A 282950-nucleotide genomic window follows, 5' to 3' on the forward strand; every position below is an offset into this window, starting at 1 on the left:
TCGAATTCATGTGAAATCACAGGATAAGAATGAAAAGTAGTGAAAAAAGCTAATGCTTCTTGCTTGAATTTCAGTGATGAGCATTCATGAGCCCGCCCACTTTTCCTCATTTAACACGAAGGACTACAGGGAAACATTTTCATATCAGCACAAGCACAGGTACACGTGCCGCTTTTTCACAAACTCACAACACCACATCATTTAATAATGATATACCCCTAACCTTTTTCATAGACATATCTCCACTGATTGTTCTGACTTGAATGTCCTGTTCTGTTTTGTCAGTCATAAAAAAAGACTCAAATAAATCAACCCGCACAAACAAACCTCAACCGGTAACAGTGCAAAGTGGAGCAAAGCAAAGTCATAAACAAGCCTTGAGCACTGTAAACACAACAGACCTTTAGTTGTAGTCATGCAGAGCGGCAGCTGAAGCATTAGTGGTGTGACCTGAATCATATACATAATTCTGCATTTGGATGTGAAAGCCTAAGAGTCCAACCCTGCACAACAGAGTGGCAGCAGCAGGAGCAAATTGTTTACAAAATGAAGTAGTTTGATGAGCGTGCTACCAGCAGATTTTACCTGTTCAGATACAGGAAAGGAAAAATCTTTGGATTTAAACAGGTCACAGAGGAAGTTTCCACACAGCCTGCTCAGTTCTTAGTACACCCACATACATCGCCTTTGCAGGGTAACATGATTTGTTAAAAGTAAAGTTTGATGTGCAGAATTTAAACACATTTAAATGAAAGCCATACATGTAGAGTATATATTTTATTTATCTGTATGTATGAAAACCCTGAGCTGCCTAACCATTACAGTGGGGAGATCCAGTGACATTTTGCTGCCATGGTTTGTGTCCACTTGCCCCCTCAGAAAGGGATTCTCAATCCAAATGATCCAAATGAGATCCTGATGGGATCAATGTTACGCCTTCACTATCATCAGTAGATGATATTATCAGTGGGCTGGGTGCGAGCCATACAGCATACTGCAGTAGGTCTGTAAATATGAACATGCAAATCGATCCCATTGCGGTCCATAAAGTATGAAAATGTTACTGTTTTGATTAGCAAAATCTATTTACAATTTCATATATACTGGGTATACTGGATCTACTGGTTTCATTAATTGCCACATGACACACAATCGTGTCATTATACCCATTATATTCATCATATCCATGAGCCATCAGTGTAAAAAGGGATAAAATATTTTGAATCCCACAACTTTTCACACATGGCTTTATGTAACCTACAAAATCAAACAAAGAAAGAATAACCCCCCCTCAAAATTCATGAAGTATACACCTGTAAAACTGGAAGAATATATCATAACATTCATAATTCCGGGTGCTCACAGGTTTAACAGGCGACGATATACCACAGTGTTAAATGCAGCGACCCAGTGTTTGACTCTTCCCCCTCTTCACTGCACTATAGTTGTATTTTTAAATGACAGGGGTAAAACAACATACATAGATATAGTTTTAGAGCAAGCTGGAAAAACAAAATAAATACACATTTTAGAAATATGTTTGTATGCCATATCATTAGAGAGGAGACCAGACACATTATCTGCTTCTCTTTCCCTGTAATTCACTGCTCTAACTATGGTTTCTGTTATCCAGGCGACATCTTATTGCTGTGAGAGCTAATACAGCTGGAAAACACTGCAGACACACTTGTAATATTCACATTTTAACTCAACAATCTGAGTTAAGAAAAGGAAAGCACATATACGGACCGATCAGACCATTTTAAACAGTGGAGAAAAAGTCTAGCTTTTCTTTAAACTTTGTATTGAATCAGGCTCCACCCTCAGCCACTGCTTTCACATAAACCAGGAAGGAGTACTGCGGTATCAGACATAGGTGACTCAGACATACATAAATAAATATATAAATACATGAACACCAAAGAAAAAGAAAAAGAAAAGGAAACCAAAATACTAACGCTTGATAATAAGCTAATGAAGCTGTAGTTTGAATGTGTATGTCACACTTAGTGAAGCTGGATCTTTTGCAGCTGAAATATCTTAGTTCCTAATCACAGCATCTGTCCTCTCGAGACAGATGGTATAACCATGGTACTTGCACTTGCAGCAATGTGCAATACATGTCTCCCTGTGCCTATGTGGGTAGTACTCTTTTAGTCCTTTGAGTGATCAGTAAGGCCAGGAAAGTGCTATATAAACAGCAGGCCAATCGAATAAGCCCTGCACAACTATGCTTATTGATCTATAACAGAGATAGTGCACATGTGGGGGATGTGTAAAGTTAAATGAATCACACTATAGTTATTTATTAAAATGCAATTTTGTGGACATCCATCCATCTGAAGACAGAGCTGAAGCCTATCCCATTCGTCACAGAGCGAGTGCGGGGCACACTGTCAGTCCATCACAGTGTTGAGTTGACAATGGGATCATATTGCTTTACAACCAGTGTGCACAGGAGAGTAGACTAAATCAACAAAATGCACTTTTAGCATCATTTGGGCATGTAAGCATTTTTAAAGACATGCAATAAAAATCTTATTTGTATCACAGCTACGTCCTATAGGGGTCGCTATAGCAGATACTCTGCCTCCATCTAACTTCACCCCTCCTTCACTACATCCGTGTACCTCCTCTGTGGTCTTCCTCTTTTTCTCCAGTCTAGCAGCTCCATACTCAACCTCCTTTGTCCAGAATATCCACTATCCCACCTCTACACTTGCTCAATCCATCTCTAACTTTCTAACACTCTAACTTTGTCTCCAAACTGCTGAACCTGAGCTGTCCCTCTGATGTACACATTTCTAATCCTGGTCACGCCCAATAAAAGTCTCATTAAAAAAGAGTCTAAGTATAAAAAACTTTTAATTTTTCAGAGTAAATGCTGCAGAGACTTTGTGACAGAGATCAAAAACAACTACTGGTTTCTTGCCCTTCATGCTGAAGTTGTACCTCCTTGACTCATCACTGTAATTCACATTTTAGTTCCTTGTGGTGCTGCTGATGTTCCAACTTCCTGAAACCTAAACATGTATTTAAGCATTATGATATGTATAGTTTAGCTTTTCAGTTTGTTTGTCAGGTGTGGATGTCGAAGGTAGAAATAAGAAGCACAGACTGTGCGCCTCCATCTTCACAGATGTTATTGGCTCCTCCCAGACAGCTTAGTAAAACATTCCAGCCCACCTCTGGGAATCTGCTGGCTCCTCGGCACACTCTAACTGAACTTCAGTCAGGACTTTACAGGAGTTAAAAGAGACTGAGCTGACACAAAATGAGAGGACTTGTTGTCTTGGTAACTTTGGCGTGCTTTGCCACAGCTCAGCACCAAGCACTGATTGACTACTTGGAGCGGAGGCTGCTTGCTATTGAGGTAAGACTCTCTTTACCTCCCTGCCGAGCCCTGCGCTCCAGAGTCCCTCTGAAAGGAAACTTCTAGGGACAGAGGCAATGGAATGCAGATGTGGCCAAATCCTGGAGAAATTACTGGAAAATACAGCTCCTTTAAGGGTACGGGGACTGTGGCATTTTTGTCTGAGTTGTGAGTTAGAAATGGGCCTCTGAAGTTTCCTTAGTCAAGGTATACGTGCACGTATGTTACCAACAAAAAAAAAAGAGTTTATGCAAAATTGCATCAGTGAAAAAACTTTTTTTGAGGGCAAGTAGTTTTCTGGCATCACAAAGAGATATTCTAAAAAACAAAAAGGGCCAGGGCTAACCTTTTTTTCTATGATGGACACAAATGTATTTGGCTTAATTGGACAAAACTAAAACACAAGAACAGACTGACTGATTGTCAGTCATGTCTGTAATTTAATTTAAATGAGAAGCACGAACCTTTTTAACACACTTTATTAAACTGAACTCCCAAAAATGCTATTTACCCACATCTAACAGTCTCAGCTCATGTCATGTTGAATGATTACCTGTGGGAAGGATCTCTTTTCATTTCCTTCTTCCACAGCGGGGTCATGGGTCAGGCTCGACCACAAAGCACCCAGCTGTATTCTGCATTCAGCTCATAGACACTCGAGCTGGGTGGAAACTTGCCACGTGTGGGCTGAAGCCGGTTGTTTGATAGATGGGTTTTATTCTTATTATTATGGCTTTCTACCACAGTGTTTACTGAGCCTGAAAAGGACATCAAATTATGGTGTTTTCATTGCAGTCAGTGCTCTCTAGAAATCCACTCAAGCTCACTGTATAACACACATCCTATTTATTATTCTGAGTGCTATACAAACAGGGAATACATGTCTGATCATATCTCAGTTATGACTAACCACCTTTGTTAAAACAGGACAGGATCTCTCTGTGGCACGAGCAGACCACCCGCTATGCCTCCGAGCTGCGGGAGCTGAAGCAGCAGATGGTTTCCCAGCTGGAGAACCTGGACAAAGAAAAAGAGGCACTGAGGATGAATATAGACAGCGTGGGGACCAGGGTGGACCGGGTCGAGCGGGAATTAGACTATCTGGAGACACAGAATGGGGCTCAGCCGTGTGTGGATGTGGACGACAAGCTAATAGAGCAGCAGGTGACTGTGGTGAAGGAGAAACAGAAGTCCAAATACTCACAACTCTCAGGTGAGAAATGAAATCTTTACTAAATACCCTGATTTTTTTTATTGGGGATGAACATGACATGCTTGAGCAATGCATGAATAATGTGACCAACAGTTCAAGTCAGCTGACAGTTTATTAGGTATACCTTACTAGGACCAGGTGAGACCTCCTTTTGCCTTCAGAACTGCTTTAATATTGGTGGCAGAAATTCAACAAGGTGCTAAAAACATTCCTCAGACATTCTGGTCCATATTATCGTGACAACATCACACAGTTACTGCAGATTTCTCAGCTGGACATCCATGATGTGCATCTCTGGTTCCACCAAATCTTGCTCTACAGCATTGAGATCTGGTGACTGATGAGGTTATTTGAGTACACTGAAATCATTGTCATCGTCTAGAAACCATTTTGTGGTGGTTTGAGCTTTGTGACATGATGATTGCACTGCTGAAGCAGCCATTAGAAGATGTGCACACTGTGGTCATGTAGGGTCAACAACAAAACTGGGGTAGGCTGTGGTGTTTAAACAATCCTTTGTTGGTACTAAGGAACCCAAAGTGTGACAACAAAGCATCCTATAAACCATTAAACCACCATCAACCTGCAGCCTGAACTGTTGACACAAGGCTAGATGCAGCCATGCTTTCATGTTGTTTACAGCAAATTCAGACCCTGACATCAATCAAGACTCATCAGACCAGGCAACAGTTTTCTATTCGTCTGTTGTTCTATTTTGCTGAGCCCGTGTGAATTGTAGAATCAGGCCTCAGTTGCCAGTTGCTTACCTGTCAGGAGTGGTGCTTGATGTGGTCTTTTTCTGCTGTAATCCATCTTCTTTGAAGTTCCGCATGTTGTACATTTGTTGTCGCCTTCCTATCATTTCAAAGCAGTTTGGCTATTCTCCTCTGACCTCTCTGTAAACTCTACAGATGACTGTGTGGGAAAATCCCAGCAGATCAGCACGTTCTGAAATACTCAGAAAGCACTCAGCCCATCTGGCACCAACAACCTTGCCACGTTCAAAGTCACTGAAATGACCTTTCCTCCCCATCCTGATGCTGTTTTTAAAGAGGCTGCCTTAAACACGTCCACATGTCTAAATGCTATTGCTGCCATGTAATTGGCTGATTAGATATCTGGGTTAACAAGCTGTTAGACACATGTACCTGGTTGCCAGTAATTGCATATTTATTACATTGTCTATGAGAGCCAACTCACATATATATTTAAAAAATTCCCAACTCGCCCTGCAAGGACCCGAGCTTTATCCTTAAAGCTTGGGTCCTTTGCCAGAGGCCTGGGAGCTTGAGGGACCTCTCCAGTATCTTTGCTGTCCCAGGACTGTGCTCTTTTGGACAGAGGTCTCAGATGTTGTTCCTGGGATCTGATGGAGCCACTCGGCCAGTTCACGGTTCACTGCCCCAAGTGCTCCGATTACCACTGGGAATTGGGTTGTTTTAAAAAAATAACAATAATAATGTTAAATAGCCAGTTTGAGATGACAGAGAAAGAGATTCTTTCTTTCCTGTCCAACTGAGTAGATATTCTATTATTAAAAATCATAAACGATTTTTGAAAACTCCAGTAATCATTACTGCAATTTGCATCATTTCAGATGAATGTAATGCTGCATTAAATGAAAGTTCTTTTATTCTTAAAATTACATTTAGTGATCCCAAGTGTCACTTAAGTGTTAAGTGTTTTGAGAGGCAGTGCCTTTTAGTTTTTAAGGAATGTTCTAAAAATAGCTTGGCACTGTCGTTTTTAGCAATCTGTGTAAAGCTGGAGGAAATGGTGCAAACTCTCTTTAATGTCAGACAGACTCACATTTGGTAAGCTTGTGCGTTTTTATGGCACCAGGACTGCATGCAGAATTCATTTACAAGCCAGGAAAATAAAATTAAAGCAATTAATTACAGTTAACTAAAGGAATGTGTCACCAGTGCAAGGGTGTCTGGCTGATGTAAAAACAATGCAGAATTAAAAATACAAGCAGCAATGATTGTGCTCCTGCACTTTCATGCATGTCGAGTTTTACTGGAGTCAAGATGTTTCCTGCACGAATTTGGATGCCACGTTTCCTGGATTGTAACTGGTTTTGCATAAACAAGTTACCTAACACGTCCTGTGTCCATTAGTTGGTGTTTGAGAACACCCACTAATTATATGTCATGCTGCTGTTTACCATGTGTGGAACCCACAATGAAAACCTGATGATAATTTACATTTAATGATGATTATCACCTACAGCTGATTTCCAGATACCACGGTGGCATTATGAGTGTGACCTAATACTGACACGTAGCTCGGATTCTGCACATGAAGTTTGGGACAGATTGGACAGTGCATATTTGAGATCTAACAAATTTTTTTTGTTTTGTTTTGTGTCAAAGGATTGATTTTGACATGCTGTAATAAACAAACTCCTCTATGAAAAGCTCTTCAAGCAAAAAAGCCAAAAACTTCAGTTTTGGCCATGCTTCGGCCCTCAAATGATAAATAATTGAGAACACAGAAACTTGTTTGTGGGATAAATTGATCCCTGAATGGGCTTTCTCATGGAAGTACCCGTCCTTCCACAATATGAGGACAGCCATATTTATAATGCATATGAGCTAAATTTACTTTAATTTTCTAATAAATGAGTAGTTTAATCTATGGGCACAGGAACATTTCTCTCTTTATTGGTTTTTCTTTCATGGACAGTAGACAAACTTATTAATCACACAAAAGGAAAATGATGCTTTATAGCCAATTTAGCTACTGGCTGTTTCATCTAATTAACACTCAACTGAAAGCAGAGCTGACGCTGATGACTGGTGGGAATGTTATTAGTTTTTCATGGGAACCATGAATGTGTATGCCACATCTAATGGAAATAAAACGAGGTGTTCTTTCTGAACCACAGCTATAAATAGTACAGACGTGACTAGAATATTTGAAAACTGCCAGCTGTGTCGAGTAAAGCCTGTCCTGCTCTCTGTTTCAGACTGCAGCGACATGATCTCCAGCATAAAAGCCATGAAGATATTGAAGAGAGTCGGAGGGCAAAAGGGCACCTGGACTAAAGACACCAACAGGGCCTCTGGGAAGGTCTACATTTTTAATGGGACGGAAGACGACATCATCCACGCGTTTGCCTCTGTGCAAGACTTCACCCGCTCGTCGGGCATGTCTCTGTCCAGTACAGTGAAGCTGCCGTCAGCCTGGAGGGGAACAGGCCACGTGGTCTACAACAACTACGTGTATTACATGAGTCAGGCTGACGAGTTAAAGGTGGTTAAACATGACCTGCAGAATAACTCTCTGACTGACAGTGCAGTGTTTCCTGTGCAGGACCACGTCCCTGTGTATGGTCTGACCCCAGAGACGGTGATTGACCTGGCTGTGGATGAGGAAGGCCTGTGGGCCATTTACGCCACACAGCAGAATGAAAGGTACATCTCTCTGGCTAAAATGGACACCACCTCACTGGATATTGAGCAGATGTGGGACACAAATTGTCCCAGAGAGAATGCAGAGGCGGCCTTTGTCATCTGTGGCACTCTGTATGTTGTGTACAACACCAAGCAGGCTGGACGCTCACGAGTACAATGTGTGTTCGACGTCAACGACATGGTGACCAGTGAAGATGCACCGCTGGTTTACTTTCCAAAACGCTACGGATCTCACTCAAGTCTGAAGTACAATCCCCACGAGAAGCTGCTCTACGCCTGGGATGATGGCTACCAGATCCTGTACAAGCTTACCATGAAGAAGAAACTAGAGATCTGAGCTTCTCTAAACAGCCCTAACGCTGTATTCTGAGAGGTTTTAGCTTCTAAACTACAGATGAGGTCTCAAAACTAACGATTTTGTAGAATTTAAGATCATTTCTCACCTTTCAGGGAGTTTCAGAACAGCTTAAATATAAAATCTTGGACTCTAACATTGTAATCCACTTCTCATAAAACCTGGAAGCTGCAATAACACAACATTTACTGTAGGGACTGTGAGGCAGGAGACAAACCTAAGAAATGAACAAGAGTCTGTGATGATTCTTTCATGCTACATAGACGTTATTAGGAAGTGACAAAGCTTCATTACAACAAAAAGGAAACGTGAGTGGTTCCCCAAGTGTTGGCCATCGCACCCTGGTGGGCAGTTAAGGTACTGTTGGTGGGCCACAATATGATATTTACAAAAAAAAAAAAATGTTAAAAGGAAATACAAGAAAAATAAATCTGAGGATATGAAGTGAAGAAAATACTCAACCTTTATTGTCGACAATACATAGATGGTACAAAAATACTGCTTGTGAGATGATCAGGATGAAAAAAGAGGACGAAAACAGCCAAGATTCAGGAGTGTGAGACTGTAATTATGCATCATAATTTTCTTTTCACAAATTCAGAACTAATTTCAAAATGCTCAGATTTATTTTGTGATATCTGGTGTTTTGTGGCTACCTTAACCCCACTTCTAACGAGACTACACCGTGCTTCCATCTTTAGAGTTGTTTCTCCATCTGCTGTTGAGTGGACCGAAACAGATATACTGTACTTACCCATGATTAGCTGCTGTCTAAGTTTCTGCAGTGGCTCCAGGCACTTTTGTGTGTTCACAGATATGAGGCAAATATTCAACACATCCTTTTAATAGCATAAAACCTCTGTCAAACCTGCCACTTCTATACCTGATATTTGTCATATCAACATGAATCTTTATACCCCAAGTGCTTATCAACTGAATCCAGCTTCTTGAATCTTCCTTCTCAGCTCATTTGTACTGACTCCATTGGATTTTAACATGACAGTTTTGTGTAGCATTCACAGTAATCTTGTCCGTGCTACTAAATACACAACATTAAATACACCCTAGGAAATGTTATCTTTTGTAGCTTGTTAATTTAATATTTTTTAGTGTTCAGATTTATATCATAAGCACTGTTAACATAAAATACAACCACTGTGTAAGGTGAGCTGAAAAATGTAACTCCGACATTAGGATACTGTATGTGCAAGAAACCGCTAGCAGGCTAGCACCCTGTGCATTATCTGCACTCTTCCCACATGTTGAGCACATGTGCATTTTTGCTAAATACCACCCAAAAAATGAGCAAACAGCACCACTATTGCGATTACTATTCTTTGATGTTTATTAATTTATATCTGAACATAACTTTCTTACTGCCATTTCTTCTACACTTATATCTCCTTTTTCCCCCCGCTATCATATTTTTTCCTAATAACTGTTCATTATAAAAATAACTGGCAGACTAACCATTTTAAACAAGGCTGTCAGTGTTTTTCTATGTACAGTATATAAAGATTGATATAGAAATATTTAAGCATCCATGTAAGATTTGACTCTGCTACACAGTTGCCGCATTGAGCGATGTGGAGCGTTATCCTGCTGGAAACAGCCATCAGAAGCTGGGTACACTGTGGTCATAATGAGATGGACCACAGACACAGATATCAAATGGTGTGAAAATAATAGTGGTTGTTGAATATTATGTTATTCATGATTATAATAAATCTGAAATTTAATTGAATTATGAGTGCTTTATTGATTTTAGTAACGTGTGTTGTCCTCTGGGGTTAAGAAGACCGCACAGGACAAAGTGGTGCAATAGGGACAAATTGTCACGCCATACTGCTTTCCAACACATCTCTGATTTTGAATGTTTAAAATGTGAAGTCAACCAATTTTGTCGTGTTGACAACAACACAACAAAACAGGCAGCACAATTTGACCATCTTGACCATGTTTAAATGCACTGAGCTGTCGTCATTTGACTGGTTGATTCAGCAGCTGAACAGGTGGATCTAACAGAGTGGCCAGTGAAATATTTAAACTTCCGTTTTGCTTCACATCGAATGTAATTTGTAAGACTGCTTTCCTAACCAGTCCAAAAGTCTTTGGAGCTATAATTTCTCATATAATTTTATCATTAATGATTGCCTGACATTTCCAAGAATGATAAAATTACAGAATCAAGCTTTTTAAAAACCACATTCATCATAAGTACTTCAGTCCATCTGCAGGCTGCAGACATGGTCTTGTATGCTTGATTGGCCAAAGCTTAATGAAGCATGAAAATAATTTCACAACCAGACGGTCTGTGAGACTCTGGTATTTGAGTTTTATAAAGCGCTTGGTAAAACTTCTACATCTGTCTCAAAGTGTAAGATTTCGCTCACCCGTCCAAAATAAAAATTGGTCAAGTTTATAATGTATCAATAAAACCAGTAAAGAAGTTTAAACAAGTTTATTTTTTCCTAACTGTAAATAAACATTTGTAAAAATGGCTTAAAATTGACAGTAAGAAAAGAGGCAACAGTTACATAAAATCTGAATTACAATACATTTGGAACATTTTTATACCCGACTGAGTTTGCTGAGTAATCCTGCCATTAAACCTGAATCCCACCAGTAATTAAATGAAGGTGCACTTTTAAAATCAATTAACGATAACTGGGATTCAAACCAAGCTAGAAAACCACTGCTTTCATCTCAACTCTCTCATTGGAGTTGTGACCAATTCACTTCAGCCCATCGTAATCAGCTGCTGCTCACCCACCGTTATTTGCACTACCCCACAAACTTGTTTGATCACGTTTAATTCTAACTAACCTATTACTTCAAGATGGACATGCTAAAGACAACATACCATTAAAATTTGGAAATATAATGTTATACAAATAGAATGGGTCTACCCAACCTGCACTGACTCAAAGCCCATCATAAATACATCAAATATGACAAGTTGCATATAAATATGCAAAATAATTATATTGAAAATTACAGTTAAATCCTCAAAACTATGATAAACATTGAAACAGTGAAACTCTCACGACAAGTTGCTTCTCGAGGGCTGGTTTTAGTTACTGAAGAATCCAATGTATTCTGTAGTGTCCACTTTTTCCCGTCCATTTGAGTCATGAACCTGAAGCATGGCGAGTCTTTATTGCTTAGATATAGCTGGCATTAAAAGAGCCTGTTATTTTGCACGACTCAGAGTCTGAGGTGGGGAAGTGGCATGGAGACATCACGGAAAAATCGATGCACAAGAGCATTTTTGGCAGACAGCCTTTTGTTTGGATCGTAGTTCAGCATTTCCTGTAAGATCGAAAAAAAAAAAGAAAAGCAGTCAATGAATACAGCCACGTGCTTCAGTCAAAAACTAACACAAGTCGTGGAGTTCATGACACTGTTCAGGGTGCACAGTGGTCAACTCTCTAGTCTGAAAGGGACACTTTCACAGGAGAAAATATTCAGATAGGCAAAGCAGAAAGAAGACCAACTTCTTTGGCCATGAATATATAATGAAAGTGCCAATAAATCAGAAATGTTCTCACCCCGAGCAGTTCTCTTCCATCTTCGTCAAGAAGAGGCACCACTTTTGATAAATCCTGCCGAGCCCACTTGGGGAAGGTTGGTTTGTAGTCAGGCATGGATGTGACTCCGGGCCAGACGGTCTCGTCAGGCGTCCCCAGAGTACGAAAGATTCGGAATAACTGATCTATCTCCGAGTCACCGGGAAACAAAGCCCTCCTGGTGACCTGTGGGCAGGGAGACATGGTTGGTGTCTTTTGTTCATTTTGGAGCTTTTTCTTTTTTGCTGTTAATAATTAAAGTATGTTACCATTTCAGCAAAAATACATCCAAGACTCCAGATGTCAACAGCTGTGGAGTAGTACTTGCAGCCCAGGAGAATTTCTGGGGCTCTGTACCAAAGTGTTACCACCTGAAAAATATCACAGGAGTAAACAGTTGTTGCATGCACTGAGCTAAGAAATTGTAGGTGCCATTAACCTACATAGTAGAGACCACATGAAAGCAGAGCAAGCACATCTGAAGTTCTAGCCGTTTATAATCTTATAACTCTAACATTTACTTAGGTAGGTTGTCAACGCCTTACTTCATGTGTATATGCGCGGACGGGTACTCCGAAGGCTCTTGCCAGGCCAAAGTCAGCCAGCTTGATCTCACCCTGGGCGTTGATGAGGAGGTTCTGGGGCTTCAGGTCTCGATGGAGAACCCTGTGAGAGTGGCAGAAAGCCAGGCCTTGCAGCAGCTGAAAAAGATAGCTCTGCAAACACAGCAAAATATGCTCAGTTGAGTCAAGCCTGACTTCCAGAGTACAATTCTTAGCAGTATTAACTGCTGAAAGTATGAATTCAAATCTGCTGTGGTGGTTACCTTTACTAGAGGCAGCGGGATACCAGTGACTGAGGAGGAGTCCATAAACTTTTTTAAATCCTGGTGAAGAAACTCAAAAACAAGATAGAGCTTGTTCTCGGTGTGGATAACATCGCGTAATCTGCAACATGTTGACAGGTAAGTTGGCTTGAAAAAAAAGCAACATCAAACAAGTAAAACAAGAATACTGCAAGCATGGTTTAGACATAGCTGTAACATAAGCACTTACTTGACAATATTTGGGTGACTGAGTTCTTTGAGAAGCGATATCTCCCGGATAGCTGTGCTCGGTACGCCCTCTGTTTCCCTGAAATGAACAAACGGTAAAAGAAACAGGTTTTTATCTAAGCCAAGCATGTACTTTAGTATCCTGGCAGTCTGACAGCTGATCCAAGTCCTGAAAGCTGAAAGAAACAACACTACACCTTTAAGCAGCGCACCTTATAAATTAGCACAGATTAGACACGCTAATGATTTAGTTTTCTCTGGTTTGAAACAAAGGTCACAAAGCAAGCAACTTTGACTAACGGCACATCTGAATTTTCAGTAAGGTTTTCTGATGCAGCCTGAGGAAAATGATGGCGATTTAGATCTGGGACACTTTACTGTTATTTACGGATTGTGTTTTTATATTATAACAAGTTACACGTTAATACAACACAACAAGCTCATATGAGCTGTAAAGTTATGTAGGTGTCCTATGTAAGAACTGCTCCTTCTGTGGCCATGAAGACTTTGCTCTTATGTCCAGTGTGGTTGTAGGAAGTTAACTGATGAAACAGTCATGCCCTGATGGAGCCACGAGGTGAGTAAACTGATTACATCAACTCTTCGGCACAGTAAAACTTGAAAACTAACGTTAGCCTGGTAGCCCGAGGATAAACAACAATAGTTTGTTTACTTACGTGTCCAGCCTGATTTTCTTCAGAGCGACAGTTTCTCCCGTCACTTTGTTCTTGGCTTTGTAAACAACCCCATACGTGCCCTCTCCAATTTTCTCAACTTTCTGAAACGAGTCCATCTCGTACCAAGCGCAGGTCTTTAAGCGGCAATTAGCCTTTTAGCTCTTTGTGTCGAAGCTAACGAAAGCTGGGTAGCTACTGAGGGAAACCTCACATATAACCATGTAAGTAACTGCTGCTCAAGGCTTCTTCATCCGGTCTGCACGCGCCACAGGTTTAAGACTTAATTCTGACTGAGGATAAACTATCTCAGGTCAGCGCGAAGTAGCTAAAAACAAAAGAAAGAGTCATTTGCAGACCCTGTTCATAACAATATCCGTAAAATGTTTGGTTTTGCGCGGCGGTGGCGGCTCGTTTGAAAAAAAATCAGAAGCAACACAACAGCGTTTCCCGCGTTAGACTGGAGGAGTTCGTTTTTGTGTTCCAGACACACCGATAGTTGTAGGTGGGCGGTAGTCTAAATGCTTTTCTCTTCCACTTGGGTCCTATTTGAAAAATTGTTGTGCATGGTACTGCTCTTATCGATTAAAGAAATAAATTTAAAACATTTTTTATCGGCTAATTTTAAATTCTTAGCTTCTGTTTAACAAAAGGGTGCAAGTCGTGATATAGAGCGGTGTTGTATCGGGATAACAAGGAAACAGTTAACAAACACCCTCACAGGTCACATGGTTGAACGGCGACGTCGCTATACGTAAACTACGTCGGAAAGACACGAACAGATTATAAAGTGTACAGAACGCATACTATTTACTGTCTTTCTATCTATGAATGTAGCCACAATTCACAGTTTTATAGATGTGTACTGCACAAATATGAACAATTATTTAAACACATACACAATCTAATGCAAAATATAAATGCAAAATAAAAAGCATGAGCAACATTGTGTATAGCATAATAAAAACATTAGTTGTCTTCACATCTATGATATATCTTCTGCATCTTATATATACAGCAGTTTTAAAAGTTAGAAAGCTGTTTTCCTAATCCTAAGAACTTTTACTTTCTATAGTTATTCAAACATGGTGAGATCAAAAATAAATAAATAAATAAAAGAGAACAATTTGATCTCTTCAGTGGCAGGAAGTGTTTGTAATGACCCACTAGATTATGGAGCAATGCTTTCCAAGTTCTGTTTTTTAACTGTTTTTCTCTTGCTCTCTGTTTTGATTGAAAAACTAAACTAATTAACAGACATAGTGATGGATCTGATATAGTGTAATAGGACACATCTGTACTCAAATAATACCTTTGAAAAAGGTCTGGTAATGTGTGTCCACCTGCAGATCCTTTGTGTTCTTTCAAAGGGGCAACTGGATTTAACACTTTCTTCACCTCAGGGACCAAAATGACCTGCTGGGTACCAGTTAAAGCTCGCTTGTGGTTTGTGAACAGGAACCCTGAGCTAGCCTCTAACCAGGGGATAAGCTGTACCATTTTTTTAAATCAGACTTGTTGGCTATGATAAAGTATCTGTCAAATACAACACTTTGTTATATAGAGTTATACACTCACCATCATCCTAATTCGGCAAACAGGTTGAACTGCTCATTAATGCAAATAAATATCAGCCAATCACATAACAGCAACCCAGTGCATTTGGGCACATATACATGTTCAAAGCGACCCGCGGAAATTCAAACTAGACATCAGAATGAGAGAAACAGGTGGGTAAGGTGAATTTAAATGTGGCATGGTTGTTGGTACTGATTATTTCACAGTACCAATGTCACAAACCTTTAAATCTGTAAGGATTTAGTGATGGTAAGAGTATTTTTGACTTTTCACATTAGCAAAATTATGAGTAGATCTAATCTGGTGTTATATGATTATGCTGCAGTTGTTTAAAGACACACATTCATTGTTAATGTTATCGCTAACACCCGTGTTTTTCTCTGGTATGCCAGATGTCCGCTTTAAAGAAGGTCAATATTGATCTGAAATTTTAACCGCAATTGTGTTTAAGTCAGTAGGTTCCCCCTGCAGCATGAAGAAACACCCTCATTTGGTGCTAAGAGACACAGAAAGCATTCATTCCAGTACTGCACATGATCGAAGCCCGCAGGCCCAACACGTCTCCACGTTGCATATTTATATGTGAAGTGACGTCTTTGAGCACCACAAAGATGTTAGTTCTCATTTCATTGTGTCGGCTGTACTAAGTTTCTCCTGTAGATGATCACTGATCAGTAAAATTACGACTGATCCACAGAAAGTGACGCATGTAACTTGTCTGAATATTTATCTGTCAGGAGGAGGATTCAGATTTTCCCTGTTCTCCCTGCAGTTTAGAGGAGTTGGTTTCATAATCTGTGTGGACAGAGGTAATTAGGAAGCAAGTTTCCTGTCAGGAGATCTCCCACAGCCTGAATAATCTGATGGTGAATCATAAGCAGCCTTGGCGCAGGTCCTGCGTACAGCAGATTAGCCTGCTGATTGTTCTGCTCCATCATGTATCAGTGGAAGCTTCGTGTTTGTAGAAGTAGTTGTGCTGTACGTGTTTACCTTGGTTTGTGGTTTCTCTTTAGGCAAATCTTCTTTTTGTGTCTAGTAGAAAAATACAAACGATGAAAAAAAAAATGAGGAGAGTTTGTTTTAAGCCATTTGAACACACCGAATGACTACTGATGGCTGCTGTGGTCATGAACTGATTTGACTGTCTAGTCTGGTACTTTTCATATACCAGATGGCTTTATTGATCTGGTTGGGGGTCAGTTCTAAATCACATCCCTCGGTTTCTAATAGTGCGTGAAAAGAGAAGCCTGTGTGACTGTTTGACTTCAGTTTTGTTGACACGCTCTATATTGATTGTGCTGAAATAGTTTTTGAGGATTCCAGGCTTTACTGGCCTTGTTATTAAGTGCAAATGAGAAATATTTATAATGTCAAATAATTTGTGCAGAAAATGATCAGATTTCACAAAACAAGGTTCTGTGTTAATTCCATAAATTCCCCGAAACCCAGGAACAAATTTATTAAGATAATAAAAAGTGGAGGCTAAATAAGCCTATTTGTGGTATGTGGTATGTTAAGTCAGGTGCTCCTTGTGAGGCCGTTTTCTCCTCCTGAACTCTGTTGAGTAGCGCATGAGGGGTCACATGTAGTGCAGCCTGAATAGTCTCACGGGCATGAGAGAACATTACTGGGAAAGCCACCAGTCACTGTCAAAATGACTCCGTATGACTCTGTATAATGTATAAGAATTTATCTACACAAAGTGGAAATAAGAAAACAAAAAAGCCAAACAAACAATTAATAAAACAACTGAAAATAGAAAATTTGAAAGTGGGGGATAATAAAAACACTTTACCTTCTTACTGATTTAACATGTTACTTGTTATACCTGAAGGAATTTCGTGTGTAATAAGTAAAAAATTAGTCTGAAAAGTGTTTTTCCTCCTCTTTAACAGTTTTCTGAAACACAACCTCAGTCGGGAAGCTGTAAAAAATGAAAATAAAAACAAATTTAGAAAATTTGCAGATCTAATAAACTCACGTTTTATTTTCAATTAAAACTGAAAACATTAAATTGTTTAAAGTGAAAAAAAACCCCTTTCTCCTCTTTAGTCCAGAGATTTTCCAAATCTTGATTCCTCTGACTGCAGAACAGTTTGAAATTTTGCGTCAGTAAATTTTAAGTGATCTTTATCCCAGAGACGACGGCAGCATTTGTGGACCATGTCTTCACAGATAATGAGTTCTGGAAGTGTTCCTGAGCTCCTGCAGTCATTTCCATGACAGAATCATGTTGTTAATGCAGTGGTGCTGATTTTTGGCCTCAAGCTTACTTTTTTCCTCTTCCCTTCTGCAACTCCAAGATGCTCTTTTTATACCCAATCATGTAACTGATTTGTTGGCAGTTAAACTAATTAGCTGCAAAATTTTCCTCCAGCTGTTTCTTTTTAGTAACACTTACTTTTCCAGCCTTTTTTCCCCCATGTCCCAACTGTTTTAAGTCTTGCCATCAAATTCTTTATCAGTAGGAAAAGCTGTAAAACTTGTGAAAATATAGTTAAAAGTCCAAAAGTTATGCCTTCCTTCACAATATCCTAAGCCATCAGGTGAGACGGATTGGAGTGTTTGACAGGTCGATTCTGGCCCTCGGGCCTTATGCTTTACATCCAGTGGTTTCCTCCATTTGTCCACAAAAATTCGGGAGCATCAATATAATGTCCCAGCCTGATCAGAGTCATAACATCAATGATGACAAAACTTTGATACAAAATGTTTATGCTCCCTATTAACCAGTATAAATTTCTCCAACCGAAAAGAGGCTGTTGAGATTTGTAATGATTTAGCATTTTTTAACATATAATTTCTCAATTGCAAACACTTATAAAACTCAGTATTTGACCTAGAATACTGGGACTTCAGGGATTCAAAGGATTTAAACTCACCATGTTTAAAGAGGTCATAAAACCTCTTTACACCTACTTTATGCCATCCCACAAAACTCGATCCTTTGTTTTGCGGCAGAAGGTCTGGATTATTTATAAGCGTTGACAAAATATTAAACGGAAGACTACTGCTAAAAAGTGTTCTCAGTTTTCCCCACGTCCACATAGCATTATATATCAGTGGGTTATGCTTTATTACGTGAGGTAAGTCATTAAGGCGTTTCCCTGGAAAGTTAACAGGCGAGGATGGTTTACATAATACTTCCTCAATATTTAGCCATGGCAGATCAGAATGTTCATGTATCCAGGAAGAGAGAATCCTCGCTTGTATTGAGAGAACGTAATTTCCTGTTTGGCACTCCCCACCCGCCCAGATCTTTCGGTAACTGTTGTGTCTCCAATTTAATTTTGGGTTTTCTTCCTGCCCAAATGAAATCCACCATAGCCTTATTAATTACTTTAATATCTTCTGATTTCAAAATTGCAAACAACATGCCTGTGAGATATTAGTTTCTATCTTTTAACTGTGGGAGGAAACCACTGCATCACTTCAACAGCTCAAGTGGCCACAACACACAGATCCAAACAAATCAGCAGCAGCTGAGCAGCCCAGTCTCCATACAAGAGTCTTCCTGGAAATGATCACAGGCAAAGCTGAACTTATAATTTGGTGTACTTAACAGCATTTTCACACAACAGCTCCCAGTGTTGGAGCTAGGTATTACAGTAAGATGTCCTTCAGAATGAACTTTTAATGTTTGACTTATTTTTGCTGAGAAAATTATTATTTCCAGAATAACGCCATTTCTGCCAAAGTATTTGCGATCCTCTGCTGCATGAAACTCTGCACCGTCTGAGATCTGAGCTTGGGTGTGTCATCTATGCTGCATATTCTCTGAGCTGCAGCAGCCCGAGGTGAACACCGGGATACAGAGGAAATAAAAGGATGCTATTGATCTGCAGTCCACACACTCATCTTGTGATGCCCATACCCACATAACTGTAAGGTCATATGTCAAACATAGACATGCATCGAGCTTTGCACACAGCTCTCCACACTCCATCCTGAAACAAGTATTGCAAACATTTGTATTTACAATGTCCAGACAGGATCCATTGATTTTTCCAGTATGCACTTATTAAGGATGTGAATTATTAACATGCACTTTATCCACAAATATGTTCTCTGTACAGTTTCTTGAGTTCTGGAGATTTCAGACACTAACAAGCAGAATCTGAAAAAAGGCTGATGAAATATGGCTAACATGAAGTTCTCCAATGACAACAGTTCAAAGGAAATAAACCAGCTAGCTCAGGTAAGATTAAAAATGTAATAATACAACTTTATCAATAGCAAAAGTTATGAATAAAAGTCACAGTTTTGCCAAATACAACTGAAGCTAATAAAACTCAACTTACTCTTCCTAAAGAGGGGGAGGTGCCAATTTGCAGAGTGATGTCAGAGGGTAGAAGAAACTTTATGGTAATTGAGGTCCAGGCCCTTCTTAAAGAGGGTAAGGAGACTTTTGTTAAGTCTCTGGGAGTTGAGTTGGGGATCAGGACTGCAGGGCGAGGATCAGGGCTCAGAGAGGAGAGAAAACCAAACACATGATGAAAACTTTGGTGCTGCTTGTTTTAGCATTTGCTGCTACAATATCTGCAACCAGTGAGTATACATCCAAAATTACAGACAAGAACGAACACCAAATTGTTGTTTAATGTGTGTTTTATAACTCTTTCTTCTAAAGGTATACCTCTGAACAAGAAAAAAGTAACTTCGTTGATATTTACTCTTAGAAAAGATCATATAAGGAGGTAAAAAGGGTAATGGCTTTTAAAAGCACCTTTTTAATGTTGTTGTTTTTTTTAGCCTGCAGGATTATACTGATTTCATTGCCCACTTTTATGAAAGAGAAAAATAGGAAAACTACAAATAAATTAAAAAAATATTATTCACCTGATGGGATAAAAAATACAGTATTTGGGGAGCTAAATATGAATTCGTGTTAAGACAGGGTGATTTGCTATGTGTGATGCATGAACTTTGTACCAGCAGAGGCAAAGTGATTACTCTGGATTACTGTGACTGAAGTAAATCAACGCATTTCTTCATGCCCACCGATTACAAGCTTGTTTAAGCTTAGCTTTTCTTTGGATAGCTATTTAACGCTTGTTTCATGCCAGCACACTCTCCACTCTGTTAAAAGGAGGTGCCCGAAACACATTTTCACAGTCCAATTTCATACCATTACACTATGTTTTATGCCAATTTTGATTAATGACTTTAGACTTCTAGGATTTCAAAGGTGATTTATAAAGTCTAAAATGGTATTTTTATCTTCTAAGTTCTGAAAATCATTAATCATGTCACAGTGGGTATATTTTAGGCTTTGATATCTAAAAAAGATATCAGAGTGTCTTTTTCATATTCACTAACACATCACTATCTGGGAGAAAAGGGCAGTGAGTCAGTGTCTGGGAGCCCTCATTCCTCTCACTGGGATTACTGATGTTGCTGCTCAGCTGATAGTCACATGAAAGGGATTGAGGGGGATTGCAGGTCCTGTGACTCACACTGCCAAGAACCCTGACACCCCTCCACCTTAACAATACCAAGAAACATGAGCAGACTGCACCTTATCTTGACAAATATACACATACTTAGAATTATGTCTACAATGTAAAAGTTTAACTTGATTACAATGTTGAGCTGAATGTGTATCTGCATTTAATGGGCATAATTAAAGTTGTGGGAGCTGGCAGAATAACACTTGGTGCATGGTGCTATTTTTTTTCTAAAGAGTTTCAATGAATTCTTACAGGGCAGAGAAGTCACTTCACTCGTTATCGATCATGGAACTCCCGCATGTACCCGGTGTGGAGTGATGGAGACCCAAGATTCAGAAACTGCTGGTTGGGTGAGCTCACTGATTTTTCTTTTCATTAAAGAAAAAAAAACTAAGATCATAAGATGCTAACTCACAAGACATGTTATTTTTCAGGTGGTAACGTAACCTTCGCTCTCAAGAATGATGCCCCCACCCTGACTGGAGCAAAAGCAGGCTTCACTATTAATCTGAATTTCCCACCAAACCAGACGGTGCTCCCAGGAGGAGAGGTGGTCTGGGTAAATAACTGCACCGTCGATGGTAGGAAACCTTCTTACCAAGGGGGGTTTAAAGTAGAGGCATTAGCCAGTACCAGAGATGTAATATTAGCAACTTAACTTTTGCAGAACCAATTTTGTAGTTTTTTCAATAGTTAAACTAAAGTCTTATAGTTGTAATGTACCAGATATGTCTTCCTGCTGCATGTTTGATTAATGATTACTGTCTGTGTCAGGTAAACAGTATGAGGAGGGTCAGGCTGTGTATCCAGACCGGGACACTGATTGGACTGGAGTTTTCCCCGATGGCACACCTTTCAACAGGAGCCAGAACGGGAAGCCCCACTATGTGTTTGTGTGGAAAACATGGGGTAAGTTACAACTACACAGCCTCTGCAAAAGACTGAATGAACTGGCCGGGCTACCAACTCTGACAGAGGGGCACAGGGATCAACCAAATACGCACAGTAGACTCATAAGGAGATGTAGCCACAGCTATAAAAGTGCATAAATATACTTCTTAGGTCCTCGGGTGCCAGAGCGCTTCAGTGAATTCATCACACAGTTGAACTGTTGAGTGTAAGCGTGGAGTAACGTCAACGCATTGACTCGTTTTGGAAATTTTGAGTACGGTCATGCTTGAAGTTTCAAAGAAACATAAGGAGTGCATCCCAAAGTCTGACCTCCATCCATCTGCTCAGTGTCCTCCTTGCACTGCAATAACTTATAGCAATATGTTTTGGTTTTTTTTTTTGCTAACTTAACTTACAGTCGAAGTCTATCAGCAGAACTCTGCTGAGGGGACACAGGGACTTTATCAGACCCCCAAGGCCCGTCCATAATGACGAGGCTGCAGTATCCCAGAATCTTTATTATCTTTTTTTTCTGATTAGCAAAACTTGGGAGAAAAATTTAATAAACAAAAAAATGGCATAATGTGATTCCATATGGTTAGAGTAAGAACAGATGCAGCAACTTTTACTATGAAAACAGAAAGTTTTAAGCAATTTTCAAGAAACTGTGTCATGGTTCCTGGGTTGATGAACCAGTGTTTGGGGTTTCGCTGGTTTATGAAGTGATTTATGTTCTAGTACTATACTGTTTCATCCTAGCTTTTTTCAGTCGGCTTGCTCCAACTTTACATTTTTACTTTTAGTTATATCTGCCATTTGCCAGTGAGTTGACGTCTGTCTGCAGAGTCCTACATTTGAGTCCTCTCTCTGCCTGCTACACAACCATTGCATGATTTCACAACTCCATACACGGAACTGTGTATGGAGTTGTGAAACCATATTCAGTCATATACCTCATATAATACCTGCTTGTTTGAGCTACTTAAATGTTTGTTGTGCTTAACTTTATTTTTTAACTGTTGTAAACAAAGATTTTCACAACTTTGGGATGAAGGTGATGGCTAGAAAGTATAAATGATTACTAATAGATGTAAAAAAATTAAATCTTCACTGTATGGGACTATTCTTTATCTCATCTGTATCAGTCAGGTCATGAAAAATAAGTTGCTTAAATGTTTTCATTAAAACAAAATTGATGTTGTGATATTAACACTATTTGAAACAAGAGATATTTGTGCTTCCCATTTTTCCATGTTCATCATGTGCAGATTATGTGGCGAGCATCACCTCGACCCCACCCTGTATGTCAGGCTTCACTGATTATTGTGCTACTGTCCTCTAAATCACCCTAATGTGACTGTGTTTTAGGGCGTTACTGGCAGGTGGCAGATGGACCGTCCTCTTCACTCACCATTGGTACAGACAACATTCCCCTGGGCTCCTACAACATGGAAGTCGTCATCTATCACTGCCGTGGCAGAAACAGGTTTATCCCCCTCGGATATGCCTCTACAGTCTTCACCATCACAGGTGACCACTGAAACAGTCTCTAAGCTCCGATTTGAGGGAAATGATCCTGTATTTCTTTCTTTTCAGAGCTCTCATCATGACAGCTCTTTGTTTTTTGCTCCGTCATTAGACCAGGTTCCATTTACCATATCTCTGGCCCAAATCAATGATGTAAATCAGAACGACCAGAACTTCATCCAGAACCAGGCTATTGGCTTCACCGTCAACATCCACGATCCCAGCCAGTACCTTAACAATGCAGAGATCAGCTTCACTTGGGACTTTGGTGACAACAGTGGAACTCTGATCTCCAGGGAGCACATGGTCACACACACATACATTGAAGCCGGGACCTTTAGGCCTCAGGTGGTTCTGATGGCGAGCATCCCCAATAACTGTGGAAACCCCACTGCTGGTGAGATCTCAAAACTCATCAGTCTACTCTTTACCTTCTACATGTATGCTGTTTCGCTCAGTAGCTTTGTGCTTTCTTTCAGCCGGTCCTGTTGATGCCTCTGCTGCCCCAGCAGTAGTTGTTATGGCCTCCAGCCAGGCAGCTGTCCCTGCTGTCCCAGTTGAAGGAGGAGATACAATAGCTGTGGATGTTGTCGCCACAGACGCCACTCCAGTGGCTGCTTCTGTGCAGCCCGCAGACGCAAACACAGACGATGGAGAAGCGGCTGCTGATGCCGACACAGAGGTCGTGGTAGTTGCCTCGGTGGCCCCTGCAGCAATAGATACAGCCGTTGTTGCCACCAACACTGCTGCTCCTGCTGCAGAGGTAGAGCAGGAGGCAGCTGATGCAGAGGTGCCTGCTGCCACCGTTGCACCAGGAGCCGAAGAGCCAGCAGATGCTGATACGGCTGCTGCAGATGATACTGCAGGGGTTACAGTTGCCACTGAAGATGTAGCTGTGATTGATGCTGCTGCTGCCTCAGTTGCCCCTGTTGCAGAAGGAGAAGTCGAGGTGGCTGACATCATCACTGTTGCTCCCATCACAGACGGAGCTACAGAGGAAGAAGCTGCAGATGGTGTTGAAGCTGTAGAGGCTACTGCTGCTGCAGAGGTTGCGCTAGCTGAAACACAAGCCCCTGCTGATAATGTTGTTGCGCCTGCTGCCACTGAACCCACAGCTGTAGAAGAAGCTGTAGTTAATGCAGAAGTGGAAGCAGTAGAAACTGAGAATGAAGTTGCAGCTACTGCAGCAGGTGAGCACATACTGTAAATTCAAACACCCATAAAGAAAGGAAACAATTCCTCTTCTACCAGAACTGTTAACACAATCCTCTGTTTTTTTTCCACGAGCAGTTGAAGACGAGGCTGCGCCAGCCGAAGGTGAAGTTCAGATTGAAATGGAAGCAGATCCAGCTCAGGTTGCCCTCGTTGTGGCTAAACGACAAGCACCAGAGCTGACAGCTGACTGTATGGTCTACCGCTACGGCTCCCTCGCTACATCTGTCGATGTTGTTCGTAAGTCACAACAGTCTTCTTCTTTAGCCTGCACCCTTTACAGTGGGTCCCTATCCTTAGCGTCCTCCTTTGTCATACTAACACTCTGCTTGTCCTCCATCACTATATCCATGATCCTCCTCTTTGGTCTTCCTCTTTTCCTTCTGCCTGGTAGCCTCATATTCCACACCTTTTTCCCAGTATGTCCACTTTCCCTCCTCTGCACATGTCCAGATATATATACTATAATATACAGGACACTAATGCTTTAACAGAAAGAGTTTTAGTAATATTAAAATCTCTCTTTCATCCTGTTTCAAACCTGCAGAGGGTATCGAAAGTGTCGAGATTGTACAAGTGGCCAACGTTGTGTCACTGGAGACGGCGTTGGATCAAAATGCTGTGGACGTCACTATTTCCTGTCAGGGAAGGTGAGTAAAACATTCATCAAGACTCTGCACAAGCTAAATCAATAGAAGTTTAGTTTAGTCTGGAGTTTTAAAGACTATCTCTATTCACACTGCACTCAATCCAAAAACATTCAGTGAGGTAAGTTTCTAATCATTGTGACTTCTCATTAAAACTTGAGACACATGCGATCCAAACACCTGTCGAACTCGAACCGACCACTTTAATGAATCAATGTACAAATTTACAGACAACAACATTATAGTATCAACACAGTCCAACAAACATAAACTATCATAATATACTGTTATGTGTTATTTTTTTTGTTTATCTACATCGAGTTAATACATCAAGTCATCTTTTTTTTCCTTGAAACAACATCTCTGCATCCTCAATCTCTCCTTCCTGTAGTCTGCCAAGTGAGGTCTGCACTGTTATCTCTGACACTGACTGTATCACGCCGGTGCAAACCATCTGTAATGCAGCCTCACCCTCTCCAGACTGTCAGATGATCCTTCGTCAGTTCTTCAATGACTCTGGAGTATTCTGCCTTAATGTCTCTCTGACTAATGATGTCAGTCTTGCCATGGCAAGTGCAAGAGTCAGTGTGTCAGTAGGTGAGTAAAAGGAAAAACAACAACCAGAAACTAAAATGAGCTAATTTACAGAGGTTTTTTTCTCATTACATGCTTCATTTTCAGCCTCCGGTGGTTCACCAGCTGGAACTGCTGCTACGGTGCTCGGTGTTATGGTTCTCGCCTGTGTCGTCTGCTGTATTGGTTTGATGTACAGGTAAACTTAGGAAACATTCTTACAGTCAACAATTCTTTGCATGTTACGCAGGAATCATAGATCAATGTGCATGCAATGACCACGCATTCCTAATTTAAAAAGCCACGTCAAGCTGACCAGGAAAACTGAATATTCATATTACATTTTAAATATTGCATAAACAGTTATAGGTGGAGTAAAGGGCCAAGGATAGATTCCTTTGGAACATCACAAGTGGCTGCTTATTGCATTATAAATCATATATTACGACATCCAGTATAAATTTTACCTTCATCAGTGGAATCATACAATAAGTTACAGTTTCTCTTTGCAAGAATTAGATAAGAAAACTGATTCGACCCACTTTAGGCCTCTGTCTCCTACATTAAGTGTCTTAGCCAGCCTGGTGTGTTAGCTGAGTTTGACACAAAGACTGAGAGCAGCCCACAGGCATTATAAAACCAGAAAAATGAAACCACAGCAGGTTTAAGCTTAAGTGCCTTAAACCTGCATTCTCTCTGAAGGCCACCAGATGGCGATAGCTGTGGTTACACAAAGACTTCCAGTCCTATAGAAGTCTATGGGAAAACAGTTTCCTGTTCTGACCTCTGCAAACACTTTCTTGCCAAGTTTATGGGCTTCTTTGCTCATGCCATATTTAATAAAATTATTATCTGTAATTGTAAATCTTAGTTACACTATGTTCCAAAAACGAGGAATATCTGTCTGGTTTACAAGTTGTTAGCCAATTAGCAATCAGTTTAACAGTCAGACCCACCACCTGTTTTGTTTTGGAGGGGGTAAACCAAGTTAGCGACAGTGTAAAAAGACAGTTGTCAGCTTGCTCCTGATTGATGTTGATTTTGATTGTCTAAGTGATATTGCTGTAAGTGCAATTTTTCTAAACAGGCGTTTCAAGCAGTACCAGCCACTGAGAGAAGACCGTGCTAATAATGGAGGCATCTCTGCAGTAACATCAGTGCCTTTGCTCTTGTGGAACTTGCTGAGTAGACAGTCACCAGGAGAGAGCCGTCCACTGCTTCAGGGAAGGATTGTGTGAATACTGTCGTTAATAAATTCACTCAACATCAACAATATTTGCTAACATATCGCCTATAAACAGAATACTGTCTGTACTGTCTCTGACACGGTAACTCCCTGCCATTAAACCAGAACCAATGAGGTGAAAAGAAGCCCCATGTACAAGATATGTAGGAACCAGGAGTACCTGTGGAACTGTAAAAGTGTGTTTAAGGTGTTCAAGCATTTGAAGTGGAAACTGATATTTATTTTGATCCATAATATTTGTATTAATTGGACCTGATAGTTTAGAGAAGTCATAACATATTCTCTTATTTGTGGCCTGCATATACTAAACCTATTGGAAAATCAATACTAGCACATTTCCATTCAATGTCTTTACAATATAAATGAGAAAAAATGTATAACTGAACATCATTTGATACCCTGAAACTAATAAAATGGAACTTTATCACCATTGTTTGTTTGCCTGATTTTTTTCAGTCATTCTGAAACTGATGCTTGATGCTTTTAGATTGTTTATACCCACTTTTGACCTTACCATCTGAATAATGACCAGAATTTGGGACTCGGACCAAATACGGTTTTTCTAATCTTCTATTATCTAATTTTATTAAGTCCTTGAGAATTATAACTTCAGTTTCCTGTCCTTGGCTGACAGCAGTGGCACCCGTCTGATCTTCTGGCGCTGATTTGATATTTTGTGTATTCACAGATGCTCTTCTGTATATCTTGGTTGTAATTAGGTTGCTATTGTGGTTCAAAACAGCATAGCCATTCTCCTCTGACCTCTGACATCAACAAGGCATTTTCACCCAGAGACCTGCCGCTCACTGGATATTTTTCTTTTTCAGACCAGATGGCTGTGTTGAAAATCCAAGTAGATCAGCAGTTTCTGAAATACTCAGACACCTGGTACCAACAACCAGGCCAAGTTCAAAGTCACTTAAATCAACTTTCTTCCTCATCCAGGTGCTCAGTTTGAACTTTACAGGTCATTTGCTTGACCATGTCTACATGGCAAAGTGCACTGAGTTGCTACCACATGACTGAATGATATTTGCAGTAAAAAGCAGCTGAACAGGTGTGTTGTGGCAGGTGAGTTTACAAAATTCAAGTGATAACATTAATCTGTAGGTCAGGAAAGCTACAGTGACGATAGCTCAAGAGCTGGAATACGTGCTGCATGTGTAAAGATAAGAAGCTTCTTAAATTTGCAGATCTACAATCCACACAATTAAAAAAACATCCTGTTAAGCTTGAAAGAAAAAGCCCTGATTGAAAATGGTACTCGCATGTAAAGTACCTGGAACAATGCAAAATCAACTCAAAGTACTTTCCCCAACACCAAACAGCAGTTTTCTTAAGTAGAAACTAATACATGGCACTCAAAAATCTATGACAAAATACGCAGGATGCCTTGTTTGGACTACAACATTATGAAATGTGTGGTCAGGAAGTACTGTGGTTGTAATAACGCTGTAGCTGAGTGCACTGAAAAAATGATTACTATCAATATCATTCTCCACTGGAGTAAAATGATTTACTATAACACAGCAGGCTACACTCAGGCACCGAAGGAACAAAGCAAGGGTGATAGTAAGGTTCATGTATGACACGCTGCAGTAAAGGAGAAAAGGCTGACGTCATGGCTGCAATCTTCAATGGAAGAGGCTTTATATAGAAGAAAGACATGGCGTGAAAGGGAAGCCAAGGGGAAGAGTTAATATGCATATGCAGCATGTGCATATGTGCACTGCTCCACATGTCCTTTAACTGTCTCACTTAAATTGCATAAACAAGATTCCAAATGAATATCCTTCCTACAGCTTGCTCACGACTGTGCTGCTCCATTACACTAATGACCAAATGCAGCCATTAATCATGCTCAGCCATTAACATGTCTCCTGGTCACATGTTCTCAGTCCTGTTCAATCACTCCCATTCATTCCTGACATGCTACTCAGCCAAGACACGACCCAATAGCCCTTCTGGGAGGCCATTGTTTTTCACTGATGATATATATCGCAGCCCTCACAGCATTGTAGCTGTTACTACAATCTCACCACTTGTCCCAAAGCAAGATACATTTGGTGCTGTCACCCAGCTCCACTGAAAGATTCAGGAGGTCCAATATCATTTTTTCTTTGTTAGATTAATGGCCTCAAACTTTTATTCCGGACAGTGAAACCAGAGATGAGTCAGTGAGGTGACGCCACCCAGGCAGCCAAACGGCTCTGATTAATTTAACACACTCTTTATTGCTCACCACTCCCTAGCAACAGATCTAGAAATGGATGTAGTTTCCTTCATCCATCCTCAGCACAGCAAAATCTTCTACAAGAAGGACATGATGATAAGCACTGCTGCAGCCCACCACATCCAGCAGTTTAATGGGAAATATTAATGGAAAATATTTTTCACACTGTTTTGCATTCATAACAACATGTTCAGCATCCATTATGTTATCCTAAACAACACAGTATTACCACATCTTATTTTATTCAGAACTGCTTGAACCTTTTCTAATGCTTTTTTGTACCTTTTAACAGTCCAAACATTCATGCCTGCTTTAAAGTTACAGTGTGTGAAATTGAACCACTAGATGTCAGTAGACTGCAGATTGCAGTCAACTGAATTCTATATTTTTGGAAGAGGCTGCAAAACATTGTGAAAGGAGTCAGTGTAGTTCACTTCCATGTGATGACAGTAATAGTGAAGTGAGTTGTTTAGGATGTGCGTAAAGTTTCTGTCATTAAGCGCTACTTTTCCTGCTGTTAACTTGTTAATGTTAGCCATTGTTAGCTAAACTTTCTATGAAGTAGAGCTAACATTGTTGGACTTAGCAAATAAATTCTCACATAATATCAAAATGTAATCATACTGTATTTAGAATTGAGCAATCAGGGACACTCGACCCAAACACTGGCTGGCATAACATTAACAGATTAATGTTTCCAGAAACCAACACCTGTTCCTATGTATTTTTAATGGATCGGTTCATAAGAATGCATCACTCCGATCAACGTATATGTATGAGTACAACAACAACTTTCTGTTTAATAACCTAAAAAACGAACTAAACCTTTAACTACTGACTAACCAGTTGTGAAGGCATTTGATATTATCAGATTCTTCACACAACTACATTTTTCACTTCTTAAACCTACACATGTATCTCGATTTGTATGAAAGTTCTTCACATTTTGATTTTTGCCACCCTGAAACTTCCAAAAGTGTTACCATATTTGATTTGGGACATTTCTAAGTCAGATATTGCTTGTAACACGACCACTCTGAGGGAGAATGAGCTCAACAGAATCATCCAGAAATTCTGACTTTTTCCTGTGCAAAATATAAAAGTTAAAAGTGAAATTAAAATGACAAAATGACAAAAAAAATGCGTATTTGTAAATGTTTCTATAAGTTAGGTTTTTATGCTGTAGTGCTCTGTGCTGCTATCACTGATCACTGCTGTTCAACTTTGATCTGATATCTAATCCCAGACCACACCCAATACATGAACTCCCTTCACCCCGATAATGAAATCTCAGCACAGTATATTTACTCCCTATTTTTCCACATGAGTGTGATATCTGCTTTCATTTGAAACACGATGCACACACTGAGTTCAGCAGGTTGAAATGGGAAAAGATATTCTATCCTAACAGTGTCAAAGAAGAAGCATTGAGGGCATGCCCCCTCGGGAATACTCAGAGAACCAGAAGGATCAATGCTAATGGCAGCATCTGGCTGGTGGTTAGTATTATTGATACAGTCGCCCTCAAAAATCACTGACTATGATGTTTTTTTAAATGTGGGCATAAGTGCATGTGCCTCACATAAACACAGTTAAAGCTAGTGTAAAAATGCAGGTAGTCTCAGGATGGATAAGAAACTTTGACAGAAGCCATTCTGGCTGGTTGGAGCAGAATCTGGAAACAATAGAAAGTGAGATGAGCTCTGTGCAAATAGGGGGAGGGAAAGAAGAAAGCATTACTGATCATACAGCAGGTTGATTAGATTACAGAGCCAAGGATAACAGGCCATTTGTTACACAGAGAGCCAGGCCTCGGCAGTAGCTGCAGATCTGAAGTGCAGAGCAAAACTGAGTGCGTTTGTGTGAGTGTGAATGAAAGATGTAAAAAAAAGAGATTAGACTAATTACACTACAGGGTGCTGCAGATGATCCTTCAGGAAGAGGAAACCCAAATTTAAATCTAATCAGAAAATACTGAGTTTGAATAAAGGCTGTTGACTTATTTGTAATGGCGTGTGGGTATATGTGTTAGAAGGAGGAAATAACATGATAGACTGTGTCACATGTGTGTTGTAACATATGTAATCACTTGAATGGCTATGATTCTATCAGAGGTATTGAGCATCACCGGAGACACAAAGAGTGCCACACCCAGTCGACACAGAGCATGCTCTGTATTACATCAACTTTATGCTGGACTGTCTGCAGACCTCGCTTAAAATTGCTTTACACAAACAGGCACATACAGAGACTGCTGAGAGATCTGAAGGCATTACCTCAAATCTTCTTTTAATGCTTAATATTTACGCCAGACTGAGTCATACTTTTTATAGTTGTTGCAGTGCCATGTGCTTATCATGTAATCCTCAATTATAACTTAGATTTCACAGTTTGAGCTAATATTCTTAAATGGCACAGTGGGATATCATGACTTTTTAGTTTGCAACCTTGCAATTACACTTTATACTTGCAACACATATTTGTTCTATTGTAGCTTATTTTTGTGTCTGCACCTGGAGGAAAAACAGCAAATGTAAAGAGAAGAATTCTGGGAAGCTGCACTTTATTGGCTTGGTGCATTAGAGTATAATAGAAATCATTTGTTCTTGGTAAATCACAGACTCTGTGAGCTTGCTGTAACAAAAGTCACTGTATGTCACCTGTTCCATCTGCAAGACCAGTGTTTCCATGAACTTACAATCCAGAGATACAAAAATCCAGATTTTCTGACATACTCAAACAGGGATTACTGGGTTTAGTGCATTTCAAATGGATAGCATAACTGCAGAGTCATGGCTCTGTCCCAGAAGCCCAGAATATCAATAAAGTATCCCATTACTATAAAAGGAGAGAGAGACAAAGAGGAGAGAGGCAGGGAGACAAATGGAAAGGAAAGAATCAGATCAATGTACCTATGTGATTCAATTAAGAATAGAATTTCACATTTTCTTATACTGAGAACCAGGTAACAAAATCCTCAGCTGGCACTGTTACTGGCAAGATATAAGAAATTAAAACTGACAGAGAAAACACGAGTTCAAGATGTCAGCGAGTGCAAAAATCAGAGAGGGGAGGAGGGCAGGAGTGAGGAGACCTTAGTTTTTAAAGTAGTGTTGTGGAAGCTGCTGTGGCTCTCTGCCAAATGCTCTGGTTAAAAGGATGGTACCGTCGAGACAGAGAGCAAGGCAGAGGATTGGTGACAGCACAGAAAGAGGCAGTCTTTCTGTGCTGGGCTCTGAAGGGTAGGGAGTGGTCAAAGCTGGTGTGCTGATAACTGATTGAGTAAGGAAGGCTTCATGTGGGTGGGGTGAGGAAAATGAGTGAGGGGGGAGGTGTGATGCTCATAGGGCAACTAGCCTGAGTGCATAAAAACCCTCAGATCTCTTCAGTCTGATGTCCTGTTGCTTTACAAGCTTCTTGAAGCCTACATCACTCCATCTATCCTCAGCGGCAGAGAGCAGAACCAGCCCAACCATGAGCCACTCTTCAGTGCATACCTCCTACAGGCGCACCTTTGGAAGCCCACACTCCATGTCCTCTTACACCCCCGTGTCCTCTCGAATGCCTGTTTCTGCGGGACGCTACATGCGTTCGATGTCACCTGTGGTGACATCCCGATCCACCACCTTCCACCAACAGCGTTCCCGCCCTAGCCCCCAGCCCCCTCGCCTCTCCTATGACAAGGTGGACTTCACTCTGGCTGAAGCCATCAACCAGGAGTTCCTCACCACCCGCAGCAATGAGAAGGCCGAGCTGCAGGAGCTCAACGACCGCTTTGCCAGCTTCATTGAGAAGGTGCGATACCTGGAACAGCAGAATGGTGCATTGCAGCAGGAGCTCAACCAGTTCAAGGGCCAGCAGCAGCACGGGCAGCCCAACCGTGCATCTGAGCTCTTCCAGGAGGAGCTGAGGGAGCTGCGGCGCCAGATGGATGCTATTGGTAAAGAGAGGGACCAATACCAGCTGGAGAGGGATAACCTGGCAGAAGACTTGGCCCTACTCAAGCAAAGGTTGGTACCAAGGTGACAGACAGACAGACAGACAGATAGATAGCTAGATAGATAGATAGATAGATAGATAGATAGATAGATAGATAGATAGATAGATAGATAGATAGATAGATAGATAGATAGATAGATAGATAGATAGATAGATAGATAGATAGATAGATAGATAGATAGGATTATCTAGTTTTCTTTCCTCCCATTTTAAGCGAAAAGGAGACAGAGAATCTGCTGTGCTGCTACTTGACTCGTGTAAAGGGTGAGGTTGGGCGTGGCACAAAAGCAGCAGCATGACACAGAGGACACAGGAGGCTGCATCGTATCATATCTGCAATTCATATTTGGTTATATATAAATGTCTTGAAAGACTGAGTAACTAAAAGTAAGGTGAAAATGTCTATTAACAAAAGCAAAGAGATCAAAGGAAAAAAAAATCTGTGACACTGTGATTGATGCCAAATAATGTCAAGTTTTCTTGAATGCCAAATCTGTACAGTGCTTTACAAATGCACATTAGAATTCATGCAGACAGGGAGACAAGAAGAGGGAGGAGAAGGATGGAGAAATCGGACACAGGGAGGGGCTGGTGAGGACCAGCGAGGAAAGAGAGAGGGGAAATGGGACCAGAGGAAGAGAGGCTGGGTGTCAGGCGTGGTGAGGATAGCGTCAGGAAAAATCAATGTGACTCAATGACTCCATTAGGTGTATTTTCAGTGTCCCTCTGTGTGCTGAGGGGACGGTGCCAGAGACCCCATTAGGACAAAAGACCCTGTGTAACACGACATGAATTAAAGATGAGGGAGCAGGACCCACTAATCTACTTTATGTCCAGCCCGGGTAAGACCTCTGTCTGACATAATAGATGGGCCTGCCTTCACCTGCACTTCCAGACACTAACAGCCCAGAAGAACTTAGCAGAAGCAAACTTAGATGTTCTGCATTTAGGTCAAGGACTATAGAACTTTAACATACGTTCGACAAGAAATCCAATGAATAAGCAGAAACCTATAATTCATTTAAATGTTTTCTGATATCACGCAAATTCTACTCTTTAATGTTTTATCACAGTAAACTAGCTTCACTAGTGTAATGATTTAAAAAATATGTTAAAAAATTATAAGTGTGTGTGTGCATAACCCTTCTGAGTGCATGACCTTATTGAACTGCAGAGATGCCACATTAGCCAAGAGGAAGAGCAGCTGATCCCAGTGGGCGCACTCCCAAAAATCCTTTTTACAACACAACAAATTAACAAATTGATCCAGAAAGCTTTTTGCCAGCTGATGCCCTCCTGCAACCTTTGACTCAGACAGTATTCTTGGGGCGGGGGGGGCGGGGGGGGGGGGGGGGGGGGGGGAATTGTCCACCTGTCATCGATCATTACTGAAAATATTGTATTTTGTTCTTAGGTTGGATGAAGAAGCCCAGAAGAGGGCAGATGCTGAGAATAACCTAACTGCCTTCCGCAAGGTAAACAACAGGCTCAGTGGACTGTGACTGATTATAGTGTCCCCTTTCAGGTCACAATGGACAAGCTTTGTTCCACCTCCCATACTTATGTAATACTGCCACAGTAACATTACAGGGCAGATTCCTAAAATGGCATTGATCCACACCAGTGCACACAGGAGCCTGTGTACATTTTTTAGTTAATGCATGTTTTTATATAAAAATTGTATCCTCTCAGGGTGCAGATGTTTGTACAATTGAAACACACATACAGTGAATGTTTTCTATTGCATTTTATTTATGTCTGTCATTGCCATTGTTTTATAGGATGTGGATGATGCCACACTGTCTCGTCTGGAGTTGGAGAGGAAGATTGAGTCTCTGATGGATGAGATTGAATTCCTAAAGAAAATCCACGATGAGGTATGGGGTCCTATCACAGCACCCCACTTCTCTCTATTTGTAAAAATGTGAACCCTCTTTCTTTCAGGGTTCACTTATCAAAGTACAGAATATTTTCTGGAGATCTAAAATTGTAACATTCTTTCCAAATAAGTAATTCCTCTGTGATTGAATGTCATTTAAATCATTTAATCTGATTATGATGATTTAATTTGCATTTAAATCATCATAATCAGATTAAATGACTTAAGTGAATATAACACTAAACAATTCAATTCAATTTTATTTCTATAGCTCCAACTCACAACATTAGATGCCTCAAGGCATTTGAAGGTAGAGACCCTATAATAATACAGAGAAAACCCAACAATCAAACGACCCCCTTTGAGCAAGCGCTTGGCGACAGTAGGGAGGAAAAACTCCCTTTTTACAGGAAAGAAACCTCTGAAAGAAGCAGATTCAATGAGGGGCAGCCATATGCTATGACCGGCAAATACACTCCAGGATTGGATATGCAAGGATTTGTGAGAGACGTTCCTGTTAGTGTTGAGAGTTAAGAGTTAGCCATTATCGGTGAGACCCGGCCTCCGGTGTGGTATTAATGGAGGGTTACACAGATGTTTCTCACTGAGGAAAAGAATTTGAAAAGCATCTTTGCAGAAGGAAAACTGTTTTCACAATTTTTATGTGCTTCTATTCGTCATCAGGAAATCCAGGATGTACAAGTGAGCGTCCAAACCCAGCAGCTGAAGATGGAGGTGGACAGCAGCTCCAGGCCTGATTTAACTGGTGCTCTGAGGGAAATCAGAGCCCAATATGAAACCATTGCCTTAAAGAATATGCAAGAATCTGAGGAATGGTACAAGTCCAAGGTAGGCAGAGAGAAAGACACATGGGCCATACACAAGTATATAAGTATTTTTTTGTGTGTGTACTTCATCTTTTGCTTTTTTCAGTTTGTTGATCTGACTGAGTCTGCAAAGCGCAACAATGATGCACTGAGGCAGGCCAAGCAGGAGGCTAACGAGTCCAGGAGGCAGATTCAGTCTCTTAACTGTGAAATTGATGCACTGAAGAACACGGTAAGCTGGAGTACCAGATGGCATTAATCTATCATAATGTACTATACACAAGTATCAGCAGTCGAGATGTTTTTGGATGGACGTCTAAAGTATGATGTCCAAATGTGGGTTTTTTGTTTTCTCAGAATGAAGCTCTGCTGAGGCAGATGCGTGAAATGGAGGATCAATTTGGCAATGAGGCAGCCAACTACCAAGATAATATAGGCAGGCTGGAGGATGAGATCCGCCACCTGAAGGAAGAAATGGCTCGCCACCTTCGCGAGTACCAGGATCTCCTCAATGTCAAGATGGCTCTGGACATTGAGATTGCCACTTACCGCAAACTGCTGGAGGGGGAGGAGAGCAGGTGAGCGAGAACATGCTGCGTCCATGTCTTCATTAGTAACAACATGGTCAGTATCATCTGTTTCTTCAAAGCTTAGCCCCAGATAATGGTACAACTCAAGTGCAACAAAACAATTAGCTTTTTATTACACGTTGTAACACCATCATGTTATTTTTCTGTTTAGGATTTCTGTTCCCATCCTCAATATTGGCATGAGCAATCACCTTGGAGGTAAGCTACAGTTGTTGGGGGATTTTTTCACAGTCAAATATTAGATTAAATTCTCTCACATCTTTCCATTAAAGCTGTAACCATTTGATTACTCTTCACTTTCTTCAGCATTGTAAGAATTCCCATTTTGTTTCTGACCTGCTCTCTTTGGCTTAGTCACTGGCACAAATTGTAATGAAATAAAAATGTGTTGTGACTTCTTTTATCACAGAAAACATTTTCCAAAAGAAAAGCTCATCTTTTTACTGATTATTCTAACAGGAGAGGCTCATGCCGGGTGCAGATGTAAAAGTAATCTAGGATTCTCATTTAAAACAATGGGTTCTTTTACTTCTAGGATTAAGGGGGCCTAGAATCCCAGAACTTTGCCTCTTATCACTGTCCAGTAATAAACTCTTTTAGTCATTCATCAAGATGATTCAACTTTTCTAATAAATCTCTCAAAAGTAAAACTCATCTTTTCGTGAGTGCACATATATCTAAATGTTGAAATCTAAGCAGCATTTTAATGGAACCTTTTTGCAGACTATGAAAAAGCTCCGGATAGCATGGGCAAGAGGACTGTCGTGATAAAGACAGTGGAGACTAGAGATGGAGAGGTAAGGCAATTTATAGAAAAATGTTGCTTACCAAAGATCACAACACTGATCACTGGCAAGTAACACAACGACAATATTAGTATGCATCGCATAGAAAAGTTATACTAACCTGGATATTATGTTCCTCTTTAGGTGCTGAAGGAATCCAGGAGGGAGAAAGATAGAGATTCTGGTGCAATTGACAAGGATGACAGGGATGAGTAGACAGAAACTCATTACATAATATGAAGGCCAGTGCCATGATAGAAACAAAACTGAAAATGTTGATGAAAAATAGAAAAACAAACTCCGATCTGTAGTTCTCGTTCTCACTAGTTACGAGTTTCACTGTTTAGCAAATTGTCTTTCAGCATAGGTGCAACCATGGATGAATTCCTTTAGACAGTGTCAATCTGGTGCTATTTAAACCACCCAAATTTTTGCTAAACACTTTTGCTTTCTGTAGCAGTAAAACCCCTTTATAAACAAACCGCAGAGGCCTTGGTTTACAGTGCAATCCTAAGATGATCTCACATTTGTAGCAGAGTATTAAACCACACCCTAAACTACATCATTTATGTACAGCATTTTAGTTGTTTGTGTTGTATAAATCTCTCTCTATATATATGAATGCCTTACTAACAAACTGCTTGACACTGCCCTTTGGCCAACAAACCTTAAAAACCGACTGAGAACAAATCAAGATGTCTGCATTTGTTTTAGAAGCTTTGCTGTCCTCTTACTGTGCAAATCACCATTGACCAAATACATGGATTATTAGTAAATACAATAGGAAATTCTGACAGTGAAAATATGAATTTTGCTTTGCAATGCCGTGTGTATCTGGCACTGAGGAAAAAATATGTATGTGAGAATAAAAGTCATCCGTGAAAATAAACGCCATCCATGCAAATCAGTGTTGTTGTTGTGTGTCTCTCCATAACCTGCATTTTGCAATTTTCATGTGTGAAGTGGGTTGCATAATAAAATTAGAGGATAGATGCAAACTATCGATCCTATTACGATACTAGTTCCGATACCAATATTTAGCATCCATGATATCGATATGTGGATCGATCTGGCTACTTTTAGTATGTACGTGAATCGGGTAGTAAGAGAGCTGAGGTGTAGTTGGGAGCAAGACCACAAAGGTATTAGTCAATGACAGCTTAAAATAAATTCTAATAGTTTAGTTTATGCAACTCTTAGCATTTTTGCACACGGTCATATCCATCACACAGGACCCTTTGTTATATTTCCTTTTCCCTGAGTGACACCTCCCAGGCGAACCTTCATCGCAGACTGCAGCTGTTTTCCACACATTTCGCGAACTTTGCTTCCGCCATACTTGACTCCTGCTGCCTCAAATCTCTGTATTAAGCTTCTTCACTTAAACTTAACACAGCCATGTCAGCGGTGTACATTATTTTTTCAGTCCCCAACTTAAAAAGGCGCTACCTGAAAGGCAAAAATCAGGGCATAGCTACTTTACGTCGTGACGACATTCTACATCCGCCTCCAGAGTTTTCGCTCGCGGTCTTGGCGCGAGACTTGTCCGGTTTGTCGCAGTTGTGTGACTGCAGGTGGAAAACAGCCGTATATTGTTAGAAAAGACAGCGCCAAATGCGCTGGTGGTTGTTTAAAAGGAGAGACTGAAACAATATTTGGACGACCTGGAAGGTAAGTACGTTGTTTCTACTTTCTTTATACTGTATGAAACGTAAAACCTAAGGTAGCTGCTCTGACACAAGGTTACCGATCTGAAGGAAGACCGCAGTCTTAGCAGAAATAGTAGCATAGTAGTATTATAAGTATATAGTATACAGCTCTAAATATGCCACCAATAACATAAGTCAGTTTTCTTCAGCAGGTCCTGTAAATAAGTAGTAGTAATGGTAGTAAAGCTAGATTGCACTCAGTTTGTACCGACACACACTTAACAAGGTTGGTCATCAAGTCAAACACAGCTGAGTAGGTATATGGAAAAATGTGTCGCTTTATTTATTAGGTACTCATTGCTGGTACCTGGTTGGAGTTTCGTTTGCCTTCAGAACAGCCTTAATTCATAGTATTCAACAAGCTGCTGGAAAAATTCCTATGAGATTTTGGTCTTTATTGACATGACAGCATCATACATTCAATGGCGTGTCCAGCGGGGTGGCCTCGGGGGGCACAGGCCACCCCCCCAACCAGACTGGCCACTCCAGGTGCCACCCCGAAGCTAAAATAATAAAATTTAATGAAATATCAAATATACCATTATGGTTTCACAGTGAAGCTCAGATATCCGAGGGTAAGTGAATGCAGCACCGGCTTCTGCACTATGCGCATCATGTTAGCAAAGGCACCGCAGAAAACATTTTTTTGGCGAAAGATTAACAAGTTAACATAGCTGGACTAGCCATCGGACGTTTGCATGGTGGGCTGATGACTCATTTATTTATTTATTTTTGTAACGGCATGAACAATGAGAAGTGGTGGATTGGCCAGATGCTGGCCGATGTGTAAAAATAACTCAGTTGTTTGGTGGTGGCTATGGCGGAGCTTTCACAGAGGCAACAGGTGGATGAGGGAAAGGTGAGGCAGGAGGAGGAGAGACCCGAGGCGGCCGCCGGTCCGAGTGTCAGGTGAACTGAACTTCAGGTAAGAAGTTATGACCTGCAGTCTATCTGGGTCAGATATAAACCAAGTTTAGGTGCAGTTTATTTTCGTTGTGCTGACTTTTTACAGTCAGTTACAATACCTCATACTGCGTGAGCTAGCATGACGAGTTTATACAGCTGTTCGGTTGCTATGATGTTACTGATAGTGAACTTTATTTTATTCATAAGGTTAGTTAGTAGAGTTGCCAACAGCTCCTTAAAAAATGGAATGGTCCCTCATTCAGAGAAAATATTACGCGTTTCGTATTGAGCTGAGAAGAGACACAGTTTGTCCCGTACTTCAGCTAGGATGGAAAAAGACACAAAGCTGGAGTTATTCTGTCTTTATAGCTGCCTCTTCTATTGCTACTTCAATCATGAAACTGATCAATGATCAGCTGATCGTCTCTCTTGTTTGTTTATCACCCACTTTGTGCCAGAAACAGGAAACCAGCAGATGTCGCGCTAAACAACAGCAGCACGTTTAAGCTTGATCAGCTGTTGTTAGAATTTATTTAATATTGCTTTCTACTATCAGCTGATGTTTGCCGGAGCCACAGCTGTAAAGCTGCTGGTCATGATGTCGGTTTGGATATGTGGTGAGAGGGAAACACAAGGATGAAACCAGGAGATGTCCTTACTGAATCATCAGAGCTGAACAGGTGATGGAGAAACAGGTTTACCTTTTAGGTGACAGGAATGAGTTGAAGGGAAGTTATGAACTGTTTCTGAGAGACAAATAACACCAGGATCCTTTTCTGTGTAGCTGACAGCTGGTAACTGTGCAGGGACGGGTCTAGCAAAGTGTTGCCAGGGGGTCCATGTAGGGCATTAACAGGGAAAGGTGGGGCACAAAGAAATACTTTTCTTTTTTTATTCTCATTTAAAATATTTAGCTTTTATTAAATAATTATCTGAATCTTGCGAACAAAGTTTTTATCTGACGTAAAATGTATAGAAATCATACATATACCAACAAGACTGTACATCACTGTCACAACAGCATTTGTTTTCATTCAAAGGCTTTATGGCTTTACTACCTGGTGGGTCAATCTGTAGTGAAAATGCCCGATTTTCTGTCCCAGTCCAGCCCTGCAGGTTAATACTGGCAGTGTCACCATGCCAGCTGACTGTATTTCATCATCAGCCAGTGTTGTTCTTGATCAATATTACCAAAGTTGACCATAAGGCAGCATAGAAAGTATTTACTTGCTTTCAGGTTTTATTCAAATATTAGTCTTTTCATTTGTTTCCCCACTTTTTTCCTGTTTCAAAATCAAACACCAGTTTGTGAGAAGATTATCTTCTTTTTTTTTAACAGGCATTGGTTTTGCATTGGCATTGGCTAATTTGCCAATTGTATGTTAAAAATGTTCGTATTTTAATATTCAAAAATGTTTTTGCCCAAAACATATGTGCACTATATGTCAGTAAAAATACTATGCAAATATTGATGTCCTTGAATGCTGAATAAACACTGACTGATTGTATCTCTTGTACTTTATCAACGCAGTATCTAAAAACTTTGCACCGTAGTGGTTAAAATCTCATTCTAATAAGAGTTAAAAGCGCATTCGGTTATTAGGTTTACAGGGTTATTGAATTATGGTTAACGGTTGGTAGAATTGTTTTTAACATTATCTGCCAATTACATCTGCCACCCTTCTCCAAATCTGTGCCCCTACCTGGCCCCCCCAACAAAAATTTTCTAGACACGCCACTGCATACATTTGCTGCAGATTTGGTGGCACTACATCCACGATGAGAATCTCCTGTTTCACCGCAACCTAAAGATGCTGTGTTAGATTCAGGAAAGTGAACTCAGTGTCATGTTTAAGAAACTAGTTAGAGATAATTGAGCTTTATGACATGATGTTATCCTGCTTGTAATCATCCATCAGAAGGTGGGTTCACTGTAGGTATGGTCAGTAGCAATAACTCCGTAGGATGTGTTGTTTAAACAATGCTCAGTTTGTACTAAAGGGTCCAAAGCATACCAAGGAAATATCCTCTACACTATTACACAAGCAGCAGCAGCCTGAACCACGTTTTCACCAAATTATGACTCTACTGTCTGAATGTCGCAGCAGAAATTGAGGCTCGTCAGACCAGGTACCATTTTCAGGTCTTCTTTTGCCCAATTTTGGTGAGCTTGTGGTAATTGTAGCTCCAGTTTCCTTTTCCTAGTTGACAGGAGTGGCACCCAGTGTGGTTCTCTGCTGCTGTAGGCCATCTACTTCAAGGACACGTTTGAGACGCTCTTTTGCTAACCTTGTTTGTAAGGAGTAATTATTTCAGCTTGAGCTTTTGTGATTATTCTGACAATTTTAGGTCACTTACGCTGATCCCCTGGACCTCAAGGCACCCTGATGGTGTGTGGACTTATTCATGATGAACTGTGAACTTTTGGCAACGTGCAGTGCTCTAGGTTATCTGGAGGGAGACACCTATCACAAGGAGGCTGATTGCTTAGGTGAGTCCTATTTGAAGTGTAAATATATATGTAGTTGTTGTTTTGATCCAGAACAGTCCTCTCACAGCTGCCGTGTCTCTATGTTACAGAGAGCGTGAAAGACTTGATTCGCTATTTACGCCATGAAGATGACGCCCGTGATGTCCGGCAGCAGTTGGGTGAAAGCCAGATTGTACAGAATGACCTTCTGCCTATTATCATTCAGCACAGACAGGACAAAGCCTTATTTGATGCCTGCATCAGGTACCAATCCTGAGAAGTCTCATCTATAAAATATATGTGTATATATATAAATATGCTCATCTGTATTTTAGCGAAGGTTGTTTGGGTATATTTTTTATCTTATTTTTGTGTTATGTGATATGTTTTGTGATTCTGGAGTAAAGATTGATTGATAGGTAAGTGACAGTGACAAATAAAAATAGTAATATTGTCCTTTAATACAATTCGTGTAACATGTGTTACTATGGTGACACATTATTGTTAGAAAATTAATAAATTTGATTCTCTGTCAATACCAGTTGGTTTAAAAAACAATCTGTTACTTAAAATCTCTCTTTCTTTTTTTTCTAGACTCATGGTCAACCTCACGCAGCCTGCCATGCTCTGTTTTGGTAAAGTCCCAGATGACCCGGTGTTCAGGCATCACTTTTTGCAAGTGACATCTCATTTGCAGGCTTATAAGGAGGTATTTGAAGCGCAATAAAGCAAGGATTTTATAAAAAGTGGTTTTTATGTAATTACAAACAAAATATTTGCAGACAATGTTTTTATAAAGCACACAATAAAAGTATCACTGTTGCCACTTTATCATTATCTTTAATTTTCAGGCATTTGCCAGTGAGAGTGTGTTTTGTATCTTGAGTGAGACATTGTACAACCTTCTACAACTTGTGAGTATTTCACTTGTTCAGATTTTTGTTTTCATTGAGCAGTTTCCACTCAGAGTAAAAATGCTTCTGATTCTTCATGCCTTTCTGTCTGCATCCTCACCTTTGGTCACTCAGGACTGGGAGCAGAGACAGGAAGAAGATAACCTGCTGATAGAGAGGATTTTGCTGCTGGTTAGAAATGTGCTTCATGTACCTGCAAACCCCAGTGAAGAGAAGGTTTGACTTAAAAAAGAATTATGCTGATTCCATATAAGTGCAAGTTCTTCCCATCCCTAATCTCTCTCTTTTTATCCTTTATTTGCAGAAAGTGGATGATGATGCCAGTGTCCATGATCAAGTGCTGTGGGCCATTCACATGAGCGGCTTTGATGACCTGATCAAGTTCCTGGCCTCAGCACAGAGTGAGCAGCAGTGGAGTATGCATGTGTTGGAAATCATCTCCCTTATGTTCAGAGACCAGGTTAGACAGAAAGATCCATTTTAGGAGTGCACATCTAAATGTTCTAGCTGTTCTCTGTTTCAGTGGGTTTTGTTATTTTTGTTGTTGTTGTTTTCTTTCTTTACAGACTCCAGAAGCTTTGGTGAGTGCCGGCCATGCTCGTTCAGCAGAAGAGAAGAAGAAGGACTCTAATGAGCTGGAGGCACTGAGGCAGAAGGAGCATGCAGAGAAACATTCCCGCACTTTACAGAGAGGGACCAGGTGCAGACACACAGATGTTCTTTAGTGCCAAGTTTACCGTTGCCAATTACAGAAGAGTTTAAATGCACATAGATTTTCAAGTGGTGATGGGCCAGAGGTCCTGGGTAAACAAGGGTTCCAACTTGAACCTCTGATCTTCTCAGTCAAAATCACTTCCTTGCTGCAATTCGGAACTGTTTACAATAATGTGTATTACATTAGAAGTATCTGTGAACTAGGAATACTTCTGGGTGAGGTGCAGCTACAGAAGAGTTGCAGTAAAAAAATAGTTTCATGGCAAAAGTCAGCATAGCATTAAGACACATGGTGGAGTTGCAACAAGTTGGTTTAGAATGAGCGCAGATGGATGGATAAATGTCATTATATGCTTGCAAAAATGTTCCCAAAAACACTATAGCATCCTGAGTACTGAGACACAATGTATATGCTGTTGTTTTCCTCTTAGACACTCTCGCTTCGGAGGGTCTTTTGTTGTTCAAGGACTGAAGGCAATAGGGGACAAAGATGTGATCTATCACAGGAACCTTCAGAATGTGAGCTGTTCAATTTCCGTTATGAAATCTTTCCATTAAGAGATCGTGTTAAGAGAAAATAATTTATTGTGTCTGTTTTATTTATTTATTTTTTTAAGTTCAAAAATTACACTCACGACATTGGCAAAGCAGTGAGACGTGTTCCCAAGAGGCATCGAAAGGCCCAAGAAAGTGGGGAGAAACGACGTTCGGCCTTAAATGTTCGACTTTTCCTGCGAGAGTTTTGTGTGGACTTCTTGGAGAACTGCTACAATCGACTCATGTACCTCGTTAAGGTCGGCCGCTGTTATGTGTCTTATTTTTTTGTATAGATGCACAGTGACATGCTGAACACAAGTTTTTCTCAGCTAAATTATTAAAATGGTTTTTTGTGAACAGGAAGATGCTTCTTACCTCGACATCTAAAACCATCGAAAACATCCAAAAAGGGCATCTAAGGTTTTTTGTTTTCACCAGATTTTTGTCTTTGTCTTCTCAACAGGAAAGCCTCATTCGTGAGCAGACTCAGCAACATGATGAGACCTATTACCTGTGGGCACTCAGCTTTTTCATGGCTTTCAACAGAGGCAGTTGTTTCCGTGCCGACCTAGTTTCTGAGACCATGTCAATCCGGGCGTTTCATTTTATTGAGCGCAACATTACCAACTACTATGAGATGCTGCTCACAGACCGGAAAGAGGCCACTTCTTGGTCCCGCAGGTAAGGCGATCGTTTAGAAGCTGGTTAATGGAATCGAATACTTGAGTCGGCCCAACACTGCTGCGATTTGTTCCTTTTAGGATGCACTTGGCACTAAAGGCATATCAAGAACTGCTGCTAACTGTGAATGAGATGGACAGATCGCAGGATGAAAGCATCCGGCAGAGTTCCAGCGTCATTAAAAGTAAGATTGTAGGTTTAAAAGTTTATATATAACTTTTGTTCAAGGTGAACAGTTTTTCACATGGTCTTCTAGCATATGTATAGTTATGATCAGACATTTGGGCATGAATGTCATGGTAAATTTGGGCTTTTGTACAACATAAATCTTAAATGATTTTAAAAAAGAAGACTTTAGTTCACAAGTTTTAATTTATTTTGGATTTTCTCTGAACCACGCAGGGTCAAAGTATACAAACAGTCTCAAATATGTACCACTAATACACTCTTTTAACAAGTGGTGCTGAAGGTTTTACAGTGACTTTCAACTCGCCAAGGCCTATTAATTTCTCGCTCATGGTCATGATTGAGTACAACTGGCATGAAAAGGATTTGCTTGATAGCACTCATTGGATTGACAATTGTTAAGTACAATGGGGAAGCCCAAGAACTTCACAGACGTGCTAAGGAGAATTGTAGATTTGCACAAATTGGGAAGATTTCTTGGAGCCATTTCTAAACAACTGCAGATTCTAAGATCAGTAATTCAGACTTTGCCAAAGTCTGGAACAAGACCCAAACTGTCACCCTCAGATGAGAGGAAATTGGTCAGGAACAACCCAGGAACAACCCAGGAACCTCAAGGCTCAAGCCTGCCATAAACTGGAAACTGCTGAAAGACCAGCATCACTGTCCACAGTGAAGTGGATTTTACATCACCATCAATTGAGAGACAAGCCAAATGCCTTCTGGATAAAAGTTTTAGGGTCAGATGAGACAGAGATTGAGCTGTCAAGAGGTATGTATGGAGGAGGGAAGGTAAGGTCTTCAAACTTGACTTAATTTGCTGCCAGTGGTACTGGTACATTGCACAAAGTGGATGGAATAATTAACAAGGAGGACTACCTCCAAATTTTTCACCTTCCCCTCAAATCAGCAGCTAGAGGATCGTTACTAATATGAGCCAGATATTAGTGGTATATGTTTGAAATATAAATTCATACTTATTCACCCAAGACATACTGTAGAATTATTCCAACCTGGAACAAGAACAACTCACAGAAATTGTTAAAATCCAAAAATAACCACAACATTCATGCCCATCATGAGCCGATGTAAACTTCTGTCCACAACCGTGTATACCACTAAGACAATCCCCAGTGTTTGAGTTTGTCTCATCTGTTTACTTTTACTTTCTAGGTAACATATTCTACCTGATGGAGTACAGAGAGATTTTCCTGACCTTGCTGAGAAAGTATGATGAAACCAAGCAACCTCAATCCTACCTCAAAGACCTGGTAGAGTCAACTCACCTCTTCTTGCGAATGTTAGAGCGCTTCTGCAAAGGCCGCAGAAACTTGATGGTGCAGGTAAGTTCTTGTGCTTAATTTGCAATGTTTGTTTTTTTTCCGCCTGTCCCATTTGGTTCTTTTGCCATCAGAATTATTGTCTAAAGGCCAAGAAAGATGCACAACGGATTTACTTTACCAAATGAACCGTCCCGGCCTTGCCGTATTGGTCTATTTGATTCACCTTTGTTTTTATTGTTTATTTTATTTTATTTTCACTTGCTTTTGTTTTTTGTTTTTTTTAATGTTAACATTTGCTCTGTTAACTCTTCAGAGGAAGAGGGTGAAGCGGAGAAAGTCTCATGGTAAGAAAAAGGAGGCAGCTCCAGAAACTAGTCCAGAGGCCCTGGAGGAGACCTGGAAGATTGTAGAGGAAGAGCTGAAGGGTGCAGGGTTTAAGGTTGGTGTGAAGCTCAGCCTCGAGATGTTTGTTTGGTTATGTAGAAACATGAAATTGGAAAGTTACAAAATAATTTACCATTATCTAGAAACTTATAGACCTGACTGGTAGTTAAAAAGCACCTTTCTACACCATGTGAGCATTCAGAGTCCTTTCTGCTCTCAGGCACCTGATCTCACTCACATCCATATAGCTGTTTTATCTATGTCTACGTGCTTTATATTCACACACACTCACACTCCAATATTGTTGCATTGTAAGTATATTATAATATTATTATCAGGAGTAGCAGAGAGAAAGCTTTGTTTCAGAGCTGATTTTAGACAAGAGGTCTTAAAAATGTCAAAAACATATCGATGTGACAAACTTGCTCACGCTCAGTGTCTCCTCTTGTCCTCTGTTTGCAGTTGTCTGAATCTTTAACTCAAAGCTTAGTGCCGTTTGATGCCACGTCTGAGACTCCCCTTGAGGATCAGCGTACTGAGGCTATGGTGAGAGTGCAGGATGCTCTGCTGGCTCGAATGGGCCCAGAAGCTCTGGGGCTGCTGCGTGCTGCCAGGTCAGTAAAACTCAGTATTATTTTTTATTTTTTTATTTAAATCTTATAGTGGCCACTGCAAAATGTTTAAAATTTACAGTTTCTGAAGTTAACCACAATAGAGACTCAATTTGAAATCATGTGGATACGAAAAATGCCTTTTCTAGAAGAAGTTTTTAAAGGTTAAAAATTACTTTGTTTATTCAATTATTAAATTAGACTTTTCTTTCAGTTGTCCTAAGTTTCTAAGCAGGCATGTGTAGTTAGGAAAATGTTTGTGTTTTTTTCCTTTCTTGTCATGCTCAGAGAGGTGTGGCCAGAGGGAGATGTGTTTGGTTCAGCTGATGTGGAACCTGAAGAGGAACTGGAACTCCTTAAGCAGATCCTCCATGCCAAACTGCCAAGTAAGTATTGAAATGTATATTTATCATTCTTTTGCAAAAGCCTCCATGCAGGATTCAAACCTTTGCTTTTGACTTCAGGGTCATCTCAGACTGCTGTGGTGGAGGAGGAGGAAGAGGAGGAGGATGGGCCAGAGATGGAAGAGGAAGAGCTGGAGTCTGTCCAGGTTTCTGAAACAGAGTTCAAATTTCTAGACTTCATCAAGAGGTGAGAAGTAACTTGTGGCAAATCTGTGCTGTAATCCATGCTAAATGTTGCCTTAGAGTCTGTTTGCATACAGTTCTGTGACTTTCCTAATGGGAAGTTTGCCCCTTCTCTTGGTCTTTACAGATTTGCCAACCCCGGTATTGTTCATCCGTACCTTCTCCTGCTGAAATCCTATTCAAAAAACACCCCACACACAAACCACTGCATTGCTCGAATGCTGCACCGCCTGGCTGTTGACCTTAAAATGGACGCCCTGCTCTTCCAGTTGTCAGTTTTCCACATTTTCAACAAAATCTTAAATGACCCTGCTGCAGCTGCTTACCAGGTAGGGTAACAACACTGGAGGAAGGCGTTTGGTAATCCTAGTTAAGTTTCTCTGACATCTGTGTGAGATAGCTCACTATGGGAGGTTCCTACCGATGCTAAATTCTGATACCAGAATATCCACATTCAGGGACTACCCTGACGGTGGATAATAAATCAGTTATGTCTGAAGCGCTCTTTGTAGAAGAAAATAAGGTTGCCTGGTGTGCAGCCAGAACATGCACTAAAGGGAGGGGACGCTGTTACATTCAGGTGAGGGAAGCTTCTGTGACTGATAACACCGGAGGGCACCTGGCATGTCAGATATCTAGCAATTAAAAAGAACACTTTCTTCTGCAAGCTGTTGATATAAAGCTTAGATATTACACAATCGCTTACATGTTTTTTTCCTCTTCTCCATCACAGGAACTAGTGACTCTTGGCAAATATTTAGTGAAGCGGTTCGTTTCACTGGCAGCACAGAACAATAAAGCGTATGTGGAGCTGCTGTTCTGGAAAAATGTGGGAGCTGTGCGTGAGATGACAGAAGGCTACACCAAAGAGTGGGTGCTTTTCTTTTTTCAGGTTCTGTTTACATAGACTTAATACATGTGTTCATGTAAAGTCATTTTCACATGTGCACTGCAGCCCTGAACTATTATAGACATTATAATACAGAGAATAATCTCATGTTTCTAGGCAGCGCCCCTTGTGTGCCCAATTACTTTCTCGTCGCTCATGTGTGAAAACGGTTCATGTGTCATATCATATGTGTAACAATGTAAAGCATGCATATGTATTTATGTCCATAATTTGAAGTATTGCATGTCATTGTTGTGAATCTGTTAGAGAGGAAAAGAGACCAGCATGGACTGAAGAGGAGGAAGAGGAATTGCGCAGACTCTACGAGGAGCACCGTGACTCTGACGGTTGGCTTTGTTTGCTGTTTGCACATCTTTTCTTGTCTCTTATAAGGAGTGTTGGGGTCATTACTCAAAAAAATGGAACATGTTAAATATTACTTATTCCTTTTGGGGCTTTTCTTTTGTTTTGTTTTAGGTAATGCATTGAGTTACTTAATGACTGTAGAAATTAAGTTGTTACAGTATTTGTTACATCCTTTTGTGTTACTCTATAACTTGGCCTGAAATACACAGTTAAATAATTGCCAGTTAAAATAAATCTTATTCTGTAGTCCCACACACATAAATCAACATCCTAATAATAACACGCATGAAACCTTTTATTGCTTGAAATCAAAGCAAATTTAGAAATCACCCAAAGTAACTTTAGAGCAGTTGTTACTGCAGTTCTACTGTAGAAATATGTACACATAGAAATAGCTTTTTAATTCATTTTTGACTGTCAAACCAGCTTATTAATAATTGAACCATTGGAGCACCATAACAACATAATTCTAACTGTGACATGATTACTGAGTTAAGTAAGTGATGTGTTACTGAAAAAGTAATGTGACCACATTAATGTGTTACTTCAGAGTATATTACACCCAAAACTTGTTATAAGTTACTAAATATACTTGTACATGAAGCTTCTGACTGCTGACTCTTGTGCATAGTGCCAGACATAGTGGAGACTCTCCTGCCATTACTAAGCAACAGCAACCGCACTCGGCGTCAGGTAGTGACGCAGCTGGTACATATGCGCCTGGTGGGCAATGCTAAAGAACTGAAGAAACCCAAGTATGTACTTGATTTATTTTCAATGAAGGATGTAATGCAAACTAATAATACAAGGCTGCCGTTAAAGAATTTTTGTCATATTCAAAGGAAAGGTACTGGAATTGTTCTGTGGACTGAAGAGCAAGAGCTGGAGTTGCAGATGCTGTTTGAGGAGTACAGAGACTCTGATGGTAACAGATATTCTCTTATTTTTAAACGCATGACAGAAAAATTAAATTTTACCTTTCATCTGTCCTCTGTTCCAATCTCAGTAAATTAAGCATGAATGCTTCACAGTATGTGTGTCCAGTTTTGACTGATAAAACCTCTGCTTTCACAGATGTGCTGGGTAGCATCATGAAGAAGCTCACTGCTAAGCGCTCCCGAGCACGTGTGGTGGACAAGCTGCTCAGCATGGGCCTGGTGTCTGAGAGACGAGAACTGTATAAGAAGAGAAGTCGGAGTGCTCACGGGAAGAGCACTGGAAAAGGAATGGTAGCTACTTTAGTCTTTTATACTTAAAATATAAGAGATTAAAAACTTCAGAACAAATAAGATTTGTTTCGGGGTCAACCTTCAGGATCAATAAAGTTTTATTGAATTGAATTGAAGTGAATTATATTTGAAGAAATGTCAATTTCTTAATAAATTTAAACTCATTTTTTGATGCAGACTGAAGAAGAGTTCTTGGCTGAACTCACACAAGGCACCCAGGATGATCCTGTGGACAGAGATGATGAATATGAGCAAGAGGATGAGTCTGAGGAGAGTGAGGCAGAGGACCTTGAAGAGCAGGAAAGTGAAAGACCACTAAATGGTGGCAGGAGGAGCCAAGGCATGCACTCTACAGGAGGAAGGAGACCTGATGTAGAGAAAATGGTGTATGCTCTGAAACAGGAAGGTGAGACAAAGGCCAGATTGCCCCTGTGTTCTCACTGATCAGAGAGGATGAATGGATAACATGTAATGCGATGATGTGGATTTAATGTTTGTAGTAAGATATTAAAATCTGGATTTTTTTTTTTCCCCCCATAGGCATGTCTGGACCTTTGTTGTGGCTACAGAATTGTCTGAACAAAACTGCAGATGATCGTGAAAATGACGGTGAGTGCATCTGTCAACAAAAAAAAACAAACATTTTCCAGACATTGTTTTTTTTTCTGCTGTTGGTGATTTTAGGAAGATATGGATGCATGCTGCACAGTGCGTTTAAAGCATGTTGTAATTACTTTTATTTGGCGCGATATTGAAATGATTGTGGTCCGTTTCCCAGGTTTGTCTCAGCCTGTTCCACTGGCCCCGTTCACAGAGTCAAATGAAGAAGCCATGGAAAACAAGAGCTTCCAACGACTGTTGCGCAAATTGGGAATGCGAGCACCTGCAAATGAACAGGTGTGTGCTTGTATGCGAGTGATATTTCACTGTCAAATGAGTCATGTGACATTATTCTGTGCTGTAGTCCTACTCCTAATCTGTTTTGTGCGACTGTAGTTTGGGCTGAATTAGAGAAATCTATATTTAGAAATGACACAGAACTACATTAAATACAAAAGAAAAAACTTGAGGTGAGTGTTGTTGAAAAGGGTTTTTGTTGTTGTTGTTGTTTTTTGGTAACTAGGAGTCCTTCTGGAGAATCCCTGCAAAGATCAGTGTATCTCAGCTCCGGAGTGCAGCTGCAGCTCTCAGCCCTGAGGAGGACAAACCTAAAAATGATGATGAGCAAGATGGGACCAGGAGCCCAGCAGAGGAACCCCGTGGGGAGGAAGAGGAGGACGCGTCTCATGAACAGAGAGCTCAGGCCCTGAGAGCTCTGCTGCTTGCACGCAAGAGGAAACGATACACCGCTGAGGATGCAGGTATATGTGGCAGATTTATTTTCTGTCTAGGATGAAACCATTTAATTACAGCTTACAGCACTTTGGCTTGTCACATAGCCAACAATGTAGCAGTAACCTTGAGTAATAATTAATGTAGTAGTTTAATCTGTTACAATAGCATTGTTCTCATATGTTGTGAAGAACTGACCACTGTTTGTTTGCATCTGTAGTTTAGGAAAAAAGTAACAAAGCTTTAAGTTTGAAAAAAAGAATTCAGCTGCCTAATGCAGATGTTGTAGATTAAATCGAGGGTCATTTTGCTCCTGTGAAGCAAAGACAGAAGATGGTTTGAGGATTAGGATTAGCTGCCATCTTTAGTATACTGTAAAAGCTATAGACAGGAGCTGAGAAAAACAAAAGCTCCCTAAAGTGGTTTGGGGGGTGAATTCAGCCCTCTGGAGGTCTGCAGTCTAGACAGTGGAAACTTAACTGAATATAAAACAAATCAAAGAAGTGGAAGCTGGGCCTTATGCCAGGAAGCAGGTTTGGCCAACGACTCTGAGTTTATTAACCGTGAGATGAGGGAAATTTTGGCTTTTATGTTCATCCCTGAGTCACTTAGCAGACTCTGTGAACTAAACCTGGTTGTTGGCAGGTTTATTTCAACAAACGGAGTTTCCCTGACTCCCTCACATGAGCGCTTTTTAATCGTTTAGTTGTTAGAATACCTAAAAAGAATGAGACAGTGATTTATTATCAGCTCAGAATAAAATAGTCTCCATCTTTGTGACTGTGGACATTAATGCAGCTGTCAGACTGTCAGCCAGTTTCCCTGCACTGGACACTTTTACTGTACCATAAGTTTATAACCGATCAATCGTCGGTTATAATGTGTCGTACTATAATCGGTCAAAGAGCTGCATCTCAGACTTAATGTGAATACTTGAGTGAAGATGAGGCTGAAAAGATTTTGATCCTGTATCTGCTAAAAATCTCAGACAAGTTTGCATTTCAGTGACCCCCGAATCTCAAGGTCAAGGGACTTGAGGGCGGATCTATCTGTTGCTCTCTTGGTAACTAATGTCAAAGATCAAACGGTAAACGTTGTCTTAGCTGTTTCTCCAGATTTGTATCCTCAGTTTGAGTCGCCTACACTTTGTCCCTGTCAAGTTATGTTTGAATAATTTGATTTACAAAAACAAAATAAATGTAAAATTAGGATTCCAGCTTCATCTAGTACAAATTCAACTTAACAGGTATTACTGACTAAAATTACACTTTTCTTTCCTCGTTTTTCTTTTGGTTTTTTTGTTGTTGTTTTTTTTTTAAGATAAATCCACCAGATTTTAAATGGAGGCTTTGCTCTTTATTTACCTGTTGCCATGGTGAATCCTGGTCTCAGAGCTTCACTGATGAGGACTTCTTTTCTACTCTCTATATAAAACTCAGTTTAATTTTTAATGTTGAATGTGCTTCCTATACTATTTAGCAGTTTTATCATCTGTCTGTGAAGCACTGCTATGTTGTATTGGGTATATTTTGGCTATGCCTTGTATTTTATTTATGCAAGTTATGCCAAACATGTTTTTGTTGTAGTTGCATCTGAAATTGCTAGAAAAAAGCAGGGTGCACATAATATAAAGTCAGAAAGCACATGTTATGATGAGAGTCCTCTGCTGTGCCAGTTTGGGCAAAGCAGTACAGCTGCGTTAGAATCAGGATGGGAAATGGCTGCAATGCTGGTAAAATTAAGAAGTTGCATGTGTACCGTTAATCGGGGATGGAGCAGTAATTACACTGATGTGACTTGTGTTCATACTGGGCTTTTTGTTGTTGTGGGGGGTTTTTTAAGCTCCTGAGTCAGATGCCGCTCCTGTCGATGACACACATGATGTAAATGAAAGGTGAGGTCTCATCCTATGATTTTTATTAACTAGTAAACATAAGGCGAAAATCCTCAGAGGATTAACTCTTTAAATATCCATGTTTACATCAGTTCCCAGGACAGCACCTCAACTAAAAGAAACAGAAGCAGAGTTTTGGACGATGACGAGGAGAACGGTATTGTGCTCCTGCTTGTTTGAAGGGTTCACTGGTGTTTGATTATGACAGAGCTTGATTCATTCATTTCATTTCATCATTTTGCTCACACGTTGCTGTCTTTGCAGACAAAGACTCCGCTACTGCAGCGGCTATGGATACAAATGGCGATGAAGATTCAGACAAGGAGGACATCTCTGCTCCTGTGAAGAGAAGACGCGTGGTCTTAATTGAAGAAGAGGAAGAGGAGGATTAGAGACGGCCTTTAATGGGCTGTAAAACTTCAGATGGGAGATGCATTAAAAGTCCCGCATGTTGCACGCAGCCCGCTGGAGACCTGAAGTCCAGACAGGATAAACTATTAATGGATTACTAAAAAAAAGTAACCCAAAAGAACATATGGAAAATTAGCCTGTGTAAAAAAAAAAAAAAAAAGAAAAGAAAAAAAGAGAAGAAACAAATCTTCTTCTTTTTGTTCTCCAAGTGGACAATTTATTGGCATTTCCTGCTAAAGAAGTTCTGCTGGTCTTTAATTTTGTTAGTCTACATATGTTCTTAAAAGGTTCCCAAATAGATATCCATCAATGCTGGGAAGGTTGTGCATCATGTTTACTCTAAGATTAAACTTTTTATCTGAATGCTGTTCCATGCATACAAGTCTTATGTATATTTTCAAGTTCTTGTCAGTGTTGACTTGGGACTTGATAATTCTATTCAAGTGTACTGATTAATAAAACCACACTGTTGACAGAATACAAAAATGGCTTCCTGGCAGGATTTTTTTGTTGTTGTTGTACGTTGGCCTGTGTTGCACCACTAGGGGGCGTATACATGTTATTAACTAAGAATTAAGTATAGAATTAGTAACACAGACTCATTTTTTTTTCTCTTTATTGCTTTCAAATGTGGCTTTCAGTTTTTGAAAAAAATGGCTTTACAGTTACAGAGATGTACAAGACAGCCGGAACAAATAAAAATTCTTCTTTGGTTCAGTCATACTTGTGAAAAACGCAAAAAAAAAAGATCCCAAGAATAAATGTGTGATTCGGTTTCCTTCCACGTGTGGATCTTGCATCTAGTCTGCAGTCACCGCCTCTAGTCGTCCACGTTTTCCAGCTGGGTTGGAGGTGGTCTTTGTCCTCACATCTGGACCACGTTTGTAACTTCCTGTCACAGCATCTGCTCTGCCCCCATCCCACAGAGCCAGAAGCAGAGCTGACAATCTACAGACACTGCTGTGAGTTAAGCATGTGTGGGTGGAGTCCTTAAAGCTGAGAGGTTAAAGGTACATCACTTCCTGTGAACAGTAAAATGGTCTACATGAATTTAAGGGTCAGACACTTTAGTTGTTAGCAGTGACTCAGGATTTGTGACCAGAAGCATTCGTCTGATGTGAATGAGGCATCGTGTTGCCCAATTGATTAAATATTTAGAAGTCTAACAAATGGTAACTCAAATGGAAGTTGACTTTTCATTAAAAAAATTAAAGGACATTTGATTTTTAAAGTGTGTATGTTTGTACTCAACTGTTTCCTTTAATAAACAGTTGTTTAGTTGTTGCCCCAAGGTGACTGTGGCACTTTTTCTCAGCAGATATGAAACTGTTGCTTTTTATTTCCTGTATTTCTCGGGACTTTTTGTAGTTTAAAGAAAGCTGTAATTTTTAAAAGTAGTTCAGCAACAAACAGGTCCTCTAAGGATTTAATGCCTTACAAAACTGAACCCACTGACAGCACCCATTCAATTTCAAATCCATGAAAACTATTAAATCATACATCGGGCATAAGGCAATTAGTCATTCTCCTTCTTTAGATTGCCTTGGGGCGCTGTGCGTTTGTGGGTAGATTCTCTGGAAAATGTACCTGCCTATTCCATTGTAAGGACTGGGGGAAAAAACACAACTTCCTGATATTTTTGTCGTACTGCAGTTTATCTCAGAATACATGTGTAATTGAGTTTCATGCCACAGCATGATAAGAAAATGCACAAGGTTTGTCAGACCAATGATTTACAATACATGATTCAAGCGTGACTGAGCACATCCAACAATGATTTCCATACGCAAATGTGGATGGGGGGGGACACAGAGAGAGTGGTAAACAACACGTGTGGGTGTTGGTTTCAACCGACAGGGCCGTGGCTGGGGCTATTGCTCAACAACACTCATGCACAACCAACTCATCTGACTGTGAAAGAAAAAAAGTGCTCCTACAAGCAGCGCTCACAGCTGCAGCTCATTTCTGAATGTACCAGCGCAATCCTCGAGGTCCTGTGTCACCAGTTGTTACTCTCTGTACCCAAGTCACTCCCTGTGTGAGCACTGAAGTAGAAACAAATGAGTTGGCCTGTAAACAAATTGACCTACACATCTAAACACTTGTCTCTGTTTTAACACGCAGAGCTCGACAGGCCTCATATATATATGTATTAGTCATATTTTTTATGTTTTCCCATTTTTAAAGGATGTGATATTTATGAAAAGTCTCCTCTCAGTTATTGCAAATAAGTTAATTAAGTAACAAAGGTAACCAGCAAATTAATAGAAATATTAACAGCAACAGTGGTTGTAGTCTTGGTGGCCGGTGATCGGTCAGCCAGGGCCTCCGCTCCTGGACGCCGCCCGACACAGAATGCACCAGACCCTTAGCAGCAGCTGATTTGAATTTCTGGTTGAACTAAAGAGATATGCACTGATCAGTCACTTTGCTAACACTGGGTTGTCTTCAGGACTGCATTATTTCTATGTGGCATAAATTCAACAAGGTGTTGGAAGCATTCCTCTGACATTTTGGGCCATGCTGACATGACAGCGTCACACAGTTGCTGCAGGTTTTGAACTGCTAATCCATGATGTGAATCTCCAGTTCCACCACATCCCAACGGTGCTCTTGAAATCTGGAGGGCATTTGAGTACAGTGAACTCACTGTCATGTTACAGAAAAGTGTTTGAGATGATTTGAGCTACTGATGGTAAGCAACCATCAGAAGATGGGTACACTGGTACACTGTGGTGATAAAAGGATGGATATCATCAGCAACAATAGACTGTGGTATTTAAACAATGCTCATTTGGTACTAAGGGACCCAAAGTGTGGCAAGAAAATATCCCACTCACCATCACACCATCAACAGTCAGAGCCATTGTAACAAGGCAGATTGAATCTACACTTTTATGTTGTTTTCATCTAATTCTGATCCGACCGTCTGAATGCTGCAGCAGAAATCAGCAGTCTGGTTGAACTGTGACATGCTGGTTGCTTACAGCATGTCACAGTAGCTCAAACACTCATCAGACCAGTGAACCCTTTTCCAATCTTCTATTGTCTCATTTTGATGAGCCTGTGTGGATTGTAGCTTCAGTTTCCTGTTTTTAGCTATTAGGAGTGGCACCCAGTGTGGTCTTCTGCTGCTGTAGCTCATCGGCTTCAAGGTTCAACGTCTTGTGCATTCAGGATTCTCTTCCTCATTGCTTGGTTATAACAAATGGTTGTTTGAGTTATTGTTGCCTTCCTATCAGCTTGGTGCAGTCTAGCTATTCTCCTCTGACTTCTCAAGAAGGCATTTTCACCCAGAGAACTGCTGCTCACTGGGGTTTTTTCTCTTCAGACCATTCTCTGTAAACCCTAGAGATGGTTGTGTGGGACAATCCCAGTAGTTCAGCAGTTTCTGAAACACTCAGACCAACCCGTCTGTCATCAACCACTGTGACAGATTCAAAATGACTTATATCAACTTTCTTCATCATTCTGATGCTCACTTTGGACTTCAACATGTAGACACAGTCATCTCAACTATGTGTACAGTAATAGTGTGAGAAATCTTGGAATTGTTTTTGACCAGGATATTATTATTGGGCCCTAACACAGAAAGGCAGACAAACACTGACACTTACATTCACACCTACAGGCAATGTAGAATCACCGATTAGCCTGATCCCACACTTTTCTTTGGACTGTGGAAAGAAGCTGGCGTACCTGGAGAGAACTCATACAGACACATGGAGAACATGCAAACTCAGACGGGCTCCAGTCTTTGGGTCAGCTTTTGCAATTGAAATTTGCTATCGGTTATACAAAATAGACATGGCTGTCCACATATTTTTATACACAGCCGTTTTTTGGGGGTTTTTTTGCATTTGGTACAGAAGTATATTTTGATATTTTTCATAAAAAACCCCCATTTCATTTCATTTCATTTAGTGGGCTGCATGCTGAACTTAGAGCAGCAGTCCCCAACCCCTGGGCCACGGACGGCTACTGGTCTGTGAGTCATTTGGTACCGGGCCGCGAGAGTTGAGACTTTGGTGTGAAATGTATGGTTTTCAGGGTTGGTATCGTTTTTTTTCGTTAACTCGGTTTTCCTGGGTCTTTTCACGTGTGTTATGAATAAATCTTCTTTTTTTCGGTACCGGTACTAGTTTTATTTTGTTGTCTTTATCCACGACACCTTAAAGGCCGGTCCGTGAAAATATTGTCGGGCCGTGGCGCAAAACAGGTTGGGGACCACTGACTTAGAGGACAGAAACCAAGTATCGATCTTATAGCACTAGTATCAGTCCGATACTATCGACATTTGGATCGTTCCACCCATCTCTACCACAAATGGGCAGAACATGCAAAGTCACAAGGCCCCCAGGCTGTACTGGAACTCAGTACCTAGTGTGCACTGACAGTGCTAACAACCACTGTGCTGGCCAAACTGAGGTTATTTCAGAGTAAACCCCTCCCCCCTAGTCTTGTTTTTTGCCCCCCCCCCCACACACACACACACACACACCCACCCTGTCATCTCATTAAGAAAAAATCCTGGATACGCCCCTGTAATTGTAACTGATTCAAACAAATAGTCCTGCTAAGTTGGTTTAGTTAGTTGGTTTAAATGCCCCATAAATCCATAGTAAATGATTTATTAGGCATTCTTTGTCACTTATAAACCTTTTGCAAAGGTTGTCTAAATATGAACTCCCGTTTAGCGTGTCCTTTAAAACCCACTACTCTGTAATCTATATGCAGTACGTGTACGCTGTTGTCTCTCTTACATTCACATGAACCCCCCCTCAGGTGCAGCCACAGTAAAACGTTGAGCTGGGCCCCACTACCCTCCCACTCTCTTTCCCCCTCCCTCCCGCTTTTCAACGGCCAAACTGCCGAGGCTGGATGCAGATAGAGAGGGGATTAGCTCAGGGTGGGGGATAGAGGGAGAACTTTTTTCCCTCTTTTGTGTTTTTTTAAGTGTCGTTTATTTCAGTGTGAAGAAAAGGAGAGGGGAGGTGTGTGTGTGTTTGTGTGTGTGAAAGAGAGGGAGGACTGGTAAGATTTTCCAGAGAGGTGGACTGAGACGGAAACTGAACATTTTAGTTTGAAAGTTGGGTCGGAGTGACCGAGGCTCTACCCGGAGAATGGAAGCGAGCTGAAGGTCCGCACATCTGCAGTCGGAGCCTTTCTTTTTCTTTCTTTTTCTTTTTCTTTCTTTCTTTCTTTCTTTTTTTAAAGAGATTTGCATAAGGAAAGGCAGGGACGGGGAGCAAGACCATGCAGCCGCTGCTGTCGGGTTAGTGGAGCTTGTGAGTTAGGGGAAGAAAAAAGGAAGAGCCTGAGGAGAGAAAACCGGTTTTCCCTTGAATCCTACCGCCGCTGCTTTTGTGTTTTTGAATGGTTAGCTGCCTTTCCTGCCTGACAGGGCCGAGTGTCACAGAAAAGTTTGAGGCTTCAGCAGCTCACGGGCGCGTCGGTAAGTTTGTAACTTTAACTTTAGGCTAACTTAAAACATATTTGTGTGTGTGTGTGTGTGTGTGTGTGTGTGTGTGTGTGTGTGTGTGTCGTCCACAATGCCAGCCTACTCTGGATGTCATCTGCGGTGTTAAGTGTGTCAGTGGATATCTGAATTCAGTTAACAGCCGTATGGAGACAATAGCCGCATATATTCCACTGATAGAGCTGTTGATGGCTGATTATAGTTGAATCCAGATCCTGACTGATCGATGCCAAGCTCTACAGCTGCTCCTCTTTTAAAGTTTTTTAAACTTGAGGCACGTAATGCAACTTATCCCGGAGCCTTTGGGCGCAAAGACGTAATGATCCGGGATAATGCAGGCTTTTTGTGTGCGCACTGAACCGGACACTTACACCAAAGTCCCACAGTAATGTGCTTTAATCAGTGGAGGCTAACAACTCAATGTTAGTTATGCTGAAGTTGTGTGTGGGGGGAGAAATAAAAGTCAAGATCTTAGTTGAAGTTATCAACCGCTGCTGATTTGTGCTTTTAATCCGGGTTTTATGTGAGAGCCACAGGTGGTTTGTAACAACACCCTACCTTCTTTTGTATCCACCCAGCGTGCATTCAAGGATAACTATATAGTTACATCTTTTTATGTCTGTGGATGGCGTGCAAAGAGCCCTGCCCTGTGGTTCTGCTGTGTGATCCAGGGTAGGAGTGCCTCTTGGTTTTTCTGGGCAGTATGATGACAACCTTCAGGTCCCGTCTTTACTGGGGGACCACAGTCTGCAGTTACAGCCCCTCCGTGCACCCCCCGCCATCTACACGACCTTCTCCCTCAGCCTGCACCAGATGGTTTTAAAAACTCCTTTGAACAGGCTGAGAGGAAGCCCTTCCCTGCTTTGGGGAAGGAGTAGAAGGAAGCGCGAAGCGCAGGGGCTGATGAAAGTCAGTCTGCAGATGTCAGCGTGGATGCATGGGTCTCGGTTTTTGTCTTTTTGATGTTAGTAAAATATGCTTGCTCATCTAAAATCACTGAAACACAAGGTGACATTTCAGAAAAATGTCAAACACTCTTTGGAGTGAGTGTATGCACATTTAAATCTTTAACTTGACATCTCGGTAGGACGTAGATTACAGTCTGTGTTGTTACATTTTTTCTCTCAAAGTGACCACAGGCTGGTTTTTATTCTTCTGACTAAAGCATTGACTTGCTGCCCGTCTTTATTTATCTGCAGTTTCAAACCTATATGAGACATGTTTTTGCTAAAGATGGAATATCTAAGTTAAATGTCCAAATGCAATGTCTTACAGCACATTGCCAAGTAACATTTAAGCAACAAGAAACACAAATACACTTGTACATCCAAAATGCTGTTGGATGATGATTATTTAGAAAAGTTCACCTCTGAAATTTTCAAGACATATGTGTTAGTGTGTCAGGCCACATGCTTGACCCCAGTACTCTGTACCCGTGACTCCCTCAGCTGCTAGGAAACTACAGCAAAGGTGTATTTCTGAAAACTTCAGTACTAAAGTAAGGCAAAAATGCAGAGTGCAATTTAAATAGATGTGGGCTAAATGGACCTTTACACGCACACAAATATTTATGGCCAAAATGCTGATTTAAATCATTTGACAACATGTACATTTTCCCATGCAACTGTGTTACATGACGACAACGTAAAACATCAAATGCAATGGAATCAGGTCAAATAAAATGTACCTGATTGGTATACATTTAGTTTATGTCAGTCATGTTTTCCTAAATGATTAATTATATGAGAAAATAAACCCTCGATTTTATATATTTCAGTTAGATTTTATTCAAAATTATTGCTTTACATTTACGAGGGCAAAGAATGAGCACTTGAAGCTACAAGCCTCATTCACCCATTCACATACACATTCACCAAGCTTTTTATTCTATGGCTAGGCGCCTTATCTAACATTCACACACACACACACACTTACACTCCGATGAATGAGGGGCAACCCAGGGCTCGGTATATATTGTGTCTTTGCTACAGTGCAGAAAAAAAAACTGCATTTCATCACGTTTTCATCAATTTTCTTTCACTCTAACCGTTGTCCTTTGTACTGATACGAAGCTAAACTGAGTGTTACATGTAGCTTTTAAAGAAGTAAAGACCATAATTTTGAAGGGGGTTCTTCTTCCTGTTAAAAAGGAGATTTTCTTTCCCACAGTCTTCAAGTGCTTGCTCATAGGTGCTCATTGGATGGTTGGGGTTTTCCCTGTATTATCGTATCGTAGGGTCTCTATCTTTTAATATAAAGTGCCTTGAGGCAGCCATTATTGTAACTCGGAGCTGTATAGTTTGAATTGAATTGAACTGAATTCTCTAACATCCAAAAACTATTTAAAGTACTCTGTGCTATAGCTGTGACATGAGGGTGGTGCTGGGTTGGGGGGGAAATGAAGGACGTGTGATATTTTCGGCTTGTGACGGCGCTGTAGGGGGTACAATTATTGCAGGCTGGAATTATACAGAGAGGGTTAAAGGCCTGCTCTAAATGACAGAGCTGCATTGGAAGTGCTGCAGACGTACTGTATATAGACACAGCACTAGAGGTCCGAACCACTGCTGTGTTACGCTCTGACGTCCCTTCCTCTGTACTGGGCTTTCTTTACATTTCAGTGAGTGGCCTTTTTTCAAAGTTTCATGATTGGAGGTTATATTTAGACTCCGGCCTGGATGTCATTGTTCATCAGCCGCTTATATTATCTCATACACTGCCACGCTGGCGCTAACATATGGACATCAGACTCCACCACACAGCCTGCTAAACGCTGCTCCCCCACCACAGACGTTAATAGAGCGTTTGTGAACCCGCCCCTCCTTACAGCACATACGGTGCACTCACAGTGGTAACTTACCACAGCACAGTTGATGAATGTACATTACACGTTAGTATATTTTCACTGTGTTAATGACCTTTTTCTCTGAGGTACAGTATACACTCATGCACCACTGACATGTGACTCTCTTCAAAAGGCTGCTCATTGTATATCAGATTTTTTTATGCCTCTTTATGAATAGCTCTCTAAGGATCTCTTTTATTGAGGTGAAAATCAGGCAAGCATGAAATGGAGAGATTAAAGAGCAGGAAAAAAGTTAGATTGCTGCTCATATAAAAAAAAAAAGGGAGCCATAAGTGGATGTAATTGGGACCCAGGACTACAGGGGAAATGATTTTGCAGTGAAAATATAAACTTGACTGAATTAGAAATTCAACTAGTGGCTCTCTTATTGTCTTGCAGAGTACACGAAAATACTGCCAATGTGCATTTCCATACCTCAGGGTGATGACCTAATTCAGGGACCTCCCACTGTGGAAAATGAGGTTGGTTTTTTGACCTGGGTCAGTTTTGGGAGGCAAATAGAAGAAATTGTTTAACTTGAACTCAGCATTTAAGAGACTGTGGTCACAAGGCAGTTTATTATCCCCTCTGAACTGTTTGGTTAAAGGCATCGATTGCACTGAGTTTTGTGACATTTCTTTATAGACAGATGTACGGATCCCTGCGTGTGTAGGTATCTCTTTAGTATAGATCAGGACCACGAGGCAGAGAACACATGAAGAACTTTAAAGTGAGGGGGGGAGTTGCAGGTCAGATTTGTGCAGTGAAAAATTAGGTTTGTGTTGATGTCGTAGTTCACATGCGGCCCTAAAACGGCTCTTGAAAGTTTGGATTGATATGTGGAAAGTTGTTAAAAACAAGTTGTTGTTAATTCATGTACAATGGAGTGAAAAAACACAGAGAGACCTGAGTTACCTACGCCTCAACAGCTTTGAAAAATGCTGCTTTTTAAAGGTTTTGAACCAAATAGCTTGCCCCTAGTTTTATAGCTCAGTTTATAAATATCTGTGTGTATTGTGTGTTTAGTTTTTTGGCACTTAGTAATCAGAATGAATAAATAAAAGGACCACAGCCAAGAGTTTGTGACAGCTACTAATCTGTTTTCATACACGGATGCATATGAAGAAGAAATGCAAAGCCCGCAGGGACTCAAAGTCTGGTCAAAGTGAAAACTGACTGTCATGTGGTGCTTTGTTCGTTATGTAAGTTCTTAGCATACAAACATGGCAGTAGCTGCTATGCAAAAAACCCTTCTGAAAGTAGCCACAATCACGTAAGCTGGGGCATTATGACATAATTGAAAGTGTTATGTGTAGCTTAGCCCATGAGCCAGACAGATTACCAGCTTATTAACGCTGCATCATAAGGTTGCCTATCCTGCAACTTCCTAATGGTCAAATTTCTCAGGTGAAATGGTTTCTAAAGACACTGCTAGTTTTTTGACTTCCAGGTAGTTGTTTTTCCTCAGCTTTGTGTGTTGATAATCCAGCTCTTTGATAGCCTTTTTGGTCCATGTCACAAACACAGGGGGTCAGTTCCTGCTGAAACCTGATGTTCCACTTCCTCATGTGGTCCTCAGTTTCCTGCTACAGCGAGGCAGGAAGCTCAGCAGTGGGTCATTTGAAGTCTTGCTCTGTCTGCTTTAGAGTTAAAGCAGATGTTATTTTGATAAGTTTTGTGCTTAGCACAATATGTATTATCATATTTAAAGACCCCAGCTGTGACATTAGTTCGCTTTATTCACATTTTTATTTTCTTGACTCAGTCTTCCAGCTGGTTGGGGTCTTCACCTTGAGGAGACATAATTTATACCAACAACTGTTGAGACCCCAGTGCATCTCGCATTCTTGGTAGGGTCTTCCAAGTGAAGCTGTCAGACGGCCAGGCCATAGCTCTGCAGGTTTTTCAGTTCTCAGCTGGCCCCAGCCGTCAAGTCGGAGAAACGCTCCCAGAATCTTTGGCTGTGCTCGCGCACGCCCACCCCCTTGATTAAACACACCCGCATTAGCTATGTGGGGAACTTTTAGTCAGCCTTGTCTGTTCCAGCAGTTGAGCACTCAAATCTGTGCTGTTCAGGACAGCACCCCGCTGGGTGTGTTCAAGGGGAGGATACCCAAGGACAACACGTTATTCCAATAGCGCTGCAGCTGATACTGAGTGTGAGCTCAGTGAGCTTTGTAGAAGGGATCTGAATTATTACTTGTTCATTGTGTTTTAACAGTGCAGAGGTAGACAGGACACAAAGAAGGGAGGGAAATGAAGTGCAAAAGAGTTATTAAACTGTACAAGCTGCATTTCACAGTAATTTCAGGGCACTTTATGTTGTAAAGTATAAACCTTCCAATGGTGCAATATCCCAAAGAGAAATGGAACTATTTTCTGTTTTCAGCTGGAAGAAATCTGCAGCAAAAGCAGACTTGGGAGCGGCCGATCCAGCTCAATGGAGACAAAACAGAAGAGACTAGAGAAAATACAATAGAGACTACAACAGAGAGAGAAGACAAAGAGGAAAAAGATAAAATTATGGGAGGGACGACATAATGACATGCAGCAGAGGCGCAGAAATTTATGGAGCCAGAGAGAAGCAAAGCTCAGGGCATTCATGATATGAGATTCTCCAGTAAAAACTAAATTGATTGAGCAATAACTGTAAGTGTGATCAGTACAGAAACTTTCAGGCCTGTTCATAAAAGGAGCTACACTGTCTGCCTCAGTAAGACTTTTTAAAACTGAAGGAACCACAAACCTGCACTCTGAGGTGCTTTAAAGGGTTAAAAGCTATTGTGGACTTTACTGTGTGAACTAATGAAGGGAAGCTACAGAAATCTGATTCGTGTTGCTAATTCCTCATTGTACTCACACTGCAACACTTTGGATTAGCTGATGGTTTGTCACAGCGGAGCTTCTGGCAGTTTTTGGGATGTTTTATCTAAGAAGCAACAGATGCATGGGCCTATTTTTGAGTGGCAGTTTGAGACACATGGTAAGCATTTATAAGAATACTTATATGAAGGGCATTTTCCGGCCTTGTTTTCTAATGAGTTACTTTCATTGATGACGCATGGCCTAATTCAAAGTATGTAAACAAGGTGCCAGCAGCAGCTGCAGCAGCAGCATTATATCCAGTGATACAGCGAATATCAAATGTAAGCACAGAAGTAGCTTTGGGTAGTTTTCCCCCCCAGAAAATCTAGTAAAGTAAACTTATAAAATATGTACTTAACACTTACTAAAGTAACTTAACCTTGTAGCGCTGCACACCACGGTCGCATGATTACACTGAAAATTGTTGTCTACCTCTGACGTCAAGCTTTTTAACCTGTTGCTTAAAGCCCTTGTTTTCCACCGTGTAAGCACAGCAATAATTTCCATTCACCGCTTGCTCTTCCTGTCATGCGGGGGGATAGTAAATAGCTCGTCCTCACTCATTCTTATTCTGCTCAGGCTACGGGCACGAATGCCCTAAAATCCTGATGCGTTTCTCTGTTGTTAGACCCTCCATGAGGAAGGGTAGGTGTTATACTTCACCTTAAATGTAGATTTAAGGTTACGGGTGATTTGTTTGTTTTTTTTTGCATTATAGGAAGACAAGGTAAAATTTTATTTGACCTCTTTATGTCTTTATATAAATAAAATAAGGAAAATTTAAAAAGAGGCTTTTCTTATGAAAGGTTTTTAGAAAGGCCCATTTTTGTCCAACTACACCCAAGCTCCCCCTGGCTGGTGGTCCTGTGTATGTGTTGGTGTCTATTATTAGCTTATCTAGGTGTCATATTTTGAAAATTTCCCAAATAGCTGCTGTAAAACTAACGAATTTCACTTTAATTTCCACTGAGTCGTCAGAATTGAATTCATTAACCTTTTTGCAGTACTTTGCTGCATGGGGGAAAACCAGTGATGCTACCTTCTGACTCAAAGCGCTGCCAGGCCAAAGTGCAGCCTCGGAGAGCTGCCTGTGTGGCTGCAGACTCAAAGTCTAGTTGACTTCTAATGAATCTGTTGCCAGGCAGCTTGTTGAAAATTCTGCATTGTAAGGTTTTTTTTTTTGGCGGGGGGGCTCCAGGGAGTTCAAGCGTTAAGACTGATAGCTCTGTCTTCCAGTTTAGGACCACCCTTCATCACTTACCAGCCGTCTGAAGGCAAATACTTGGCTCCCCTCTTAAAGCAAACGACTTGGGATGTAGCAGCGTCCTTGCTGCTGCGCTCAGTCATCTTTATGCGGTCTCGTTTTTCATTCGCATGGTTTCCTCCGAGTGCCACTAGAGGTTACAGCATGGGCCTCAGAGTCTTTGTTTTGCCCCATAATGGCTCTATTCTCCCACAGCGGCAATGACTCCCAAGGCTGCTACACATAAGACACCATTGTGACGAAAAGGGAGCATGAGGCAGAGGCATGGGAGTAAAACATGGGTGTATATGTGTGTGAAGCTGAGGCAGATTACTGTTAAAATCCTGCTGAAATATGAGCTGATCTCTAGTTTAAGAGTGAATTAAGTCATTATCTTAGCAGTTAAGATATGAGATCCAACAGTAACCAGATATGTGAGAGAAAGGAAGAGGCCTGGGTTGTTATTTCGTGTTAGCGCCGCCGCCGTCCTCCTGCTGTTTAACTAAACCTAATTAGAAGACGACAAAGTGTTCATTCAGAGTCGGGCCTGTGAGTGTAAATGTGGAATATTGTTAATGTGGAATAACAGGAATTACTATAAAAGTAATAATATTTAATAACGGCCCACAAATCTTCGTGGTAAACATTATTCAGGTTGGTGTTGCTGTAGTTGTTTAGAGCCAGTTACCTACCCAGGACTTTAGTCTTCTACTAATTTAAAGGAGTAACGATGCCTGGAATATGAAGAAGCCATCAAACTTGTAAAAACTGTTAAAAAAAAAGAAGACAAAATTGAAGCAGCTGTTTCATATCAACACTGACCAGGTGTCATAATAACACCAGCTAATGCAAAGAGTCTTTGACACAAACCAGCTGGGTTTAACATTGAGTTGAGTGTACACTAAAAGTCAGCTCTATTCATAAATAAAGTGCATCAGCCAACTTTCTTCATTCAAATTCATTTGACACCTAAAGAGAGTCACGCATATACAAAACCTTCCCCTTCTCTCACATGACTGCACCTTTGGTAACACGAGGAGGGAGACCGTAGTACTTCCCCAGCCGGAGGTAAACAAAAGCCTCTAACAGTAAGGGATTTTTTCCCCTTCTAAACCTCTTTCACAACACACTGACGCGAACATCTGCTCGAAATTTAGTGCTTACTCTGAATTTTAGGAGGTAGCATTAACCCTTAATCATACAAAGAATGCAAAAATGTCGAAGAAAGACACTACCACCCTTTCTGCCCACCAGCTGTCATATTTGCACTGATCCACCAATGCTGCCCGGACCTCTGTGCATAGCTGCGTCCCAGAGCTGAGTATGGGCCTTCATTGTAAGCTGGCAAGGGCTGATGTGAAGATTATAGTCATGATTGTAAACAGAGATCTGGCCCGCAGCAGTCATTCTTGTTAGAAAAGTTTTTTTTCTCCTTTTTATTATTTGTCCTGCTGTAGTCAACAGAGAGCACAGCTTGGTTTCATTACTTTTTAAAAACAAACAAACATTTTTTTTGCAATCTTTCTATTTGCACAACAGCTTATTCCTTTTGGTTTACTGTTCCAATGAAGAAACTGACAAATAGGAGTCATTATAGTCTGAGAATGAGGTTTTTTATTATGAGAAAAGTAAGATATGCATATCTTTAAGTCATTAATCAGTTTTAAAATGCAGGGGAAGCCCAGCAGAGTGGCACTGATCATGTATTTTTTCTTCTGTGACCCACAATTGGGACTTTGCAGTTTCAGTGACAGAAAGAAGAGGGGCAGAGAGGGAAAAAGGCAGAAGAACTGTGAGAGACTGCAAAAGAAAAGAGAAATTTCCAGTGGCCAGTTCATTTTTTCCATGTAAAGTCATTCTTAGGCAGGACATCCAAATTAGTCATTCTTCTGTCTGAGGAACAGATAGAAGAAGTGTGTAGAGTTAAAGAGAAAACAGCTGCAAGGTGGGGGAACTTCGATGTGAAACACGGTGAGGTAAAGAATGACAGAAAGAGAGGAGCTGGTTATTAAGGAGAAAAGGCAGCACCGAATGTTCCTGAGTGTCTCAAGTAGAAACGTGAGTTAGTTGTAATCGGATCTCAGCTGCGGTGAGCTCATACAGGAGTCCTGCCAGCAGCCTCAGAAAGAGCAGTCCACCCATAAGTCTTTAGCCCCACTGCAGCCCTCTGTGGCGATCTGCAGGCCTGCCAGCTTAAATAGCATATATAATCTTTTAAGAGTGCTTGTTGGTGCCCTTCCTCTGAAAAGAGATTATAACAGAGTAGAAGAGAAGGTGGTGGGGAAATATTAACAGTCGCCTGCAGTTACAAAAGTGGACTTCGGGCCAATTTAGCCCATAGATAAATCTGTGCCTTTGTTTTCCACGAAACGATTGGTGATTTATTTATTTATTTTAAGGAAAGGGTGAATTACTCAGGGGAGAGAAAATTAAAAACACAATCTGTTAGTGTTAAAAAAATTGGGTGTAGAAGAGTGGTTTTCATGAGACGGTAAAACGTGGTGAAGAAACATAATTCCTTTACCATGAAACCAGAGTTTGTTGACATATAAAAATTCCTTTTCAGGAAGATCTGAGCTTGCATATGAGCGGAGCGAGTGAATGAGATGTTTGACTGCAACATTTAGGGTTTTATTGAGCACTTTTCTCTTCTCTTGCAGTCACACCTGCTCTGATGGACTTCAGATAACGCCCACAGCGGTCCCCGCCTTCCTTATCCTGACTTTCAGCCTGTCCCAGAGCCTCAAAGTTCAACACGATGACGGATCCCACTGGACTGAGCTCTGAGGGGGCAGGGTCAGCCATGGCAGATGCCTGTAGTTTGGAGATAGAGAGGAAGTATGATGTCATCCCTACTGTCATCTGCTCCATGTGTTGCCTGTTTGGAATCATCTACTGCTTCTTTGGTGAGGATCTCTGCTGGCTTACAGAATTTGAAACTTGGGGCAACATGAGACTGCAGGCGCACGTGCAGTCTGCTGTTTTTATCTTCTGGTCATATATTGGCCTAACTTCATTTTTAGTTTCCTTCCAGTTCTTCATTCTCTAATTTCCTCACTACACGTCTCTCCTGTGTGCCCTCCTCCGCCAGGTTACCGGTGTTTCAAAGCTGTCATGTTCCTGTCTGGCCTGATGTTTGGCTCGGTCATCATTTTCTTGCTGTGCCACAAGGAGCACGTGCTGGACACGCAGCTGAGCGTCGAGGCCAGCGCAGGCATCGGCCTCGGTATAGGCCTCCTGTGCGGCCTCGTCACTATGCTCGTGCGAAGCGTCGGCCTCTTCATGACGGGCCTGCTGCTCGGCTTCCTCCTGGCTCTCGCCGCCCTGCTGGTCACTCAGCAGTTCTACACACCTACCACACTGTGGGTGCCGCTGGGCGCTCTTCTGGGATCGGGCATGCTGTTTGCCGTGCTGACACTGCAGTGGCAGAAGATGTTCACCATGCTGTCCACCGCTGTGTTTGGGGCGGCCATCATGACAGTGTGTGCCGATTACTTTGTGGAGATGCTGGTTTTGGGAATGTACGTGTATGAATGCCTGCGCCTCACACCCGGACAGGCGCTCTGCTGGTACAGCTGGGTCATTCTGGGCATCTGGCCTGCTCTCAGCCTCATAGGAGTGCTGGTCCAGTGGAAACTGACGGACAACAGCTTCTCACACACAGAGGGTAAGCGTGGCGCTTTCATTCCTCCGATGAATCAAATCAAGCCAAGGCTTAAACTTAGCATCAAAGTATTCTCTCCGTATGAAAGCAAAGTTTGGCGATCACATCACATCTTCTGACCTTTTTGTGTGAAATCATTTAAATCTGAACTGCTGGAATTTTTCAAGCTTAGGTTTCCCGCATGAAGTGAAAATAGCAAACTTTTACTTTCACAAAATTAACATTTTTTTTCTCATATTACTTTCATAAATATAGACTCACATTTTTCAAGCACGATTCACAATTGATAAAAGTTGCTCTCGAACTTTCCCTTCACCTCATAGTTGTCATCAGTCGGAGACAGAAGAGAGTCCAGCTGATGCGGATCCGAGAGAAAGACGCCAAGAAGCGACAGCAGGCAGGTGGGCAGGAAGGCACTTACCGCCGTAAACCCACCCCAGTGAAACGTTACGCTGGGGATCTACTGGCACCGGTCAGTGTGACAAACATGCCGCGTGCGGTAGCGATTAGACGTTAGACGCTGGACTTTTTTCTAGCTCTTTGTTCGCTTCGCTAATCTCTCTGTTTTTCTTCTTCTTCTTCTCCTCAGAGCTACCTGCAAAGTCTGCGGGACAGACAGATGGGCACCGGCACTTCCCTTAGCAGCGTGGGAACCGCCAACCACACCACGATCGACTTGGACTACGACACTGGCTCCACGGTGCCCCTCACAGCCACAACGCCAGTCGTCAGGGTCTGAGCAGCACAAACATAAGAAGGGACTACTTAATGCACTCTGGTTCTCCAACTGTGTCTTCCTAATGTAGAGTAGAAGTTAATAACTGCTCTTCTATCCATGGGGTGTTTGTCGCCCTTGAACTGATTTTCTCCTCAGTGGGTCGCAGGTGTTCAGCAAAACACAGCGCTGCTGGAGAATGTAAGAGGATGAGGCTAAAACCACTGCAACTTCTGTGTTTCACAGAGAAACACAAGAAAAACCCCAGACACGAACAAAAATAAAGGTCGACCATTTCCACTCTTCACTGAGCACATAACAGCCCAATGAGCCTCGAAGACAGATGTGTTTCTGTTCTGATAGTGAACATCACAAAGCAATGCTTGACATTACATGTACTGTACTTCAGAAGTTAGTCATCGCAATCAAGTGTCGTGTTATTACCTGTTTTACCCTTTTCCCGTCCGGTCGTAGGATTTTTTTTTTTTGGGGGGGGGAGGTCTTGTCATCACAGTAAATTTTATTTTGTGTATTTCTTCAGATGGAGTATGATGAAAAAGTGAAGTATAGGACCTGGCTGTGTGGAGTAAGACAAAGTGAAGTGAAAACTAAATGATGTGAGAGAGGAAAAAACCTTTTGCTGGGACCTTTAGCGGGATCTTCTAGCAGAACTCTAACAAATTCTGTGATCTTTCTGTTTTTGCAATGTAGCTCCCATCAGAATAAAATGGGCGGTGATTTAGAGTCCACTTTTTATAATTTAATTTATATAAAGTTCAAGTACCTTAGTAGCGCTAAGTAAAAAAAGAAGAAAAAACTAAACAAAAACAAAGCATGTTTGTTGTTGATCTGTAGATTTTTAAATAATTATCCAGATGTTGTTGGGATCTTTTTTTGCAGTGACTACACACGTGTTGCCCGAATCTGTAAATACCTGTTGATAGAAGTGTCAAAGATTAATAAATGTGTTTAATAATAAGCAGTTTTTAGTCGTCTCTTGAGTCGGGGGGGAGTTATTGAGACTGTTTGTCTCTCCGGGCTCTTAGCAACACTGCCGGCATTACTCACCAGATTTCTCATAGGCAATAAAGAGGTCATGGGGAGGATTTCCTACTCTGCAATTGGTTGGAGTTGCCATGGCGCTCGCACAGTTTTCTGATTTTTTTTCTTTGCAGACACAATGTGAGACAGACCGCCCTTTCATCACAGTAAATATTTTTTTCTGTCCTTTCAATGTGGCTGTGTGAGCAACTGTTGTGAAGATGCTGTGAGCAATCCGAGACGCAGTTTTATTGTTGATGTTATGTCTTGTTTATTCGTAGAAAATGATACATTTTCACTTTAAACAAGGGAACGAGTGAGTGTCTCGTGCTTTTCTCGCAGACCAGTGTTACTCATTGAACGCAATGAAGTCCATAAACACAACTGACCAAAAAGTGCACGTTCCCGTCATCGTATTACGTCTTACTGAGTGTATAGTGACAGCTAATCCAACACACATGTTAAATGGAAAAAACAAAAAACAAAACAGCTTTGATTTTTCTCAAGGATCATATAATACAAAAGTTTGCACAATCCCGCATTCAGAGACACACAAACACAAACCTGCTCTCGAGGGTACAGGTTCCCACACTAGCTTTTCCATTAATGTGGTCAGTGATTACTTACGATGAATTGCTGCTCTTGAGGTTAGGGTGGCTTGTAAATGCCCTGTGCTTCACACCTTTTGGTACCTGCTGCCCCCTGATGGTGGAGCACTAGCATCGCATCCAGCGTTTCTTCTTGCTCAGTGGATAGCCTCTCTCTGCTTTCAGCTGCTCATTCACTCGCCAGTAGTCGTCTCCCTTGAATATGTATATTTTGCCATTGGTCCAGGTGAAGGCTGCATGAGGAGCGGGTGGCACTCCAGTGAAGAGCATGCTGAGCGGCTTGGGGTAGAAAGTTAGGTCGTTGTATTTCAGCTCATCCCACTGCCAGTGCTCTGATCCCTACACAGGGTGACGGAAATAAAAAAAACAAATGAGGCAATGAGGAATAGAAGGTGTGGATGTAGATGCATGTTTAAGTGCTTCTCTTCATAGCTACCTTAATGAAGACAAGCTTTTTGTTCTTCTTCAGATACAGGGCTGCATCGATATTAGGGGGAATCCTTTTCAGCTCTTTGGGGTAGCCGTAGTCCAGAACAAAACTGGTATACCTCCACACTTTATTGCCTGTGACCAGAAAGAGCACAAACCTTTTACGCTGACTATTCCGACCCAGAGAGCGGTGGGTAACTGAAGTGTAGCTTGACTGGACTAACATTACCTTTTAAGAAATATGTCTTGTTGGTTCGCTGAGAGTACACAGCAGCATTTAGGTTTCCTGGGAGGCCTCTCCACAGTCTGTCAATTCTTATAGGTGGGTTGTGTCCCAGGTCAGAGATAGTCCACACATAATCACCACTAAAAGCAAAGGTTTTCTCCCAGGGACCTGATTGAACAAATAATAACAGCCATTCATGAGAAACGATCTGAATAACAAGATCTATTAACCCTTTTAACTCATGGTGACTTTGTAATCTTGGTATATTGAAGTTTCATTCTTTAAACTAATTTCGATGGCCTAATGTAAAGTTAGCTGGTCTAGCAAACACTGATCGATAACTTACCTAATATAATCGCATCCAGTGTTGCTGTGCAGGGATCAGGGATGTTCTCAGTCCCCTGGCTGCTCACTGTGGGAACCAGACTGTCTGGAGTTGTGGGACTGGCTAACGTGCTTATGATGCGTTTGCCTTAAACAGATAAGTTAAACATTTTAGGACGATTGCATGTTTTCTTATATGCAATCAGAGCCCAGAATCATCACCCTTAAACTGACAAATGTTGTATATGTGCAACATCGACAGCCCAGGTCCAGTAACAGCACCAATCATGTTGCAGGACCCCCTCGACACACTCACCGTATAGTGCCTGGATGCCATTCACGTCATCTGAGTGCAGCCTGAAGTTGACACGGTAACCAGAGTAGACCGGTGCCATCAGAGCGCTTCTGAACTGAGAGTGACCCAGGCCGAGAGCATGGCCAATTTCATGAGCAGCTACAATACGCAGATTAGTGCCATAATATGTTCCCTCAGTCCAGAACTCATCCTCATCAAAGTGGACAATACCCGATTCTGGTGACTCAGCATGGGCCAGTACATGACCTGCACCCAGAGCAAATAAACAGTCACAGTCCCAGCAACCCAGTCACAGACGACCTAGTGACACATGCATTTATAAACAAGACTTACCACGGCCATCAAATGGGACAGAGCAGAATCCATCTTTCTTATGGAAGGAGATCTTTATGTCGGCTCTGCCATAATCGACCTCTCTGAAGGTCAAAGCCGCCACATCGCTCCAGTACTTGAAGGCAGAACGGACGGCGTTCCTGACGTCTGACTTGATCATGTCAGGAGTGTAGTTGTAGATGCGATAGGTTAAGCTCCTTTTCCTCCAGCGGCCTAAAAGAGAAGAACATTTTGTTTCTAAGTCATCATAATGAAACCGAAATCAAGACTTTATGTACTTTATGCGTGGAGAGTTGGGTGGTTGAAAATGCATTTTGTCAGCTCCTCAAGTAGAGTGGATGAATTTGAAACTGCATGGAAAAGCCTGTTTCAGGAGTGTGTTTAAACTAACGTCATAGCTGTTGCCTTTAAAGATCCAGCTTTTTAATGCTAATCTGCAGCTGTAACAAGTTAACAAACGAGTACTAAATCATACTATACCCGGTCATGACAGCTTGTCTTGTGTAATATACATATATTCTTAACTGTAAAGCCTCAGGATACTAGAAACACTGATGTCTTGCTGCTCGTGGTTTTATGAAACTAAAAAAACTAAACAAACCAAAATAATCAGGAAATTGTGACACTGGCTGGGTATTTTGTATAACAGTTGCAAGTAAATGTTAAAACCACCGATGTACACAATTTGCTTCTCACCCATCACTCTGTACTTGTGAAATTTCTTGTTGAAAGGATCCTCCAAACCACAGCGGGGCTGGTTCATCACTTCCAGTGTGGCTTCATCTAACTCTCCAGTAGGTGGCAGATCATTCACTCTCTGGAAGACACTGATGAATACAAGGAAATCAAATATCTGTAAAGTAATGGAAAAAAAACACTCCACCCCACATCCTGTGTAGGGAGTATCGCTCTAACAGATCCTGATCTAACAGCAGATGTTACTGGAAGTGTGTTCTCTGTAGAAATAGCAATAATCTACTTTACCTGAGGCCTTCAATGACCTCCTCTAGGTAACGAGGGTCCAATGTATCGATGGGCTCATTCAGGTAGCCGTACTGCCTCAAATAAGCCTGTGCATGTGTGAGAAAACAACAAAGCTGTCATGTGCGACCACGATAAATCAACTAATTTGGCAGGAAAATAAAGAGACATCTATAAACACATAAGGACTCTCTGATTAGATAAAGTAAAAAGGTCTGCTTTTAGAGAAGTTTTCAAACAAGTCACAAAACGACCTGCCATCTTACCGTTGCTTCACTGAACTCCGTCCATGGTACCACTGCGCAAAATACTCCTTTGAGGCTGAACACCGGCAGCAGCAGCACCAGCAGCAGTCCTTTGTGCTCCATAATCATCCTCAGATTTAGATTTCACAGCCGGTGCTCCGGAGACGTGCTCAGCGGAGTCCCACAGCAGACTCTTTGTTCTCTTGGCGCTCCAGCGGTTTTTAACTCGTCCGGCGCATGAGTCAGCCCCGCAGCTGTGATGATCCACCTCTGAAGAATGAGGATTACAAGAGCAGCCAGTTGACCTACTATCAACATGTCTGCTGTTAAATTGTACAGCTGTCAGGGAAGACCGAAAGCCCCCCCGCCTGCATGCTCTACACATAAGATGTAGTAAATGTTACAGTAGTGTGGGTTTAGTTTGGTCTTTTTATGAGCTGGTGGAGAGAGGGCCTTCTTCCTGAACATAGCAACACTGATATATCACTATCCAGGATTACAGCAGAGTTGTTCATTCCTTAACACATGACTGGAGTTCAGGTATGGGCCTAAACCACAGGATTTGCCCTGCCCTCTGTTTTCACATTCCTGTCACCCCCACACCTGTATTACCTGGAACAGATATCTTTAATACACAAACAGATAAAAGCTTTAGTATTTCCATTTGTGGAACAGTATTCTTAGTGGACCTGCATTTTATTTTATTTTTTTTCCCATTTTTTAAAAATGTTGTTTTGCGATTCTCCTTATTGTCTTTAATTTCACAAATAAGAAAAAATATACTGTCACAGCTGCGGCGGCAGTCGTGTGGGGTTGAAGGGAAAGGGACCCAATCGGGGGCACTGACGATGCAATGAGTGAGCTTTATTTACATGAGGTGATAATACAGACAGAGCAGAGATGGGACAGACGGGAACTAAGAACAAACCTAAACTGGGACAATCTAACAAACAAATCTGAATCCGTAACTGACAGGAAAACATACAGGGTGGAACACGGGATGACACGACACAGGAAGAAACACGGAGGAAACAGACGGACCAGTAACAAGCAGAAGAAAACACAGGGCTTGTATACACACAGGAGCAATCAGGGAATGGGAGACAGGAAGGAAACAAAGCCGGGAGAAATCAGAACTGACAAGACAAGGGGAAGCAAAACCAGACACACTACACACAGGACAGGGACCATCAAAGTAAAACAGCAAATACAACAGGTATGAACAAACACGAGCTTAACACAAGACATCAGACATGGCAACAGGGAGGGAACACAGAGACGTGGGAGCAGCAAAGGCACAGAGACACAGAACAAAAGGAGCTCAAAAATACAAAACAAATATCAAACGTCAGAACAAGAAAATCCTAACAAGAATTAACCTGAAACATAAGATAATAATCAAAACCACTGAGTCCACAGACTCAGCACCATGACATTTACAATAAAATGCTCTGAGTGTTCAAGTAAGGCAGAAAGGTGCGATATAAAAACCAGTCCTCATGATCAAGTCCTCATGTTTAGTTTTGCCTTTGGTTTCGATTTCTTCTGCTGCATGTGTATCTTTTTCAGGTTTTTTTGTACAACTCCACTTCAAACTACAGAACTTGAGATTGTGTATAAAATGTAAATAAAAACATATTGCAATGATTTGGAAATCTCAGAAATCCATATTTTACCTACAATAGAACTTAGAAAACAAATCAAACGGTTAAAATAAGACATTTATGATTTCAAGAAAACATGAGCTCATTTTTAATTTGATAGCAGACACACATCTCAAAAAAGAGGGACTGTCTAGCTGATAACAAGGTTCTTGACCTCCATCAAAAGCCTACATCTCTGATGGTAAAAGGGTCCATTAGTTCCTTTGGAATTGACAGATTACATCTGGAAATCTGGAAAGACACCGTCAATGCTGAAAGCCATGTACAGGATTTAGAGCAACATGTGCTCATTTATTCATATGATGTCTTTTTCAGGAAGCTAATGCTAAACAACATACTGCATTACTATTAAAACAGTATGGCTTCATAATAGTAGAGTCTGGGTGCTGGCCTGCATGCAGTGCAAACCTTTCATCAACTGCAAACATCTGGAGCACCATGAAATGAAAACCATGACCAAGAAGACTCAGAACTGTCGAGCAGCTAAAATTCAAATCAGCTGTGTGAATGGGACAACATTTCTCTCCCAAAAGTCGGGAAGCCGGTGTTGTGCCAAAAAGTGATTGTCTGCCAAAAACTGATTTCCGGTATTTGCCAAAAAGCGATTGCTCATATTTAAAGTGCTATAAGTAGGACGATCTGATTTCCTCGTGTCAGCATTGTTCCCACATCATCATAATTAATGTTGTTCCAGGTTCAACATTGCAAGTGACCAATCACCTTCTTGTGACGTCATTCCTTTGCGACTTCGAAATACCCGCCTTCGATTATTTCGAAATACAAGTGAAGAAGCGAAAAACCGCCGCCTGTCCGCCGAATTTGAAGTCAATTTAGGATACTTTCCTTTAATAAACGGTAAGCATTATACATATGTTCCTCACTTGGCTTGCTGTTTGTTTGCTAGCGATAGGCTACTTGACGACAGCATTAGCTAACCAGTGTTCTCTAGACCAGCGTTCCCCAACTTTTTGGGTGTTTCGTGGCCCGGGGGTTGGGTCAGGCAAAATTGCAGTAGCTTCCCTGATCATTTTACAAACATAAGTGAAGAGAATCTGGACTAAAAGGCCTAGACTTATGGTTGTGTGCTGAATCTATGAATCAAACTATCACCTGGAAACATAATTAACTGGTCCATAGCTGTGAAACTGGACATGAGTTCTTGATTCTATGGAGATTAACAGTAATCCAGAAATTTACAAATTTGTCCTGGTACATCGCGTAAATGTTGTCCCTGGGACATCATGTAGAAGTTGCCCTGGGACATCGTGTAATTGTTGTCCCTGGGACATCGTGTAAATGTTGTCCCTGGGACATCGTGTAGATGTTGTCCCTGGGACATCATGTAGAAGTTGCCCTGGGACATCGTGTAGATGTTGTCCCTGGGACATCGTGTGATAGCTTGTAAATAATGGAATGAAAATTATTGATTGTTATTAACTTGTGAAAAAGAAGTGTAACAAATCCACATGTTATGTTCTTACACCCTTACAGAAACTGTGACTCCTTCACAATGTCAGGTAAATGTCAACTCATGTTGAATAATCAACCAATCAAGCCTTTTATTATCACATGCAATGTTACACGTACAACTGCAATGAAAATTTCACCCCCTTCTGACCATACATATATTGCTTAAACATCACATTGGGAAGACAGGTCGGAAACAGTTAGGAAGGTCAGAAAACAATTTAATTAATAGATGAGGGGAGAGGAGGAGAAAAAAGAACTACAACCAGACAAAGCTCCTAGAAGACTGAAATGGATGATGGTTGCAGCATGCAAAAAGAAAATGATATCTGTTGACTACAGCATATGCTTTCTCACAGATTACCTTGTGGGAGTAGCTGGACCAAACTCTATTGGTATTTCAAGTTTGAAATCCCTGTTTGACCAGACTAACATTTCAGATGAGGTACCTCTTGACATAAAAATCCTTTTATGTTGTCATAAAACTAATGTTAAATTCTGCTTTAAATACACTTTATTGTACAATTTACTTAATGAATCGTATTCCTTAGTTCTGTTTTTATTTATATGTATTTATTTATTTGTTTTATAAGGTAATAGATGGCCTAATCTATTTGCAGTGTGAGGTATGTTGAAAAGCTTGTTTGATCATAATGACATAGCATGTTTACGTTTTTTGTAATGTATTTGAAAACATAGGTGTATTTATGTTATTTTTATAGAATTTCCCTCACATTTATCCAATACCAAGCCAAATCACTGGAAAAATTTTGGATGGGTCCACAAGAGCACAAAGTGCATACTTTTTGAAGGTATGACTTGGACTGTGGTAACTATGTTCTTATCACAAAGGGTTTATAAGTTGCCACTATAAACAAACAGCATTTTCCAAAATTGAAGCCTTGTCAGAAGAACCTGAAAAATACCTTTCTGAAACCTTTTCTGTGTAAAGACTTGCTCAAAAGCAATGCACACAGATTAAAACATTTCTGTCTTGGCCAACTGATAAAGAACACCAAAAATTGAGTGGTGCGTGTTGAGTCTGTGGTCTTGATTTGTTTTGTACACACTATAGAAATTAATTAATGTAAACCAAAAATGACACTTTCTATATGTTTGTGTATCTGCAGAATTAATTACAAGTCTCACCTGACAAGCTTTTGCAGTTTTGCAGTGTCATTCTTGACAGAAAAACATACTTGTCACATTATTTTTATTTCCAGAAAAACATCTTTCAGATGTATGAGAAATTGATTGGAGCCTGTCTGGAAAACGGCAGCCACTGGACCTTGTTTGTAAGTTGCACAGATTTTGCACTCTCTCTAGTGCATGATACTTTTCAGTGTCCCTCATTAGGAAAGCTCAAGGCCCAAGCCTACCATATCCATCTTTTTACAAAACAGTTATGTGACATACCCAAGAGGACCAAAACAAACAAACATTTCTTTGTTAATCTAATTCTTTTTGTTCTTTTTTTTTTTTTTTCTTCTTCATCAATTATTAGTTTGCCCAATCTCTCATTGACGGTAAAACACAAGTGGAGGAGTACAACACTGAAATCACAAAGCTCAGGTCCCGACTTTGCCACTACTTATTTTCCTCAATAGGTAAAGATAAAATTAGCTGCCTTCTTTTTCTCTAACATTGGAAAATGTAACTTGTACTTAAACAAATTATATTTTGCAGATCGAACTAGGAAGTGCAGTCAGTGCTGGTGTGTGATTGCAGCCAAAGACCGGGTACACTATGACATGTCCTTAGCCATATAGATTGTTTATTTAATGGACTTTGTTCATTTGTTTTTTGTTTGTTTATTTCTTCTTCTTTTTTTTTTTTTTAATTCACAGGTGCAGTGCCAGAAATGTGGTGCATACAAGCACATGCGTTGTTCAAAGTCTGTTTGTGGCATCTGTATCTTCTGTGAGAGTAAGTCACAATATAACTAAACAATGTCCAAAAATGTTTAAAGTGAAATTTTTTTTCGTAATTTTGCCTTTGCACACCAGGACTGTGTAATTAAAGTGGACGTTTCAAGATCCAGTTTTTACACAAAACTATTTTAGACATAACTGTGTCGTATTGTGGGGATTTCTCTTCACAATTAAATTGATATAGTGCTGTTTATATCATTCTTCTTTATGTAACAGCACAGTGCAGCACAGCAGAGGGAAAGGAGTTGTGCAGCATAGTGGGTGGCTATACAGGAGGAGCAATAGAAGTAGCCAGTGAAGAATGTCATCAGGGAAAGCATCAGGCAGCGAATGACAAAGGAAAAGTTCCTAAGGGAGAGAACATCTGCAGCAAATCGACAAGTAACAGTGAGATAGGAAGACTGACAGTCAGAGATGAAGGTACACAGACTGAAAGAGATGAAGGTACACAGACTGAAGACAACGAAAAAGAAGCAGAAGTATACGGCACAAGTCTGAGTACAGATAATGCTGCTGCTGCTGATGTTGACAGGATCGATGCAGATACAGAATTCCAAACTGATTCAGAAGGAACTAGTACAGTTTACAGAGTGCATGGTCGCTTATCTGTACCAAGCTCAAAAAAGAAAACCTACACAATAACAGAAGACGAGATCAAGCGCAGAATCAACGCAGAGAACATGTCAGTTCATGTTTTCAGAGGTTTGATTGGGGTAGGTATACATTTCGTGATTTTGATGTCACCTGAAATAAATCCGGGTTACTCGTATCAATGAAGTGACAATGTGGCTGGAAATTGTGCATTTGCTGCAACATATACACAATTACACCATGTAAACAAAAGCATTTAACTTTGTGCGCGTGTGTGTGTCTCTCTCTGCTCTTTTGGTGTTTGCACTTTTTCTTTTTTAGGGCCGTAAAGCCAAACTGCCCGCAATGATTCTTGACAGGCCTAAGAAGGCCAAAACTAAAGTAACAGTGTTTAGTGTTCTGAGTGAAGAGGAGGCTGGGGAGCTAGCCCTCGGGTTTGCCGGAAGATTGGCCTGCGATGTCACAACAGACATGGTCTGTAAAGGCATCGACCATTCAAGTGCTGATATGACAAAGTAAGTTAGTAAAACAATATGAAAGTTGTATCTTTTTTGGTATTATTTGTCATTTCCCCGTATTTGGGTTATTGGTGTAACATTGTTAATCTTACTTTCTAATAACAGACAGACTCTTCTCAAAATCCAACACAATCTTAAACATGAGCTGACTGATTCCTCAACCTTCAGTTTGCTGACACACACCTTTGGCCCCGCTGCACTGGATTCTGTCATTTCATTCCTGTGTGAAAAACTTGATCTTGTCTCTTAAATAATGAAACCTTTTGTGACTTTTGTTTGTTCTGTAAATCAGAATCTTGAAAATTGTTCATTGTTGTTCTAAGTTTGTGTTAACTATTTGGCAAAAATGATTGGTTCCTAATCCAAACAGCATAATGACTGTTCTAACACATATCTTAAAAATGCTACAAAGAAAGAAAATTATCACATATGTTTCAATATGAATGTAATTGTGTCACACTCGGTTTGTAGTAACTTTCCTGTTTTATTTTGAGTTTTGGTATGTTTACACTGTTATTTTTATTTCCCGTGTGTTCGTCTTCCCTTATTAGTTTTACTGTATTTAATTAGTCTGATTTAATAACTTATAATTATTTACTTTCCAGTGTGTATATATGCTCCTCGTTTGGATTATTGTTTGTTTGAGTTCTGCCTGTCTTTTCTATTAAAGATTTGGACTTTTGGACTATTAGTGGACCTCGTAGGTTTTTATTCTGTTCAATTGGTAATTGACTGGGTTTAATTTAGTGGCCTGGAAAACAGGCCGGAGGGGTCTGGTCATTTTAACCCCCTAAGACCCGAAATCTTCCATGGCATGCATTTTTAATTTCTCTTTGATATTTGGGCCGATTGGAACCCGATGAATGTAAAAAGAAAGAATTACCAGGTTTTGTTTTTTTTACCTAATTTTTGTTTCTGAGAAAAATGAGAGCCACATATGAGGACATTAATTTGAAATTTCGATAGAACAGTTGCAGTATAATGTCCTCATAACTGTATATCAGGCACTTGTTGATCAAGATTTAGTATTTTGGTCTAAATAACCCAAAATGTGATGTCCACATGTGTGGACGCCAGGCTGGAGTAAAGTGTTAGAGCTATTTATACCTATGTAAACTTTTATACACTGGTTTTTACCTGTCTTGTTTCAGAAAGGTTTAAAAGGGTAATGTCCACAGTTTATTTGTTTATTTATTTGTTTGAATTCAACATATTTTATTAAAGTAATTGAGCTTGAACACAGAAAAAACTGAATCAAATAATCATGAAATCAAATCACTTGCACTATACTGAAGTCTAATCTACTCTGAGCTAATGCCGGTTTCCAACACTAATGATCGGGTGAAGGAGAGAGATGAGGGTGTGCACGGCCACTGGTGCTCTTATCCCTGTTCTTTGTGATACAATCCAACAGGAAAGCAGTCAAACCCTTGGACATTAGCCAAGTTAACGTTCACAAATATATACACACAGAGGAACTCTGAGCCCCAATGTCAGCATTAGCACAAACATGCCACTTCATACCAAATCTCAGTGTGAGGTCAGGTGTTAGTCTCATTCCATTATTCTGGCTATATTTTCTTACTCATTACTATTAAACTTATACTTAAGACTAACTATTAACAAAATCACACCCCAATAACTCTGTTATTACACTTTGTATTTAATCATAAAAAGGCTGGATGTTGAAACCTTTTACTTCTATTTTGTATGAGCCAGGATTCTCAACAGCTGATACTCTGTCCAAAAAGTGACAGGTATCGTTTTATGGAACAAAAAACTTAAGAGCGCATATTTTATAAATAATACCAACAATTACAAATGCAGACCTTTAATAGTAATAAGTAATCCTTTATTTATAATGCATAGCAATATAAAAATAGTAACATATAAAAATATTACAATGGGCACAGATGAATTTGTATCAAAAACAGCAACCAAGCCAAAGTAATGAATAACACACATAAATAACAACTGCTTGAGAGACCAAACAATTTCTTTTCATCTGTTCCTTGGCAGAAAGTTAAGACAGCTATTCAGCTTTAGGTTTCAATAAACAGAAGTAATGGATGCAGTCCCTTTGAAATGTCACACAAAAGTCTACTTGTGCATATACTTAGCTTTAACTCTTCTCTTTTTTGTTTTGTATTCCAAAAGGTTTTCATTTTCTCCAGAGTATGTCTCTCTTTCAGTGGTTATCGACTGTTCACATTCATTTTCAGACTGTTGGAATGTCGATGCTGGCCGAACGTTTCTTGCTAGAATACAATGGCCTAATTTTGCGTGCATTATCTGTCGTCTTTATTTCGTACTGGCATATACTTTTGCCTACTTGTTTTGTTTTTAAGACATTTGTATGCAGTTCATCTATCATTGCAGTAATACCCTCTGGAATGAATGCCCACTGTTTAACTGTGTCTAAAACAGCATTTAGTTTTCCAACTGCATCTTCTGTGCATTTTTTGTCTGTGCTTTCAACTACAGGAGTGTCATTCAAAGTTGATAGAGGACTTTTCAGAGAGTTTTTCATTTGTTTAAAATGGCTACAAGCCACCTTCAGGCAAGCACATGTGTTATAGTGAGAGAACGTACAACAAGTGCACTGAAGTGTTTCAGCCGATGCAAAAAAACACAGATTTCCAAACAAACTTGGCATTTTTATCACTTTCAAGTCCTCACAGTCTACAAAGTAATGCCTTTCTTTCACTGCAATTCTTGCCAAGGTCTGTTTCCATGTTTGGATAGATGTCATTGTCAGCCTCTGCTAATTTTGCAAGTAACACTAGATGCTTGCAAAGAAGTCCTCGTAAGCCATATGTACAGTTGCAGTAGGACTCAACAGGGCAGACATCATACACCATGTCTTCTCTTGACTCAGATGGGACTTGATATGCATTAACTCCATGGCTGTTCTTGACTGTAATTTTAAGAGCCCAACCACTTTCCATCAGTCTTGAAGCAGAGTCTGAAACTTGAGACAAGGTGTCAGCAAACCTGTTTTTCATGCGGCCCACATCTTGCAGGGTTTTTATGACTGAGAAGTAGTCGTCGGCCTTCCCTAGGAGCACTTCAATCAGATCATCCAAACGCCTATTCTTGTAGCCAGATAAAAACTGGTATTTCAGGCGGTGGAAAAATCTGAAAAACAGTTATTTGAAATGATTAGTAACTGTAATTGAAGGAATTTAAAGTTTTAATCAAGACTGTATTATTTTTTAAAAAATTGGAATACCTATTGCACACGTCTTTTATAAAGGAATGCTCTGTGCCGGTTTAGCTGATTTAGGCAAATCCACCTACTCTGTTTTTTGTTGTGATAACATAAAAAACGCTGCTAGAATTTAAAGGATTTGCCTAAAACCTGTTCTGGCAATGACATGACGAACCTACTCAGTTTAGCCTCTTGGATTAAAGCATAATATCTTTTTTTCAGCAATACAATTGAATGAGGTCAAAATAATAAATCATACCTTTCAATCACATTGTTTGTTTCAGAACGAGCGTGACTGAAGCGACGGCCGTAGTCACACCACATGTGGCCAATGCCTTCCCAGTGCTTCTGAAAATACTGGCACACCAAAGGGTATTGCTTAAATGTCTGGCAGAACTCTGCTGATGTGGCTTTAAAGTCGTCCTCCTAAGAGAATTGGATGCAACAGAATATATTTCAATCCATTTAACAGACCTATTGAAATCTTTAATATTATGTATTGAAGCCCTTTTCCTTTTATTGAATAACATTAAGAATTTTAAGTTATTAATAATATGTCGTGTTTTTGTATTAAGAAGCAATTATTTCTTCCCTTACAATGGCTAAGAAGGAACACTAAACCTATAAGCATATTTGGTTTCAGCATCTGTCTGTGAAAGAATCCCACTCACAAGTTCTCCTGCACAGTGGGTGACACAATGATGTTCTGCACAGCTTAACCCTTGTGTTGTCCACGGGTCATTTTTGTCCTCTAAAGAAATCTTTTGCTATCAAAAATGTATTTGTTATTCATCAAATGGGCTGAAAATAACAGAAGTTATTCATTACTATACTATGAATGATTGGAATAAGTTTCAAGTAATTTGATTTATGTGGTTTTTATTGAATTTTATAACGTTGGTGGTCCTCGTGGACAAAAATGACCCCAAAGTACAAAGTGTTGCAAAGAGCCGTATTTTCACACCATACTGTTTTCAAACATCTTTGATCTTGGATCACTGATGTGTGGGGTCAAGCACTGGTCATAACAACCACAACAGGCAGCACAATGAGGAGGCAGGTGCTCTATATTCAATGAAATTTTATTTATACAGCGCCAAATCACAACAACAGCCGCATCAAAGTGTTTCGTATTGTAAGGTAGACTCTACAATAATACATACACAGAAAGTATCCTCAAAAGCCTCCATTGCACTGGAGATTTGCATACTTTGATGAGCATACTTTTTTTTTACCATGTTGTGCAAAGCAATGACCAGTAGGACAAAGCACATATTGTCCTCTAGTATAATGAGGAGGGAGAATCAATGTTCAGGAAGATCTAGGGTTAGAAGATATAGAAAATATTGTCAATATTTAGAGCACATGCTACCCTTTCTCTGAAAAAGCACATCAGCCACCTGCAGAAGTGGAAGAAGGCTATGAAGTGAAGAAAAGTGATGAAGAATCTGAACTATGTTCAAGTAGGTTCTCAGGCATCCAGGACATGGTAGTCTGAGGAGCTTGGAGAGAAAGTGACTGGGCTTCTTGAAGTTTCTTGAATTTTCAGAATGTGAAACTGAAATAGAAGATGTGTCAGAGGACTACACATCATCCATTTCAATTATGATGAAGACAAAGAATCAAGCAGGAAAGAGGAATCAGCTGAGACAGAGGAATATTTGCAGTAACGTGAGGAAACACTGATCTGGTCTTCTAACCTTCCCAGTGACAGACGATGCCTGACTCTCTCATGTGCCTCAGAGAAAGATGATCTACCACAGTCCAAGCACATGTGCCAGGTCCCATACTCCTTCAGTGGCTTTTCTACTCGAGTACTGAAAGCATTATACACAGTGTATTCTGCTTGTATTCTGCTTTTTAACGTTCACATGCCAATGGATGCATCAGAGACCAAGTTGGGGTTCAGTAACTTGCCCAAGGACACCTTGGTAAGAACTCCAGACTAGAGCACACAGAGATTGAACCAACAACCATCCAATTAGCAGATGACCTGCTCTACAGCCAACTCAATGATGAACAAGGAGGGACAACAAGAGAGGAAGAAAAATGGACCGAATGCAGCTGTAGGCATATGTGGGTGTGTTGATTCTTACTGCCGTGCATCCAGTAGAGTCGCTACGGCCAGTTTATGACATCCTGAGTCTGGTAGAGAAGTTTTCATGCTGACACAAGATTAATCATAGAAGCACAAAAAGGACATAATTTCTTGATAAAGACACAATAGATGATCGTCGTTCATGACACAAACGTGCTCCCATTTGAGGTGTATGATGTGTGTTGGTGTTGACTTGACTTGAAACACAAGTGGGTGTTCCTCCTGCTGTGATGTAAGATCCTGGTACTGATGTGACTGTATGAGCACCAAGTCCCCTTCAGAGGACTCTGTCCCCTCCAACAGAACATCCAAGTAAACCAGGGAACTTTGAGACAAAAACATGGGCAGCATGTGATGCAGGTCCAGCTGTACATGGAACATGCTCGTGTGCAATGGCAAACCGTCTGTCCTGCAGTCAGGACACGAGTTGTCCCTAACATTGCAGGTTTCCAAAAGAAAACAATCACCTGTAACAGCTTGTTTACTGTATATGCCCCTTGGCCTGCAACTGCAGAAAGAATGCTGTCCATGATGGGACCAGTGCAGAGGAATAAACCTGAGCTTCCTCCTGCACTTGGGTCAAATATGGACACGCCTTTGTCCTCATGAAAGTTTGCCTTCACTCAGACTCATGCCCTCCTACCATGCCAAAATATAGAAAACTGTCAGGCAATGAGTTGGAATAAAGTTGAATAAAACCTTGAAACACAGAGATGGATGATATTTTATACTTGTTGCTTCAAAGCAAACGGGGTCATTTTTGAGCCCTGAGGACCACAGGTGTGATTATGTGCTGCCATTTAAAATTTATAAATGGTTCAAAAAAAGAATTCTCACTAAAGTTCAACATACAGCACTCTGTATGTTGAACTTTAGTGAGAATTCTTTTTTTAATTTTTTTTTTTAAATTTTTTTAAAATATTTAATTTAATTAAATATTTAATTTTCTTGTTTTATTTTCGCTAAAAAACAGGGTGTATTTTTTGTAAACAAGGTCTGGTGGCCCTAAAATGTAAAATGTTGGGTAAATTATGTGTTAATGTGTTGGTCTTAAGTAAAACTAAGGTGTAACACTGAATTGATTGACAATTTATACTTTATACTTTAAAAAAACAGTCAAATGAAGTGGGGACATTTTTGACCCCTGAGGACCACCAGTGTGATTATTTGCTGCCATTAAAAATTTTCAAACGCTTGAAAAAAAACTTTCTCACTAAAGTTCAACATACAGCACTCTCTAGTTATTCAGATAGTCAAAATTATCTAAACAATTAAATATTTAATTTTCTCAATTTGTTTTCGCTAAAAAACAGGGTTTATTTTTTGTAAAGAAGGTCTGGTGGCCCTAAAATGTAAAATGTTGAGTAAATTTTGTGTTAATGTGTTGGTCTTAAGTAAAACTAAGGTGTAACACTGAATTGATTGACAATTTATACTTTTTACTTTAAAAAACAGTCAAATGAAGTGGGGACATTTTTGACCCCTGAGGACCACCAGTGTGATTATTTGCTGCCATTAAAAAAATTTAAATGGTTCAAAAAAAAAATTCTCACTAAAGTTCAACATACAGCACTCTCTAGTTATTCAGATAGTCAAAATTATCTAAACAATTAAATATTTAATTTTCTCAATTTGTTTTCGCTAAAAAAACAGGGTTTATTTTTTGTAAAGAAGGTCTGGTGGCCCTAAAATGTAAAATGTTGAGTAAATTTTGTGTTAATGTGTTGGTCTTAAGTAAAACTAAGGTGTAACACTGAATTGATTGACAATTTATACTTTAAAAAACAGTCAAATGAAGTGGAGACACTTTTGACCCCTGATGGCTCACATTGTATGCAAATCGGGAGGACATCACAAGGGTTAAGTACTTGTTTTGATAAGCAAGATAAGAAGCCAGTTTTAGAAATTGTTTCAAAAATGTATTTTGTATCTCTGTAACTTTTTTTAGCAACTGAAAGTTATTATGCTCTTAGTGTAATCAAGAAATCAAAATGTGAAATAGACAAATTACACTTACAGATGTGCAAGCTTTCAGCTTACAAAAGAAAGAAATGATTTCATTTCTCTTTTGGGTGTTAGAAAGCCCATGGACCCCGGACTCTGATTTTGAAAGCCATCGATTAACAGCCTGTGAATGTAAGAGAAAAAAAGTTAATCTGGAGAGAGAGACAGAGGAGCAGCTGTACAAAAAGCATAAAAGAAAGCTGACGTCCAAAAATAACTTTGTCACTCACTGGACAAGAGGACCTGTGCATTACAGAAATCAACCAGGCAAACATATTTTTAAATGTCAAAAAGAGCTTTGGGAAGCAGCCACCAGAAGATGAGTGCACTGTGGTCTTAAATGGATGGACATAGTCACTCAACATTTTATCCCTTTATATTCATTAACCTGAGTAGGTGAATATCACAATGAGGCAAATCATAACAACAGGACCCTGTTGTAAAAATGTGTTTCAGGTGCATCTTAGACAACGTGAAAAGAAAACAATGTGGTTTACCTGCAAGACATGGTACCAGCATAGAAGGATAGCTGACTCTGGAAAAACCTTCTGCAAAGCATTTATTTCCGCAAAGTCTTTGTCAACCATAAATGCTCTACAGAAAAAAAGAAAACACTAAATGAGATTAAACAGTATGAAAATGTTTTTGCTATCTCAAAGCACCACTTCAATGCCAAATTAAACATTTCAACTCACAAGTAGATATATAAAATACTGCATACAGCCTATAGGAATAACTTTAACAACTGGAAAGGAAAGTTTTTTGCAGCCCATGCTGCAGCTATAGCATTAGATTCTGGCATGTTATAACTTTTTTGAAAAGGAATTATTTCAAAATTAATAGCTGTCAATGTATTATTTACCTCGGGGAAGTTGGGATATGCTCACAAACTATTCCAAGAACAGTTTCCAGGGTTTTCTGACTTTCGTTGCTGACAATAGCATAGGCCACAGGGACTCCATGCCCATGATCATCTCTTACAACAAGTGTGAATAAGGGAAATGAATACTGGTTAACGCAGTGCGTGGTGTCAACAAATACTAACTGTTTTGCATAGTTCTCCATGTTTGATTTCATTACAGGTGTCTGCAAAACAATCATTAGTTCTTGGTCAGATGTGTATGGTTGATAGAAGAGAACATGTTCTTGATGTTTTCCATTAAGTAAGGTATGTACACTTTGACTGTCTCCACAGTTAAAGTGCTTCTTCCTCATCATGCAGGTTCTAACACTGTCAATGTCACGTGGTGTGACAAAATGCTCTCTGTTGTGAAGATCTCTGTGTCCATGTTCTTTGGCCCATTTATGACATTCGGTTAGTATGATGGCTGGCTTAGTTCCAAGGGAAAGCAGTTCCTCAATCTTCCTCCTCAAATCACTGGAAATATTGTTGAAATGTGCGTCTTTTGGGTCCGAAGGATCATGCCCATCATGCTTATCATATGTACGCTGCACGATGGCTGTGTGGTCTTTCCAACATTTGAGTACTTTAAATGAAACATAGGCCTTACAGCCCACTGCTCTGTAGCTGTTTCGACTTTTTTCCCCAGCTCTGATGCAGTTGAATTTGTAATAGTCTCTTTTCCTGTCTTTACCTGAGGCAACATTTAAACATTTATAATGTCCATGAAGGGTTAATGAGTTCAATTTTTCTAACACAACACTGAATGGGTCCTCCTGGCATTGTGACACATGCACACAAAGTTGTGTGTCTTTTCCAGTTCTTTTTTTTTCGTCATTCAGAACACTTCTTCTAATTATGTCGTCCATTTCTGGTGGAAAAATAACGAAGGTTTAATTAGTCAATATTCATTAATTCATTTTAACTTGTTTTGGGGTTTTTTGCAATACAATGTAAATATTAAATATAATATTAAAAATATATATATATAAAATAATATAAAACAAACAGGGGCTAAAAGAAGCTAAACTTTCATATGGTATGTCTCTGGCAACTTTAACATGATGTCCCAGGGACAACATCTACACGATGTCCCAGGGACAACATTTACGCGATGTCCCAGGGACAACATTTACGCGATGTCCCAGGGACAACATTTACGCGATGTCCCAGGGACAACATTTACGCGATGTCCCAGGGACAACATTTACGCGATGTCCCAGGGACAACATTTACGCGATGTCCCAGGGACAACATCTACGCGATGTCCCAGGGACAACATCTACGCGATGTCCCTGGGACAAATTTGTAAATTTCTGGATTACTGTTAATCTCCATAGAATCAAGAACTCATGTCCAGTTTCACAGCTATGGACCAGTTAATTATGTTTCCAGGTGATAGTTTGATTCATAGATTCAGCACACAACCATAAGTCTAGGCCTTTTAGTCCAGATTCTCTTCACTTATGTTTGTAAAATGATCAGGGAAGCTACTGCAATTTTGCCTGACCCAACCCCCGGGCCACGAAACACCCAAAAAGTTGGGGAACGCTGGTCTAGAGAACACTGGTTAGCTAATGCTGTTGTCAAGTAGCCTATCGCTAGCAAACAAACAGCAAGCCAAGTGAGGAACATATGTATAATGCTTACCGTTTATTAAAGGAAAGTATCCTAAATTGACTTCAAATTCGGCGGACAGGCGAATTGACTTCAAATTCGGCGGACAGGCGGCGATTTTTCGCTTCTTCACTTGTATTTCGAAATACTCGAAGGCGGGTATTTCGAAGTCGCAAAGGAATGACGTCACAAGAAGGTGATTGGTCACTTGCAATGTTGAACCTGGAACAACATTAATTATGATGATGTGGGAACAATGCTGACACGAGGAAATCAGATCGTCCCTATAAGTAACTTGTTGGGCTATAATATGTTAAACATATGTCAAATGCATCCCTTATGGATGACATAAAGTCATCTTGAGCCACAAACAACATTCGTGTAACAAGATAGAAGCCGCAATCAGTTTTTGGCAGTGACTTTTATATAACCTTTATTTATGCAGTAAAAAAAATCTCATTAACATTAAAAATGGATTTTGTAAGAGTAAGTTGCCCAACAGGACAGCAGAAATGGCAGCAAATATTACAATAGTTCTGTAAAAATATTTTAAGTGAGGATAAAGGACCGGATTGGTTATAATGTAAGTACAAGTTGTAAAGATACTTAAAAAAAAAAGAAAATTTTTTAATTCTTTATGTAACCCCTTTGTATCCCCTGTTCACCGAAGTCTATTTACGAACATACGTAAAGATATTACACATAAAAAATACACAGAAACATCAGTTTTTGGCAGACAATCACTTTTTTGGCACAAAACCGGTATGCCAGATGGCCAGTCCAGCAAGTCATACCTTTTGACGAGCTTAGCTCATTTTGAAGATTTCCTGATTTCGTTCAACCCTGCTTTGGCATCTAATGAAAAAATTGCAGATGATGGAAGGCTGAGATTGTATTTTGATGTGTATTCTTGAAAATGTCTGCGATATGATTGGAATAGAGCGCTGTGTACTGAAGTGGCATAAATGTACAGGAGCATTAAAGGCAGTAAAACAGCTGGTCTCAAGATGCGAGTGCATGGTTGGCATCGTATAGCCTCACAGGTACCACACAGGCAGTCTGTTACACCAGCAGAGGAGTCTGAATCCACATTTTTTTATTAGGTTATAGTAATAACTTTTATAACGTGATGTGTCTTTGCTCATAATTATTCAGTTCTAGCACTGATTTACATAGTAGTACTAAGCTAAGAAGAATGACTTATGTCTCAGCTGTCCAGGTTCATGGTAGGCGCGAGAGCCTGAAAAGTTAACAGGACTTCTTCAGTTCTTTTAGTTCTTAAAAAAAAAACCCTCTTTCTCATCATATCAATGACCGAGAAGACAGATGGTGTGAAACAGGAGTGAAAGAGGTTATCAATGTCCAATGTGAACAACCATCATTGAACAGAGGCGGTGACTTACACCAGCTTTAGCCACCTAAAATGCAGTCTTGAGATCTCTTCCCAGGATCTTCAATGAACACTCACACTATTCCTTAGGTGACCTCACATGGCAGAGTGGGGCAAGGTCTCACAGGGGGTTTCACCCTTAACCCCTGGTGATGGTAATGACCCACGCCTTTTTTCCACAACTTGGCTCATATGAGGACCCTCAGGATTACTTCCAAAACCCCACTAGGGTTTAAATACGTTGTTCTTTCTCCACTATTTGTTTTTAGAAATGAAGAAGCATCTTCAATGAGAGGTGAAACATCTTTTCTTAATATTTGTCTTTTTATAAAACTTTACAAAGAAAACAACTGTATTGCAGACTTCAGTTATGTTAATCTCGCATCATACTGGCAAAATCTTACCATTTACCATCAATGTGACAGTTCTGCGTGTTTGCTGACCTTGCAGTAAACCTCAGGCGTCAGCTTTGTGCTTCCTGCCATTTGCATTTGTCATTGTTGTGAAAGTTAGTTATGTAATTAAAAGGGAAAAAGGAACAAAAGGAGGGAAGAGTAAGACTAGTATGTACAAAGTGTTCTTTTTTGGGATCGGGCTGCTTTTGAAATCATAAGACAACACACACACACACGTAAGTATCTAAAGCAAACAGAGCAGAGCTACGTGACTGACAGGAGGAGTTGTGTGTACCAGCTGGACTGAAAGTTGCTGAAATCCATCTGTAACAACAGCCATCTGTCATCATGGTGTAATTATTCCTTGTACATTAATTTGAGAAAAAAAAAAAAAATAGTGTGAAAGGCCAAAATCAGGAAAAGCTGAATAACCAGACATAGGCCAGTGTAAAGTCCAAGTCTTTATTCATTGTAAGCAGTTAAATACATTTCATGATTCTCACACTTTCAAATATAATCCACCTGTTAATAAGACTTAAGAGCAGTGCATCGGCATATTTTCATAATGTTGTAAAAAAATAAAACCTGCAGTTTCTCCAGTTCTTCAAACAAATGCTAAAATGACTAACCGTTACATTTTACTGGTCCTACATATTATTCTCCCGTCCTCTCTCTGAGTGTAAGGAGTCAGCACTCACTTCTCAACAGTATATTTTTTCTGGCCTCTCCTTACCACACAGGGACCTCTGCTGCGCTGTAGCGTTGTCCTGTACACAGCTGGACTTCAGCTGGAACTTCACACTATAGTTTTGTATTTCATATCTCCTCTGAAAGAGCAGCATGATTAGTCAGAGGCCACAGTCCACCACTGATGCGCTAACCTAAGCCAAACATCAGGTAGATTTTCTTTGAATAGCTCTAAGTTCATCTTCAGTGTTATAAATATGGATTATAAAAAATAAATGCTTCATCATTATAAACCACAGAGCTTCAGAGTCAAACTGAACCACAGTTTTGCTTAAGAATAAAAGACAGTGACTAATAAATGGAGATAACCAGACAATTTAATTTGGCTGTTCACAGCCTTGAGCTTCATCCCATGTGTGTACCGCTGCAAATCTCCCAGGCAACAAAATGAATAAATTTTTAAGGCTGTTTGTCAAAAATATTTCAAAATGTAGTGCTACTCCTGGTTGATCCTACATTTGCTGAGTCCATGACACAAATGTAATTAAAAAAGACAAAAAGAGCCCACTCTGAGATGACTCTGTTTAAGCTCTAAGTCTTTTGATTTCTGTACTTCAACCGCTGAGCCTATTCTTCGTCGTCATCCTCGCTGATCTTCACCTTCACTCTGTGCCAGGCGTTACTCAGCAAGCCCCTCACATTCCAGATCGGACCGAATGTGTCCGGCTGCGTGTTGTAACTGTTGTCCACTGCCTTGCAAATGAGCTCCAGCTCTTGGGCCTCTGGAGGAAGAGGAACCGTTATCTCCCACAGCTTCCATGCCCAAGCTCGTCCTAGTGGGGGAGAAGTTTGATCTCCTTCCTTGTCGCTGCTCTTCAACTTGGCCTCCTTCCACGTCTTCCCTCCGTCCACAGAAACATCGACGCGTATCACCTCTCTGCCCCCGCCGCTCCAAGCGTAGCCCTTCACAGTCAGCATTTCTTCGCTGCGATCGATCACGGAGCCTTCTGCAGGTGTGGTAATGGCAGATTGAACAGGCAGCTCTTGGATGGCTGGAGCAGATTTGTAGTCCACTGTGTCCCAGTCTGTTCCAGGGGCGAAACCTTTGTAATCTTTCTGCTGCCAGTGGCTGCTGCTCTCCTGTGCACTGACTACTATTTTACCCAGCCACTTCACGTTGCGTGTGCCCACTACACCTGGTACAACCACACGAATGGGGAAGCCATGGTCGGCTGGAATATCCTTGCCGTTCATTTCATAGGCCAGCAGCACATCACCCTCCTCGCTAACTGCCTTATTTATAGGGATTGAAGCACCGTACGCACTCCCTGTTATTTCTTTATCCAGTCCTTCAAACTGAACGTGGCGAGCCCACTGGGCTACATCTGGCCCGTAACCTGCAGCCAGCAGGACATCCCTGAGCTTGGCGCCGCTCCATGTCGCATTACCAATGGCACCAAAGCCCCAGTTCAGTCCCTTAACCTGCCGGGTCTTATTCATCTCACTACGGCGGTTTCCTGCACACTGCAGGGTAGCTGTGATGGTGTGTTTGGGGAATCGAGTCTTCAACTCTTCTAAAGACAGTGTGAGCACTCCTCTGGGTAGCCCCTCCACATGTAGGCGATATAAATCGGGGTCCACCTGAGGAACCGGGAGGTGGTTTCTTTTGAAGAAGAAAGCAGTGGGCGTGATGTAGCTGTCAGCGAGGATTTCAGGCGGAGGTTCAGCATTGAAGGGCTTGAGGCTGTTGGTGCGCAGGGCAGGGTGACGCTCAGGGTCAGAAGAGTAGGGGTCTGATGATTTAAAAGTAGATTGCTTCTTCAGGTCTTCCGCTTTCAGCTCACCAATCTTGCATCAACCACAAACACAAAGATTTTATTAGACCAAAACTGCAACTGAACTTCTCTTCAGCTCAAGAAGCTAATAAAAACATCAGCCACACATTTTTTCCTCAGTGACCACTTGAGGGAGTGCCAGCATTCATCTTACAGCCATGAGGTTTTCCTCAGTATATAGTGTGCAGCAGACCTTTTCATATGTGTCTGCATTGAACAGAAGGGCAAGATGAACAGCATACATTTAAAAAGTTAATTTAAGGATAAATTCAAGCGATGTGCTGCGAAAGCTCATCAACCTCTGTTGCAATTTTTCAAAAATATCTAATGAACAGCATCTACTGTTTTATTATTATGTCAGCTTTTCTTTTGAGTGAGAACCTTATTAAAAGAAAGAGCTCTGCAAGCTTAGCAGTGGGTATGTCTGTGTTGATGTCAAATGAAAGGCTCACACATGTGTTGAGGTCTGCAGTTTGGTTTAAGTGCAAATTTCCACACAGCTATACTTTGTAATATCCCGTTTGACACAACTATTTCCACCCATAAGAAAGTTTTTTTTCCTGGTAAATTTCTATGAATAGCAGTGTTGCTAAAGCTTTTACACCCACGCTCCCCTTTAGCTAACTTACTACAGGGGTGATTATGTTAAACTCTAACCAAGCTCAGTGGTTACACCTGATCTTTTAATACTGAATAACAAACCCCAGTGCAGTACATTTTAACTCCTTAGTATGTAACAGCGCTTTAGTTAAATCAACAGAAACAAGCGGGTTTCTCACCTTATACTCAGAGAGGATTTCCAGCACATGCTCCTGATTGTGTACCGCATAAAGCGACCAGAAGGGCTCAATGGCACCACCTGCTGCCATCATGATTTTCTCCCCACCAGGGTGTATGGAAACAAACTCGGTAATGTCATAGACACCGCCTTGGTAGGTGACCCAAACGCCATCTTTCAGGGAGCGATGCCTTGTAACTTCCTCCTGGCTGATGATAGGAAGCGGGGAGCTCTTCTCTATAGCCTGCACAGAAAGAGGCATCAGGCATCAGTTTCTATCAAAATAGCAATAAACTAATGGTCATGCACAGACCTATATACTCCCTACTTATATTAAAAACACCAAAAAGTTCCCTGGGATGTCAAAAGAAGAAAATATATGAGCTTTCAACTTTTCAAATTTGAAGCGCTACTGCTGCTTACTACCTTAACATAAAACCGTGTGGCCTTTTTTATTTGACTAGATAAACAACCAGTAAGCAGCTCCTTGAGAGTTAGCACTGACTGCTTGCATACGAGCTTCATTAGGTACAGCCTAATTCCTGGAAAGACATCAGTTGACATTTAACTGTTAAAGTTAGAAAATGTCAGACTTGGCAGTTTGAGAAAATTATGCTGTCGGTGCTGTTAATCTGGTTGTACTGCTGAGAAAGGGTTTCTGTAACGACCGTGGACTTTGCAGGGCAGTGCTCTGTTTTTGCTTGACAAACTCTGAAGGTACAAAATCTGCTGATAAAGATTTTTGCTGAGACGGTGCAATTTTAAATTTTCATTTGCTGCTGTGGTTAAAAACATATGTCGTTAGCATAATTTAGCAAATTATGGCAAAAAAAAAAAGTGCATTAAACTTTAAAAAGAAAGTAAAAATGGACAGATATTGTCCGTTTGTAACCTTGTGACGGTGTAGACCATATGCTAGTACAGCCCCTGTGCCAGCCAGCAGTCCTGCCAGGACGTGTCTCCAGCTGGCACTGAAGCCATATTGGTGAAACCTCTGGTCATTGCTGCTGCTGCAGAGACGAACTGCACACGATGCAACTACAGGTGCCACCTGATTTCTGAGAACATTTTAAAAATGGAAATATAACTTTGACATATATATACACACACAGCAAAACCTACTAGTAAAATTCTAATGAGAATGAAAGTGAATGTTTGGTATGACCACCTTCATTCTTAAACATAGTCTGACTCTCTTAGGCAGCTTTCTTGTCATTTCATTAACTAGTCTTCAGAAGGCTAGGCTTCTTGAAGGACATTTAAAGCGCTTCTTTGGAAGATGGCTGCTCTTTGTTCGGTTCTCTGTCATAATGATCCCACACTGGGTCAGTAAAGTTGAGGTCTGAGCTCCAGGATGGCCAATCCATGACTGATGCATGCTTTTACTGCACTGGCAATGTGTTTGGGTTAAGCTGAAAAATGTTCTTGTCAATCAGACACTTTCCAGGTTTAAGGCACTTCTGCATTTTCTTTACTTTTTATTCACTGGAAGCTACAGCCATCATTTGTTTACAGATTATGCCTGTGACAGAAAGAAGAAGTGCACAATGCAAGACAAAAAAAAAAAAAACTAAGACATCCTGTAGTTGTCAGTTTTCTGTCAGTTTTAAATGTTCACCAGGAAAAACCTGGAATATATGTTGCTAATTGCTACTGTAGCACCAAAATAAAGTGCAAGCTTTTAGATTTATTGTACACTAAAAACGTAACCTAAAAACTCGTAACACTAAATTAATTTGCAGGTACACAGTCTGTTAACCAGAAAAAGTTGTCTTAGTGGAGCTCAGCTACTGAGCTACATCACAAGTAAAAATGAAGTAAATTATATGAAATAAACATTAGAAATACATTGTTATAATAATGTACCTGTCAATGCTGAGCGGGCCAATTGGATTCAGCCTGTGGCAGCGTCTGAGGAGCAGCATTGCATTGACGTTCTGACAAAGAAAGAGAAATAAAAAAATAAAAATAAAAATAAAAAAGCACATGAGCATCATCTGGTAGCTGATCATTATTTTTCCATCCACACTTTGTTAGCAGGTCTTAGGGGCAGATAAATGTACTTCTGAAAATGTCAGTAATGTGAAACATTTCAACAGAGTTCCCAATTTTTACTTGTATAATTCAATGTTGTTGCACTCCTCGAGAAACTCCAAACTGTGTGTACACTTACAGCCAATGGGTTTTGAGTAAATGACAAACAGAACTTTAAAATGTTTCCATTTCTAATCAACTGACCAACAAGCTGTTACTTCATCCTTCAAAAAAAAAAAAAAAATAGCCAACCAGCTGAGGGGGAGTGAGCAGGGAGGAGGGGAACAAGGAGGCCAAGGGTTCAATTCACTCTTGTATGTTGTCCAGCAAACAATAAAAACTGAGGAATAGAAGATTGACTAACCCGAGAATCGAGAACAATACCATACTAAACTAGAACTACCAACCAAAAACTCATTTACAGACCACTGATAAACCAGAAGATATCACATGACATAGCTGTGCTTTATCAGGTGATTACACATATCTTATCACAACAGCCATAAACATTACTTTGACTTATCTGACAGCTTTTAAAGAAGCAGCACAGTTACAGTCACTGAGGAAATTCAGATTTTCAAAGACTTTCAAGAATGACGTCATTAACTCCTGAATCTAACCACTTTCTTTTTTTTAACAGAAAGCGTTGTGCAACCACCGAGTCATGTGTTCACAAAGCTGAACAGAAGTAATGCCATGACCTCAGTCTGTCTCACTCAGAATGACAACTGAAAATTTCACTTTTTAGCAGAAACATCACCAAATCTAACCTTTCGGAGATGTTACAACTGAGCATATCACCATAAACACAACTGTATTGGTGTAAAATAACAACAGGGCTACAGAAAAACATCTGTGTGTGTGTCTAACCTGTAGAGTTAAGCTTACCTTATATTTTATCATATAAAGTATTGGGACCAAACTTGGTACAACGCTCTGCACGATTCTGCACTGTTGATTTCAACTACAAACCTGATTTGGACAGACTGTATTTAAAAGATGACACAGCTTTTACAGTGGTTCTGGTTTTAAATGTGGATGTATACTAGCAATCATGATTCTTGGCAACATATTACTTTATGAATGGGTGTAAGACGAGCGACATGCAGCAGTATTGTTACAAGTATGCTAACATGTGACAAAAGCACAATGATGCGGTTTTTGTTGGCACCCACAGCGATAAGAAAAAGATAAATAGATATAGAAAATAAATACATAAAACCTTGATTTATGATTTGTATTTATGATTTACTCCATCTTGAAAAACAGATTTTTGTTCATCAAAAGGCTTGAAATAACAAGAAAATGCATAAAATCCTGTTAAATAAGGTATCACAGACTCTTTGTGTCTGAATGGTGATAGATGGTGAAATATCCATATGAATTTATGGGTAGAAGTTCATAGGCCACGATGCAGGGTCTCACACTATACGGCCTGATACGACCTGAGTGCTCAAACTGTGCATTCATAACATGAAGCTTATCATACAAAATCTGTCTCTCGCTCTCCCTCTTACAGACACACACACACCACCACCGTCAACTTTGCTAAATTACTAATGAAAAACATTGACCAGGCAGCTGTGATTGAGCAGCAATGTCCATCCAGCTCTTTTCATGGTTGTTGTAGTTGTGATAATTTTGTGAGGCCACATTGAAAAGCCTCGGATACGGAAGCGTATCAATATAATATCACGTTATTACAATATACAGAATTATCACGTTCGTACAATATAAATATTATATAGGCTACATCGCAGCTCCAGTCACGCTTCCATCAATGTCTTTCTCGTCTTTTCCCAGAGTAACAGCCAAACAGGAGGATCTATTGGCTAGCACTGCTTAGCCTTGCACGCATTCTTATTTTAAACTTAACCCATATGGAAAAGAAATAGTAAAAACTTATGCGATTACTCATGAAAGTGGCCACTTTCATGAGTAAATTATATAAGGCTTACATGATTTACTCATGAAAGTGGCCATTTTCTCATTACTTTCATACATTTTAGTAAGTATCCAAAACATATAAGTTTCATTATATAATTTTTCAAGGGATCTTATATCCATTTTCACTCTTATATGCTTTTCATACAAGTTTCACACAAGACAGATACAAACTTTATAAGATTTATATATATCTTTTCCATATGGGTTAATCTGGAATTCATTGCAAACTGTTTGTGCGGGATATGAATGACAAGATTTTGTTTTTCTACAAGAGTTAGTAAAAAAACATCTCCAGTGTGATCGAATCTTCTTGCCAAACATCCACAGCTTTGCAGTGTATACAGCACTATAATGACCAGAGCTAATTCTTTTGAAAACCTTATATCTTTCCACAGGTCTCAACTTCATCAGACATCGCCTAGACAGAGCTGGATGAGGCCAGCGCAAAAAGCAGCCTAACCGACTAAGATGATGGATCCATGGGGTCAGGAAAGCCAGAAGCAGGGCTGGAGAGGTACCTTTCATGTCCATTCACTGGAGGTGTGGCTCTATTGCATGGTGTTCCTCACATCAAGAAGCTGTTGATCAAAATCAATACAGCTCTTCCTGCATCTGGAGCTTGTGAAGGACTTCTCAGTCATGCAGGACTCCTGTTCACTGATAAACAGTGACAGCTTCACAGCAAGAACCTTGAGAGCAAACTGCTGCTGAAGCTTAACCATCACCTCACTGAGTGAAGAAATGGCACATTTTTGCTAAATATGCAGAAATAGATGCACACCCATACAACTTATGGTAAACTGAGCTGCCTTGTATGTACATATGATGAAGATACCTCGTTCTAATGTTTTCTCTGAGGCTGCTGTGCCATTTGGAGCAAAAATGAATATAAAGTTTACAGCATATCTTGTCACTGGAAATTGTTTGCACTGTTTATATATTTATATTATTTACTGTAGGTATTGGTGAAAAAAGCTTGTTTGAAAAATGTTGTGAAAATCTGAAATCTTGAAATTAGAATTGTTGTGCCTTATTTTGTTGATTTTTACATATATTCCTTTTGAAAATACTAAAATTTGTATATTTATTTATTGTTTGTCTGATAGCATTTATTTATAAAAATCCGACATTTCAAACAGTTACTCGCTACTTGCGTAGTCTTTTCACCAAGTACTTTTTTACTCTTACTCGAGTAACTTTTTTGAAGACTACTTTTCACTTTTACTTGAGTAATAATATTTTAAAGTAATGCTACTCTTGCTTGAGTACAATTTTTGGATACTCGACCCACCTCTGAAATTCAACCACAATCAGTAACCACAACCACAGACAACTTCCCCCAGCACAGCCTGCCAGGGCAGAGCTCAGTCGCAGCTCTGAATGGTGAAAGGACGAATGAATAAATGTATGTTACAGCCTTACCAACTGATCTAATCAGTCACCATCAGCATTTATATCATCCAGTAGATGGAATTTTAAAAAGAAAGGGATAGGATAAACGCCAATCACCCATGTTATGAGTGTTAACATTGCGTAATTTGTCCAGCCTTGGCTTGGATTTTACCATCTTTGGTAAAATCTTTGGAAAGCAACAACAACAACAACAACAACTGATCCCAGCAAGGTCGGGCAGAGCATAAAGGAGTAAATAACAACACACAAATGTTATGTAAATATGTGCCTCGAAGAAAAAAAAAAATATTGGCCAATATATTGGAATACTGAATTTACAAATCAACAAAATCTGCAAAATCCCATATTTGGTCGGGTTCAACATTTTTTGTAAAGTGCTAAATCACCTTGTTTCTGTAGTATCTGCTAGTATCTGCATGGTGTTCCTCAAAACTAACACTATGGACAGGACATACTTACACTTCATATGTTACACTTCATAAAGTAAATTACATGTATTAGCAGACTTATATAAAATGTATGAAACTAAAATGAAAACAATATAAAATCCTGCATTTCAGAAAAAGTAAACTTAAAGGACAATATGTACTTTCAAAACAACCAAGACAGAAATAAAATACAGAGGAATGTCCTTTTTAGTTTGGTCAAACCTGGCAAAACAACCAGCATGGACAACATCATCATAATAATAATACCAAAAAAGGAGTATGAGGGCACAGAAGCTCCAGGTCCCTGCTGGTTCACGCTGAGTACACATTAGCTAAACCGGTTAGAGGCTTCTGATGACAAGCGAGGGAAAAATCTATTAAAAATCTTCACTGACTATTTTATATTAACCACAGCGAACCAAGGCGGCAATAATCCTAACGAATTCAACACAAGCACAGTTTTAATTTAAATTTTATTTTATTTTTTTTAAAAATGGCAGCACTTCAATGTCTACGTAACAAACATGCCGGCGTTGCGCTTCATCACCATCCTCACGGCTAACCTAGCTAACATTTCAGTTAGCAAGCATGCTTCTTGTAGCCCTTCCTCACCCAACTTGTAAATAAGTCTTCATGAACAGAAGAAATCAGTTTTCTCCCGCTTTTTGGTCCAAACCGCAGCGCACTCACCTCTCTTGTGTTTCTGTGTGCAGTGTTCTGTGTTGCTCAAGATGCCCGAAGGACAGCTACCCTGTGGATCTCTGAACTTACCCACCTACCCACCCACCCACCCACCTACCACACACACACACACACACACACACACACACACACACACACACAGTGAACGAGGAACGTTCAAGAAAGCTACTACTTCATCCACGTAATGACAGCACAGGGCACGCTTCATCCGCCGAAATAATTAATAATAAAACTAAATTTTGAATATTCTGTCTTAAAAATAAAACAACTTCACTACTAACTGTCTAACAAATAAAACACCTTTTTATACCTTTAATTAACCATGTACACCTCGTTATTATTTTTTTGCTGCAAAATATAAAACATTTATTAGCGTATTATCATATAGTTATTAATGTGATATCAACATCTATGGCAGAATTTTACATAACAGGCATTATAAACAATTTGCTAAATTGACTGTGCCAGCAGTGACTTTAACACGCTCAGCTCTAGTTAAATGACCAGATAATCCTGAACGCACCTGAATGACAGGTTAAATACTAACTGGTATGCAAAATACAGCTTGTCCTCCACACCAAAAATTGAGATAGAGCAAGAGAACAGAAAACACAGAGACCACACCCTGAACAAATGCACAAATGTAGAAGCCACGAAAAGCCTTCATGCGCTGCTAAAACGAGCAAATATAATGAATGGGAACAGCCTCACTTTCACAGAGACAAGAAAGCTCTGAAGGAGCTGCTAATGTTCCAGACACAAGACTAACTGAATGTATTGTTTCTTCAATCAGCACAGCAGTTTTCCGCTTGCTCATGTAACCGAGGACAAGGGATGAGTAAACGGGGCAAAGAAATAAATTGATCATTTATTTATTACATGAGTTAGACATACAAATAGTTGGGTTGCGGTCACGTGGTTCTGATGACGTGCGGAGGCAGCGCGATTTTTGAGTGGAGGGCGGAAGTAAACATGGAGGACACTGTGGAGAGTCAGGAGAGCAGCTATTGTGCAACTTTAGACCCCGTTTCTCGGGAGAGATATAAACAGATAGTTAAAAAATATATCGGACGTGATCCGTATTCTTTGAAAATGTCCGAATACACCACAGAAGTAAAGGATTTGCCTACTATCGAGGCTGTGGATATCACCAACTACTTGGTCCTCCAGACTTCTTACTACACTAGGCAGCAAATGAAAGCTTTCAAGAGTCTGGAGGCGTACAATTTTTTTGTCAGCGGGTGGGTCCACAACCTTGGAACAAAACGTCTCCGTGATGGATACAGTTTGGTGTTTGCAAGGGTGAGTGTTTGTTCTTATATTGCTTTATCTTAAACACGCTAACAGTTAGCGGTAGCGGCTTTAACGTCAACAAACATGCCACATCCTTAGGACTTCGTTAGAGTGACAGTTGTTTGTTTCAAGGTAAACCATTCTCAGAGGTCTAACGAGACACCTCTGAAGACTTGGGTAATTGCAAAGGAGGATGGAGAAGTGATTGCAGCTCATTGCAATTGTATGGCAGGGTTAGTAGCCTAATTAAGTAGGCTCAAATCCGGGCTCCCAGCCGTCTGTTGCATATCCAAAATAGCCTCTGCACATCGATGCTGTTCTGCCTTAAGCTTCATTCTTTTCTCTCGTTTGAGAACTGATTCCGATCTGGGTTTTCGTTCGTAGCCGAGATTGACCGTCGGAGCCCAGTCCTCCGACTCTTCGTCATCCAAAGCACTTGGGCAGCCTATAGTCCCAATCAAGTCAATATTAGACTACTAACTTAAAAGCACTAAGTAAACGAGAATTTAACGACAACCTAATGCTAATAAGTTCGTTTGCAAACATAACATTACCTCTGACGAAGTGGTCGCTGCAGACACGGGCATTGGCAGACTCTGCTCCTCCCGACTGTAAACGTAAATTTAAAATCCATTTTTTCCTACGTTTTTCGGTTAGAATTTTCCATTTTTCTCCTCTTCGTTGGGCTATTTTTGGTACCCTAAAATACCGTTTATCAGTTTCTCGGGTCGACCTACTGGAGCATCCGTAAACACAACAGGACATAGGCATTTTGCGTACTGTCTGTCTGTGATTTTGCGCTTATCTTTTTCACTTCCGACCGCCAGTCAAATTTCGCGCTTTACGTCGACGTCACGTCTACGTCAAATGAAACCTAGCTATTCCCAGTCATTTCCAGACAGGACTTACAACACATCCTGCTGATATCCCAGAGCACATGAGACTTACCACACAAACTGTGCGAAAATAACAACACTGCAACCCGTCACACCCCGCTTAGCGACACTGCAATCGTGGCACACACCGCAAACAATTCGGGTCTCAGCGCAGCTGGGAATCAGTGCTATGCATGGCCTGCGATCTGGGAGATAAAGGGAAGTGGCACAAACAATTAAAAAACAAAAAGGGGGATTAGTCCGCCCTTACACAACTTACTCTCAATCAATAACCGCCTTTACGGCTGGACGGACTAACCAAAACAAAATTACAAATCAATCAAAAGAACGAAAAAAGGACGAAAAAAGGACAGCAGAGACAGCACAGCTGAAAAACAAACAACATTATCAATTAAAATATTACCCAATAAAATATAAATTTTATGAAACCATTCAAAATCATGAAGCTAAAACAAACACTCAATATACCTACAATATTGATCAGTTTCCCTGCGCGCAGTCGATCTAGGGCTTGATCAATTCTTCTATTAAAATTCGTGGTCACACCAGAGGCGGAGCCAGACATTTGAAACACCCGGGGCTTAGCCCTAAAGGGTAGTATGCATGTGGGATTTTTTTTTTTTTTTTTGGGGGGGGGGGGGTTAGAAATGACTGAAAGATTAATTGGCTTTGTTTTGAGTTTTGTTCAAAAAAGAATGACTTCATATAGGGAAAATATATATCACATGTGCAGGACACCTTAAACTAGTTTTTTAATTAAGCAGCAAGGCAGAACAAAGTCTGGCTGTATCAAGACACGAGGACTAAACCCCAATTCAACCAGACCCAGAACTGATCCTGAATTAAAACAGGACTACAACAGTTCAAAATCAGGGCTACTTGGGACTTAACCAAGACAGAACCAGAATCAGAACTAGATGATAGTAGCACTAAAAATCATCATAGACCTGCACTACACTTATTTTTTTAATTCTACCAAAGTACAATATTTAGATTGAGAAAAGTTTATATAATTATTTAGCCTTGTTGTGCAAACAAGCTGCATAACTTAATAAATACAGAATTTGAAAAATAACAAACCTAAAAAGAAACACTAGGTACGAGATACATGAGTACCTATGATACGGTGATACTTGTGGTAAACGACCATTTGACTAACATGTGTGTCTACCTGCTCTTGTTCATCTCTGTTCTGTTCCCATTCTCCTCTCCCTCTCTCTCCCTCTCTGTTCCTCTCTCTCCCTCTTTGTGCTGACAATCATCAAATCTACAGTTGAAACCAGATATTTACGAACTCTTCAGATCAAAACACTTCTTTTAAATTGTAACATCAAATCAGACTAAATGTTTATTTTTTTAGATTGATAAATATAAAAAACATATTTGTTAACTTTAAGAGTAAAGAGAGAAACTATCTGTATTTCTTAATTGTAAATGGCACCAAATTGTATTCAAACTTGAGCCACACTTATGGAGCTCCACAATTCTTTTCCTGGTGTTTTGGTTGATATCTCTTGATTTTCCCATTTCAAAGAAACAGGCTCTGTGTTTTGCCTTATATGCATCCACAGGTGTGCCACCAATTTACTCACATGGACTCTACTAACCAATCAGAAGCTTCTTCAGCTCAGAATGGAATCGACTGGAGTTTTCTTATTAATTAACAATAAATTTAGTGTACATGTACTCCTAAATTTGATGAAAGTGATAAAAATAGAAGCTCTGTCTCTTTTTATTCTGACATTTAACTAATTCAAAATATATTTCAATATTTATCTAAAACAAAAATTTACTCTAAATTGATGTTGTACAGTAAAAATGTTTTACGTTTTCTCCCTAAAGTGTATGTAAATATCTGGTTACAAATGTGAATATCCTGCTGTGTACTGAAATCCCTCTTGTTTTGCATAGAAATATACTGAACAACATACAAAGCATAATATATAAAATAACATTTACCTGAGTTTTTTCTTTGAAAGAACCCTCTAATGTCCATTCTTATATTTCAGTGCATTACTGAAACCGATTTAGTCGGGGAGGGTAAGAACTGAAAATATGAAATAAACACGCGTAAGCTAAGACTCTCTAAAAAAAAAAAAAAAGAAAAAAAAAATAGCATTTGTTCGGCTTTTCATTTCGCCATTTGTTGATTCACTTGAAGAGCGAGTAATGTAATATTGGTCAAGTGATCAGTTTGATATCAATCTTTCGTGATGCACAGTCATATTTACATTATTTGTACGGTACGAATGATTTGCTTTGGTACCTGGTCAAACTTAAGCTCTCCTAGTATGGCTGGCTCCGTTTCTCCAACAGCGCACTCACAGGCGGCAGCTGCCCTGCCCCCTCGCTTAGTGCCTGAGCTTGGATCATAAATGGTCTGTATTTGTATAGCGCTTTACTAGTCCCTAAGGACCCCAAAGCACTTTACATATCCAGTCATCCACCCATTCACACACACATTCACACACTGGTGATGGCAAGCTACATTGTAGCCACAGCCACCCTGGGGCGCACTGACAGAGGCGAGGCTGCCGGACACTGGCGCCACCGGGCCCCCTGACCACCACCAGTAGGCAGCGGGTGAAGTGTCTTGAATCATACCAATATCAGGGGGGATTCACGCACAGTCGTAAATTCCCACAGTGTGCACTATGTGCTTCGAATATTGTGTGTACTTTTTGTTTTATACAGTTGTCAGCCAGGCATCCAACTATGAAAAAATTACACTCCAAAAGACCCCGGGCTTCTGACAAAAAGACCCGGGCTTAAGCCCAGTAAGCCACCCCCACGCTCCGCCCCTGGGTCACACTAAAAAAGTCCAATGACACATTAAAAATAGACACATGCAATAGCAAATGATCCAAACAAAGATGGCAAAAGTCTCTTACCGACAGTATACCCACTCGCACCTGAGTGAATTAATTGCCTCTGGTTTTTTCCACAGAAGAGCGCTGACTTCACCCCACACACCCACTACCTTTTCTCAGCTCTTCAGCCAATCACCTGGCAGAAGGCAACAAACTGCCAGGTGACACTTGTTACACTCACTAGTCTTTATGCATGGTAAACTTGCAGAAATGGTGGCTGCCGCCTTACTCTACACTTTTGCAGATGTTCTGCTAAAAATTTATATCTGGTCGTTTGATTAATCATCACAGTGGAAAGGAAAAACTCCTTTTTAACAGGAACAAACATTTAATAGAAGCGGGCACAGGGAGGGGGTGAGGGGAGGAAGAGAGCACAAAAGACCTTGTACTTTCTTTTCAAATGCAAGGAATTTGAAGTGAATCCCAAAATTTGGACCAGTAGCATGACATTTATCCATCTGCATTCATATTTGTAGAGGTTGTGATAGCTCTGACAGGTTGGCAACACGGTTACAATACCTTCTCAAATTAGTGCAGATATTATTATGATTGAGCATTATTGCTCCCAGACACATAGATCCTTATCCATTCGCTTCCACTTATCCTTTTCAGGGCGAGATACGCCCTGACACACAGAGACAGACAACCATTGGGCAATTTGGATTAATCAGTTAACCTATTCCCACAAACTGCATGTCTTTGGACGGTGGGAGGAAGCCAGAGTACCTGGAGGGAACCCACACAAACACAGGGAGAACGTGCAATGGAAATGGAATTGAACTCAGAAACGTTTTTATTCTGTGCATCTCAGCAGGAAGAGGTGAATGAAACTGCAAAATGAAGACAAAATGCCTTTTTTATGATGGCATGGCAACCTGTTTTCTCTTTTAATCCCATCTTTTCAGTTTCATTTTGAGGTCACGCCCGCAGTTTCACTTTCCTTTACACATTCAAATGGAAAACCCTGCAGTGACTCACATTTTGGAAGAACTTAGCAGTGTGCCCACATTGGTCCACTCTTGTGTTTGATGTGTCAGAGTGTTGCCCCTTTCCTTTGTTTAAACTTGGCCAATATGTGAGCTTTGCCATGTTTGAGTAATCCAGTCAAAACTGGTCTGAGGACAGGGTTGCTATGTCAACAGCAGATTTAGTGGACTGCCCTATCTTTATTTTGGCAATCTCCTGGTACATTTGTGAATGTGTGTGTGATTGGGTGGATGACTGAATATAGTGTAAAGCGCTTTGGGGTCCATAGGGACTAAGTAAAGCGCTATACAAATACAGGCCATTTACATTTGCACACATAGTCTTCTTGTAAATCAAAATATATATTTTCGTATCCAAGTAGTGATACATTGCCTTTTCTTTTGTTTCTTCATGTTGTTGCTAGGTAGCCCGTGAAACAGGTACTCATGTTGTGTATTTTAACATTTCACAGACAAAACCTGGTTAATGACAGATTCCACATGGAAAGAGAGCCACCAGGTTACATTCAAACTTTACACACACCTTATATAAATATTTAAGAGTTACTTATGTAATACTAACAGTCTGCCAGTGGTGTGTAGGTTGTTGCAATTCGGTGGAATGTACTAATTTACAAGAGTTGTAAAGATCCCTGTAGGGTTCAGTTCAGGTGAAAAAATTGAATGGATTATGTTCTTATTACTGTGGAGTTCATATAGATTTTCAACAGCTTATAGAATTTATTCTCTGAGCAGTGAAAGAGGTGGGAAGAGTGTGTAAGTGTTTTTATGTCTCTGTAGGAAAATTCTGTCACATATGTGCATAATAACACCTAGAATAGTGATCCTGTTGTTTTGTTAACTGGTTGGCTTTCTAGTGCCATCTACTGGTCAAATGTACTCCTCGTGTCTTAATACTTCAGCACTTTGGTAACAAAAAGGGTGACACTTGAGAGGAATCTGGATTTTCTGGTTCTTTAAAATTCATCTCGAACAAATCAGAGCAGGATGGTTAAACCTGTACTGACATGCTGTCAGTTTAATGAAATGTGTTATTTTGTCAGTCCTTTAAATGCACTTGGTATGTATTTTGGGAAGACCATTGACTATTCATGCCTCATTACTCGTTGTCATTCAACAAAGCTCTATGGTGAAAATAAAGTTTAATGTAAAAGTTAATGACTCTACTCCATCCTACAGTAACTGAATGTTAGGCAAGATAACTTCCTCTAGGATTAATAAATTAATAATAGAGAATGAAATTAGTTTTGTGAGCAAACAATATTTTAGCCTAATTAAGGCATATTAAGCTTAGTTAAACAGAAGAACAGGGCAAAGGCCTGCAGGGCGCCTCTTATACAACAAATAAAGCTGTTGCAGACTAACAGACTAATATCACACAGGAAAAGCAAAGGCCATAAATAATTTTCCCCTCAAATTCTCCCAATCCGTGCATTGACCTCACTGTTATAGTTTAGTAAAATCTTTCTTACTGTTGAGATGATGGAATAAAACTGATTAAACTTAAGTTAAAGGCACTCAGCCCAAGAGGAACAACGTAATACACTCAGTTTTGCTCACATGCATTACCTTTTTAATTTGAAAAGCCGAACTAGCGATCACTGGTGCTCTCAGACACTTTAGTGGTGTTCAGCACTTAAAGTGTCTAAGTTAAACAGGGAGTTCATTTTCCGTCAGTATGCTTCATCATGCATGCATGCATGCTAAATAAGCATATAAAGAGTCTCAGTCAAAAGATATAGTGGACTTATACCTCGAGTCATCTTGTGTAAAGTCAATATTCAGTGTTTTCAGATGTTTTTCTATTAACTTCTTATTTACAAACAGATTTCTTTGCAAGTTTGTTTCGTCCAAAACTGTTTTTTTCTTTTTTGGGAACATGCAAAATTTAATATTCAAACAGCCAGACATTCATTGTGTATACAAGTTTATTAATTTGAAAAAGTTTTACTACAGAATTTAAATACAATATTGTGAAAAGCTGGAAAAAGCGAGGCTCTGTGAGAATGTCTACATTACATACAACATAAAATATCCACACACCAAGTAAAAACCTGTTGCTGTCGTGCTCCAGGATTTAGCTGAAGCCTGTGTGAAAATCACATTTCAGGCTGAGGGGTGAGAAGGCCATTGTCAGTCCTATCCCCTCGAAGCACTACAATGCCTCACAAGAGCACCTGTAACCAGTGTTGAGCAGACTGCCTGATATGACATGCTCTGCTGCCATAGGCCGATTCTGCAGCTGCAAGGCTGACGATCACTGTTGTGTCATCTTGGCTGCTTCAGCTTTTATTAGAGAGATGAGATCCAGATTAATAAGAAACACGAAGCGAAGACCTGCAATCTGAAGAAACAGACAGGTTATTTAAGCAAGAATAAAAGATTAAACAGCCGTTTAATATGAATAATAAACAACTTGGTTAAGATTCTGACATTACCTCCACCACTGAGTTATTATTTAATTTCCACTTGTTGCCTGACAGGACCGGTCTGCCATCTATGTAAATAGGCCGCCTGCCCTCATTGGCAATGAAGAAGTCTCCATTGTTCTTCAACTTAATAATTCCTGGCAAAACAAACAGTAAACATCAAGTACATCTGATCGACCTCTGCAAGCTGAAACACTAAAATTTAACCAGACAAACTGATGCTTCCATTTGTCAAAAGAATGATTCAGTTCTTCTTCTTCTGTTTTCAGCTGCTCCCTTTAAGGGTCACAGAAGTATATTATCTGCTTCCATCTCACCCGTTCCCTAACATCCTTCTCTGTCACACGAACCCTCTGCATGTCCTAGTTCATTAAATCCATGAATCTTTTGTGCTCCTCCTCTTTTCCTTCTACCTGGCAGCTCCATATTCAATATCCTTTGACCAATACATCTATAATCCTTCCTCTGCACATGTCCATGTCCAATAAATAGATACATGTGGGTGAGAAACATCAATAATCATGGCTGTAAAAAGCACAGGAGACACAATGAGCAATCAGACAGAGGGAAGGGAGCAGATTTGACTGTGAGAGAAATGCTGTTCCACAGCACAGAGAAGCACAGAGAACAGTCTCCTCTGAGTTTAACTCCAGAGCAAGGGACAGTCAGAAGCATCGGATCAGCAGACAAGAATGACCTGGAAGCTGATCGGGGGTGTAAGAGGTCAGAGATTTAATGAGTGAGTCAAATCACTATGGCTTTTGTAGGCAAACAAGATGATCTGAAATAGATTCTGAACCTTACTGCCAAGCAGCTAAAACAGGTGAGACCTGATGTCTTTTTCAGGTGCCTGTGAGGAACCGAGCAGCAGCATGGTCACGACGAATAACAATCTTAACATCTTCAACTCTGCCACCTCCAAACTGACCTCCTGTTACCATACATCCCAACAGGTCTCAGTACCATGATGTAAATCTTCCCTTGCACTCTTGCTGCCATCCATCTGTCACAAATAACCTGATACTAGTTTCTACCCATTCCACTCTGCCTGCACTCTCTTCTGCACTGTCTGTTAGGGCTGCTCAATTAATCGAATTTTAATCACGATTACGATCTGGGCTTTCAACGATCATTAAAAATGACTGAGCCGATTATTAGCCCCTCCCTAATTTATCTGCGACACCTTAAAGGCCGGTCCGTGAAAATATTGTTGGGCATAAACCGGTCCGTGGCGCAAAAAAGGTTGGAGACCGCTGATTAAGAGGACCCGAGGGAAGCTCTGAAAGCTAAGCAGAAGTTATTTGGAGAGTGACTGCCGTTGGTTGAAAAGAGAGTTTAAAAAAAAAAACTTCAGTGGTGTTGCACACTATTTTATATTATTATTTTAAAGTCATTGTTAACCCTTTAAAGCCGGTCAGAGCAGCACGCTCCGTTTTGCGTAACTATTGTTAAATCCCTGTAGAACCTGAACCGTGTAAGCTAGCGCAATAATTTGTTTTGCATATGAAACCGGAGGAGTTGTACTTACATCTGATGCCATCAGCTTGTCCTCGGTCACGGTTTCGTTCCACATATAGCTTTGCAAAAATTGCATAAAAAGCGCTTGCAGGAACAAAAACATAATATTCCAGAAACACGCTTTGCCGTTCCTATCAGCTGTTCCTAACACTTCCCACAGTGAAATGATGCACATGCTGTTTTCTTTGCAAATTTGCATCATAGGATTGTTTTTTGTTTTTCCTGCAGTATATAAAAATTGCTGTATCTCCAAAATAAAACTATGAAGACACTCAAAATAAATTTCCTGTGGTGGGAAACTATTTTTTGCAACTTTATTGTATTTAAAGTTTTGAGGGATAAGCCTCTTAAATTTCTCCAAGTAGAAATATATGTAAACAAAACAAAAGCGATTTTCAATTGTTTTTGTAGTTTATTGCACTTTTTTGCAATTTATGTAATTACTATGGACTTAATGCATACATATTATTAAAATATGGGCTATAACAGTTGTATTGATGTATAGCAACTTGAAATGCTCCCACAAATGGCACTACAGCATGTAAAAAAAAAAAAAAAAAAGCTCTGGTGGACTTGGTTCTATAGTAGGTCTTAAAGGGTTAAATAAATATCGTCAAATAATCGTGATCTCAATTTCAGTGAAAATAATCGTGATTATCATTTTTGCCATAATCGAGCAGCCCTACTGTCTGTTGCTTTGGATGGTTGACCTCAGGTATTTATACTCATCTACCTTCGCACTCTCTACTCGTTGCATCTTCACCTTTCCAACTCTCTCCCTGTCATTTACACACATTTTCTGTTTTGTTTCTACCGACTTTCATTCTGCTTTTCTCCTCTACCTTTTCAGGCTCTCTTCCAACTGCTCCCACTACAGATCACAGTGTTATCTGTAAACATCATAATCCATGGAAAATCCTGCCTGACCTTATCTATTAATCTGTCCATGACAACTTCCAACAAGAAGGAATGGTGCGATTTCAGAGTCTCTAAATGGTTACTGGATAAGCCATGAAGACAAGCTATACTTGTCATTGCTTTCTTTATGCATGCATTTGGCCAAAATCCAAATGAAGGGACTAACAGTGATGTGTGCGTGACTGGACTTAGGAAAAAAAGAAAGAAAATGATGAAACGACATGGTGTTGTTCAAGAAAATGCTAAGTTACCTTGTTTTCTTGAGATTTTCCAAGCAGGCCCCTCTAGCGACAGATCTACATCGATCTGTTTGTCCTTGGTTGCTCTGCCTAATGTAATCTGTGTGAATACGGGTTAAACAAAAAAAAAATGTATCATACTCCAACAAAAAGAAAAAAAAGATTTTCTTTTACAGTTACTTGACATTTTCTAACAAACATCTTCCTTAAGCATATTTTCTCTTTAGCCCTTGTTTCTATTATTGAAAGATTACTTACCTCTCTTGATCTCATAAGGTAGCGTACCATTCTTCCACGTAATGCTGCAAGTGTCTGGTTGTCAAAGTCAGGCATGCTCATCCCTGAAACCCCGAAAACAAAATAAAAACATATGCACACAAATAAGTTCTGCATTCCTCAGAACATAAACAAATATAAAGGCTTTCATTTGCACTTTATGAATGAAAGCTTAAGTAACCTGTGATACTGTCCACAAGAACCTGCCAACGAGGCAACTCCTGCTCCAGCTGTCTGATTTCTCTTTTCTGGTGACGGTCTGAAATCATCAGCTCTGAAAGAAAAAAAAAGTGTGGTGAGCAACTGAGATTACTCTGAGTCAGTTTCCAGTGAGTCACTGTGAACTTAAACTCAACCCCTGACGCAGCAGTGTGAACTTCCCCATCCATACAGAGGACATTAAAACAAACAGATGTCAACAGCAGAATTCCTTTTAGTTCCTTTTAGACATCAGTTTCTTATCCAATGCCTACTCATAGTAATGACGCAGCTTTTAGGATCCCTGGTCAGAACATAGCAATGTCCTGACATTCAAAGATACACATTGTGGATTCAGAATAAATCTACACAATGGCTTTTGTAATGCCCCAATGCATCCAAGCGCATTAAGTGAACAGCCAGGTTGACTAATGAGCCAATGAGTTCCCCTTAACTTTTTACATTTGCTGCACATCAGCACAATCAATGAATAATTAAAAAGTCTGAATGAAAAAGAGCAAAATACATGAATGATAATTTCTCATGCTCTGGCAGGGCATACTGATGGAACATTCCTGTCCTAGATATCAAGAAGATTATGTAAATGGTTCAGATTATGTAATATTTCAGACTTTGGCTGACTGTTTTTAGTGTTTTAGTGCATGCTTAGTGCAGCTAAAAAAAGACTTTTGAACATTTGAATACTTGACTAAATGTAGTTTGAACCAGAGTCTTTATTGATCTAGTTTTAAGAGCATTTAAGTTACACCATTCAAACTCTGCAGTGTGTTTAGATTAATTAATTACATGATGCTGTTTTTTTCCTCTGCACATTACCTATCTGTCTTATCAGTTTGATCTATATTGCCATCTCTGTTCTTAATTTACAGCTGAATAAATATTTAGTCTAGCTCTTTAACAATGACATTGTTGTTCACAACCTTTGGTTGCCAAATCAGACATCAGTGTTTGCTAAACCTGCTTAGGTTTAACAGGTTTCAGGAGAAAGGACGTTCATGTAAATATTAATATAACCAGAGGTTTACGTCCATGTCATCTACAGACGGATACATTAAGACATTTTAATTCCAGGTAATTAACAAGGAAAAACAAATTATCTGCAATAAAGAACTACTGAAACAAAACGCATCTGATCTGGAATTTGACTTCAGCTCACATTGATAATAAGTGATCTGAGCTTCTTTTGACATTCACAGATTAAATGGGTTGGTAAATTGTAAATGGACCGGTGCTTTTATAGTACATTTCTTTCTGAAGTGAACACTCAATGCACTTTTCATTACAACCCAAATACACCCATTTACAGTGCTGTCTCATGCTTTTCAGTGCTTTCCAACTATCACAGACACACTCACACTTCAATGGGTGCATCAGGGTCAGTCTACTGTTCAGTATCATCTCATGGACAAACTGACATATGGACCACTTTGAACCCAGAAGAACATTAGAAAATCCACTATTTCCTAAATCACAGTAATCCACAGTGACCTCTCCTGTCTCTTCTTCTTTTAATGTGAATAAAGGTGATGTGTGATGTGCAAGATTAACTGAATTTCCGTCGTAAGCAAATTACTTACCATGTTCCAACACTTCATCTCTGCTGTCCCTGTGTGAAAAGCAACAGAACAACTTATAGGTGCCCTGAAGTCATGGAAATGCAATGCTTTTTAAAAATTTGGAAAAATATAGCATGTAATGTCCTTTAGCATGACCGGAAATGTTACAAGCAGTAAAAATTTGCTGAACGCTGAAGTGAATGTCTGACTTACTTTAATTTTACATCATCAACCATCTGCTCGGCGTCGGAGAAGTTGAGAACTTGGTCACCTTTCGGGAGGGGCTGTACTGCAAAACATAGTCACAGGTAAGATGTTTTTAACAGTTTTTTTTTCTTTCATACATATTTTAGAGAACAACCAGGTATGTCAAGTTAATTCTCAGTAGTTTTATTGGGAGGAAATTATAACATTCATCTTTCAAAACACTGTTTGAGTAACTGCTTGCTATCTTATGTCCAAACAACCTCCTCTCCTCTATTAAAATGTTTACATTGAAAATCTCACAAAGCCACAAAGATGATCAATGCATCCAATGTTGACATGAGTTATACTTGTATGGTTTTCCAGCTGCTCAATACTCAAACTGTCAACAGGAATTTGAATGGATCCTCCGGGAAACTAAACTCACCACTCTGGTCGTCCAGTAGGTAGTACTGCTTGAGCAGCTGCCAGTGCACCAGTAGGCTCTTGGGACTGCGAGATGGGTGAAAGACATTAGGGTGCTTACTTAAAAGCTCCTGAAACACGTCCAGTTTAGGCTGACTGGTCTGTTTAGAGAGAAACATAACACAACACTGTGTGTGAATACAACAGTCCAATATGTACAGTAATAATGAGTTTCATTCCAATCCAGGTGAAATCTCACAATTATGAGCCATTAAAAAGTGACCTTAACTGGGAATGCATTTTCCCTGTGGAGCACTTATAATAGAATATACATGATAGCCCACTCAATATAACTTACTGAACCAATCTTGGCCAGCAGTGCCTCCTCAGCCTGACTGAAGAGAGCTTTGCTTTGGATTGCTGCAATTGCTTCTGGGTGAAGCTGCCGCATGGCCTGCCATGCCAGCCTAAATAAGACACACAAAACCAAGAATGTGCTTAAAAGATGACTCAAACACACAAGTGTAATAAAGCATATGGAGATATGCAGGACTGGGAGACTGTAAAAACCCAGTCAGAGTCAACAACAGATGCTAGGCGTCTTACTTTGAGATGACGGGATCGTAGAGCAAAGCGTACCACCGCTCTTTAATTTCACGCAAAGTGAAACGACAGCTGAACTTGACCCCCAGATGAACAGAAGTTAAGTCAGTGGTCTACAGACAAACACAGAATACCACACAAGATACCATGAATCAATACACATTAGATCATACACTGACAGTCAAAGCCATTAAACAAAGCAGATCCTTTGAGCTAATTCAGGACAACCTTTTTGACAATAATCTTCTTTTTGGTAGCTCACCTGCAACACTGCATTTATAAGCAGCAGATCATCTGTGGGTTTCCATCGGCCCAAGTCTTTAGTAATATGTAAAGGCTGCTTGCTTTTCTTAACTCTTTTGGTTAAAGGTGCAGGGTTTAGTACCATTGTCAGAGATGGTGTAAGAGTTGCTCCTGATTTTGTTACCTGAAAAAGCATCATAAGGGGGGGGGGAATAAGAAAAGAGAGAGAATCATAAAAAATGTGCATATTTATCATCTTTAATGTGAATTCACTCAATAATCTGTGGATTTGTTGGTCTTATTTACCTTTTTTTTCTCACTTGAGGAAGGCTCACTCCCCGAACAGCGCACAGGCTCCATTACGGGTGGACCTTTGACTCTACTGGATGACTTCACAAGACTGCTTTCCACTAGCTCATCGTCAAACTTTTTTCGCTTTATTGACCTAAACAAATTGTGATAATAAAGTGGTTCTTTAAAAATTTAACGATTAACCAGGGAAAAAAACAAAACAAAGCACAGTACTGAAACACCATCAGCATAGAAAACGAAGGTTCATTTCTTCCTGCTAATTATGCTGGAATACCACCCTGACTGAAATAATGAAATATACATTAGTAGATATCAAACCTGGATGAACTTCTGCGTTTGGGAACACCACTGCCAAATGCTTGTGTTGCTGTCCTTTTCAGGTCTTTTACTCCAAGTGACTCTTCATCCTCTGACCGACTCTGAGCACCACCTACTCCCATCGAGGTGCCAACCACAGGGTCACCAGCCTGCATCTGTTCAAATGCGTCAGGAAACAAAGCAAGAAAGAGTTAAAACGTTTCTCAGCAACACTTTGTTTCACAGAGTCGCTAAACTTTAAATATGCTGTTGTCTGTAAAGGTTTCTTTACATTTGCGATGAACTGCGGGTTCCTCTGGTAGGTTTTCACAAAATTCAAACGCCATGATATTAAGCATTTTATTAACACTGGAATAACAATAAAAGTATAACTCCAGACGTAAACCGAAAGTTACTCCGGGCACACAGATTACAGGATAAATGTTTTATTAATAGTTTAAATTCACAATTGTGTATAAAACTGACTAATATTATTATTGCTGTTTTTGTTGTTGCTTATAGGAGTCAGGGGAATTAACGACTAACAAGTTAGCTAGCTTTGAGGGGCCTTTGTTGACATGTAAACAAATGCCATCTATTGCTGCCTTCAGAACGTTATATTAAATAACAATTTGATATCTATAACAAACCTCTCTCTCAGAAAGCAACACACTAAGGTCTGTTTAGCTAACAAGCGTAATTTGATTTAAATGACCGTTGGTTTGTGTTGGCTAGCTAACATTAGCTAAGCTAACTGCTAGCTTTGATTTTTAACGAGTTAAAGTAACAAGTTACGCTGTTTTGCCACTCACCTTCCCACACTGTCCCCCTTCGTTGTGTCTTTAAAGGAAAAGATTAAGTTATTATAGTCCAGTATTTCTCTTTGTAAATCCCTCGTTGCTTCGGCTACATGGCTAACTCGCTTACTTGACGCTTGCCTCGTTAGCAATAGCCGTTTGGCTAGACAGTTGTTTTCTTCCTGTCTAGCTCACCCGCTGTTCGCAACACCGCCGCCATCCGGGCTAAAGTAACAGTGGCCTCCGTTATCTTTAACATATTGTATTACAGTGCCTAACTCTGAATATTCATCTGTCAGAACAATGCACGTCGTAAGTATTTGAAACGTAACTTTTTTTTTAAAACTTCTTCTCTATTATAGATGTAACCGGCAAAGTGAATCCCCATATGTGTAAAAGTGAATAAAATCCACATTTGAATGTAATTATGCAGCTTCATGAAAAAACATCTTGTCCACCAGGTAAATGTAGTGACCAGCCCAGCAGTTTTAATATTGTAATTTGATACTTTTGTATCTAATACACCACGCCTCATTGGTCCTTTTCCCAGCAGACACTTTAAAACGTTTCCAGAAGAGTTTTATGGTATTTCTGGCACTTTTGCAAATGTACTCACTACAGGGTATAAGTTGCAGCATTTATGTCATCTGCATGGCCTGGCAGAACAGATACTGTATCACAGTATTCACACAGATTCTTCCATATCCATTTATCTATAGCAAAATATAGATTTGAGGTCAAGAACACACTTGAATGTCATGGTTATTTGGGGCCAATGATTTCTTTGAATTGTTCTTTTTCCTGGGTGGAATCATCATCGTACATGTTGTTTAAAAACAAGAACACTGTGTACAAGTTTGGATTTATTTTGGATTCTCTCTAATACCCACAAGGTCAAAAATATACATGCACGCTCAAATATACATGTACAGCCCCATTCATTTTTGATTATGGTGGAATTATGGAAAAAGAACAGCTCATGCCCATGATGAGTAAACCTGTGACCACAACTGTAATAACTGAAGCACATACCTATAAAACACATGACAGTGGTTGAGGTTGTGCTTGGCAGCAATGTGGTCCAAGCTATTGAGTCACAGCAGCTGCACAGCAGTTTACACTGTCATGTCACACAGGAACTTTGATACCCAGCATTATTTTATGCAAACATTTGTAGAAAACGTGTGGTCCATGTAAAACATGCTTGGTTGACCTGAGCCCTAGTCTGATGGTGCTGTGGATGATGATTGAGGGAGATATTTTCTTTAACGAGACACAAAGGCATCACATAAAGAAACACATGGTGTAAACAGTAGGCAGAGATTCATCGTGAAACCGTTTATTGACATTTACAGTGACAGTTTCCAAATGCGATAAATTAGAATAAATACAAAGTTCAGATCATGAAGCTTATTACTTACAAAATGATGTAATATCTTTCATGTTTAGATGTATAAAAAAATAAAATAAAAAAAATAGATAAGCTTTGCCAGTGAACTAAAGACAGTATTGAAGAATTTTAAAACAGTACAGAGTGGCCTATTTTTGGATTTTAGTGGCATTATATATTCATACACAAGCATAATCTTAGCAGCTGCCTTTTTTTAAGGAACCCATCACTAGAGGTTTTTGCACCATAAAAGCACCTTTAAAAACACAGTTCAATCAACATACTGACAATCATGTTTACGGACACCTCTGTAGATTTTTCTTTCTTCCGTGTGCAAGACTCTCTGCGACTCATGATGTTCTGGACGTACATAGAAACTCTTGAAATATTTGCACAATCAGGACACGCAGGAAACTGCAGATACCACGTATCTACGAGCGTGCACGATCACAGTTCATAATCAGATTTAAGAGACGGTTACCAAATTCAGGGAAACTAATTTCTGTCAAATTCCAAGAAATGCGGCAATGACTAAAAAGATCAAATGAAGGACGAGTAGCGAGGGCACACACGTCAGGCGAGGCGCAAATGTCAGATTTCATTTCCTTACTGTCTATCTTTCAACTCTCTCCCCACTCCTCCTTTCTCAATCAGTTTTCCACACCGGCCCAGATTTTGCCCAAAGTTTGCATGAATTGTACCGCACAGCAGACGGAACAGACGACAGACAGAAGATCCCTTCTTTGGGTCTGGCCTTTGCACAAATGAGCACCTTTTGATAAAACTGGACGTTACCCTTCTCCCAGTTGATAATGCCTCTGTAATAATCCATCAGCCCTTACCCTTCATCCATCTGTCCTTCTCCAAATGTCCGCCTGCAGGCTGCAGGTGAGAAGGGCTTTGGTTAGTTGGGATGAAGGCTGAAGGCCCGCTCTGAAATATAACACCGCGATAACGGCGCCTGCTTGTTCTGTCCTGCTTGTTGCCGCTCACAGGCACGTAACTGATCAGTTCCAGGAGATTAGGTCACCGTTCAATAAACTGCAGGCTGATGACATTTTCAGGAACTAGAAGTGTCCGTGTCATGGGCTTCACAGAAGCTCCCTCTGTGTTTGGCTTCACCTCGAACTCTGAAATGATCTAATGAAATCAGAAACAGAGCAGATTAAGCGCAGGGCGCCTGAAATGAAAAGCAATCAAGTGCTGCGTAGTGACCCTGAAATCTACAATTCCTTACATGACTCAGAGAAATAATAGAGTAAGAAGATTTGCGGGAACAACTTCTAACACATTTATCAAAATCCTACGCTGTGTAAATTACTTGCAACACAAACTGTGTTCAAACACCAAGTAACAGAATGTGTTTTTCTTAATTAAATACATTCCCAAAAGCTGACATACACTGTACAACCTAATTTCCCCCAAAAAGTTGGGATGCAGTGTAACATGTAAGTAAAAAACAAAATAAAGTAAAGACTTGAAAGGCTTTTCTACCCCATAATTAATTAAAATAGTACAAAGACAAAATATCAAATGTGAAAATTTTAAAATATGTGATATAATATGTTCAGTTTAAATTCAGATGCAAGTAACAAGTTTTCAGAAAGGACTGGAAATACTACAATACTATATTTGACATGTTGTCTTTATTACAGTTTCCTAATATTTTGGGGGTAAATGGGGTTGTATATTCTTTAAGAATGCTTTTAGGGTTTTTTTGTTTGTTTATTTTAGTCGGAGTTTAATTGCAAATGAAAAAAGAAAAAACACACAGAAAAAACCAAGAAAAAGACAAAAATTGCTGTAACTCACCCTGGCAAGAGCAAGGTAGAGCTCCAACTCAGCAATACGGCGACCTATGCAGCTGCGTTTTCCCACACCGAAGGGCACAGAGGCATATGGGTGATAAGTCAGGTCTTTGTTCAGCCATCGATAGGGATTGAAATGATTTGGGTTTGCAAACACTCCTGGATCCCGCGATGTTGCAAAGTGGCACAGGGTAATCAAAGTCTGAAAGGGAATTTTATTTTGGTCAGATAGGTTTTTGACTATAATGGAAAAACTGAAGCATTACAACTTGATACTGGCTAGAGTCAGATGGTGAACTCACATTTTTTGGGATGAGGTAGCCTCCAACCTGGATGTCTCTTTCTGGAATGACCCTTGCATTAGCAGGAATAACAGGGTATAACCTAAAAAAAAAATAAGGAAAACAAAACAAAACACAATAGTGTAAGCTAAATTTGATTTCAAATCTCAAAACATCTTCAAATATCTGAAACCTTTTGAGTTATACCTGAGCACTTCTTTGACTATGGCCTTCAGGAAAGGCATTTGAGCTACATCGGCAGCCTCTGGTATCTTTCGACCTTCAAGTACAGTCAACACCTCCGCCCGGAGAGTGGCCTGTACATCTGGATGACGGGACAGCTCGTACAAAGACCAGGACATGGTGCTGGAGATCTGAAACAACAGAGCGACAGATGGTTTTAACCATTTGCTGGCCTAAAATCAGGAACTGATAAAGGAAGACGGCAAAGGAGCCACTCTCACTGTGTCAACTCCTGCAAGGAGCAGCTCCGTGACGTTGCTGTAGACTGTCTTCATGGGCAGCCCCATCTGCGACAGGAAGTAGGTGAGATAACGGCCCTCTATTTTCTCTCCTCGGGCAACCTTATCTGCTTCGGCAGTCAGACGCTGGTCAATGTGACCTTTTGCTGCAGATACATGGAGATAAGCCATGACACATTTATCCCTCGATGGCGATGATGACACAGAGCGTTAAGTCTTTAACTTTCCAGTGTCAGGTTCAATAAAGTGAGGTCAAATTCCCCTTCTTTAAAAAAAAAAAAAAAAAAAAAAAAATCCCTAGAACCACGTATCAATTTCATGACTAACATTTACACGTGTTTCAGCGCAGATGATCTTGAAGTGCGTGAAGGTTAAAGACTTTAATCTCCCTCTTGCCGATCTAGCTCGAACCAGTGCGATTACGTCAAAACATGTCTGATGTCTCAGATCTTCTGTGAGTCTTAATGTACTGTGTGAGAGAGCGTGGGATGTCAACCCAGGGCTAAGTGGAAACCGGCGGCAGCCAATGACAAGAGAGGAGAGCAGAAGGAAAATAATAACATCAAGTGTGGAAACATCATGTTTGTCTTGGTTCCACATTGCAGTGCCAGCTTGTGTAACGTATCTCCAGCTTGAGTACAGCCAGAAGCATCTTTATAATATCCTGTAGTCTCATCTCTGGTATATGACTTATATTTAGTTTTTACTTGTGCATTTTATATAATATTTTACCGAGTGCTTTTTTGGAGACTGCAGCCTGCTTGTAGTTTCTGTTATCACTTTTAATTTTAAAGTACCACTACAATCATCTCTAAACATTTTTCTGTCCAAGCTTAAAATGTTGTGCTGTGAGAAATAGCTTACCAAACTCAAACATGTAATCCCAGCACTGGCAAAAGATATTCCAGGGTTTGGGGAACAACTGGTGCAACCAGCTGGGCATGGCCATGGTAAGAAGCGTCATCACAAACATGGTGTTGATAGATTGGATGAAACGCTCTGTGTCTTCGGGAACAACCTGATCCAGGCAACCAATTCTGGATTCGAACAAGACCGAAGAAATGCCTGCCAAAGCAAATAAAACCAAGCTCATGACGAAGGCAAGAAACGATGACTAGCGGCTTTTTTCTTTTTTTTTTTTTTACTGAAAGCTTCCGAGGTGACCATGCATGACATTTATTTGCCAGGTTTTTAGCCTCTTTATCAGAAATGCCTATTAACTAAAGGTGTTACAGTTAAATAAATAATACTGTCTGCATGCAAAGTGAAAACTTAAATATTGGCAGCTTTCATCAGCTCCAAGTATCCAGCATTTATATTTAACTCCTGCAAAAGTGACTATAAAAGAGCTTCAGTGTAGCTATTTATATCATTGCGTAAGATCAACAATGCATCATTTCTCATCAAAACATGGTTACATGCTTTTTTCCCCTCCAGCTGTACAATAACAATGATGACAGAATGGTAAACTGCACATGAGCATGAGTTATTAAGGCATGCCTGCACGGAATGTGTGTTTAAAATGTTAACAATGTGACATAATATTTGTGCATACAGATGGATTTGATTACAGCATTTACGTGGCATGGTACATCCTGTGAAGATGCTTAAGACGGGATGAAACCTTACCCTCGAGGCCGAAGCGATAGAACTCGCTGGCGATGTCGGTGACGAGGCCCTGAGGATGTCTTCTGAGGCGAAGTTTGGCAATGAGATCACTGACGACACTGTTCAGGGTTTTATCATAAGCTTCCACTGCCTTCGGCCGCAGCATGTGTTTCCCCAGGAGACTCCTCACTGTCTGCCACTCCTCCCCCTCACTAGACACACGCGCGCACACACATTAATGTAAAAACTGATACAGTGGCTCCAGCTGTGCACACAATTCAGTTAACTGCTGTATTGCATTGTATACTGATTGCATACGCTAAAGTTGTGGCTCTTTCTATCTGTAAGTGAAGGAAAGCTGAAAGAAGAGTGGTATAAAGTTTTTGAACTGAATGAGCATGGCCAAATATTACATTTACTTCAGCTTTATCATCTGATGAGAAACAAAATGGAAAAGAGGAGGAAGTAAAGCAGAAAGATTTTCCTGCAAGCTTACGCTGTCAAAAGTCCATAGTGATGACCTCTCAGCTTCCTGTAGTCCTTCCAGGAGGAAAGATCGGAGCGCATTGGGTGCTCGCCTTCCTGCCTCAGGATCTGCTCAATGAGTGATGGATCAGCCACATGAACTGTCAGGATGGGACCAAAGCTTGCCTTCCACATAGGTCCATACCGCTGGACTCCCTCCAGCTAGGAGATGAGACAAAGGTTGTAAAGGCACTGCAATCATCACCTTTGGAGGCACCCTCCTCCCTCCAGTTTAGAGCTCACTGCAGAGATGTATTTGCCTTGCAGGCGTTTTAATGCACTAGTTATTAGTTATTTGTTTTAAGGATGCATTCACTTCACATAGGCACGCTCTGTCACGTTGACAAAGGACAGTTCATTCAGCTTAGAGTGAAGTGCAAAGCTCTCAGTAGATACAGAGATTTTAAACTGAAGTGAGAGACAGCTTGAAGCAGGAGGTATAGACTGGATGTGCTTTTGTGAGACAGCGAAACTTCGCTGTCTCACAAAGCAAAATAATTTAAGAGGATATTTTATAAATGTCACATTGAGAGGGGAGTCAAAGTTCTTGCATTGTTCTATGTAAAAAGAACCACCTGCACAGAATAATACACTCACGTTTTTAGTCTACAATGACGACACGTGCACTTTGGATATTTTTAGTAAAAGTGCAATAATTGTAAATATCTCATACAGGTTTTTTGTTTTTTTCGTGTTTATCTTCTTACCTGTAACTCATGCAGGCGTGACAGACCGCGTTTGGCAAACAAGTCCCAGGCGAAGCTGGTGACCGACGGCCCGGGCATCTCGTTCAGCGTCTTCACTCCCTGCATCTTGGTGCCCTCCGAACCGGCTGCTGCACCCTCAGTCCACCTCTCCATCAATTTGACCAGCGGGAATGAGCTCCGGCCGGATACTCTGAGCGCTTGCTGCAACATCCTTCTCACTAAGATCATGGAGCGGTGACGGAACGCGGGCCTCTCGGATGTCGACGCTCATTTTGTTTTACCGGTTGAGCGTCCTATTTATAACTGTCTTTATGACCTGCTCCTCGAACCAGGCGAGCAAAAGCTGTAAATTTGCTTAGTCTGGGCCAATCATGGGTGCAAAGGCAGCTCAGGTCCCGCCCCACATGGATGGAAATGGGGAAGGCGTGTACCAAGAAAAAGGTGTGTCCAATCAGAAGGCTGAACTCAGACCATCCCAGCGGCGGCACACGTGGAATCCCAAGATACTTGTGTTACTGTTGAGGTTCTAGTCCCGAGAAGCACTTTGGTCTCCGATAGTCCCCCACCACCATCGCCCACCCACGGCCAATGCTATGGTAAATCCAAATTATCTGAAAGGGGATAAGGTCTATTTAACAGTGATAACAGTGCTGAAGGTTAGGTTCGCCTTAAATAAACATGACAGGCAGCCCGTTGATCCAATAACTAAAAACCTTTAGAAACACTAGACAAATTTCTGTAATAAAACTGAGGGAGAAAATAGGTAGAGCTAGTCTGTGTCCTGCCCAAGCTTTGTTTATACAGCTATGGCCAGTTCTTTTGCTGACTTGGTGGGTTTTCTAGCAGAAAATCCTGACCTGATTTCATACTGGAAGCTGTCCAAAGCACCATGTGTGTGGACTGTGAAGTAACAACCCTGGGGCTGTACTCAGAATCTGCTTTGACATTTGCTCCCATCTTAGATCACCCACTTTCACAGAAACGCAGAGGAATGACCGGCATTTTCAGGCAGAAACACACCCAAAGGTTGGATGAGGGTGCAATATCTCAGCTCATGCAGCTTTCTTCGTTTTTCATATTCGCTATGGCACATTCAAACATGTTGAATGTTTACAGGGCAAGCCTGAAAACATGTTTTGCATGCATGTTTTTGGCACTGCAGTGCAGGAAAAATGCACAAAGTGTGTTATTTCACACCAAGGGAGCTACAGGAAGAAAGCATTTCTAAGTGCTATATTATATAGTACTGTGAAAAACCCTTGTGCCACACACCCCTCATTAAACTGCTCTTTAGCAATAGTTCTCCAGGGTTTCTGAAGGTCTTTCAAAGGTTTGGCCCTGGCTGCTTTTTCACTCATTTCCAGTCCTGTCCTTGTACCCTTGTACCTGACCATTTTCAAAGAAACACGAGTTTTGTTTAAGCCACTTAACACTGATGTATGAATCATTCAAGCATAAAAAGGTACTTAACTGTTAACCTGCGTTGTGTCTACAAATAATACAGTGGCTTGCAAAAGTATTCGGCCCCCTTGAACTTTCCCACATTTTGTCACATTACAGCCACAAACATGAATCAATTTTATTGGAATTCCACATGAAAGACCAACACAAAGTGGTGTACACGTGAGAAGTGGAACGAAAATCATGCATGATTCCAAACATGTTATATATATATATATATGTGTGTGTGTGTGTGTGTGTGTGTGTGTGTGTGTGTGTGTGTGTGTGTGTGTGTGTGTGTGTGTGTGTGTGTGTGTGCGTGTGTGTGTACTATATGATCATCAAAAAGAAAGCCCTCTCTAAGCTGCATACTCCCCTCAAACCCAGGACTTAATCTTTTTAAATCATACATTATGCTCATAATATGCCAGCCAAGCATTACAAACCTTAATATATAAATATGTGCTGCCTAAGGGAGGAAGAATTATGGGTTGGTACCAGAAAATTAACTCTGCTGCCTACAAAGGCTTCTTTCAGAAATGATATATTACATTTGTTTTCATGCAGTGAAACACAGAGTGACACAGACATGAATGTTATACATGCAGAAGTATTCATTAGAGTTATTGCAGTGTTAAAAGCCTGTTACCCTCAGATGATCGGACTCTGTCATGAGCAAACAGTGTGGGGTCTTTTGCTGATTAAAACTGTGATTAGGAGAATTTTTTTTCCTTGCCACTGCAACATCACATGTCCAGTGAGCCTGCTGGTGGGTTACTTAACCCCTGCTGACATCATGCAAGATATTCAGACTTTAAGCACTTAGATGATGTTTGGGATAATGTGGAGAACACCCCAACCCTTTAGATGAATTGTCTTTATTTTATGGTCCAATCTCTCTACAAAGGCCAGATATGGTGTGATTTTTTTTTTTAATTGTTTGTTTATCTTTTTTGGCTCAGGGGAGGATTCAGTCTTATGAGGATCACTTTCTGTGCTTCTGGCCCTTCCCCCCACACACTTACATAAACTGTTCAGTATAATCAAAAATACACCCTTGATAGTCAAGCTGAACATGGAGATTAGTTCTTCTGAATCAGTTATTTTTCCAAAGCGTAGTGCTGGTCCAAGGAGACGGAAGTGCGAACATTACAAATAAAAGCAGCACGACTGTGACATAATAAAGTTAGATTTGATTGCACAATGATGATAGTGAATCAAGTGCTTGCATGGTGGATCGATGCAGGCATTTGATAACAGCTCCAATTGTATTGAAGAACTCCTCAGGGTAGGTGGAGGATATTGTCAGGAGACCATTTTTACGCATTGCAGCAATCCTCGTACATCTGACATCCATCTGACTAGACCATGTGAAGTGACTTCTGAATTAGAAGCTGCAAACAAACTAACTTTGACTAACGAAGATAAAAGTGCACCATGGAGCAGGACATGAGGCAATGACACCAGACTTCCTGAATCGAAGATGCATAGCTATCTTGAAGGGTGATAGATAAAGAGTGACCTCTGAAATTTTCATCAACACTAATAACTTATTAGACACGGCCACTCGTGCCTTGATAAGTCTCAGTCTTACACAACGCAGTGCAAACGTGTTATTTTTTTTGCTGGTCTGCTGAAGCTCCCTGTCCAATGGATAGGCAGCCACCTGAGAGACAACAGCAACATATAAACCAAACCAACGCTGGATCTCAGCAATCATTTGGTGCTATGTAAAGCTATGATGATGTCAGACTGATGTCATTTTTATTGCATGGAATTAAATATTCTAACTCTTTGTAAGAAAGATGGACACATTTTTGCACTGGTGTCAATTGGACGCACATCCTCCCTTTCTTGTTCAGCTGGCTGGTAACTTAAGACCACAAAAGGAACGAATTTCAATTAATCTGTGCTCGCCTCAGAAGCAGGGGATTAATACTGATTATGAAAAACCTAATAGAAAGAATGGCTTCTTTGTGCTGGCGTAAGGCGTAAGGTGTAAAGTGTCGTGGCTCAAATGTAGATCATGCTATAGAGCACAGAGGGGGTACCCTCAGAGGTATTTTCCCTTATTGTATTGGCCAAATGCCCAGAAAGGAGGTAGTTATACTCCCAGACTAGTGTGTCAAAGTTCACATCTGCAGTCTGCCTGTCTGGGTGGCATCAGAAGAGTGCCTTTGTACACACTTTCAAACACACACAGTGTGTTTGAAAGTATGTACCAGTATGTGTGCCTAAGCGTGCATGAATGAGAATGTGTCTCACTGTTTTTCTTCACTCTGAAAGCTGTTAGTATAATTTATATATGGTGATGGGTCTCCCCGGGGACACCAAACCACTGCTTTCGATATTTGAATGATCATGGACAGACATGACCTGTTGTCGGCTGTGTTTCATTGTTTTGTTGAATGTATCCCTATTTCAAATATAGTCATCAGGTAACAAAAAAGGCCTCTTCTCCATAGAACATGAACATGGCAGCACAGGTTAGGCTTGCAAAGTTGCATCTGAACAGAACACAAGACTACAAAGTGGAGATGTTTGACGGTAATGCACGCCACCATGTTTGCCGCAACCCAAATACAGCATATCAGCACAAACACTTTACAGTCAAACAAGGTGGGGGAGGGGTGGTGATTTGGGCCACAGGTCCTGGGGACCCTTGCAGTTGAGTTGACCATGAATTCCTCTGTATACCAAAGTATTCTAGAGTCAAATGCGAGGCCGTCTGTCTAACAAACTGTATAAACTCTTGCCATTACAAAAGGAAAATGATTCCAAGTACACGGCATCAAATCTACAACAGAATGGCTGTAAAGAAACAAATTAAGGTGTTATAATGTCCCAAACTCCAGACCTCAACCTGATTGAAATGCTGTGGTGGGACTTTAAGAGATGTGTGCATAAACAAATGCCTGCAAACCTCAATGAACTGTAACAAAGCTGTAAAGACAAGTGGGCCAAAATTCCTCCTCAATGATGTGAGAGACCGAAAAAAGTCATAGAGAAAACAGTTCTTTCTCACATGGCTGTTTATGCTTGTATTAAAGGTTTTTTTCTATTCTTGGATCTTTATATCACAGAGAGGGGACATACTTAATGTGTGATTAGTCCGTTCTTTGCTGGATCATTATTATTAAACTATTATTACTACCTTATCATGTTTTACATGCTGCTCACATTTGTGTGCTTATATCTCACACATGGTTTTCATATCTCAATGTCTTCAGTGTGTGAGATTCAGTATGTATTTATACTGCTTCCGACATGCTTGGGCAACACAGTGTACACTCTGACTCTGCAAAAAAGTCAAAGTGTGCTTGGAGTGACTCAGAGTGTCTGTCAAATGCCCAACAGTTGCTTGAGAGCACAACAGCTATGAAGATGTGGTAATGAAGACTAAAAATATAGCAATAAAATTACTGAATAATGATTTTTATTGGCATACATGTGGTAACGTGGTAACTGATTAAGACTGTGTGGACTTAATAAAAACACACTCTTGAATAATAAATAGGTGTTTAAGGTGTCATGAAGGGCATCTGTCAGAGTAACAGCACATCTGGGCACCAGGTGTGCTTGAGGTATGAGAAAACGTTTTTCACTCTGGCTGGTTATGAGGGATGTCCACCACAGTGACTGCATGCATGCAATGGATAATGACATGTTTCTGGGCTGCATGTAAAGACTGATCACAGGGAAAAACGAATTCTCTATAATAACTATAATATATAATAAGAAATCTGCAGGATCTCTGCAGGTTTGATCTACATGTTCTGTGGTCGGCTTCCAACAGGCAACATGCAGCATTGCAGTGTTTAAAAGAGGTTTTCAGTGTGTGTTGCTAGATTTTCAGAGTAGTGCATCTCCTTTTTGTTCTACTTTGCTCTTTTGACTCTATGTATTGAATTTATTGTGTCATACATTGATCAGTGGTTGTCAATTTGAACACAATTGAGCAACAGTCTTCAGAGCCACAATAACTTTTCGTTCTTCAATAAAATATTAGAAAGCACAATGGATGGATGAAAAAACTCAAATCACTTTTCCCTTGCATTTGTATCATGTGTTTAGGAGTGGCACTAAAACACAAATTTGTCTTACAAAGTAAGGTATGGTTGCTCAGAAATCCCTTTATGAATGAGGTGGACAAATTTAATTTGCACTCTGCCTTAAATTGATAAAAATCATGTGTGCAAAATGAATTTATGCTATTTATGAAAAGTTTCCAAAATCTGTAAGATCCCATCCTGACATACATAAAATAAGTAAGAAAAAACAAATAAGTCAAATGAGTAAGAAACTAAATTATACTCAATGTTTTTTTGTTTATAATGGGTTTTTTTTTGTGTTTTGCACAGTTGCTGCACAGAGACATTGGTTTGCTCTTAAACCTGCTTGTTGGCTGGAGTCCTCCCAGATTCCAAAGACATACATGTTTGATGGTTCGTTTTAAATTGACCTGTGGATCTAAGTATGACTGGCTCCGGCTACCCAATTTAGAATGGGGTGGATGGATGAATAGAAAGATGGAGGGATTTTTCTTGAGTAGGAATTTGCTGAAATATTGCAAATAACAAAACCGCCAAAATCCTATCTAGGTGTCAAATAGATGGACCGATTGAACCAAATTACCAACCTTGCAGTTCTACAAGCATGAAAGAAAAAAAAATTCACCTTAAACTGAACAAATCAAAGAGCAATGTAACTAGCTGTAGATGAATTTATCTCATCCAAATCTGACAGTGATACGAACTAGAGATGGCACGATACCACTTTTTTTATGTCCGATACCGATATCATAAATTTGGATATCTGCCGATACCGATATGAATCCGATATAGTGTTTTTTAATCAATAAAACTGTTTTTTAATATCTTGCTGCATTTTGTATAAGTTCATACTCAAGTTTAAATAAACAATAACACTAAAGCTATTCTGTTATACCTGTATGTAAGAAATACACTGCAGCCAAAATATTTCATAGTTCAGCAATACTGATCAATCTAATAAACTTAAACCTGCTCCATCCTTCCTATTCTGGTATTTTAAAGAGTACTTAGCAGAAATATTAAGCAACCTAACTAATAGGGTTGCAAACTCCCAGCAAAAAAAAAAAAAAAATAGGGAACCACCCTCCACCTCATGATGCTTAATTGACATAATCAACTTTAATTTGGGGCAGCACGGTGGCACGGTGGTTAGCACTGTTGCCGCACAGCAAGAAGGTCCTGCATTCAATTCCACCATCAGGCCGGGTCTTTCCGTGTGGAGTTTGTTCTCCCCGTGTTTGCGTGGGTTCCCTCCGGGTATTCCGGCTTCCTCCCACCGTCCAAAGACATGCAGCTTGTGGGGATAGGTTAATTGGATAATCCAAATTGCCACTAGGTGTGAATGTGAGTGCGAATGGTTGTCTGTCTCTGTGTGTTGGCCCTGCGACAGACTGGCGACCTGTCCAGGGTGTAACCTGCCTCTCACCCTATGACAGCTGGGATAGGCTCCAGTGCCCCCCGCGACCCTGAAAAGGATAAGCGGAATGGAATGAATGAACTTTAATTTGATGCAGTGTGAAAAGAAAATGCACAGAATTAAATTATTTTTCAAGAATAATTAAATAGATTCAACATCTTTCTTCAACAGAATTGCAGAATTCACAGATGGTACCTTCCCAAAGGAAAAAGTAGTATAGCTTACTAGGGTATATTAGACTTAACAGTTACTACACTGAACAAAAATATAAACGCAACACTTTTGTTTTTGCTCCCATTCCCCATGGGATGGACGTAGAGACCTAAAATTCATTCCAGATACACAATATAACCATCCCTCCCAAACAGTGGTCACAAATCAGTCCAAATGTGTGGTAGTGGGCACATCTGCTATATTGAGATAATCCATCCCACCTCACAGGTGTGCCACATCAGGATGCTGATCTGACATCATGAGTAGTGCACAGGTGTACCTCAGACTGCCCACAACAAAAGGCCACCCTGGAATGTGCAGTTTTTTGCGCTATTGGGGGTCTGGGGACCCAGAACCGGTCAGTATCTGGTGTGACCACCATTTGCCTCATGCAGTGCAACACATCGTCGCATGGAGTCTATCAGATTGTCAATTGTGGCCTGTGGAATGTTGGTCCACTCCACTTCAATGGCTGTGCGAGGTTGTTGGATATTCGTGGGAACTGGTACACGCTGTCGTATACGCCGGTCAAGCACATCCCGAACATGCTCAATGGGTGACATGTCCGGTGAGTATGCTGGCCATGCAAGAACTGGGACATTCTCAGCTGCCATCTGCCCTGAACAATGTGAACCATGATTCATCCGTGAAGCGCACACCTCTCCAACGTGCCAGACGCCATCGAATGTGAGCATTTGCCCACACAAGTCTGTTACGGCGACGAGCTGGAGTCAGGTCAAGACCCCGATGAGGACGACGGGCATGCAGTTGAGCGTCCCTGAGACGGTTTCTGACAGTTTTTGCAGAAATTGTTTGGTTGTGCAAACCAATTGTTCCAGCAGCTGTCTGGGTGGCTGGTCTCAGACGATCTTGGAGGTGAACCTGCTGGATGTGGAGGTCCTGGGCTGGTGTGGTTACACGAGGTCTGCGGTTGTGAGGCCGGTTGGATGTGCTGCCATATTCTCTGAAACGCCTGTGGAGACGGCTTATGGTTGAGAAATGAACATTCAATGCATGGGCGACAGATCTGGTTGACATTCCTGCTGTCAGCATGCCAATTGCACGCTCCCTCATTGCTTGTGGCATCTGTGGCATTTCAGTGTATATACAGTAATGGACTTCTATACATTTTACATCAGATTAAAACTTTGGGTGTAAGATTCAGATAATTATTTATTAAAAGCTCGACATTTTAAATGAGAATAAGAAAGAAAAGTATGTCTTTGTGCCCCCTTTTCCCTGTTAATGCCCTATCGGCCCCCCTGGCTAAACTTTGCTAGATCCGCTCCTGCACAGTTACCAGCCGTCAGCTGCATAGAAAAGGATCCTGGTGTAGAAAGTAATATTAAATACATTCTAACAACAGCTGATCAAGCTTAAACGTGCTGCTGTTATTCAGCCACTGGTTTCCTCTTTCTGGTGCAAAGTGGGCCAAAAACAAAGAAGAGAGACGGACTCGCAACAGAAAAGCCGATCAGCTGATCGTTAAGCAGTTTCATGATTGAAGTAGCAGCAGGAGAGAGAGAGAGAAGAGGCAGTCGCTCCATATATCGGTTGTTAAGCTTAACATGGGAATGCTTTACAAACATTCAGAGACGAACTTTTGATATTTAATGGATCGGATTACATTTTTTATTTCTCTCCGATATCCGATCCAGTAATTTACGTCAGTATCGGACGATACCGATACTAATATCGGATCAGTCCATCTCTAATACAAACCAAGAAAAATATTTACCCAGCATAAAAAGTACAGATTCAGACTAACCCATGACCCTTATGTAGCAGCTCCGACATGATTAATGATCTCTCAGCACATATATTGGGGCGATCCAGTGCAAGCTGACTTGAATAATGAGGCGGTCGTGATGTCATGACCGGCAGGTGTAAACAATTACTGAAAGGGCTGCAGCTGCACTCGGCTTCAAAAATAATTACCGGTGTCCATCAACGCCAAAGTTTACTCTTAAAGGTTTGAACAGATCACATTTCCTTCTATTTATCACTGACATATGCTGGCTGGACAAAAATAAAAAGGAAAGAGAATGAAAGCATGGAATAAACTGCGTTGTTTGGTAAAACTGTGAGACATTTGCTTAGACAGTTTGAGTAATTGTAAATGGCCTGTATTTGTATAGCGCCTTACTAGTGGACCCCAAAGCGCTTTACACATCCAGTCACCCACCCATTCACACACACATTCACACACTGGTGATGGCAAGCTACATTGTAGCCACAGCCACCCTGAGGCGCACTGACAGAGGCGAGGCTGCCGGACACTGGTGCCACCGGGCCCTCTGACCACCACCAGTAGGCAACGGGTGAAGTGTCTTGCCCAAGGACACAACGACCGAGACTGTCCAAGCTGGGTCTCAAACCGGCAACCTTCCAATTACAAGGCGAACTCCCAACTCTTGAGCCACGATCGCCCGTTTAAGATGTTTTTTCCTGAGTAGAGTGGATTGATAACCGTACTTTACACATACATTTCCAACATCTGTGGCTTTGGATTTCCAGCTTCATCTATGGCCTTATCAAATCAAACGTGGGACACTTTTCTGCCATTTATTTCAGTCACGAAAAAAATAACAATAAAACATCACCACCACTGTGTCTACAGTGGAGGGTCAGACTGAACCCTGATGCTGACTTTATGTCAGTCTGTGAATAAAAACAACTGAAAGATGAAAACAGTTGGAAAAGTTATTTTGTGATTTTTTTTTGTTTTGAAATGAAGAGTTGCAAGAATGGGCTAAAAGACAGCATGTGAAGCTTAATACAAAGTGAGCAGTTTTTCTTTGTTGAGTTGAAAGCCAGGGAAAGATTTTATCGGACACTTAGGTCAATAGAGAGAAGCTTCTCATTAGCTTAGATCTAAGAATCCCAAATGAGCAAGGATCTGATTCTGAAGTCAAACTTGCAGGATGAGTTTCTCTTTTGTGGCTGCGTAAAGCCCCATCAGAATACTTTTTTTTTTTATGGGAACGTGTCAGGATTTTGCTCTAGAAACATAGCACCTCGGTCTGATTTAGGGTGAGCCTGAGGTGGCAGGGCGGGATGTTAATGAGGCAGCAGAGGTTCATGTCTCAACCTGAGTATTAGGAAGGAAAAGAGACAGGTGAGTGCTAGTGACTTGGCACAAGAAGAAGGAAATTTTATGATACATCATTGTGAGTGTAGAAAGAAGATTAGGACTGTTACGTCCCTCTGCATCCCCTAATCTCCTCAGTGTGTTCAGCTGGTGCTAATTGGACACACCTAGTCAGGTGTTGATAAAAGCATACACGAGGCAGGCTTTCAGGAGCTAAACTCACTGTCTGACCCATACTCCGGAACAGTAGGAGGCGGTAATGCTCCTTTACGTTGGGTGCCAACTGCCGTTAAACACGAAGAAGAGAGAGAGAAGAAGCTTTCAGGAGCTCACTAGTCTTTGCCTTGGTGGCACCAGCCATTTCAGCCAGCCTGCTATGCCATTTTAAGATAAAACCTCTTCTCACTAACACTCTGTTATTCGTCTCCTTTTTTTATGTTGCGGCTTTTGAGCCGGGTCGTAACATAAGTGGGGGCTCATCCGGGATTGTTTGGACATTTTTGTGGCGACTGAATATCAGTTTTTCTCTTTTAAGTGGGTGAGTGAAGGTGTTCACTGTGATTGAGCAACGTCCCTTTAGTAAGTGTGTTTCAGCTGGGTAGCTGTGCTGCCCTTCCATCGGAGCACTTGTTTGTTGTTTTGCTTTGTTTTAATTTGTTGTGTTTGGTGGTTATCCTGGGTGGGTGTATGCTTCAGGGTTTGGTGGGAGACTGTACCCCTGGTCTGCTGCCTACCCTTGAGTTTGCATTTAAAGTCGCCTAGATCCTGGTACACAACTGAAGACTAGGTAGGTAAAGTTAGGGTTTTATTGTTTTTAGCGTTTTAGGCTGGGAGTTGCACATAGTAAATCAGTGGGACCAAACTTGGCAAGAGGTTTGAGACCATTCATTAATTATGGTCTTGTAGCTGAGGCAGGTAGGCTGTTTTTAAGTTGGCATAGTGTGTACACCGTGTGTGCATCTAATATGTCAGTGTTGGTGGATGCCAAATGAGATCCTCATGGGGTGAATGTTTTATGCTGTGACCTTTGGTGTTGTGGAGGATTTGGCTACTTTGGTTAGGTCACTTGTGAGTGTTGTTGGCCAGGTGATGGCAATAACGCTGAGGGGGGGTGAGCCACCCTCGATGTGATCATTGTGTGGCCATAGCTCTCCATTTTGTGGTTGGTCACTAGTACGCTTGCTTTACTGAACCTTGTGGATTAAAGTAACTTGTTGTGGTATAAGGCCACTTGTATGTGACCATTTGTGTAGTGGAGACAACAGATCACTTGGTTGTTGTTATTTGTTGTACCTGAAGTACCTGAAGGCTTCAGAGGAGCTTTTAATTTGTTTAGGGGTCCTAGAGGAACCGTTTGAGGGAGGTGTTACATCCCTCTGCAGCCCCTAAACTGTTCAGCTGGTGCTAATTGGCCACACCTAGTCAGGTGTTGATAAAAGCATACCTGAGGCAGGCTTTCAGGAAGCTTCACTAGCCGTACCTTGGTGGTACCAGCCATGTTAGCCAACCTGCTATGCATTTTAGGATTAAAACCTCTTCTCACCTACAATCTCGTGTCTTCTGGTCTCCTTATTTATGTTGCGTTTTTTGAGCCGGGTCGTAACAAGGACAAAAGGCGGAGACACAGCTGTCACTGGTTCTGTCACACATTCAGACACTGGGGTTCTCTGTGAACTTTCAAAAGAACTCGCTAATCCCGAGTCAGCAGATTACTTTTCTTGGTTTGGAAATATACTCGCTTTCCAGCCACACACGTTTGTCGGAGCACAGAGTGGCCGCGTTTCATTGCTGCCTCACTCAGTTTCAGCTGGGACACAGACTGCGTTTCCAGACGATATTACATTTGTTGGGCATGATGGCATCTATGATCGCCGTAGTGCCACTTGGACTGTTAAAGATGAGAGAGTTTCAACGCTGGACTCTCTCTCACCTGTGCGCATCGGGTCACCTCCGGAGGAGGCTGACGGTAACCGTGTCTTGCATGCTAGCTCTCAGTCCTTGGAGGGAGCCCGGGCTGCTGCATCAGCACTCTCGGATTGGGAGGGTGTTGTTTCGCAAGGTGGTGTCCACAGATGCTTCCCTAAGAGGGTGGGGAGCGCTGTGCGAGGGTGCATCAGTGAGAGGGATCTGGTCCGCAGCCCAGCACCAGCTGCACATCAACCACTTAGAGCTGTTAGCAGTGTTCTTAGCTCTAAAGCATTTCCGTCCAGTCCTGGAGGGCCAACATGTCTTAGTCAGGACGGACAATTCAACAGTGGTGTCTTACATAAACAGGCAGGGAGGAATACGCTCTCTTCCCCTGTTGAAGCTGTCTCGCTCTCTGCTGTTATGGTGCAGTGTTCACCCGCGTTCAAGGCCACCTGAACTTGGGGCTGGACCTTCTCCCCAGTGGGGTCCTCTGGTGAGAGAATGGAGGTTACATCCTTTAATAGTGGCTCAGATTTGGGATCTATTTGGCAAGGCGCAAGTAGATTTCTTTGCCTCCAGGGTAAATACTTGTTACCCCTGTTCTTCTCCATAATTGACCACAATGCACTTGGGCATGGATGCACTAGTGCACCAATGGCCAGACATGCTCCTGTATGCATTTCCCCCAGTGGAAATGATATCTCCAGTTCTAGAGAGAGTGCGTCGGCAGTCTCTCTCTCTCTCTCTGATTCTAGTGGCCCTTTGGTGGCCCACAAGGTCGTGGTATGCAGAGATAATCAGCCTGCTAGCAGCGAGTCCTTGGCAGTTTCCTCTCCACAGGGATCTCCTCTCAGGCAGGAGGAGAAGTGATTCATCCGCGCCCGGATCTGTGGCGCCTTCATGCTTACCTGCTGAGAGGTTAAACTTGATTGCTAAGGGTTTGCCCACCCAGTGTGATAGCAACAACTCAGAGCGCTACGGGCCTCATCTACTAGAGGCTTGTGTGCTTACAAATGGCGAGCTTTCGAGCAATGGTGCCAGGACCGCCACACTCTCCCATTTCAGTGCTCTATTGTGGATGTTTTGACATTCCTGCAGGAGCTGCTGGATAAGGGCCTTTCATTTTCGACAATTAAGGTTTATTTAGCAGCTATATCTGCTTGTCATATTGACTTTGACAGGGTGACACCAGGTGCACATCCCATTGCCATACATTTTCTGAAAGGGATTCGCCGGCTGAGATCCATGCTTAAGTTCAGTGTCCCTGCTTGGGACTTGTCTTTGGTGCTAGAGGCCCTTTGTAGCCCCCCGTTTGAACCCATTGAGTCTGTGGATATGAAATTTCTTTCACATAAGACTGCATTACTTCTTGCTTCGGCAAAGCGAGTGGATGTTCTTCATGCGCATCCATGTGCATCCCTCCTGCACACAATTCTCGTATTGCGTCCAAATGCTACCTATTTTCCCAAGATCATGCCTGCAGCTCTAAGTGGTTGAGATCCATCCTTTTGCATCTGAGGAGCAGAGGAGGATGCATTCTCTTTGTCCAGTTCATGTGCTACGCACCTACATTGAGCGTACTCAGAATGTGCGTTTATGTGACCAGCTGTTTGTCTGCTTCGCTAATCCAACTAGAGGTAGAGCTCTGTCTAAACAGAGGCTGTCCTGCTGGATTATAGAACCTATCTCACTGGCGTACAGCACCAAAGGTCTTGCTTTGCCCCAGGGAGTGAGAGCTCATTCCACCAGGGGGATGGCAAACTCATGGGCTCTTTTTAAAGGGGTGCCTGTAGCTGATATTTGTACAGCAGCTAGTCTGGCATCACCGCAGACTTTTGTGTGGTTTTATCGTTACAGCCCCTTTGGTGGCTCAAGCTATCCTTTCTGCTGGGTCTACCGCACACTAAGGTGGTGGTGGTCTGATTCCGGTTCGGTGGCTGCTCTGCGGGGTGTGTATATATGTCCCATACTTATGTGTTGTACCGAGTGAATTGACTGAAAGGGAACGAATAGTTATGTCTATAACTTCTGTTCCCTGAAGGAGAGGAACAAGGTACAACACAAGGTGGCTCCACTGAGCAGTTTGGCTCGGTGAAGAGCGGCTATCGAGCTGACGGATGACTGTGATGACAGAAGTTAAAGACATAACATAACATAACTGACTACGGTAGCCATAATTCATCGAGCGTTGCGGCTTCGTAGCTTACCAAAGTCGTACTAAGACATTTTTTGACAGATTTTTGAGCAGCGTGTACCACATAAAATCAGTTCGAGGTCACTAAGCACAACCAGAATTCATACTTAAGGCACACCGGCGCACAGTCAGTTTTTGAGAAAAACTAAAGGATTTTAAGTAAGTGGAAAATACTTTTTCATATGATTGTTTAAGGTTTTAGCTAGTAAATTGTAGCTGGTTATTTTAGCTCAAGATCAAGTTTGAAAATGGAGAGAAACACGAAAAAGGTCACTTATGAACCTGTTCCAGATTTCTTCCTAATTTGCCAAAATCCTAAGCAGTTTGTGGTTTATCAGAGAGGGCTTGTGGAGTCATGTGTCTGAATTTTTCTTAGCCGGGACAGTAACTTCTTTAGAGCATATTGGTTGTCTGGCATTCTTCCAGTGTCAACAAAAAATAAAAAAGTTATTATTTCAGGCTAAAAAGTAGTCTGGCACAAAATTCATCAGTCTATATATATTTTGCTTGTGGCTAGGGTTTGTCTCCAGCCCTATCCATGTCTGCGCTAAACAAAGCTAGTCAGCTGCTGGAGGTGTTTTCATAACTAAGATACAGTACACACAAAAGAGCGCCATCAATCTTTCATCTGGTTTAAAGATATTGTTTTATCCCTGTGTAGTGCCAGAACTGTAGCTTTAAGTTGTCGATTATGTTATGACAAAATAAGTCGAGCACCTGCCTCTGTAAAGACGTTCAGGGGGATTTATCTTTGACCCCAGTAACATTCCAATATCTGGATGTCACAAATTCTTTTTGGGTGAAACAAAAGTAAATCCACACTTTATTAGTCCTGCCAAATGCAAATCATTAAGTTTCCCTTTCCTGGATTCCCATGGAGAGTATTTAATAAAACTCTTATTTGATGACCTGATAGCATAAAAATGTTGCATGATGCATTGATTTGGCTGGCTCAGATGGGTTTGTTGCCATATGGCTAAAATAAGTGTCAACAGAAGAGCGGCTCCCCATCGTCACACATTTGATCAAATCAAATCAAATCAAATCACTTTTATTGTCACATCACATGTGCAGGCACACTGGCACAGCACATGCGAGTGAAATTCTTGTGTGCGAGCCCCACAAGCAACAGAGATGTGCAAACACAACAACACAAACGAGCAAAATACAAGAATGGCCAACCTGAAACTAATAAATATATGTACAATATATAATAGTGTATGCATTTCTGGATGTGTATACTAAATATTTTCCTACGTGTGTGTGTGTGTGTGGTGTGTGTGTGTATGCACATTTTTACAAATTAAATAGTTAAAAAAAAATTAAAAAAATAAATAATAATAATAATAATAATAATAATAATAATAAAATATATAAAATATACAGAGTTGAATATGTGCAAAACAAGTGGCATTTATATACAGTGTGGAGTGCATAATGTTAAAGTTCCAGTAGTGAAGCTGAGGTGTCTATGACGTGTTCAGCAGTCTGATGGCCTGGTGGAAGAAGCTGTCTCTCAGTCTGCTGGTACGGGACCGGATGCTGCAGAACCTCCTTCCTGATGGAAGTAGTCTGAACAGTTTATGGCTGGGGTGACTGGAGTCCTTGATGATCCTCCCCGCTTTCCTCAGGCACCGCTTCCTGTAGATGTCTTGGAGGGAGGGAAGCTCACCTCCAATTATCCGTTCAGAGCACCGCACTACTCGCTGGAGAGCTTTGCGGTTGTAGGCGGTGCTGTTGCCATACCAGGTGGTGATGCATCCAGTGAGGTTGCTCTCAATGGCACAGTGATAGAAGGTCCTGAGGATGCGGGGGCTCATGCCGAATCTTTTCAGTCTCCTGAGAAAGAAGAGGCGCTGCTGCGCCTTCTTCACTGTTTTGTTTGTGTTATGTGTGTTGTGATGGACTGATTAACGTTCACACCATAAAAAAAGCTGGTAATACTTCCTGTATTTAGCAAAGAAAAAGAAAAGAAATTCATGAACAACAATCACATTACTTGGTAAACTGGATTAACTATTTTAAAAATGGATCAAGTAAACTGTACAATACTAATAAGCTTGAAAGTCGGTATTTGCCATGATCCCCTTTACTCTTCAGCACATCCTGAATTCTCCCAGCCAGCCAGTCTTATATGATCCCACACTGAAACAATAAAGTTGAGGTCCAGGCATAGTGCTCCATTGTGTGTTATTCTACCCAGGTATGCTTTTACAGCATTGGCAGTGTGTTTGAGGTCACTTTCATGCTAAAATTAAAGCCACTAAAACATTTTACAGAGGATATTGCATGGTGGATCAACATCTGACTGTATTTTTTCTGCATTCGTAATTCTATTCGACGAGTCTGCCTACAGGAGGGAGGTTGAACGTCTGGTGTCCTGGTGCAGCCACAACAACCTGGTGCTGAATGCCCAGAAGACAGTGGAGATTATTGTGGACTTCAGGAAGCACACAGCCCCACTCCCCCCCATCATCCTGACTGACACCCCCATCACCTCTGTGGACTCATTCCGCTTCCTGGGTACCACCATCACCCAGGACCTGAAGTGGGAGCCCACCATCACCTCCGTCATCAAGAAAGCCCAGCAGAGGATGTACTTCCTGAGGCAGCTGAAGAAATTCAACCTGCCAACACGGACGATGATGCAGTTCTACACTGCAATCATCGAGTCCATCCTCACCTCCTCCATCACCGTGTGGTACGCTGGAGCCACTATCAGGGACAAACAGAGACTGCAGCGTGTTGTGCGCTCTGCTGAGAAGGTGATTGGCTGCAGACTCCCATCTCTGCAGGACCTGTACACCTCCAGGACACTGCGGCGTGCAGCTCGGATCTCAGCTGACCCTTCTCACCCTGGACACAGTCTGTTTGACCTGCTCCCCTCAGGCAGGAGGCTCCGGTCCATTCGCACCAGAACCTCTCGCCATAAGAACAGTTTCTTCCCCTCTGCTGTTGGACACATGAACAATAACCATATGACTGTTCCCACCACTAACACATGACCCTACGCTGTGTCACTGCATCATTCTATGTTTGGCACTGATCACCACCTGCACTCATGTATATATCTTTCAACGTAGCACTCTTAATTCTTATTCTCATGTATATATCTCATGTATATCTCATGCACATATCTTTCCACGTAGCACTTTTAATTCTTATCCCTACTTTTATTTTTTTCATGTCTATTTAAGTGCTATTTATGACAGCATGTTTGCACTGAAGCACCGCAGCAATTTCCTAATGTTGTAAACCTGCTCAACATTTGGCAATAAACCCCATTCTGATTCTGATTCTGATTCTGATTCTATTCATTTTGACTATTCCCCCAACACCACTGGCTAAAATACAGCCCCAAACCAATACAGAGCCTCCACCGTGTTTTACAGATGACCGTAGACACTCACTGTTGTACCTCTCTCCTGATGTTCTCCATACATCCTGATAAAGACTTGTTTATGTCAAATTTGGATTCATCAGACCTGTTGCTGCTGATTTTCAGTCCAGTTCTTGAGTAAATGTCATAACTCAGCCTTTTCCTTTGGAAATCGCAAATCACACAATTATGACAAATCTTAGCCACATGGCAACAAACCCATCTGAGCCAGCCACCCGTCCATTGTGTGTATTTCTGATTTGGCTTCAGTGAACATTAGATGGATGAACTGCAGATCCAGATGCATCTCTCAGGTCCTGTGTCAGGTTTCTGCTGCATTTTGTCCTTCTGTCCTTCACTTATCCAGTTTCCTCCAATGTTTTAAGAACATACTGTGCACCATGCTGTCATATGCCAAGTCTTTGGCCAATAACTCTTTGGAAATCAAGCTGTTGGTGCAAAAATACTATTTTATGCCAAACTGTTATCTTTGGCAACTAAAGAAATGGGAACAAATCATGCGTTTACGTGACAGGCTGCAATTAACAAAGTGCCTAAAGATACAATTTAAAGTGCAAAGTTGTCTGTTATCTGTAAACACAATGCTCAATGTGCATTTTTTTTCCATTACTGAAAGACTCATACGACAGTGTTAAATGGCTTTACAAAAAAGAAAATTGACTAAAAAAGGCGGAGATACAAGGACTGAAAATGACTGTAAAAGCAGCCAATGTCCAAGGAAAACGTTTGAAAGACCTCCAGAAACCCTGGAGAACTATTGCTTAAGACCACTATAATAAAATTCCAAGAAAGCCTGGCTCCTTGGAATCAAAATATAAAGAAATGTGGAGAGGCTTGAGAATTTGCACTCCATACATACTGCCAAATGTGGTGAACAAAGGATACAAAAGTGGAAAGATTTCTAATTGTGATGACATGTATTTTGAGAGCTTCTCTTTGCTTTCAGCTCAAGTTTTCCAGTGTCTGGGTTTCAAACATGAAGGCATGTGCTGTCCTGTTTTTGTAATCACCGCAGCCTGCAGCAGCAAATGGGATTCAAATCTGCCCAGCTCCCTTTCCAGACTCCTGACTATCTAGCAACTTGGAATGCTGAGTTAAAATGTTTAAATGAACACAAAGTTAGCATTTTCACTGATTATATAATTGGACTTTATAATGGAACATGCACTGCATTTGTAATGTAATCCACTCCAAAAGTATGGCATGCTGTGCAGTGAGGTACAACAGCCAGTCTAACAGTTCTGTGTTTTAGTTAAAGGGAGTAAAATGCTACAGTCTTATTTTGTGTTGGTATGATACAGCCATACAGTCTATGGATACACGTACATAGAAGAAGTTGATAAGTTAGCACTCCAACACCTCATCCAAGTATTGAAGGCATTCATGCGACAGCACATGAGAAACTGCTAAAGTAATTATTGGCTCCAAAATACCAAGATGGCAATGGTCACTTGAGCCTTGAGGTTTCCAAACAGGAGTTTACAGTGGGTGACAATCATTTATATACAGTCTAAGAGTGAAAACTATGTGCCTTTTCAAATATTTGCTTGTAATCCAAAGTTAAAAAACCTGGGAAGGGTTTTCGCAGCACAGTTATCAGCGAAGTCTGCAGCACAGTTTGATAGGTTTGTGGTTTTAGATAACAATATTTAACCTGTCCATTTTCATTATTATTCTAAAAATAATGTTAGTAAACAAATTATGAATATAGAAATCGAGTCATTAAATGCATTTAAAATTTTGTTAGTAGTTTTTTTTAATTGAAATACTGTACATCTTTACATGACATCCAAAACCAGCACGCTGACATTTGGCGAGAGAAACTAAAGAACAAGAGAGGCAAAAAATTAGAAAGTGTAACCAAACACGTCAGATCCTATCATGTGCTACGTCTCTTTTACAGTCTGAGAAAATAAAAAAAAAACAACATAAATTATGTGAAAAAGCCCCCCCAAAAATTGTTTTTTAAAAATCTGCTAATATTAAAAGGGTCCATTAATAAAAGAAAAAAAAAATCAGCATTCATCTGGTTGGTGAAAAATCCATCAGCAGAGCAGCTGAACCCACGCACAGATGACTGCATAAGGCCTTTATTTCAGGAAATCTCATGTGGATCCTCAATCCTCCGGAAAACTGCAAGAAAATTCTTTCCTCCATTTCTCTGCACTTTCTTTCCTTCCTCTGTGCAGGTACCCAGACGACTTATGATGACATCATCAGCCTGCCAAAAGAGGATTTAGGATTGAATCACATCTAATGGTACAGCAGACCAAAACGTGCACTTTCTGACACTGTTCAGTAACTTTTTTTAGCAACTTATTCTAACATACAAATCAACTTACCACCATTCTGCGCTTTTCTGATCAATAATAGAAAATTTACGTTTCTTATTTAAGGAAACAGTGCAATATTTTCTATTCCCCCCCCTGAAAAACTATTTCCTATTTCATATCCTACTTTTGACTACTTTGCTCGAGTGAGCAGCTGAACACCAAATGCTGATGTCATGACCTGCAAACACAGCGATGCAAAGCATGTCAACGTACCAGTTCTTCATCGACGACCCGCGTGAACAGTGGATGTTCACTGAAGTGCTTCACCATCCAGAGGTGGACTTCCTCCACATCTGTGATGGTATATACCAAACCCTGACACAAACAGACAAACACACAGAGACCATTAACACAGCTCTGAGAAAAATACTAAAACTTTGCTATTTACTGATATGAACCCATTTATCAAAAAACAAACACACTCACTACTGCACTGATGAAAAAATAACAAACACATATACGAGTCTCTTTTTTTTGACACTGTCAGACATTTCAGACCTGCAGTTAGTTATATGGTTTCATCACCTTTGGAGAGCAATTTATCTCTAAAGATAAAAATAACCTAATGCCAACACAGAGGTGAATCACCTGTGTCAAGGTAGTTTACTTTGGAGACCGTGCTGATAAAATTACTAGAACTTGGATTTCTTTGAACACTTTGAAAAGGCACAGATTTCCACACCAGTGCATGTCAGCACGTATGTGTCTTAATCTCCAGAAAAAAGAAAAAAAAGCAGGGTGAGGGACGCCGTTTTATCCTGCCGTTCTGACAATACCCAAGATTTAAAACTTAGTCACAACTTAAAATTAGACTTGTTTTGGTTTGAAACTGCCTCTACAAATGAGCGCACACTTGACAGCCTCCGCTCCCACCGGCAGTTCTGGCTGCGAGCCAACGCTGAAGGCCCTTGTAGAGTTTGCACGCACACCTGCGCACACACAACGTATGTATGCACACGTGCATCAATGCGCACACACACACAACGGAGGAAAAAGGATAAATTTAGACACAAGCCTTCCATTGTTCCCCACAACCTCCATCAGCGTTCACCCCCAGTGTCCCACTGCTGCCTTGACAGCTCTGAGAGGCAGGACTTGGGTGTATAAACCAGTTGTAGGCCACACCGGTTCCCACATTTTATTTCCTGTGAACTCACAGGTTTGTACACAGTTCAATTATGTAGGAAACTAGAAGAAATGGTAGTTTAACTCTCAACTGTGACCCATAGTAGGGAAAAAATATTATTGCATATATGGAAAAACACTTACAGTAATGAGACAAGCTAAACCACACTGTTTTAAGTGGTTATTGTAGTGATACACTATCAATTTCCACTGTCAACAAATTCCATTAAAAGCTCCAAACCATCAGTGAACTCAGCCTATTAAAGCAGAATTCATGGTAGTGCATTTGTATAGGTTTGCGTTGGTGTTTGGATATACAGAGTGAAGGATTATGGGTATACAACCTACAAAACATATACAGAGCCTAAGTGGGCTTGAACAGAAAGGGCAGCAACAGTAGAGTTTACCGCAGAGAGAGATGTTTTCAACATTGTTAACACTCCAGGGCACGCGGAAGGACCAACAGGAAGCAAGAGTAGCCCACAGACGTCTTTATTTACACATTTTTGACACTGCCCCCCGGTGACAGTAACACAGTACAACATGGAGATGGCGGTCTGCAAAGCTGTGCAGCTCACCGTAGGATCAACGCACAACTACGCTGGTCTCTGAACAGCTGTTGTGTTTATCCAAAGACATACGTGAACCATACTGCAGCACTGAAGAAAATGTTACTTTGTTGTTCATAGTTTATCTGAAGCGATAAAATTATTTGTGCATTTCCAATTTTAAATGATAAGCAAGAAAACTGAATAGTTATTTTATAATTTATTATCCAGTACAAGTGAGAAATGTAATGCAAAGCTCAGCACAGAACCCTAAGCTATGTATTTTTTCCACTCAATTAAAAAAGCATAGATTTTATCTTTAGAGTCCGACCGATATCCAAGTTGATAGTTTCTATTTGTTGATTCATTGGTATCTGCATTTATAATGGCCTGTTGCCCACCTAAGGGCACTCTACAAATTCCCTGTTGGCAACACGTTTTCGGAACGCCACATACACGACAACCTGCTGATCCAAGCAGTGTCGAGCAGAGCGTCAGTGAGCAATCCAACTTATTGTAGCAATAAAAAAAGATTATGTTTAAATGCAATTATCATATCATCTTAATAAGAATTTATAAATAACTACATATAACAAATCTGTTATGTCTAAAAGCAAAAAAACAAAACAAGCATTAGCTGTTATATCAGATTCTCTTACATCCCTAAATATCGGTATTTGTCTTAAATATCCGATATCGGTCAGGTTTTAATTACATTGAAAGAAAACTGGAAGAAGGACAATGTTTTACATTTTTGTCTGATAAATGATGCATTAATGTTCACTAAAAACTTGGAATAAGCATAACTCAAATACATACCCCTACTCTGAGCGTGTAGGCGTATTCTGCCAACAGAGTGGGACTAATGATCCTCCATTTGTGCTTGGTCTTCTTAAAGTGAGGGTCAGGGAAGAGGAAGAACATCTTAGTGAGCTGAGAGACAGAAACAACACGGTAACAGTCACACAAGCAAGGACCAAACAAAGTGTAGGCAGTTTTATTCAACTATATTTAGCCATGCAACACAACAAAAGGTGAGCAAATCTGGCCCCCATAATTTGCTGTTGAATTTTACGCTGAGAATTGCAAAGTGGAATTTCCCTCCTTGATTTTTTTTTTCCTTTTCTTCCCACAAAGTTCCCCGTGTCTCCGTCCTTGACAAGTGTACAAGTGCAGGCTCTGTTCATATTTGTCTGGCTGATATATTAAAAATACTTCCAGTCACTTTTTATTAGTTAAAATAAATAACATCAGGTACAGACAGCGAGTTGTGGGGATAATCACCGGGGACGGCTACAGCCTCAGGGGCTCCTTCAGTGCTGACAGAAGGTGGAAAAACCTTCAAAGAACTGAATTATTTTTGGGTTACAAAACACACCAACAAGAGGGAGGAAACAAAGAGATTGAATCTTTTAGAATACACTGTTCCGACACTTGAAACACGGCGTGCATGTGGGAAGGATTGTGGCTAAATTTCCATTTCTAGTCTGGGTGGTCTTCACTTAATACTGTCACTTTAAAATTTGAATGATTTTGAGCCTATTGTAAGAAAAAGTAGACACCCAACGTTAAAGGAGGATGCAGCTGCACTGTTCAGCTCTGGGAAAAAAAATATGAGCCAAGAGGTATTAATGCTTAGAGGCACTGAAGCTCTGCAAGGTTGCTCTTAGCACTGTTCAAAGCCCCAACTCTTTCCAGCATGTCCTATTATTTTAAATGACCTGAAATTGCACACTAAAATATAAATACATTAAACAAATGTGCATGTTTCTATATGAAACACCTTCATGATTTGTGCTCCATAAACGTGTCACTGTTACGCCTCTTTTTCCTCCTTTAGTTGATACCCACACATGGCATTTGAGGTGAATTTTTTTATGCAGGATACCTGAATGAACCCTGGTACACTAAGCCCACTGAGCAGTCTAATGCGGGTTTCAACAAGTCAGAGCACTGCAGCTAATTAGGCCGGATAAAAGGCGTCTCGCTCAGCTGATGTGATGTCAGTCAATGACCCCATTGTTGTGAAATCCCTGGATTTATTGGACCTTGTATAAATTAATTCAGTCCATATGTTGAACACGTGCATATTCTTATTACCTTGGCATGTCCAGCACAGACGTCAGTTTAACGTTTTTAAAGCCCACGTTGGCTGAGCCATTTAAAAAAAAAAAAAAAGGTCAGGTTTGTATATGTGCTCTAATTCAATAACCTGCACATAATCATATCAATGCTGGCCCTATATATCAGGTAGGTGCATGTGGTTTTTCCTCTATTCATAAAATGCATTAGTGCCACAAAATGGTGCCGCAGTCATATTCTTTAGGTTTGCTAGAGAATTGTAGAAGCTAAAATGAGCCGCAAGCATTGAAGCGCAACAGAACCTGTAGTAGATTTTTGCAGCTGATATCAATTTTTTGGGAGTATTTATATGCCAGCTGATAAATATCCACAGAAAGAAAGAAAGAAAGAAAGAAAGAAAGAAAGAAAGTTTTTCTATTTTTGCCTCTGTACACCACCACAAATTTAAATAAGGCAACCGATATGTGACTGAAGTGCAGTGTTTCAGCTTTAATTTAAGGGATTTAACAAAAATAGGAATTACATTTATTTATATACACAGAGACTCAAAAATAATTGGCTGATGAGCAGCTTAATTTCTATGTGAGGCCTGTTTTCCCTGTTATTTTGTGACAAGTGAAGCAGACAGAATATCTTAAGTTGATTCAAAGTGTTGAATTTTTATGAGCGCTAAAGAAATACCAGTGAGGGAGGTTATCATTAGGCTGAAAAGCTAAAATAAACCCATCAGAAAGATAGAGATAAACTTCAGGAGTGGCCAAATCAACAATCTGGTGCATTCTTAAAAAGACTGAATGCACTGGACAAGGTCAGCAACAATGAAAGACCACAGAAGACGACTAAAGCTCATGAGGACAGAATTATTTCCATGGTTTAGAAAAACAACTTCCCAGAATGATGGAAGGAGAAACGTAAGGAGATTGAGAGAAACAGCTCATGATCCGAAGCATATCAGTCTAGTGTTTCTTGATGACGTGACTGCTGACAGAACCAGCAGGATGAACTCATAGCAGAGCATCTCAAGGGAGAGAACACAGAATTTGGTCATGTCTGAGAGTTTTACACTTCAAAAATCCCATTTAAAGTCACGCTAGTTTGTTCAGTTTATTTTAAGTGTCTGAAAATGAGGATGACGCATACATACGTGTAACTCCTAAACAGTTAATGCAAACTTTTTGTTAAACCTTAAAAATCTGCACTTCATTCACATCTTGATGGTCTGATTTAAGTGTAAGAACTACATATAAACTGTGTTATAGATGAATGCCGCACCGCAGACACCGACATCCAGTGTTATTATCTTATTCAAGAACTGAACATTTCATTTTAAATGTGTTTGATATTTGGGGAAAGGTATTCTAATTTGATATGTCAAATGTGTTTGAAATGCTTTTAATTTCTTTAAAAACAAAAGTGAAAAACTGCGACTGATCCAGAAGTGATTTCTAACATTTTGCATTATGTTTGATTGAAGCCAGCCTGAGCCAGCTTTGGAAATGTAAGAGTTCTAATACGAATTCCAACAAAAAGCTTAATTAAACCAAATTAATAATGTTCCCTTTTTAATTTCTTAAATCACACTGCTGCCTTATAATGCCCTCATACTTAACCTTTTTCACTAATCCATTTTATGCGGGTAAGAGACCAAGAACATTTTTTAGGGGACTAATCTGCAGCATTTTTGTGAGCTCAAAGCGAAATATTTCTGCAGGAATTACTGAGCGAGTTAAGCCAAAAGACACCTCTGCCGTGCTGATTCATTAAACAGCAGTAACCCACCTGTCCTTTACAAAAGAAGTTGGGGAGGTACTTCATGGCATTGCTACGAATGCAGGCGATGTTCTGGTAGCTCGCTGGATTTGAGGCACGCAGCGACTGGATACGATCCTGAACATAATCTGACACTTTCACCCGGATCTCCATACCCAGGATGAGCTTATCTGGGAAGAGTGGAGATAACTCCACTGGAGTGCAGAGAAAATAAAGACACAAACATGATGTAGATTACGGAGCAATAAAAGGCTGAATGTGGTCTTTATACACAGGCTGTGTGTAGTACCTAAAAGCCCCCCATATCCACATCCAATGTCAGCAAACTCGACTCGAGGGGGCTCTGTCTCACTCAGGCTGCCAGTGAATAAGTCTGGATACAGCTTGGACCAGTCCATTTTATCAGGACACACAGGGCTGAAGAGGAGTAGGAGAAAGTACATCACTATAAATAGTTTTCAATTAAATCGTATTCTGCGGAAGACAGACCCCTTTTGAAAATAAAGGATCCATCAGCAGCGATCCTCTATTTCCTGTTTCTTTTATGTTATCTGTTTGTTTTATTCTCATACCAATCCAAACACTCAGAAACACCTAATCGTGCTCACAGAGAGCCGTGCACATGGAGCTCACTCACTAATCAAAGGTGTGGTGCGCCATCGGGTTTGAATGGGCTCGCTGTCTGTAGTAACGCTTCTGCGGCATGGACGAAGCCATGATGGATCAAAGGAAAGATGTTAATGCTGACGATATTCAGGATGTTCACCCAGTTATGAACAAACTGCCGGAATCTGCGCTCGCTCACGCTTGTTTCCACTCAGTTTGTTAGTCGCAGGGCTCTTTCGTCATCACCAAGCGTCCGCTCGGGGTTGCCAGGTTTGCTGATACCGGCTGAAAAACTCAACATTACAGTTTCTTTGTTTTCAAGTGATTTGTGTTGTTTTTAATGTTTACTGATCTATTACAGAAACCACAAAAATATGTAAACAAATTTTACCGATAAAGGTAAGTGTAAAATTACAACTCCTCCCTAGTTGTAGGATGGATGAAATTACCTTAAAGTTCTGTTTCTCTTCATGCATTCTGCAGTTATGTGGCTATATATAGGTGTTAAGAAATATGTTCTAAAACACTTCTTCAGTAAAGACTCAGAGAAGAGAAACACACAGAACTTCTTGCTAGCAAGGGCAGTCTCCAGACTGAGAGACTCGCGCTGAGAAACTGCCCCGGTCTTTATTTATACTTCAGTGTGCGTGTGTGTGTGTCCTGCTGATCAAAGGGTCATATAACATGAAAGCACAAAAGGTACATCCTTGGTCAGGAAAAGGGTAGTCTCCCCCTCACCCTAAATGTTTCACCCTAAATAACATGGTGAGGAAGTCCAGCAGTTCATCTATATGTAAAGAAGCACTTAAACTAAAACAGACATAGCTACGTTAATCCTACCGTAAAACAATAAGACAAGGTACGACCTCTCCCATGCTTCTAGGATGCACCCTAGAATGTTACAGACCTCCTAGGATGAGACATTCTTTCAATATGCCACCAACTATATACTTCTACACACAAATGATTACATGCAGCATTCTACCATATGCAAACTTATATCACTAAAAGATTATACTGACTACTAAATACAATTTTCCATTGACAATAGGGTATCAGAAAATTCTGCCTCTGACCCAATGGGAGCTGATCCTCAATCTTGGAATTTTAAACGTTCCTCAGTATCTTAGCTGTTCCTTGGTCTGCTGTCTTCTGCACAGAAACCTCGGATGTTGTGCGTGGAATCTTTTAGAATCTTATCTTCCAGTTTCTGGGTTTGATCTCCTAGTGCTCCCATTACTACTGGGACCACTTTTGACTTTGTCTTCTACATCTGCATCAGTGGTTCCTTCAAGCCCCTAGTACTTCTCTGTTCTCTATGCTGTCCACTGGGATGGCCACATCTATCACAGCTGTGGTCTTCTGCTCCTTGTCAGCCACCACTGTGCCTGGTTGACTCGCCAGCAGCTGCTTGTCTGTCTGGAAGTCCCACAGGATCCTAGCACCTTTGGTGGTGTCTCCCGTATGTGGCAGAGATGTTCTTGTACACTATCTCAGCCACACAGCACCTTTGTACAATCTGAAACTTGGGTGCAGCTGGCTGTGGTAGACCCCTGCCTTTATAGATCTGATTCTTAGGGGCCACATGTATTCAGTCAGAATGACTTTACTGTGGATCCTGGTGGGCTGGACAAGGGACTGGTGCGATTTGCCTTGGAGTGTTGTTTTCCACAGTCCCAATGAATTCCATTTTGGCCCTCTGGTGTTATTTCCAATGCCTTGCTGAGCTGTGCTCATGTATTGACTCATGTGCCTACTCAGTTTACTCAGTTTGGTTAGCACATTTTTTTAATATTAGGATTTTTACTGACAATTGAACGTTTAAAGCATCAAACAGTCAGATCTTTGTTTCCTAAATTGAGACGAGACAAAACCTAGAAAATAAAATGTGACATTCTATGCACTTTTAACACATCCTAAAGTTTTATTGGTCATTTTCTTGACTTATCCATCAGTTCAACTTTAAGTGAAAACAGCACAAGTTACCAAGATCATGGCAAACTCTCAGACATACACAGAAACATTAGAAGGGGAACTGCTACAGTGGTCATACGTAGAAGCACAATCATTATCGCCATCAAACTCTCACTTACGTGGTCAAATCCTAATCAACCTTAAAAACAAATCCAAATCCAACTTTTTCTTTTCTTTTCTAAGTAAAACAAACTTGTTTGGTTACATTTTGAAACCTTAGTTCTAGTGTTAAAAATGGTTACTTGCTTTAAGAAAGAATCTGTTCAAAATCATTTTTTTTCTCAATTCACAGGCTTCACATTTAAAGTCTCAAATAAAAACTTCAAGTTTCTCACAAAATAGGTAATACTCATCCTTAACTCCAGCAGAATCTGAGAAGGAAATATGAAAGTGGAAGTTCACGGCAGTGTTTATATGGCAGATTGGGATTTTATTTAATTAAACCCCAATCAACACTTTTCTCCTCCTTAAACATTACAGCACTTTAGTCAGCTTCATACGGTGGTCACTCTCATGACCACCTCATGGTTGCTGCTGTGCAAGTTGTTGGGTCTTAGCTGGCTAAGGAAATGTAAAACAGTGTAGCCACAGTGGTGGTTGAGAATAGTCCTGATATGGCGGTTTGCCCTCCGGCTGCTGTCTGTGACAGTGTGAGAAGAGTTCCTCTCTACTCGAACAGTGCTTTTGCTGCTGGAACTGATGGGATCCCCTAAGTCCTTTGCTTTGTCATAATTCAGCACTTTCCACTTCTGGTTCACCGCCTGCCAGCGCTTAAAGATCCGGTAGACAGATGATCCTTCGTGGATTATAAGGCCTGCATGTGAAGTTCAAAGGCAAGAAAAGAAATGTTACTGTAGGCATTTAAGGATGTAGAATGTTTCTGTCCTCATCTGTGTTTGTGTGCAAACCAGAACATGGTGTGCGATGTGTGCTACAATTCCCAGGTTAACTGACATGTCTCCTTGGAATAGTGTGCAGCGGTGGGCAACAGGCTTTGAAATATGTGTGCTCTCATGTGGTGTGTGTGTAAAAAGTGTTATCCTATTGGCAGTGCCATGTATTGGAGTCTGAAAGATTTATCAGAGGGCCAATCTTAGCAGCAGGCTGTTATTTCTGGCCAATATGGCGATGCTGATCTATCAATGTCTGAATTTATAACAGCTGATAAATAAAAAATTTAAAGAGTAAATAAGTGACAGGAGAAACACCAGTCCACTAGGTCATGAGTGTTAATGTTGCATAGTTTGTCCACTAGAAGGCACTTCCTGTCAACTTCCAGCAACAATAACCAGCTGATCAGAGCAGAGGCGGGCTGAGAACCAGCCTATTCATTTATGTCCTCTGTAATGGACATTTGTTTTTGGTCTAGATATCTTTTGACTTATTTGAGCTACCCTACTAAGTCCTGAAGCACTAAATAGAGTACATCTTCCATTGATATCTCATGTGTTTGGGCCTCTTTTAGCTCCAAAGAGGAAGGAAATCACACACAAAAAAATTAATTTGGAAGATCCCTTTTTCCTTGGTTCTCAGGAGGATATATCAGAATATTTTATATCACCAAATATTGGTATTGGTTTCTGTCTCAAAAATTCTATATCATTCAGGCTCTGATATAAACCCTGCTGTATTACAAAGGCAGCACACTCAGTGTAATACCTGCGTGTCAGACCAGAGCGTTCCTCTCACCATTGTCTGAGTACAAAAAGTTTTAAGGCAAACTCTTTCAGTTTTCTTCAGTGTGAAATCCTAGTGTTAACTTCATCCTCTTTGTGCTCCAGATTCGCTTCATCTCCCTGCAAGCCCCTGATCCTCTTTGGTCTGCCGGCCCTCCATCAGACCTTCATTCTATGTGGCCAAAGCCATTCAGGGACATGCTCTGCTACAATTCAGATCTAACAACGCTAACTTTTTTTATATTAAAGCCACAAAAGCATCTATTCAAAATGTATTTGGTTTTATTTACAAACCTAACAAGAAGCAATCTTAATATTGGGGATGATTGGTTTCCCTTTAAAAAGGAAGTAAGCAACCATATTAAATTACTTGTTATAAGGTAAGTTTGGATATGGTAACTGAAAAAACCCCAACATAAAATAATGTATCTTACAGGATGTAGTGCAATTTTGTGTAATTATAGGGAATATACTTTTTGAGCCCCTCAAAAAACTGATTGTCATTCACATAGCTTGGAAATCAGTGATTCTTTGTGTATAATCATGTACAAAGGTTTTTGATAATTTTTGATACAATAGTCACCAGACTGCAACAGATGAAGCTATTAAACAGCAGCTGTAGCAGGTTTTGAAACTACCTTAAAAATCAGTGCAAGTTAGAATTAGACTCTGTATGTACTCTAGCCAAAAAAGTCACACATTCTAATATTTCACTGAACCGTCTTTAGCTGTAATGCATTCATTTGTCTTGGCATCGCTTCAACAAGCTTATGCAGTGTCACAACATTAATTTTCATCCTGAGTTGCGTTAATTGTTCGCCAAGATTTTGTACTTATGAGGGAGTCGGACCGCTGCGCAAAGTGTCCTCCAGCACATACACAACATGATCAGTGGGGTTAAAGCCTGGAATCCGTGGTGGCCAGTCCATGTGTGAAAATGATATTTAATGTTCCCTGCACCACTCGTCCACAAGAAACCCCAGCAACACTTGGGCAGGCATTACACTGCCCCCACAGGCTTGGACGGTATTAGGCATGATGGTTGCATCACTTCATCCCTTGTCTTCTTATCCTGATGCAATAAGAGACAACACGACCCTTTTCCATTGCTCCAGAGTCCAATCTTTATGCTCTATAGGCAAATAGAAGCCTTTTTTTTCTCCACTGATATGTGGTCTTCTTAAGGCTGCACAGCTGTTTAGTCCCATTCCCTTGAGTTCTCTTCACATTTTGCTTCTGGAAACACACTCTTGCTTTCATCAGTAACCATAAACAAAGCTGCAGGTTCTACTGTTGATTTGCTTTACAATTTGATTTCACTAAATATTTAAACAATCTCTGACCGTTTGATCATTCGAGTTTTCTTTTCTGACCATATTTGTTCCTCGAAGTTGATGGTAGTAATGCCGTGCACCGTTCTTAATATGATTTCTGTAGTTATAGTAAGTAAATTTTAGTAGCTTGATGCAGGCCAATAATTCAACCCATCTTTTTCACGACAACGGCAACCTGTTGCCAGCCCAAACATATAAATCACTGTAGTAATGATCCAATGGAAAACTCCTAAAGTACCTATTTACTTAGATAAACCAAACTGTTGCCCTTTTTTGGGAACCTTGCAGTGTATATGGACTCACGACAAATTACTTAGAATAATCACCAAAAGATAAATTCTAATAAATTATTGGGAAATTGCAGAGTTGTAAGATAAAAAGTCAGATTATGCAAGACTGGCACTCAGTTTGATGACATTTACACCAAGTGTGAAATATATAATAACGAATATGTGGCCGCCGTAGTATCTGTGTCTTACCTATGCAAACTATGTCCATGAAGCCGTACATGCCGTAGCATATCTGGAAGAGAAGGTCCTGCCGTTGCCATTTGGCTGAGGGGCTGAGAGAGGACCAAACCAACCAGGAAATACTTGCGATGAGGAACAGAGAGCCGAGGATAATGGCTGCAATCTGTACCTTCTCAATCACAGTCAGAGAGATGGCCTGCCACTGGATACAGACACAAAAACTGAATGAAATTGTTTTTCAGATAGAAACTGCAAACTGCTTCTTGATTATGTGAGATAATAGCACAGAGTTTGAATCGTTGCCGTACATCTAAAGAGGCCCTGGTTTTTTATCAGCACATATTTCCCAGATGGTTTCTGTGATTTCTGGAGCATAATCACTGAATCTCACAGGCAATAACAGCAATTGTGTTTTGCAGGTTTGAAAGTGGATTTGAGGATAATCCGATCTCCATAATGAAACTACAGACTCTTCTCTGCTGCACCTTTTTGAAAGAGAATAAATTACTGGAAACAAAATTATTCTTCGTAAGTTTCATTATCTCTTCTCTTTTTTGTCCTGCTACAAAAGAAAACTCAAAATTTGTCAAAATTGGAAGCATGTCTACTCCTGATTCTGACTGTAACTAATCATAACTACGGTACTGTGGCATTTATTAATTTGTCATGTATTAGCCAGTATGGAAGAACAGTAATGATGGCACATTCTCCAACGTAGCATACGGCGTCTCTCACACAGAAAAAGGACACAGGTCGAATATGTTCTGTCATTTCCTTCCCCTGGCCCCAGACCAGTCAAGGCAGATGGCTGCCCCTCCCTCACTCCGGTCCTGCCGGAGGTCTCATCCTGATAAAAAAGAGATCTTACTTTCCGCCTCTGCCAAGTGCTTGCTCACAGGAGATCATCAGATTATTGGAGTTTCCTTTCTAAAATTATAGGGTCTTTACCTTGGATTAGAAAGCTCCTTGAGATGGCTGCTGCTATTAGCATTAAGATGCTGAAATCACTTAGACCAAATCATTCAACTCTTTCAAATGTGCAGTGCCTCATTTTATTGTTCTTGGCAACCTCCGCCTGCAAGCCCTCAATCCTCACTGTTTTCTTCTCCATTTGTTCATAGAAACCGTAAAAATAGCTATGTGAAAAGTATGGAAAGCTACTGTGCTTCCTGTTGGGAACCGTTGCAAGTTTACTGAACAGCATGAGTTCAAAATGACTGGGAGCCTGAGGGGATGGTAATGTGAATACTTCATGGCCTCTACACAGTGCCAGCACATTGATTCTTAGATTACAGTGACCCCTAATGTGATTATCGTGCTCCTCTGCCAGTCAGTTACTCAAATCTGGCAAATTAACCTTTATTGATGGCTTTCGGCCATAAAGCCATCAAGGACTTTATTCCTGTAGCAATTCTAAATCCTATAGGAAGGTTTTACACTGTTAACATTAAAACAGTAAGAGTAGAACAAAACCACATTGACCATACCTGCAGTGGGTTTTTGGTTCTAATGGCCAACACCTGGTACTTAAAGTAGCAGAGCTCACAGCTCCAGGAGCCTCTCTCACTGATCCAGCGGATAAGGCAGGACTGGTGGGTACAGCGCACTGAGCCATCACAGCGACAAGGGCTCAGCAACTCCCCCTGCAGGATGAAACATTAAGTGCATGAAATAGCCTTCCACAGAGCCTCCTGTAGGGTAAAACTCCCACCGAATGAAGATTTGAGTCACACAGTTGACAGTAAAAATGGGAATAAAGATCTCTATCATTGATTTTGATTTTCACAGCTTTAACAATGTTCCTATTGTGTTTTACCTGACGAAGACATTGTTTGAGGGCATCTCTGGGTCACAGACCTGTCTGGAGCAAGTACCAACAAATAAAATAATTTACTGTTTCTGGTTGGCAAGAAGGGGGGTGGTAAATGTTTGAGTTATGCCAGTGGGTTTTATAGGGTAAGTTGTGGCGTAGTTACAAATACCGTGAATTAAATCAAGACTGGACTCGTACTCCATTGCAGACGGCTGCAGACACCGTGGATGGATTGTTATTCTATATTATCTACAGGTCTGCTTTCAGGAAGAGTACACGGTTAGCGAGTCTGCAGTGTTGTGGTTGTGCTGGCTCAATCGTGGTCACTGCAAATTGGATGCATGTCCACTGAGATATACATCCACTGACCTGTCGATGTAGAACGTGTAAAGATACTTACAGTTGTGTTCTGCTTTAATATGGAGTTAAAAACTAATTACACTTGTTTTGCCTTGACTGATAAGCACTGCCTGTACATGTAACCTCACAGTGTTGTGTTATCTCTCTCAGTAGTGAACAGGATCCTGTAACTCCAGCCTCTCCTTTGGGAACCATCTTAGAGTTTGTTGACTCTTCCTACTCTTTCTGACAGCTTGGAGTGATTCTTTACTTGGCGAGCTTTGCTGGCATTTCATACTGAACATTATTTGGCTTTTTCAGCCTGCTGCTGTGCTGCTGATGCTTTGCTACTCTCTTTTTGTGGTGAAGTAATCAATAGCCAGTAAGGCTTTTTTTGTTGTTGTTGTTGTTGTTGTTAAAAAAGGAGAGTTTTTGAAGAACTTCTAGGAAATTATTACTTATGGGAAGGTTTGTGGTTTGAACTTTGGCTCCTCCAGTCTGCATGTTGATCTATCCTTGGTAAATATACCAATGGAAATGGAATGGAAATGCAGTACATAGGGTTAAAAAACAGAGTTGGTATTGCATGGTTGGTCAAAATCTGATGGTACTGCATTCATAATTCCATCAATTTTGACCAAATCCCCAGCATCACCAGCTAAACCATGAAAGAGCCTCTGCTGTGTGTTACAAATGCCTGCAGACACTCACTGTTGTACCTTTCTCTCCTTTTTGAGCCTTTTTTTTTATTAGTGAATGATTTATAGGTCAGTGTTAAAAGGTTCAGCACACACAAACAACATTCCTCTGAAAATATTCAGGTACACGGACTGGTCTGAAAATGAGTGAAGGAGCAGCCAAAGTCCAAAAAAATAAGAGAAAAAGACAAACTTTGAAAGACCAAGAAAGCCTGGAGAACTATTGCTTAAGACCACTTTAAAAATGACAAATAAGTCTGGCTTCTTGGAAGAAAAAATTAAAGAAGCAAGAGGCGGCTCAAGATTTTTGCACAGTGTATAGTATATATGTGCTGCCTGCCTTAATATCGTGCGCTTAAGCGATTTCAAACATGAATTCACGATGACACTATGTGATATTCTTTGACTATATGCTTCCTAAGACCTTTATCTGAATACCTTTCTATACTTTCCCCTTAAAAGAAAGCACAGGATATCTGTTGCAGGTTTTCATTGTCAGCATGACTCCCTAAGGCTTTGGACTGACAACACTCTTGCACATCTTCATTTATTTCCTGTCTGACTCTGGGTGACGTGCGAGGCCTTTAATTATGTGGATTTCTGGAGGCGAACCAAAAACTTTACGGACACCTCCAGCAGAGTCTGTCTGTGGGAGACACTTTCACTGTACTTTGACCTTCCTGTAACTAAAACACATGATCAAAGGTTTGATCCCTTCATTAATGGTTTCTGCTACAGAGTCAGAGTTATTAAACAGATACTGCCCTTCGAATCCCTTAAAATAACAATGAGCATAGATTGATTTATTTTCATGCTGAGAAATCCTTCTTAAAACCTTTCTTTATTGCTTTTTTAAAACAGCCTAATTTTGTGCATCAGATGCTGAATCTGTTTCCCTAAAGACTTCACTACTTCACACAGTACATATAAAGCTCCTCCCTTTTCTCTGAGACTATTCTTAACTGATGCCCTTTGTCTGCCCACTGCTATTTTCAGATCGCTGTTGATAGATAGTTCCCCTATTTTAGTCTTACTCTCTCTGACTTCGTTCTCTCTCTCTTTTTTAAACTTCAGAGCAGATGTGATGCAGTCTTCCAGATACTGAAAACAAGTTGAAACTGATCTACAGTAGCTGACATGTTCTCCATGTGTTTGCAAAGGAAACACATGGAATCCTTACCACACCCATGGCACATAAATGAAATCCTTACTGGTTTTACACATCAAGATTGCCTTAAAGGTCCTCGGGAGCACTTTTGCATTTGTGAAAAAAGATGTTATCACAGGTTATATCTGGCAAGCAATACAGAATTGTCTGTTGATGTACTCTCAGACTTTGGGGGCAGTGGGAATACTGAACTCCTTCATACCTGAGCATGAAAAATAGCCTTAGATTATTTGTTCACTCTTTTTAGTAACACAAGGCGACTATATGTACAGTTTCACTATGCAAACCTGAATTGACAGTTTATTATGCTGAATCTTGACTCTTATGTGACTCCAGTAAAGGCTGAGGGGCTTTATTTGTGTGTGTCAGATGATACCACTTACTTACTAGTCCTCAGCAGCTTCAGGAATTATCCCCTGCTCCTAGCATTACACACCCAAATCTCTAACTGAGTTGCATTGTGGGTAATGTGCAACACTTTTGGAGTTTCAGTCCTCACTGGTAAAGTAAAAATCTGGAGATTTCACCCTCTGCAGCTTTATCGGCTGTTCCCTTATTTTCCAAGCAGATGGATCTATGTGTTTGATTTCTTGACACAACCTTTATAACGACTTGGGACGGGCATTAGAAGTACACTTGTTGTGACTTCTTGAGAACCAGGAATTGTTCACATTTCATGTAAATGTGTTAACCATTAGACCTGCTCCAGGTTTGACCATTCATTAAGTCTGCCTCTAGGTAAATCACACTCAAGTAAAGCATTTGAGTGCATAAAGAAAGAGCTTGAGTACACTGGGCTAAATGCAGCTCAGGCTGGTGGTAAACTTTAAAGATCTGGCTTCAACTTCTTTACTCTTTTGGACAATGAGTAAATTTTCTAAGCAAACGTTCTCCATGTATCCGGTGGAAACTTTTCTGAGCAACTTGTCTTAAGACAGTTTCTTCAAGTGATTAGAGAGAAGCACCACGAACAAGCCACTGCTAGAGGCTCCAGTTGTGTTTGTTCCTCCAGCACCAATACCTTCTTTTTTTCTAACTTTACCTTTTCTGGCCCCTGGAAGCAGATCCGGCACTGCGGTGATCGCGTCCCGCTCTCTGAGAGACTCGGGAGTGAAGCAGCATCCATGTTTCCTACTCCTCCTCCCTGAGGTTTGGCACCTTCTTTATCCTCAAACGCCAGGCTTCGTGGCCGGAGGTCAGAGCCATAGTACTCCTCCTCGTCGTCCCGCTGAGAGCACCTCAGCTGTGGCCAACCACAGCCTCCAATAGCGAGCCCTCTCATCGTGGTCTGTGTGTTCGGGTCAGTGTCCGTCCTCCTGCTTGATCCAGAATGCATCAGTAGCAACACTTTGAGTTCATTAAAGAACATCCGGATGCGATACTTAAACATTCTTCAGCAGCTTTACTACACAGCCACAAACAGAGCAACCTTCAGCTTTACTGTCACAGTCCCTTCATTATTATTATTATTATTATTGTTGTTGTTGTTGTTGTTGTTGTTGTTGTTGTTGTTGAGGTATTGAATTGATTCAAGTAGACAGTTCAAATCTTACTGAATAAAATTCAGATCTGAATTGAGAAAGCATGCGACTAACATGATAGGCTATTAGATCAGCCCATAGCTCTTTGCATATCCTGTTGTTATAGCATGTGCACCGCAATCCAGCCAATAGGGAAGGATTATTTTTCATGGACAGAGGCGTTTTCTTTCGGGATTCAATGGAGGCTGAGAGCCACGAACTGTGAGGCACAAACATTAAAGTCAGAGTAGTCCAGCAGCATCCTCTTACACGTCTCCATCCCGCTCGCTCGCTGATATCGCAAGGTTCAAACGGGTCATCTCGATGTTGTGAATCACAAGGAGCTGTCCGAGGTTTGCCACAGAATGTTTTCTTCTTCGTGCGGAAACAGCGAGGGTGTCTGAGGTGTGGGGTTGATGCAGAATCCTATTACCAACTAAGTCCAATCCGATTTATATTTGAGTTTCTCATTTACCCACAGAGCGGGTAGAATTACACGAGGTGACAAGCGTGCATCCTTTGTTGTCTGGCAGTGGCATCCATCACTTCGCCACTCTTTCCTCCTGTTCGCTTTAGCCCTTTCCCCCCTCTCTCTCGTTCTCTGCTGTTACATCGGGCGGTGGGGGAGCTCGTCCCGCACTTTCTCCCCTTAAGCAGGTCCGACAGCCAGATTATAAAGTTAGAATCCAGCGGGGTTCAATCTCAGCGGAGAAAGCGAAGAAAATAACATCACATGAAAAAAAAATCCTTTCACAGCAACTTGTAATGCCACTTCTTTTCCCGACCATCTCTGCGCCACAAATCAGGGGGAGCGAGAGGATGCCAGATATGGATTCCTGTGAACACAAAAAGAGCAGACCGCAACTGTCCCTTCCGGGTTGCTAAAAAAAAACTGCACCTCCTCACTTATTTAGCAAATCATATAAAGACCCCGGAGAATAGGCGAGACAAGGAAGTGCCACTTCACCTGGCAGACTGTAGTATAGTGTCTCCTTCATCATAATCCCAGGATGCTCAAATTCGATTTTCAGAAGTTTCGCATGCACGTCAGCTCAAACCACCCAAACTTCGTTATCTGTATAGTTTCCTATTTTTAAAAAAGACTTTTGCTTCTTGCAGCTAAGAAGAAATTATCTCCATCCTTCATTGGTGGTGTAGCTGCTGACTGTGGCTGCTGTCCAAGGTGCTGATATTCATGTGACGTTAAAGCCACGTGCTGTTATTCGTCTGCTGGTTGAGAAAAAAAGCAACTATTGTAATAATCCAGTGAGTGAGTGTACGTGTGTGGTTGTGAGCTGGTCTGGTATTACCCATGTTGTGGGGACCTAAATCTACTCAAACAGTCAATTTATAGGGACGTGTCTTTCTTCTGGGGACAAAAAACAAAGTCCCCTCAAGGAAAATCATTGAATTGCATGGAGGTAATGAAATGTCCGCAGAAATCATGGAAGCCCAACAGTTTGCGTGTGTGTCTAACAACCAGAACAAAAGCTCTCCAGGGTTGAAACAGTAGAAAGTGTGCATATAAGATGATTTAACAGATTCATCATTCACAGGAACATAACAACACAGCACAGATAATTGTTTCAGAGGAGACAGTGTACGGTTTATTATTAAATAAATAAACATGCTCTCTGTTCTCCCATTACAAGAAGCAGCGATTGGGCCAGAGCAAAAAGGCAGATTCAAAAGATGGAATGTTTCACTAGAATGAAAAAGCTTTATTTATTATTTTCTCATGAGACTTAATCACAGGGGCTGGAGGGATTGGTGATCTGTCCACAGTGTCCCTGATAGCTGGGATAGACTGTTTTCTTACAGTCGTGTAGAGAGAACTGAAGCATGTCTGCATGGACTCTGAGAACATCAGTGTGTCGTCTATTCGATGTGACAGGGACCAAGAGTTTTGAAAGTTTTGCACGGATTGCAATGAATATTTTGAGCCATAGGTCTTGGACCTGAACAAGTAGATGCAGTCAGACTGCTCGGTAATGTCCTAAGTATAAAGAGGTCATGTAGTGAGATCAGGAATTATTACTCACATTTATTATAAATCACATTTTTATGACACAAAGTTTGTTTTAGCACATTCAAGCTCACAGCTGCCACACTTTCACCCAAACCTCACCTAAAACAACTGCAAGGCTTCTGTGTAGGTGCAGATGTTGTGGTATTTATTTAGACTACATGAAACTGTGCGTGCAAATGTGCATTTGTCATTATTTATTTTGGTATTAAATAATTTTTTAATTTATGGCTTTATGTGTTTCTTAAAGCAGCCACTGTTTCCCATTTTGACAGCGTCGCACGAAGATGCAAAGATGCATGATTTCATTACCTGGTAAGGTGACAGAAGAGCTTCTTCGGAGTTTAATTGGCACCGTTTGTGTTCCAGTTTAACCAAACTATCTCATTTACATCAGCTGATTGTGGAGGCCAGGTCGTCTGATGCACCACAACACCTGGAGGCTGTGCAAGGGCCACAGGTTCATCTGGTCTGTGATACATAAAGCCATGGTAGCTGGAAACATAAATCTAATTGGACCAAAGCACATACTTTGGTCTTCAGTTCAGCTTGTGTTTCTTGGCCCAAGCAATTTTCTTCTTATTATGGAGCTCCCTGGGTAGTGTGTGCTATTTGAACTGTGGGAAGCATTGTACTCTGAGGTGCTAGTAATAGGCTATTTGAGGCTGGTAACCAAACTTTCATCAGCCATTGTGACATGAAATAGTAGGCAAGCACGGGTGTTGCTAATCACATTAATGAAGGTTCAGTTATTTTTAGGTCCAGAAGTATCTTTAATGTGATTAGTAACATCTGTGCTTACCTACTACTTTAAGTCAAAATGGATTTTGTGAAAGCAGACTGTCATACTGAACAGTTTGACAGTTCCTTTGATTTTATAGAACAAAGGATCTTCTTATTGAAAATGACATAAACCTCCTTGAGAAGTAAATCAATCATTTGAAGAAGGAATATAGAGAAAAGTGATCCTTCTTAAAAACATAAGAAGTCTAGTCTGAGGTTGTTAGGTATTTTAGTACCATGGTAGCATTTACTGGATATTGTTTTATAGTTTTATAGTGACATTATGCAGGAAAACTCTGTCATTCAATAAGGCCCCTTTGTTTTAGTTATTTTTCTCTTTGACCCAAGAATTGATGTGTGAGAATCACAGGCTGGTACAAGGTTGAAATACCACAGAGATCACTCCCTCAGCTACATTAGTTTCTTAATCTTTTAGGAGACGCCTGTTGAGGCCAAATGGTTTGTTTCAGATTTCACTAATGTAAGAACTCTTTGTTTTGTGCCTTGAAAATATGTCGCTGAGATAATCACAATTGTAGCTGAACTGATACACTACACAAAGGATGCTTCTTCACCCAAGGGCAGGAAGACGCTCCCTTATCTTGGTCTGTACTGGTTTAAACTGATAAATCTGCTGTCTCATGAATTTTACCTTCTATATAAACTGTTGTACTTGTGAATAAAGTTGAGTCACTTTGGGAAGACAATCTAAAGCAGTCTCTGTTTTCTTGTTCTCCCAAGCTGCTCCCGAGCTGCTCGTACTAACACGCTGAATGGCATGCTTGAATATTACTTGAGAATATATTTGACTGTGTTACAGACTAAGGGACATTCTCTGCTGATAGGTGAAGGTACATTCTCTGCTGATAGACGTCCACGCCTCGGAGGAAGCCGATCCACGGAGTAGGCCCTGGAAACAGTTTCCTTCAGAGGTGATGAAACAAAGCAAAAACAAATAAACAAAAATCAACAACTAGACAAATTATTCCAACGAGATAGAGCTTCTTTTTTTTAAAAATCTTACTTAGATACAGAGAAGACATGAAAGAAACACTGATGACTTGCTTTTTTCAAGATGCAATTAATACAAATTCAGTTTAGAGTAGATTATGATACCCAAATTTTTTTTTTTGTCCTTTCAAAGTGTTCCAGCACCATTACTGGTTAAAGCAAAAGATTTTGATTAGAGGTTGAGGTTCTGCCTCTTACTAATGAGCACTCAGTAAGGTTTGTATTTATTAAGCAGTAGTTTGTTTGCTCAAATCTACATTTGTAGAATATTAAAACTGAATTGCAGTGCTTCTTGTACTTGTAAAACCTTTTTTAAAATATAATACTGTTATCTGAATAATTTGTGTTTTAGAGTTAGCAGAAAAATAAAGGTTCAAATCATTAATAATATCAGAGAAAAGAAACGGTTTCAAGGTAGAACCACAAGGGGAATCTAATAAACAAATGAATTTAGAAAACCCAATGAACTTAAACATGACCCATAAACATCAAAATAAACTAAAACTCAAAACACTGGGTTAAAAGACCCAGGATCATGACAATGAGCTGAAGATGGTCTTGTTTTTCCTATTATACAGGTTATTTGTTGTGTACTGAGTACCTGATGGCCCAAAAAAACAAGAAAGAAGTTTCAATGTGAAACTTCTTTCAGTTTCAATCTGAACAAGACTTACGTGAAAATCATCTCGGGTTAAAATATTTTAGTCATACAGAGTGTATAGAGCTTTCAGTGAGTCAAAAAATGGCAGCTTGGGAAATTTCTAAATATGGTAAATGGCCTGTATTTATATAGCGCTTTACTAGTCCCTAAGGACCCCAAAGTGCTTTACATATCCAGTCATCCACCCATTCACACACACATTGGTGATGGCAAGCTACATTGTAGCCACAGCCACCCTGGGGCGCACTAAAACATATTTAACTTTGTCTACATTTTTTTTAGCAACGTAGAATTCAACTTGTGTTACTTTTCATGTATTTTCTTAACTGCAGAAAACACAGGTGTAAATCTTGAAATGAATAATTAAGTTATATACGTCAGGTAGAGATACGGTTTTCAGGGGAATTGTGGGGGAGAAAGGTCCTCAGATATTAATAGCGCTTGCATTTTTCAGTGATAATATTAAACTTTAATCATTTAGAATAAGTACTTTTTAAAAAGAGATACAGAATGTATAAGAAACCTAATGCATCATACTGTAGTGGTCTGTGTGTGGAGTATTTACCTGGTGTCTGAGCTTTGTGTTTTTCAAAATAAAGGGGTGGTGAGATGAAAACTCCAGAGATGCCTGAAACCCTAAGGAACAACTTTATTGTCAGACAAACGTGTTTCGGCTTGTGGCCTTCATCGGGGTTATTACAAAACACCAAACAGCTTGTGCTTAATTTAAAGTAAAACAACAGAAAATAAAAAAAACTAATGAACCAATCAGCCACTCACACATAAACATAATCATTAATGGGGATGATGATTGTTCAAATATGTTCTGGACTGAACCATTACAGGATAAGTGACTGGATGTCACCTTATACATGTAAAAGTGGGTCATTCCCACAGGTGCACAAAAAATGCAAACAAGATAAAAATTATACATAACAATCACAGGAACTCTAAGAAATGAATTCCATGAACTAAACAACAACAATATGCATCACAATTTTTTTAGAGACATTTTTTCAGAGACAAAAATAGATCGAATCACAGAAACTCATTAATAGCTAGATCTTCATTCATACCTTTGGGAAATAAACTCTTTAAATGGAATATCTAGAATGCCTCTCACTTTTCTCTGATGAAATTGATATAACCAGCTCTTTGACTGAGCTTGATGGCTTCAATGCCTATAAAGAATAAAGATGAGCTACAATGTTTTTCATTAAAATTTCTTGCAACAGGGCTGGTTAAATCATTTCTCTTAATAGAACTTCTGTGTTTGTTAATTCATTCTTTCACAGGTGTTTTGTTGCATGGACACCGTATCATGTAGACCACATTTTTAGTTTTGCTGGTAATAAAGCTTTTTGCATCAATAATCTTGCCACTTGGTTTTACATTTTTGAGTATTCTCAATGTATGGAAGACCCACACTTAAAATGACCTTGTAGGTTATGAGTTGCCAGGTGTTGTTTCTGGGGTTTAGAATCACAAAAAGCTCGAATAACCCTATCCCTAATGTTTTTATCATTGGCTGTTCTTTAAAAATCTCCTGTAAATTCGAAGGATGTGCCAATATTTTAAAATTATTTCTTTAATGTTCCTGGTTTTTGTTGTAATGGTTGTGCAAAAAACAAGATTTCATTTGGGTTTTGGAGGTTTCTTAGTTACCAGATAAAACTTTCTGTTTTTTGAGTCCACCTTATTTTCTGCAAATCTTAGCCAGTCCTCTTTGTCATTTTTATAACATCTTTTCTTTGCTGTAATTATATTGTTCAGGAATTTCACAAATGCATTTGAATCTAATGACTTGGCTTACAGGTAAACCTTTTTTGAGGCTGAAAACTTGCAGCGTGAAGTAATGTATTTCAATAGGTTTGGAGTAAAGAGAGGTGGACAGATATTTGTCTTTTTTGGTTACTATTATGCCAAAAAGGTTAATTTCTTTACTACCATGAACAAGAGTAAAACATCAATCTGCAAAGTGTTCATTTAAAAATCGTACAAACTCCAATACTGTGGAGACTGATCCCTTCCAAAATAAAAATACATCATCTATGTACCGTTTCCAAGACATGATGAATGGTAGAAAAGGGGTTTTTTTGGTGGTCGTATAAAATTCATTCTTCCAGATGGACAACAAGTAAACAAGCAAAACTAGGTGTCATTTTCGTGCCCATTGAAGTGCCAGAAATTTGAAGCCATAGTGTGTCATTATAAAAGAAATCATTCCTCTTCAGAACAAAAGCAGCCAGCTTAATTAAAAAGGAAGTAGATGGTGATTTTGTAGGCCTGTAGGTGAAAATGTTCGACTGACTCTTTGTCTTTGAGGCTTTGTTGTTTTTTCACAAGGATGTAACATCATTCATTGGTGGGAGGTATTTGAAAAGAAGCAGGAAATGAGAGCTGTCTTTTATGTAGGAGTTCAAGGTCGGTACGAAATCTCACTATGGAAGCCTACAAAAGTTGATATTCACTAGATTTCTGTGGATTTTTAGAAATATATACAAAAAGCTTTTAAAGGATGTTTACTGCGTAAAAATGTTTTTTCCTTCAGAGAAATTTCACCATAGAAGAGGTCAACAAGGAACAGCTGTTTACAGCTTATTTACTTGTGACCATTGTGACAATGGCACCTCCTTTCTTAAAGGCTTTAAATACAATTATTTATCCTGTCCAAGCTCTATTACTGCTTTCTGTTGATCATTTGTTAAATTATTTAAGGGAAATCAAGTTCTGTGAGTCTACAGTATGTATCTATCACGTGATTTCTGTTCTCAGTGGGACAAAAATTACTTTTAATATTAAAATCACTTCATTTTGACAAGACTCACTTCTCATTAAAAATTCTCTGACGTTTTTACAGCTCTTAAAAACAAGTTCAAATGGACTTACAGAAGGAGTTGGCACAAAAGAAAGACGAAGTTCAAACACTGATAGTGGAGCGGGAGTCAATATAGTTCTGCTCGGGTTGGCAACAGCTGACTTCTTCCCCAATATTGAGATCGGGTCCATGGGCGGTCGAATGGATCTTTTCCTTTTCCCCCATCATCCAGGAGATGGGGGTTCCAGGGGATGAAACATTTTGCCCAAAAAAGGATGTCCAAGGTGGCTGGAGAATTTACATTGAGTCTTTTTCTTGTTTGGAGTGGTTGAAGGGAATCTTTGCTTGGATGTGTGTGTCATTAAACCAAAGTTTCTGTTCTGTTGGGCATGGTTCAGTGATGGTGGAAGTATTGGTGGTTAAATTGTGAGCGTCTTTGGACCAGGGATATATAAATCCCTCCTTATAGTCGTTCTAATCTCTGAGGAATTCTGGCTTTTTTTAGGTCTTTTATTTCTTTTTCACATTCTGTTAGTCTTATATCAGGTTCCTCCATTTGTTTTAGTGCATCATTATTATCTCTTGTCAACACTTCCAGGTACTGTTCATTCTTTAATATTTCATTTTGTATCTTACTTTCTTTCTCATTCAAGTACTTTATAGTAATAGCCATCAGCCAAATGGCTTTCACATATAGTCGAAACACGTAATAAAGTTGTTCCCTAGTGTTTCAAGTGTTGCTGTAGTTTTTATCTCACCAGTTCTTTATTTTTCTCCAAGCACCTTGGAAAAGGTGAAGTTGAGGCGGAAACTTTTAGATAACTGATTTTTAAAATAAAGAAATTTTCATAATTTATGCAGAAAGGAGACAATTTGGTCCATTATATGTTCAATCATAAGCTACAGTCATGATATTAAACACAGTATCAGGGCTTACTGGGTCACTTTCATACAACTGAGCCATCACTGATGTTATTATTAACAGCTGTGTTTATAAGGCAAGTAAAGTGTCTGCAAGGGAAGAGTCTATCGAAGGTTCTTAAAATAGTTCGAGATCACTTCCTTATAAATCTCTGCAACTGACTCTGTGTTTTCTCAGCAGTTCTCCTGGTAAGCAAAAAGCCCTCGAGCAGCTTTAGAGAAGCAATGCCTTGATTTAGAGTTTGTCCCAGCTACTGGGAAAGCCTGCACGTCACTATCACTGTACTATATTCCCATTTCTGGTCACAAGTAGATAATGTCTACTTTCTTCCCCTCTAGCAGGCAGCAGGCACATAAATGCATGAGTGATGGCTGGAGAGAAAGCTGTAAAAGCAGGGAAAGACTGAGCGCCAAATGGATATGTTGTGCAGGATATCAGAGCACAGAAATTTTAGCTGACCTAATGGGATTTTATTTATAAAATACTACGTCCACCATTCATGCTTTTGTTTTTTGACCCCATGCATCAGTGCAGACTGACTGTGGAGTTTGTTCATAACCAGTAAGCATCCATTAAGTAAATATAATGAATGTGTCTGGGATTGAATTCACCCCATTAAAGCCCCTTTATTTCCAGTACTAAACACTTGTATGTTGTTTTGGGTGCCTGATGCAGAATTCCCTCAAGGCACGGAGACAGACAGGATGTCCATTAGTGTGGACAGACGATAAGATCAGATTATTGTTAACAAGAGATTCACAGCCAAAAGTATTCAACCTAATAGCCACGTGTAATTCATTATTATCTAATAATGCAACACTGAATTGTTGTAACAGTCTGATAATCTGTCCAGGATACTCCACCTCGTACGCTACATCAGTATGACAGACTTGATATCCACCACCTGCTACTCTATATTGGATAAGCATTCAAAATAACAGTATGGACAGACTATTAGCTGTCAGAGATGAATGAAGCCTGATGTTATTCCATTTGCATCTTTTAAATAAATACACAATTAGCCATTTTGCTAATCTAATTACACTGTTTAGTTTACATGGTGTAGTCTTTTTCTCCTTTTTAGAGGACACCTGTTTCTCTTTTGAATTGTTTTTAGACTAACTGTTGAAAAAAAAAACTGTTTTGAAATTGAAATTAGGTGATGTTTTAAATACTGAACATATGGAGAGATTAAAGAAAAACTGTTAAATTAATTTGCAGGTCCATATGTCTCTAGATAAAGTTTGCAAACTTTAGTTTGGTATTTATGTAAAGGGTGATTTTAGGATATGAAATAAACTATTACATAGTTACTGGTACACAGTAAACAGAGGACAATACATATATGCATATTTCAAAGAAGTTGTACAACTTTTAATAGACTGGCTAGTCCTCTAGCCTCCATAGAGGAGGTGGGTGAGAGGAGGATGTTAGCCAAGCTAATGCCCATTATGGACAACAGCTCTCACTCCCTGCATGAGACTGTGGAGACTCGGAGCAGCTCTTTCAACAGTTAACAATTACAGCCACTGTGTAGGACGGAACATCATTGCAGGCCCTACATCCCAACAGCAGTCAGACTGTACGATAGGCACATAGGATAAATACTTGCTGAGAAAAATATGCGTGTATATATTATCATTCCTGCTGCACTTTATTTATGTATTTAAAAAAAAAACTTTGATTTATCTTTTAGAGTATTTTGCTGTGTATAGTATTGTACAAACCAGTCTTGTGTAGTGTTTATTTGTAAATCATTTTTCTTATTTATTCATGTATTTTAATGGTTTTCTGAAGTATCTCTAATTCACTTTTTCTTTCTGCCCCTCGTGCTACTGTAACAAGTGGATTTCCCCAGTGTGGGTCTATATCTAGACCATATCTATATCTGCATCAGTCTGTCTGTATCTGTCTAGCTGTAGGAAATGCAGAAAAAGAAGAGTGATTTCAATCTTAGAGTTAAAACTCATTTGACGAACCACACTGCTTCAGTGACTGGATGGACGGATTTTTAACATATTTTTGGGGAGGATCTAAAAATCTATCAGGTACTTCATATAAATTTTGATGATGTGTTAATTAACTCATAATTAGCATTATTTGATCAATTTAAGTTATTTATTTGTCTGTTTATTTATTTTTCAATGCCACCAGCAGTTTTTTCATCTTTGAACGTTAAAAAAATAAGCCAGTTCAAACTAAGAAATGATTTGTTTTATAAGCTGAAATCTCAAGAAACTATTTGTTTGCTTGTTATCAGTAGTTAAATATTTCTAAGCGACGTAAGCAGGCTATGTTATTCTCCTGCACGACGCACAAACTCAGACACGGTAATATGTAAATATATATTCTAAATAATAGTTTTGATGGGACAAATTAGATTTGACTACTACATATCAATTATCCTTAACTACCTCCCGACTGATTGTCATATATTGCTAATAACTGCAGATTCTGGACACTTTATAAAAGTTTAAGACGCACAGCTGAGCTCGGGAGTTTTTCATTCATTTGCTGGTGAATTCTTTTGGCTCCGCCTCCGAGATTTGCTAGAAGCAACAGGAAGACAACCCAAAAGGGGTGCAGGCTTGAAGAAAAAAACACAGTGGAGGCCGAAATCATCTCGGTGTATTGGCTTCTCCACAGCAGATCCACTGCTGGGCTTTAAACCTTACCGACCTGCCACTTGTGACCCGTTTGTATGCGAGTTATACGTGGCAGATTAGTGAGCATGTCTTCCTTATAGAGCTAAAGTGAGCTTACCTGCCACAGAAGAGAGAGAGACAGACGGGCGAGGTGAGTACAGTATCTGGGCTGACGATTACTCGAAGCCGCTTGCGATCAGAGTGTGTGACACTGATATTTATGTAATGTGGCACAGATGTGGAAATGGAAGTTGCAGGCGGCGATTTGCCTCATCCGCTGCTTGCTGTAGTTTGCTGTTTTCCCTGCCACGTCAGTGAACATGTAGGTGAGGAGGAAAAAGTCCATGTGGCCTGTTGTTGCTGCACTTTGTTGCCAGTGTAATTAACAAAGGAGCGCTATGGAGGAGCACCACGTGTCGGGACAGAGCAGGCTTTCTGTGTGCCCTGGCCTGCTTTCTCTCTACCTCCGCCCACTGGCCTTCAGTGTCACTGGTTTGCATTTTGCTTAGAAGAATCAGTAAATGAATGAAATGTGTGGAGGTAACTGTGAGCTTCACGACCAGTTCTGGCAGCGATCAGTGACCCCAGTGTTGTCAGACGCTGAAGCTTCCAGATGTGCAGCTGTAGTGTGTCCCCTGGTTGTGCAAGCAGTTCTATGCTGGAAAAGGAAACCGGGAGATGTTTTTAGGGTGACAAGTCATGGGTTGTTCACTTCCTGAACGACTCACAGCTCAGACAGTGAGACCACAGAAAGGCTGATCATTCATTATGAGAGTCATTGCTCTACAGGCAGGCTGTGGTAGTTTCACTGAAAACCACAGGGCTGTTCTGTTGTGTCCTGCTGTGAAGACAAGGGGAAAACACTGCTGGCACTAGAGCCCGACGGATTATTTATTCTGACCACTGTCAACCAAGAATGGGGCAAAATGCACATGCAGTAATCCTCTCTACTGGTTCCTCCTGCCAGATATTATCAGTACATGTTTGACAGGGTTTCGCACATTTGATTCATTTGATGTCCGTCACAAAATTGTGCTTCCCACAGTTTGTTTGAGTCAATAAATGTAGACATTTGATCTGCCTGCTGCAAAACGTACATTTGAAACCAGTTCTGGGGAGCGGGGATAAATATTTAAGTCAGCCCACACAACCAAGTGCAGCCTAGCCCAGACCAGTTAAACTGGTGTTAGAATTGTGATGGGAAGGTTTCCTCCCTGACTCCCAAACCCCCGAGAACCCGCAGAACCAACATGAATTACAGAGTGCCTGCTTTGTGACTGTTCGTGGTCATTCATTATAAAGTGAAGGAGTAACCAGGTTGCATGCAGTGAAGAGGCAAGTGCAGTGCATATCATTTATTATCTCGACACATGTTGAGTACCGCTGTATCATGACGCCTTTGTTATCACGGGCAATGTTTTGGCCTATCATATCAAGCGTTAGTAATTTCCTGCCCTGATATTAATTTGAAGCAAATACAAAGGAACTGACTGCGGCCTGATAAATGGAAGTGCTAACAACTTGATTTTTTTTGTTGTTGTTGCTCTTTTAACCTCTGAAATGTAAGGTTTAATTTAAGTGTTGTATGCAAAGTTACTGACAAAGGTGTCGACTTAAATGAGGAGTTAAAGGTGAATATAAACTTGGAGTCAAATTATGTTGCTAGCTAGTTTACTGCTTTTCCCCTTTCCAGGCACATGAAACATGCTCATATGTTCATATTTATATATTAAACCAAATCACAACAACAGTCACCTCCAGGCACTTTATACTGTAAGGTCAATACACCAACAATCAGATGATCCCCTATTATCAAACACTTGGCGAGAGTGGGAAGGAATAACTCCCGTTTAACAGGAAGAAGCCTCCAGGCTCAGGGAGGGGCGACCATCTGCTTCGACTGGGGTGAAGCAAGGAAGACCGGACAAAAAGCACACGATGGGAGAGAGCCAGAGTTTAATAATAACAAATGATTAAATGATATAAACACATAGTGAGTGAAAAAATGTCAGTGAAGAAGAAACACTCGGTGCATCATGGGATGCCTCCAGCAGCCTATGCCTATTGCAGTATAACTTAGGGTCACCTGATCCTGCCCCAACTATAAGCTTTGTCAAAAAGGTTTTTATGTAAATATATTTTGATGGCAAAATTGATCTCAGTGTTATTTAGAGAAGTGAGTTCTGTTTTGTTTTTTGCAGAAGAGAAAGTTTTATTTGCATCCTGTATGTCGGTTCATTTCTTAATAATTTCGAGAGAAATTTTGGTGGATTCATGTCAGCAGACAAGTCTGACTCAGTTTTCTTTGCACAAGAGGAAGAGTTGCGGTAAATTAAAGCAATACCTCTTCCTCTTAGTAACAACAGTTTATATTGACTACATGTGGTTTATAATTGCCGTTTGTGGTTTGGGAGCACGTCTGGATATATAAAAACAACTGTAGGCAATATTAGTCATTTTTTATTCTTAGTAACTAATTACTGATTACTTCCCCCAAAAAGTAATCCAGTTACTTTACTGATTACTTATTTTCAAAAGTAATTAATTACTTAGTTACTTAGTTACTTTTTAAAAACACGATTTAAAACCTGAATAGGTGATAAAGCGATAGAGCTTTCAGCCCAATTCTACTTTTTCTGCATAATCCATCATACAAAATGTAATCAAATGGAAAAGTCCCTTTTTAAAACTTGTTTTATTAGTTTTAATCTTTTAACTTTATGCATCAAGCAAAAATTTAATTATATGCAACATTCTCTGACTGGAAGAAATTTGTTTAATATTTAAACCTATTTTGTACACATTCCAGCACATAAAATAATTTTTTTTTGTGTGTTTACACTCAGTCTTTCAAATAGATGCAAGTAAAACACAGCAGAAAATAAATAAAGTCAAAGACTCAGCGGTCCTGTTGCTCTATTTTCACCTGTAAAGCAGGAGCGGGGTAGGCGGAGGTTTACCCTGGTGCAGGTGAGCCGCAGCGGTCAGTGGAAGAATCCGCGAGTTTCTCTGTGAGTTTCCCATTACGTCGTTGCGCACTCAGTGCTTGCTTGGACGTTTGGGGGGGGGTTTCGCTGTAAAAAGAAGTTTTCTTCCCACGCACAATGCTAATGGACACTAATGTTTTTGTCACTTTTTATGGAATCAAACTCAAAATAAGGTCAGTACTTCCACGCTTTAAACGCTGCACGCTCATACTCTCTCCCGCACTCGATATATTATCCACTGTTGATCTGCACACAGCTGTTGTCACGAACGTCGCACTTGCTTACGTCACTGTCATGAGACATTCTCGCAAAAAAATCACGGTTTTAGTAACGCAGTAACGCAGCGTTCCTACGGCAAAGTAACGGTAATCTAATTACCGTTTTTGCAATAGTAATCCCTTACTTTACTCGTTACTTGAAAAAAGTAATCGGATTACAGTAACGCGTTACAAGTAACGCGTTACTGCCCATCTCTGGTTGATACAGTATTTTAGCCGATGCAGTGATCCAGTGGATTATTCATTCATTAAACACTTTGAGATATTAATAACAAATCTGAACTTGGCAGGTTTCTTTCGTTCCATATGGACATTTTCTTCTCGTGGAAGATGAGGACTGTAAGATTTTTACTGAATTATCTCTATGCTGACAATAAGCCCATAAGTGCACTCTCTATTTATTTGTTTTCCATCTCTGGGCTCATATAAAACACACAGAGATGCTTTCATACTGTGTAAGCCAAATATCTCACAGCCGTTTACAGTGTTGGACTTTGGATTACCTGTTTTGGAAAATGACATTAGCAGCCAAATCCAGAAGAGAATGAATTCCTTGTTGAAGTGTTGGACTTTGAGTGGATTGTGTTTCTAGTCCTTTGTTGCTGTGCCTTTCTTCAGAAAAATGTAAGTTCTAGGCCTACTTCATCTTTCTTTTCTCTGATCATCGTTAATGCACAGAGTCAGGTGATGTTTCTGCTCTACTTTTATTAACAGTTTGAGTCACATGAAAATAGGGAAAATAGATTTTGTTGGTGGCAGTACATCAGCCTGGGGATGTCAGGTTACAGTCAGCTTTGTCCTCTACTCCTTTTACTCAGAAGGCATGAACCAAACGGATGGTTTTGCTGTGCTGTGGTGGGTAATAAATACTGTTAAACGAAAGTGGTGCCGAATCCAAAACACTGGAGTCTAGTTTGGTTTGAGGTCTTTCTTTATTTCTTCGACAGCAACACATCGCTCGCTCTGTGACTTGACATAATGGCAGACAAGTCTTGGTCTAAACAAGATCAACAGGTTCTTAAGAGACCCTGAATGGGACATTGTTTTGTTTTCACACTTTAAAGAGAAGAGAACTTCTACCAAGGAGTAAGCGAGCTCAGAATGCAAAAGCAGGGCTTGCAGAGAGATCCGTATCAGGCATTAGAGGTGTAGTAGGTCAAAGGGGTGTGGATGGATGGAAATCAGTTAGGGGATGGGCTGAGCGGAGGAAGTGCACCAAGCTGCCTTGACAGATTAAAGGCCGAGGCTTTAACAAAGAGAAGGAAGCAGAGGGATGATGTTGTCTCTGGCCGTGTACCTGCTTCCTGTCGGGAGACTGAGGGCTGGAGCGACGGCACAGAAAGATTTTTTGGGTCGAGTGATTGAAGGTGCTTCCTGTGCTGCAGAGTGGTGGGCAGAAGTCCCTCGTCAAAGGACCTCGACTTTAAAGTGGAGCCGCATTTGTTGAGTCACATGACTCCTGCCACTTGTGGATTAAAAACCTAAAATTAATAGTATTTCCCTTTTTTGATGGGTGGGGGGTAAAGGGTGGGGTGGGGGTAGCAGTTGTCTTTATGTGGCAGTTGACAGTTGGGGGCAGGCAGGAAATGGGAGGTGGAGAAGTCAGGTGGGGCCGGAGGGGAGTATGATACGCAACACGTATTCCTGGCTGGAATCAAGCTTAAGATGTTTTTTGTGTCATGCGTTTCACCCATTTCGCAAATAAGACACTTCACATTTGATAAGTATATAATAGAGCACTGATGAATATATCTCCGCTCTAACCGATGTTGGCTTAACTAGCCTTCAAATGCTTTGCAGCTCCAAGCATAGTTTTGTATTACAAACACACAGTGAGAAAAAAAGCAAAGTTAATTCTGTTATGTGCACAAGTCAATTTTAATAATGCTGCTGGGTAAAATATAAAATAACACTAAAATAACATCAAAGTAACTTTTTGTTTGAAAAATCTTAACCCTCTCAAGGCAAGCGTTGCAGATTTGCAACAAGTAAAAGCTAACAACCTGATTACTCCACATACATATTTTATGAGTTTGTTTTACTCAGAAGTACCACTGCAGGTGTTCTTTTGTGCATTAGCAACAAAAACTTAATTTGAGCCTGAGAGGGTTAAAAAACAAATGTGTAAATTGTAAAGTATTTACAGCATGTGTACATTTTTAAGGAGCTACATTAAACGAGCTGAGTGACATTTTTACCATAAGTTTGTCAAGATGTGGGACATTTTTCTACTCCTAAAGCATTTTAGTAGAACTTTCTCAGCCTTTCTGTGTGTATATATCTGTATGGACCTTATCACCTCTTCAACAGGGAGACCAGTCTGTGGCAGAATTTTGTTTGTCTTACTAGAGCTGGGCGATATATCGAGTTTTTAAAACATATCGATATAATTTTATACGAGATATAAGATGTGACAATATCCTTTATATCGATATAGTCTATGTTACGTTATAATTATAGTTGTGGAGCCGCAAGTTTGCCTCTCTTTCGTCCACTTTTGTCTCTACGCAACGTTACTCCGCCTCGCCTTCACTGAAGACAACTCCCCCTCCTCCCCCATCGCTTCACGTGCAGGCAGCGACAAGATAGACACGGCAAATCTCCGTTAACGAGTTACTGCGCATCGCCCTATGCGTGGGGCTGGACGGCGTCAACGTGCTAACGAGCTAAACATGCTAACGAGCTAACCGCGCTAACGAGCTAACCGCGCTAACCCTAAAATCCTTTCATTCTCTCAAAAGTTGATAGCGCGCCTTATGTATGAATTCTGGTTGTGCTTGATGGCCGCGAACCGATTTTATGTGGTACACGGCGCTCAGCAATCTGTCAAAAATGTTTGAGTACGACTTTGGTAAGCTACGGAGCTGCACCGCTTGATAGATTGTCGGCGCATTACGGCTACCGAGGAGCTTCGCGGAGTGATACGTACTGTGCTTCAACGTAATATTACCGTATTGTGTGTGTATAAGGACCATAAATGGCACCTGTAAGAGACGTGGTTATGAAGCGGATTTCAAACTCCAGGCTATCAGTCACACAGTAAAACTCGGGAACAGAGCAGCTGTGAAATCTGTCTGTCTTTGTTATTACGCTCAGTGTCTTTTAGTTTACATTTTGGCTGCACAATTGTGAGCTCTTTGTTTAGCACAAAAACAAAATTGTTTTCTTTTATTTATGGAGCATTATTATTTAATAAATGCTCATAATTTAATTTTGAGTAATTTTTCATGTACATCTGTGCTGTATGTTAATAAAAGTGCCTGTGTGACATCTGGGACACAGCTTTGACTAAGAACTCTCTTTTTGTTCTTATTTTATGGCTTAAAAAAATATCGAGATATGAATTTTGGGTCATATCGCCCAGCCCTATGTCTTACCACTAAATATGAATTGAAGAATTTTAAAAAGCATCCTAGGTCTACCTGTTATAAACATTCAAGTGAAGTACAATTTATCGTTTTTGATAAATTTTTATTCTTTAAGGTTATTAAATGGTAGGAGTGGGAGCATCGTAGAGATAATGGTACAAACTGGCTTTGAAAAGAAAAAAAACACCTTCACTGACAAGGAATAAAAAGACAGACCACATCATACCTTACCATAAAGACCTCATAGTACCACATCACCCCAGTAGAGCATCCTGCTCTCAGACTGCTGGTTTGTGGTTCCCAGGATATTTAAAAGTAGAATGGGAGACAGAAGCTTCAGCTTTCAGGCCTCTCTCCTGTGAAACCAGCTCCCAGTTTGGATCCAGGAAGCAGACACCTTCTCTACTTTTAGGATCAGGCTTAAAACTTCCCTTTTTGACAAAGTTTATAGTTAAGGCTGGATCAGGTGACCTTGAATCCTACCTTAGTTACACTGCAATAGGCCTAGGCTGCTGGGGGCTTCCCACTGAGTGGTCTTCACTCTCCGTGTGTTTATACACTGCTCTGCATTGATCGTTACTTATTATTAATCTCTGGCTCTTTCCCACAGTGTGTTTTTTGCCTTTCTTCCTCTCGTCACCCTCAGACAGTTGGGGCAGATGGCCGCCTCTCCCTGAGCCTGGGTCTGCTGAAGGTTTCTTCCTGTTAAAAGGGAGTTTTTCCTTCCCACTGTCGCCAAAGCGCTTGCTTGGGGTTTTCTCTTTATCAGAATCAGAATCGTGTTTATTGGCCAAGTATATGTGCAAACACATACAGGGAATTTGGTTCCAGTAGATGGTGGCTCTCAAGCACAGCAATGTAAATCACACACACACACACACACACACACACACACACACACACACACACACACACACACACACGTGTCTATATATACACATTACACATACATACACAAAGCTGTGTAAACCAACTATAAATAACGAATCTAAACTTATATACATAAAATACAGAAATGAATGAGGTGGAATGAATACTACAAAATGTACATAAGGTGCAGCTGCAGTCTGGCAGTGGGAGCAGTGTGACAGGTCAACTGTTAAGAAGGGAGATGGCGAGGGGAAAGAAACTGTTCCTGTGTCGGGTGGTCCTGGTCTGCAGGCTTCTGTACCAGCAGCAGATCAAAAAGTCTGTGTCCAGGGTGTGAGGGGTCTGTGATGATTTTCCCTGCCCGTTTACTGGTTCTTGAGAGGTACAGGTCCTGGATGGAGGGCAGGGGCGTGCCGATGATCCTTTCTGCTGCCCGTACAGTCCGCTGCAGTCTGCTCCTGTCCTGTTTAGTGGCTGCTCCATACCAGACTGTGATGGAGGAGCACAGGACAGACTCAATGACCGCAGTGTAGAACTGGATCAGCAGCTCCTGTGGAAGACTGTACTTCCCCAGTTGTCTCAGGAAGTACATCCTCTGCTGGGTCTTTTTGAGGATGGAGTTGATGTTGGTCTCCCACTTCAGGTCCTGGGAGATGGTTGTACCCAGGAACTTGAAGGTCTTCACAGTCGACACAGGGCTGTCTGATATGGTGAGGGGGAGCAGAGTTGAGGGATGTCTCCTGAAGTCCACTGTCATCTCTACAGTCTTAAGAGTGTTCAGCTCCAGATTGTGCTGACTGCACCAGAGTACCAGCCGCTCAACTTCCTGCCGGTATGCAGACTCATCACCATCTTGAATGAGGCCAATGACAGTGGTGTCATCTGCAAACTTTAGGAGTTTGACAGCCGAGTTCTTGGAGGTGCAGTCGTTAGTGTAGAGGGAGAACTGTCACGGATTGCCGGGGCAAGCCGTGTGGAATGTAGAAAAGGACCCAAAAGGCGGCAGCTCTGGTGCAGGTGAGTGTTTATTGACAGGGGTGTAAGTACAAACAGCGGTGGCGACAAAACATGAAACCGGAAACCTAAACTGGGTAAACTAATAAGACAAACCAGAATGAGGATGCAGGGAGGTCCGGAGAAATACATACGGGGAGACGCAGGGAGACCGAGGGGAAACAACACAGACGAACCAGCAATTACTAAGACAGAAAATACAACTTAAATACACTCAGAACACAGGGAGATTACACACAGGTGGGAGACACAGCTGGGAGTGATTAACATGACGAGACCAGGGAGGCAAACTGAAAACACTCACATAAGACGCAGACCTTCACAATAAAACAGGAACACACGGGGGGGAACAGGGTAAACACCAATTAGAGGTGAACAGAACCAAAATCTCGAAGAGAAAACACAAAACGCTGGGTCAAAAGGACCCAGGATCATGACAAGAACAGTAGTGGTGAGAGGACACATCCTTGGGGGGCACCAATACTGAGGGACCGGGTTTCAGAGGTGATCTCCCCCAGCCTCACTTATTTTTGTAGGATCTTTACCTTACAATATAAACTGCCTCGAGTTGACTGTTTGTGTGATTTGGTGCTATATTAATAAAATTGAATTGAATCAAAATTAAAGGGGTACTACATCATTGAAAACTACAGCTGAGACAGTCGAATGTATTTGCACAGCAACACTGACAGCAGTAGTGAGTGGGCTAATTATCTCAAGAAGTCAAAAGGACTAGTGCTGCTAAAGACTTGCACTATAACCTATAACAACACGAGTCTTTGGAGCAATTCATTCACAAACAGACACTAAACTGAAAGCAAAATGAACAGACGAGGACATTTTTACAGATGTTTGGTCTGGTGGCAAAAGTGTAAGGTCTGCTAGACGAGGGGAAAAGCCAACAGCTGCTGATAGAAGTGGATCTCTGTAGTGGGGGGGGTCTTTGGAGTATTAGGGAAAAGGTTTTAAAAATGTAATGTAGTGGAAGAAGTTCAACTGAATAATTTTAGCAAGCTAGAAACTTTTTCACATCAAAAACAGGCTAAAGCTCAAAGAATAAAAGAGAAACTGGTAGCTACCAAAAACATTTGCTATAAAAGCCCCCGCTGTAGTTAAACAGATAAAAGTAAGCATACTGTTGCTATAGAAGGTCATTTGCAAAGTTTAAAAAAAAAACACGAACAGGAAGACTTTCATTGAGAGCGCATGAAGTTCTAACACAAAAGTGCTTTTTTATCGCCAATTCGAAGTTATTTCTAAGATGGACTGCTGGCAGTGTGACAGGAAATAGACTTTGTACTCGTTTAGAAATGGATCCTCAAGCACAAGAGCTGTTGAGGAGCATCAATTCATTTTGGATGTGGCAGGTTTGCAGAGATGTGGTAATGAATTTCAGCCTCTGCCTGGTGTTAGCCCGAGGACTTTTCTCTCTTTATTACTGAACAGTCACCAGCTTCTCCCACACAGAATGTCTTTGGGAAGATGATGTTCCTTGTTCGGTGTAGAGAGTTCATAAAAAGTTCATTATGCTGGTTGACTGTTGTTAGATGGGTTTTTATAAGTTTTTTTTTCTTTTTGCATTTTTAAGCAATGCCAGTGTTGTTGTTCTCTGAAGTGGATGGTCAGATAACCACTTGGGTCCAGGCAGTCTTCATGCCCAGAGGGTGAATCCAGCTGACTTTAACGATTTCATTACTTTTTTTCTAGCCTCATCATGTATTTGCATCTTCAACCACTGTGATCGGTCACTTGAAGCAGTGCACTTTCCACAGGACATTAACCGATTGCCAGTAATATCATTATTGCTTTATGTGTCAGGCTCTTTCAACTTGGCCATGGCCCACAGCACCAGCATCCAGTATGACCCGGTGGCAGAAATCGGTGGAGGTGCTTATGGGACTGTTTATAAAGCCCGGGACATTGAGAGCGGGCAGTTTGTGGCTCTGAAGAGCGTGCATGTGAGGACAGACCAAAACGGCCTCCCGGTCTCCACAGTCAGAGAAGTGGCTTTGTTAAAACGGCTGGAGCAGTTCGACCACCCCAATGTGGTCAGGTGGGTGTCGTCTTTTCATCTTGTGATTAAAATGAATGCTTCACACAGGAGTCATGAATTTTCTTACTTCTGCAGGCTTATGGATGTCTGCGCCACCAAGGGAGCAAACCAGGAGACCAAAGTCACTCTAGTGTTTGAGCACGTGGACCAGGACCTTAAGACATACCTAGAGAAAGCGCCAGCACCAGGATTATCTCCAGACCGCATTAAAGTGAGAACTGGCTCCAGCTATATCTACACTAAAAGTTAGCTAAAGTAAAATAACATTGCTGATACCACATTCCAAGCATGGACGGTTCTGCTTATTACTCATTTAAATCCCTGTTCCCAAGCTGAAAGCTGTAAAATATGTAGTTCCAGTGAAGCTCTGCTTGTGTTTTTGCAGGATTTGATGAAGCAGTTGCTGTGTGGTCTTGCATTCCTTCACTCTAACCGCGTGATGCACAGAGACCTGAAACCAGAGAATATTCTGGTAACCAGCCAGGGCCAGGTGAAGCTGGCTGACTTTGGACTTGCCAGGATCTACAGCTGCCACATGGCCCTCACTCCTGTGGTAAGACGTGTATAGAGTAATTTTCCAAAGGATATTGTAATTTTTTTTTCTAACTTTGATTAATTCTTATTGTCGATTTTCTACCATTTCATTGTAGTCAGCACTTCAAAGTGTTTTAGGCAGCTAGACAGTGAAAATAACATACAGTTTCCAGTCTTCAGCGTTCTGGTGCCAGGCATAAACATTTTGGAAAATATGCTTATTTGCCTTCTTGCTTAGCGTTAGATAAGAACACTACAACCAGCAGATGGTTAGCTTAGCGTAAGGCAGGACTGGAAATGGTGGGTAAACAATCCAAAAGTAACAAAAGCTGCCAAGTAGTAACCCCACGCCTCGGTAATTAATGCATTATATCACATTTTTGTGTAAAGATGTTGTGTAAAATCTCACGCCGTGACTTGGATGGGAGCAGTAACTTCCTGGAGTGTTAGCAGATTGCCAGGAAATACTCCAGGACAAACCATGATGCCTCAAAACTACATTTTTATAAAAAAAAAAAAAGACGTAATATCCAGATTTACTGCACTGGCTAGCATTTTATTACTCATGTTTAAACTGCTATGCCTTGTTTTGGCGTTTTGCTTTTAATGTCACGCACATTTGCCCCATAATTAAAGATGCTGTGATTGTGGCTGTGTCCGCTTATTATTTGTTTTATTTGAATTCTGAAAAATTGTTTTAGTGGTTTAAAAAATGAACAGTACAGTAACAATAAAAGGCTAGAGCCATGCTGGTATGTCTGTAACTTTAGCTAAATGCTAGCTTCTGCATTAGCATGAGTACAGTGAAAGAAAATTACCTGCTGAAGATGCAGACCTTTGCCAGGCAGGGGCATTTTTCCAGGACTTTTAAAAGGAGAGGCCCATCAATTAGTCAAATGAGTCAGGGAGGGAGGCTCATAGAGTTATTTTTGGTTGCTATCTTAATTACAAGGACAGGAAGTAGCTCCACATGCTTATTTTGGTAGATTTTTTATACCAGATAACCTTCCTGACACGACCCCAAAGGACTTTATGTTCCCTCCTGGGATTAAACCACAGACGTTTTACTGATATAGTGTGGAAGTACTGGAGGAGGCTAAAAAATATTCAATTAAATACGTAGGAAAACAAAAGCACTTTAAAAGTGTTTTTAAATTTAGTAGCTGTAATGATCTTAATGTTCACTAGACCTCCATTAGAAGACGTAGCTTCCCCATAATTATAAAGCACCCTTGCTGCAGATTCAGATTTAGCGACAAAGTAATGGAGCCAATAAAATAAAGAGTGGTTACAGCAGTAAGTATGTTTAATTTTCCTGAGTGCTAGAAAAAAACACATCGTTTTGCTTACAGTTTGCAAATTCAAGAGTTGGGGGGGGGGGGGGGGGGTATGAGGGGGAGCACATCTTTTAACAATGCTATTTAACCCTATAGCTGTCACTGCACGTAATGGTATTTACGTGCAGTGATGCATTGAGGGGGACAAAACAGTTTTTAACAGAAAAAGGGGCTCAAAACTTTCTTGTCTTCCTATCTTATCTGTAATTTCCGCCCATGGTTGGAGTGACATGACTACGCAATTTTGGAGGGGCAACATGGGGGCCCAGTTGAATATCAAGGGGGGTCGACTGCCCCGCCCCTGCTACTAGATAATGTTTTGTGGAGTTTTTTGCTAAACACTGTCTTTGCACTACGAATAAACTCTTTTACGTGATCTTCAGACATCAGTAAAGCATTTTTTCTCACCTCAACCTGAATGACACACTCTGGAAACATCTGCAGAAAAGCAGCTAATGTGCGAGTGTTTTGTTCTTCAACAGTATTTGACCTGTTTGCGACTCTGTTAGAGCCCAACCCCAAGTTAGAAATTCCCATCAGATCATGATGAATTAGTATCAGCATATACATATTGATAAAAGGTTTTTTTGGTATGTATCCATTGAGCTGTTCTGTTTGTGTCTTCCAGGTTGTGACCCTGTGGTACCGACCTCCGGAAGTCCTGCTGCAGTCCAGTTACGCCACACCCGTGGATATCTGGAGCACCGGCTGTATCTTTGCAGAGATGTTCAGACGGAAGTGAGTCAGCATTCGATTTTTGTGATCTGAGTCACTAAGTTAAAAAGTAGCAGAGGCCTGATTACTCATCCTCTGCGAGGTGTGACGTGAGCTCTGGGTTCTCATTAAATTCCTGAAAACAGATTAGATTGCGATTTTAAATCATCTCCATCGTGCCAAGTAAGTTTGATTTGCTCTGGTTCTGTGTGAAACCACTGCCTCGATAACCATGACATCTTTTAACTGCACCTGTGATAGGGAAGCAGTGTGTACAAAGGCACAAGCCTGGGACTCGTGTCTAGCTTTTTATTTGCTGTTCAGGTTCTGAAACTGTTGGCTAAGGTTAGAGAAAGTTAAATATTTACAAAGTGTTGTTCATTTTTTCGGTTTAAGTCAGGCTGACTTTCTCATGTTTGACATAGATGTGGATCATTTCTTCGTTTTAATCACGTGCAAGAAATATTTAGTAAGATGACAGGACATGATAGCAAATCCAGTGCAAATGTGCAACGAGGCTGAACATTTTACAGATATATGAACATTTCTGCATTCTGCTTCTGACTGAAACCAAAATATTCACGGCACATTTGCAGTCAGTGTGTGCTCTCTGGTCCTGAGGCACGGGCGGTTTTTAGTTTCTCATATATTAGTACATATATCAGTAAAATGAGTTTTAATAAGGGTAAATTGGTTTAAAGAGTAAATAAAAAAGGTCTTTGCCATAAACATTTTATAGCTGTAACTTAAGATTAAGGTTTATTGAGTTAAACTGTATTTTTTTTATAGCTGTTTAGGGAATGATGATGCTTGGTGATACAAATTTACCATAGAGCAGGGGTGGGTAATTAACCAATAAGCTTAATATTAATATTAAGAACTGACTTCAGCTCAGTATTAATTTTGTTTGGTGATTTAGAAGTTTAATTTAAGAGACTGATCCTGTGATAGCAGCAATTTTATGAACGTATTAGAGGAGCTTTTAAGTTTAATCAGAAATGCTAAGAAGCACACAGCAGCTCCACCTAGCGGTACAAATGACACATTGCATCAAAGGATGAATGCCTAAAAAACGATCCCTTTGTGAGCAGTTCCTATGAAGATGGTGAGATTCTTATGATTCATCAAAAATGCACAGTGTTATGATGTTGTAGCTTTTAGGCCAAAGGTCAAAAATAACCATCAGCTTCCAGCTTTTAACTCGTCTTTGTTCTGTCTGCGTGTTAGACCTTTGTTCTGTGGAGAATCAGAAATGGACCAACTTGGGAAGATTTTTGAGTGAGTAACAAACACTTTCAGTCACATTAACCCGACTGATCATTCTCGCAACTCCTTTGTCACTGAAACTTACACGTCATTTCAGGGTTATCGGCTTGCCGCCAGAGGAGGAGTGGCCGACTGATGTTACACTATCAAGGAAAAACTTCCCCACTCTCACGGCTCGCCCAATCACGGACTTTGTCCCAGAGATAAATGAGCATGGGGCGCAACTGTTGCTGGTAAGGCTCGTGAATTAAATCATTAGAGCGGCTTTGCATCCTGCCTGGTAGTTGATTTATGTCTCAGCTACATACCGAGTTAAAATCAGGGCATTAACAGATTAAGCAATCTCATATCCCAGAAGAATTTCATTTGCCTTAAACACGAGCCTCAGGAATTCAACTGCTGCGATCCTGACAAATTCCTGTGACTCCTTTTGCTTATTCAGCTGGTTGTGTTAGAGGAAGTGCCCTTTTAAGAAAAGGGTTTTGTTCGCATGCTTTACAGAGTGCTGGTTAAAGAGGAAATATGACTTAAATTGACATTTTAAATGGAATATTTAAAGGAGATTTACAGTAAATGTTCATTCCTCCTGTGATTAAAGGCGTTACCTAACTATTTAAAGTAGACAGAAGATTTTATCATGTCTCCCTGTATGATGTGATAAATAATAGAAACACAAGTGCTTTTACTTCTCGGTTTCACTGCAGAATTGGTAAATAGGACTGAATCTGCCAGTTAATCTTCTCTGGTGCAGGAAACATACCTCCGAGATCTTTTTGCTCCATATTGACATGATAGCATCACACAGTTGCTGCACATTCATGATGTGAATCACCCATTTAACCACATGCCAAAGGTGCTGTGGAGGCCATCCGAGTACAGTGAACTCATGGGCATGTTCAAGGAACCAGTGTGAGATGATCTGAGCTTTGTGACATGTTATCCAGCTGGATGGGTACACTGTGGTCATAAAGGGATGGTCATGGTCAGCAGGCTGGTAGGCTGTAGCATTTAAATGGTGCTCAGTGGTTCTAAGGAGTCCAAGATATGCCAAGAAAATAGCCACCAGCAGCAGCAGCTTGAACCATACAAGACACGATGGAGCCATCTTTTCATGTTGGTTACCCCAAAGTCTGACCCTACCATCTGAAAGTCACAGCAGAAATCGAAAGACCAGTCGACGTTTTTCAGTCTTCTGTCGTGTGAATTGTAGCCTCAGTTCCTGTTTTTAGCTGACAGGAGGAGCACCTGGTGTGGTCTTCTGCTGCTGTAGCACGTCTGCTTCGAGGTTTGATGTGCTATGCATTCAGAAGTCTGCCCATTCCCCTCTGACCTCTAAACTCAGAACTGCCGCCCACTGGACATTTTCTCTTTTTTTCTTTGGAAACCCTAGAGATGGTTGTGTGGGAAAATCCCAGTAGCTCAGTAGTTTTAGAAATACTCAGACTGGCCTTTCTGACACTACAACCGTGCCACATTCAAACTTACATCCTCTTTCTTCCTGATTCTGATGCCCAGCTTGTCTTGACCATGTCTACATGCCAGTTGCTGTCATGTGACTGGCTGATTAGATATTCTTTGGCAGTTCATCAAACTGTCCATTAAAGAGCTCACAACGTACAGTGATACACTTCTAACATCGTGCTACTCTTTCCTCCACAGAAAATGCTGACCTTTGACCCCTTGAAACGAATATCAGCCTTAAACGCACTAGAACATGAATATTTTCGGGACGAGGCGACGTCGACTCAGACAAAAAGCTGAAGTCGTCCAGGGAAGCGCGCAGCAAGAGGTAACAGTGTTGGAAGTTTCGACGTATCAGTGTCATTCACCGCTCTGCCTTTCACGATGTCTGCTTCGGAATATTATTTTGTTATTCCCGCATCACAAAAAAAAAGGTAAAAGGCTGAGAAAGAGGAATGAAATGAGGATCGCTGCTATGGTTCTCAATGTGTAAATGTAACGAGTAATAACGTGTCACGTCTTAAAGGACAGTACCAGTGTTTTTTCACGTATCAGTATCGTCAGCTGGCACTCATAAACACAAAAGTCGTGTCATCGCCGACAAAATGTTCCTCCTGCGACATTTCTGGACGTGTCAGATTAGAAAAGCCATTAGATAGTGAGTTTACTGTAGCTGTATTAATATAATACAATAGGAACAATAACATTGTAAGACTGTGACAGGCATTGAGCTGTATGTAAATGATTTAAGCTAGCTGTGTTAAATTTGTGAGGAAAAGGAACAAGTAGAAGTGGATAAGCACACAAGAACGACACACCTTATAAAAATACTGGTATTGCCCTTGAATTAGCTCAAGAAACAAAAGTATTTTTCTATGTGCTGAAAGACTGAATGGGTGTAGTTCATTTCGTGTTTAACATTTGTCTTCTGTTGCTGCAACCATCTGAAATCAGTCATCACTGCAAATATAAATAAATGTTTCAACCACACTGAGGCTTAATTGTGTTTTATTACACAGATTGGGGGTCTGTGGAATGAATGAAACCGAAAAATGGACTGAAATGTGTTTCTTGAATGAACATGAGGTATAAAATTGTGAATCGTGCCATCGTTAGCATATTCAATTAGACGGTACTGTGAAAGCCCCCCCTCACTTCTTTATTTTTGTTAGGTAAATGGGACTGATTCAGTGCAACAAGTGCGAGTATTTAAGGCAAAACAGAGTTCGTAATATTTAATATTTTGTATGACCACCTTTATTCATCAACACAGCCTGAACTCTCTTAGGCAAGCTTCGTCATCATTGCTATAAGTAGTGTCTTGGGAATAGTTCTCTGGACTTCTTGAGGGGCATTCAATGATCTTCTTTGGATGTTTTCTGCTTTTTATTCTGTTTTTGGTCAAGATGATCTCTCGCTGCTTGAATAATTTTGAGGTTTGGGCTCTGGTGAAGCAGATCCGTCACTGATAGTGTTTTGCTGTGTTTTTTCTATTTAGGTATGCTTCAAAAATAAAGTTACTGGGTGAAGGTTTCCAGTATTACATGGTAGATAAATTCATAATCACTCATAATTCCATCAGTTTTGACACAAACTCCAACACACTGGCTGAAACCATCACAGAGCCTCCACTGTGTTTTACACATGGCTGCTGTACCTCTCTCCTCACCTCCTCCATACCTGTTGATGACAATTTGAACCAAAGATGTCTCAGATCCATCACGCCATCAGACCTGTTGCCACTGATTTTTAGTCGAGTCCTTGTGTATTTTGGCATTTTTCTGCCTCCTTCACTTTCTTAAGGATGCCTTAATAATCCCACCTTTCCACTGAGACCATTGAAGCTTTAGAGAACAGTAGATGGATCAACTGAAGAGGATTTGGGTTTTTCAGATACTGTTTTTTCTTTTTTTTTTATGCCTGCCACTTCTTCATTTGTTCTGCACGTGTTCAGTTTCTTCAGATTTTTTAAGGAGACGCTGCACAGCATGCCGAGATGTGCCATGTTTTCTACTTTGGGAGTAAACTTACATGAGAAAAAATGTGATTTTTATGCCTGTCAAACTGTGCTGTTTGTGACATTTTTGTAGTTATATCTAAAGAAATTTGGGGAAAAAATACTTTTTTATATTTTTCTTTTATTTGAATGAAGTTTTATTTGTCTCATGTAGACATTACATTAGTGCATCCATTGAGTTAGGCGCATTTTTAATGCTTGAATGACTCATAGGTCAGTGTGAAGTAGTTTAACAAATAAACAGTAAAGAAAACTTTGAAAGACCTTCAGAAAGCACAGATTGCTCAAAAGCATTTTAAACTTTGCAAGAAAGTCCAGCTGCTTGGATGTGAACTATAAAGAAATGAGAGTTGGCTGAAAGACTTTTTCACAGTACTATACAATAGCAATAGGCACTAGTAAGAAATGCGTTTATAGAGTGTTTTAGACTGTTAAAAGCAATATTTAAATCCCCAGGTCTATCTTGATTTGGTTAGATGAATACATTTACATTAACAGTTAACTTTGTGCTTTTGCAGCATTCCCATTGTTAGCAAAAAGCTCTAAATGTTATCAAGGCTGAAAAATGTGAATTAAGTAAAGACATATGAATGTAATGTTTTGGCAGGTAAGCACAAAACCACATATTAAACACTGTTCTGCTTTTTAAACGTGGGTTTTAACTTTCCATGATTTCCACCTAAATGGCAACCACCTGTGGCTACAAAGAAAACACTCAAAAAACCTGAAAATTAAACAGGCATTTGAAAATAGCGCCATTATTAGCACAACTGAAATATCTGACACATACTGTATATGAGTAATAGCCATTTTTGACTTTTACGTATTAGTTAAGTATGGAAACGAATAGATATCATTCCAGATATGTGCAGAAAGCAAAGTGAACGGTTAACAAGTAAATTATAAAGTACATATCAAAAAATGAGCAACAAAAATGCCAGCGAAGATTTAAGTCGATGAGATAAGATAGGATGAGATGAGATGAGAGCCTTTATTAGTCCCAGAGTTAGCTTCAATGTGTGTGATTGTACTGCTGCTGAAAGAAACTCTACTTTTCATTATTAACTGATTATGATGCTACTATTATAATTTCAGCAGCCTTAATAAATCACAATATGTTTAGTAAATATCTTAAAACCACAAAGGCTTTAACATAACATACGGATGCCCATAGGTTTTACGGCTCGATCTTCTGTTTTTAATCGAGACAACAACAACTGTGACTCTGAGGTTTAAATGTAAGTGTGAGAAGAAAGCCGTTTGCTTGATCCCTGAGTCATGTTGTTGATGCTGACAGGTTCATGATTAAGAGACAAGACAAAATAGGACCTTCTACCTGAAGGTTGTGCATTGCGTTACTTCTAAAGTATGTTTTTGTCCTTCCGCATCTTGTATCTTCTCTGATGTCTTCCACCTAACTTATCATCAATATTTGGAGTTTTCCCTCCATTTCTCCTGCTGTTACTGTAGATAGCTTCCCTCCCTCAAAAACCTATCTTCTGTTTAACATTTTCTATATCTTTCTAATTTTTTTCCCCTTTAGAAACGATCCATCCTGTACATCCTTACTTTCTCACTCAAAGAGGACATGCAGTGAGGCAGAGAGAGAAAGCAGGAGCTGCTCACAAGGAGAGCGGAGAGAAAGAGCTAGAGACAGAGCAGATGCATTGGCAGGAGTAGAGCTGAGGCTTTTTTTTCCCTCCTTCCTGTCTCTCTTTGTGTGTGTGTGTGTGTGTGTGTGTGTGTGTGTGTGTGTGTGTGTGTGTGTGTGTGTGTGTGTGTGTGTGTGTGTGTGTGTGTGTGTGTGTGTGTGTGTGTGTGTCGGCACAGATAAAAAGAAAATGTGATGAAGGTGGGCAAGGACCACCACCGCCTCACAGCAAGCTGCTCATTCCCCAGCCTGATTGCCCGAGCCGTATCCAGCGTGGATGTGGTTGTGCGGCAGGCTAACGGCGCGTAAGCAGGGGGGCTCCATGGCTCTGTGGCAGTGAGAAGAGGAGGAAAGAAGGAGGAAAAAAAGGAGGAGGGGCTGTGGTGAGCTGGTGGGCTTCCTCTGCCTCACAGACACATTTTATTGACTTGCTAATTGGATGAGGCACTCGGAGGAGAGGATGCAGTGACCGAGAGGAGCTGCTCTCCAGAGGAGGCATACATGCAGAAGAAAGCATTGCTTGGGTTGTGGAAATCGGGCTACTTTATCCCTCTTTCCTTTTTTCTTTTTTCTTTTTTTTTTTTTTTTTAGCTTTTCTCGAGACATAACAACAGATGTTTTTTCAGCATCTCTCAGTGACCCTCGCACTGTGCATACATAATTTTATGCATGACATTGTCGATCGGAGGCTCCAGCTGCCAGACGCTTCGTGACAAGTGAATGATTTCCATTTTGTTGTTCCCCTTTCACCTGTTTTCATCTTCAGTTGGAGCTCTTTTCTGTCAGCCTTGTTTGATGTGCCATTTGATATGAATGGTAATCCGGCGGCAGGATGATTTCTTCGTCAGATCAAATGTGCACGAAGCCGTGAATGGATACTCTTCAGTGGGGAGAGAAAAAAAAGAAGGTATGATATGAGCAAAAGCCGAGACAAATATTGTAGTAGGGTGGCATTATACAGCTAGTATTAATATTAGCCCTATTCAAGAAATGGATCAGTCATGAATGTATAGACTGTTGCATAATTCCAGGCTGAAATCTGAGGCAGGGACACCTACTCTGTGGAAAGATATACCTTATTTAGATCCATCCATGTGTCTCTGTGTCAGATTTGCTCTGAATAAATGAATTTAAGAAGGAAAGCAAGGCAGAGAGGGAGAAGGATTATGAATGAATCAGTGGTAGAGACCAGTAGTAGTGGTGTGCATTGAAGAGGATTAATGGAGGCATTTTAAAAAAAAAAACAGTCTAGACTTGTTTCACCAGTGGGTCAGCCTTCTGAATATATTCCATAAATTTGCAATTCAAGTGTTCCTCTATTTTTTATTACTGACTTCCTGTTTTTATTAAGGTTTTAAGAGCAAACTTGGACTACTGTCAAGTGCATTAGCCCGACATCAGCCAAAATCTGCCACACATCATTTGATCAGATCTGTATTTGATTTTGTTTTTTCTTCTGGTCTTCAGTCTCATCCTGGTTGCCATGACCGAGGTGTGCAGGTCTTTTGAGGTCAGAGAGCAGGTGTCATTGCACTGAGGTCTGCTGTCCCAATGAGCAAAGCGGCCAACCCACAGAGACGCACCACCTACCTCATATCCCTCACTCTGGTGAAGGTTGAGGCTTTGCCAGAGGATGTAGCAGGAAGCCAGACGGAGGCTCTTCCAGAGGGGGAAGGGAGCCCTAAGAAGGAGGAAGAGGAGGAGAAGGAGGAGCTGAACATTACTCCTGACAGGGAGGAAGAACCTGTGTGTTTGGAAGTGGCAGAAAAAGAAAACACAGAAGTAAAAGAGGAAGTGGAACAGGTGCGGGTCAAGTATGGCAGCCCTAGTGAGAACAGAGGGAAGCCTGAGAGGAGGGATGGACACCAAAAAGACACTGTATCGGTTGGTAAGAGCAAAGACGCTTCTTTTGAACACCCACCTGTCAAGCAAATGGTTAAAGTATACGGAGGAACTACCACAGAGGGAACTGCGCGCAGAGAGGGACCTCGCTCAGATGCCTTGCGCCCTAAGACTGAGCTCTACCGGGAGCCCCCCATGCTCTTCTTAAAGGGTGAAAATGGAGCGGACTTGAGCGGTCGTTCACGTTGCAGCCTCCCCTTTTCTGTCCCATCACAGGTCAGCCCACGTCCTGAAGTCTTGATGAGATCCCACGCAGGAAGTAACTCTGCATGGAGGGAGTTCAGAGAGACCAACACAACAACCTTGTATCACTCTGCAAAGACTTTGGACAGAAGGGATAACCGCTTTGGGGACCAGTCCCCCTTAACAGCAGCTACAACCATGGGGCCTTATAGGGCGTCCTGGGCCGACAGCGATGGCAGGGGGGCGCTCATCCGTCCCGGAGCTCCCGTCAGTGGAGGATATTCAGGCATAATGACCCGGGACAGCCCTCAGGGGGAGAGATTTAAGACAGTTTCCGTTTCCTTATCCGCTACCGACATGTCCAGGGCTCAGAGAAAGCCCACAAGTCGTACCCTGGACAACAGCGACCTACATTGCCTCTCCGAGGACCTGAAGAAGGGAAAGGAGGGACAGGGAGGAACAATCCACCGTGCTCCTCCTCCTCCCCCTCGTGATCGTAAGATGCTCAAGTTCATTAGTGGGATTTTTACCAAAAGTGCAGGCGTGCCAGCCGGCGTCAACACTCCACCTCCGCTGTATCCACCTGTGGAGAGAGGTTCGAGTGAGGAGGAAGGTAAGGCAACCTCATGAATCTACTATCTCTTCATACAAATGCAAATGAAGGCTGTAAACCAGGGGTGTCAAACTCAAATACACAATGGGCCAAAATTCAAAACTGAAACAAAGTCGCGGGCTAACGTTAATATTTATTGAAATATATTTATTCCTCCAGATATAAGAATGAATCTTTTCTTATGGACTCAAACACGTTTGCTGAAAAACTGAATATGGAACAAGCAAAGCTTAATACTAAACAATATATATATTAGCTGTATAATACCAGTAGGCCAGCTCTAATAGTAATTTGGTATGGCTTCGCGGGCCAAATGTAATTAGTCTGCAGGCCAAATCTGGCCCGCGGGCCAGAGTTTGACACCTATGCTGTAAACAGTAGCACACCAGCACCCCTTTATTTGACAGTCTCACTCTTCTGGACTCTTTTGACAGACCCAGACCTAAATTAACACGTGCTTAAGAATCAGAGTTTGTTGTACATGGCGAACAATATGAATGAGATCTCTGGTGTAAAAGTGGCAACAACAAAAAAATCATTTCAGATATATTTTGTTTCACCCAACAGCAGTCCCTTGGGAGGAAAAAAATTAGCCAATTAAGATGATTAGTTTATTCTGTGTAATTAAGTAGGGTCCCGTATTTATTACCCATGTATATTGCCTTCTCTGGAGTTTGTGTGGAGCTAAACCCCTCAAAAAAACAAAACCACCCCCTCTTAGTTATGCTCGAATGCGCTCGCTTATTTATTCACACGTTTAATTTATGTGAAGCACTTGGTGAAAGTTCCACGCAGACACAAGTATAGTGGAAAAAAATGCATTATCATTACTTTAGTTTGGCTTAACGATTTGTGTGAAACATCTTCTGTAATTGTTTCCTTTGCATGTTTCTCTGGGGAAATAGAAGACTTGTGTAAATAAAATAAAAAATAAAAAAAGCTAACATGAACATGTGGTACCTTTACAAGTGAGCTTTGTCACTATTGTTGTATTGCATGGTAGGTAACACCCGAAGGGCTAGAAATGTTCCAGTTACTTAAAGCTAATAGGTAACTTTTCCTATTTAGTGAGATCAGATGAAACAATTCCACTTATTCGTGGGCTCTTGGTGTATTTGAGATTAGTTTTAGGGTGGAATAATAATAAATATGTAGTCATAAACATATGAGGTGATCATGGGAGATAAGATTAGAAATGAGTGCATCAGAGGGGCAGCTCAGGTTGAGCAGTTTGGAGACAAAGTTAGAGAGGAAGGCTGAGATGGTTTTGACATGTGCAGAGGAGGGATAGTGGATAGTGCACTGCACAAAGGATGTTGAATACGGAGCTGCTAGGAGCATGAGGAAAAGAATAAGATCACAGAGAAGATTCGTGGATGCAGTGAAGGGAGGACATGCATAGGGTTGGTGTGACAGAGGAGGATGCTAGGGGTACGGAGATGAAGCAGATTATTCGCTGTGGCGACCTCTAAAGGGAGTAGCTAGAAGAAGAAGAAGAAGAAGAAGAAGAAGAAGAAGAAGAAGCAATCATAATAACATCTGAGGAAATAGCATACCTTTGAGAATTTATAAGAATTACAACGAAAAGCAAATAATGATGTTTTTGTATCTGGACATAGAAAATAAATACCTGAGTGTTTTTCTATGGATGAAGAGTATTTGTTTTTAAGGTTAAGTGGTATATGTCCTTTCAATATTCAATTACTCTTTCACGGCACAAGTGGGAAAAACACAGCTACAGTAATGAATTTGTGCTGCTAATAGAAAACTTGCTGTCCAAAAACTGGTAAAAATGAACAATTTTGATAGTTATTGCAACCATTTCACATTTTTATTTGCTGTTCTCTTTGTGTTTAGCGGTTTTGGACCTTAGAAGCAATTTAAATATATCACCTTGTTTTATTGACCAATCATCTATTTAAGATGGTAATAGATGATGAAAACAAGCTTGTTGGTAATCATTAGATTTGCAGTGTAAAAAGTAAATGTCAAGTTAATATCTTAGTTAAAAATAGAAGCTGGATCTGATGTAGGCCTGCAGGATATCTGATGGAGAGGTGATTAGAATATCAGGTCACTGTGAATTTATAAACCTATGGCAAGAGGGGGGAAATTACAGCAAACTTTCTTAGAGAAGGGGAAGAGATTCAAAGAGATTTTTAAAGTAAGAGTGTTTCAAATGTGTACAAGCTGTTCCTCTTTGGTAAAGCTGAGGCCATCACAGCAGTAAATAGCAAAGATGGGGTTTTTTCATGTGAAAATGCTGTCATGTGTCTTGAGTGCTTTGACTCTATGTTTGGGATATCAAACAAACAGAAATGTGTTCAGTGTTCATGATGCAACTCTATCAATTTTTCATTTTTTTTCTTTCTTTAAAAAAAATCTTTGACAGGGTGTGTAGGATTTGGAGTAAGCCCTGAATAATTTGTCGGGAGTAAGTGGGACATGAATAATTAAGGTTTGGGATACACAGAGCTGTGTTCATCGGCGGAGCGAAGGGAGCGGGTCCCCGCCACTTCCTGCTCTGTGCGTGGAGTTAATCAGCCTTCAAATGCAGTCCATTCATTTGTCAGCGTTATGTTGTGTCATGATGAGTCTGTAATTGCAGCTTAAAATGTCAGCGTTCTGCTGGCGGACAAACTCGGTGATTTTGATGCAGAAAATATTGGCCAACACCGGCAGAATGTGAGATGCGCGCAGTTTCGTGTTTTCAGGTGGACATCACGTCTCCATGCCTCTCACACACGTCGCTGTATCCAAGAGAGACCGTTTATCGTATAGAGACCCAGGCTTGGATGGAGGCTTCTGGAAAATGGAGTTGCCATGGCAACAGCAAGCCGCGAGAGGTGCTATTTGGTCTGTGGTGTGACGCTCTTGATGGAGGGGAGTGTGGGTGCAGGTGGGGGGGATTGCCCAAAGATGGGGACGAGGGAGAGTGGAGTCGGTTTAAAGTTAGTATCTGTGTCCCCGTGGAACCAGGACGACGCTGCAGCTCACTCCACCCAGCTCAGCGTGACCTGCCAGCTTCAGAGAGTGCGCGCGCGCGTGTGTGCGTGTGCAAGAAATGTCTGTGTCATTGTCTCTGGTGAGACAGTTTCCTCATCACTGTACATCTGTAAGCACTATCGCATTGTTTTTGCCCCCGCTGATGGGGATTTGTGTTGTTCCTTCAGCTTCATATTTGCACATGTGTCCTCTGTGGCTCTGTCTGTCTGTCTGCCCCTCTTTTTTCTCTCTTTTTCAATGTCCATTCACCGACATCTTTCTGTCAAAGATAAAACAAAGGAAAATTCAGCCATAAAACCAGATCCAGAGCCTGTTCGCTACAAAGATATGCTTTATTTATAATGCAGCGCATAAAGGCATTTAAAGGGTAAAAGAAAAGCTGCAGATAATAATAAAATTGTAAATGAATTAAAGTTTTTAAAAATCTCTTTGTTTTAAAGAATTCTTTTGGCTGCCAATTCCTCAGCCCATGGGGATATATATATATGTATATATGTGTGTATATATATATATATATATATATATATATATATATATATATATATATATATATATATATATATATATAGATAGATAGATAGATAGATAGATAGATAGATAGATAGATAGATCTCACTGGTATAAAGCCTGAAACTAGTTGAGGTTATTATATAATATTCCTGCTGAATCTTGCATTTCTTTCAAGACAAATGTTGCAGCTCAGATTAAGTGACTTGTGATTTATACTTCTGTAGAGTCTGGAAAAGAAATATATCCATGACCTCAGAATTAAATTAAAGGCTGAGCTACAGAGGAACAAAAATAAGAATAAGAATACATTTTAACAGTTGCCTTGGTACTCTACCTCCCACACTAATACTGCTGTCTGTGCTGCTGGTAAAGAGTTTTTATCATGTAATTTGTCCACTCTACAAAATATTATTTCAGCCTGTGACTGTAGGTTACACTGAGTGATAGAATTACACAGTACAGGATTTGGTATTATGATGACAGTTAACCAATGTACTAGGTACATTTGGCCATACTCTCGCCATCATTTATCACCGTGACAGTTTTTAATAATTCTCAGTCATCATAGTTGACTGAGAATTAATGTTCATAATGTTCTGGTGATGTTCATATCGCTAAGAGGCAGTGACAGGAAAGCAACACAAACAGCTGTTTTTGCAGGGTCTAGTCATTCCACAAAGTGTGGTTAATGTAGCAAATATATTGTTAAAAATGCAATGAAAGAAGGTGTGTTGTGTATGAAAGTTTTTCACAGACAGTTCCTTCAGGAATGAAATATAGGATGGGAGGTAAATAGTGACTCAAATAGCCACTGTCATAACCGAGGTATGCAGAAGAGCATCTCAAATCTTGAAGCAGATGGGCTACAGCAGCAGAAGAACACACCTGGTGCCAATCCTGTCAGCTAAGAACAGGGAATTGAGATTATAATTCACAGTGGCTCATCAACATTTTGAACAAAAATAGATGCCTAGTAACTAAGTAGTAACTAAGTGAACACATTTTCTGTACAATAACAACGTTAACAGACGGAGGATTTAGTGCGCTCATCTCTAGAGTCCGACGTCTGCCGCAAGTTTAAAATGATGCTGATTATGAGTTAGCTATCATAAAGAGACATTTACTTTCTGTCTCCTCTCCTCCTCTAAACTGATTTCAACAAACTGTGTACACCCAGAGTCAGCCCTCAAGATTGTTTTCATACAAGGAAAATCTCCAGTGCAGTAAATCTGTGTGTTCCTTGAGTCCAGTGTTAGAGGATTACTCAACAAAACATTATTTCGCAGAATGCTGCATGAGCATACGTGTTTCTACAAATAATTCTGAAACACTGTGACTTATATTTGACTCAAATCTTAACCCACTTTAGGTTATTTGACTTTCTTATGCAAACGATCTTCCATCACAAGCCTTTTGAATCAGGTTTCATCTTCTCGATACCACAGAGCACCGAGTGGCATACTCGGTCTTGTTTCAGTTGACACTGACTTCTATAAAATTCATGAAATGAGGGGAACTGCACAGGGAATAAAATGAATTATCTCACTCCAGCTGGCTCATATCTCTTTTCTTTTTCTTCTTTTAGTCTTCGAGGGTGAATAAAAGAATTAATGGCTCGTTAAGGTTGGTTTTGCCAGTTAACCACAGTAAGAGGGAGAAAAGAAGGTGGTTTAACAATGTTAGGGTAAAGTAAAGATACCTGCCATGCTGGCTAACTCGTATAGACTTGCCCATTTGTACACTTGATTTAATTTTCTGGGTGCTCACAGTTGGGGGAGTGACAGCCTCTTTGAGCTCAGAGGGTGGATGGGGGCGCTTGAACATTAATGCTGCTCACTGTGTTGGATCCACAGATAGTTAGGCCAAACCTGGCCAGCAATCATACTACTGCTAAGTGTTTTTGGGACATTGTGTGTGTTTTAGAAACTCAAGGTTTATTATTATAGTTTTCTGCTTTATCCTGACTCTGAACTGAATCCAGTGACTGTTTTAGACCGTAACAATGCTGGAGACACTTAAAGTCATATTTTTATTTTTTATTTTTTTATTTCAAATGAGGCTAACTAACTGTGGTTTTCACTCATCATCAAAAGCAACTTCATGGTTGCTAAGTCTGCTGTAAAATGTTACCAAGGGTTGAATTGTTGTGTTAAAGGGTTGAGTAGAGCTATTTTGCATAAAAATAGCAAGAATATGTTTAAATATAAATCTATATTTTAAGTCAAATTATTTATTTAGGGGGCAGTACAGTAATGCAGTGGTTAGCATCACCTCACAACAAGAAGGTCTTGGCTTTGAATCCATCAGCCAGCCGAGTGCTCCCTCTGCGTGGAGTCTAAATGTTTTCTCCGAAGACTCCGGCTTCCTCTCGCGATCCAGAATGTTAGGTTTACCAACGACTCTAAATTAGCCATGGGCGTGAATATGAGCGGTACTGGTTGCCTCCATGATCTCTCCATGATAACCGTGTGACATACTGCCAGCCTGTCCACGGTGTACCCTGCCTCTTGCCCGATGACAGCTAGGATAGGCTCCAGCCCCCATGCAACCCTGACTTGGGTAAGATAAAGGTCAGGGGTGGATGAATAATGTATTTATACTAAATCCTACCGAACTGACTCCAGATCAGCACATACACCCCTATAAAAACTATCAACTTAGAATATTGGGCCTGTTTTTAGGCTAGTTTTTATTAGTCACTGGGCTGCCTGCGTCTCACACAAACCCCTCAAAAATGAATGTGAGGAGCAATACCACCCAAAATAGCACATAGACTCAAAGCAGAGGAATACCCAAGTGCTTTATGTCCTATATCACGTTATATATATTTGTTTGTTTTTGTTCCTGTGTTTCAACTCAACTTTTCACCGATGAATCCCGTCTTCCTCTGTTTTTGCTCCGAACGTTTGCCCTCAGTTGTATGCACCAGCAGTCAAGAATGGACGATGAGCCAAACTGTGCAAGAGCTACATCTGGTAAGCAGGAGACTATAGTTTTTACAAATCAGTTTGTGGATTTAATATTGAATTTATCATTTCTCTCTCTGTCTCTGCTCTTCAGGGTGTTTTGGGTGGTCTGTGCAGTGGGAAGTCTGCTCTGGTCCACAGACATTTAACTGGAAGTTACCTCCCACTGGAGAACTCAGAAGGTTGGTTTAACATCTCCACCCATTAAGAGCAGAGCTTTGTGAATTCAGTTCAGATTGATTTGGTTTAACTTATATAGTTGACAACAACAGTCATCTCAACTCTAAAATGTAAGGTAAAGGCTGAACACTATTAAAGTCAGATCTCCGACAAGCGACACCTGAGTCTCCTCCAGCAGATGGATGCTGGCTGTTTCTGATTTAGATGATCCAGGATCATTCTTTTAATCACTTTAATCACAATTTTAGTGCTGTAAATATCAAATGAGTTATTATGTAAAAGCTTTAAAAACATTTGTTTGTTCCAATATTTGCCAGGACGCCAGTATATTAAGGATGTGCTAGTTGATGGTCAGAGCCATCTGCTGATAATCAGAGAAGAGACAGAACTCCCGGATCCTCAGGTGGGTGGAGAATCGAGCTGAACTTGTTTGAGGGCTTATTTTTAATAAGAGTAAGTATTTCTTCCCTCTTGTACTTTTTGACTGCTATTATTTTTCCCTTTTGTTAGTTTGCAAGTTGGGTGGACGCAGTAATCTTGGTCTTCAGTTTGGAAAATGAGGCCAGCTTCCAGGAAGTTTACAAAATCTATCACCAGCTTGCAATCCATCGGCCCGTAACTGAGATCGCTTTCATAGTCGTCGGCACTCAGGGTAAGATGCTCACGCTCAGCATCTGTGCTTCCTTTATAATGAACTCTCGTTGTAGTTGGGTGATTTTTGCTTATTCCAGATAAGATCAGCAGCACCAACCCCAGAGTGATAGATGATGCCAGGGCCAGACAGCTCTGCTCAGACGTGCGGCGCTGCACTTACTATGAAACCTGTGCGACGTACGGCCTCAATGTGAACAGAGTCTTCACGGATGGTATGTACGTCCGTCATATCCAGAACCATATGGTGTGTGGTGCTGTAGAGGATGGACAAATATGAATTTTATTGGGGACTAATGTTTCATTTTTTAATTTAACTTCTGGGTTTGTTTGTTTTTTGCCACAGCTGCTCAGAAGATCATGGCAGCTAAGAAACAAGCTGCCCTACTGGCTTCTTGTAAATCTCTTCCCAATTCTCCCAGCCACTCTGGAGGCTCCACCCCAGTCTCCGGTGTCTTTCCAGGACAGGTAAAACCAGCACCTTACCTGTTGTCCATAAGAAGCAGCTTTTGTTACTCTATTTTCTGTATTTCATTTTGCTGTCAGGCTATTTTTAAAGTGTGCATGCTGTTGTATCAGGCTTAGCTATTTGCTCCTTCTGCTCAATTATCACTTCATCTCCTCCGTCCTCCTCCTGTTCCTGTTTTTTTCCCTCTCTCTCCCTCTCTTTAGGCGAGTAACGGTGGGCAGAGCAGCGACTACTCGTCCTCACTTCCCTCCACTCCTGTGATCAGTCACAAAGAGATTGGCAGAACACTGAGAGGGGAGAAGCAGGACGGTACTACACCTGTCTTGGTCCGTAGCGTCCGAAGACGCACCACGAGATTTGCGGTAAACTTTACTCAGTGCAAGCTCCAATCATGCTTAGAGACCCTTTTGCATTTTTACTGTCAATCTTCTTTCCTCCACTTTTTTTCTTACTCCAAGCCAACCCTTCGGTAGGTTTCCATGTTTAGAAAATGAGCTGTAAACACTTGGCAGGACAAACCAAACCCAATGCAGGAACATACTTGTGGTCTTAAGTTATATAATACAGACAGCTAATTAAGCTGAAGTGACCCTACATTAACTACAGCGTGCTAAATTATCAGCTAACTGTAGGCACAAGCTGCGTCCAGTGATGCAAAATAATTCCAGTAAAATTGTTTTCCTCATCAAAGCTGAAGCACTGACTTCTTCGTTTTTCTGTTTGTGGAATTAAGAAATTCAGGTAACTATGCAGCAAATTATTACTTGACATCGGCTCGGTCACATTGGAAAAGCTTAGTGGTTCAAAATATAATTTTGATGATGCTGAAAGTTTGTTGCATGCTTTAGATAAGTACTGGGCAAAAGTCTTGAGCCATTCCTCATTTCCTTATATTTTGCTTCCAAGTACCGGTAGCCAGGATTTGTAGCAGTTGCTTTGAGTAATAGTTCTCCAGGGTTTCTGAAGTTTTTCTCAAGGGATTTTCAGAGAAATGTGTTTTTTGTTTGTTTTTTGACACTTTCTTAGTACATATTTTAAACTTATCTTTAGCCACTTTGTTACTAACAAGCTGTTTCAAAAAAGTAATGATCCCAAACACACAATGGATCACCATCATTCAGAGCCCGGACCTGAACATTATTAAAGTAGTGTGAGCTCAAACTGACAGACAACAAAACAAAAGGCAGCCAACATCCAACGGGGAGCTTTTAATGTCCGTCAAGAAGCCTGGAGAACTATTCCTGAAGACTACTTATAGAAATTAGAAGAAAACTTGCCTAAGAGAGTTTAAACTGTGCTAAAGAATACATATCATGCCATACCATATTTCCATTTATGTTTGTATATCACTGCATCTTTTTCTCATTTTCCACCCTTTACTTTGAAATATAGAGACATGAGGGATGGCTGAACACTTTTCCACATCATTGCAATAATATAGAGCAGAGTAATATAGAGATAGGTGGGGCTAACAGTCAAAGACAATACACTGGCAGAGACATGTTGTCATGTTCCTGGGTCTGTTGACCCAGCGTTTTAAGTTTTAGTTTATTTGGATGTTGTTTATGTTTAAGTTCATTAGATTAGCGAAGTTCATTTGGTTATTAGACTCCTTGTGTTTTCTTCCCCTGTATTTAAGTTTCCCTCACCCTTTGTGTTTCATGCTGCGTGTCTTATGTTATCAAGTTTGTATTATCATGTCTGTCTCATGTTTCCTGTTTTATTTTGAAGGAGTCGTGTGTTCTTTGTTCATTGTATGTTTCAATATATGTTTCACTTCCCCTGTCCTGTCATTAGGCTCATGTCAGTCAGCTGTTCCTCCATGTGTTCACACTTCCCCTAATCACCTCCTGTGTATTTAAGTCCTCTGTTTTCAGTGTCTCATTGTCAGGTCGTCTGTTGTCCACGCCATGCTTCCCATCCCATCCCATCCCATCCCATCCCATCCCATCCCATCCCATCCCATGCCATGCCATGCTTCCAAGTTTCATGTCTAGGTTTTTCTTGTTGTTTGTTTAGTTCTCCCAGTTTAGGTTAATGTTAGTTTTACTTTAGTTTGCCTTGCCCTTTGTTTGTACCTTTTTTACCAGCCATATTAAATGACTTGCTTTTTGTTAACATTCAAGTTTTGTTCCCTGTTCCTTGGAGTCTGCATTTTGGGTCCACTCTTCACAATATATACAGTCTGCCTCCACCAGACTCTGACACATGTACTGTAATATCCATTACAAACATTGCATATTTGTAATGTCTATTATGTCTATAATGTAATTATAATATTATATTCACTTGGGGTTTTGTTGAATGCTGTGAAAATTCAGCCTTATGGGAAAAACAATCTGAAATGTCATTAAAAACCTGCATTAACAAATATTTGCATCACCTTGGAGACCTACTCATCTGGCTGACTCAACATTTGAATCTAATAATTAATGCTTATGTTTAATCACATGGATCATACTGGCTTTTAAGCTGCTAAATGCACCACATATATAGAAATCCTTCACTCATTTTGTCAGTGTTTTTTTACACTGGGCAGGCAGTTTATTCAGAGGATTATCAGAACAGCAGCCTCCTGTGTCTGGGGCTGAAGTTGATTATAGTGAACCAGAAGAGTAAAGCTGTGGGTCAGAAAAGCTAAACAGTGGTCTTACAGACGCCATACAGATGAGGAAAACTACAGAATTAGGGTGGTAATTCTCTCTGCGTTTATTGCTATAAGTGACCAGAGCTGTAAGCATTTGATTAGACACTTGCATAAAAATACAGATTAATGCAGCTTCATGTAAAGCTACAGACAATTATTCTGAACCAGTTGCTATAAATACACACTTATAAGCCAGCTTTTACAGCCAGCAGAAACTTTCCAGCAGAAGCTCTGGGAAATATAAATTAAAATCAGCAGTAAGCTGCCCATTCCTGCCTGATGCAGTTATTGTCCATCCTTCCCTTCCTTTAGGGCCGGAGAGGCAGCGACTCAAACAGAAGGAGCGCAGACTTTAAGGGCGATCTGGGCAGCGGGCGCTCCATTCCCATCAAACAGGTAGGGCACCGATTTGCACTTGATACAGAAACAAATATGATGTATCAGATGACCCTCAGCAGAGGACATCTCACCAGCAGTCACTTCAGACGTGTGAAGCCAATTTCATCGTGTGGCGTGATGAACTGCTGTGAGCTCCCATTCTGCCCTGATGAATAGTTAGTGGGTGTTTTTGGCAGCCAGCTTTCATTATGCTGCCGTAATATGTGAAATGAACAGAGGTGGGACCAAGTCATTGTTTTGCAAGTCTCAAGTAAGTCTCAAGTCTTTATCCTCAAGTCTCAAGTCAAGTCTCAAGTAATGTCAGGCAAGTCAGAGTCGAGTCTCAAGTCACTGGTGTAAAAGTCCGAGTCAAGTCACAAGTCTGAAACTTTGAATTTCAAGTCCTTTCGAGTCTTTAAAAAAAAAAAACGAAAAAATAATGTTGCAGTTATGCTAAATGTAAATATTAGACCATGTAATTTTTTAATCTGTGTTTTTCTCAACACATGACAAAATAGTGAACTTAGAAAATATTGTAACGTTCACAAGAACCAGACGGTTGGGGTCTCAGTTTGTCCGTTTATTCGGCACATAAGCCAGCGGGTTGTTAACTCAGGGGGAAGCGCTCTCGAACTACACCTCTCTTCAGCCTGGCACACACACAGAACAACCAGGTCCCCCCACCCCTTCCTGTACACCACCCTCACTACTTCCTGCAGCCCAACCAAACATGAATCTTAAAGGAACAACAACAGTGTGCAGAGAAAACCAACATGTCACTGTCCAGTAACACTTAACCATCGTTACACTGCCCCCCCAGCAATAAGTTCCTCGTCCCCGAGGGAACGACACAGTCTCTGAGGCGGGGCGGTAGCCTACGTTCCCTCCTTGACCTCCTGAGCCCCTGAGGAGGACGCGGAGCTTCGGGGCTTTGGGGTGAAGAGTCCGAGGGGGGGGAACGCAGCCCCGGTCGGGGGCCCCTCTGAGCAGGGTCATGGACGCTCTGTACACGTCCCTCTGGAAAGGAGGGGAGGGACTGTCCTCTGTAGGGGTCCATCCGGTCTCTGTGCAGCGCTACTATCCTCCCCCTAGGAGGCAACTGCACCCTGTAAACAACCTCCCCCACTCACTCTAGGACGCTGCAAGGCCCCACCCAGCTGCTATCCAGTTTAGGACACCGTCCCTTCTTCCTCTTTGGGCTGTAGACCCACACCAGCTCCCCAGCACGGAAGTGCCTCCCTTTAGTGGTGATGTCGTAATTCCTCTTTTGGCGCAGGCCTGCCTTCGCCAGCTGCTCTCGGGCGTAGGAATGTGCAGAATCCAGCCGGTCCTGCAGCTTCCTTGCGTAGTCCCGGCCCGGTGGTGCCTCTGGCGCGTCCGGGGGTTTCCCAAAAGCCAACTCTGCAGGAGTTCTCAGCTCTCTCCCTAACATGAGCAGGGCAGGCGTACATTGGGTGGAGTCCTGCACTGCCGACCTGTAGGCCATGAGGGTAAGGGGAAGATGGTAATCCCAGTCCCGTTGGTGTTCTGAGGTAAGGATGGCTAGCTGCTGGGCCAGCGTCCTGTTAAACCTTTCCACCAGCCCATCGCTTTGGGGGTGAAGTGGGGTGGTGCGGGTTTTCTTAGTCCCAAGGCGTTCACACATGGCAGCAAATACCTTGGACTCAAAGTTACGCCCCTGGTCACTGTGGAGGGTCTCTGCTGTTCCAAAGCGGCTGAACATCCCCTCCACTAATACATCAGCGACCGTCTCAGCCTCCTGATCTGGGATGGCGTATGCTTCCGGCCACTTGGTAAAATAGTCCATGGCCACAAGAACATAGCGGTTTCCTCTGTCTGTGCGAGGAAATGGGCCCATGACGTCCACAGCTACTCGCTCCATTGGGGCTCCTGCTGGTTGCTGCTGAAGCTGAGCCCGGGACTGGTCTTGTGGCCCTTTGTGTGAGGAACATGCATCACAGCTGCGGCAAAAGTCCTCCACATCCCTCCGCTGTTGACCCCAGTAATAGCCCTGGCGGAGGCGGCGAAGAGTCTTGGAGACCCCAAAGTGGCCAGAGCCAGTGCTCCCATGGCAGGCTCCCAGCACAGCTGACCTCAGCGACCTTGGCACCACAACCTGCCACCTCTCCTCCCCCGTGGCAGGATCCTTCCAGGCACGCTCCAACACCCCCTCCTTCAGCCTGAGAGCTGCAAACTTGGCCCACAGCCCCCTGGTACAGATGGAAAACCCAGTGACCTCATCCCAAAGGGGTTGCTCCCCCTTCTCCAGCCACTGCAGGACCGGCAGCAGGTCTGTGTCTTGTTCCTGCCGTGCCCTCCACGCCGCTGCATCCACCACCAGAAGAACCCTGCAGGCGAGCTGTGCTGCTCCGTCTATTGTCGTGAGTTCCCGCTCTATTTCCTCTCGCTTCTCACAGTAACGGCAGCCAGCTGCAGCACATGGGCGGCGAGAGAGGGCATCTGCGTTAGAATGGTGCGTCCCTGCTCTGTGCTCCACGGTGAAATTGAAGGCTTGGAGCTCCTCCAGCCAGCGAGCCACCTGTCCCTCTGGCTCCCTGAAAGACATCAGCCACTGAAGGGCAGCATGATCAGTTCTGACAACAAATGCTGTGCCGCACAGGTAGTATTTAAAGTGTCTCACCCCCGCCACCACAGCCAACAGCTCTCGTCGTGTGACACAGTAGCGCCGCTCGCTCCTGTTCAGGACCCGGCTGAAGTACGCCACCACCTTCTCCCCTTCCGGTCCAACCTGCGACAACACCGCTCCCAGCCCCACATTACTTGCGTCAGTGTCCAGGACAAAAGGCAGGGCGGGGTCAGGGGGGGCAAGGACTGGGGACTCTGTCAGCGATCTGCGGAGGGTGTCGAACGCCTGCTGACAGTCCTGGGTCCAGATGAAGTCACGGTCCTTCTGCAGCAGGTGGAAGAGTGGTGCGGCTATGGAGGAAAAGCCCTTCACAAACCTCCTGTAATAAGACGCCAGTCCTAGGAAGCTTTTGAGCTGTTTCTGGTCTGCTGGTGTGGGCCACTCGGTAATGGTGTGAATTTTTTCCTCCAAAGTGCTGATGCCCTCACGACCCAGCTTGTGGCCCAGAAACTCCACCTCCCTCCTCATGAAGTGGCACTTGTCGGGATGCAGCTTCAGGCCTGCAGCCGCCACCCTCTCCAACACTTGTCTCAGGGCATCCAGGGCAGCATCAAAGGAGCTCCCGTGCACTAGAAGATCATCCAGGTAAACCAGACACCGTTGCCGTGGGACGCCAGCCAGCACACTGTCCATGAGCCTCTCGAAGGTCGCAGGAGCGTTGCAAAGGCCAAAACTCAGGACTTTGAACTGCCATAGTCCCCTGTTAGTGCAGAAGGCTGTCTTCGGTCTGGATTCCGGGGACAGTGGCACCTGCCAGTAGCCACTCCGCAGGTCCAGGGTGGAAAACCAGGAGGACCCGGCTACTAAGTCGAGGGACTCATCAATCCTGGGAAGGGGGTAAGAGTCTTTCTTCGTCACTTTGTTGAGTGGTCTGTAGTCCACACAGAAACGCATCCTAGGACTTTTTTTCTTAGGCACCATCACCACCGCGGAGGCCCACGGGCTATCAGATGGTTCTATGATGCCCGCCTTCATCATTTCACACAGCTCCCTGTCTGCAGCCTCCTGATGAGCCAGGGGCAGGCGGCGGGGGCGCACTTTAATAGGCTGGGCATCCCCGGTCTCAATGACGTGCTCTACCAAGTGTGTCAAGCCAACATCACTTTCTTTCAGGGCAAAAATGTCACTAAACTCTTTTAGTACCTGCCATAGACTCTCTTGCTGCTGTGGAGTCAGCCCCTCACAGTTCTTTGACCAGATACTCCTCACTGCTGAGAGCCTCTCCTCCTCCTCCTCCTCCTCCGCTCGCTGTTCTGCTGGCGGGTCTGCAGGGGTCTCTGCGGTGGAGGTGGATGCCGCGGCAGATGCTGTGCAGACCGGGGGAGGAATAAGCGGCACCTTCTTCCCATCAGGGAGTACGAGGAGGCCTTTGCCTAAGTCCAGTACACCACCAATGGCTCGTAAAAAATCCAGCCCAAGGATGCAGGCGTCCTGCACGTCAGCCACCCAGGCAGCATAAGACACACCGAGGTCCCCCACCTTGAACTGGAACACTCCCTTCCCTCTCATTGGGGCCAGATCACCGGTCACAGTCTTAAGTTGCACGTTAGTCGGTTGTACAGCAGCTCCGGTTGGGACAATATCGGGTCGGACCAGCGTTGCATTGGATCCCGTGTCCAGCAGGGCCGTACAGGACACCCCCGCAATCGTCACTGGAACATGGCAAAAGCCGCCAACCTGGGTCCAGCCCACAGTGATGGCCGCACCGGGTGGAGGTGGCGGTGGTGTGGGGATGTCGTTCTCCCAGGCCCGTGTACTCCCGCCTACACGGGCCCGTGGGCGTTTCCCTGAACCGCTGCAAGCTTGGGGCACTGCCTGATGAGGTGTCCGACTTGTCCACATCCCCAGCAGCTCTGAGGTCGGCGGTGTGGGCCAGCCCGAGGGGAAGGCGACTGCAGCGAAGCTGTCTGCACCAAACTGCACAGGCCCGCTGGCGTCTCCATCTGTTCCACAGGTGCTGACACAGCCCTCACCACGTGTGCGTCGTCAGCGCCCCCAGAGGATCCTGCAAGCATCTCCCTCTCCAACGCTAGCTCCAGGGCTGCACTGAGTGTGGCCGGCCGAGCAAGCTGAGTTTGCATGCGGAGCTCTTTAGGGCTCAGGGCCTGCAGGAACTGGTCCCGAGCTAACTCCGCCTGCACTGATGGTGGCATGCTGTCATACGCCCTCCGGCAAAGGCACTCGACTTCATGGGCCAAAATGCGGAGGGGCTCACCTGGCAATCTGCGTCTGTTGTGGAACTCCGACCTCAGCAGCACTGGTTGGTTATACTGCCCGAAGCGCCTCTGAAGTGCTCCGACCAGAGCATTATAATCTCCCCTCTGCTCCTCGGTCAGCAGCAGCAGGCATGCAGCTGCATCCTCACACAGGCACAAAGCCAATTGGAGAGCTTAATGTTCCTCAGACCAGCCAGCTGCAACAGCTAACAGCTCGAACTGTGCGATAAACACTTCCCATGGCGTCTTGCCGCTGAACTTAGGCGTTTTTATATTCGCTGCAGCTTGCTGGGCGCCGCCATGTTTGTTTACATCACGTGACGGCGCGCCAAGCGAGGTCGACTCCTTCCCGCCGGAATCGCGGCCGCTGTGCGAACAGTTCCTGAGCCTAGTCAAACCTGGAGAAAATCCAGCCTCGGCAGACAGCCGCAGCGCCGTTTCCCTCACTCCATGGGCGGGCGAGCGCGGACGAACCTCCCTCTCCTCCGTCTCCTTCTTAATCCTGCCCGGCAACATCCTCGTCTCGTAACGGCAAGCGTCGCCGGCAACAGGGTCTCGGGCGTTCTGGGGTTCTTTTTTCTTTCTTCACTTCTGACACCAATGTAACATTCACAAGAACCAGACGGTTGGGGTCTCAGTTTGTCCGTTTATTCGGCACATAAGCCAGCGGGTTGTTAACTCAGGGGGAAGCGCTCTCGAACTACACCTCTCTTCAGCCTGGCACACACACAGAACAACCAGGTCCCCCCACCCCTTCCTGTACACCACCCTCACTACTTCCTGCAGCCCAACCAAACATGAATCTTAAAGGAACAACAACAGTGTGCAGAGAAAACCAACATGTCACTGTCCAGTAACACTTAACCATCGTTACAATATACACAAATTGTGAAATTGCACCTCTTTAAAATGCAGCTCAATTAAACCTAGCTCCAAGAATAATTTTCACCGACAGTTCTGAGATAAGCTGCATGTTATTCTTGGATGCGGTTGTAGGACCGGCTTTAAAATCGCATGACAAAAATATCATACATATTAAAAAAAACTGAATCACCAACGTAGCCTGGAAAACATTTGCTAGTTAGATGAAGTCAGCTATCTCATCTTAGCATATTTATATGCATATTTATAATCATACGGTTCTTGGAGTGAGTGCACACACTCATGAAGTTTAGTAACTTCCGGTCACTGCAACAAGCCCAGGTACAGTTTACCGACGGATGGGTGCAGGACCTTGAAATGCACCGTGTAGAACGAAAGACCATCGTACGTATCATAAGTTTACCAGTCTCACAAATCGTCGTCATAAATACACATTCGTTAACCGTTTATTAATAGGACCTTTGAGCTCAACGGTAATTAATTAGTAGTGGAAATAATTTCTGGTACCCATCACAGAAATGTAGCAGTGACAATAATACTGTATGCTGTAATCGTACTGGGCAATTAGTGATACAAAAAACCTGTTTTATCCTGTGAATAAAAGTATATGTTTTTGTCAATGTACCATAATAACAGAAGCGAAACGCAATATTGTGTCAGGACAATTCACTATTTATGCACAATAAATAAAGGAGCATAGCGCGACAATTTCTGTTCAGCGCCAGACTTGCTTGTAACCTATATCACTAATTATGTTATGAAAATGACGCATTAACTACAACAGCAGACTGACCTTTGTGTAAATGCTTGGAGCAGACTAACCTGTGAGCTGGAGAGTTCTGGGACGTTATATTTGATCTTTGAATGGCTGCAATCCAGGCCATCCGTCGCGTCTTTGTTACTTCGGAAACATGGCTCGAACAATTTCTCTTAAACGTCGTAATCCGATAACAACCGATCTCTTTACCCGTCGGCTTCCCGTGGCTGTCATGCGACCGGCTATTGCAGTTAATAATACAACAGCTTCTTGACATTTTTGTGTTTCTTTTTATCGCTGTGTGACTGATTTTAATTGAAAGCCTGCGTGCGCTAGTACCGCTTGCCACGAGTTCCCAGAATCCTTTGCGGTTCTACCCGTGAATGACGTCACATTTTCAATCTCTATATAATATGCATGTTAAATTTTATATTTGGGGTAAAATATCAAGTCTTTTCAAGTAAACCGGTTCAAGTCCAATTCAAGTCCCAAGTCATTGGTGTAAAAGTCCAAGTCAAGTCACAAGTCTTAGAACATTTTTTCAAGTCAAGTCTAAAGTCATAAAATTAATGACTCGAGTCTGACTCGAGTCCAAGTCATGTGACTCGAGTCCACACCTCTGGAAATGAACACTTGAGACATTAGCAATAAATTGACAGTCTTCTGTGTTGTCGCCTCTGTAAGGGCATCTTGCTGAAGCGCAGTGGGAACTCGCTCAACAAAGAGTGGAAGAAGAAGTATGTGACATTGTCCAATGATGGCATACTGTCCTATCACTCCAGTGTCAATGTGAGTCGGCGTGTTAACAGAGCGCTCCAGAGCATTATGCTGCTGAAAGCACGACTGATGTTTGATGGTAATGGCTGATGTCTGGTTTGGCAGGACTACATGCTGAATGCCCCCGGGAAAGAGATGGACCTGCTGCGAGTGACAGTGAAGGTGCCGGGAAAGCGGCCGCCTCGCGCCATCCCTGCCTGCGCCCCCCCAGCTGGGCTTAACGGACGGGTCAAAGACGTTCAAGGAGCTGAGGGTAAAGATGTTCTCTATGGTACACAAAAGAGGGAAAAATCTTTAGACGTCTCACAATAGCTAAACCTTATATACCGTATATTTAAATAAACCTCGTGTAAATTAATTATGTCATCTAAAGTTACTGTGATATTGAACAGATTTTGGTCTGGCTAATCTAAGAAGCTCAAGATTTTAAATCTCCATGCTGGTACTTTTCTCTGTGGAGCTGATAAGATGAAATATTTTACCTGATGACCTTTTTCTATTAGAGACAGTGATAAAAAAAAAAAAATGTAGATATGTAGAAAAGAAGGCTGCAGAACTGCTTTGTACGTATTGTTCTTGGTATTTTAAGACGGTTGTAAATGGAGGGGTCAAGCATTTGTGCAAACGGGGGGAAATTGCAGCAGGCTGTGAAACCTCTGCAAGACTACAAAACAGCATCATAAGGAATTTTGCAAGTGCTTTAAGAGTGTGTGGGGAAACTAAATCAGTAATGCATGCAAGTGTCAGAAAGCGTCACTGTTTGTTTTCACATTTAGTGTTTGACTAAATTGCTTTATTATTAAGTATGTGGTTGTTTATATGGTTGCTACTCTTCCTGTAGTCCCAATGAGTGCAAGCAGTCTCCTGCAAGTTGAGGAGATGGAGGGGCTGGGTGGTGCTCTGTTCCTGAGGGGTAACAGAGGTGTGCAGCGATGTCCTTCCACACTATCTAACCACGCTCAAAGCATTGGTGAGTATGGGACTAAAAACATGTAAGACAGTGAAATTTCTGAAATGTAACAAAAACAAAATGTTATTGAAAATGTTTCAAAACTACGAAGACAGCGTGGCTGTGATCTTTGAGCCCTCACTGCATGGGTTCAGCAACACTTCACAGCACACTGTCATTAACGTCGCCTCCACAAATGCAAGAAAAATCTTTACTTTGCAGAGAAAGAAAAACATTCTTTAAAAAAAATTAGGAAGGCTGTCACCTTTTCAGGCCACAAGCTCATTTAGGCTAGACTGAGAAAAAGTAGGAAACTATTCTGTGGACCATCCAGTCACAATTTGAAATTATTTTTGGGTGGCATGGTTACCGCATCCTCCCAGCAACAGAGAAGAGGGACCATCCAGCTTGGTATCAGCATACAGTCCAGAAGCCAGCATCCATAAAGGCGTGGCACGATATTTGTGCATTTGGCCTGAAAGACGTACAAAGGGTTTGTTCCCATGCAGATGATATCATTTTTGGGAAATGTCTTGCTTTTTTTTTCAGCATGACAAAACATTCCTCACCATCTGCAGCTGTGTGGCTCCACAGCAAAAGAGCTCAGGTGCCGCCTGCAGTATTGAAAGCGAATTTAACAATATGAAAAGAAAAACATGACAAATGAGGCCCTGAAATATTGAGCAGCTGAAATAGTATTTTGAGCTAGGATGGGAAAATATTTCTCTTTTAAAACAACAACAACATTTGTTTCACTTAGTTCTCATAAGCCCAGAGTTGATGCAACACAGTGGTAAACATGTCCCTGCACCAACCTTTTAAAAAGGTGTTGCTGATATCAAATTTAAAACGAGCACCTATTAAAAAAAACAACATAGAAAAACCTTAAAATCTCTCAGTTTCAGCATTTGATTTTTTTTTTTTTACTATTTCCACCAATTTGTGAATGATTGCATTCTGTGTATAAGTCATACAGTGTCCTGCTTTTTCGGAAACAGGGTTGTAGTAATTTTACGTTTGTTATCCTGTCTGCTCGTTACAAGACTCTGCAGTTGAGGGCATCTCGAGCTCTTCCTCTACCAAAGACGTAGGTTCTGCCTCCCCTGTCACGGACAGAAAAAAGCATCGCAGAAAGAAGAGCATGAATCAGAAAGGAGATGCCACCGCCGGCCAAGCAGATGGTAAATGATTACAAGCTTCAAATATGTTTTCATAGGCACCGATCGGGATGTTTCTAATGATATTTGCAGCTTTACTACACATGACGAAGACTTTGTGTTTTTCGCTGATATTTTCTCTCTTCTCTTATGCAGCTAAGCGCAAAATGTGGAAACTCAAAAGCTTTGGTAGCTTAAGAAACGTAAGCAAGACAGGTAATATAAATCAGCTGCGCTGCCTCCACACATGCCAGGCTATCACATTAAGAGTCAAGCTTCTAATTTAAAATATTGACAATTAATCAATTAAATCCTGCAGATCAGCAGCATAAAACTAAACCTTGCTTATGCACAACTGTGATCCTGAAGTGATGTTAATAACCTACTGCTCAAATTTCTGCATCCAGAAATCATTAAAAAAAAAAAAATCTGAGCTCTGTGTTATTGTCTTTCTTGTCTCAGACGAGGATAACTTTGACTTCCTCGTTGTGTCGAGCACTGGTCAGACGTGGCATTTTGAAGCACAAAGTGTGGAAGAGAGGGACTCCTGGGTCCAAGCCATCGAGAACCAGATCCTGGCCAGCCTGCAGCTGTGTGAAAGCAGCAAAAACAAGGCAAGAAACGACAGGAAAACATTCACTCTCTGACACACAGCAATCTAGTTTTTCATTCATTCATTTTATTGCCAGTGACAAATGGTAAATATTACAGACTTCCTGCAGATAAAAAGCTCCTTGAGAAAAAACAAGAACAGTGATTTTTTTTTTTAAAGATCCACCCTAAGTTGTTGTTTTTTTTCTTTCTGTTACTGTCAGTACAATGACTGCGGTCATTCATCACTTTTTTCTTTGCAGAAATAGATTTAAACAGGAGAGTTCATACAAGTTCATTTATTCTGGTTACTGTTTGCCTCTCACAGGCTCGAAGGAACAGCCAGAGTGATGCAGTGGCTCTGCAGGCGATACGCAATGCAAAGGGCAACAACTTCTGTGTGGACTGTGACGCTCCCAGTAAGTCATGCTTGCCTATTTCATCCCTAATTTGACTGCTCTGTTTGCTTTCACGTTTGGAAGTTTTAATCAGAGCCGAGACCTCTTTTGTTGTTGGTGTAAGAAGCTGCATAGAGCGAGGAGAAAATAATTTGCTGCGGACTTGAACTTCTTTGTGTTCGGACTCTAGAACAAATGTGGACAATCACCGTGGAAAATGGGTATGACCCTCCTCCATCTGACAGTCTGAAAATAGCTTTCCGTGCCTTAGAGCGTTCAAAGCGGGGTACTTTTAACTTTTAAATTGGTATTTAGCATATTTGAAAACAGTCATTCATCCGCATGCTATGAGATAAGACAATGGAGTGTGAATGCAAATATTTTTACTGTATGTGCCTTTGTGTGGTATTTTTCACATCCCACCTGTACCACATTTTTCATATGATCTCTGTATTGTTTGAGGGCCAGATAAAGAATTTTGATGACTTATCAGATCTAAATTAAATTTAATGCTGAGGTTTTTTTTATGCTGATTTCTCAGACTCTTCTGTTGTGCACCATGGCCGATCGGGCGCATTTTAGTGGCACGCAGCCAAATGAAATTGGTAGACTGTCAGTTTCAAATGAAGTTAATTTGTTGTGTGCACGCTCCCTCTTCAAGATCCGACCTGGGCCAGTCTGAATCTGGGCGCTCTCATATGCATCGAGTGTTCCGGCATCCACAGAAACCTGGGGACTCACCTGTCACGGGTTCGCTCTCTGGCGCTGGATGATTTGCCACGAGAGCTGACGCTGGTTCTCAGTGCTATCGGCAACCACATGGTCAACAGTATATGGGAGGCACGCACAATGGGCCACCGTAAACCAGCACCCGATGCTACACGGTAAGGACAAATCATCTTTATATATATATATATATATATATATATACACAAGTTTTCTTTTTTTACAGTATGGACACATGAGCTGTGCAGCTCTTTCTCTGAGTCCACTGGAAAGTCCAGTGCTGTCATCTGTCAGCTGTAAATGCTGATGACTCACTTGTTTCTCTGTCCTTGTCTAGAGAGGAGCGGGAATCGTGGATAAGAGCCAAATACGAGCAGAAACTGTTTGTGGCGCCGTTGCCTCCTCCTACGAGCGAGGGCCCAGATATCACTCTATCTGGCCGTCTTCTGTTGGCAGTGATGGAGCACAATCTCCCCAAGCTGCTGCTACTTTTGGCCCACTGCACTAAGGAGGACATTAATGCCCCTCTCAGCCTGGCACGCTCCTCCCGGTCGCTCTTAGCTCTGCGGCTGCCCGCTTCCCCCCTGCACGCTGCCTGTCAGCAGGCTGATGTGGTGATGACGCAGCTTCTAATTTGGGTTTGTTTCCCTTTGTCTCTCTTTTTTTTATCTTACACTGGTCCAGCTACGAAGCAGGTATTCTCAAAAATATATAGGGATGTTGCTGCAGTGGAGGTACTTGGTTAGGTAATGATTATAAATTTCTTCATCACAGCAAACCATTTTGTAGAGCTGTGCAAAAATGGTAAAATTACCTCCTCTGAGTCGTTCACTCAGCAAAGAACAAAAGTGGTCTAAATAGATGACTCAGCAGACAACTGAAGGTGATCTAAATGTCTGAAAGGTACAAAAGCTCTCTTAATCGCACCTTTCTGACATCATTTAGGGCAATCCTGTTCAGGCTTAACTTTTTTCCTACACATTCTAAAACTTCCTTGAAGTGTGGAGGATGGGATTATTACATAATCTAATCCACTTTGCTTTCTTCTCTTTTCCCGCCTGCAGTATGGCTGCGATGTTCGGTATCGGGATGCTCAAGGCCAGACAGCGTTGGCTCTGGCTCACAGCGCTGGCAGCCAAGAGTGTGTCGACATCTTGCTCCAGCATGGATGCCCGAACGAGCCGCCCCCATCCGTCGCCGCGACAGTCGGTTTCGCAGCGGCAGCCACATCCAGCTTCCCTGTTGCCATGACACCAAGCCTGACGGTTGCCACGACACTCAAGATCTCGCACAAGAGCGGCGGCACAAGCTTGAGTTACAGCACCTCCAGAAGAGCAGTGTCATAACCGAAATGTGGTGTGGCATAAAGCCTGTGCGTCAGAGTGTGTTAGAGTATATGTTTGTGTGTGTGAGTTTGTCACTTTACCCTCATAGTGTCATTGCGCGTCCACACAGGCCAGCGGGACTGATGGACATGTTGCCAGATGTTGCACTCGTAGAGCCAGATGAGGTTCTAAAAGGTGTCTGTGTGTGTATCAGGAGTGTAAACTGTGAATCACACAGCCACATGCAATCTGCTTGAACGATTTAACCAAAAAAAAAAGGCAAAGTCTTCTCATTACGCTTTACAAGTGACGGTAAGGTAAAAGGAATACGACATCCTCTGCCTCTGCATTCAGGTTTAAAGGAATGTATTTATCCTGTATGGAGGACTGAAAGTGCCAAAATAAAAATAAGCGCATAAATGACAAAATGTATATAGATGAAATACAATTAAAATTATATTAAAATTAATATAAGCAAAGGTTAATTTATAAAATGTGACAGGCTGATATAGCATCTTCAGTTCTTCAATGATCTCCCTAGGCAGTTTTTTCTGTTGTCAGACTGGCATTTATTAACCAATTGACAAAAAGCTGATCCCACTTTAACTGAGGCAATTGTAGAAATAAATACAAAATAAGGGAAATATACAGAAATAAATAGAAGGGGGATTAGGTTGCAAAGGGAAAAAATGTAAAATAAATAAAATTTAAATTTATTTATTTAAATGTATTCTTACTTTTTTTTATTTTGGCACTTATAGTCCTCCATAGTTATATCAGATTGTATGATTCACGTTTCAGAATGCAGTCAGTGTTCAACTTTATTCTCCACTCCATTAAAAATGGCCTCAAAGAAGCTTATCAGAGTATCTCCAGGCCAGACGTAAAGAGCTGCAATAAATTTTAAGATTTGAGGGGCATCTTGAATTTCTAGCGTTAAAGATCGCAACAGTTTTTCATTTGGACTGTGAATGTGTGTTTATGCTTAACACAGCTGCTAATTCAGCTCATAAACGATGTGTAAGCCGACATGAAAAAGGGAGGGCTGTTTTAGAGATAAACAGAGTACGTGTATAGAAAAGCATTGATAAAATACTATGATTCTAAAAAAAAAAAAAAAGCCTAATTTTCCAGAGTGTTATTGTATGATTTGTACAGTTGGTTATGTGTATAAAAATCCAAGGGTTACTCTGTTCAGAGATTTACTGTACAGCGCCCCGGCCCAGTTATTCTTTGATAACCGCCTGATTAACTCTTTGACATCCAAAACGGGAGGTTTTTATGTTACATTTGTATCGGTGTGTCTGACATAAATAATGTATAGGATGTATGCATTATGACTCCAGCAGTAGCTCATTATCAAGGCGAGTGTAAAACTAGATGTGCAAATGAACAAGTGAAATGCCTTGATTTTGGTCGAATGTAGAGAAAAAAAAACAGATAAGTTAACTGTTTTAAAATACTAACATGTTTTTCCAGATAATGCAGTTTTTGGTGGACTGTCAGGGTGTTTTGTTTTTTATTCCTGCTGTGTCTAATAGAAAGGGAAAGTAGGGTTTGCCAGATGCAGATGTAGGCTCTCATCTACAAAACCTGGATTTTGAACGATTCGATATTTGTAAACATGCACCAGAGGAATGTTCCCCGATTTAATAGCTTTTTTTAACGGCATAAAAACATCTCTCCTGCGGTACTGTACGTATAAACTTGTGTTTATCTGAAGGCTCAGCTGACTATACATGTCTGTGATTTAAACATCTTCTTCCATTTGTATTCCATTTGTATTTTTTTACTCATGCAATGATTCACAGAGTATTCATTATTAATACACTAAGGCTACTGCCCAAGCTGTGGTGTTTTTGCTTAGAGTTGTGTGTGTGTGTGTGTGTGTGTGTGTGTGTGTGTGTGTGTGTGTGTGTGTGTGTGTGTGTGTGTGTGTGTGTGTGTGTGTGTTCAGATTTGGGTTATTGACTTATTTTGTCCCCTTATTAATAAACAGTATAATTTACACCTTGGAGTTTAGTAGCATTATAAACACTACTAAAATGTTGGGTTGCTTACAAATGTTTTAGTTTTTCGAAAAAAAAGACTTGTTTTTATCGAACAAAAACGTTAAACATATTAGAATTACACTGTAAATGAAAGTAAATAATCATATAAGCCCGAAAACACTTCTACATAGAGTCAGTGTCACTGTGGCCCTAATGCAGGTTTAGAAGATATAAATTTGGCTAGTCGAAAATCTGAGAATGGCCAAGGAAACGATAAAGATGGATAAGGAAAAGACACTGAGTAAAGGAATCTATGGCTTTTTCTTGTCAACTCTGCCCAGAAGGACAGCATTCTGGAGTCCCCCGCTATACTGCCGACACTGAGACTGATGCATGTAGGTACCATATAATGAAGCTGCCGGTTGAGGACCTTTGAGGCATCTGTTTTTCAGACTAGACTCTGATGTACTTCTCCTCTTGCTCAGCTGTGCTCCGGGACCTCCCACTTCTCTTTCTGTTCTTTGTTAGAGCCAGTTTTGCTGCTCTGTGAGGGGAGACGTGCATGCTGTTGAAGTCTTTAAGTTTTCCTTGGCAGTTTCCCACATGGAATAGCCTTCACTTCTTAGAACAAGAACACTCTAACGAGCTTCAGAGGAAAGTTTTTTATTTTTAAATGGGGCAATTTGAAACTATCATTGAACCCACAAGGCTGATGCTCCAGACACAGAACTAACCAATTCTCTACTAATCAGAAGAGTGCCAACCTAACTGTAAAAAGGTCTTGGTAATGATCAGTCAGCTTTACAATAAGTGACACAGCGTATCAACGGAGGACTAACAGTAGCTGAAAATTAACCTCTGGAGCTATTCTAGTAAATATAATTAGTGATTGCGATGATTAATGATACTACATGCCATTATCTAAAATTTCGAAACAATTAAAAAGTTATTTTATGAGAATACAACGGTACACTACAGGGCCTCCTACACATTACACCTACAGGACCTGCTCAGCCATGGAAAACCATGCTATGAAGCTCCCAGTGCACAGTTTTTGTGCTGATGTTAATACCAGAGGAGGTTTGGAGCTCTGCAGTAACTGAGTTAACAGAGCTTTGATAGCACTGTGTGCCTCAGCACTCAGCAACCCAGATGTAGAACTTTATGTGATCCGGCATTTTGCTGTACCAAACATCCACTTTGCATTAATATCATTTACATTTGATGGTGGAATTTCACAACTCATCGTTGCAACGGCGGAAACCTATTACAGTACCACTCTCTTCAGAGCAACCCACTGTTTCAAAAATATTTGTAAAGGCAGGCTGCATGGCTACACCAATTTGCATTTAATCACTAATTATTATGAAGTTATTATTAAGCTCTCACAGAGTGTCTTTTGTCCTGTCTCCCTCCCCGGCCCCTCTGAGCATGGCTCTGCCAGAGGTTTCTTCCTGTTAAAAGGGAGTTTTTCATGTGATTTTTAGGGTTTTCTCTCTATTATTATATTAACTTTCAATATAAAGCACCTTGAGGAAACTGTTATTATGATTTGGTGCCATATAAATAAAACTGAATTGAACTGGATCCTCTGTGTTTCTGTTTATACACCTGTGACGAGGAGACTGAAATCACATGAATTCAAAGATTAAGAAATGTGGCCCAACACTTTTGTCCATATCGTGTATCATCGTTAAAAACAGGGACATTTGTCAGCGACTACAAACTTTTGTAGTACATGGTCAGACACAAGGTTCCTGTTTTCAAACAAGCTGAGAGCCTTTTTTTCCTGACAGCCGGAGTCTTTTGGCATTCAGCAGAATCATTCAATACGCAACTACCATAAGATCTTATGGCGCAACAAAGTCCTCGTTAAAGGCCTCTACTGAGTCTGCCCTACTTCTTTGTAGGTCATGGGCTTATTTATATATCCATCTCTGATTCAGTTTCTTGGATGCATGATATACCAAATCCCATTTTTTTCCCAGAAAACATTTGGAGACAAAAATAAAAATGACCACTATGAGACTTCTCTATAAGTTAGGGTCTCTCTAAAAAAGATAAGAGAGATCTGTGTAGCACGCTATCAAGATCTCCTGGTTTATAGATTCAAGAGTAGATATGCACAGTCTTTAGCACAGGTATAATTAATATATGTTCACATGACAATGAAATCATAACAGATGGACCCAGACTTAAGCTCTGGAACATAGTACATGTAAACAAACCTATAGTGTGTTTTGCAAATGCTGAAAGAAAAATATCCAAAAAGTAAGTAGCATAAAATAATTAATATACTTCTTTTTGTTTTAGGTTAAAAGACAAAAATAAAAAAATAAATTTAAAAAAACATTTAATGTCTTTTCCTCTTATTTCTCATCTTTCTGTCCCTCCTGTTTGTCCACACAGCTGCTATTCCAAAGTGAAACCCTGCTGAAGGATTTTCAGGAATGTGTGCCAGGAGGACTGGGACAACTAAATAAAGACAAAAATTAATGCTGTACCACTGAGAATACAATTTAAAGGAACACATGTACAGCTAGGATCACATCAGTTTGCTTCAGCTTGCAGTAACTAATGACACTTAGATCCATCCTAAGTGGTTCCTACTTTACTCAACAGGATGTTGGCAAAGAAAAATGTAACAATATAAGAAGCAGTTAGGCCATTAAAGAACTTTGGTACAGTTGGTACATATGGCACACCTTGAACTTACCATGGTTACTATAGCCCAGACGTTAAACTAAGGTGACTGTTGGTTGTTGGTGCCAGTGGGCTGGACTCAATATTATTACACAACCTCTAAGCTATGCAGACGAGCATCTCCAACAACACTTCAAACCTTGACGCAGATGGGCTTCAGCAGCAGAAAACTCCACCCGGTGCCACTCCTGTCAGCTAAGAATGGGAAACTGAGATTACAAAAAGCAAAATCACCAAAATTAGACAATAGCAGATTGGAAAAAGTGTTGCCTGGTCCGATGGGATGGTAGGATCAAAATGTTGCGTAAACAGCATGAAAGCATGGATCCATCCTCCCTTGTGTTAACAGTTCAGCCTGATGATGGTGGTGTAATGGTTGGAGATCTTTTCTTGGCGCACTTTGGTTCCCTTAGCCCCAACTGAGCATCATTTTAATGCCACAGTCTGAGTCCTGTTACTATGTCCATCCCTTTATGACCACAGTGTACCCACCTTCTGATGGTTGCTTCAGCAGGATAACGCACCATGTCACAAAGTTCAAATCATCTCAGGCTGTTTTTTTGAACATGACTGCATTCAAATGCCCTCCACACTCACCAGATTGGGTATGGTAGAACAGAAGATTCAAATCATGGATGTTCTGAGTGATGCTATCACGTCAACATTGACCAAAATCTTTGTTTTCTTTGTTGAATCTACACCATGAAGAGTTAAGGCAGTCCAAGCGAATACAAGCAAGATGTACCTAATAATGTGGCTGGTGTAAAGCTTATTTTATCATCTTTGGCCAGTAAAACAAATACCTTCATATTAGTGATGTTTACAGGTGTAAACTTGAAAGATGTCTTTCAGGAATCTTTTATTTCTTGCTGTCACTTAGACTCAACAGTAGTGTTGCCAAACCTTTACGTCAAAAGAAAATAAACCCATTAACAACATTGAGCTGCCAAGAAGTCCTTTTCGCAAATTCTTCACTTGGAATAAATGCACAGCTGTGTAGAATCCCATGAATAGTAAAGATGTTTTTTAAAAAGGAAGGGAAACAAAAGGATGCTATTAAATTATTAGTGCTTTATTGGTGATGCTTTGATGACTGCAAAGCTGAATTCTTCATGTATTAAATGAATCCCTGAACTAGGCAAAGATTTTGGCGATGAACTCTTTGAAGCGTTTAGCGTACTGCTCTGGATGAACAGTTGAGATCTCAGCTCCTGCCTACAAAACACAGACACACAGTCGATCAGAAATAAGTAGAAGCAGCCCTTTACACTTTGCAGAGCACTGATCTCTCACCCCGTGTTTGACAGCCTTGGCAGCGTGAGCGGCTTTCTTCTTGGTGTCGTACTGCGTCAGCACGTCAATCAGACCCATAAAATACACCTCCCTACGGGGCGCACCTACAAGGGAGCGATTCACAGTGTTTGGCGAGCGATATTGATCTGCGCATATGATCTTATCTTGTGCAGCACAGTGTGAGAGGAAGTTTCGGTGGGTGAAAAAGCGCAGGGCTCCTATCTCGGCTGTCGGGACTCACCCACAGCGCTCTGAATAGCGTACACATCCACATAAGGGTCGAAATCCCCGGGACCCATGGGTTTGAAGGAGTTCATGTAGCCGGTAATGCCTTCAGGGGAGGTGGAGTGGGGAGCAGGAGCAAGGCCATTTTCATCATCCTCTTCCTCCTCATCGGACAGCTCCATCTCCTCCTCCTCCTCCTCCATCTCGGCTCTTTCGACATCGTGGATACCGAGCAGCAGGCTGTAGTCCATGATCCTCATACGTACAAGAAACTGCAGTGAGAGAAATAATTACACACCAGAGACAAGAAACACAAAAATCCCCCACAAAAAGCAACGCCTCTCTTACCTCAGTGTCTCTGTTGAGCTTGTCCATTATTTTCTCCTTCTCTTCATCACTCACATAAACTTTCTGCATGTTATTCATAAAGTCCACATCCTTATAAGTGGGCACTTCCTTGACCTGAAAATATAGAAAGAATTACAACATTCATTCAACAGCATTTTTCTTTTCATCAAAACATTTATAGCTTCTCCATTTTCATATGATTAAAGCCAAATAACATTTTCATAATTTTGTTTTCTGAATCAGTACAGATGGAAATATCAAAGGTTCCCGCAGCTCTGCAGCTAGTCAAACTTCCTCTATTAAACCAGATATTTCTTCATCTTTTTCTTTTTTATCTAGGTCAGCGTCGCTGGAGGCCAAACAGAGGGCTTCTGATGTTTAAAACAGCCTGTTGCTAAGTGATTTTTCTGTGGGAAGATTCAAGAAAGTCTAATCTTAAAATCACATTTGTCACAATGCGCAAACAATAACAGTTACACATAGGAAAATAATTCCACACTCTGCCCTCAGGCGCACATTTCAAAGAGAAAAAAAATACATTTTTGGTTTGCAGTCTTAGATGTAGCCTGTCAAACCGGGGAGAGCAGCCAGAATACTAAACACGTCCACATCTTCAGACAGACTGTGGGGGCAGTAGCACACGTGCAGCCACTTCAGGTATGCTAAGTTTTTCTTTCTCACTTCAGCTTTTATCATTTTACTTGCAGTCGGTGATTGATGTAGCTATCAGTCCAAACGTCAGACAATGTTAGGCAATAATCAGATGGGTTTTTTTCACAGAAATGTTGCCTTTTAGTGGCGTATCATTATCATTATCATTATCATTACGCCAAGTACTGAACAATTGTTTGTTAATTTCAGGTTACACAAGTCTCAGTGAGCTAAAATCAAAGTTTAGGCTGAAAGACTCACAGTTTTTCAGGTAAAAGCTTTTTTGGAATCACCTTGTTGGTGCAGAAATGCTATGTTATGCCTGTCTCTGTTATTGTTTTCATAGATTCAACTAAAGAAATGGGAAGAAATTATATGTTTTTGTGACAGACTGCTATTAACAAAGATGTGTATTATGTGTAGACACAACACTGGATCATCCCTTGGGTTAGGTGCATTTTTATGCTTGAATGATTCACAGGTCAATGTTAAGTAGCTTAACAAACAACAACAATATTCCTTTGAAAATGGGCAGGTACAAGGATTGGACTGAAAATGAATGAAAAAGCAGCCAATGTTCATAGAAAAATTTAAAAAGACCTTCAGAAAGCCTGGGCTGCTCAAGACTATTTCAAAGATCACAACAAAATCTGGTCCAGGAAACAAAACGTGACAAAATCGAGGGCTTGAAACTTTTGCACAGTACCATATAAATAGGTTGTTGTATCCTGCTCATTATGGCAGATAATCATGTGAGCTGACTACAAGATAAATAAATAAATGAACCATATCAAAGATGCATACCTAAATAAACCGATGATACATTGTAATCTGCACACCAGCTATGAATTCAATCGCTGTGCAACAGGCAAAGCGCTTATTTTAATGGCTTACAAAGTCAACCTGGCACTATTAATTAATGGACTTGATGAACCCTAAAACTTTACTGTGTTTGGTCTTCAGGCAGTTTGAGCTATTTACTGAACCTCTTTTCTGGACCCCAACAGTTTTTCTTTTTGCCTCACTGAGATATTTCTACCATTTTTATTGGAGTGTCTCTTTTCTGAAAAAGAAAAGAGCAAAATATTGTAGAAAAATATTGTAGAAAATGTTAATGATTAAAAAAAAGCATTTTCAAAAGTTTCTGTGACTCAATATATGTCTTTCATTTAAACATATTAAAAAAGGACACCCGCAGTTTTACAAGGGAAGCACTGGTAAGGAGAAATTAGAAAGAAATTCTGAAAATGAATCCTATGGAAATATAGCTGCGTAATGGCTTCAACTGCTGTGGAGATGCTTTTTTTAAACGCAAAGGCCTCTCCAAGCTTGACGCGTGGAGTTGAAAGACGAGTGTTTATCAGTCAGGGTCAGCTGCTGTTTTTGACGTTTCGTGTTTATCTCTCTCTCTCTCACGAGTCTCCCAGCTTGATGTGAGCACAGAACTAAATCACTTCAAAAACTAAAGACCAGAAAGGCACTTGACTGGTTTTGGAAATAACCACCTCATAGATTATATATTTTTCCTTTTAGTGCAACACGCTGTGTTGCACTAAAACAAAACACTTTGGTCCTTCATTTGAACAGGTACAAAAAAGAAACCAAACACATCAGACATCGCAATAAAGCTATTGCCAAATAAAGGTATAATAATCGAGTGGAGCCGAGCTTTTTTTGACCATTTTCTTACTGGAGATGTTAGTGCAAGGTTATCATAATTAAAATTAACAAGCTCAAATGTATTCAGCCACTCTTTCATTGAGCCTGAGTCAGAAGACGTAAAAATAACCATCTGTAATAGATCACTGCCTCTTAAACACTCCACGGCCACACGTGTGCTTTATTTCCAGTAAAGACAAACGTCACTGGAACTCTTGTGGACAACAGACTGACTTTACCTGAATCTGATCTCACCTTTTCTTTAAAACTGGCTTCACGAGACACCAGCGAGCCCTGATGAAAGAGAAGAAAGTGACCGGTGTTACTGTTGAGCCAAAGATCCATATTTGCTCATTACTTTCAAAGCTAGAATAGTCATTATCACTCATGTGTTCTCAGAGATGATACACGTGTGGCCATAAATCCAACAGTCTACTATTAATAAATGGTTTGGGGTGAAGCATAACTTTAATTCACAAGCATTTAACACTCTGTTTTTTAAACTATTGTCTTTAAATGTTTTGGTAAGTTAAGCATTTCAATAGCTGATAAAAGTAATAAGACACTATCATATGAGATACACTGCCTCTGGAGGATTACCTTGAGGTCATACTTCCTGTGTACGTGAAGTCGGTGGCTGAACATGTTCCTCATTACTAACAGGTAGGTGTCCTCACTCTCCACAGTGACTCTGTACATGGCCAGGAACTGAGGGAGGAGCGTACTGCCGTGGCAGGTGACAATATGCTGGAAGAGACCATCAGTACATGGATTTTCAGTCATGAAGAATAAACATCTGCACGTGAATATAATAAGTTGTGGTTAATGCTCTTCCTGAAGATCCTCCTGTGGCATCTGATCAGCACCGCAGATGTAATTTAGACTTGGAATAATTTACAGGACGAACTCCATTTGAAAACACTGCCTGCATTTCAAACAGATGGCTTCATTGTTATATGACTCTACAGCGTCGTTAAGACATTGCATAAGAGGTAAAGTATGATAACATAAAAGAGTTCCTAGTAAGATAAGGTTTTTCTTGTAACAGATATGATTCAACGCACGGGTAATATAAAGTCATTTCATAGCATCATAGCAAGAAATGTCAAGAAAGGCAGGGAGGATGTACAGTCCCAGCAAGTAAACGTGGATTTACACAATGCTCGACTTCATTTTTTAATCAGCTTTGTATTTTGAGACGTCTGTTATACCTCAAGTATGAAAACAGTTCATTGTGATGAGCAACAATAAGTGTCAAAGCCACTGAGCACAGCATTGTCTGCATTGCATTTGTGCACTGGAGCGTCTACAAGTGAAACTGAGCTAATTCTGATGGACTTGGAGTTGGTAATATACTGAATGACATTTGTGTCAAACCTTTAATTAGGATGAAACAAATGGAGAATTAAAACTAAATTCATTTAATAAAATACTCTGTTAAAATCCATCAGATTCTCCTGTGTCCTATTGTTAGAGTTGTCATATTGGTAAATCTATCACCTTACAAAGCTAGTTAACTGCTGTGAGATTTTCAGTCTGTATTGCGTGTTTAACCTCTTTGTATGAACAGTCTGATGTCATTAACTTATTAATAAATGTGGCAGATTCTGCCAACAACACCCCTTTCACGTGAACATGGAATGAAAGCCCTGGAGGAAACCGGCTTATCTTGAGTGCCAGTGTTACAGTAAGTGAATCGACCCCCGGGTACGCTGAGGGAGCAAGGCATACCTGAATGCACTTAACATATGTCAGAACAATCAGACATCAAGTAAAAATGAAAGAAAACGAAAGTTAGGAAGATATGCTAAATATGGAGGCAAGAAGACTCAAATTAAATATGAAAACAGACTCATGGGGACAATGGAGGACAAAAACACAAGCACAGAAACTGAGGGAGGAAAAGATAAGGAGACAGCGAGGGAACAAAACACACAAGAAATATCAAACTCAAAATAAGTTGGGGTTCTAAGCAAGAGCCCCAAACTCCAAAGAAACTGAACTGGGAACCAGAAGAAAGTTCAAGCTCTCATAAAAAGGCGTGTTTCACATGTCAAGTGATTCTTCTCACACAAATGATCCCTGTGACTGTTGCCTGCTCCAGTTAGAGCCATTATCAGATGATCATGATGTAAAGTGGTCATAAAACCTATAAAGAAATGAAAAAATATAACAGCGAAATGCAAAGTCATTTATCTTGGGATTTGGCAGAGTGGTGAAGTAAACGTTTTAATTTGAGTTAATATATTTATGTTACCACTAAGTGTGCGCTCAGCGCTGCTGTTGATGTCTAATATGGTGGCTGCACATTAGACCTCTGAAACTTTAAACTGGCAAGTGCAAATCACTTTAGTTTGTCAGCAGACCAACGTGAATCTGATTTAACTGATTGATAGGTGTTCATGGTGTGTGTTCAGTCTTCCTGCAGCTGCGGTTCAAACAGTGTAAAAGAGGCAGCAGATTAGAATCGGGCATAACAACATTTAAACATTTTCTGCATCACCAGAATAATATATACACACTCTAGTGGCACCGTTTTCACAGCTGTACATTTATAGACCCCATTATTAAGAGGTTTTAGTAAAGTAATAGTAGTAGGCTTAACAAGCTGCATATGAAACATATAGCTCCGGCAGAAAATCTATATCACACCTTAAAATGTTGTAAATTAAGCAATCATTAAAAAACATGCTGTTTTCAAACAGTGACCTGTTATCATGATGACTTATCCTGGTAAAAAGAGAGCCGCTTTCATGACACTGAAAACTCTGACTTTAAGGTCAAGACAGCTCACTAACCCCATAATCTTGCTTCACAGAACACCTCTATGAGCTCATATAGCACAACAAAAACAAACCCCTCCAAATTACTAGAATGATAAGAATGACCGGCTGAGTTTATGCACAGCGTGTCTGAGCTGTCGATTATATACCTACACTGGCAGAGTACTGGCTCACATTAGCGTTGTGAACAAGCTAGAAACAATTCTAGTTTGTTTAACAGTAGCACTACACCTGTCCTAATCTACTGTGCTCACACAGCATACACAACTCTTGTGGTCAGCATCACTACAACATTTAGATTTTAAATAGCATCTAAAATTTTCATCTTTCCCTGATGACTATCAGTAACAATCTTATTGCTCTATAAGCATTTACCGTATTTCCCGGACTACAAAGCGCACCTGAATATTAGCCGCACAAGCTAAAATCAGGGGAAAATCCTGTTTTGTACATACATTAGCCGCACCTTACTAAAAGCCGCAGGTGTTTCAATGTTGACTTATCATATGTAAGAGAATATGCACAAAGGGAATTGTCAGGAAAGAGATGGCTGTTTGGAGACACACCCCTTTTATTAATATTTTGAAAAACAAGTTATGGGTACATATTTGCACATGTAGTACATAACAGTAACCTACAGCACACCAGAAAAATAGATTCGGACTACCTTTTAGGCTCAGGTGCAGTGACACGGCTTTAACAAGAAGAAAAGTCAGTCATTCACCATCTTTCTCTTCTTCCTGCGCACTAAAACCACCAAAGTCCTCTTCTCCAGTGTCGGAAACGAACAGGCTCATGATGGCTTCGTCATCCACTCTCCGCTTCTCTCCTTCGTTGTCACTTTCAAAACCAAAGAAATCCTCGTTGTCAGTGTCAGAGTCGAACCCCCTCTGAAGGGCCGTGGCGGTGTCTTCCTCTCCATCATGCAGCAGTCCAGCCCTTCAAAATCCGTTGGTGATCGTGGATGTTTTCGCACTTTTCCACGCTGTCAGAATCCACCGGTGGAGTTGGGCATAACTTGCTTTTCGCAAGTTTATCGCCGCTCGTCATCCACGCCTCCCGCTGAATGCGTAGCGCTACTTTGAAGTTTGTTTTTCGCGCTACTTCGTACGGCACTACGTTGCCTGGCGGACGGACATGTGACTAACATACCACTCTTGAACCTCGATCCTTCCGCCAGGCAACGTAGTGCCGTACAACAGCGGAACAAACAAAACAAATCGTCTTACGATATGACAAAAATCATGGAAAATCCATAGAAAAGCCGCACCTGACTAAAAGCCGCAGGGTTCAAAGCTTGTGCAAAAAGTAGCGGCTTATAGCCCGACAATTACGGTATATATGATCTTAAACAGAGCCCCGCACTGTACCTGCTGACCTTATTCTAAGGTCTGTTGGACATAGACTAAGCCTCCGTTTGAATTGAGTTTTTATATGAATTATTTATTCTCAGATCATGAAACATCACAGGGACTGCAGATGAGAGAATAAGAATGAAAAATGCCCTTTAAACATTAATTTAATGAAATACTCAATTAATATCAATATCTTCTTGCATTTTGATATGATAAATCTGTTAACCTACACAGTCAGTATGTTGCTGGCTTTCTTTTCAGGCTTCAGAAAGGCTAAGCGTTATTATTAACCAAAGTCCTTAACACATACAATTTTAATACGATATTACTCTTAAGCGCTTTTTCTCTTACATACCCTGATACTGCTTTGTCTGCAGCAGCTACGTTGCTTTCAGGCATATTACCTGTTTAACTTCTTCATATTTTTCCCATAGTATTCTCTCACCTTCCTGTGTAACATCAGCTGCTCTACTGCTCTAGTGCTAATGCCACCACTTTCATGTGACCACAAAGGGGAAACCCTGGGTTAACTTAGCAAGATGATTACCAGCTACACGTGACCGCTTATCCTGATTGCCAGTGTTAGGGTAAGTGAATCCAGATAGCGCAAAGATATCCTGGGTCTGTGCAACTGGGTCTGTAGTATAAATCTCTGATGGTGGTGCGTATTTGATTCTCTCTTGGTGATTTATGAGAAGGAAACATTTTGACAGGTCTGCGAAAAATCGTTATGCCTCAGAAGTAATATCTGTAGGAAGGAAATCATGTTGCACAGAATCTGTGGTCTACATCTGTGAGTCATCAGTGAATTTTTTTTTTTTTGGTAACCCCTCCTATATCAATTGATACCAGTGGTGCCAACTTCGGGCATTTTTATTGATTTTTTGGCACCAGGGCCAGTGTCTTTTCAGTGGAAATGCATTAAAGTGATCTGAGATTAGGGAGTGATGTTCACTGACTGTCACGGCGAGTGAGAGGAGCCGTGTGGAGGAGGAAAAGGAGGATCCACACGCAGGCAGTCGTGAAGGTGTAAAAGGTGATTTATTGAACACAAAAGGAGAGGCAAACGGCAACACGGAGAACTAAACTATACTGGGAAACAACTAAAACTACAAAGCACAAACCTGAATGAGCAGAGGAGACTGATGATGGACAGCAGGGAGAACACACAGGTGAGACATGGTAGAAACACAGATGAGGCAGGGTGGAATACACAGACGGACCAGCAACTACAACAACGGAGGACATGACTTAAATACACCCAGAGAAACACAGGGGAATTACACACAGGTGGTGGACACAGCTGGGAATGATCAACAAGACGAGACAGAGGTAAAACTGAACACACTCACATGAGACCCAGACCTTCACAATAAAACAGGAAATGAGAACACCACACCAAGACGCAGACCTGACACTGAGAGACAGACAGAATGACACATGGAACCTGAACTAAACTAAACAACCGAGAACAAATCCTTAAACATGAAACTCAAATAATAAACATCATAATCATCATCATAAACACAACAAGAGAACAAGAAAACAATCCCTGATGCAAACTAAAACCAAAACATAATAACCTCAAACATGGAATAACAAAAACATGAAACTCCACATACTGGGTCCAACGGACCCAGACCCGTGACACTGACAGGCTCATGCAACAGTATCATGGCTTACTGCAAGCCCTTTTAAATGTCATTGGTAACATCAGTGCTCTTTCAACAACAACAACAACAACAAAAAGCTGTGTGAAGGCCTTTTGTGGCACTACAGAAAAGAAATACAGTACAAGCAAACAAACATCATGCTACTTGTTAATATGTCATGTGACTTAGCTTTCTCTGTTTGGTGTGTTATTTTTTTTTGTATCTGTATAACCAGAAAAAGCTCTGACAGAATCATTCTTCAATGTGAATTATTTAATATGCTTCAATTTAAATGTAAAACTGGAGCCATGAAATTCTAACACTCGTGTCTCAGCTTTGATGCTGTAAAACCTTTACCATGGCAACCATGGTTAATGTAAAAAGGGCACATTTTTTTCTTGTATAAAAACGACACAAGGAAAGAGAAAAGACTGGTAGATGTGTGCATGTACAAAAGGATTGCAACCATGCACACACTAGAAATACTATGTTCTTAGTTCAGTTCAATTCAATTCATTTTATTTAGCTCCAAATCGCAGCAACAGTCACATCAAGGCACTTCATACTAAAAGGTAAAAGAGTAAAAGAGAGAAAACCACAACAATCAGATGACCCCACGTGAGCAAGCATATGGTGACAGTGGGAAGGAAAAACTCCCTTTTAACAGGAAAAAACTTGCAGCAGAACCAGGAGAGGCAGCCATCAGCTGCAACCGGTTAGGGGTGAGGAGAGGGAGACACAACAAAAGACACACTGTGTAAGAGAGCCAGGGATTAATAATAACTAATGATTAAATGCAAAGTGGTGAACAACCACAGACAGTGAAAAGAGGTGAAGAAGAAACACTCAGTGCACTATGGGAAGAGCCCAGCAGCTTAGCCCTAAATGCAGGGTAACTAAGGGAGGATTCTGGGTCACCTGATCCAGCCCTAACTATAACCTTTATCAGAAAGTATAGTTTTGAGCCTTATTGTAAAAGCAGAGAGAGTGCCTCTCTCCAGTATCCAAACTGGGAGCTGGTTCCACAGAAAAGGGGCCTGAAAGCTGGAGTCTCCAATTTTAAAATTGAACCTACTCTCTGACCTTTAAAGGACATATAAACTTGTGTCAGTCCTACCTGGTGATATGCAGAGAGCGCATTATGCATTTCTGCAACCTCCTCACTGGAAATTTCTTTTATAACCAAAGTGCGGTCGTACGACGTCAGCAGCAGGCCCGCATATTTCCCTTCGTCGTGTCTGAGAGGAGGACTCCGAGCCAGAGAAACCTGCCGGTGAGTGAGAGAACAGCATCATGAGATCAGAAGGAGAAGCCTCCTGCCCTGGGAAACCTTTCACATTTTAAAGTGTTGAAACAAATGCAAATATCTTACATATACCAGAAATGTAATGCTGCGCAGCATCGGACCATAAAAAGCTTTGTTTTAACATGCTTCTTACATTGATCTGAATGCAGGTCTGCAGTAAGCTAATGTGACTTTTATCAGCAACAATATGTTTCCCGTAATTGTGTGCTAAGCAAATGTGCACTTCCCAGACTGGAGGATGGCTGTGTGCCACCTGGCGCATGCAAAATACGACACAAAGAAATGCAAATGTAGAAGCGAGCAGATCAATATGCACATAAAAGTTCATGGTTTCGATCAAAGGAAAACACACAGAGCCTTGGATGTTCTCTGCTTGTGCGAGTCTATGTTTTTTTCTAATGGCCTCTACATTTTTGTGAAACGATAGATTTTATCCATATTTATATTTTAGTGCACAATGAAACGCAGACTTGCTGTGAATCATACCTGGAAATCTTGATCCTCAATGCCAAAGCGCTCTCGCAGGTTTCTGAACACTTGAGGACAGTACTCTTTGAATTTAAACTGTCCTGGAAGAGTCTCCCTGAGGAATAATGACAATAACGCATAGATTTAGTGTGCAGCAACATTTTACAAAAGATCTATGCTCGTGACTATTAGCTGACTGAATTATATTAGGGATCCTGCTGCTTAACAGCTTCCAGATCAAAACAAGTTCAGAGAAATCTCACTACAGTAACGGCACTTTAACCTTGGGAAAATATTTTATTGGTCCTCAAACCTCTGTTCATAAGTCTTTACTGAACCCGGATTCCTGAACGGATTAAAGGATTATTGAAAGCCTTTCACTTTTCTAGACTCAGTGCTTATAGAAACCGAACCTAACAACAGACACTGTATAGGACAGCTTTTATAAATGATTATTATACTGTAGCACACTCTGACTGACACTCTTCCACCACTATTTCAGATAAATCCATCAAGCTAACCTTTTTTTGCCTTTTAAATTATGTTGCACAGCAAGTAAAAAAAACACAAGTTAATGCTGCACTTCTAACTTTAGCCCATAACATCATTCTTTCTCTTTCGAGACAATATTGCACTGCGCTCATTACTGTAGCTATAGTGTTGGTGAAGAAAAACACCGTTGCTCTCTAAAGGGGTCTGGATATTCTGATAAGCAGAGACAATAACACCGAGAAATAAATCCTGAGAGGAACAAAAATCTGTGCAGTTTACAGGAAGCAAAACGAGGCTCCTGCAATCATGCAGACAGAGCTGAGTAGAGCCTATGAGCAGAGCACAGTACTTATTGAAGAGGTGGTTGTTGACTTTGATCTTGGTGCTGGCTTTGAAGTCGTCTGGGAGCAGCATGACAGGTACGGGCACCTGGCTCAGGTCATTAATCTGCGCATGATCAGTGGATAAATAGTTAATAATGAACATTTTCATACCCAGGCAGACAGAAGTGCACATTAAACGGCCTTATAGCTACCGAATGATTGACTCCCCACATCAGCACGCTCAACACGGGGTCACTCGCTCGGAAAACCTTCACTTTCTGTTGAACAAAGTGTTTCTTCTTCGTCTTCCTTTTTGGCGCCAGAGTGTTCAGAGGGTTGGAGGTAGCACTGGGAGAAGACATTTTCAGGCAGGTATCCGCGTCTCCGTCTGTGGACAGGCGTTTTGTTGTCTCTGTATGTAAAGTAGGCTAAAGTCCGCCCTGCAGCAGCCTATTAGCGCTTTGATCCAACACCCTGCGAGCCCAGCGCCTTTTGGTCCTTCAGTCCAGCAACGAACAGGTGCAGAGCCTCCCCCAACACGGGCTGAGCCTTCATCATCTTATTTTGTGGCTCATTTTTAAGCTTTGTTAATTTGACATGCTGTCACATTAATGATCATTTTCGTGCAGGCTTGCTTACAGGCAGAACTGCAGTAATTACATCTAAATTACCAGTGCTGTACGATTCTGCAAAGTTTGGTATCCATCCGATACCAAGTAAATAAAGGGCTAGTATTGCCGATACCAATGTCGATACTGAAACTTTTAACTTGTATGTAGGGGAGAGAAGTGTATTTTTTAATGTGGTTTCTTCTGGAGACCTGGAATCTATAGAAACAAAGTATCCATCATATTCTGCTGGCCCACCTCTATTATTACAGCTCTTAGTGGTGATTTGTTAATTATAGTTAATTTTATAATTATATATATATATATATTTGTTTGTTTGTGACCTTTAAAATGTAGCAATTTATGTTTATAATAGCACATGCTGTGAGGGAAATGTGTTTTGTTTCCGTTTACTTAAATAATTTTAAATTGCATCAGTTTTTTGTTTGTTTGTTTTTTTTTATTCAAAAATACTCTAAAGAAGAATATATGCATTTTGTATTCACGTGTTGATGTCATTCATCTATCTTACTCAGTGCGGTGTGGTCAGGCTCATCAGAATATTTTATCATAAATAAATACAATAGTGAGAAACTGATGTAGAATTCAGTGGGTCATGCTGAGCCTGTGCCACTTTGTTAGGTACACCTGTACGTGCAAATATGTCATGGCATTACCATGGCATTTGAGCGTGTAGACATGGCCTGTATGACCTGCAGAAGTTCAAACTGAGCAGAATGGGGAAGAAAGATGATTTAAGGGACTTGACCATTTGCATGGTTGCTGGTGCCGGACAGGCTAGTCTGGTTATTTCAGAACCTGCTGATCTACTGATATTTTCCCAAACAAGGTTTACAGAGAATAGTTTTGAATGGCTGTTATCTGGGTGAAAATGCTTTATCTACTTCAGAGGTCAGAGGAGAATGGCCATACTCCCTTTAGGACGTCAGGGCAGATGGCATGGATACCCAACTTTGTGAACACGATAACTCGAGAACGAAGTGATGGTACTTTCAGATTGGTACAATATGTGGGTCTACTAAAAATCTTGGACAAGTTTGAATATTAGTGACCTCAGCTTCAGTGATCTCTGCTGTGACATTCAGGTGATAGTGTCAGAATAAACAACATGAAAGCACGTATCCACGATGCCGTGGATCAGCACTTCAGGCTGCTGGTGGTGTAATGGTGTAAGGGATATTTTCTTGGCACACTTTAGGCCCATTAGGCCCAATGGAGCATTGTTTAAATGCCACAGTCTGATTATTGTCGCTGACCATGCCCATCCATTTATGACCACAAAGCCATCTTCTGATTCCTGCTTACAGCAGCATAGTGCATCATGTCATTGAACATGACAATGAGTTCACAGTTGCTCAAATGGCCTCCTCCACATTCACCAGATTTGAAGCCAATAGAGCACCTTTGGGATGTTGTGGACCAGGAGAGTTTCATCATGTGCAGCTGACAATTCTGCAAAAACTGTGTGATGCTGTCACATCAATATAGACCAAAATATCTGAGAAATGTTCAACATAGAAATTACAGAATTAAGGCAGTCCTGAACTCAAAAGGGGACCCAACCCAGTACCAAAGAAGTGTACCTAATAAAGTGGCCAGTTTGTGTGGATGATATTATTTGAACTGCATAAGAGGTTAAATGTTGGTTTGTGATGAACAATTTTTAAGTAAATTAATTATCCTGATAGTAGTTATACTCATGATGCACATGCAGAAGTGCCCTGTTCACAGTCATATACACTGTCTCATTCATGCATAAGCATTGTGGGGCCAGTGCAACCCTATGCTTCCTGCTTGGTTGTTAACCACTAAGACTTGTAACACAGTACTTTCTGGTGCAAATTACAGTGGGAGCTGTAATTTTTACACTTCACAAAACCACCAGGTGGACCGTATTGGACCATTCCACGGGCCAGTTCGGGCCTCCAGACCACATGTTTGACACCCTTGTTGCAGCAAATCATAATATTCTTTCTATTGTGGTTGCAGGAACCACTAGACTAAAGAGCTGAGACTTCCTGTTTAAAGGGCCAGATAAATTAAAAAACTAAAACATGTTTTATTTTAAAAAATCTTTAATATAATAACCAATAAAAATCTTACATTTATTTTTGTAATACTGTGTTTCGCCGTATATCAGTCTTGAAAATTAAAAATGCCCCCAAGTCCTTAATCACTAATGGCGCTATCAGTGTTAACATAAATAGAATATCATATCCGAAGTAACATAAATAGGATTACATGTTGAGATATTTTACAGCATTGATAGTTGTACAATTACAGTGGTTTCAAAGTTTAAAAAAAATATGGAAAATATATATAAATACACTTTTTCTAGTGATCAGTCAGTCTATAAAATTCTAAACTTGCATTAATAACACGATGTGCCACTGGTGGATGCCGAAAATGTGCCTCTCTATGCTTACATAGATATTCTTTTCAAGAAAAAAATCATAACTGATTTATGGTTAATCAATCCAATAATCAATAGCTGTCATTTACAATACTTAGAATCAGTTTCATGTTAGAACAAATGGGGTTTCCCTTCAAAAGCAAACAGCATTTTTAAATGGCCGCGTGTTATGAGGGTTAACATGAAAGGACATCAAACCAATAAAGTTTTAATGTGTTCAGCAGAGGGCGCATGGACACTAAAGTTTCACCTGATTGTTAAACAGCCTTGTAATAGCGATGTCCTTCTCTCTGCTGGCGCACAGTCACATAAGAGGCACTGTGTTCGGTCCCTTTACTGGTCTGGTGTGCCTTCATCGTAATCTCACACAGGGACTGAAGCTTCAGCCTCCTCGTTGCATTTAACAGCTCAGACCACCCTTCTGTTTAGTGTTTGTAGACAGGGGCATGCCGTTCTTGTCAACGCACCAACACTTTCCTCGCCGCCGCCCACCTCGAGATGACCAACACTGCCGAAAACACAACAGACATAGTAAAGAGTTAAATGCAAAGATGTCTGGTCTCTATAGAATCAATGTGAGATCAGCCCTTTTTCCTATAAATCATCTAATTTGGAGACTCACCTGCTTCTTTCTGAAGAAACCACGCTTGTCACAGTTGGGCATGTAGATATCATGGTTTGACGTAAATAAATGGGCATTAAGACCTTCGATGATTGTCGTTAGCAGCTGACGGCATGGAGCCTGAGAGAAGGAACAGAGTTAACCAGATATATGTAATGCCTACTTTAATTCACTGTCAGGAATGTGCTCTTTTTGTTTTGTTTTGTTTTTTAAACATAGATATACAGTACAGGATGAGCGTTTTTACCTCATCTGGATTCTCAGTAGGTGTACTTTCTAGTGTATGAAAGCAAATAAAAACAAACAAGAACATCAGTTTTTAAAATTTTAGCGTTTATGCCATTAAATTGAGGAAGATTTCACACATTTTGAGATCTTTTGCTTGGTAACACATGTTGATTTCTCTAGTCATACTCCAATTTCCATTATAACATGATAATAACCTGAAAAGCAGTGAGTTAAAAGCATTTAACTTTCGAGATAAATGTGATATTTAAGATTGTATCTCAGCCAACAACAGCAAAATAATAATAATAAGTATTCAATTACTCCTAAATCCATAATGTTTCTCTCTCACTGATTAAATCATAGCTTCTCCCAAAAAAGTAAGCTGAAACTTACCAGCAACATGGACCGGTTTAGTCGGGCTGGTGCTACTGGCATTACTGCAGACTCCTCTGCCTTCCAGCAGGGCACGCAGGGGCTTTGGCTCATCGTCTGGAGGTGCACAACGCAGACCGTGGGCGCAGCTCAGAGTGTAGACGCCACACGGCTCTCCAAGAGCCAAAGTTGTGGCATTTACCTCTACAGACGGCTGCCTCTGTGAGTGCTTTCCTCTGCAGGTAGGACATCCTCTGGACGGTGTGGTCAGTGGGCTTGAACAAGCCAGCTGCAGGAGGACCAGCACCAGGATGTTTAAACACAGCAACATCTTACACTAAAAGTTGTCTGCTAATAAATGGTTCCAGTGCAGCCTCGTAGCAGTAATAAACGGTTCCAAGATTCCCTTTTCTAACTCTGTTCCCAGTTTTGGATAATTTGCTCCAGCTGAGAGCAGCAAGTGATAATGCAGCTGACAGACGCCACTGACAGCAGCTTTTAAAGAGGAAAGGTATGGGAGGGATACGTGATGGAGAATGTTAGCTTTCCTCTCATTTCCACACAGCTGAGCACACCCCATTTGACTTGTCTCTGACACATACACGTGCTCACGCACGCTCATGCCATTTGTTGCCTGTCATGCCACTGGATAGCTATGTTTCCTACATTGACATAAATCACAAGTGATGCTGCGTTTGCTACACCATTGCTCTGCCTTTTCCCCACTTAGAGGATCATTTATCATCGTCATATTTTTACGGAGGTGCTGCTTTATTATGGCCAGTCAATCATGGTAGGGCTAAAAGATGAAAAAGACACTTTATTTTCTGCAGCATAAATTTAGTTTCATTACACCACGGTTTTCAATGGCATTCAAATCTCTAGCAGAATTTAATATTAAAATGATTTGAATATAAAAAAATAATAAAAAAATAAGTAAAAATAGTTAAAACAAGGAATAAATCTGGCTTTATAGCCTCAAAAAACACTCCAAATAATAGAAGTTTTTCTCTGTTAACAACAGTAAAAGCATTTTGGCACTCCAACACCTCCAACCTTTTTATTGATATTGTCACTACTTTTTTTTTTAAACGCTATCTGCTAAATCGACAGTGTGTTCTCAGAGTGTGTTTACCGATTCTCAGGGCTGAAGCTGACACTGATTGACACCGGAAGGTTGAAGGAGTGCCGCTGAAGGCAAGATGATTAAGACATCAATAGCCACAAGCTAAAAGTCCCGCCCTGTAAATTCCGCATTTGTGAATCACAAACACATGAAATTAAAGGACAGGATCAAAGTATTTTGCCATAAAATTGATACGTTTAATATCTCATGGTTGCTAGGACTTGTAGGTTTCTGCTTTCATTTTCCCCACCAGAAGCAAACTTACTCTTAAGTTCAGTGTTTATGTCAATTTTTTTCCATGCCGGTTTATACAATTGTAAACCAGCTCGCAAACTGACGTTCAACTTCATAAGAAGCTGTGAGGGGGATGCAGTGTTTTGCTTGAAATTTCAAAATCAAGAAAATAATCCAAAAAAGAGATAAATAAGGTACTTTCAGCTGCTCCCTTATTTCCCAAAGGGTTGCCAAAGCGGATGGATCCACATGTTTGATTTGGCACGGATTTTATGCCAGAGGAACTTCCTAATACAACCCTCCTATTTATCCAGCCTTGGGACTACTAGGAGCTTTTGAACCCCTGAGGTTCGAATGGATTGGGAATCTTGGTGAATGTGTTGACTATTACACCACAGAGCCACTAATCCACTAGATTAAAATATTAAAATATCTGTTACAAAGTGAAAATGAAATATGTATAACTAAATTCATAAACACGTGGAATAAAAATAAATTCAATTTAAAACTAAGAATTACCAGGGTCCCGGACCCTCTTAGGTACACTCCCAATAGGGCTTAAAAAGCTGGGATTCTCCACCAATTGCTCTTAGATCTGAAGAAGCTTCTCAGATGAGAAGTTTCAAGAAACTAAAAGAGGTCCAGATGCTTTTCTTTCCAAGCTCCTTAGACAATAATATATATGGTATTTTGATATATATATATATATATATATATATATATATATATATATATATATATATATATATATATATATATATATATATATATATATATATATATCACGGGCAGGGCGTACGTGTTGATGGCCCGGATCTTGTTCTTACCTGCCCGTGATCAGGTACCCTGCCGGGGTAATAGGCTGGCCAAAGGAGGAGATAGAAGCCACTGACATAAAGACAAGAAAGCTCCTTACCATGCATGGAGGGTTTCACCCCAAGTCCAGCACCCTGAGGCTGTACGCTAAGCGGAAGGAAGGGGGCCGGGGACTGGTGAGTGTCAGCACCACAGTCCAGGATGAGACAACGAAGATGGCCCCAACTGACCGAGTGCTCAGTGAATACCTCAGGCAGCAGAAACCCAAGAAAGAGGAGGAAGACGAGGAACCATCATGGAAGGACAGGCCCCTGCACGGTATGTACCACCGGCAGATAGAGGAGGTGGCTGATATCCAGAAATCCTACCAGTGGCTGGACAAAGCTGGACTGAAAGACAGCACAGAGGCACTAATCATGGCAGCACAAGAACAAGCTCTGAGTACAAGATCCATAGAGGCTGGGGTCTATCACACCAGGCAAGACCCCAGGTGCAGGCTGTGTAAAGATGCCCCAGAGACAATCCAGCACATAACAGCAGGGTGCAAGATGCTAGCAGGCAAGGCATACATGGAACGCCATAACCAAGTGGCCGGCATAGTGTACAGGAACATCTGTGCCGAGTATAACCTGGAAGTCCCGAGGTCAAAGTGGGAGATGCCCCCAAGGGTGGTGGAGAATGACCGAGCTAAGATCCTGTGGGACTTCCAGATACAGACGGACAAAATGGTGGTGGCTAACCAACCGGACATAGTGGTGGTAGACAAACAGAAGAAGATGGCCGTAGTGATCGATGTAGCGGTTCCGAATGACCGCAATATCAGGAAGAAGGAACACGAGAAGCTGGAGAAATACCAAGGGCTCAGAGAAGAGCTCGAGAGGATGTGGAGGGTGAAGGTAATGGTGGTCCCCGTGGTAATCGGAGCACTAGGTGCGGTGACTCCCAAGCTAGGCGAGTGGCTCCAGCAGATCCCGGGAATAACATCGGAGATCTCTGTCCAGAAGAGCGCAGTCCTGGGAACAGCTAAGATACTGCGCAGGACCCTCAAGCTCCCAGGCCTCTGGTAGAGGACCCGAGCTTGAAGGATAAACCGCCCGCAGGGGCGTGCTGGGTGTTTATATATATATATATATCAAGGACCACTTGTATCTGCAGGGGAATGTTCAGCAGGGTACCCAGCCTACATCCCAACATCGTTTTGTATGCTCTAAAACCAATACTTCAGAGTCCGTTCCTAGGAGCAAAATAATTACCTACCTGGTCAAATAAAGCAAAACCAACCATTTATAAAGTAAAACATATATTTTATTTTATTTTTAAAGTATTGTTGAGTCGGTCACGCTACTTCTTTTCTTATCATATGCAAAGAGAGTTGGATGTAGACGTAAAAAACGCAAACTGTAAAATCAAAAGGGGGAAAATAAAAAAAACTACAAACGGCATCGCTGTCTCACGGCACTGCGCAGGTTAAATATTTCTCTCCGTATTCATCCTCACGTTTGATTGGTCGAGGAGGCGGAACTTCCGACAGCGCTGGCTTTGCATAAAGTGGCATAGTTCACCTCCTTAAAATTGGAAGAAAAGCCGAAGAACGACGCGTTACAAGTTATAAAACAGTAAGGAATCATTATAAGACAGGAGGACTTTGAATAGTGTGGGTATAAACTCTATTGTATCCATGTTTACGTCATATAATCAGCCACAAAGCGACATAATGTTGTGGCGCTGAAGCAGCTAGCCGGCCAACAGAGTCCTGTCTGTAGTTTGGGAAATGCAGTGTCGTGTTTGGGGAAGGCTCGTAAATTAGTAAATCGTAGTGGTTAAAAGGCAGGAAACAAAGTGATAGTACGACCTTACGGCTTTCATATTTATTTTCTTTGGCAAAACAAAAAAACGCACGCATATATATTATATGCATGATAGTGACTCGTATTTTACAAAGGTTTCAGTAGTGTATGGCAGCATTTTTAGACTTTTTCAACTCTGCGCATGTCTGTATAATGACCCACCTCTGACTCAGTGAAAAGAAAATATCCACATCACCGTTCACGACAAATATACCTCTATAGTAAAGGGTGAATTTGAATTTCAAAAAAGAAAAATATAACTTTGTGTGTAATGTCACGTGAGTCGGCACGGCTTTGATTATAGACTTGATATTATTACTTTCTTATAATATTCTTATAATATTAGAAAGTAGTATCACCGAGGTAGACCTGAGACATCAGCCGATTGGGTAACTAACAGGTGAAGTGCAAATCTATTTGTCATTTATAATACAAAACTTTCTGTTTCAACTCCTGCTTTTTAAGCTTTTCAGTTTCAGTTTTTTGTCTTGTTTGATAGTAATCTGAATATTATAAGAATAAAGTATAGTTTAGGAAAAAATATGTGTACTCGCATCCTTTTACTAGTAAGTGATTTGCCTTTATATTATCAGCACGTAATAAAGAAAAGTGAGCAAGAGACAAAGTGAATCTGGGAGTCATGTATTCATGGGAATCTTGAGATGAGACAGTCTATTCTTGAGTCAGCCCCAGTTCGGTTAGCGTGTAGGTCGCCCACGGGAAAAACCTGTCCGTCACGGGCCAACACAATGGGGGGGCTCACGTTCGTGCCTGTTGGCAGGGTGAAGTCCCTGTCCAGGCCTTTGCTTGTCTTTGGAAAGTAGGATTAAATGTGAACGGAAAAACAGAGTCTCCTCACAGGAAGGGTTTGGCCTGAGGATCAAACCCAAGTCCTTCGTATTGTTTGATTGCACAATATTGTGGTCAGAAATCATTACTGTTTTATTAAGGAGGTCCTGTGCTGCCCCTGAATTTCCCAAACTTATACTTTTGGTGACTGCATTTATATTTATTTTTTCCTCATAAACTCATGTCAGTTATATAGTAACTAAACCTCTGTGCCTTGTAAACGATAGAGTCAGCATAACAACACTTCTTGTTCATAATTTGGTGGAGTGGTCCACTTTTACAGTAACTTTTGGTGTTTTAAAACCAAGTATTTTATCTCAGATGTGCTCTTTGTGTTCTAGATTGTGATGGTTTTCAGACATGGACGACATAAACCTTCATTATCGCTTTCTAAACTGGAGGAGGCGAATACGAGAAATTCGTGAGGTGCGAGCTGTGCGTTACCGGGAGAGACTCAAAAGGATGTTGAGAGATGGTGACGTACTCAGGTAAAAGCAATGCCACTTTGGGAGATGGAAGAGAACCTTTCTACTGATTTGGCATCCGATTTCACTTAAGTGCTGATTATTACGGATCTCTTTGTAGGTATCATGGGAATTCAGATGAAGTTGGCTGCTTTGTGGCAGCCAGGCCACTGTCGAAAAGAAACCGCTATTTTGAAGTAAGTGCACCAACTTATGCGTTTACTTAAAACACCATTGTGATCATTTTTGTAACCTCGCTGATGTTTGTGTTTTCACTTGTCTTGCCTATTCTGCAACACAATGTACGTGTCCATAACCATGATATCTTGGATTGATTGCCACATTAAAGAACTGAAATTGGGACCAGCTATATGGTTTTAATGGCCACAGTTGGGAACCATTCTTGGGTGTATTCACATCAGGCATCATTTCATGGATTTCCCCTCTCGTCTGCTGTCATACACTCACACTACACCTAAAGAAACGGGTGTGTGTACGCTTCAATTTGTCTCAGAAACTTGCTCTCTCTCTCTCTAATTGACTTTTGAAAGTGGTCACACACTGTCCTCTCACCTTACCTGTACATCTGTTAATTAGAAATTAACAAGCTCTTTGTAATAAAACTATTATTCCCATGCTCATACACTAATTCCCTGCCAACTGAACTGTACCTGTGCCCAGTTTTTCTCACACTCACACTGGCCAAACACACTGATCTTAGGGGGGTTAAACATGCTCAGGCACAGTGTGGATTGCCTGCTGTGAGTTCACTCTTACTGCTGTGAGTTCACTTGATGATGTAATGTTGGAAAGTCCAACAAGTTTTCTGCCACCCTCTTCATTTCTGAGCTGGACTGTTTTCACTGTTTGTTTGTTTTTAAATCGAAGACTTCTGTAGACTTTCTCTAGTGTAGGCTTCTCTCAGTTATGACCTCTGTGAATGGAGGTTTTCACATTTCACAAAACCCAATTGGGTATTGAACAAAAAATGTTTTAAATGTATTTTTACTGCGCTGTCATTGTAGTTCAGCGTTAATAAAAAAGCCGTGGGCCTGTTTCCACATGACAGTGCAATTTTAGAAGACTTGAATATATTATGTGTTCATTCCGTAGTATGCAGTTTAATTGATGTGGAAGTTACGTTCAAGTAATGAAAGTGATTGTGCACAGAAGAACTTCTTTTGTGTGGTGTTAAGGAACAGAAATGGTGGTCCCATCTGAGCCTGAAAGTAACTGAATCTAATCATCAGGCACTTGTAAAATATTCAGCAGTATATTTAAAACTCTCAGTATTCATACAGAGTCTGTCTGTGTTCAGGCCACTCAATCAATATGAATGCACAAAAATACATTGACAACAGTACAAATTAATAATAATTTCTGTTTAATTTTTAATTGTTTCGATTTGGTTGTTGCTACAGTAATTTATTCTTATTTTTTCAAATATGTAAAAAAAAAAAGTAAAAAATATTCTCCTCTCCTCTTCCATGCTTTGCACCTGTTGTTGGACTGTTAGCGCCAGAGGGAGTTTACAGCCAGCAAGGCTTTCTCTCACTCACTATATAGTAACATGCAGTGTTTCTGGGAATGCAAGAAGTTATCAGCACATTTTATAAACTGCTCATTTATACACTGAGCCTACAACTGCACAATTGTGTAATTGTACACATTAAACAAAGAGTAGCTAGAAGAAATAAAACCTTGTAATTGTCATAGGATTTTATTAAGTATTACTTACATACAGTATGAGGTTGCCTGTGATTGTAATCTGATAGCTTTATTGTAAATAGTGTAGTCATGTGGCTAGGTGCTTTACCAGGTATCGACTCTCTCAAGTGTTAATGCTACAAGATGACACTAAAAGCTCAAAGCACAATGATGCAGAGTTTCAACAATGAGTCGTTTTTTAATATATATATATGAAAAGATTATGAGTTCACGAGTGACGCATGAACTGTTAAACAGAATAGACAGACTCCTAAAGGTGAGAAAAAATTGATTATCAATTGTGTGTTATTATGAGTGTAAAGGTGAGGCTGTGTTTTACCCATCGGTTAGCGTTAGATTCCTACCATCACCTATTGTCTGGGTAGTGACTGAAAGAATGAGGTTATGGATATTAGCAGCGGGAATGAGTTCCCTTTAAGGGTGGCTGGACTGTATAGAGTTTCTATAGCTTCTATGAGGAGCTTGGTCGTTGGTCACCATGAGTGGCTTGGAGTAGGATGTCTCTTAGGTGAGGTGTTTCGAGCACAACCTACTGGAAGGAGCCCACAGTGCAGTCTGAGGACTCGCTGACGAGATTATATCTCTTTGCCTGCTTGGGAACACCTATGGGTGTCCCCACCCGGATGAGCTGGAAGACATGGCTGGGGAAAGGGAAATCTGGGCTTCTCTGTTTATAATGCTGTCCCCACAACCCAAACCCAGAAAATCAGCAGAAGATAGATAGACGATTGGATGGATGATTCATTTTGGTGGTTGTCAAAGGATCAAACATCCACAGTCACTGTGTGGCTGAAAAATACAAACATTAATTTCTTGTACATTTAATTTTGAAACTGTGTAATAGGAAGTTCAGTCTTGGCACTCCCTCTTTATTTTGTGTGACACAAGAAGACTTGGCAGGTCCCTTTCGTTTTTGGAGTCATGATGAGAGATGAATCATGAAACTTCATGGAAAAATGATGCCTTTGAGAAACGAAGATGTTTCAGCTTGCAGTGGTGATTTGTGGAATCACTTGGCAGGTTTTTCCTTTGTTTTGTTTTTTTACATTCTGTGCTGTTGAAGCCAAATTCTCAAAGTCATACCTGTATGTTTTTGAAACAACACTGTACATATTTCCAGTAGCTGTAATTTTCAGCCACAGCTCATTCAGTTTACCAGGTTTCACTTGAGGATTCATTTTTTCTTTTGAACCTATGTTTTTGAATCAAGGGAGGACCTTGAAAGATCCCATGGTTCAAAATATTTGTTCTTGAAGCTTCAGTACATGATAGCAATCACATTTAATCATAATTCATGCTACAAAGAAGAAAACGCACTTTATCTAAAGGTAGCTAGTGTCATTTCATTTAATTAAAAAACTGATTTTTTTAATTATTGTGAGTATTCTAGAAAAATATTTGCAAAATCAAACTTCACATTTCTAGCAAATGATTGTCAATTTTGCCAGCTAACTACGTAGGCTAGTATTTGCCATCTTCAGCATGCAGTTTTTTAAGGATATGTTTGTTTACTCGAAGGCTACAAAATGCCTCTTTCTTCGTAGGGCTGCCAGATTTTACTGTCAGCATCAATAGATTCTGATTCTGATCGTTTACTTGAAAACTTCTTTAATCAGCACCAGCAAAAGTACCCAGTTGGGTCTCCATTATACTTGTTTTGTAATTTAAAAAAAGAAAAACAGATACTCAGTGTTTAAGTTTCGGTGGTAACTTTTGAGCTGTTGAGTCTGATGATTCAGTCACTTAATCCCTGACAAATCAGTTCATAGTTCAAATAGTCACAGCTCATTTCAAGTCATGCACCCTGTATTTATTTTACATTTTCTGGTAATCTACATACTGTACAACATAAAAATCCCAGGACAGTGAATGTATCAGAATCTGCCATGTTCAAACTTGCCAACACACACACATCCTGCTTGCTCTGACGTAGAGTGAAAAAGTAACCAGCCCTCAAGACTGATACTTTCATGTGCTTCACCCTAGTGACTCACTCCCATACAGGGAGTTACCTTGGAGGAGGAAGAAGAATACAATTTGCACAAATGGGCTTTTCAACTAATTAATGATTAAGTGGATGCTAATTGTTGGCCTGATTGCAGATTTTAGGGTTCATCCACATGTTTTCCAGTAGAACAAAAAAAGAAATAAATATTGCTTCTTACTCTCAGGAGATGAGTGCTGAGGTCATCGGAAAAACTTAAAAAGTTTCCTTTTCTCTTTGCCCTGGATTTGCCAGCAGTGCTTCAGTTGCATTGTGTCCTTTAAGAGTTCCCCGGGGATGATGACATATGGTCACCATTTAGTTATCATAACAGTGGTGCAGCCCAGCTCGTTACTTAAGAGTATTCACTTTGAACCATCGTGTGGGGTTGTACAAAGATCTGGGATCAAGTTGGTTTGGAAACGTTATGAAGTGAAAAGACGAAGAGTGCAAGTCCAAAAGAAAACATGTAACAGCATGTAAAAAATCTGCAGTAGAGGCAAACAAACCTGCAGGACCCTAGCAGTTGGTTTTTCAGATCAGTTTCTGTGCTGTGATAAAATACTTAAAAACTCTTAACTAGTAGGTAAAACCACGTTGAATAAAATGTATTAATAACAACAGGATATACATGATCAGATATCCATCAGCATTTGTTTTAGTGCTGTTCTTTACTTTATGACTCAATAAGGACTCATAAACAAAAGATGTTTATGTTGGCGCAAAAGTACTAACGTTCCATTAGAACCAGGTTCATATTGGTTCTAAATACAATATTTTACATGTATTATATTATACAAATATTAACATGCTAAACATGCTAGTCATTAACATCTCTTTTAGTCATCAGCATTATAATACATTATGCAAGAATTAGCTTAAATCCTGGTTATTTCTGAACATGTGTCTTTTTCTTAGTGATTAAATTGGCCTTGTCCTCCAACTGCCACCATAAGACAAGATATGCATATGCATCCTTTAACCTCCCTGCTTGGTCTCATACTGCAGCTCTTCTAAACACTGTCTCACTTTTTTTTATAAAAGCATCTTTACATTTCAAAGTATAATAACTTTGTTTCTATATCACATTTGAAAATGGAATTGAAAATTCAAAAGGCAAAAAAAGACAAAACTAAAAAATATAAGTCACATTTAAGATAAAGTTTAAAGATAAGAACATAGGACACAAAAATGCAAAGCTCAACAAGTTAATATGAAATATAGTACAAGATGAGTAATGATAATAATTCTCAGTTAAAAAAAGACAAGATCATTGTGTTGCAGGAAGCAGTTTAACAAAAGTCACTGATTCTGTTGCAGGTTGTTTCAAAGCTTTTGGATTTAGGAGCAGCTAGAAGGACCACACACTTTCTTCTTATTGCCATTAAAAAGTGATTTTAATAGATGGTAAAATTGCTTTTGGTCTTTTCAGGTGACTATAATCGAAACAGGAGTGAGGGGAATGATTGCTGTCGGTTTGGTGCCTCAGTTTTACAAACTGGATCATCAACCAGGCTGGCTACCAAATTCTGTGGCTTTCCATGCTGATGATGGCAAGTATGTGACAATTATTTTCTTTACAGTTACATTCATGATATGGATATGCTCCACATTAAAGCACTTTTAGCAGTGTGTGCTCATGTGTCAGTCATGATTGAGGAACCAGAAACATAGCACTTTCGTTTGAATACTTTTGGGAACAGCCTGAAGGAGCAGAATAAAATGCTTTCAGCAACTGGACGAAGAATAGTCGATCTGTACATCAGGATTTATTGAGCAGGTGTGGTTATGTACTTTGTGAAGGTTTCCTGTATGTTCCCTTCAAAAGAATGAAGTGCAAAGTGATGAAAACTTACCAAGGGCACACTGACCTGGAACTGAAAGCCATCAGCTGTACACAAGCATGTTTTAGTTTTTTTGGATCATTAGTTTTCAGTTTTATATCGTGTGTTTTTGTTTGAGCTTTGACAGTAAATGATTGGAAAGAGAAAGAGAGCGAGACATAGATTATGACAGCGGTCCCCAACCTTTTTTGCGCCACGGACCGGTTTATGCTCGACAATATTTTCACGGACCGGCCTTTAAGGTGTCGCGGATAAATACAACAAAATAAAACTATTACCGGTACCGAAAAAAATAAAATTTATTCATAACACACGTGAAAAGACCCAGGAAAACAGAGTAAACGATAAAAACGATAACAAAATAATGCTGAAAACCGATAAAAACCCTGAAAACTATACATTTCACACCTGAGCCTCAACGCTCACGGCCTGGTACCAAACGACTCACGGACCGGTACCGGTCCGAGGCCCGGGGGTTGGGGACCGCTGGATTATGACACAACTTCTTACTTTTACAGTTGCACATAATGCAGTACCTTAGATCCTTAGATCAATGACTTAAGGCGTTTTCATCTGATTTTTTTTATTTTTTTGTAAAGATAGAAACAGTGACTGTAGCGAGGTAAATGGCCTCTCCTTTTTGTCTCTCTGCAGGCTGTATAATGGCAACACTGTAGGACAGCAGTTTGGTCCAAAATGCTGCAGAGGTGACAGAATCGGTTGTGGAATATCACTAGATGGTGAAGATGGACAGTTAACAGTGTTTTTCACCAAGAATGGTCACGAAGTAAGTAGTGCACCCCATAAGTGCCTTTGTATCACTTTACACAGATTTCATATATTCTCGCTGCTAATCTCTTAAAAACTGTCTGATTGTGTGCTCAGGTTGGCAATGTGGAGATCCCAGCATCTCCCGATGGTCTCTACCCTGCAGTGGGGATGCACTCTTTAGGTGAAGAAGTGCTGCTGGACCTGAATGCTGAATGGGGAATGGAGGAGGATGATGGACAGATGATAGTTGACAGTCACGAAGAGGACTGGGCTCGTCTCCATGATGTCAAGGTCACTGGCACGGTAAGTCCTTTGGAACAGGTTGGCCTTGAGGATGTGATGCTAAATTGCCTAACATGAGCCACTTCACTGAGCAACAAAGCAGCGTAGATAATGAAAAATATCAGGTGGTGTGGAATAGAAAATGAACGGAGCTTCATATGTCTCTTGAGGATAGCAGCTTGGAGCTATATTGGCAGCTAATGGCATAATACACTAAAATAGTGTATAATAGACTGTCAGAGCTGTATTGTAAGTAATGTAGGAAAAAGAAAATGTAGATCAAACATACAGTGTTGTCTGGTTCTGCTGAACTGGATGTGGTAATCTTTTCAAACTGTCCATCATGTTATTGCTAAATCAGGAAGAATCATGACTCTAACCCTAACTAACCCTTGCGAGATCCAGCATGTTCAGACACCATCTGAGTCTTCTTAAAGTGATTTAAAGTAAGAGAATCAATTAAAAAATATAACATAATGTTATGTGGTGTAAGCCTTTATCTAAGTATTAATTAATTATCATGAATAGAGGCAAACAGGATAATATATAATTTTATAGCAGTACAGTAACTGTTTGTAACTATTACGATGGCTCAGTGGTTACCAAATAGTCACCTGGGCTTGTGCTGGTTTTCTCTAGGATCTCTGGTTTCTTCTGTCATCATAAAACAAGTTAATGCTCTTAACCCAGGACACTTTCACAAAACAGATTCTAAATCAAAAGACTTTCACTTTGTGGTTAAATACTGGCTCTAAACCTTTAAGAAGCTGTAGCAACTGGTGACAAATACTATACGTTTATGCCCATGTGGCTGGGTACAGCTAAACTATACTGTGCTATAAACCATTTATTCAGTGCATGTATATTCCTTTAAAAGAGGGCTTTGAATTAAAGAGTTAACATAAGAAATGTGCTCACATGTATAATATCATTGATGGAATTAGTGCATCATCACCCACATTACAACCAAAACGTTGATGTTGTGACAGAAATTGTGACTGCAATACTCAAGATTGTAAAGACAAGAAGTACTAAAGTGAAACAAAGCAATAGAAAAATAAGCAACATTTTCTCCAAGCTGTTCAATGACAACTCTGGCTTTCTACATTTGCCACCCCCCCCCCCCCCCCCCCCCCCCCTTGACTGCTTGGCTGCAATGTTTTTGTTTGACTCAGCAGTTGATACACACAAAAACTGCACTCTTAGAGTAACCTCCATGCCACCCGCACATTTGTTTATCCATTATTTCTAAAAACATGGCCCTCTCCTGTGTAAGTGCAGGGCCTGCAAGCTGCAGCATGAACAGCCAGCCTGACCTTCAGGAACACAAGTTAAGGATAGCACTAGGATGCCAAAAGCACAACGAGTTTTAAAGTTCTTTTTTAATTTATTTAACCAGACAGGTCTTTAAGAAAAAAAATGTTATGGTCCTTTGGCAAAAGGCTAAGCCTCTTGAGGATTTCACACACAGCATTGCAAGGATTCATCGTTTTGATTATGCATCCTAGCTCTATAGCAATACTTTTTAGCTTTATAGAGTCTGACTATAATATATGTTTGTGAACTTCTCTTACACAATCAATAGTTGAGCAATCAGAATCAGCACACAGGCACAGCTTAGGTCCCTAAATATTCTTATCTATATCAGATGTTATCAAAGAGCCTAGCAACCATCTGTCAGTGTGATAAAGTGACCCATTTGTAGCATTTATGTACTTACAACACCTTCTAAAAGCATCATATCATTTTTATTTAGTGACAGTAATTTCTCATTTTAGCCACAAAAATCAAAATATGAACAATATCTTGCGATGTCTTCATGTTGCTTAGCAAATACCTAAATGGGTTAACATGCTATGTGAATCTCCATATACAGATGGGCAGTTATCAAGCTTCCCTAGTGCTGCAGTTACATTATGTTTAAGCACATGGCATTATCTCAGAATCGAGTAACTAAAGTCCTGCCAGATTTCCAACGTAACTTCTGTTCTGCTAATCTCAAAAACACAGTGAGGTCCATATGTTTTTTAAACAAAGGCACAATGTTGGTGCAGACATTTAGATTTGATTCAACAAAAGTTGAATGGCTGTGTGTGGGCACGCAGACAGACATCCGCTGTGGCACATGTCTGTCTGCTGCTGGGTCTTGCTTTTGCTTTACTGCAGTAGGTATGGAGTTGTTGGTATTATGTGTCACGTTAGTATCATTCTGTTACTCACTTTATTTTGTTGCTACTGACAACAGCAACAGTGGATCATTGCCAGTGGTATCAGTAAGAACGCCGCAGGACTTTTAAGATTGTATTCAATCAGAACTAATTCCTCAGATGTTTGGGTTTCTTTATCTACTTGAATCTCATTTTCGTTTTTCACAACAATATTATATCATCAAGTTCAATATTGTCATGAGCTGAAATCGGCACAGGTATTTATAGGTTACTGAATGATTAACTAGCAGCTGTAATCCAGATGATAGCTGTGAGGGGAAAAAAAAGAAGAACAAAAAAAATTCAACTTCTCCAGAACTTAATCAGGGGTAAATACTGATTTAACAAATAATAAATTAGATAAGATTTAAGAATGCAAAATGGCATCATAATAAAAATTTAATCCCACTTGTTCGTTGTGACAAAAAAAAAAAGGAGTTCACTGGGTAACTGTTTTATTTTTAATGAGATTTTAGGCAGAGCACTTCTGGCTTTTTTAACTAATGAAGGTATCTTCAGATGGTCATATTATGTGCACATGTCCTCATCTGCTCTGATGACATTTTAATGGGTCCTGTGGAGAGAGAATGAAATTAGTAGGGCTGAGTTTCTTGGCTGCATGTACGAAACAGGGCAGCCCCTGTTTCGTACCCAGACAGTTAAATGCAGAGATGACAAATTAATTTCTGTCATAGAAAGAAAGATACGCACAGCGTTGCAGCCTGGGTTTTACCAGCGACAACCGAAGCGTTAAGTTTTCAGCTCGTCCATCAGCCAGCTCTGAATACCCTTTGGGAATTTCATGAAGTTTGGTATAGATGTTCACTTGGCCTCAGTAATTCTAACAAAATTTCCAAGATAAAATAAGTGGTAGTGTTTCATATCCAAAAGGTCAAAGGTCTTAGATATGGATATGAACTTTAGCTTGACTGGTTTGTGTAACACTGGTTTCTTCTTGCATTAATGTTAGATGGAAACATGCTCTCTCTTTAGCGAATGTTTATAGCAACCTGAAACAGAAGCTGTAATCAAGCTGGTGCAGAATCAGACATGCTTGCACTAGCAGTCAAATATAATGTAGTGGTTATAATCATTCGGATAAACTTTCTTTCTCCAGTTTTGTCTTTTAAGCTGTCAGAGTTACACATGCAATTTGACTGACCACCCACTTGACTAAAGCAACGCTGTTTAAATTCAACTATTGGAGAAATTATTTTGGAACGTCTCAGTAATCTCTGTAGGCTTCCAAAGCTTTTGCAATAAATTCTGAAAGTAGTGATTCATGTAAAGGTAGGTCCATGTTTTTGGACAGTAACACGTTTTTGTTATGTAATTTTGGTCTTTGTAACAAACAACTGTTATAAACAAAACAACCAAGATGTTGTGAAGTGCAGATTTTCAGATTTAATTCAAGGGGTTTAGCAAAAATGTGGCATTAACCATACCATTTTCTACATGGTCCCTCATTTACAGAGGCACAAAAGTAATTGGACTGATAAACCGTTTTATGGCCGGGTGAAGTCTGTTCACTCAATATTCAAAATATATAACGCAGATGAATTTGCATTTTGTATCTGTTCTCTGAAATTCTCAATACAAGGTCCAGGGACATGGCAGCACAAGTGAGGGAGACCATTGTTGGGTTGAAAATCCAAAATAGATGGCAGAGAAATGGGAAAAAAAACTTCAGGAGAGGCCAAAATCAACAGTACATTCTTAAAAAGAAGGAATGACCAGCTCAGCAACACCAGAAAGCCTGAAAGGCCACCAAAGATAACTAAAGTACATGATGACAGAATTATATCCATGTTTAAGAAAAACAACAACAACATCTAGCCAAGTGAAGAACACTTTCGAGGACGTAAGTCTACAGTCAGGAGACACTTGAATGTAAATAGAGAGGGTTTATTGATGATCTGACTGCTGATAGAAGTAAAAGGATCAATTCTGAAGGATACGGATAATGACCATACTGCAGAAGTAACCCAAAAGTTTCATAAGGCAAAGAAATGTATTAACTTAATGCAGAGACAACAAGCAGCAACTGGAGGCGGCTGCAGTTCAGGCCTGGCAGAGCATTTCAAGAAAGGAAACGGCATTTGGTCCATGGCTTCTAGACTTCTGGCAGTCCAAGACTGCAAAGAGGTTTCATCCTCGAAAAAAAAATCCTTGTATTCATAATTGTGTTGCTTTGATATGCTAAATTAATATTTATCATCTTAAAGTGAGGGACTGTGTATTAAAATGGCTGTTTCCCAAACAGCCATTCAACTTTTGTTGAATCAAATCTAAATGTCTGCACCAACATTGTGCCTTTGTTTAAAAAACATATGGACCTCACTGTGTTTTTGAGATTAGCAGAACAGAAGTTACGTTGGAAATCTGGCAGGACTTTAGTTACTCGATTCTGAGATAATGCCATGTGCTTAAACATAATGTAACTGCAGCACTAGGGAAGCTTGATAATGTAACTCGCCTCTAGTCAGCTGTAGCACCAAATCCTGAATGTGGTGAATTGACAGAAATTGTGTTTAGGTGCTTGGGGATTTATGTATAAGAGTGAAATACAACTTCATGTTTATTTTATCCTTTAAAATTACCTATAGACACATTTTTCATATTTAAAGGTATAAAGTACCTTGCTACCTAATCAGATTCATCTTGATACTGTTTTCAAAGTAATGTCTGCATGTAATATTATATGACTTCTCCTACTAGCTGTGCATGTTTAACATGTCTGATGGGTCATGTCTGCAGCTGCTGGAGTACGTAGGGAAAGGGAAGAGCATCGTGGATGTGGGCTTGGCTCAAGCCCGTCGGCCTCTGAACACACGCTTCCACTACTATGAGCTGGAGATCACAGATGCTGGAGAGAAGTGTTATATTGCACTGGGGCTGGCACGCAGGGTAAGAGGCTCCTCATTACAGTCATCACGATAATGATCACATGTCACTGACATTGATACAAGGGTTAATTTACTATACACACACCGTGGTTATCTGTCAGTAAAGAAAACTTCTCTTTGCCCCTCTAACACCTCGTCATCGCTCTCCCTCATTTGCCCCACTGCTCTCACTGTTTCCAGTCTAAGTGATGGATGACCGAAAGAGGAAAAGCTAACAACAGAATAAATATTGTCTCATTTTACCGCTACATCTGGTTTTCCATAGAAGGTTGTTCCATATGCATGCTAACATGTTTACTGACTGCCCTCCTGAATAGGAAAGTTAGTCCTACTTCTTCTATATTTCCAAATAGTCAATCATTGTAGATTAGCAAAAAATGATTGCACAAGTTCCTCTGGCTTATCTATCTATCTATCTATCTATCTATCTATCTATCCATCCATCCATCCATCCATCCATCCATCCATCCATCCATCCATCCATCCATCCATCCATCCATCCATCCATCCAGGATCATTTATGTGGAGTAAATCCTACATAAGTGGAAAATGATGTCCTGTGTTTTGAAACTAAATTAGATCTGTTAAATATTTACACATCAGAGATAAAACAAACTGCCTCTGGCCTCATGTGAACTCTGTGCACATCCTGTTTAATACAAATAAAACACTGTAATAATTGCTCAGGCTGCAGCGATTGCATCATTTGAATGAGCGATATGAAATGAAGTTTGGCTCAGATGTCGTTGTTCTCCGCCAGCTCGCTCATGCTCGCTGTTCTTAGTTATTGGACGCTAATTGATTGAGCGTCACTCTTCATAATCGCACCACTGCTTTGCCAGCTGGGATAGTGCTCTCAGCTTGGGAGGTAATGGATTGCTGTTGCAGACACCCTTGACATTAAGCTCCCCCTCACTCCTCTGCTGTTAGTTACTGTGTGTGGGCACGCCGTGCCCTCGGGTCAGACGTCGTGGAGAATAGAGCTCTGTCATTGTGCTGATTGTTTTCCAGGAATTGTTTTTCTCAGTGTGTCTGCGGTTTTAGTGGAGCATTATAAATCCATCAAACGGTCATTCCTGAGGTTAAGTTCCATCCCCCGTCATCTCCTGCGAGATGCATCAGTCTGCTGATGGGAAGTATTACCTCTTGCTGCAAAAATCAAAACAAGGGTCTCTCTTTCTCTCTCTCTCTCTCTCTCTCTCTCTCTCTATCTCAAGGTAACAAATGCTTAAGTTACTAGTTGCTCAATCATTGCTTATGTTGGATAAAGGAACACTTGTTTATAGTGCATTCCTTTTGGTGTCACTGTCTGCTATTTACTTGCTTGTGGTATTGTTCCAGTCTTCTTCACTGCAACGTGCGATTTCTCTACCTGTGACTGTGCACACAATCACTCCAGTGCTCTGTGTACGTGGCTTTGTGCGGATACTTTAACCACCTAAATTTAGGCTAAACATAGACCTATAAAATCAGCGTCAGGCAGGTTTTATTTCAGGTAAAAGAATCCCTCGCAGCTTTGAATAATTGTAAACAGTACAAGAGTTCTGCTGGGCATCTCTGAACAGCACCTTTAGGACGTCTATTATGTCTAAAAAAGTCATGATAAGCATCCCATCTTAGAGAAATAAATGTATATAATAAAACAATCAGCCTAGCAGTAATTTATTCCATCATCAGCCACAGCTAATTTCTTTTTTGATTTTCAGGACTATCCAAAAAACAGACATCCGGGTTGGAGCAGAGGGTCCATAGCTTATCATGCAGGTGAGAGTGCTCAGTCTGATCCTGATGGTGGATGATTAGGTGTCACTGTCTGAACTCCAATCAAGCCCATGTTTGAGTCCCATTGTCACAATGTTTTTTGTAGTGGACACAATCATTGTGTTGCCATCAGTGACACAGAAAATGGCACCAAACAAATGTTTCCAGCGATCTTAAAAAGGGCTGAATGGTTATTATTCCTGATCATTGCTTTAAGTTGTATTAACGTAATGTTTCTGATTGATTCCTGAGTAGCTCTATTTTACTCCCAGCACTTGGAAAAAGATGTAAACTTCAGAGTGATATTGTTTCAGTGTAAATGGTGCATGGTCTCCCTTATGTCTATGTCTGTTTCCTCTGGTTGCTCTGATTTCCTCCCACAGTCTAAATCATGCAGATCAGGTCAAATGGAAACTCTAAATTGCTTGCTGGAGTGGCCGTGTGTTTGTCCAGAATCACTTCTTTGGAAAATGAACGATGGATATTTCTTTACACTGTTCACTGTTACATGTTGGCAGATGAGAGATGTTGTTTTATATCTTGATATCGGCATTTGTTTCTTTATTATGTAATACTCCTGTTAATGTGGAATAAAGTTGTAATCAGATCCCTTGTTGTTCTTCATAGATGATGGGAAGTTGTTCCACGGCAGTGGGGTCGGGGACCCGTTTGGGCCGCGTTGCCTTGAAGGGGACATCATGGGCTGCGGCATCATGTTTCCGCGTGACTTCAGCATTGATGGCGGAGGTGAACGTGTTTATATTGTTCGCACGTTTTTCAAAGTGCCTTCACACGTGCAGCCTCTGACTTGCTTTCTTACTGGGTACTTTCAGATGAGATCGACGACTGGGACTTCGATGGGGTTGCTAAGCCCTTTGAGGTTCACAATGATTTGTATGCAAACAATGAAGATGAGGATGAGGATGAGGGAGAAGGTTTAGAGGGGAGGAAGGTCATGGTGAGATCCTTTCACAGTGTGAAAATTCGAATCATTTCTTTACGTTTTGATAGGAAAATGGGAAACAGGTGCAGCAGTTTATTAAAACAATAAAGCCATAAATGAATTTACAGTATATAAGGAAAAAACAGAATTTATACAGTTTTGATGAGTTTGAAAGTCAGTATTTGGTATGATCCCCTTTTACTGCACTCTTTCTTATCACAGTGTGATAAGATGGCAGTGTGTTTGGGATCATTATCATGCTGAAAAATGATCTGGATTCATCACTCCTTCAGACCTGTTGCCACCGATTTTCAGTCCAGTTCTTGTGTAATTTGGCATACCCCAGCCTTTTCCCTTCCTTAAGAATGGCTTCTTGACAGCGACCCTTCCACTGAGACTGTTTCTGTTGAGGTTTCAGTGAACAGTAGATGGATCAGTTGAAGGGTCAGATGCATCTCTCAGGTCCTGTGTCAGGTCTTTACTGGATTTTTTCCTCCTATTTCTTAAGGATTTGACTTTCATACACTGGTCATCTGCTGTAGATATTTTTTAGACCTGCTATTTCCTTTTTAATCCTCTACAATCTGCTCATTTTTTTAAGTAAACACTACACACAGTGCATATGCCACGTTTTCAGCTAATGGCACTTTGGGAACACCACTGTAGGTACAAAAATGCAAATATACAATTTTATGTCTGTTAGACTGTGTTATCTTTGGCATTTTTATGTAGATTCAACTAAAATGGGAGCAAAAGTTGTGTTTTTGTGAGAGTTTTCTTGTGCAAAAGGATACCATTTGAAACTATTTATTTTCTAAGCTATCTGTTATGTGTAGGCACAACCCTGGTTCATCCCTTGAGTTAGGGTCACTTTTTTATTGCTTGAACTTGTCTGAAAATGGTGAGGTGCGAGGACTAGAGTGAATAAGAGCAGAAAAAGAAAAACTTTGAAAGACTCTGGAAAGCCTGGAGAGCACTTTAAGAAACTGCAGTAAAGTCTGGCTCATATGGAAGCAAAATATAAAAAAATAAGGGGTGGCTCAAAACTTTTGCACAGTACTGTATATGCCATCTTCCCAGCAGATAGTCTTAATATATTTTCTTTGTTGTTCAGGTGTTCTTCACCCGGAATGGAAAAGTGGTGGGCCGGAGGGAAGTGGCCTTACCTGTAGGAGGCTTCTATCCTACCATTGGCATGATGAGCACTGGGGAGAAGGTCAGAGTGGACCTGCACCCCCTCAGTGGATGAGCAGGGTGGAGGAAATGAGAGCTAAATGGTGAGATTAGAGCAAGGACAAGGGAATGAGCTTGTGTGCATTTTGGAGATCCGATGGTAAAAATCAACAAATTCCAGAATGTTCCCGGAAAAGTCATTCCAGTGTAGAAGCTGAGTGTGGCTCCCTCGTGCTGGAAGAATAAGTTAATATGCTGGCAAAAACTTTTATAAGAATTATGAGTTAATATTAAATATGTGCCTAAAAAATAGCTTTTTTAAAAATTGTATATCTTAAAAAATTGTTAAAATAATCTGAGATTTTTTAAGAATATGGAGTAATGCTGTAGCAATAATACATAAACATCTTAAAGTTAAAAAAGGGCATAAAATGTCAAAAAGAGGCTCAACAGAATAATGAATGTGAAAGTCCAGAAAGAGCATGAGCTAACAAATGAACCCTATTACTTATCAGCAATAATGCATGTCAGCAAATGGCACTCTCACAGCCTGCAGCCATCCTGAGTTTATCCTCACAGCTCTGCTGCTTCTTCCTACTTACAGTGAATTACTGACACTCAGTGGTGAGAGTCGTAGTTTAGAAAGAAAATCCTCAGAAAGTCTTCCAAAGAAACAGCTGTGCACTAAATGAACAGTGAGTTTACAGGAAAAACTAGCTGCTCCATTCCTTGTAGGTATGTGTGCTTGTTCTGACATGGAGGCATTACAGCCTATTTTGTGGAAACGGTTCAAGCCACATGCTTTGACAGTTATGAGATAATTAAATTTAATAGCAATTTGTTGAAATTACATCAAAACTGTTTAATGGCCTTTAATTGCTGTGTTTTTGAAAGCTGTTTAAATAAGCAGAAATTTTCTGTAACTCTCTGTGCTGTTTACCTTTTTTGAAAATCTGCTATGATTAAAATCAAAACCATGTGAGAGGAAGAAGCTCAAATAGATTTGGGTGACAGTATGAGGTTCATAGTCCTGTTTATTCACTTCCCTTGAATGCTTGAGTGCTTGGTGTCAAAGTGTAACTACATACATGGTCTTTACTTTTTTCCATCAACCAACCAAGAAAATCACAGATGTTTATATCAATGAAAAGAAATGCCAAACTCATTGGAGACTTCTGATGTTTTCAGGGGGGGGGAAAAATTATGTAATCCTCATATTGAGTGTGTTTTCTATGGATCATCATTAAGTGTTTTAGAAATGCATATCAAATGTCTCCAAAGGAAAACTCTGAAGAGCAATTCTCAGTTATCAAACTCTGTCAGGGCAAGAATTAAAGCCTTATATTTGCATAAAGTGAATTTCTCACTAGTTGGACTGTTGGCCTATAGATCTGAATGTGTAAAAAGAAGCCATACTGTAATACTACTTGCTGCTCTCAGGTATATTTGAAAATCAAATTTGAAAATGATATGTTGTCTTTTTTTTCTGCAGTGATGTTATCTTGGGCTGTACTTTGAATTCAGCCAAACGTTTTCATGTTCACCCTTTTTTTTCTTGCGTCACATTATTTTCCACTATAATCTATTACAAAAGTCTTTTGTTAAGAAATCTCTACATTTCCTCTGCCGATAGTTAAGTTGTAGCAGAAGACGGTGCATTTGTGTTACAGGTTGTGAGATGTTCATAAAAATATGGCAGTGGGTCTTCATTTGCTGATAACGCCACCATTTAAAGTTTTTAATTTTATGTCCAGTTCTGTAAATTAGGTCTTTTTATCAGCTGCAGTTGCACCGTCAATCAGTGAAGTCAAAACACCTTACAGTAGAATATTGATCACATTTAGATATCAAACAAGTGCCTCCATGCGGGTGTTGGAATTGATTCATGTAGATGTTTTTAGGCAGAAACTTCTTATGGATCTTGTGCATCCCAGATGTTTTTGTTTCTTTTTGGTCAGCAAATATTTAATTATGCTCCATTGCTGCTACTTGTGTGCTGACATAACGTTTAGCATACTGTCACATCAGCCTGTACTGTAAACCATTTTGGTGACCATGTCTAGCAGGAGCTGTTGCAACAGACCTATCCTGCCCTCACATCCCTTCTTATATATGTTCTTCTTTCATATCAAATTCACTTTTTTGTATTTTCTTGTCGTCTCTTAAAGCAATCAGATAAATATGCCAAAAATGTTAATAAAATATTTAAAGTCATCACACTACTGACTACATTCTTCTCTTTCCTCTTCCCTTCAGGTTTAATTTTAATGAGCATTCTGGCTGCTAACTTTAAATCTTAAGACTAACTTCACTTTTTTAATGCCAGCAAAAAAAAGTTGTTTCTTCATGTAGATGAAATGTTTGTCTGGTTTAAATTTTTTTATTCAGCATTTTTTTTTTTTTTTAATGGAGATCATATTAATAGGTTTTTCAGATAAGCACAACATTTACGGGATGATTAAGGTAAATATCTTTCTAAGCACACTGGTTAGATAACAGCAAAGCTGTAAGATGACAGTAAACATTGGATGTTATTCATTCAGTATAAAGGGATAAAGTTCATATTTATCACAAATTAGAGCTTTCTTTGCCTCACTGTGAATCACAGATTGTCAGTTCTCAAATGGAAATCAATGACCTTGCCAGCATCAATAGCACTCATTTCGAGATAAATTAAGAACGATGATGTATTCTGACTGGTCTGCAACAGAATAAAATTAAAGACCATGACACAACGGTCAGGTCGGCAACCTGCGGCTCCGGAGCGCATGCCGCTCTTTAATCCTTTTAGTGCGGCTCCGCGTGGTTTGGGAAAATAAATTATTTTTTTAATTAGCTGAAGTGTATTTTATTTATGTTAGTTCTTTTTTAACTTGTAGTTCTAAATTGGAAGATTACTGTGATATTGAAATATAAATATAAAATTATATTCTATTAGTTTTTGATCGCTCAAAATAAGCGTCACACTTGCGGAAGCCGATATACCCGCCGAAACGCCGTGCATTTATCGAGACTTTCAACCCCAGGTAGGCTAATTATCGATCTTCGGATCCACATTATGTCAGCAGCTGTTCTCCACCGTGAACTATGTTCAAAACAAACGCCGCTCACGCCTCACAGATGACAGCTTACAGTCCTGTGTAAAGATGAAAGTGACTTCGTACAACTCCGATTTGCAGACGCTGTGCGCAGAGGTTCAGGAGCAGAAGTCCCATTGTAAACATATCACGGCAGACCCGACGATGTTTGCATGAAAACGCTTTTCAGCATCTCTTTATTGACCACTTTTCACACACGGTTGCTGTACGCATACAGCCGGTGTTAAAGCTCACAGCCCGACACATACCAACACAACAGCAGAGATAGCACAGACGTTAAGGCGGCGAGGCGTGATCGCGGGTGCCGCTCAGGCGCGTCCGCCTCCCGGCCACGCCCCGCCACACACATTAACCTGGTAAAATACATATTTAGGCAGACTTTTGCAAATATCTATTTTTCATCTTTTAGCAGCATAGTGCTTTTTTTCCAATTATTTTTTTAAAAGTCAGGTCAAGGCTCCAAAAGCCCAAAGGTGATATAAGGGTGGCGGCTCACAACAGTTTTTGTTTGCTACATGGATCATTTTAGTTCAGCTGGGTGTCTTTCCTTTGGTTATATTTCTTTAAGAGTTCAAAATGTGTTAATTACATAAATAAAATGCAATTCTCTCTGTAGCACTTCATGGATTTAAGCAACACACCTTAGTTGTTCACACAAAGCATAAAGGTAAAAAAAACAAAAACAAAAAAAAAAACAACCCCTCAATATATACAGTGTTATCTTCATTTTAGATGTCAAAAAGTATTTGCGGCTCCCAGTGATTTCTTTTGCGTGGAAATCGCGTCCAAATGGCTCTTTGGGTGTTAAAGGTTGCTGACCCCTGGTCTAGATGAACCTTTGTGTTCCTGTGTAGTTTATACATTAAAAGAGTCCATTTTGCTCAAATCCTCCATTGAACGGACAGCTTAGACTGTGGTACCCAAGGTTTATTGTTCAATTTATTAAAAACATACATCCCACCAATATAAAATACAAAGAGTGAACATACAGTATAAACCGGATTACATTTGAGAAGAATGAAACAAAAACAAAAAAAATCTGAAGGCCCCAAGGGTATGCAACTGAAAAGTTTCCTACCAGAAAAAGTTCTGTACTGTGACAATGGTGATTAATAATAAAAATATTCTAACATGTAACATCACAATCAAAAAGCTCTAAATAAATAACATATCAAAGCTTTTTCAGCTATGATTGAGACTAAGGGAAGCCTTTTCTGATGTATCACTGTATCGCTAATTGTACTTCTATCAAAGCAAAAATCCCCCAGCAGCATGGTGTTGGACTTCACTCGCTTGTTTGTCTGTATACCTAAATATCTAGTTACTTTAACCAAGTAAAAGCAGCTGGCCTTGTGATAGTTGAATGTTCAGATGCACGCTAATCATAGTGAGATGTGGAGCCCTGCGTCAGGCTGGCAACCTGTCCAGGTGTACCCTGCCTCTCGCCCTATGGTAGCTGAGATAGGCTACAGCTAGCATAGTACGATTGATTGATTGATTGATTGATTGATTGATTGATTGAGAAAATTAAGTGATTTCAATATGCCTGACGCTTGCAGAGAGGGGAAAAAAAAAAATCAGAGTAATTACATAACAAAGGGACGGCTATTAGGGAGTACTGACACTAATGGACAGTATTTTCATCCTTGAGAGAAGACAAGGCTTTTGTTGTTGTATGGAGATAAGGTAAATTCTTAGCAAGCACATAATTGTTCAACTTCTGTTTAATTTTTTCTCTTTAATTTACTATTGAAATTAAATCAAAGTGTAAAACCTAAACTGTAATATCTGTGCTTTCTGACATCTTAGCAGTGCAGATATTTAGACTGTTTCTTGCACGTTGTGACTGTTTGGCTGCATGCAGTCTGGTACTCCCCGTAGTTAAAGAGTACTATTAAGTGCCACATAAATTATAATAGATTGTGGATACACCTCCTGCACATAATATGCTGCTCACGCTGCACATAATGACCACAGTCAATGATTCAATTTAACAGAGGCCAGCCTTCCAGTAATATCATCAGTCATAAACAAGATACATCAGATATGTTTAAACTATATAATGAAAATAAGTATGCGAAAATTTTGCATTTTTAAGTTATTAACTGTTAACATAAGGCAGTATTCAATATATAAATATGCATGAATGCGCATACTCTATTACACACTTTTGCATCACTATAAAATCTGGCAAAGCTAAAATTATAATCTACGTATAAGCTGAGAATATGAAAAGGGGTTTTAAGGTGTAAGGAAGTGACAGTAAAATTGTAAGGTACTCTATGACTCAGTGTCCTCCTCCTCTTCATAACAGCGGTTCTTCTTGATTATATCCTCTGCACTCAGATCCTCTGCATCACTTCCTTCTTTGTCCTCTTCCCAGAAGCCCACATCCTGGGAGGTGCGGTTCTGGTTTGGCTTTGATGGTGGAGAAAGGTTGATTGGCATCTCAGGAGATAAGCTTCTCAAAGAGCCCTCATCCCCAGCCGCCTTGTCTCCTTTTGTATTTCTTTTTACTCCCTCATCTCTTTCTTTCTTTTTCTCAACCTGACTCGCCACGTCCCCCTCAGAGATGGTCTCTTTATCTTCACTTTGCATCTGAGACATCTTCTCTTTCTTTTTCTGCTTTTTCTCCTGCTGGACTTCTGGCTTATTTTCCTTGGTTGATTCTTCAGAAGATGTTTTTTCCTCAAAAGATGCTCTCCAATCCTGCAGAGATTTGAGATTACGACGAGGCTCGCGAGGACCTGTGGGGTTTGTGGACTTGGGTTTGGCTGCTATTGTAAAAGGCCGAATCCGCTCCTTAAGAGAAGTGCTCCTCCTCAGGCTCTTCAATTCAGCACGCTCTGAGCTCTGGAAAGTTGAAGGCGCTTCATCATCTGGAGGCCACTTGGCTCTCCAGGGTCGGCTTGAACCAATGTCCTCTGTGACTGGACTAAGGGATTCTGTCCCGGTGTGCTGCTCACCCGTCCGGGGAGGCCAGTCGATCTTCAGTTTGCGTTTCTCAGTTGGCTTTTCTGACTGAGCTTTCTCATCAGAGATCACATTTGTCTGCTTGCGACTCTGCTTTTCCAGTAAGGCGGTCAGATCTGTAACCTTAACATGTGGAGACGTTTCCACATCTGGGACAGGCTGCATGTCTGAGGCACTCTCAGCTGGACGATTCACTGTTGCAGTTTTCTCTTCTTCTTTTTGCTTCACCGCTTCAACATCTTCATCTCCGTCAACTCGCGGCTCCCACATCTCCTTATGAGGCCGATGACCAAAGCCTTCATCATAGTTGCCTTTGGCTTTGAAGAGCTGGTTAAAATGGGCCTTGCAGTAGATGTTTCCATGCAGAGAAGCATAATTTGCAAGACTATAAAACAGACAGGAATATTTACATGAGAGGAGATTATGATATAGAAGTGGAAGCATCTGGTGTGAATGCTTACCTAAGCTTTGTGCTGCAATGAATACAGCGGAAGCAGCTTTTGTGGTAGACATGCTGATGGGCCACAAGTCTCTCCAGTGGATACACTTGCTTTGTACAAGCGATGCACGTCTCCTTCTCTGGTGGGCGAAACTTCTAAAAACATAAATAGTGTCAGCTTTATTGACAATTAACACTGGCTGATTTTTTTTTTTTTTAAAGTTAATGATATGTGCATGTCTACTGTTCACTGTGATGACTCACCCGTGGTGATTTTGGTTGCTCCGTGCTGTCCCCTAAAACAGACAGAACATAAACGAGCTCAGTTGCTGCTCAATTATTAAGACTGGTAAAGCAGACTAGTAGCACAATATGCACAGTAAAAATGAAATTTGCACATGACTGTATTCTCCAAGTATCCTTTAAGACCAACCATTGCATTCAGGCACAGGCGTTACTTTCTCATTTTCAGATGCAGATGCTTTTGGAGCAGACTGTGGGGCCGAAACCTGGAGGAAAAAGAGAGAAACATTGATTGTTATATAATAAACAATGAGATGTTCACCTGTTTCTGGTACAGAAAGGTAAACATCTCAGAGAAGCATGAGTTACAAAAGCAAGGTAGAACAAATGGTCTGTGCTGAATGATAAAATTCATTTTCTGTGTGGGAAAGATTAGTTGAGTTGCTGGCAATAACAGCACCTGGATGTATTTATGCATGTAAACATGGCCACGATGACCTGCTGAAGTACAAACTGAGCAGAGACTGGAGAAATGTTGCATGGTCTCTATTTCTGCTGCAGCATTCAGATGGTGGGGTAAACAACATAAAAGCATGGATCAAGCCTGCCTTGTATAAACAGCTCAGGCTGCTGGTGGTGGTGTAATGTTGTGGGGGATATTTTCTTGGGAAACCTTGGGCTCCTTAGTACTAAGGGAGCATCATTAAAACACCACAGCACCTGAGTAGTGTTACTAACAATGGCCATGCCTTTATAACCACAGTGTACCCATCTTCTGACGGCTGCAGTATAACACTCCATGTAACAAAACTCAATCTCAAACTGGTTTCTTGAACATGACAATGAGCTCATATATCCACACAGTTAATATCCATTAACTGTGTGATCCTGTCGCGCCAACATGGACCAAAAATCTCGGAGGAACTTTTCCAGCAGCTTGTTGTCACTAACAAATAATGCAGCTCTGAAAGCGAAAGGAGCTCGAACTCAGTACGGGTAAGATGTAACTAACATATGTAATGAATAATGTTGGACTTTGATTGTTGTTTTGATCACTTTGAATCATGTTCATTAAAATTCTCTTAAAATCTCCAAAATACGAGGTAATCTTTTAATTACTGGGATTTTCACTGTTTTTGTTGTGAACCTCTTTATTACATGAACTCACAGAATGTGTCTGTTCTTGTTTAGCAACAGCAAACTGGTACTTGGCCATCTTTTCCTTCAGAGATGATGATCGCCTCAGCACAGGGTGACCTGAAGCAGAAGAGAGGATCAAATTAAGTGCCTTGCCTGACGTTGTTTTGCATTAAACCCAAATCTTTCTGCATTTCATTAATGCTACTGATATTTGCTTACTGCTTGGCTGCTCCACGTCATCTGATGAAGTACTACGAAGTGCTTCTCTGCCACCCTGGAAGAATAAAACAACTGATGGGTTCCGAAGATCAGTTTATGAAGGTGAAGTTATGAACTTTTAAGCATAAATTTGTTTTCTGCTCCTCCCCTGCCTTTAATTGTGGCCTAAATCAGTTCATTTATCTTTTTATTCATAGCATTGTCACTGGCAAGTGATCAAAAGTCACACTGCCTGTAGGACTGGATCAAACCCAAACAAGCTGCAAGTTTTGAGCAGCAGATATTGAACTCAGCAGTAAAAAATGCACAAAATGAAGTGAATACCTGGCAGTAACCAGAGCGGTATCTGCAGAGACAGCCATGCAGCATGTGGTTAAAAAGAACCAAACACACGTTTGCACGTGGGCAAAGAACCAAAATTATTCCACTCTACTAAAGAGTGAGCTCTGTGCGTTGGTCTGCCAATATGCCTGTTTTACTCAAACAAATGAGAAAACCACACAGTTTCTCGCACCACCTATCCTTTACACACATGAGCTGGTTTGGACCAATTAAAATAGCCCATTTCTACAGACTGCTTCACTGGAACTTTGGAGTCCTGTTGTCTCGCAGACCGCCCCTGCCATGCAAATCAAACACCGACTAGAACATTAAAATATTGAAAGCTGCAGCCAGACAGGGGCAAAGGGTGCACTGCACTATATTTGATTATAAGGTTATATAACCATTTCAGTTCTAAAGGCTCCAGTCTAATTTTTAAATGTTAGTAATGTAAATTTCACTTCTTCTTTACTAGCAGTGAAAAACACTACGACTTAGTTCATTTTATTTTATAGGTTGTTTCATGACTGCAGTACATGGTGTATACAGAGCTGCACAACAAAATACAATAAAAAAAATTAAATATGATTCCCAGGACTGGGAAAATCCCAGTAGAGCAGGGTACACACTGCAGCTAATAAAACGTGAGATAAAGACAACTGCTCCTCAGAAGGGATCCTGTGAGGAATGAGACGGCCCCAGGTCAGGAATGCTTCTGCATTCCTCTGTTACAGAAGATAAAGAGTGGCATACTTGTTGTTTTGGGCTGAATGAATGAAAGATAGAGATGAGTGGGTGGTGCTGAGGAGAACAAGGGTAAATTCACACGGACAAGCGCTCCTTCAGAAAACAGAAGAAACTGGGTAAAAATGGGTAATGCATTTAAAACAATCTAAATATGAAGGATGTTGAAAATCTGCAGAAACTACACTAAGCACTGAGTACTTCTGCACGTACAGGATGGTCACAGGTTTTTATCAATCATTAATATGTGACTCAGAGCTTCTTATCTCTGTTTATGAACTACGAGTCACTAGTATACTGTTGGACAGAGATTGTAGCAGCAAAGCAATTAGCATGTAAGATTGTTTTAAATGTACTAATTAACTATGGTCACAAAGGCAACATGGAGCTCACTACATGTGGGAAACATTGTGCCATCAGTCTTTTTTCTAATATTGCACAAGACTGGTCTGACTCAGCATTATGGTTACAATTATTTTACCCAAAAGTACAAAATCCTTACCCTCAGATCCTCATGTTGAAGATACAGTGACCACAGCTACAGGGATATCAAAAGCAAAATATTTTACCTTTTCTGTGGGCTTTTCTCCTTTCTCAAACTTCATCTTTAGGTTGTTCAAAGGCACTCTGGGCTTTTCATAAGAGGCACACGGGCTGGTTGGAACGTGCTGTTCAAGCTTTTCATTCATCATCTCTTCCTTCTCCAACCCTCTCTGGTCTTCAATCTCTGGAGCTGCTGAGGCCTGCTGAACACTATTGGCTGCGTGTTGACCTCCCTGATCTGTCAGTGGGCCAGGACTCTTTACCGGAGGCTCAGTAACGGAAGGAGGCCTGTTCAAGGTACGAGGCCTGTGGCGTGAGATGGGCTGGTGTGGAGGTGGAACCGAAGACGGCTTGTCCTGATCACCGGTTCCTCCTTGCTCCCAGCGCTTCTTCAGAACACTGAGGTTGCCAGATCGCAGGGCTACTGTTCCGCTCTCAAAAGACTGCAAGAAAGAAAAGAAAATTTTATGTTGAGCATGTTATGCTTACCATAAAATCACTGTGTATAAGCTAAACTATACACGCATACACTATTAGGACATACAGCTTTATCCACAGTCCCGTATAATGGAATATAGGAAATGCCTGAATCTGAACTTGGCTTCACCCAAGGATTAGGTGAACAGCTGTTCAAAGTTGGTCCAGGAAATAAATATTATGCTGTAGCTGCTGAATTTTAACAGCTGGCTCAAGATGGAGATATCTGAGACAGATCCTTCAGTTGCATTCCTTTCCACATGACAATTTCTACCTTACCCGAAGACACTGACAGCAACTCTTTTCACTACTTATCTGCTGCCACCAGTGACAGGAAGACAGCAGCAAGCAGCATGGCACAATAATAGAAGGCATGAACTTCCTTAATTATGAAAGTGTTGGAAAAAAAGAGGATGTGAGAATGGTAAGATATCAACTTGTAACATGAACTTTTCTATCAAAGCTTCCTGTGTGAACATTTAAACAAGTTATGCTATTACTAAATTAAATTTAACTTAATTAAATCTCCTTGAATATAAGAAAGCAAAGTAGAGATTACAAGTGAATGAAAACCAAACCCAAAAAAAGAGCGCCAAAACCCCATCCACTACTAGACACCACTACCTCGGCCATAGTGAATAAAATGAATCTGGTACATCTGAAAAAGAGTTGAATTAACATTCGGACAGACAAAAGAAGAAATCTGTAAAAAAAAAAAAAAGCAAGGACAAAATAACAAAAGGCACAATGACAGTCTTTGTCAGGCAAGACCACAAGGAATATAAATAACTGAAAAGTAGTGGAGCTGGCCCTTGATTTTCAAGCCAAAAGGAAGAAAGTAAACCTTGAATGCGATGAAATGGCCGAACGAGGTGTAACCACAACTAGACAGCAAAAGATGTGGGAGTCCTTTGATTGGTCCTCTACAGGTCACAGTGCAGACAGATAGTGGGAGGCAGAGCCCTCCCGGATGCTAGCAGCAAGACAAGATCTACTTGTAAGAGCTAGTCCAGCCCCTTTAACAGCAGGAAAGTGAAAGAGAGAGAGTCAGAATACCCAGGAAACCAGAGCAGGAAATGATTCAAACAGGGAAAAGTTAACTCTTTGTTAACTTTGACGACTTGGACAGCCTTTCAATCCCAAACGATTTATCAAGATAATGTGACTGAAAACCGTATCTATGGGATTTATGATACCAGCCAAATAATACAAGTCTTAGGACAAAGACAAAATTTAAAAACATGGACACAGCCATTCAAATAAATAGTTATTAGAAAACAGCAATGGTTGTACAAGAATTAATCGTCAACAAAGTCTTAGTAAAAAATGAAAATAGCTTAACAATGAATTGTGATGTTGTGGTGGAACATTTTTGTCATACTTTTCATATCATACTGGAGACTGTGTACATTTTTAGGAGTTTTGAGATTCATCGGTAGTACTCAGTGGAGACTTAATGGAAAATTCGTTTTGTTTTGTTTTTTTAGTTTTTTTTTTTTTTGTTTGTTTTTTTTTGTTTTTTGTTTTTTTTTTTTTTAAACACAGGCAGTAATTATATACTGCTGAACAGGTTTTTTTTAAATGTTACGCTTGACATGTAATAATTTACATCAGTCTGAACATTGACACCCTATTTATACTATATTTATACTATAAATATAAACACTATAAATAAATATAATAAATATCACAACATTAAATGTCATGATTCAAACTGGAACTCACTCATACTCGTAGACTCACTGGATTAAAATAGTTTTTTTATTTCCCCTCTGCCATGATGAATCACAGTATCAGAGCTCCACAAATTAAAGGGTTTTTTATGGCTGCTGTGGATGAACTTCAACCAGGTTCAAGCTACTCAGAGCTGCCTTGGCTAATTATCCAGCTGCTCTGGAACTGGAACTACACTTCAAAAGTTCAGATTAAAGATTCATGTTTTGTTAAACCTGCTTTCTCCCATCAGAACACTGTCAGAAGAACCACATCACAGAGTATTACACCGTTGCCTTGATGGCCACTGATTTCTGAATTTAAAGGTACTTGCCGAATATTTTGCACTAATTATAGCATAGTATTAAACTAGCTGAGACTGCAAGACCCTATATCCAGTGCATTTCTTTTTTCTTCCCTAGTTTTTCCTGCTTAAGCTACAAGGACTGTGTAGAGTTATCAGAACAACTGAATTTGACTCACTTCATCAATATTTTGTGAACAGCTACACCATCAGATACCACAAAGACCCTTTTGACAGGCTTTGTTTGCAGATTCCCTGGTTGCAGGAGGAAAATACATGTTGGATAGATGATCCTGCCAAGCAATAATCCCCCTCACACAAAAAATTACAACATATAAAATATAATAATAAGTTGCTCTTATACTGAATTGTTACATCACATAAAAGGATAAAAACTGTGAGGAAAAAAATTGATTTCTCAGTTTCTTATTGTAACCATTTGTTGTTGAATCTGTGAATATTAACATAATATCACATCGTTTACTCTTTGCAGTTTAATCGTTTGGTCCCTCATAACTATGCAACAAAATTGTTATCAATTTTTAATGTAATTTATCTGACAGATTATTCATTTCCCCCTTCCCCCACCTCACACACACACACACACACACACACACACAGACAGCCAGATGGCGTTTTTACGCTGCTCATTCAAACTTGTCTCAGACACACGTGGAGATGACTATTATCCTCTGATACTGTAACTAGACCTTTGTGGTACATGAGCTGTACACCTACCTCATAGACATACAAGTAAACCAGAATGATTCAGTCTAAAGCATGAGTTAGAGAAAACAGTGGTTAATCCAACTATTTACACTAGCAGTGTTTCATTACAGTTATGTTACAACAAAATAACACAGGGTAGTGTCTGTCTAATGCAGTCACATCATGTTTCTATGGGAGAGGAAGAAAGGCTGATGTCATCCTCATTACCAGTCATATCATTAAACACAGAAAAAAGAAGCTAACTACCCTTACTGGTAAACAATAACGATATTATACACAACCATGGCTACAATACCTCATATTTCTTCATGGTATTAGCTGGTGGGTTATTGGTTTAATCCCAGTCCAGGTTTTTGCCAGTCTTTCTGACAAGGCAGCTAACCTACAGTTGGAAACATTGCACGGGGATTACACTAAAGTAGGATTATGGGCTTGATAGCCTGCCCATCGCAACAAGTGGCCAATGAGATGTAAGCCAGGACAAGACATTTGGCCCAGACAGTGTGTTGGCATGGTGAGTGTGTGTGTTTGCATGTGCACTCTTCATACTGTAATTAGTTGAACACCATTACTAGGGGATGCTGAGCAAATGAAGCAAGACGTGCTGCATAGAAAAACATCATTTAATCATGCCGTTCATTATGACAGGATTATCAGAATGCTGTAAACAAGACGTGATGATCTTTATGTGAGAACTCTTTCTATTTTTTCCTGTATTAAATTCAGGAACAGCTGCACAAAACTATTTAACTCATGGTAAAATAGAAATTACTCTAAACTGATGTCACTGGAAAATGAAATGTTGCTACTATCCATCTGTTCAGAGAAGTACTTACTCCTTTTTTCTTTTCTGCACTCAAATCTTCAGCAGCTTTCTGGTACCTGAGAGAGAAAGAAACAACACTGACATCTAGTGATTCAAAACAATAACAAGCAGATACACATAATTTTCTAAAAGGCCCATTTGTTCCTTCAAGAACCTTGAAAAAAATGTAAACTCAATAAGTGATAGACTTGAATTTAATTTAATGTTGTTTTTTTTGTCTGATTTTGTTGTGTTTATATAAAGTTTTAATTTAGTTTATTTTATATTTTTTATACCTTTAACAGAAAATATATAGTATTTTTTGTCATTTTTTAGCACTGTGTAACACAAACAATAAATCATAAAATATTAAGAGGTCTTATCCATACATCATCAACTAGTTGGTAAGTGCTTTAGATCACTGATCACTAGTCTTTAACTGCAAAAATGTTTAACATGTAATGCACTCCGCGACAATTAAAGTTTGACTTGAATAGTAGGGGCGATCGTGGCTCAAGAGGCTCTAAGAAATGTTTTCAGGACCTTGTTGAATCTAGGCCATGATGAATTAAGGCAGTTTTAAAAGCAAAATGGGTCTAAACCAATGCTAGCAAGGTATAACTTGCTAGCATTGGTTTAGACCCAATGCTAGCAAGGGGCGATCGTGGCTCAAGAGTTGGGAGTTCGCCTTGTAATCGGAAGGTTGCCGGTTTGCACCCCAGCTCCGACAGTCTCGATTGTTGTGTCCTTGGGCAAGACACTTCACCCGTTGCCTACTGGTGGTGGTCAGAGGGCCCGGTGGCGCCAGTGTCCAGCAGCCCCAGGGTGGCTGTGGCTACAATGTAGCTTGCCATCACCAGTGTGTGAATGTGTGTGTGAATGGGTGGGTGACTGGATGTGTAAAGTGCTTTGGGGTCCTTAGGGACTAGTAAAGCGCTATACAAATACAGGCCATTTACCATTTAAAACTTAATTAAAACTCAAATATAAGTCATTTTAGTCCCAATTATTTTTGATGTATTACACACAAAATACTGAAATTGTGACTGAGATCAAGAGACCACAAGAGCAAATCACATGGGTCTGTAGTGGGCTGTCGTCTACGTGGATTCAGTTTTCAGTACATAAGTGTATATTTAAGCTTTTACTATTAGGGTCATTTTAAAAGTACAAGCAAATATTACTGACAACACAGTGTTACTCACTTGGAGAAGCGCTCTGCAATGGCATTGGTTTTCCCTCGGGTGGTGACCAGAGACAGCTCCTTCGCAGTGATACGCATGGACTGTGCCGCCCAGTTCCTTCGACTGAATGGATTACTTTCCATGTCGGCCAATTACCCAAATACCTAAAAGAAACAAAACACAAATACTCCTAATGTAAGAAATATGTATTAGAATACAGACTGCATTTCTTAGCTTCTGACACTAATACTCAAACAATTTCAGGCATCTCAACACTACAGTTCATGTATCTGTTTGACGCAATGGCAATATGGTCCCTTGTGCATATAGTTAAGGGATGTCTTTAGTGGGCAACTGACTATTCTGCTGCACTGATTTACTGATGTTTCTGTTGTCTCCTATTTTCTCCATCTTCGGGGAAAAGTCACAAATACAGGGAGTGCAGAATTATTAGGCAAATGAGTATTTTGTCCACATCATCCTCTTCATGCATGTTGTCTTACTCCAAGCTGTATAGGCTCGAAAGCCTACTACCAATTAAGCATATTAGGTGATGTGCATCTCTGTAATGAGAAGGGGTGTGGTCTAATGACATCAACACCCTATATCAGGTGTGCATAATTATTAGGCAACGTCCTTTCCTTTGGCAAAATGGGTCAAAAGAAGGACTTGACAGGCTCAGAAAAGTCAAAAATAGTGAGATATCTTGCAGAGGGATGCAGCAGTCTCAAAATTGCAAAGCTTCTGAAGCGTGATCATCGAACAATCAAGCGTTTCATTCAAAATAGTCACCAGGGTCGCAAGAAGCGTGTGGAAAAACCAAGGCGCAAAATAACTGCCCGTGAACTGAGAAAAGTCAAGCGTGCAGCTGCCAAGATGGCACTTGCCACCAGTTTGGCCATATTTCAGAGCTGCAACATCACTGGAGTGCCCAAAAGCACAAGGTGTGCAATACTCAGAGACATGGCCAAGGTAAGAAAGGCTGAAAGACGACCACCACTGAACAAGACACACAAGCTGAAACGTCAAGACTGGGCCAAGAAATATCTCAAGACTGATTTTTCTAAGGTTTTATGGACTGATGAAATGAGAGTGAGTCTTGATGGGCCAGATGGATGGGCCCGTGGCTGGATGGTAAAGGGCAGAGAGCTCCAGTCCGACTCAGACGCCAGCAAGGTGGAGGTGGAGTACTGGTTTGGGCTGGTATCATCAAAGATGAGCTTCTGGGGCCTTTTCGGGTTGAGGATGGAGTCAAGCTCAACTCCCAGTCCTACTGCCAGTTTCTGGAAGACACCTTCTTCAAGCAGTGGTACAGGAAGAAGTCTGCATCCTTCAAGAAAAACATGATTTTCATGCAGGACAATGCTCCATCACACGCGTCCAAGTACTCCACAGCGTGGCTGGCAAGAAAGGGTATAAAAGAAGAAAAACTAATGACATGGCCTCCTTGTTCACCTGATCTGAACCCCATTGAGAACCTGTGGTCCATCATCAAATGTGAGATTTACAAGGAGGGACAACAGTACACCTCTCTGAACAGTGTCTGGGAGGCTGTGGTTGCTGCTGCACGCAATGTTGATGGTGAACAGATCAAAACACTGACAGAATCCATGGATGGCAGGCTTTTGAGTGTCCTTGCAAAGAAAGGTGGCTATATTGGTCGCTGATTTGTTTTTGTTTTGTTTTTGAATGTCAGAAATGTATATTTGTGAATGTGGAGATGTTATATTGGTTTCACTGGTAAAAATAAATAATTGTAATGGGTATATATTTGTTTTTTGTTAAGTAGCCTAATAATTATGCACAGTAATAGTCACCTGAACACACAGATATCCCCCTAAAATAGCTAAAACTAAAAACAAACTAAAAACTACTTCCAAAAACATTCAGCTTTGATATTAATGAGTTTTTTGGGTTCATTGAGAACATGGTTGTTGTTCAATAATAAAATTATTCCTCAAAAATACAACTTGCCTAATAATTCTGCACTCCCTGTAAGAAAAAGTTTTTTTTTTTTTAAACAGCAAGGCCAGTCCTCTAGTTGCCTCTATTAGACACTTGAATGAAGAATTCTTGCTTTTCATGGGAATAAAGTGACAGACTCCCTCTTCCAATCTGCATTTGCTATCAGTCCACCAAGTTATCTGACAGCAACACCACTTTCTTGGCATATGCAACCTCTTGAGAAGATTTATGCCAGAGTGAAACTTTGCACTCGAAATACATGTGCAGGCCTATGACATGCACTCTGACAGATATCTGTTCTTGCTCCTGACATACATACGACGGAGAACAAGCACATGAAGTGTGGGATGCAAACACACAAGTCAACATGTTCAAACTTGCTCTCCAGCTTGTGCCACTTGATTGCAAGACAGCAACACAAACTGATAACAGCAGAGCGTGAGCCCATTGTCCTTACAAAACCAACATTCATAAAAAGGTCCAACAACCACATTCCCGGCAAACAGAAATGTCTTCTTTGTCATGAATAATGTCCTGACAAAACCATGCTTTATTGGTACAGTTTTCCAAGTCAGCAAGGATGGATTAGCTGAATGTTAGCCCATGAAACCCTGGTTTAGTGCTCAGACAGTAGGTTGTAAAGCCATAAATTGGAAATCACTGCACAGTCAGTAATCATTCATCTTCCTAGCTGGACCTTTTCACTCAGGCGTCCCTATTACATCATAATCATAATTGGGACAAGCATAGTGTAAGGACTTTGGACTGAATTTCGCCATAGGACTGACTACATAGATTACATAGTCCAATACAACTGGTGCTCATGAAATCACTTTTGGATAAACGTGATTAAACATGACTGCACATATTACATATTTATAAGATGTATTTCTAGTCAGTTATATATAATTAATTTCATTTAGTCTGAGGTTAGTGTTAGAGTTTTTAGGAGAGACACAGATTAACAACAGAATAACTTTTTATGAGGTTCTTACATCTGAGAGGCTACTCATTACTGCTACAATGTTTAAACCTGGCAGGAAAGTCAGTTTATCAATTGATTAATTGTATATTTTGCTGTAGCCAGTTACTTCTTCATTCAAATTTGATAGCTGTGCTGAAAAATGTACTATTCATCCTTTTAAACTGCAGATTCTTTTGCAGGTTATCCAGGGGCTGCAGTCCATACCTGCATGCACTGCGATTGAAAGGTAGGGACACACCCTAGACAAGCTACCAATCTGCCACAAGGATAATACAGGTCATTTCAGTTTAAAGTTGCCTATCCGCTCTTTTGCATATCCTTAAACACTACACGCCCGAAGAAACCAAAGAAAACACAAAGGACGTCTACGACTCAAAAGCAAACACAAATCCCTACTATTAGAAAGAGAGATTTTCTACTTGTACGTGTTCATTCACTCATCGACAGGCAGCAAAAATTGTACACTAATACAAAGGAAAGAATGAAATGCTTCATAGGTATGCAAAACAAATGCTCAGAATTCTGACTTCCTGTTTAGCAACCTTATATGGAAACCTGAAAGGGGAAAAAAATTGCATTTACTGTTTAAGCACTTAATAAAACATAATGCAAGTCAGTTTAATGGCTTTTTAGTATGACAACAAATAATCTAATCTTTCAAAAACTGTCACTCTCTCATCTCTGGATTATATTATTAACTCTTAGCTGTCGTTTTCCAACTGATCCACAATTCTGACAGTTACTATTTGTGTTACTTGTGCAGGTTTTCAACAGGAACATCGACTGAATCAGAGGTAACTTGGATAATACATCTTAAACAAAGCCTGAAAAGAACTGAAGCTAAGATTTGGTGTGTGCGCTGTGATAAAAATACAGAAATTAGAATCTTTATAAATTTATCAAAAACCCGTTTATATACTGACCTTTATCCCTTATTTAAAGTAAAGTTCTCCGTGACAACAAGTAACCACAACACGGTAACAACTAAGGAGGAGTCCGCATTGTTTGACACATTAATGAGCTATGATGCAACTATTCTTAAAACCAAAACCACAAAATCAGCTGTTCAGACGAAAATAACCGAGTCTAAAGTGAAGACTCAGCACAGAGGCGAGCAACAGACGCGACTTTAAGAACGGCAGCCCTGTTCAGGGGGCATCGCGTCTTTTTGAATTAAAAAAAAAAAACTTTCATTACAGGTGCAACAGTAAGATGGTGGTTATAACTGCGAGCTAATGTAGTTAGCCTATAGACCTGCACTTTAACAAAGATTTAAACGCTCAAAATTTTATTCAAAGTAAGTTTCACTTAAGTTTTACACGAAAGAGCTCAGTGACTACGCTTAAGAGTACAAGCTTAGCTGCTGGGCTGGTTTGGCATTTTCCCTGGAAGACAGCGAGGAGGAGGAAGAAGTATGTGCACGTGCTTGACAATAAAATTCTAAATCTCGACCTAAACAGTCACCGGCTGCCTCAGTGTTTTCAAAATAGGCGTTATTATTTTGATAGTAGCTACAACGTATATTAAACCCCGTTTTATGCTATTATTTTAGGTTTCGTCTTACCTGTGCGAACTTCCGTTGAGTCACTTCTTTTTTCTTTTTTTTTTGTGAAACCTGTGCGACACCTGACACTGCTGCCGCCACTGCGTCACCGCCCGGTGTGGCTCGAGCAGAAAGGTGCAGTGGAAGTACGCGAGACAAACGTCACGTGATTTTATGCACCAATGACCTTAGGTGTTAAATTACTCCTACCTGGTATGTTTGCGTTTGTGCTTGCTTGCAGGGTGAGCTGTTGTTCCCATCTAGAAATTCCAGAGAAAGACCGTTTCTGGCGACGGGAAAGCTCAGGGAAGAAAAACATGAAGGAAATAGGTTTGGGTGGTTTCTGTGCTTTGTCTTTTGACAGTTTTCAGCAACTGTTCCTCAACTTGCTAACATAATAGCTTGATTGTTAGTGTAGTACTAGTGTTATAAAATGCAATGTTTCATCCACAGAATGCAGTAAAATGCTTAAAATAGAAAAAACAGAAGTGAGACATACCATCAGTAATCAAGGCTCCAAAGTCAAACATAGCATTGTGCCAGCTCAACAACATTACTAAAGCCACTATTTAAGACCTGCCTGTGGAAAATAGCCTATTAAATGTAATGGGTGTCAAAACAGGTTGTGTCAGGGAAGGGACATTGAATGTTTGCATGATATTTGCCTTCTAAATAAGAGCAGCTGGATGAGCTACAAGAAAGGAAGATCACAGCTTTAATTTTTATTTTCCACCATTTTGCTCAAGTGTATGAGTCCTTGAGCAAAGTACTATCTGTTCTCTGTGCCAAGGCTGTTACGGGGAACTGAACTCATCTCAAATGGGGCCAAGTGAAATATTTAAGTTAGTGGCGGTTTTTCAGTTGAATAATTTGTGTTCTCTACCAAAGAAATGCATATTTGCTCACTCTTCTACTAATGAGAGGAATTTTTAGTCAGTTTCGTTATCTAATGAGGATCTGTTGCTATTTTGAAAACATTTAAAAATAGATTGCTTGCAACTTAAAAGAAGTAACTGGTATCACATTTTCGTAGTGAAACTATTAGAATTATAATAACACACTTCAAAAAGGCTGAGACAGGAGCACACAAGCCTCTTTTCTTTTAAGAACATGGGGGACATATTTATTTAAGTTCTACTTGTTGTTGATTATGTTGTGTCTGTGTTTGGGTTATTTATATAAAGTTTTGATTATGTGTTTCTAAACTAAACATTCCCAGTTTAGCTTCACGATTTTTACAGTTTACTTGGTAGTTTGTTTGTTTGTTTTTTGTTTATTTGTTTGGTTAAGTCTCGGTCTCTCTGTTTGGTGTTGTCATCTTTTTGTTCCTGTTTTATTTTGTGTGCATGGTGTTTCCCATCTCCCTGATTTCCTCATGTGTCTGTTTAAAGTCTCAGTTTGTCTTAGTTCTCTGTTGTATCATACTGTAATACTATTGCCATGCCCGGGCTGCATTTCTGTTTGTTTTACCTGGACTTTGTTTTCTGCTGGTGTCTTTGTTTACATGCTATGCCTAAATAAAAGGTCAGACATTTTTTGTTCCCTCAACTTATTTGACAGTCTGCATTTTGGGTCC

The 282950-nt window shown here is 40.7% G+C and overlaps 20 protein-coding genes and 1 long non-coding RNA gene across 31 annotated transcripts; 10 read left to right on the top strand and 11 right to left on the bottom strand.

The window, feature by feature from the left end:
* The first annotated feature begins 3186 nt into the window (after window positions 1-3186).
* On the top strand, window positions 3187-10680 carry olfml3b (olfactomedin-like 3b). Its single transcript, XM_080890604.1, has 3 exons — window positions 3187-3373; window positions 4301-4586; window positions 7558-10680. The coding sequence occupies exons 1-3, from the start codon at window positions 3275-3277 to the stop codon at window positions 8340-8342; spliced, it is 1170 nt and encodes a 389-aa protein (XP_080746730.1). The 5' UTR covers window positions 3187-3274; the 3' UTR covers window positions 8343-10680.
* A 126-nt stretch (window positions 10681-10806) lies between these two features.
* On the bottom strand, window positions 10807-14222 carry cdk2 (cyclin dependent kinase 2). The gene is made up of 7 exons (XM_080890605.1): window positions 13661-14222; window positions 12985-13062; window positions 12756-12876; window positions 12475-12645; window positions 12199-12300; window positions 11912-12115; window positions 10807-11672 (listed from the first exon to the last, which is right to left on the bottom strand). The coding sequence occupies exons 1-7, from the start codon at window positions 13774-13776 to the stop codon at window positions 11568-11570; spliced, it is 897 nt and encodes a 298-aa protein (XP_080746731.1). The 5' UTR covers window positions 13777-14222; the 3' UTR covers window positions 10807-11567.
* A 5403-nt stretch (window positions 14223-19625) lies between these two features.
* Window positions 19626-27211, top strand: pmela (premelanosome protein a). The gene is made up of 12 exons (XM_080890603.1): window positions 19626-19783; window positions 20940-21035; window positions 21120-21266; window positions 21460-21594; window positions 22945-23106; window positions 23216-23500; window positions 23583-24293; window positions 24394-24555; window positions 24863-24965; window positions 25354-25559; window positions 25644-25734; window positions 26623-27211. The coding sequence occupies exons 1-12, from the start codon at window positions 19726-19728 to the stop codon at window positions 26771-26773; spliced, it is 2307 nt and encodes a 768-aa protein (XP_080746729.1). The 5' UTR covers window positions 19626-19725; the 3' UTR covers window positions 26774-27211.
* A 5167-nt stretch (window positions 27212-32378) lies between these two features.
* prph (peripherin) lies at window positions 32379-37998 on the top strand. The gene is made up of 9 exons (XM_080892082.1): window positions 32379-33024; window positions 34428-34488; window positions 34795-34890; window positions 35577-35741; window positions 35826-35951; window positions 36077-36297; window positions 36461-36507; window positions 37033-37106; window positions 37239-37998. The coding sequence occupies exons 1-9, from the start codon at window positions 32408-32410 to the stop codon at window positions 37308-37310; spliced, it is 1479 nt and encodes a 492-aa protein (XP_080748208.1). The 5' UTR covers window positions 32379-32407; the 3' UTR covers window positions 37311-37998.
* Window positions 37999-38614: 616 nt separating this feature from the next.
* Window positions 38615-54802, top strand: timeless (timeless circadian clock). Its single transcript, XM_080891175.1, has 30 exons — window positions 38615-38765; window positions 42059-42200; window positions 42290-42443; window positions 42774-42888; window positions 43031-43093; window positions 43208-43309; window positions 43398-43553; window positions 43660-43793; window positions 44239-44326; window positions 44425-44601; window positions 44808-45025; window positions 45106-45209; window positions 46385-46554; window positions 46808-46933; window positions 47341-47492; window positions 47778-47875; window positions 47954-48080; window positions 48204-48405; window positions 48810-48946; window positions 49233-49312; window positions 49963-50086; window positions 50174-50256; window positions 50406-50560; window positions 50738-50966; window positions 51101-51169; window positions 51339-51457; window positions 51684-51921; window positions 53735-53786; window positions 53879-53943; window positions 54051-54802. The coding sequence occupies exons 2-30, from the start codon at window positions 42116-42118 to the stop codon at window positions 54176-54178; spliced, it is 3750 nt and encodes a 1249-aa protein (XP_080747301.1). The 5' UTR covers window positions 38615-38765; window positions 42059-42115; the 3' UTR covers window positions 54179-54802.
* A 4245-nt stretch (window positions 54803-59047) lies between these two features.
* Window positions 59048-71987, top strand: LOC308402896 (transmembrane protein 198-like). Of its 3 annotated transcripts, XM_080892031.1 has the most exons (6): window positions 59049-59652; window positions 62921-63003; window positions 69290-69535; window positions 69721-70296; window positions 70617-70765; window positions 70883-71987. In XM_080892031.1, exons 3-6 carry the CDS (start codon window positions 69388-69390, stop codon window positions 71030-71032), a joined length of 1023 nt encoding a protein of 340 aa, XP_080748157.1. In that variant the 5' UTR covers window positions 59049-59652; window positions 62921-63003; window positions 69290-69387; the 3' UTR covers window positions 71033-71987. The 3 variants fall into 3 exon arrangements, with proteins under 3 accessions (XP_080748158.1, XP_080748157.1, XP_080748156.1); XM_080892032.1 differs by lacking the exon at window positions 62921-63003 and having other exon boundaries at window positions 59048-59652; window positions 70617-70694; XM_080892030.1 differs by lacking the exon at window positions 62921-63003 and having other exon boundaries at window positions 59050-59652.
* A 137-nt stretch (window positions 71988-72124) lies between these two features.
* Window positions 72125-75771, bottom strand: mmp19 (matrix metallopeptidase 19). Its single transcript, XM_080892029.1, has 9 exons — window positions 75533-75771; window positions 75270-75355; window positions 74982-75112; window positions 74286-74498; window positions 73953-74198; window positions 73659-73784; window positions 73316-73480; window positions 73094-73221; window positions 72125-72996 (listed from the first exon to the last, which is right to left on the bottom strand). The coding sequence occupies exons 1-9, from the start codon at window positions 75638-75640 to the stop codon at window positions 72766-72768; spliced, it is 1434 nt and encodes a 477-aa protein (XP_080748155.1). The 5' UTR covers window positions 75641-75771; the 3' UTR covers window positions 72125-72765.
* Window positions 75772-77924: 2153 nt separating this feature from the next.
* On the top strand, window positions 77925-82367 carry LOC308403363 (uncharacterized protein). Of its 3 annotated transcripts, XM_080892696.1 has the most exons (11): window positions 77925-78030; window positions 78667-78692; window positions 79002-79087; window positions 79236-79268; window positions 79365-79454; window positions 79866-79937; window positions 80147-80249; window positions 80329-80381; window positions 80490-80568; window positions 81486-81679; window positions 81788-82367. In XM_080892696.1, the coding sequence occupies exons 2-10, from the start codon at window positions 78686-78688 to the stop codon at window positions 81491-81493; spliced, it is 531 nt and encodes a 176-aa protein (XP_080748822.1). In that variant the 5' UTR covers window positions 77925-78030; window positions 78667-78685; the 3' UTR covers window positions 81494-81679; window positions 81788-82367. The 3 variants fall into 3 exon arrangements, with proteins under 3 accessions (XP_080748822.1, XP_080748821.1, XP_080748823.1); XM_080892695.1 differs by lacking the exons at window positions 77925-78030; window positions 78667-78692 and having other exon boundaries at window positions 78699-79087; XM_080892697.1 differs by lacking the exons at window positions 77925-78030; window positions 78667-78692; window positions 81486-81679; window positions 81788-82367 and having other exon boundaries at window positions 78699-79087; window positions 80147-80214; window positions 80490-80567.
* A 1188-nt stretch (window positions 82368-83555) lies between these two features.
* LOC308402012 (uncharacterized protein) lies at window positions 83556-91623 on the bottom strand. Its single transcript, XM_080890527.1, has 6 exons — window positions 91547-91623; window positions 89858-90767; window positions 89493-89589; window positions 89009-89119; window positions 85153-85319; window positions 83556-84820 (listed from the first exon to the last, which is right to left on the bottom strand). Exons 2-6 carry the CDS (start codon window positions 90763-90765, stop codon window positions 84358-84360), a joined length of 1746 nt encoding a protein of 581 aa, XP_080746653.1. The 5' UTR covers window positions 90766-90767; window positions 91547-91623; the 3' UTR covers window positions 83556-84357.
* Window positions 91624-93746: 2123 nt separating this feature from the next.
* On the bottom strand, window positions 93747-105282 carry suox (sulfite oxidase). 2 transcript variants are annotated; one of them, XM_080890460.1, is made up of 5 exons: window positions 104970-105282; window positions 98465-98535; window positions 97491-97656; window positions 96600-96842; window positions 93747-95833 (listed from the first exon to the last, which is right to left on the bottom strand). In XM_080890460.1, the coding sequence occupies exons 1-5, from the start codon at window positions 105000-105002 to the stop codon at window positions 94613-94615; spliced, it is 1734 nt and encodes a 577-aa protein (XP_080746586.1). In that variant the 5' UTR covers window positions 105003-105282; the 3' UTR covers window positions 93747-94612. The 2 variants fall into 2 exon arrangements, with proteins under 2 accessions (XP_080746586.1, XP_080746587.1); XM_080890461.1 differs by lacking the exon at window positions 104970-105282 and adding an exon at window positions 103111-103195.
* Window positions 105283-111081: 5799 nt separating this feature from the next.
* mcrs1 (microspherule protein 1) lies at window positions 111082-119358 on the bottom strand. The gene is made up of 14 exons (XM_080890462.1): window positions 119199-119358; window positions 118408-118562; window positions 118084-118222; window positions 117797-117961; window positions 117538-117647; window positions 117290-117398; window positions 116954-117092; window positions 116536-116611; window positions 116344-116372; window positions 114729-114821; window positions 114530-114612; window positions 114284-114371; window positions 111606-111733; window positions 111082-111511 (listed from the first exon to the last, which is right to left on the bottom strand). The coding sequence occupies exons 2-14, from the start codon at window positions 118560-118562 to the stop codon at window positions 111425-111427; spliced, it is 1401 nt and encodes a 466-aa protein (XP_080746588.1). The 5' UTR covers window positions 119199-119358; the 3' UTR covers window positions 111082-111424.
* An 822-nt stretch (window positions 119359-120180) lies between these two features.
* On the bottom strand, window positions 120181-126455 carry cyp27b1 (cytochrome P450, family 27, subfamily B, polypeptide 1). Its single transcript, XM_080891892.1, has 9 exons — window positions 125985-126455; window positions 125249-125439; window positions 124774-124964; window positions 124009-124209; window positions 123127-123290; window positions 122870-123036; window positions 122684-122765; window positions 122386-122583; window positions 120181-121713 (listed from the first exon to the last, which is right to left on the bottom strand). Exons 1-9 carry the CDS (start codon window positions 126210-126212, stop codon window positions 121600-121602), a joined length of 1536 nt encoding a protein of 511 aa, XP_080748018.1. The 5' UTR covers window positions 126213-126455; the 3' UTR covers window positions 120181-121599.
* Window positions 126456-145430: 18975 nt separating this feature from the next.
* On the bottom strand, window positions 145431-152402 carry mettl1 (methyltransferase 1, tRNA methylguanosine). The gene is made up of 6 exons (XM_080891051.1): window positions 152195-152402; window positions 151847-151974; window positions 151567-151751; window positions 148525-148638; window positions 146246-146347; window positions 145431-145920 (listed from the first exon to the last, which is right to left on the bottom strand). The coding sequence occupies exons 1-6, from the start codon at window positions 152272-152274 to the stop codon at window positions 145795-145797; spliced, it is 735 nt and encodes a 244-aa protein (XP_080747177.1). The 5' UTR covers window positions 152275-152402; the 3' UTR covers window positions 145431-145794.
* A 26-nt stretch (window positions 152403-152428) lies between these two features.
* On the top strand, window positions 152429-172830 carry LOC308402313. The gene is made up of 3 exons (XR_013972732.1): window positions 152429-152562; window positions 158037-158145; window positions 170497-172830. It is a non-coding gene; the product is annotated as an uncharacterized lncRNA (long non-coding RNA).
* Window positions 154037-164301, bottom strand: LOC308402311 (E3 ubiquitin-protein ligase MARCHF9-like). Its single transcript, XM_080891050.1, has 4 exons — window positions 162678-164301; window positions 159105-159260; window positions 157627-157819; window positions 154037-154951 (listed from the first exon to the last, which is right to left on the bottom strand). The coding sequence occupies exons 1-4, from the start codon at window positions 163023-163025 to the stop codon at window positions 154632-154634; spliced, it is 1017 nt and encodes a 338-aa protein (XP_080747176.1). The 5' UTR covers window positions 163026-164301; the 3' UTR covers window positions 154037-154631.
* A 1095-nt stretch (window positions 172831-173925) lies between the features above and the next one.
* On the top strand, window positions 173926-190893 carry cdk4 (cyclin dependent kinase 4). The gene is made up of 8 exons (XM_080892661.1): window positions 173926-174172; window positions 184357-184591; window positions 184667-184802; window positions 184977-185144; window positions 187091-187200; window positions 188404-188454; window positions 188540-188675; window positions 190102-190893. The coding sequence occupies exons 2-8, from the start codon at window positions 184374-184376 to the stop codon at window positions 190201-190203; spliced, it is 921 nt and encodes a 306-aa protein (XP_080748787.1). The 5' UTR covers window positions 173926-174172; window positions 184357-184373; the 3' UTR covers window positions 190204-190893.
* A 2740-nt stretch (window positions 190894-193633) lies between these two features.
* On the top strand, window positions 193634-221482 carry LOC308402897 (arf-GAP with GTPase, ANK repeat and PH domain-containing protein 1-like). The gene is made up of 20 exons (XM_080892033.1): window positions 193634-194478; window positions 195039-196269; window positions 202702-202760; window positions 202846-202933; window positions 203249-203334; window positions 203442-203583; window positions 203663-203797; window positions 203929-204050; window positions 204255-204413; window positions 207011-207094; window positions 214263-214367; window positions 214461-214608; window positions 215197-215325; window positions 216348-216485; window positions 216618-216677; window positions 216924-217075; window positions 217381-217471; window positions 218112-218334; window positions 218514-218814; window positions 219241-221482. The coding sequence occupies exons 2-20, from the start codon at window positions 195123-195125 to the stop codon at window positions 219520-219522; spliced, it is 3651 nt and encodes a 1216-aa protein (XP_080748159.1). The 5' UTR covers window positions 193634-194478; window positions 195039-195122; the 3' UTR covers window positions 219523-221482.
* Window positions 221483-225013: 3531 nt separating this feature from the next.
* On the bottom strand, window positions 225014-237397 carry LOC308402497 (phosphatidylinositol 5-phosphate 4-kinase type-2 gamma-like). Its single transcript, XM_080891400.1, has 10 exons — window positions 236963-237397; window positions 236777-236874; window positions 235954-236050; window positions 235279-235428; window positions 228972-229118; window positions 228627-228665; window positions 226062-226175; window positions 225730-225985; window positions 225489-225592; window positions 225014-225410 (listed from the first exon to the last, which is right to left on the bottom strand). Exons 1-10 carry the CDS (start codon window positions 237110-237112, stop codon window positions 225330-225332), a joined length of 1236 nt encoding a protein of 411 aa, XP_080747526.1. The 5' UTR covers window positions 237113-237397; the 3' UTR covers window positions 225014-225329.
* Window positions 237398-239483: 2086 nt separating this feature from the next.
* Window positions 239484-243730, bottom strand: LOC308403401 (insulin-like growth factor-binding protein 6). Of its 2 annotated transcripts, XM_080892777.1 has the most exons (5): window positions 243291-243730; window positions 241036-241303; window positions 240662-240690; window positions 240415-240534; window positions 239484-240300 (listed from the first exon to the last, which is right to left on the bottom strand). In XM_080892777.1, exons 1-5 carry the CDS (start codon window positions 243291-243293, stop codon window positions 240193-240195), a joined length of 528 nt encoding a protein of 175 aa, XP_080748903.1. In that variant the 5' UTR covers window positions 243294-243730; the 3' UTR covers window positions 239484-240192. The 2 variants fall into 2 exon arrangements, with proteins under 2 accessions (XP_080748903.1, XP_080748902.1); XM_080892776.1 differs by lacking the exon at window positions 243291-243730 and having other exon boundaries at window positions 241036-243050.
* A 192-nt stretch (window positions 243731-243922) lies between these two features.
* LOC308403399 (SPRY domain-containing protein 3-like) lies at window positions 243923-264168 on the top strand. 4 transcript variants are annotated; one of them, XM_080892771.1, is made up of 11 exons: window positions 243923-244086; window positions 246228-246374; window positions 246472-246547; window positions 251495-251619; window positions 252561-252693; window positions 252792-252980; window positions 257924-258073; window positions 259779-259836; window positions 260461-260580; window positions 260667-260791; window positions 261891-264168. In XM_080892771.1, exons 2-11 carry the CDS (start codon window positions 246247-246249, stop codon window positions 262023-262025), a joined length of 1239 nt encoding a protein of 412 aa, XP_080748897.1. In that variant the 5' UTR covers window positions 243923-244086; window positions 246228-246246; the 3' UTR covers window positions 262026-264168. The 4 variants fall into 4 exon arrangements, with proteins under 4 accessions (XP_080748897.1, XP_080748898.1, XP_080748896.1 ...); XM_080892770.1 differs by lacking the exon at window positions 243923-244086 and adding an exon at window positions 244142-244844; XM_080892769.1 differs by lacking the exon at window positions 243923-244086 and adding an exon at window positions 244145-244806.
* A 1791-nt stretch (window positions 264169-265959) lies between these two features.
* LOC308402620 (LIM domain and actin-binding protein 1-like) lies at window positions 265960-281507 on the bottom strand. Of its 2 annotated transcripts, none has more exons than XM_080891603.1 (10): window positions 281396-281507; window positions 276903-277045; window positions 275729-275774; window positions 271696-272112; window positions 270062-270116; window positions 269871-269959; window positions 268893-268968; window positions 268724-268755; window positions 268482-268612; window positions 265960-268405 (listed from the first exon to the last, which is right to left on the bottom strand). In XM_080891603.1, the coding sequence occupies exons 2-10, from the start codon at window positions 277022-277024 to the stop codon at window positions 267328-267330; spliced, it is 2046 nt and encodes a 681-aa protein (XP_080747729.1). In that variant the 5' UTR covers window positions 277025-277045; window positions 281396-281507; the 3' UTR covers window positions 265960-267327. The 2 variants fall into 2 exon arrangements, with proteins under 2 accessions (XP_080747729.1, XP_080747728.1); XM_080891602.1 differs by having other exon boundaries at window positions 268482-268615.
* Between the last annotated feature and the right edge of the window lie 1443 nt (window positions 281508-282950).

The sequence above is a fragment of the Rhamphochromis sp. 'chilingali' genome (genome assembly GCF_963969265.1).
Source record: "Rhamphochromis sp. 'chilingali' genome assembly, chromosome: 9".
Lineage (NCBI taxonomy): Eukaryota > Metazoa > Chordata > Actinopteri > Cichliformes > Cichlidae > Rhamphochromis > Rhamphochromis sp. 'chilingali'.

Excerpts from the sequence above, each read along its gene's own strand:
- olfml3b (XM_080890604.1), top strand. The coding sequence starts at position 3,275 with ATGAGAGGACTTGTTGTCTTGGTAACTTTGGCGTGCTTTGCCACAGCT. Across the intron at positions 3,374-4,300 it reads GGAGGCTGCTTGCTATTGAG|GACAGGATCTCTCTGTGGCA; the intron begins GTAAGACTCTCT and ends TTGTTAAAACAG. Across the intron at positions 4,587-7,557 it reads CAAATACTCACAACTCTCAG|ACTGCAGCGACATGATCTCC; the intron begins GTGAGAAATGAA and ends TCTCTGTTTCAG.
- cdk2 (XM_080890605.1), bottom strand. The coding sequence starts at position 13,776 with ATGGACTCGTTTCAGAAAGTTGAGAAAATTGGAGAGGGCACGTATGGG. Across the intron at positions 13,063-13,660 it reads AAGAAAATCAGGCTGGACAC|GGAAACAGAGGGCGTACCGA; the intron begins GTAAGTAAACAA and ends TGTTCATTTCAG. Across the intron at positions 12,877-12,984 it reads AGTCACCCAAATATTGTCAA|ATTACGCGATGTTATCCACA; the intron begins GTAAGTGCTTAT and ends AACATGTTGCAG.
- pmela (XM_080890603.1), top strand. The coding sequence starts at position 19,726 with ATGATGAAAACTTTGGTGCTGCTTGTTTTAGCATTTGCTGCTACAATA. Across the intron at positions 23,107-23,215 it reads TACAGTCTTCACCATCACAG|ACCAGGTTCCATTTACCATA; the intron begins GTGACCACTGAA and ends CTCCGTCATTAG. Across the intron at positions 24,556-24,862 it reads TACATCTGTCGATGTTGTTC|AGGGTATCGAAAGTGTCGAG; the intron begins GTAAGTCACAAC and ends TCAAACCTGCAG.
- prph (XM_080892082.1), top strand. The coding sequence starts at position 32,408 with ATGTCCTGTTGCTTTACAAGCTTCTTGAAGCCTACATCACTCCATCTA. Across the intron at positions 36,298-36,460 it reads CTGGAGGGGGAGGAGAGCAG|GATTTCTGTTCCCATCCTCA; the intron begins GTGAGCGAGAAC and ends TTTTCTGTTTAG. Across the intron at positions 37,107-37,238 it reads TGGAGACTAGAGATGGAGAG|GTGCTGAAGGAATCCAGGAG; the intron begins GTAAGGCAATTT and ends GTTCCTCTTTAG.
- timeless (XM_080891175.1), top strand. The coding sequence starts at position 42,116 with ATGATGAACTGTGAACTTTTGGCAACGTGCAGTGCTCTAGGTTATCTG. Across the intron at positions 51,170-51,338 it reads AGATGATCGTGAAAATGACG|GTTTGTCTCAGCCTGTTCCA; the intron begins GTGAGTGCATCT and ends TCCGTTTCCCAG. Across the intron at positions 51,922-53,734 it reads ATACACCGCTGAGGATGCAG|CTCCTGAGTCAGATGCCGCT; the intron begins GTATATGTGGCA and ends GGGTTTTTTAAG.
- LOC308402896 (XM_080892031.1), top strand. The coding sequence starts at position 69,388 with ATGACGGATCCCACTGGACTGAGCTCTGAGGGGGCAGGGTCAGCCATG. Across the intron at positions 69,536-69,720 it reads AATCATCTACTGCTTCTTTG|GTTACCGGTGTTTCAAAGCT; the intron begins GTGAGGATCTCT and ends CTCCTCCGCCAG. Across the intron at positions 70,297-70,616 it reads CAGCTTCTCACACACAGAGG|TTGTCATCAGTCGGAGACAG; the intron begins GTAAGCGTGGCG and ends TTCACCTCATAG.
- mmp19 (XM_080892029.1), bottom strand. The coding sequence starts at position 75,640 with ATGATTATGGAGCACAAAGGACTGCTGCTGGTGCTGCTGCTGCCGGTG. Across the intron at positions 75,113-75,269 it reads GAGGTCATTGAAGGCCTCAG|TGTCTTCCAGAGAGTGAATG; the intron begins GTAAAGTAGATT and ends TGTATTCATCAG. Across the intron at positions 73,785-73,952 it reads TGGCATCCAGGCACTATACG|GCAAACGCATCATAAGCACG; the intron begins GTGAGTGTGTCG and ends TATCTGTTTAAG.
- LOC308403363 (XM_080892695.1), top strand. The coding sequence starts at position 78,875 with ATGAGGGGAGAGGAGGAGAAAAAAGAACTACAACCAGACAAAGCTCCT. Across the intron at positions 79,269-79,364 it reads TAATCTATTTGCAGTGTGAG|AATTTCCCTCACATTTATCC; the intron begins GTATGTTGAAAA and ends TTATTTTTATAG. Across the intron at positions 79,455-79,865 it reads AAAGTGCATACTTTTTGAAG|AAAAACATCTTTCAGATGTA; the intron begins GTATGACTTGGA and ends TTTTATTTCCAG.
- LOC308402012 (XM_080890527.1), bottom strand. The coding sequence starts at position 90,765 with ATGGACGACATAATTAGAAGAAGTGTTCTGAATGACGAAAAAAAAAGA. Across the intron at positions 89,590-89,857 it reads CATATCCCAACTTCCCCGAG|AGCATTTATGGTTGACAAAG; the intron begins GTAAATAATACA and ends TTTTTTCTGTAG. Across the intron at positions 89,120-89,492 it reads GCTGGTACCATGTCTTGCAG|GCTGTTAATCGATGGCTTTC; the intron begins GTAAACCACATT and ends TTACATTCACAG.
- suox (XM_080890460.1), bottom strand. The coding sequence starts at position 105,002 with ATGCCCGTGTCTGCAGCGACCACTTCGTCAGAG. Across the intron at positions 97,657-98,464 it reads GGCCCGCTCAGCATTGACAG|AAATCAGGTGGCACCTGTAG; the intron begins GTACATTATTAT and ends AAATGTTCTCAG. Across the intron at positions 96,843-97,490 it reads ATGGTCTACACCGTCACAAG|GCTATAGAGAAGAGCTCCCC; the intron begins GTTACAAACGGA and ends CTTTCTGTGCAG.
- mcrs1 (XM_080890462.1), bottom strand. The coding sequence starts at position 118,562 with ATGCAGGCTGGTGACCCTGTGGTTGGCACCTCGATGGGAGTAGGTGGT. Across the intron at positions 117,962-118,083 it reads CCTCAAGTGAGAAAAAAAAG|GTAACAAAATCAGGAGCAAC; the intron begins GTAAATAAGACC and ends ATGCTTTTTCAG. Across the intron at positions 114,372-114,529 it reads ACCTTATGAGATCAAGAGAG|ATTACATTAGGCAGAGCAAC; the intron begins GTAAGTAATCTT and ends GTATTCACACAG.
- cyp27b1 (XM_080891892.1), bottom strand. The coding sequence starts at position 126,212 with ATGATCTTAGTGAGAAGGATGTTGCAGCAAGCGCTCAGAGTATCCGGC. Across the intron at positions 125,440-125,984 it reads CACGCCTGCATGAGTTACAG|CTGGAGGGAGTCCAGCGGTA; the intron begins GTAAGAAGATAA and ends CTCATCTCCTAG. Across the intron at positions 122,584-122,683 it reads GCTACCTCATCCCAAAAAAT|ACTTTGATTACCCTGTGCCA; the intron begins GTGAGTTCACCA and ends ATTCCCTTTCAG.
- mettl1 (XM_080891051.1), bottom strand. The coding sequence starts at position 152,274 with ATGGCTTCGTCCATGCCGCAGAAGCGTTACTACAGACAGCGAGCCCAT. Across the intron at positions 151,752-151,846 it reads TGGATATGGGGGGCTTTTAG|TGGAGTTATCTCCACTCTTC; the intron begins GTACTACACACA and ends TCTGCACTCCAG. Across the intron at positions 148,639-151,566 it reads ACTTCTTTTGTAAAGGACAG|CTCACTAAGATGTTCTTCCT; the intron begins GTGGGTTACTGC and ends TCTGTCTCTCAG.
- LOC308402311 (XM_080891050.1), bottom strand. The coding sequence starts at position 163,025 with ATGTTTAAGTATCGCATCCGGATGTTCTTTAATGAACTCAAAGTGTTG. Across the intron at positions 157,820-159,104 it reads GAACCAAAAACCCACTGCAG|TGGCAGGCCATCTCTCTGAC; the intron begins GTATGGTCAATG and ends GTCTGTATCCAG. Across the intron at positions 154,952-157,626 it reads CATGGACATAGTTTGCATAG|GCCTTATAATCCACGAAGGA; the intron begins GTAAGACACAGA and ends CTTCACATGCAG.
- cdk4 (XM_080892661.1), top strand. The coding sequence starts at position 184,374 with ATGGCCCACAGCACCAGCATCCAGTATGACCCGGTGGCAGAAATCGGT. Across the intron at positions 184,592-184,666 it reads GACCACCCCAATGTGGTCAG|GCTTATGGATGTCTGCGCCA; the intron begins GTGGGTGTCGTC and ends TTACTTCTGCAG. Across the intron at positions 188,676-190,101 it reads ATGGGGCGCAACTGTTGCTG|AAAATGCTGACCTTTGACCC; the intron begins GTAAGGCTCGTG and ends TTTCCTCCACAG.
- LOC308402897 (XM_080892033.1), top strand. The coding sequence starts at position 195,123 with ATGAGCAAAGCGGCCAACCCACAGAGACGCACCACCTACCTCATATCC. Across the intron at positions 196,270-202,701 it reads AGGTTCGAGTGAGGAGGAAG|TTGTATGCACCAGCAGTCAA; the intron begins GTAAGGCAACCT and ends GTTTGCCCTCAG. Across the intron at positions 218,335-218,513 it reads CCAGCACCCGATGCTACACG|AGAGGAGCGGGAATCGTGGA; the intron begins GTAAGGACAAAT and ends GTCCTTGTCTAG.
- LOC308402497 (XM_080891400.1), bottom strand. The coding sequence starts at position 237,112 with ATGTCTTCTCCCAGTGCTACCTCCAACCCTCTGAACACTCTGGCGCCA. Across the intron at positions 229,119-235,278 it reads CGCTCTCTGCATATCACCAG|CATATTGTCACCTGCCACGG; the intron begins GTAGGACTGACA and ends GGTCTCTTCCAG. Across the intron at positions 225,986-226,061 it reads AGCTCAACAGAGACACTGAG|TTTCTTGTACGTATGAGGAT; the intron begins GTAAGAGAGGCG and ends CTCTCACTGCAG.
- LOC308403401 (XM_080892776.1), bottom strand. The coding sequence starts at position 241,345 with ATGTTGCTGTGTTTAAACATCCTGGTGCTGGTCCTCCTGCAGCTGGCT. Across the intron at positions 240,535-240,661 it reads CTACTGAGAATCCAGATGAG|GCTCCATGCCGTCAGCTGCT; the intron begins GTAAAAACGCTC and ends TCCTTCTCTCAG. Across the intron at positions 240,301-240,414 it reads GTTTCTTCAGAAAGAAGCAG|TGTTGGTCATCTCGAGGTGG; the intron begins GTGAGTCTCCAA and ends TGTTTTCGGCAG.
- LOC308403399 (XM_080892771.1), top strand. The coding sequence starts at position 246,247 with ATGGACGACATAAACCTTCATTATCGCTTTCTAAACTGGAGGAGGCGA. Across the intron at positions 251,620-252,560 it reads TTCCATGCTGATGATGGCAA|GCTGTATAATGGCAACACTG; the intron begins GTATGTGACAAT and ends GTCTCTCTGCAG. Across the intron at positions 252,981-257,923 it reads ATGTCAAGGTCACTGGCACG|CTGCTGGAGTACGTAGGGAA; the intron begins GTAAGTCCTTTG and ends TCATGTCTGCAG.
- LOC308402620 (XM_080891602.1), bottom strand. The coding sequence starts at position 277,024 with ATGGAAAGTAATCCATTCAGTCGAAGGAACTGGGCGGCACAGTCCATG. Across the intron at positions 275,775-276,902 it reads ATTGCAGAGCGCTTCTCCAA|GTACCAGAAAGCTGCTGAAG; the intron begins GTGAGTAACACT and ends TTTCTCTCTCAG. Across the intron at positions 268,969-269,870 it reads AACAAGAACAGACACATTCT|GTTTCGGCCCCACAGTCTGC; the intron begins GTGAGTTCATGT and ends TTTTTCCTCCAG.